General features: G+C 40.4%; 2 protein-coding genes across 3 annotated transcripts; one reads left to right on the top strand and one right to left on the bottom strand.

Moving 5' to 3' along the window:
• The first annotated feature begins 22672 nt into the window (after positions 1-22672).
• LHFPL2 (LHFPL tetraspan subfamily member 2) lies at positions 22673-148293 on the top strand. Of its 2 annotated transcripts, XM_056325337.1 has the most exons (4): positions 22673-22852; positions 85659-85711; positions 128820-129603; positions 144533-148293. In XM_056325337.1, the coding sequence occupies exons 3-4, from the start codon at positions 129174-129176 to the stop codon at positions 144787-144789; spliced, it is 687 nt and encodes a 228-aa protein (XP_056181312.1). In that variant the 5' UTR covers positions 22673-22852; positions 85659-85711; positions 128820-129173; the 3' UTR covers positions 144790-148293. The 2 variants fall into 2 exon arrangements, with proteins under 2 accessions (XP_056181312.1, XP_056181314.1); XM_056325339.1 differs by lacking the exons at positions 22673-22852; positions 85659-85711 and adding an exon at positions 128555-128617.
• A 3247-nt stretch (positions 148294-151540) lies between these two features.
• SCAMP1 (secretory carrier membrane protein 1) lies at positions 151541-202185 on the bottom strand. The gene is made up of 9 exons (XM_056324469.1): positions 201956-202185; positions 188140-188217; positions 173288-173386; positions 172904-173015; positions 169142-169270; positions 160661-160820; positions 158849-158950; positions 156682-156799; positions 151541-154875 (listed from the first exon to the last, which is right to left on the bottom strand). Exons 1-9 carry the CDS (start codon positions 202010-202012, stop codon positions 154711-154713), a joined length of 1020 nt encoding a protein of 339 aa, XP_056180444.1. The 5' UTR covers positions 202013-202185; the 3' UTR covers positions 151541-154710.
• Between the last annotated feature and the right edge of the window lie 5213 nt (positions 202186-207398).

Here is a 207398-nt window from a genome sequence, read left to right as displayed (position 1 = left end):
GAGGAGGACTGAGCCCTTGTTTGATGTGTATGTGTGTTTGTTTTCTTTCCTAATGAGCTTATAAAATAATGAGTATGTTGTCCTGTAAATTTGAGAGATCCAAAAAGGCTTCAGAGCACAGCAGCGTTTCACTTTTGAGCTTTTGAAGATTCTTTATGACAACTGAGGCTCAGGCTCTGTTATTTGCTGACCACATCAAGGGATGGAAAACTTAAGCAACAAAACCTTATTATAAAGTATTCCATCACCTTGATGAAGTTTGCATCTTCCTTCAGTAGCTCTAGAAAAACCTTTATTGCAGTTCCCTTTCCTAATTATTGCAGTTTGTTTATTTTATACCAATATAATGATTTATGCTATTTGATAACTTTACATTTAGTGCAACTTTAAGTTTCATATCCTAATTTTCTGTAGCATATAGTTAGTAATATGGTTTGAAATACAGGATTCTGAAAGACTACGATGTCAAATCACCTTGTGCAACTTTTAGAGTTACTATTTCTGCATATTATGCATTAATGATACAGGTTGGCCTTCAAATGCCTTTTTGAGATAAATCATCCAAATATCAGAGGTTCTATTCTAAACTAAAGATGTTTAGTACATTAGTCCTCATTCATTCAGAATGTGTTGGTTAATTTGTTCTTGCAATCAAAATGCAGATGGAGAACTTGACAGCCATTCCTCAGTATATAAGGCAAGTAGATCCAATGAATTCACATTAGTCTCACACTTGTTTCGAATTGTCCTTTATTTCATAGTGCATATTTATTTAGCGCTCTGTTTACACAAACAGACAGGTAAGACTAGAAAGCTAACTGTCCTCAGTCAATACCCACATAAAATATTTTAGTTTATAGTAGCAATTACAGGCTGTGGTTACCATAATAACAAGGGACTGGACTTGAGGGCAGGGGGAATTTCTGCCCTATATTTCTCTGTGTCCTTCAGTATCTGACACTCACGTTACATGAGGAAAGGTGTTAGTTTATCCACAAAAGTGGGAACTTTTGTTAATGATATTTTTAATACAGGTACTGTTCTTTTTATGCTGATATACAATTTCATAGAAAAGAAACATCAACTAACTTGTAAAAACTCAAGTAATTAATGTGTTTGAGTCTCCCATTAATGTCAGCTCCTTGGCTAAAGTTAGAAAAGATTAAAGAATGTCTAATTTTAATTTCAGAGGTAGGCAGAGCTTTTATATGATCTCTTTTCTCTGTGTCCTACAATCTGCATTTTAAATCTTGCTGATATATTAGTTAATATAATTAATCTATTAGGAAGAGACTGGCATGTCACTGTCTTCTGTTGGGATTAGATTGAGACTCTGTTTCCTCTTGTTATTTTTTAAAATCCAAGGATTCATTATTTTCTCAGCTACAGTGCCATAATTATTTGTTTTATTTCCTAATTATTTTCCATGGGTGGTCCTTCATAAAATATTTTAATTGAACTGGGTTAGAGAAAAAACCCGTCTGGCTGACACATTTAGGTTGGCATCTGCAAAGATATGTATTGTACGGTTGTTTCAAATTGGGAAATAAAGAATTTTTTATATGTTTTGTGGTTACTTGAGTAACATTCAAAAATGCAAGCATTTTGAACTCTCTAAATAAAACTTCATTTCATCCCTTTCCAAGTTAAGATTCATTCTTAATCTAGCAAACATCTGAGCATTTTGAATTCAAAAGTCTTCATTTTTATATCGTAGAAATTATTTAAGCTTCAGAAAAGTAACCAAGTTTAGGAAGAATGCCCACACTGGCTACTTATTTTGTATTTCTTATTTACAAAAAGATGCACATAAACAAAGAAGGGATAAATTTATCAGCAAAACAGAAAATGTAGACCTGTTTTGAAGTCAAAAGCCCTGTATTCATCCTGAAAATAATTTGTCCAACTTTAGAAATATTGATAAATGGGTCTTGGATGAAATTCTGAGTTTAATCCTCTTCAGAATCTCTGAACAGAAGAACGTGGAGTTCAAACTCATGTGGTCTGTGTGGAGTTGAAGCTCCACTAGCAGTCCCTGTTGGTGTCTGTGAATTTGCCTCTCATCTTACTTTCTGACAGAGTGGTTTAATGGCAGTAAGGCTATATATAGGTATATTCCCAAAGCTCTTCCATGTTTTCATTAAGAAGCAGTAAATGAGCTTGAGGTTACACAGAGAATCCTCTTAGACCTCTGATGCCCTGTTGCAAACTTACCAGAGTCCTGGTGGAAGTGGTGGTAGTGACAGAGCCACTGATATGGCACGTGTGATGGAGCCTGGCATGCAAGGACACGCAGTCTGTGTATGTAGCCATGCTTGTAATCCGAGGGCCAGGGAAACCCAAATGAGAAATAAGCAAGTGAATCAGAGAATACAGAAGTCAAACAATCTAAATGAAGTAAAACCTGACAAAGAAAAAATACGTTAAGTCAATTCTGGTGATCCGGAATCTAGCCATAGGTGTGGGCTGTTTTTAACCTAGGAACACCAAACCATTTCCAGGATGTAGTAGTTTTCAAGGGAGAATTTGTTTTCCTGCTCCTTTGGCAGACCACCGCAGGCCCTGCTCCAGGCGGACCCCAAGGCTGTGTCTCTCTCATAGCATTAACCTTAGCTGTGACATGGTGGAGGAGTAGAGGACCCTTTCTACAGCCCAGCCCTTCCCTTGGGACCCATAGGTTTCGTTTCTCTCTAGCTATAAATAACTTAAGGTTTGTAATGGGAAAGTAGTGCTTTTGCTAAGAGAAGGGAAAAAAACCTACCAGTTCTAACTTTGAGGAGGTTTTTAAGTTTGGGGTTTTTTTTGCCAGCAGGTTTCCAACTGAGTGTTTTTAACTCTTTCAGCTTACGGTCTTTGTCAGCTGCAGGCAGTGGACTTGATTCAGTTTCAAGTTGCGTTGTTATATGGGAAGATCCTGGTTAAACATACTGTTTAGAGATTTCCCTGGGGTCCCAAGCTGCTTTTTCTGATCCCAGTGCTCTCACGTGTCTTCTTCCGTTGCCGTACAATTTGTGTATGAGCTCATCTACATCAAGCAGTACTGCTGTGAGGAACAGTAAAAACATTTTGGCACAGAGCAGGCAGAGTGAGTCAGCCACCCAACCATGGAGGAGTTCAGTGACGGCCCTTGTGATAATTGCATGCCATGGTTAGCAGAGGCAAAGAGGATAGTGCATTAAGTTCCTTTTGCGTTACTGTTCCCTCCAGAGAGTGTTGGTTTTGTGGGGTGGAGTAGAGAGATATTGGTGATATATCTGCTGCCAAGTTTCAAAAAAGTGACTACCGGCTGCAGTCATCAAAGCAGCTGCCGGATGTTGATCCCCTAATTCTAGCTAAACTCAACAGCAAAAAAAGGCAGCTATATTTTGTCTGCAGGACTATAGTTAGAAAAAAGTACATTCAGAATCACTAGATTTGCATGTAAGAAATTCAGTGCTTATTTGGACAAGTCTTGAAAGCCACAACAAGGTACTACACCAAAGCCACAGTTCTGGGCTGCCAGATTCTGACATTCAGGACTGTGATAAAAATAAAAGAGCTCTGTCTTGCTTTGTGCCATGCATTCTTGTGATTTCTTCAAGCAAACAAGAAGTTAGAATGCAGTGAATACATGTACAAACAAAGTAAGCTTGTTCAGTATTCAGCAATGCTTGTTGAGTAGTTTTGGGCATAGAGCCCATGGTAATGAATGGAAAACTTTGATCAGGACATTTGTGGCCTGCCCAGATCATTTCATAGGATCTACAGTTCTGCTGGGACATCTAAGCCCTTAAGTTACCTTACATTTATCCTGCCCCACTGGGAATAAAGGTTTAACAGGGCTCTCTGGATGGTGGGAAGATGAATGTTGAAAGCATCAAATCAGAGGCTTGCCTTCACCTCTAGCAGACATACTTTTAGTTCCAGCTTGACTCTGCTTAACTCACTATAGCAAATAACTTTTTTTTCTCTCTGCAGATTAAAATCGTGGTAGTTCTGTGACTCCAAACTCTTTTCTTGATATTGTTCATCAGCGCGGGGTTATCCATGAAAACAGTTGATTTCTGGAGGATCATAATTTTTTCCCGTCTGTCCTGTGTATTAGTGTTAAGAGAAGCCTTTTTAAAAGGCTGTGAAAATCGTAACTGCCATCCCCAAAACTGTGAAAACACTGCTGCCCTGTAGTTGGCCCTTATAGATGTACTGAATTTTAACTTTAATTCTTGTCCCCTTTGCTTTGTTTTCAAATACTCTGTTTTACAACTCATACTTGATTGATAAAGCACTGTCTGAAATAATCCCAACATGGCTCTAAGTCTGGTCTGGTCACACCTCCTGACCCCAGCAGTGATATGTTGTAGAAACAAAGTCATTCTCCTGCCTTTTCAGTTCTGTTTTGGCTTGACTCTATAATGAAGACAGCATAGTCATGGTATATTAAACTGGATAGAAGCAACATACACATTACTATTATTCTGCTTCTAGCTAAAGCTCTGAGACTAATGCAGTGGAGAAGCCTGGCTAAGAATTTGCTGATAGTTTTCTTTTGCCATACATTCAGCCTGAAAAAAAACCCCATCCAGAACAGCTGAAATGGCACAGCCTTTGACTGAATAAAAAATAGGCACATTTATGATATCAAAGACTTATGAAAATATCCCCTCTGGATTTTGAAAAATGTAGGAGGGAATGAGAGTAGAACAATTGTATTTCTGTTTATATTTGCCCTAGAAAGTAGCCCACTCTGAAGAAACATTTGCAGAAATGAATGATGGAAAAATTGTCTCTTAGAGGCAGAAGGTATAATGTGTCTGAAATTCCTTTGAGTTATAATTTCTTGTTAACAACAGGCCCATAATACACAGGGAGTTAATGTACATTGTTTTATGTGAAATTTTTAGAATTCACTTTTTCAGTATTCACTTTATAGTAAAGAAAAGGCCATGGTATAGTAAAAAAAATGGCAAAAAGCAAGTATTTCTTCAATTATTATTCTGCCACTAGAAAATTGAGATCATTTTCCTACAAAACGGAAGATTATCTATGCAAATGTTTATTCTATTTATAGCATTAAATAAAATTGCAAGAAGCCATCTTGCTGGCTGTGAAAAGTGAGTGTGGTGTTGAGAGTCAAGTCTAATTATTAAACCACAATTATTATTGAGAAATTTTGTACTATTCAATGAATTATGCATTTTATATTTAACTTGTGACATAAAATATGTGTGAACCCAATCCAAAACCCAAATCCAAACAAAGCAAGCTTCTACTTTATCTAAGTTTGTTGTACTTCTAAATTTCACATTTTCAGTCTCTGGTTCTAAATACCAAGGTGAAATTACTCAGTGTATTAGTATCTGATTTTCAGAAGCAATGATGATGTGGAGACCCTGCTATAACAACATCATCTAACAGCTGTTCTTCTCATGTCCTATAGAAATGTATTTGTAAGCATCATGAGCTACTAGCAAAAGCTGACTTTTTAATAGCAGCCACTAACCATCCTTTTACTTAATGTGATTTAATGACGTTTGTGTGATGGCATGTTCAAATAAAATAATGGCTTCTTTTTATATGTAAGTGCTGGTTTTATCCATAGTTTATTTTCATTGTGCTTTGCATAAATGTACTCTGATGTGCATTAGAATGAAAGAAAATGTTTTAGGAACACCTGGTTTAATCCTAAACATTAGCCTGGCCATAAATGACTACAATACAATGATAATCATTGAAACTCAAGATGTAGCACACATCTGGCATTGTTTAGCTCCATAACTCTCAGCCTAAAATGCATACACAACTGCAGCACCCTTGAAGTATTTTTTCCTTCCACTGCTGTCTTGGAGTCGATTACCACATAAATCCCTCTGTATCATCAGAGTGAAAGAGTATTTCCACTCAAAACCATAGCTTCAAGTAAATGCAGTGTTCATGAAAGATCTTTGCCCACAGGCTGCACTCAGAAGATTCTGAATTAAGTAATGATTAATTAACAGCTGTGTGTCCTAGTTGTGCATATAACAAGAGGGAGAGGAAAGGAGAGGATATTGTGAGAAATAGAGACAGGGCTGTGCCAAAACCAGTGCGTTTTAAAAAAAATTTGTTCAGGATATTGGTCACTCAACCTGAGTGCAGTCATGGTTCCAGCTTGTTTTATGAACCAGTCCTAGTCCAGTTGTAGAGTGGGATTAAAGGTTCCCATTTGTAATATGATGGATTTACAAAAGGCAGGTCCTGCTGCCTAACCTGATCTCCTTCTATGACAACATGACCCACCCAGTGGATGAGGGAAAGGCTGTGGATGTTGTCTGCCTGGACATTAGTAAAGCCTTTGACACCAGCTCCCACAGCATTCTCCTGGGGAAACTGGCTGCTCATGGCCTGGATGGATGTACTCTGCTCTGGGTTACAAGCTGGCTGGATGGCCGTGCCCAAAGAGTGATGGGGAATGCAGTTACATCCAGCTGGCGGCCGGTCACCAGTGGTGTTCCCCAGGGCTCAGTACTGGGGCCAGCTCTGTTCAGTATCTTTATTAACACTCTGGACGAGGGGATCGAGTGCACCCTCAGTAAGTTTGCAGATGACACCAAGCTGGGCAGCAGCGCTGATCTGCGGGAGGGCAGGAGGCTCTGCAGAGGGGTCTGGACATGCCGGACCGATGGGCCGAGGCCAGCTGGATGAGGTTCAAGAAGGCTCCGTGCCGGGTCCTGCACCTGGGTCACACCAGCCCCACACAGCGCTACAGGCTGGGGCAGAGCGGCTGGAAAGGGCCTGGTGGGAAAGGGCCTGGGGGTGCTGGTCGGCAGCCGGCTGGGCATGAGCCAGCAGTGTGCCCAGGTGGCCAAGGAGGCCAGCAGCACCCTGGCTTGTGTCAGAAGCAGTGTGGCCAGCAGGGCAAGGGAAGGGACTGTCCCCCTGCACTGGGCACTGGTGAGGCTGCACCTCGAACCCTGTGTTCAGGTTTGGGCCCCTCACTGCAGGAGGGACGTAGAGGGGCTGCAGTGTGTCCAGGGAAGGGCCACGGGGCTGGGGAAGGGTCTAGGGAAGTCTTCTGAGGGGTGGCTGAGGGAACTGGGGCTGTTTAGCCTGGAGAGGAGGAGACTTGTGGGGACTCTACTGCTCTCTACAGCTGCCTGAGAGGAGGCTGTAGACAGGTGGGTGTCAGTCTCTTCTCCCAGGTAACAAGAGACAGAACAAGAAGAAATGGCGTCAAGTTGTGCCAGGGGAGGTTTAGATTGGATATTAGGAAAAATGTCTTCACTGAAAGGTTGGTCAAGCATTGGAAGAGGCTGCCCAGGAAGGGGGTGGAATCATCATCCCTGGAGGTGGCTAAAAAACACATGGATGTGGTGCTTCAGGACATGGTTTAGTGATGGACTTGACAGTTCTGGGTTAGTGGTTGGACTTGATGATCTCAAAGCTCTTTTCCAACCTAAATGGTTTTATGATTCTATGATAAACTGGAATCGTGTTCTCAGTTCAGGGGAAACTCTTTGATTCTTGTTCACTGATAAAGTTTTATTTGTTGTGGAATTGTAGGCTTATTTTGAACAGTAATCTGAAGATGTGTGCAGACAACTGTTGTTCTATGTCACTGTTGAAAGAAGAGAAACTTAATGTCAGTTAATAACTGAGTTTTTAAATCTATCCATATTACACTCAATTGTTTAATGTTGTTTTAGTTTTTTCATTGTGTGTTTACCTTTAAAATAAATGTTAGCTTCAGTTTCAAAACAGACCCACTAATAGTAGGAACTATTACTTACTTGAAATTTACTTCCTAGAGAAATTTATAATACCCACTTCCTCCTTCTTCTGCTCAAAAACCTGGAAATGAAAGAATTTTCTTCATAAAGGTCAAATGATAGCTATAAACCCTAGAAAGAAAAAATATGTTTAAGATAGCATTTTCTTTTGGTAGACCTGTATTAAAGCCCATACAGACAGACAGCCCAGTAAATCTGGTAGATTTCTGTAGTTCTAAAATGGGCCCATATTTAGCTTTACATTGCTGCTTAGAAATCAAGCTACAAAAAGCTGTAACAGCGGCTACTGTTCCTTCCCTTAGGGTCCAAACAAGGCAATACAATGTGTTCTGGTCAGCAGTAGGAATTCTGCTTAGTAACCTGAGACTCTTCATTCCTCTCCTCTCAAAGGCAGTAAACCAAAAAATTAAAAGCAGAACAGCTTTTCAAATTGTGTAGCATTTGCAAATCCTCACACATCTTTAATGACTTGTTGGCACGTACAAACTGAAAGCTTCATGACCTGGCCCTTCTCTTGTCAGTTCCTGCTCTTATCACATCATCTAGTTATGCACGTTTCACTGAGAACTCATGCTTTCATGTTTCTCTGATTTCAGCTTTATTGTTCCAAACTCTTGAGGAATTAATAAGAATCATAGAAGAGCCAAGACCTGCATGTCAGGTGGCTGATATAGCTGTACTGTAGCCAGCTGAGCTATGCCAGTTTATACCAATAAGTACTATGCAGTTACTAGAAAGATATTAGTCCCTTTTTCCTATTTTTTTATTTCTGGTCTCCAGGAGGCATGTGGCAGTGGCATGCTTCTGCATATTTATGTAGTGGTAACAACTGGATCTTTTCATGCTCAGAGTAACTCACAGAATCACAAAATCATAGAACAGTTTGGGTTGGAAGGGACCCTTAAATATCAGCAAGTTCCAGTCCCCCTGCCATGGGCAGGGACACCTTTCACTAGACCAGGTTGCTCAAAGCCCCATCCAGCCTGGCCCTGCACACTTCAAGGGACGGGGCACCCACAGCTGCTCTGGGCAACCTGTTCCAGTGTCTCACCGTTCTCAACTCAGCCCAACTCCAATCAGTCTGTAATTTCTTTCTAGCAGGCTCATTATTTCTCTGCTGACGGTACAGTGATGGTTAAGCCCAGCTATACAATTTAAAAACAGACAATTTTTTGTGAACACAGGATGTCTATCCAAGCACACTTCTGTCCTGACAGTGCTTAAGCCTGCTCATCCAATGACCACTGGCTGTATCAGTTGTAGAACATGGTTGTAACACACTGGATAGAGCAAGTATGTTGCCATACAATTTTACTTGCTGGTATCATTCCTATTTATTCATCTTTCTGTGATGCTACAAATGATGGATATGTATTTTCACAATGACCATTGCAAAGTCTGTGTACTACGAAAGGTATCCCTTTGCTTTGGCTGCTTGTTCTCATTTAGGTTTTGTGCAAGTTCATGCTGGTGTCAGCATGCCCTCTGACTTCATTGGAAGACCTCAGTGCTGTTTGAAAAACATCAGATTATTTGCAATTAAAGACTTACCAAGCATGACATGAGCTGCAAACTCAGTTGGAACTGTGTAAACTTCCATAAGAATTGTTCGTAGTAGGAACAAATGTAATAAGGAGAGCAGAATTAGGAAATGTCTGGTTGATGTTCTCCGTGCTTTCAAAATGTGTGCTGTACTTTATCTGCATATATTGAATTTATGTATCCTTAGTCACTTCTACAAGTAGTCTGTTAGAGATGCTTTTTGAAGAGATACTGATTTTTGGAACATTTCTTAAACCTGTGATATTTGATGGACTTGAATAGGAAGTTCTGAGAAGTCCACTACTGGAACTAGTATCAATTTCTTGGGAAATCATAGCAAGGTTTTGGTGAACTCTTACACCTTGATTTTGAGCACACCCGTGTAGCTGACACCTTTGGCATATGACATTTAGCTTGGATCCATATCCAAACAGTGACAGAAACTATTAGTGTAAGTTAGCAAAATAAAACCCTGTACATTTCTATATGTTTATTATAAGGAGGCCGCAACAGTAAATTCCAGCACAGTGACTTTAAGCTTATAGGAAATGATGTGGGTATTGTTCATTGTTACTCTTATCAATGGATGTTATACAGCTGAAATGTATGCATTGCCTACAAAGCAGAGCAGGATTTAAAAGACAATGCATTGGCAGTTACTACACCCTGATCTCAATATCTCCACCACCTTAGAGTTTCTGCACTGCCTGCTGAAATCAGCTGCTGGGAGGAAGGAACATTGGCAATAACATGGGGAAGTGCGGTCTTGGGCTCTGCACTCTGTTAATTAGGAGCCTGAGACTCACAGTTAACAGTGATTAATGTTCCTTTGTATTTTGCTAGTTTCTTCTTTGTGAGAAAAGATCACATAAAGCCGAAGTACTTTCAAATAACTATTGGTATTAGTGAAAGAATTTTTTTTAAAAAAGGTATTTCTAAATTTGTCACCAACAAATCAGATTGTGTCATTTAACTAAACCAGATGAACATAACTGTATAACTGTTGTAACTGCTTCTTTTTCCTACACTGTTGTTTTATTTTTTAAAACTTCAAAGTCTCCAAATTCCTCCTGATTGGTGCACTGATATTTTAACAATGTCTTTGTTGCGTACTGCCACCAGACAAGTGCTAATCCCCTTGAGGAATCTGGCAGGGCTGTGGGAATCTTCCAGCCATAATTGTATCTCTATCACAAATGTGATGATATTGGCAACTTCAGCCGAGTTGACAGAATGTGCTGTTGTTGAGGGTGGATTATATCAACTTTCTCTATTGACTCACAAGTCTAAGGGTCACTCATTTATGCATTCTTTACTGTCTTTGGTTGGGGGATTTATTGGTACTGTTCTGGAAGATGTTAGAAATGTAAATGCCTGCTGTATTTAAACAAGGAAGACTGTAATCAGAAAAACTAAAATGAAAAGCCAACAGGAAATCCTATTTATACAGTTAAAACAAGATTACTAGAGAAAAAAAATGCATGGTGCATTATAATCAGTGAAACTGAATTTTAACGGCATATTATTAGTGTCAAAAAGACATTTTCATTTATTAGTTTGAACATTAAGAGAAAAATAAAGCAATATAAAGATGCTGAATGTAGTTCCACTTAATGGACAACCATTTTACTCCAGGTCTTTGATCTACTTACAAGTTATTTTACCTTTGTTTTACCTTTAATATGTTTTTCTTCAAGCGTTTGTAAGTGGAGAATAATTCCATTGTGAACTAATTTTTCAGGCAAAGGACGTTGCAGATGATTCATTATATGCCTAAATGTCCAGCTTCCTCATATTTATTCAGTTTTTGCATCTTTGCCTCAAGCCGTGATTGTAATTTGTTCAAATTCTGGCACAGGCTATCCATTTCTCCGGTAATAAACAGGGTTTTCCCAAGTACAGGGAAAAAATCTTGATTGTTGTGATTTACTTTTAAATTCTTCTTTCTCTTTATTTACATAAGAAAAAGGGAAGATACCTGTCATTCAAATGATCTAAGAGTTACAAAACAGTTATGCACTGGATTTTATTTTCTATGACCAGACTGTGAATGAATAAATCCTGCTCACTCTTTGATTGTTGGTTGTGTTGTTGGCTGGTTGCTGTTTTTAAAAGAGGGAGTGTCTAATTTATTCTGATTATAATAGCACAGATGGAGGTTCAAGGGCATTATAGTTCTTTAATTAATTTGAAAGAAGGGAGAAAAAAGGACCCTTATTTGTTTTTACTGCATATACTCTATCTGGGCTCCCTGAAGTCCACTTGGCCTGCGATCCATTTTGGAAAGACCATGCTTTGTCTCCGAGTCAAGTGTTTCAATTGAAATCAGATAGATAATTGACAAGAATCTAACTTGTTAGAAATGGAGACTGTTCCAAAAATGTGAATCTGCAAGACTGGCCTACACACAGTGAGTAGAAGACATACATAAAAGCTTCTGCTGTACCCTTAGCTTAGGATTTTTTGTTAATTTTGCTGCTGTTACATCATTGGGAAATTGTGTCCACTGTGTCATACAAGGCTGATTTTCTTTCTTTGCTGTTCCAAAGCCAGAATATATATTCTGTATATTAATAATGGCTGTAATCTTAATCTTCACTGTGTAGTACTTGGTCTGAAACTGGTGCATGGAACCATTTTGGAATGACCTTGTGCCATCTCTTGTCTTCCTGGCAGCGGTCAGAATGGCCCTGCATACTAAGCGTGTCCCTGCTGCACTGTGAATTCCCAGACAAAACATGATGCTTCCCTTTATCAGAGCAAAGAAGTCTAGTTCTTTTTATTTTACTAAATTATACTTAGAAATTTCTTCTTTAGGAATGTCTCCAAGTGCTGTGTAATGATTCATAACCATATGTGACTCCCAGGAAAGATCATCAACTGTGTCAGTTTTGACATTAAGAGACAACTTTCGCTTACTTGTCATTCAGTGACTTTGCAAATGTGCCTACCACTTTCTTGTGTAACTGTCCCCCAACTACCAAATAAGAAAAGGCTGGAGAAAAACTCTTAAGGGCAATAGTACTAGCTGAGATTTGTTGTTTTGTTAAAACTCACCTAGCAAACCCCATGTATTTTAAAGGTTTCAGTGGGATAGTTAGCCAGGTTTATTACTGTGTGGTGGCCAGCATGGTATTACTTTGTGAACTACCTCTGATTTAGTGTATAATTATTGAATTTGGCTATGGTGCCAAGCCCTAAGGTGTAAGTAATAGCAAACTAAGATCATTATACAATGAAGCTGCATTTTCTGTAGTTTGGCTTTGCATGTCAGAGTTTTCTTAATTCACTACAGCTCTTTATGGATGTTTTGGTACTGCAGGAAAAGCATTGCAGTAATGACTGTGCAACCTGCTCTTGGTCAATATGTTCCTTATTTTTCTCTGTAATTAGTTTCTTCCTTTCTCTTTCCTCTTGAGTTTATTAGCCCTTTAACTATCATCATTAATAACATCTACTTTAAATCATTTTTGTTATTTTAATTCTCATTTCTTATTTATTTTTTCTTACTTTTCTCAATAATTACAGTGTCCTTGCAATACCAATACCATCTGCAGCTAAATGGAAAACTGGTTTTCCAAGCTCTTGTTTTGATTCCATCTTACCTGTTCAAATAATGAAAACACAAGTTCCTAGGACTAATCACTGTAGTGTTTCATTAATGTTATCTCCAGATAAGCACATTCCTTTGCATTTTAATGTAGATCATTCATCACTTCTTGAAAAGCTAATCTAATTCTTATAGAGGTGAAAAACGTAAAAATGCTATTTAACACACAAAATAGTTAAAGATGCAGCATGACTTGCCAACACTCACTTAGCATGTGAGAGAATCTTTGAGAAATAAAAGGCTGGTTTAGTACTTTTAAGTGTGTGATCCAAGACATCATGAATTAACTGTCTTTGACAAGGAAAGCTATTCCAGAAACAAGTTTTATGCTGCAGTCAGAACTGACATAAGACAGGAATGAGATGATTTGATTATTTCACAGAGACAAGGCAATTGAGTCATCAGACAACAGAGTTACCATTGAACATACACAAATTCAAACAAATGGCTTAGAAGAGAAATTTGCATCCCTTGTAGTGAGGTGGTGCAGTAGTATTTACAGTGTAGGTAATTTTAAGGGCTGTGAAATTTTTTTTTCCTTGAGAGCCATCTTTTAAGACAAGGATTCAAATACTGAGTTTTTATAATGTGATGAGGAGAAACCAGAGTTGAAGATCCCAACAGATATCCCGTGCTAACGTACAGAGATATACACCTAAAGGGTGAATAAGCAGTAAGGTGAAAGGAAGTCTTATGAAAATGCCATCTTTATTTTAAAAGATAGCCAAGGGTAGTGAGAAATATGTATTTTAGCACAGGGCTGGATCACTAAAAGGTTTTAGTGGCCTGTGGTCCAGAATCCTCAACTTCTGCATGAGCAAAAGCTCCTATATAGTTCTCATCTTTTATAATTAGGCTGATTTTCACATCCTTTTAAAGTTGATATAGATATACCATATCAAACGAAGTGATGAATTCAGCTTCCAGTGAGTAATTGGAGAATGACAATGCTCTCACAGGGAAATGCCATAAATCCTAATACCAGGATCGTTCAGCAGAGTTTTCTCAATCATTAAACTTGTTTTTGAAGTTTGTTTTAGTCAGCATTCTGGTCAGCACAACACTTTAATGCTTAAAACCAGTAAGCTCTATTACATGGAATTTAAAACCAGAACACTCAATGAACATTTTGTGACTTAATAATAAATACAAGCTATTATTAAGTTGAAATATAAAGAGTATTGCTTTACAGAAATGCCATTTTTTAATGAAAAGGCACAATGTTTTTTAAGATGCTTCATACAACACTATGCTCTTAAGTGAAGACAAACACTTTAATGCGTTATAGGGAAAAAAAGAGTTTATTGCATTCACTTGGCTTTACATTCTTATCCAAAAAATAGATTCAATTACTTTGTCATTAACAGCTTCGAGTACCAGAACAACTGGAAGTGTGCCGACATAAATTTTTTTCTAGACTCCTGTTTGAGCTCTCCGAACAACTTCTGAGGTTATATGTTTTCTTCAAAACAATATAAAATTAGCAAGTTTGTTCGCTAGTTTTAAGCAAACGGTTGCTCACTCCTCCAAGTTTATTCAGTATATGCTCCTTGAAAGCGTCTAATGTTCAGGCCAAGTGTCTTAAATTTAGTGTTGTATACTGCACAATGCAATCTCATTTCAAACGCTTTTGATTTTTTTAAAGTATCAAGCATAAACCCCTTTGTACATCTTACATTATTTTTTTCTGTCAAAATTCAGAACACATGACTGTCTCAAAGAAGCTAATATTGGAATACTCCAGGTGGCCCAGTTACAAGGAAATTGCTACTTTGTAACTCATAGTACTTAATTGTAATTAGTGATTGACAGAGAAGAGCCTCCTGGTGTAAGTCGGTGCTGGAGTCAGTAACAGGCCATGTCAGAGACACAGGATTCAAGTTTAAAAGGCATTTTCCCAATTCGTTCACCAAGCTTTTTCCTTCAGCAAGATCCAGATTCTTCCAAGGCATATAGGCTGTATTTGATCCTCCACATTAAAAGATTGGCCCCAAATTAATGTCAGTATGTACAGTGCATATCTTTCATTCTTTGCAAGAGGCACATTTTCGTGCCCCCCAGGCTGCCTAGGGCATCTGAATCTCCCTAATCTGACATGTCAGATTAGTGCTCCAGTGAGGCCATAGACATGAACATGATGTAACCCCACAGTATGTGAAGGATGCATTAATACTATTGCAGACTTTTTTTTTGAAAGAGTTGCTCTAACCTGTAATGTTATTACTTTCAATTCCTATTTGATGGATGTTGCATGTATTTTACAACTAAAACTGCCTCAAGGTTATTTTCTAAATTATATATTAAGTGCTAACTGCCTTCTGGAAAAATGAAATACATTCTTTTAATGAAGATGGCTTGTACACTATGTCCTTCTAAGATTAAGTTTTTTGAATCTTGAGTCTATTGGAACAGTTTGTGGCAGGGTCCAAGCAGATGGAAAAAGAGTTACTCCTCAGGAGGCCCAAATTTAAACACAGAACAACTGTTTTGGGTTGGTTTTTTTTGTTGTTGTTTGTTTATTGTCAGAGATCTGGTTTAACCAAAATACACAGTGTTGGCAAAAGCACTAGACTGCATGCTTTCCAGTTTGACTTTACACACAATAAGCTTCGAAACAGAAGGTAAATGCTTCCGAAGGAGAAACAAGGATCAAGGTGAAAGTGTGATTCCAGACATATAGCTAACCATATACATGTAAATGAGAATTCCATCCTTCTTTTACACAGTCCGGAAATAAAAAGCTGATAGATTGAGCCTGTTACATAATTTCATTTTGGAAATGTGTGTGATCATTTCATATTATTCATATTCAGAAGCAGGGAGGGTTCCAATACAGTTGTAATAAGAGCAGGAACGGAAAATAAAGTAAAACTAGAGCCACATGAGACAAGAAAGGAAAAGGATTTCAAAAACATCCTGAAGTACTGCATTACAGATGGCTGACAAGTAAAGAAGGTGAGGATAGATGACTAATTCAGACTTCTGAGCTGGAAGGAATCATTCTATCTTCTGTAAAAACAATTTTATTAGAGTGCAAGGTGTGGAAATGCAATAGTCTACAGGACAAACAAAGCAAAAAAGGGGAATCCAACAAAAAACAATCTGCATCATCATTTTTTCCTCCTAGCAATGCCATGGTCAGTGTGTACACTGAGTATATCTGAGCATCCAGATAAGCATAAAATAAGCTAGGAATCCACTTCCATTCTTGAATGTGGGGAACATGTGGAAATAGCTCAGAACCAGCACAAACTGCCAGTGGGAACAGTCAGTGTGTGTAACTGCTCTGATTTATGCTGCTCTGGGTCTCACTGATACTCCACATAGAGCTTAAGGAGCCTTAATGTAGTCACGGTTGAGTTATTCCCTAGGCAGGATTGCTAATTGGGATGCCCATTTTAATTCTGAAAAATATTTCAAGCACTTATTTAGAACTGGGGTTATGGAACAAGAAGCCTGTTTCACTGAATTTCTGTGGATAGTTTGGGTGAATCTTCCCAATTCTGGAACATTATCTTCAAGTTTTAAATTGTTTTGAAAAACTTGCCAGTGTTACAATCTTTGAGATTTTCCTATCTCTGATGATGTTATTACTGATGAATGGAAAATACTAAATAATTTTGAGATCTATAATTTCTAGAAATAGCACTGGACTATTTCCTTTTATAATTTGTAACACAGCCAGTAGAACTGTAGGATATTTTGGACAAAGTCCTAGAAAATGCCTGATTTGTGATAAATAAGATAGTACTTGAAGAACATATTGCAGTTGCTTTTTTCAGCTGGATATATGAATTGGTAGAGTAATATAAAATATTATATGTATAGTATCCTGCTCAATATCATTAAATCATTTGATTGTATATGTTTTCTCTTAGTACTCCTTAGGACATGAAAAGAGATTTTAAGACATTAGAAGAGAAATAGATTAGCATAGCTGGTATTAATGTGGGAATTTCAATGAACTAATGTCATATTGAAAACCCGGCCTCTTTAATTATTTATACCTAATGGTTGTCTTGGTTTGTTCAGTAGAAGGGATACTGCTAATATAAATTCCCATTAATTACCGCCTCAAAGTGCACTTAAAAATATTCTCTGTCCAAGAATCCCAAATTATGGGAAAGGAAATAAAACAGCTGTTATTGCTGTTCTGTCAGGCAACGTTTATTTGGCTAGACGGCTTTTTTTCATACTACTTACAATAGCATGTGCTTCAAAAATACAGATTAGACACAGTGATAAGTCTGAATCCTTTCAGTGAGCCTGAGTGTCTGCATTCAATTACAGCCTTCTTAAAATACAGTGGTGGGTTCCTGCTTGTACCACACTGGTTGAGTCCCAAATTAGTTTAAGAATTACTTTCTGCAAAACACCGAGCTTCATTCAGAGCTGGAATGTGAGACGTCTGAATACTCAACCAGGGTCAATAGGTACCTCTTGACACCCACCAAAGGCCTTCATCTCTTCTCATGTTGCCTTCTTTTTAAAGGTCTCAGTCTATGAAATAGCATTTTAACTGATCTTATTTCTTCAATTTGTTTTTATTTCAATGAATGCATGCTGCTGCCTTGCATTGGTCTGCATGTTGGAAGAGTATTTTTTTCATCACTTTCTCATGGAAACTCTAAGCAGCTCTGTTCTTTCTCTGCTTTACTTGTTCCTAGTATCAAAATAATCTGCACACTATTAAACTATCTTTCCTGAGTCACCCTAGACTTCTTTCTCCAGGAGAGATGAAAATCCTAAGATATCTCTCTGGGTGTTTTGGAATTAAACGATCAGTTCAGATTCAGTATGGTTAAAGACAGCTCCTAGACTTTTCTTCCAAACCTTCCTCCTACTTTCTTTTTCTCTGCAGACATCCTCTCCATGCTTTCTGCCACTTGGCACTGATCTGTCCATAGGTCCCCACATGCAGGGAGTCTAGATGTTGTACATTGATTCTGTACATAACAACTTCGGGATGGTATGTTTTCTGTCTATCCATGGCTAAAAGTCTCACATAAACTTTATTTTGGGTTTGAACTATACAATTACTTTTCTCTGAACTAGAGAGATTCAATATGATAGTGCTGTTACCCACTCAGGATGCAGTAGTCATTATTGTTCAATTCTCAGCGTCCCGCTGCTTGTCTGCACCTAGCCATTGGGGTTTTGTCTGATTTGCTTAGAGTGTAACATGCTTCTGGCCAGGATGCCCTCATTTTATTTTGTATTTATAGTGCACTGTGAGTATGATCCAAGGCCTTCATTTTACTCTGTTTTTAGGACAGTGTGAGTATGAACCGATGCCCTCATTGTACTCTGTATTTATAGTACAGTGTGAGTATGATCCATGACCAAGGTTCCTACCAGCTATGGTAAAACACGTTCTAACAGATGGGTTTCCCCATTCTTCAGATGTGCTGGGGTTTTTTTTGTTTGTGTGGTTTTGTGGTTTTTTTAGGGTTTTTTTGTTTTGTTTTTTGTCCCTGTAGTCACTGGCTGTAGAGTAGAGGGATCAGATTCTTTTCTGTAACACCATATGCTGGTTGACAGTAGAGGAATGAACTACTGAAAAATTAAATGTCATAGCTAAGTACTTACAGGAACTGAAATTTCTGAAGCTGTAAACAAAAAAGCATTACATGAGAAAGATACATTTTCTTGGAGATCTAGCTCAGCTGATGTTTTACATCTTACTTTTCTTTGGAGTAGAAGAAAAACAAACTGCAGTAAAATAACACTCATGCCTTCACTCAGTTCCCTCCGACTCTTTCAGAGTTGAGTCCTCTCTTTTCTGTATGTACTACCATTTCTCCTCTCCTTCCACTTTCACTGGAGTTCTTAGGACATGTTCCAATTTTAGCATTATTTTTCCAACATTATTTTTCTGCAATAAAATTCTTCCCTATGTGTTTCTATAGTCAGAACATTCATTTAAATAGAATATTGAAATTTATGCCGATCTTCCACAGTGAGGTTTTGGAACAGCAACCATTTAAGAAAAAACCCCAGACACCCACCCCCCCAAAAAAAAAAAAAAATGACAGGAAAGTAAATACAATCAGGGAACAAATCTAATATAAATATATCTGAAGATTATAAAGTTGAGATTGATTTGCTGTTTAGTCTAACTACTTCTAATTGCAATATGCATACATGATATTCCCTTTGTTCATTTTTAGCTCTCTGTAGGCACCATAGAGACATTTTTGTATCTTCTCCAATACTCTTAATAGTTTCCAGTGACCATACACAGACTAAGCGAGAGCTTCATTTTGAGCCAAATAGTGTCTGTTCTGCTTTCCAACCTATATGTTATTTCCTAGTTATTTGGATGTTGTAGCCTCTTTGGTTGTACTTTCTGCTATCCTGTTTTGTCTGCCCTGTCTATATTCTATTCTTATAACCTTCAGAGAATGTTTTCTGGGCCACATCCAAGGCTGTATTTGTTCAGGTGAAGTTCAGGAAATTTCAGGGTAAAATAATCCTTCATTCTAACAGTCTGTGGAGAATTTAAATCAATCAATCAAAATGATGTCAGGTATTACTATCTGGGCTTATAAGTAAACCAATGTTTAGGGAGGAAAAATGTCTAAACAAATGAATGCCTACAAAGTTAATACTTGGGAAGATCTATGAGCAAGGGGATAAACCATTATATCATGTTTTCCATCTCAAATACTACTTAATCCAAAGTGTGCTTGTTTGACGTCTGGGTTTCCTGTTTGGATAATGCCTATGTGCTACGTTCTGGTGATGCGTTATTTGTGCTGCTTGGTTTCAGATAATCAAAATAAAAATGTTTAGAGCTGCACATCAAAGCCAATATTGTAATTAGTTAGCATTAAAACCTCACTACTTTTATAGAAGGAAATACCAAGTTTCTCACGCCAGTTCCAAATAAATAAGCATTTTCAAATTAAGAAAATCATATGCTATGCTTATATCTGTCTGGGTCTCAACCCTTGGCCTTCAGGGACAGATCAGGGAATTTCAGAGTGCTGCTTCCTACATCCTAGTCAAAACTAGCTGCTCATGACTGTTCTTCTAACTTGCAGGCTGATTCAGCCCCACAACCTGATGCACTTGTGTGGATCTTGCCACACAAGTTTCTGCATCCAGGGTACCATGGTAAAAAGTATCTGTAACAATCTGTGCTGAGGATCAGACAGTACCTGATGGGTTCAGAGTATCCGATAGCCCAAATTAAAATGTTCTAAGCCATTTTGTTGCCCTTTGCATTCTATGCAATGCTGTGAGTCTGTAATCAGTTTCTTAAAAACTTTGTCATGGTGTTCTGTGGGTTATCTTTTTATTATTATCTGATGTCATCATTCCCTGTAGTCATTACTTTCTCCAAGGGCTAAGTCTGCACATAATTGCTCACTGATAGCAGGACTGTGTAACTGTTCCTGCATTATTGTTCCTGCTACATATTTTTAAATAGCAAACAATTTTCAGACAATGGAGGAGGAAGAAGAGGCTGCTGCTGCAACTGGATCCACTACCACAGCAACCATCACATCACACTTTATCCCATCTGTTAACTGCAGTGAGACTTATATGTGATTTGGATGCACATGGGTGTTTATGTTTAGAAGCAAATTTCATAAATGCATATAGCAGAGATGCATTAATAATTATTTCCTTTCATTATAGGTAAGCTTTATTAGTTCAATAGGCACTTTATCTTTTTAGGAGTTAATAGATGAATCAGTGAGAAAACTGGTCTTTGCTACAAGAATATTTGCAGTGCAGGTTTTATACTTTTTGGTTTCATGTTATCGATGGACTATCATGATTCCAACACATCCTTTTGAAACAGCATATGGCATTTATTTATCTGTTTCAAAAAAACACTGATCCAAAAGTAGTAGAGCTATCTATTATGGAGACTAGCTCAAAGGGTACTCAACAACTGGAATGCAGAAGGTCTCATAGCTTTTTGAAAATTAATATGTCTGTTACATTAATTTTGTATTATCAAGTAACATTGTGACTGCTCTATTTGTGTGAAGTCTCTGGGGTTAAAATGTTCTTTAAAGAGATGTTTATTTTTGGACAGGCCTATTGAGTTGTCTCCTATTGTATGTTAAAGTAGCTACTCTCAGAGGTCACAGAGAGTTCAGTTTTACAAAGACAGCCTTATTTTGTAGAAAATTAATTTTCTGAGACTTTAATGGGAGCAAACAAAAATGTCTCTAACAAAACTTTTTTAGACTATTTCATTTGATGACTTGTGCAGAAAGAAAGGAGGAAGGTAACGTAAGGATGCAAGTTTGGACAATAACCAAACATGAAAGCATATACTTTCAGTAAGCATAGATAGCCAAGTATGATTTTAATGTTTCTGACACAGGAACATAATTCTTGGGGTTTTTATGCTTGTTTCTTCCCCTGAAACCAACATAATTAGGAAAACATTAACTGACTTTTGATTTTCTGAGCAGCAGACACTAATTGAAAAGGCACAGATCCAGCAACTAGACCCAGTTAGGTGGGGCGTGCCCTTGTGCTGTTAAAGGCTTTGCAGTCCCAAGCAGTCAGCAGGACCAGCCTGCATTGATCCTGCTGTATCATCAGAGTGAAAGAGTAATTAAGCCCCAAACCATAACTTCAAGTAAATGCAGTGTTTGTGAAAGATACCATTCTGATAGCTGTGAAAAGAGAACTTACTTTTTCCCATGGGGAGGACAGCTTTAGCCGCAGCAAGTCAAGTTTTGCACTGGTGTAGCACTTCATTTATGTCTCTGAAATACCCAGAGTGATTTATTTAATTGACTCAGTGGCTGGTTTTATCTGTTGCAACAGCCAGTTCCAATCTAGCATGTGACGTGGACATTGAGAAAAGCTGTATGAAGTTAGACACCTGTCATCCACTTGCAACGATCCGTGTATTACATGAGGGCACAACAGCAGGGAATGGCAAAGGCGTGTGGAGACATGTCGCAGCCTAAACCATAATTTTATCTGCAGATGCTTTAAATGAGTATCACTGCTAGGAGACATGTGTGTGGTTAGCATTAGATATCTTAAGATACTTTAAAAATTATAAAGGTCTTGGAAAGCCTGGGTTGTCAAGAGTGCCGCTTTGGAACTGGAAGTGTTCAAGTGGGATCTTAAAGGAAGGCTAGCGGAGAATGATCTGTTCTGGGGGGAAAAGGTTTGAAAACAGAAGCTTTGCAGGCGGTTTTTAAGACGTTTTCCTGCAAAGTAAGTTAAGTATTAACCGCATTTTTTTTCAGAAGGTTTAGACTAAAGAATGATTAGAAGCGGGGGAGCTGGCGTTTTACCATTCCCGCTGCCCATCCCGTGTGCCCGGCACGACTGGGCGCGCTGGGGCTGACAGGCTGCGGCGCGCGGTGGCTGGAGCTGGCCTGGCACCGCCGGGGCCGCGCCGTGCCAGCCCTTGGCCAGGTCCCTGGGGGCGGCACCTGACGGACCGCGGGTTATCCGAGCGCCAGGATGGGGGTCAGCCTTAGTGCGGCTGCTCCCAGAGACTCTCCCCTTCGGCCAGCCCGCTGGGACAGCCGTGACGCTGCCCTGGCACACCAGCCGGCCCGCGGCCGAGGTGCCCCGCACGCGGGCCCCGAGCGGGCCGGACGGGGCCTCCTCCGCCTCGCTCGGCTCCGGCCCGGCCCCGCTGGGGCGCACCCCGCCGCCCCGCCACGGGCACGGCGCGGGCACCCCGTGGCGGCGGGCGGTGTGAGAGCGGGGGACGTCAGTGTGAGGGGGCCGGTCCTGGGAGGGCAGGGCGGGCGCGTCCCGTCCCTCCCCGCCCCTCGCTGCGGCTCCCTCCCTCCCTCCGGCTGGGGGCGGCGGGGTCGGCGCTCGCCGGGATCCCATTCCTCCTCCCTCGGTGCATGGTCGCGACGGGAGCGGGGGAGGGCGAGCCCGGCGGGCGCGAGCCGGAGGCGGCGGCGAGAGCGGAGCGCCAGGGCGGAGGAGCCGCCGCTGCTGGGCGGAGGTGAGGCGGCGGCCCCGCTGAAGTTGTGGGAGGGCGGGAGGGAGGACGGGGGCCGCCGGCCGCGTGTCCATTCATTGCCCGTGCGCCTCCGGGCCGGTTTGCGGCCGCAAGGCGGGCCGGGCAGCCGCCGCGGGGTGACGGGGCACGGCGCAGCGGTAGCGGTAGCGGCGGGAACGGGGCTGTGGCGCCGGGGAAGCGGCGGGGCCAGAGGGCGTGCGCTCGCCCCTTTCCCGCGGGGCGGCGGGGAGCCAGGGCGCGACCCAGCGGGCGGCGGGACGCCCGGAGCCGACGGCTGCCTCCCTCCCGCCTCCCCTCGCTTGAGCGCGGAGGTGCCGCCGAAAAACCAGCCCCGGCGGGACGCGGCTCCTACCGCCCGGCACCGGGCGGGGTTCGGCGGCGCGGGGAGGGGGGGGGGGGCAGCACGGAGCGGTCGCGGTTGCCATCGGTGTGTGGGTTGTCGCAGGGAGGGCGGCGGGGGTTGCCGCGCTTCCTCCTGCTAGGTTTCTGGGGGAAGCGCCGTAAGGAGCGGGGCGGAGCGGGGGAGCCCGAGACGGTCGAAGCGGCGGGGACGCGGCCCGCCGCGGGGTACCCTGGCAGCTTCACGCAGGACGGGTAGCGCGATGGGGAGAGGGGGCACCCCCCGGCCGCGCTGCACCCCCCGGCCGCGGCACCTGCTGCCCCCCCCGTGGGGGGGGACTGGCCGGGACTGCTCCCGTCCTCAGCCAGCTGCCTGGGGAGCCAGGGTTCAAAGCTCGCTTTGGCGCCTTCCCACCTCCGACGTGTCCATCCTTCCCCTCGCCTTTTTGCGCTAAATTCTTGAGGGTGTGCGAGGGTATTTTGTTTCTTGGAGCCCTTCGGGGAAGGCAAGAAGTAGATGGCACATGTTACCGGTGAAGGTTTGTTGGTAGTTTGGGCGCCACTCCAAAGGAACTCTGTAACACGCTGCTGAGATTGGATCCCATAATTCAGAACTTGCGGGTGCATTGGAGCAACGTCAAGTAAAACAACATGGGCTGGCAGCGCTGTGTCTGGACAAGTGTGCACGTTGCCAGTACCTGGTGGCAGAGCGGCAGGGTTGCTCCATCATACTAAGTTTACACCAAGCCAGAAGTAAGCAGATGAGATGCTGCGAGTGTGTGCGTCCTGATGAGAGATGTGTAATTAGGAATGACTGAAAACAATTAAAAAGCTCTGGCCTCATCTAGAAAAAAATGTTGTATCTGTTAATTAAAAGGTTTGGTTTTCTTAGGGAAACATTCTGAGGCACCATTACAGGTCCCTTAATGAAAATGTCGCTTGGTCCCAGGCCTGCAGTGGGTTCTGGGTGCAGAATCTCACACCTGCAGGGAGCCCTGTTGTTTTCAGGGGGTTTGCTTTGGTCGCAGAAACATTACAGACCTATAGTTCATGGAGGCCTAAATACATGCAGTGCACAAAGAGTGATTTGTTAGACGGTGTCAGTGACGGTAAAATCAGTGTTCCAGTTTATTTTTCTGAATAAAATATGCTACAAAAATATAATCCCAATTAATCTCTTTCTTGAGTATTTTCCATATCACTTTCTTGAGTATTTTCTTCGTGTCTACCCATTGTTAGATGCAGTATATAGACAGGCTGTTGGTCTGCTCTGTTAGGGCAGTTGTTAATGAGAGGGTTTTATCTCAGACAGTTTCTTGGCAGCATTCATTGATTTTCATTGCATATGCTATTTGCAGCCACTCCAACTTTAATAACATTGCTGCTTCTCAGGTTTTCTCTGGGTCATGGAGTGGGTTTAATCAGTATGTAGAACATGGCCTACTTCACCTTTCTTTAGTTAATCACCTATTTTTATTAAGTATTCTGGGAAATGCTTGCGTGGTGATGTGCCTGCATGTTGGGCAAGTAACAGTAGTGTGTCAGTTTCTTTTAGGAGTATTATCAGTGGGACTGGACACAGCATTGCTGCATAAGAATGTTCTTGTCCTTTTTTTTTTTACCTATTTAATCAAAGCATATTCCTCCACATCTTCTAAGTCACTCTTGATTGTGCTGGGCTGGTAAGTTTGGATCAGGAATACCGCCAGCAAAGACTGAAAGGAAGCCAGTAATTGACATGATCTTTTTTTCGTGTTCTAGCTTGTAGCTGTGAAAATTGCTTGTGGTGTGCTGTAATACAGGAGGACAATGACATATTAAGTGCTATATGCTGTTGCGTCAGCAGAATCTGATTGGGCTGCAGGTGATTGTATAGCTGGCACCAGGCAAGAAGGCCAAAGTTTTGTTTTGCTTATGGTGTAGACATGAAAAGGAGGATTCTTTATTTTTCTGAGTGATGTGAAGAACACAATTATTCATCAAAATTTGTATTTCCAGAAGCTTCTCATTTGTTAGACATTCAGTAGCAGTTGGAGGGCTCCCCAGTAAGAGAAGTGGTGGTTGCGATGAGGGGTTGGTTGAACACAGGATGGCAGCTCCTGGCAGATGATGCCTGTTTATCCACTGTAGGCAACAGCCAGTTTCTAGGAGTTTCACCCCCAGTGTCTTAAAGCTAGCTTGTTGTAAGAGGAAAAAGGAGTCCATCTCTTCAGGTAGGAATGGCCCCCACTGAAGCAGCTGGGCTTCCCCCTCACCATGCAACAGTCCCAGAGCCGTCTGATAAAGCTCCGAGGGGATTGAGGGTGGCTGCTCCGCTGTCCCGAGCTGTCCTTGCTTCCTACACACACGTGTGTGCGTTCGTGCACAGGCACAAGCATAGAGGGCTCCTCTTGTTGGCTGACCTGTTGTCGCACCATGCAGCCTGTGGGGAGGAGAGCAAAGATCAACCTCTGAACTGCTGGTGGCTTTTGGCAATGAGAGAAGCCTGTTTTGTCCCCATTCCTTCCTTTGTCATGAACAGGGGCTTTTTGTGTGTTCTTATTTGCTGCTTTCTTCTCTGTTTTCAGTGCCTCCCTTCCCCCACAACAGTACCCATTTCTCTGCTTTCTGGCTAGACGATAAATCATTCGTGGTGTCAAAGTTTTGCACTCATTTGGGAGCAAGGGCAGAGTTGGTGAGCGGCTGGAAGGCGTTACTGGCTCTCAGAGCACTTTCTTTGATGCAGACAATTGCTGATGTGATTATAGCTGATAAGTCTGTTAAAATGATGCCAAAGACTTTTGCTTAGATTATTTTGCCCTTCCGGTTTTCTAGCTTTCACAGAAATTAACAGGATTCTCCCAGGTCATGGTGCCTAAAATCTGCCCTGGAAATGTGGAAATAACAGGGTGTGTTCCTCCAAAATCATAGTCCTATGTACAGATGAACTGGGATTAAGCTGGATGTATGGCCTTTGTAAACTCAGATAACAAACTAGTGCTGTTATCACTTGTCTTTTTTAAATTGCTGAGGACATATGGTCAGATACTCTGAAAGCTGTGTAAACAAAAGTTCTATTATTTTATTTTTAAACGGTCTTCTAAGTACAGCAAATAGTTTCAGTTGTTTTCATATTGTATTACTGAATGTAGTTAATGCATTTTGGAAAATACTTTACTGCTAATCTGAGATCTTAAATTTTTTTAATTGCATTTGTTTCTTCCTGTGTTTAGACTTTAGGAGGTCAGACATAAACCATGGATAGGCATTTCAACACCAGTTAATCAGAGAACAATCCGTTTTCCTAGAAGATAATTTTGTGGAACGTAATTCCAAAGAAAACAAAATCTGCAATGAAAAAAATTGCCACAAAAGTTAGCAAATGACTGTAAATGTGCCCATTCTATGTGAGTGGATCCATAATATGTCTGAAATTCTGAACTGAGTACATGTAGCAATTGGGCAAATGCCTTTTCTATCACTGAGCATACATAAATCATAGCAGAAGATATTTAGGGACTGTTCTGCTGTTCACACAATCAACAGGATCCAGTTTCTGATGCAGTATATGTAATAAAAGAATAATATGTTGCTGAAGATTAATTTCTGCAGTTTTCCTTGTTTTCTGGTCCTCGTCATCATGATAACTTTGTCAGCATGGTGCCGTACAGTCAAGTTAGATGTGAGGTTTTCAAAGGAGATCTAGAATATTTAAGACATAGCTGCATCAGCAGAGTGCTGGCAGCAGTTTGTTCCTTAAAACATTTCTAATTTATGTTGGTTTAAATGTTGTTGGTTGGAATTTTCTTTAAGAGTTTCGTTGGGGCCCATGGTGAAAGCATGAAAACTAAGTGATAAAACATAAAAATGAAATACCATGAAAAGAGAGGAAAAAATGGGAGAAAGTGTCATACTGTGTTGCAGGCACTGAAAGGACTATAACAAATGAATCCAGACACTCAAGGAGGCCGTACTTTAAGCTGATTCTCAGATCCTTTAATTTTCACCTTTATAGAGCTTCTAGTGCTCAGAAAGGATTAACAAAGCAATATTGCCAAAGCAGCTGTACAGCCTCCTTTGTCATTGGTGTCAATGCTACATTTCAGATGACTTTGTCTTAATACTGTCTTATCTTAAAAATTGGAGGTCTAGGTTCATGTTTTATACATGATATCTAACATTTTACTGGTGAAAATGCTGTGGGTTTGTATTAGCTTTAGAGTTCACTAATTGATCTTCATGTTTGCTAACACCTGACATTGCATACTTTGTATGCATTCTCATGCATCGTTTATGACAATTCACCAGGTCAGTTTGTTCCAGATGAATAACAGTAAGTTTTATAGGTAAGATCATATAATAGGCTGTAATAGTACAATTGATATTTATTGTAAAGTTTGAGTGTAGGTTGTTGATCTTTTCATCTTGCAGGATTCTTTTTGATGCCATGTAGGTTCTTCTGTTATGGTGCTTTAGAAAAAAATCTTGTAAGTTTACTGCTAATAGGAATGGTCAACATGATAATTGTAGCAATTATAACCTGGGCCTAGTCCGAGCTGAATGTTTAATTAGTTCATTAAAAGCCATATGGTCTTTAAACCAGCTTTGTTCAAGCAGTGCGATTCCTGAGGGTGGCTGTGACAGAACTTTTTTGGTTCAGCTGCCAGACATAATCCCTTAAACCTGTTTGGAAAGAATCACCTGTGATGTGGAAGGATAGATTCAGTCTCTGTATTTGATATCCTGTTGAGATTGCAGATAGGGTGCCAGCTGGTGCCATCTGTGTTTATAGCTTTTGCAATAGTATTCACCAGGACATTATCTGAAAGCCAAATCAGTTTACATAGGTCAGTGAATTGCAGCTTGCAAGGCTTATGTCTGCAATCATTGTAAACAGGTTTTTCAGAGTTTTGATTGAACTTTCATTTGTCAAAACCTGACCTTATCACTATAGTTGTGTGGTGGTGCTAATGCACTGGTTTTATATGCTGGCATATGCGTTTGAGAGAAGCTTTGTTTTAATGGTTTACATGCGCTTGGTTTGTCTCTTAGTGTATGCGTATTGCTTTGTTATGTCCTGTAAAAACAGGAATTTTGTGGAGGGAAAGCTGTAACAAAAATATTTTTGTATATGGGGTGGTGGTTTTTTATTTTTTTTTAGTGTATGTACAGTGCTGCACTGGAAATATAGTTACTGTTCCTACAGTAAAGTACCTGTAAGAGAAGGTGCTGAAGATAAGAGTAGTTTGACAGATGTCTGGAGTTTACTAATGTCCTGGTTTTGGCTGCGATACAGTTAATTTTCTTCCTAGTAGCTGGTGTAGTACTGTGTTTGGGATTTAATATGAGAATAATGTTGATAACACTGATGTTTTAGCTGTTGCTGAGCAGTGCTTATGCAGAGTCAAGGGCTTTTCAGCTTCTCCCACCATCCCACCAGTAGGCTGGGGGTGCACAAGAAGGTGTGAAGATACACAGCTGGGACAGCTGACCTCAACTGGCCAAAGGGATGTACCGTAACATATGACACTATGGTCAGCAATGGAAGGGGAGCTACAGCATTTTGTCTTCCCAAGTAACTTATGTGTGATGGAGCCCTGCTTTCCTGGGGATGACTGAACACCTGTCAGCCAGTGGGAGGTGATGAATCAATTTCTTGTTTTGCTTTGCTTGCGTGGGCGGCTTTTGCTTTACCTATTAAATTGTCTTCATCTCAACCCAGGAGTTTTCTCACATTTACTCTTCCAGTTCTCTCCCACATCCCACTGGGTGGGAGTGAGCGAGTGGCTGTGTGGGGCTGAGTTGCCAGCAAGGGCTGACCGTGACAACTAAAGCAAGATTTGTACAGAATTTCTCAAGAGAGTTATTTGTGTGCAAAGAATGGCAGCATCTTTCTGCAGAGCTATTTAGTACTGATGAATAGTATGTATTGAATTGTGCTTGTAATATAAACCGTGGAGAGTATCTCATGCAAATACTATAGCTCTTTCAGCCTTCTGTAGAACTTACTTATTTTACGAAACAAGGCAGTAAGCATATGTGATCATCATTAGAATTTTAGCAATCGTAACTCTGCTTCAGAACAGACACCTGATAAAACCTGATCATTATCTTGCTCAGGCAATTCTGAATAGTGTAATGTTTACATGAAGATTTCAAATATAAGTTATGGTCTAAATATGGTAACAATTTTTTTATAGCTTTTACATGTTGAGGTTAGTTGCACATATATTAATTTTAAATCTAGTCATGTTTGTGGATTCATTTCTGTGCTTTTAGAAGATTTTTTTTAAGTTATGAGTTCACCATTAAGTGGAGGGCCAAGTTGGGCATGATAATAAAATTACAGTTTTATGCTCAATAGAGTTTTATGCAGTGTTATGTCTCCTGTCTCTCTCTGCATTGTTTTTTCTCAGAACAGTGTTCCTCTGGTATGGTTTACCTTTCAAGAGTTAACAAAGATCTCATTTTTCTCTCTGTTTTAGGTTTTCTTTAAGTTACTAATAGACATAGTACATGACAGCTGGAGTGCAGGATTTTCCACAGACTGCCCAACTGATTGCTCTGCTGAGATGCTAGATAATTTAGCAGAGGTATCCAGTTTGCAGAAATGTGCATGAAGTTTGTGTTGTGCATACATGTTTATTCAGCCATTAGTCATGATCATGACTGCATAAAATCAGTGTAATTACCTTCAACCAATCTTTATATCTAAGTGACCCAGACTGCATTCCATGACAGCCCTGACAGCTTGAATTAGAGTTTGCCTTTCATCGTAGCCAAGTTCGGAGTACAGAAATATCCAGCCTTTCTTGAGCTTGCTCAGTGCAAGAATGGGACATGTTAACATGAAAGAGTGAAAGTCTAGTCTAAAATAGAGCCTCAGAAATGTTCTAATAGGCACTTGACCAGCCCATATCAGCAGTTTACCTAGTTTTTCTGTTGAACATTGCATGCATTGCACAGTAGATGTGCAGTCTGTTGCTTTCAAGTGCGTCAAGGCTGTTGCCCATGCACACTGTGCTCTGCCTAGTATGCCTCTGCTTCCAAGCCATGTTTAAAGAATGCCTGAGGGAGGTTAGAGAATATAAGTCCTTGCAGCTCCAGGCTGCTAGTATTCCTTTCTTTCCACAGGCTTCTTGGAGCTGGGCAGGGGAAGGGTCTGACTGAATAGTTTGTGTGAGCCGAATGTTTGTAACCTCACTTGTTTTTCCAAGGCAGCCCTGTAAAACACTTGCCCCGCCCTCCTTTCTTTTTTTTTGTTGTGAAATCTCACTGAAAAGAAGAGATTCTGCCTCAGGTTTCAAGGAAGACATCGTAAAAAGACAGGATTGGAAGAGGCCTAATGAAGTCATCTAGTCCATTCATCTGCCTCAGGTTAGGATCATCCGTGTCTGTCACCTGTGACTTGTTTTAAGGAACTCAACATATTGTCTCCCTTACATCATCATGTAGTGTGAAAGAAAGTCTTTTTTTCATGTTATCCAGTTCACACCTTTCTTGCTGCAGTTTAGCACCATAACTGCTCATCCTGCATTTCAGACAAAGCAAATAGTTGTTTTTTTTTCTTAAAACTTTTTTTTATTATGCTGCTTCTTAACTATCATAGCCTGCTATTTCTTTAAGCTTAATTCTTTGACCTCACATGTGCTGTTTTCTGTACACCAGTTATTTTTGTTGCTTTTCATTGGGTTAACCTCCATTAATTCACATCTATTTTGCTCTGTCCAAGTTAAGACGATATTACACTTGAGGTTTTAATGATGTTGAATAAAATGAAATGGGATCCTCTTCATACTTCCTGACACAATACGTTCCCTCTTGCAGTGCTGTGACTCTTTCATGGTCAGGCAGTGATCAGCCATATCCTCATTCAAGGACATGTGGTCTAAGACATTGTTCTCACCTGTTGTTTTATGGCTGGTTATTTCTGCTAACTGTAGCTTCTTGCAGGTGTTTTTAGTAAAGATGGCATTGGTTTTTTCAGGTCATTCCTTCAGTTTGTAATTCTGACTTGTTTTCGTTTCCTCCAATAAACATGCTGCCTTTTCGATTGCTGATGTTAATCTGGAACAGTTTACTTTTTCACACCATACAGATTCTGAATATACCAAAACAAATATTCTTCAGAAATCTTACCTAAAAAGGAAGAAATTTTTAACCAAGTCTCTTTTTTTCTGCTTGTAATGATACTTTCCAGGGAAGGAAATGTAGAAAAGTGGGAAAATTTTAGGACAAAATGTTTTCCTTGTAGTGCCAGTGATTTAAATTAGCCATGTGCATTGAAGAAAATGCACATCTGTGGAAAGAATTCTCCAGAGTCCCAATAGTCCTGTGGACTGGGGAAAGCAATTCATGCCGATTGTAATGCTCAGAGGGAAACCTCTTTTCTCGTCAAAACTTTCCCTTAATTTACAGGTGATGGAGGTAAATATTTTCACAAGAAACTCTTGGCCTCCATCCTTGTCTATTTTTGTAATATTAATACTAGTTCCTTGTATAATTAGAACCTGTTGAAAAATGCACTTTCAGGGGCAGTAGCTGTAGTTAAAACCATACAAGTTGTGTGTGAAAGAGGGAAATCGAAAGACCAAACTGGCAGAATTAAATGTCCAGAAGAATGTAGGTTAGAAAAAAAATAGAGGAATAAGTCAAAGAACAGGAAGTCTGCTACGAAAGAATCTGTAGGGCCAGTAGATTATTTGGAATAAAAAGAACATTCAGGGAAGATAAGGCCATAGTAGAAATTCTAAGTGCATATTTTACTTTTTCTGTTTGCTGCAAGGATGATCAGATGTTTAACACCTTCCATACAACTGGTAATGCAATGATAATTTTATAAAAACATGAACAGCATAGTGAGTGTGATAAGGATCAGTTGTCTCTCCCAGTATGAGAACTAATGAGCATGGAAATGAAACTGGTAGGTGCTGGGTTTGGAACTGCAAAAAGAGGAGTTTTGTTTCATGCATGTATTATTAAGTTGTGTAACTCTACAGGATGTGGTGGATACTGAAAACTTACACTGATTCAAAGGGAGACTGGACAACATGAATGGAAGAAAAAGACTTATTACATACATAAGCATGACCTCTGGCTTTGAGATTCCCTGAGCTGCAAATTATTGGAGACTGTAGAGTGTTTGGGGAAACTATGACTAAACACTTACACTATTCTTATCCTTTTCCCCAGACATCTGCTTTTGGCTGCTCTTGGAGATGGGGAGTACTGGCTAGAAGGTTTGACTTGGCATAATTTTAGATTTGTCTTTTTAAATTGTGAAAACTCTAGACACATTTTTCTGTGAGTTAGCAACTCAGGGTAGCATCTGCAAATCTTTTACTTTGTAGACTGAAAGCCTCCTATTCATCTTCCTTATAAATTGTAGATATATAAATTATATATAAGGCAGAAGAACATTTTTAATAAAACACAAAAATCACCATGAACATTTGTCTGTCTCCAGCCGGTTGGCGACAGCTATAAATTATGTTTCATTTCAGTCATGTTAAACTGCCAGATGAGATAATACATATTTAGGCAATCTGAGTAGCTATGCCTGTAAACCTAACTTGGTTTTTCTGATGTATTTTCTCTTGACATGTGTGTGAAATTGTATTTAATATGGAAGTTTTTTGTCTGCCCTTCTCCCTTCTACTATTGATATGTTTTAACTGGTGATATGAACACAAAATATGTGAGATTCCCTGCAGAGTTGGAGAAAATACTGAAAGCTCTTAGATTTCTGATGAACACAGAGCAGTATAGAGGGAGGATGCTGCTGTGTTACTTATTTTTCTACAGACACTTGTTTACTGGACTGATTTAGAGTGTTGATTCAGTGGTATGTCTTTAGGGCACTCACCAGCAGATCAAAAACCCATAACCACATGATGCAGCCTTCTCATGTCAACATACATTGTCAGCCCCAATGCTAATGTTAATGTTGTACTTCTAAGTTTTCTGCTCTGCCAGATATTGTTCCTCTCTCTGCAGCCTGACAGTGCCAGACCAGATATTGTTTGTCCTCCTTCAGCTGTTGTGAAGTTGGCATGATTGCAGCATCCTGCACTCCGGCAAACTTGACAGAAATGTGATTGTGTCCACACCTGCTCGGGGTGAATTTGTATTGCATGGTGGTCGTACCAGATGGTAATGTACCAGATGGTAATCTGGCATTAATGAAGACACAGCCATGTGTTGCACATGCATTCTTTACTTTCCTGTCATGTATTAATATATTTAACACACTTTCGCTGGGTTTTCCAAAGTGGCTGTGGAGGTTAAATTAACAATGCCTTTCACTCCAGACTGTGTCTGCAGGCTTCTTCATGTCTTGCCACCTATATGTTTCCTCTATTCTTGTAATACCAAATAAACAATTGCATCTTCCTTTTCTGTGTGGTCTGAGGCATGAGGGAAAGTAACTTTGCCTGGAGGTGGAAAGCCTGTGCAGTGATTATGCTGCTGTACAGTGCTTTTTTGTACCAGATATTATGCTGTTCTGTGTTACTGGTGGTTGAGTTCCCAAGTTACCCTGTGCTGCTGCAGCAGAGCCTGGGTTAAAGAGGCAAGGATCATGGAAGTATTGGGAGGTTTTTTCCTGAGCCTTTGCAGTCTGTTCCCGTGTCTGCTGCAGAAGCAGATTGATCATGCTGAAACTCCATACAGTTGACTTCACACATGGAAGTGGACTTCATTAAAAGTATGTGGCTTTGGGGGTAAGGAAAGAAAGGCAACACTTGAGTTTGTGTAGGTGAGACTATTGAAGTTTGTTGCAAATAACTGTAAGTGCTCCCTTGTTATTGTTGGGATGTTTGTATATAGTAGCTACTTTGATCTCTGATCTCTGCACACTGAGTGAATGTTAATTTATGTTACTACAGCAATGTTGTTTTGTGACTACCTTAAGAGTAAACTGTAGGAAAACCCAGAAGTATTCTTATGTTCAAATACCATCATCTGATACCTGCAAGTATTTGAGCTGATCCTGTATTTGGATGTAGCAAATACAATTCTGTTCTCTGAAAGTTTATTAAAGCTGTGCCAAATACAATTAATCATAGTCAACAGCATCACAGCTGGGTATTTCAGAATTGATAAAGGCAAGTAAGTTTTCTGTTTAGACAGGGAAGTTGTCCAGCCCTTCTCTTGGACTAAAACACCTCTCTTGTATGGATAGGGGAAGGTTTGGCCATGTTATAACTGATTATACTGAGAAGTATGTCAGGTAACATGAAGCTGCTGTTTAGATACGTAACTGTGCTTTTTGAGCTGAAGAATCGTGCGAGGTTCTTTGCCAGAGAATCGTGCGAGGTTCTTTGCCAGAGAATCAGGGAATACATCCAAGGGGCTCATACTTTAGATACAATATGTGAAAACAGTCCAAAGAAAATCTGTACTGTTTTTTCTCCATATAGCTTTTTGCTATGGAGTTACACAGCTAAAGAAAGAGAAGAATGGCCTTGTATCTAGGTGTCAATCAATCAATCAACTGATCATTGACCTCAGACATAGTACATATGATAGTAATTCTTTTTCTAAGTTTTTATGTAGCCAGACCATATCTCTTAATGAGAAAACTGTTAAACACTCTCTCTTTGGAGATTAATGATGTCCCTTCCAGAATCTAAATGATAATCCAAAGAAGTCTTTACTGCTGTCCCTTCCTCCTGCAACAGACGTATTTGTCAAGAGTTGTCAGACGGTATTTTATTATTCACTCAATATTATACAATTCCTGAAGATGTCAGAAATTCTCACATGCACAAAAAGTTCTACTGATGTCATAACAAATAATTTAAAAAACAATTAACAAGTCTTCCATTTGAAATTTTTGTTCTGAATTCTTACCTATGGTCTCACAGTTCTCTGCCAAGGAACAGTCTACATTTGCAGGCTTTGATGTTTGTTCCTTCAGTTTCCATTCATGCTTGCTCTTGTGACTAAGTAGAATATATTATATTATTTTTTTTTTCCCAGTGAGGATGAAGAGTTCAGATTTGCATCTAACAAGCCAAATAATTTGGAAAACATGTATGCTTCTTTCCAATGTACTTTTCTCTACTGCAAAGACTGAACAAAGATGAAAACTGATCAAAGTCAATGTTGTCATTACTCACTTGTGTTTTTCTGTATCTGATAACGTGAAAGATTAGGCAGTGGCTAATGAAAATCCAGTGCATCAGATCTGTGTCTGTCCATCTGGGCTGAGGAATCATTCATCAGCTGAGGGGAGCAGTATATGTGTAGCCATATTTGCAAATGTGTAATATAGTCCACATTATCTCTAAAATCCTCAGGCATTATGGCCCGTGTCAGGAAGATGTTGGTCTGAAAAATGATTGATAGCCAGCTACAGTCCCTTTGTATGCTGAAGCAGTTTGCAGGCTAAGGGGAATAAAAATTACCTGTTACTTACTTTTTGTGGACTGATGTAGACCATTATGTGCTCCTCCTCAGTCAAATTCTCATAAAAATTTAAAACTTATTTCCCATTTCTTTTTTAAAAAGCAGTGTTTTGTTTTTAACTTCGGTTTCCCTTGGTTTCCTGAAAAGCCTCAGAAGCTTAAAACATCATTATGTATCTCCTTATTTAGAGAGGAAGCAGCTACAGCTTTTGTTTTTTTTTTAAAGGAACTGTAAATGATAAAAATAGCTAAAATTTTACATTACCTGCAATAGTAACAAATAAGCACTGGCTTCTTATTTACAGATGTGTGGAAGGGCGCAGGACATTGTCCTCCTAAAGAGGGGAGCAGGCAGAAGGTGTAAGTGGTGGTGCAAGGGTGCACGCAAGGGCTCAGCAGACAGACTCCGGCATCTGGACTGCCCCTAGGAAAACACACAGATCTCTCTTCACAACAGCTTCTGTGAGGTTTCTTGCTTGGAGCATGGAGTTCTGTTGTCCTTGGATCCCCACTGATACCGTGATTTTGCTTGTTAGAAGCAAACAGTGTACCTCTTAATCTGTGTTTATCTCATTAGCAGGTGATGGAAAAATAGCCTGTCTGCTGGTATTGCAGTGAAACTGGTGTCCTGTTCAAAAATAATAAATACATCCACTTACTGGTTCTGTCTGCTGTTTGCAGTTGGCAGCTTCATAAAATCTCTTCACTGTGCGCTACCATTCTGTTTTTGCATATTAAATTATTTCATCCTGGATGATTTATATGTCCTAGTAGCTCTGGATTTAACTAGTTCAAATTAAAGTGTTTCTTTGTTTTAACATGTGCATGCTGTTACTCTATTAATGGTTGAGTAATGTAGCGATAGTGTTTGGTTTTGAACCAAGAATGGACTGAAAATTGTTGCTTAGTATTGTCCTTAGTGAGTAATGTTGATCCATATTTTAAGCTTTGAATCTTAATTTTTCCACTCATACTTTTTTTTTGTGTGTGTGTCTTCATTTAACTGAGATAAAGATTTAAAGGGGAAAATAACTATATATGGCTATATGTGGCTGCAGGCAACCTAGAGTCTATGCAGCAGGAACGTGATCTTTTTTCTTTTTTTTTTTTTTCTCTTTTTTTTTCTCTGACGTTTGCATGATCTCACAGTGGAATAAATGATTCAGTAGTTGATCCCTTCCCCTGGATTATGGCTCTGCTGAGAGCCAGGTTTTTGAATGGCTTCTCTTTAATCTATCTTGTTTTGAAGATAGGGCACACTTGGTTTTTTAAAAGGGCAGACATTCTTTAACTGTCAGCTAGTTGGATCAGAAGCAACCATTGAATGATAAAGTTCATATTCCATCTCCTGTAATTTCACATGATCAGGAACTAGTTGGTTTTCCCTTTCCTTCTGTGTGGATGTTTGCATGTTTGTAACTTGAAGGCTGGCACAAGATGATCTGTACCCACTTCTGTGGTTGCTGACTGTGGCTCAGAGAGCTCTGCAGTTCTGAAAGCTTTTGCATCTTGAAGTTTAAATAAATGAAGTGGTCAGCAGAAGATTTTTTCTGAAAATGAATTTGTTTCTTCTGTCATGTTGGAATTATTTAGGAGTGCAAGCCTCTGCAGAGGCCTCTAGCTATTCCTGCATCCTCAAATTCCGCTGGGATAGCCAGTGTTCAGTCTGGCAATGGTAATAGTTCTTGAGGTGCCAGTAACTATTTGGTGAATGTCTCTCTCTGCTCTTCTAGCCATATGTAAGTGATCTGAGCCTTGGGCGGGTTAGTTGCTTCATGATTACTATGTGTGACTTTCTGGGGAGTGTGTGGTCCAAGAGACCTCACAGATTTCCTGGATGTGGCCCACACTGTAATTGTGTCTATTATTTATTATATCCTTTCAAAAACAGAAGATAAACTAGTTTCCCTAATGATTAGATTATTTTCATGTGCTTGAATGAGTTTCTGCTCTGAGAGGGAAGGTATTTTGGTTTCCTTTCATTTCACTTACTTGTCTGTGCACTGTTTTTGCTCAGCTCAGCTGGAAGATTCACCACCTGTGCATCGGTTTGTTCCAGCACAAGGTAGATAGTTATTATGTGAACAGTTAATTTTTTAATCACATGCACTGTCTAGAAAATATAAAAACAAGTGGCTGTGTTGAAGTTTTTATTTTGCTTATAATATATTTATACAATATGATACTTACAATAATGTGATTGCTTGTTACATAGTTAACTTTTGAGATGTATTTTGAGTCTTATATACATAGAGGTCTTAATTTTGTTTGATTGGACATGCGAAAATAGTACTATTTGCCCATAATGGACGTGATTTCATAAATAATTTTTCAGAATTCCCAGTTCACTCTTGTGCAGAACTAATATATAATTTCTCAGGACAGTGATCTTTTAAGAGAATATTAGCAGAGACAGACATCATAATATCACCCCTCATTCAGCATCAAGCCTCCCAAATTAAATACCAGTAGGAAAACCACTATATTGGGTTTTATGTTGAAAAATGTTACTTAATACTATGCAGTTAAAACTAAAAAGCAAATGGTATGAGAAACCAAAAAACTTAATATTTAAAGAAATAGGAAAATATGTTAAGATCTGAGTTTTAGGTAGTTATGAAAAAAGATCAGTTCCAGTTATCTGCAGAAATACTCTGTGCACCAAGAAAGGAGGGGAAAGAAAAAGTGTTTCTTCCCTGTTCTATAGCACACTTCTCTGTCCTGGAGTACATCTACATTTTGAATTGCAGGCAGTTTAAGGTACCTGCTATGAAAAGATGTTGATTGAATCAAAGGAATTAAGAAGAAGGTGTTAAAGGATCAAAGGGTTGGTGGGATGATTTATGAGGAAAACAAAACTACTCTTAATGGCTTTGTTAAAAGGGTGAAATGAGGTCAAAGAAACAAGGTGTTAATAGGATGAAATGAAAAAAATGTGGCTGTGTGTCAGTGTTACTTTGAGTATTGAAATTTTTCTCTGGAACTGTTTTCTGTCAAATACCATGAATTGCATTGGTCAGATACGATAAAATTAAATCGGATGCTTTGTTCAGAAAGCAATGCTGTAATAAGTAGTCTTGCATTGACCTAGGCTGTCTGTTCCCTAATCTCCAGTTTCTAAGAACGATTTGTGAGGTTGGTTTTGTTTTCAAGTGAACTTTAGCTTCATTAGTGCTGAAGTTCACTAGTTCTTGAACTTGCGTTAGAAGTTATGATGGAAATATTTGTTGAACATTGATCTTAATATAGAGAACCTGGAGTGTCACCACAATACTTGGATGTGTACTTAACCCTTTCACTGTCCATCTCTGGGAAACTGCCATTTCACGCATTTAAACTGGCATGTTTTCCATGGTTTCCCCTTGTATGATTTTCTTTTTTGTTTTCTGTAATAATGTGCTTGTGCCTGTTACTCCCATCTCTTCTCTTTCTTGAGGCCCATCAGTCATAAGCAGAGAGAGCACACTGAGCCAGATGAATTGCAGACTGTATCCGGTCCTCATCTCCCTCACCTGTGAAGACTCCACAGTCCCATGAGGCAGCAGGACTGTGTACTTGTCCTCTGTGGATGCCTAGTTATGTGAGTGGAGGACACATGCTGATCATGAAGCCAGAGATCATGCTGTACCTGTTACGTTAACTGGGATTTACATGTTTTGATTGATTGAGTGTATATACATACAGTTATTTATGACTGAATATCGAAAAGCTCTGTCTTGTAGTAACCAAAAGGGTGGATGCTCCATCTCATAGAATGTCCACCAGACATAGCCATGCGATTCCTTTTTCTTAGACCAAGCTCATTTGAAATCATTGTTATCTTAAAAGCATGGACAAATACTGGGGACTTGTATATTTTGGATATGGATGGTACAGCTGGTAGAAAAGTCCCCAATCTTTCACATGTCATGATGTGAAGATGTGGTTCATAAAACCTGTCATTGGAAACTTCAAATGTAATCAACAGTGAACTACATCAAACAAAACAAGCAAGTATGACCTCTGCTCTAAGTAATGGGGAAGTGTTAATGCAGGGGTTTTTGAAAAGGAGGAACAGCTGAGCTATTTCCATTCCCTTTCCAAACCCCCTTAACTAAATCCCCTCCTATAAATTAGTAAGTACTGCTTACAATGTTTTTTCTAGATAACTTGTGGACCAACCACATTACAGTCATACATTCTTCTGGTGTTTCCTGAAGAGGTGGGTTGTGGCACACAGCCAGGAAGTGTGGTGTATTAAATTAATTGTCTATGGTGGGTGCAAGTTTTGAAGTTATGAGGCACTTGCATACTTCACAATTTTAGACAGCTTTCTGTGATTCTGTCTGCTTTTATTTTTAGTTTGTGCATTTACAGTTGATATTTTAAAAAGCTGAGTGTTCAAAAAATGAACAAAGTAAGTTCCTAAAGGCAAAGTTAGCTTATTCCATTTTGCAGTTATTTTTTCATCTTGTTGACTGACTTGGCTTTTTAAATGCCTGAATAGTTTGAGTTGGTTGACTTTTGAAGAAGCAACCAAATCCTCAACTAACTGTCCATGTTCTGGCATGGCTACTATTGAGAAAAAGTGCTTCTAAGAAACCTCAGTATCCTTAAACATAAGTCAGGGATGTTGTTCTGTGAGTAGTAAAACATGTATGGTGTCAGATGGTCTTTCATTTATAGCTGAGCATTTTTTCTTAACATGATCATTTAAAACAATTTCTGTAGCTTTTTAACACTTGATTTGGTTTTATTCTAAAACAGGCTCCATTAATAGTATCTTTGTTTTCCTCCTATAAACAGATGAAGATGCAAAATTAGATTAGAAATTGGAGTTTCCTTTGGTTTGACAGGAAGAGGGCAGCAGAAATTTGAGCTGTTTGGGCTGGATGGTGTCAATTTCTACATAAAATTTCAAATATTGATTTTTGTATTGAAAACATGCCTGTAAAGGGGAACCTGTCTGTCTTGTTTCAGCTGAAACGAAGATACTTGCTTCAAGAGAGTGCATGTTCACTTTAGTACTTTGACTTTTTTTATCTCCTGTGCCTGGCAGTTCCTCAGAGCCTGTATTTATTACTGCTTTGTCAATTAATAAAGCCTATGTTGAGCATATGAGAGAGAAATGAGTGCAGGTAGTAGTGAGAGGGAAGCTATTTACTTAAGAGATCTATTGCTGTTATGAAGGAAGCACACACTGACCTATGTGCTCTGTACGCTAATGTATTTTCCGTGGTATAAATCATGTACTCTGAGCATATGGTCCCATTTTGTGGCACTTTGGTTAGCTTTTGACATCCAGATCTTGTTAAATCTCCCATACCTGGTGGAGAACTCTTGACATTTTAGTCTTTTCCATCCTGAAATACAGCTTTGCCTTCAGACACATGATCAGTGAGGAAGAATTTGGCATGATTACCAGTACTTGTGGGTACATCACAGTGTTGTTATGCTTTTTTTTCTTTTTTTTTATGGTTGGTGTGACTGATAGAAAAAAAAGGTTCTGACACTTTATATCAGCAGCTTTGAAGACCTGTACGGGGAGGTGGTCATGCAGTACCAAATGAACAGGGCATGAAAGCTTCCAAACATTTAATAGCCACTTCTATGCTGAAGCTGGGAGTCATGTTGCATATGTTGTATAACCTTTTAACCTTAGGACGGCCAAGGGAAAAGTTAATGCTCATCTTTTGTCTGTTGTTTTAAACCAGTTTTGCAGAGCCTTTCAGCTTCAGAGGGTTGTGGAGTAAACGCTAGACACAGCTTGGGAAATACTTGCTTTTTCTCAGAGGCGGCTGGAATTGATCATACTGACCTCATTGAGATCAGGCTTTCTGAGTTCTTAGCGAATATGAATTTTCCTCTGTAAAAACTGGGCTGGAAAATACATTTTAAATCACTTACAGAAGGCTAATTACAGTTGTTTATTTGTCTGTTTATTTAATAAATACAGCATTGAAGATGCAAATTCCAATTCTTAAAACCTGGCAAGGCTACTTAACAGTTACATCATTAATTGTCTATGATATACTTGCAGGTGCTTTCAGGAGAGCTGTAGTGGTTAGTGTGATAGGACACCGTTTCCATTTGGGAGTTTAAAAAACAAAAAAAGCAACCACATTATGTTAAATAATGCTGTGAGCATTGTATCTACTTCTCCTTGTTCTCAGGACTGATTGCAGTTGTCTGGAGCTTCTCTTTTTAGGGCCATGATGCAGTGTTGAGTTTACATTGATCAGAGTTTGGGGTCTTCTGAAAGTTGTCTCAGGAGCTGACTGGCATTCCATTCTGTTATAAAACTGTTTACTAACTTTATAGGGAAATATCAGCATCAATTATAACAGGAACTGGTGCTGGAAGTTTTAATAACTAGGAATCTCTATAGACAGTCTTTAACTAAAGATTTGTATTTTAAGTTTATGCAAATCTGTTGATCTAAAATGAAAGAAAATTACTTATAAGTCTTGAAAGACAGACTATCCCTTTGGCAGTGATAGTGTTGCAGTGCTAGGAGAGATCAGACTTCAGTTTCTAGAGGTATTATGCAGAGTAAGAGGGAATGAACTGAAATGTATCGTTTCCACCCATCACGATTATACACGATATATATACTTAAGATCACACAGATGAGGAGAAATCAGTTCTACATGTGCAGAAATGCAAAATGTCAGCTGGTAAAAACCCCAATCCAGCATAACTGATGTAGTCACTGTTAAAGCTCTTTTTCAGCCGCAACTGCCCCATGAGGGTTTTCAGTTGTCATAAAATTCTGGAGGAACATCCAGGCACTTTCTTTAATTATTTGAGGGCATAGAATTGCCAGAGGGCCTCTGGGTCCCAAAGTCTGGTCTCCAGCTGTTGAATGCAGCTATACAGTGTATTTCTAGTTTTAAGAGATTCACAAGGTATCTCTGCCCATCACAACACATAACTCAGACTGCCGCCCAGTGCCACCTATTAAACTCTACACATCTGTTCATTTCTGGGACACACAGTATATCTGTATTAGGTTCCAAGTATACAGAAATAACAGTTCTTTTACACTAATTCTTTGTATTTTGTTTAATTTATTAGGGTGGGATAATAATCAGTGTTCTCAGAACTTAGTCTCCTCCTGTTCCATCTCACAGGTGTCTTAAATCTTTGGATGCTGAAGAGAAGCCAGCTACATATTTTGTTTAAAAGAAGCCAAGACTCTGCCCCGTGATTTGAATGTCCTGATTACTGTGTTCAGGGCTGCTGAGTTTATTCTGTGAGGGACAAATCGAACTGCAGCATTACAGTTAGTTACTATAAATGAGATTGCAAAATAGCAAGGATTTTATTAGATTTTCAGTAGTTTTTCAGTAGTTAGAAGAGACCCTGTAGCTCTTTTAGCAGCAGGGTTTATAACAAAACGGATTCCAGTCCAGTAACACCAGCTGTTAAACAGCATCCTTTAAAATCGCCAGGGCCAAAGAAAGTGCATCCAGAAAATTTGGAAAAACTAAGCATTGAGTTCTCTGCTCTGTTAATGCTATTTACATCCCCATCCTCGCCACCTGTCCCCCCAGTTGTGGTTTTGGTTTTTTTTTTTACTTCTGGAGAAGTTTCAGCGACTACAATATGACATAAGTGTTTTGTCTTTAGTTTATTAGATTACATGTGATGAATTAATGTTGTACAACACAGGCTTGTGGGCCTGATTTGGATTTTCTTATGGGCTGCTGGGAAGGAGAAGTTAGGAAGACAGCTGGATGTACAGATGTGCGGGTGGACTGTGCTGTCAGCCCTGAACAGCTGTTGCTGCCTGAGGAGGTAAGAGCAGGTTGGTGGTGGGCAGTGGTACACCAGATAATGGTCACTAGCTCCCATCGCCAGCAGCTTCAGCCTGACCATCTGCATCAGGTTGTGGTAGGCAGCAGTATTCTGCTCCTCAAGCAGCATGTGTTACCTGAAAACCACATTCTGTCTCCTCCAGGGAGAGGTGCTGGGTGGGCTGGGAAATGCTGGAAGATCCAGGCTTTAGGGTAGGACATTGTGCTTTCTATGGTGGGATTGAATTAATGGGTGCTGGAGGAAGTTTATAAAACAACTGGTATGAGTTTGTGGAAAATTATCTGATAAAGTTAATTTCATAATTTTTTTACATGAAGTGACAAGTTCAGTTGATGGATAAAAGTGTAATAGGCTTAGGTCAAGTATTTAACCTTTCAACACCCATTCATGTTCACAAAGTAGAATAAAGCAAAATCAAAGGATCAGTTTTTACCTCACTAAATGACAAGTGCCTGATGTAACTGTAAATATGAAGTTGTCATTGTCTAGCTGGGTTTGCAGATAAGCTGCTGGCTCTTCTGATCTTTTTATTGGTAACATAAACCAAAAATCACATTACTCTTGCCACCGTCTGAAGAGTCACAAAACCAGAGCTTGCAAGGCCTGAAAGAACCCCTGGGCAATGGAGGTATTAGGACACTTCTGAGTTAGTTATTTCATCTGTAACATAAAAAGAGCATTCTGTAAAAATGTAAAAATCACCAGTAATGGGAAAATCATCCCTTTCCATGCTGATTACATATATCAATTAGTGGGATGATAAATAACAGAAGGAGACAGTGATGTAGATAGGTTGGTAGGCTGAGTTTGGTTAATGGCAGTTCTGAAGTCAGAGTCATCCTGATAAGGAGACACGAGTAACTGCCATGAGCATGTCCTGTGTGAAATGTGGCAACTCTGAACAGAGGGTCCCAGAAGATAATCAGCTCAACATGAGTTCTTAATGTAGAAGTATGCCGAAAAGGGCTAGTGTGATTCCAGATCATGTATTTGGTGTTAGTACAACCGCTACTGGAATACCCTGCTAATGTCCATGGATCAAAGATGGTGTTGACTGTGAGCAGAGAAGAGCCACAGAAATCTATGTTGCACTGAGAACTATGCCATATATATGTATATACACACACACACACAAAAATGTATTTATTTGGTTTAGGGCGTCAGTGAGAAAGTTACAGGCAATTCTAGAATCAAAGATTACACTCTTTTCCCCCTGGAAAAATAAACTGTAATTCAACACCAGATTATTTCAGGGAGGTCATATGGCTCGAGTTACATAGCAGTCCTTCCTTTCTAGCTCCATAAAATATGAATCTGTTTCATAGAATCATGTAATAGTTTGGGTTGGAAGGGACCTTTAAAGGTCATCTAGTTAACCCCCCACTGCCATGGGCAGGGACGTCTTCAAGTAGTCCAACCCCCATGGCATGGGCAGCGACATCTTCAACTAGACCAGGTTGCTCAGAGCCCCATCCAACCTGACCTTGAATGTTTCCAGGGATGGGGCATCTGCCATCTCTCTGTGCAGCCTGTTTCAGTGCCCCACCACACTCATCATAAAAAAATTTCTTCCTTATATCTAGTCTGAATCTACCCTCTTTTAGTTTAAAACCATTACCCCTTGTCCTATTGCTACAGGCCCTACTAAAAAGTCTGTGCACATCTTTCTTATAAGACCCCCTGAAGTATTGAAAGGCCACAATAAGGTATTCCCAGGGTCTTCTGTTCTCCAGACTGAATAACCCCAATTCTCTCAGCCTTTGCTCATAGGAGAGGTTTCCACCCCTCTGATGATTTTTGTGGCCCCCCTGTGGTCCCCTTCCAACAGGTCCATGTCTTTCCTGTACTGAGGACTCCAGAGCTGGATGCAGTGCTCCAGGTAGGGTCTCACCAGAGCAGAGCAGAGGGACAGAATCTCCTCCCTTTGCCTGCTGGCCATGCTTCTTTTGATGCTGCCCAGGATTTGGTTGGTTTTTCTGCTTGCAAGTGCGCTTTGCTGGCTCATGTCCAGTTTTCCATCCACCAGTACCCCCAAGTCCTTCTCGTCAGGGCTGCTTTCAATCTCTTCATCCCCCAGCCTGTATTGACTGGGGGTTGCTCAGGTACAGGTGCAGGACCCATTTCACTTGCTGGTCAGATTAGCTGTGTTTATAGCTGTGTGTATTTGCATAGAGGCTATCTGACAAAACCATGGCTTTCACGTGTCAAGATTCTGGGCTAATGTCTGCACCATACAGTACTCATGAACATTAAAGGTCCCTTAAGATGTTTGCACTTTAAGAACTCTAGAAAAAGTCCTGGGGGAAAAAAGAAAGTTAGCAGTGACTGAAGTTGGCTGAGCTGCAGCACTGCTTTCATGTTAGCACATCTCTGTCAGTGCCTTCTAGCCCAGTGAGCTTGTTTTGGTATAGTCACTGCTGCAGCACAGTCACCTACACAGATGGATCCCACTAGTGCTTACCTTGCCAGCAACCTGTGGCTTAGAGTTTTTGCCCCTCACAAGCTTGAACACCTTTTTGGAGAATTCCCTTGAATGAAATGATACATTCTTGAAGACCTGACTGTAATTGAGAAAGTCTGTAAGTCCAATAATTTCTCTAAATATTCTTCAATAATAAATGGTGGTGGCTGAGGGGCTGCTTTATTTATATCCACCATGTCTTATTTCCAGGCTGAAATACCATGTATATTCAATTTACTTTAAAAAAAAGGTGTTTTCCCAACATTAATACACAACTCATTCACACCAGAAGGAAAGATACTTTTTTTTTTTTGAGCTTTTGTCATTGTCATTCGATTGTATGTCTATTATAGGTGCTGGTTTTGGCATGATCTCATTAGCTGAGCACTTGCTGTGTCACCAAGACTTTTTAAGTCTTTTCTTTCCAGCATGACTTTGGCTGTTTCACAAAGAAACCAAACTATACCAAACAACCCAACCTAAAAAAGCAATTAAAATTCTTGTCTTTTTTGCCCTTTCCTGCCAAATTAGCTTTGGTTGAGATCCCTTATGGTAGAGTAAAATAAACCCAAACCTTGATCTGATCTAGTGCTTTGACGAAAATCCTGTGTATTGAGTTATGCAGTGAAATAAAGCCTTTGTAATATATGAATTTAAATATAAACTTCTAGATGCACATCTGGAAACTTAGCTTAAAAAATAGATAGTACAATGGTTTATTAGCTGATGTAACCGATTTCAGATGTTAAAAAAGCAAATGAAAAACACGTCTGAGCAATGTAGACTTACCATTATTATGCAAAAACAATAGTTTGAAAATAGAGTAAAAATACAAAATAGAATCAAAATGCTAGAAACATCAGGCAAGGTCTGGTTTTAGTTCATCTTACAATTGTTCAGTCTGAGTGTGCAATGACTTCAACCTGGTAAGAAAAGGAGTGAATAATCACTTGTTTCCAGCAATTAACTGATCTGCCTGCAGGATGATGATTAAAATGAGTCATGCATGTGAAAAGAAACTGAATCGTCCTCTCCCTAGACTCATTTTTCTTCTGTAAATTTGTTTTCACAACGGCTTGCTTTAAAATTCTGCCAGAAATTGATATACCAGTATATTAACTCATAAAAATGCTGGGTACAACTTCAAAGCAACTCCATGTACAAATCCCATGTAAAGCTGAAAAATTCTGCACCTGATTCATGTTACCTCAGCTTAGAGCCTCCAATTGTGGAGTCAGTAGGGAGAATCAGAGATCTTTGAGGGAACAGTGAGGCTTCTAAAATCGGCCCATGGAAAGCATTACTGCTTCTGTCCTGCATACCTTTGGAACAGAGGTACCTAGCTGGTGGGTGCAAGGTTGTCTCTACCAATATGGGATCTTCTGAGGATGTATAGGTAATAGATCTGTATCCTGTGCTGTAGTCCCAAAGCGTGTTGGTTAAAGAAGTAGTGTGCTGTCACCTCCCTTTGCCTGCCAGCTGGGGTGCTTGCACTGAAAATGTGTGACCTTTATTCACATATGTGCAGGCTGGGGACCCATATGTGATCACCATCTCTGAGTGGTGTGTCCTCACCACCAGGCTAGAATTGTCCAAGGGAGAGGAGTTGGAGGATTTTTCTCTTAAAACTGAAGCTGGCCCACTCATGTTGAGAGTAGGAGAGTGAGGAGTAAAGGGGAAATCATTGAGGGAACATGATTCTGTGTCTCATTTTAGGTGGTGCCTGCAGCTGGGAGTGGGGGTGTTACTGTTTCTGGTCCCTATGCTTAGGAGCGTGGCTGGTTTTAGGTGACTTCTTAAATACATGAACAGTACAAAATGTCCATCCATCTCACGATTTACTCAGAATTTTGGGTTGTTATCTGTGACTGGTGATGAAAACAGGTGTTGGGCTTCCAGTACAATTCTGCATGTGAAGAGCGCCCATGTTTTGGCAGTGAAAGAAGCTCTCCAGCCCAACAAAGAAGTGGCTGCTGAGCTGTCAGTGCTGAGGGGTGGGCAGGCAGGCCCATGTTGTGTTGTTAGACTTGTGTTTCAGAACATAACTTCCTCCCAATTCTAATTTTAGGTGCCAGCATAAGCAACTTGATTTTAACTTTACACACACAATTACCAGCTGTATTTAAAAATTTCACTCACAGTATGACCAGAACAAGGCAATTATATGATACTTGCTAGTATATTTTCAAAGTATGTGATATATCCTTTGTTTATCATAGTGAGAAATTCCACATATTTAAGGCTTTATTATTTCCAAGTACCTGAAAAGCAATGGCTCCAGTAAAAATCAATGGAAGCCATACTGCTTGCTATCCCTGACTGCAAAAGAAATTTATCATAGATGAAAGGGAAATAATCTCGGTTTTCTTAAATATGCTAGGATTAAAGGTAAAATTCAGCTGTTCTTCAGCATATCTTTTGCTTTTGGTACCTGCTTAAGAATGCTGACTTGGAGCTGTGCTAATATGTGTTAGTTTTCCCAAAGAGATTGTCAGAAACAAATTTTTTAAATGTTTTGTTTTCTAAAGTTGGTAATCTTCTGAAGAAATGTAGGAAAAGACTACTCTCTTTCAGTTGAGAAAATGAAATTTATCCTGCAATTGACTTAAAATGTTTTACCAGGTAAATTTGTAAGAGGTTTCTTTTGGTTTTTTTTTTTTTTTGGTTGGTTGGTTGGTATGGTTTGTGTGGGTTTTTTTGTTAGGTAAGGTTGTAAAGACTTTAATGGAGAAAATGTATTTAAATTTTGGTTTCTCAGTTTAAGTTTCTGGGATCATAAAGAATGAGAAATAGCATTTAGACCACCAAATTCCTAGTTACAATTAAAGTAAACCTTAAAAAAAGTTACTTCATGTGTAAATGTTGCCATTTGCTAGGGGCTATTGTATGTATTTTCACATCAAAGGAAATGGGCTGCAAATTTTTTTTCAGGCTAACTGGTTTATACTTTCAGCAGACTGAAAATGTTAATGTTTAAACACATGGAATCAAGGGGTTAACTTATGTTTAAGTGATTATTCAAACAGGTTAAGTATTTTGCCAGTTAAGAAGCTAACCCTCCATAGTGGAATGGGGATTGTTAGAGCTTGGTCACTTATAAGCTACACTTGATGTAAAGGGCTAATGTTTATTGACTGAACTCTTGGGTTTAAGAGAATTATTTCTGAAATACAGTGGGATCTAATTTTATTTCATGTTATTGTGAGAGAAGAGTTGTGGGGTTTTTGTTTTGTTTTGGGCTTTTTTCCCCAAAAACATTGAAAATTCTTTTAAATCACTGATGCAGTTAACTGAAGGTCCATGGAACTTTGCTTGGTAGATATGCAAACGACAGATGCGCAGGCATATACATACATATGTATTAGAAATGCATTAGTTTGATTTTAAACCAGCTCTTTTGTGGATGGCTTTAAAATCTGAAATATTTCTGAGACTGTTTTGGATTTAGCCTGCATTTACTGAGAACTGAGCTTCAGTGTGTTTAGTGTGTAAGTAGTATTCTGGGCACATGAGGATTAATTAAAACTGTGGCCTGGTCAGGTGTTCTCTGTAACACCTGTAATAGGAGTTTGACCTGAAGAGGAGAGCTAGAAAGAAAAGGATCAGATTAATTTGGCATCTGATCAGTAAAAGGAGTGTTGGGTTTTTTTGGTATGTTTGTTCATTGTTTTTTTTGTAAGGAGGCTGGTTGTATCAAGGAAAAAAAATATGTTTTCCTGGGAATGTAAGTCTTGCAGTGGTTGGGTAGGAGCAAAGATGTGGCACCTTGCTAAAGGCATACAAAACAACCTTTTCTTGAGTGTTTTTTCCTTTTTATTTGGGTTATTGATCATCTCAACTGAAGAATGCTTTCTGACCCAGTGAATTAAAACATCCCACCATTTCCAGCAGGATCCAGTGCAGCCAGGTTTTAGGAAGGTTGATCTAGTCGACAGAGTGCTGTTGAGCTGCATCTTAAGGAGTTGTGGCCAGTGGCTTGCTCATGGCACGCACATTGCTGGGCTGAATGCTTACTGCTACTTACACTGCTTTTGTTAATGTGCCTGTTTTTCTGTGCAGTATGACTTCATACATTTCTGTTACTCCCAGAATTATAGGAATCTTTGTGTCTTTATCTCATCAGTTACAAGAACTATTGTATTCATTTTACCAACTTGAAGTAAATTTGTGATAACTAGATGCTGTTCTTGAAACCTTGATAATTGTTTATAAAAGGCTGGTGCATGTTTTTTGTTGATTCGTTTTTTGTTGTTCTTTTTTTGTAAAATCTCTGCTCTTTTAATATACAACCTTGCCAATCCTCTTGTTTACAAAGAAGGATGCAAATTATATCTTATCTGAAAAAAAAAGATTTCTTTAGATTGTGACAGGAGGTTCCTGCAGTGTCACAATTTACTTTGTTATCACTTAATAGGATAAAGGTCTGTTCTCCGTAACAGCCAGCTCTTGATGTTTCTTATCAGGGAGAATTCAGCTTCAGAGGATATCCACCCTTGCAGTAATGAAGCTTGGGTATCAAGTTTACCCTGACATCATTTTGGCACACTTCTTTAAGTAGGAGTATTCAGATGGTATGAGGCAAATAGTATTTTTTTTTTTGCTTTTTGAGTCATTTGAGTCATAATTGATGCTCAAAACGGTGGTAAATGGGCAGGTATTTTATTACATGTTGTCTTAGATTTAAAAATTGCGCAGCAGGAGTGCTTTATCACTTGGGGCATATTGCAAGTGATCAGGTGTGTGTTCAGATATGGTCAGATGAATTCATTTGTTAACTGATGGATAAGTTTAAGCTATTTAAATACTTTAATTATGCTTGTAATTCTAAACTACTATTTAAAATACATGTGGTATTCTAGGAGATCCTGGATGATTGCGTAGGGTAAGCAAAAGGTGCAGGTTTGTGGGGTTTTTGTGACATTAAGTATCCTAAAAAAAGTAGGTCAGTAAATCATTATCAGTTATTATTGTACACTTTAAATTTAGTTTTCTTGAACATAGATAAGAAGATCTGTGTTTGAGTGGCAGGTACTAGGTATAAAATATTTTCTGACTAAACTGTGAAATATACGCTTGTCTCTCAAATGGGATAATTTCATGCACACATTTGTGAACTACACCCATTTGTTGGTTACTTCAAAAAATACTGTGAATATGTCTGTATTAAAATACTTAGGGCACATAATGCTGGCGTGCCCTGGTTACTTAATTTACAGATGTTCTATTTTAAAGAAATTGTGTGCTACAACTTTAACCACATTTATGTTACTCAATAAGAAAACGATTTTGCTTATGTTAAACTGTTGTACCCTACGGTCAGTCAAGCAAGCAAGCTAATAACATTTTTAGGTCAGTCTTTCCTAAATTTGAAAGGGTTTCTGTCTATCTTCTGCCATGACTGTAGAAAACCTTAGCATGAGCAATTACAGGGGCTGAATAATTTGTTCACTACTGCAGTCCCAACAGAAAGCAGAGATGTCTAGAGTCATCAGGAACAAATAATTTGTGGGCCTGACTCCTGTTGAAAGATAACAAGAAAAATATTACAGATAGGGCAAATTAGAAATGTTTTAAAATCCCATACGTGGAACAGCCTTTTCTGGTGGTACTTGAAGAGGGCACTCTTGAGAGAGGCCCAGTGTCTAGATTCCCCAGAACTGAGTGAGGGGCATACCCTGACTCTGCTACTGACCAGCCCTGCTCTTCCCCTCTCCCCAGCTAACTCAAGAGAAAAAATATCCAGGCTTTTAAATGCAGTGTCTTGTTAGGAGGGTCTGTCACATGCTGGTGTAAGGGAGGGAAGGAGATGGGACTGACTGGCCAGGCACAGGGCAGTGGGAAGGGTGGGCAGGAAGGGAAAGGCCTCTGTTGTGTTCCTCTTCAGGTGGCAAGAAACCTTCAAACTAGTTCGGCTGTCTTGAAACCACAGCCTTGGGGTTACAGGCAGGCTTCTTTCTTCTGCCAGATGCTTTCGTTTTGGGTGCAGAAGGGGCTACTCATAATTTTGATCAAAGGAGGTCAGTGGATATGTTAGACTATAAGATGTATGAGAATTTTAGGAACAGATCTCAGCCTTGGCTGCCTGTAAAGGCCATGACATGACTGATATCATGAAACCGGCTTTGCTCTGCTTCAGATCAAAGCTTTGCAGTCTGCTCCCATCTTATTTCTACTTCCAGATAATTGGGGACAAGCACAGCAGGACGCTGTCTGTCTGACACGTCTAAATGAATTCTTAATGTGGGGATTCCTCTTCAAAGCATTCCCCCTTTACTCTCCCCAGTGGTTATGTTTTGCAGATGGAAGGAAGCCATTTTGTTTTCACAACTTCTGTTGTTACTGTTTGATTCTCCCCTGGGTATCTCTTTTTTCCAGGATTACAGTAGCAGTAATGTTAGTTTTGGATAGACTAAAGTAAGCTGGTCTGTTTCTGGAAATCAAAGTAGTGCTTTATGCAACAAGGGAGAGCTGTGGTGCTGTGTGGCCCCTGTACGTAGTACTCTGGATTGAGGAGTGACTGGGAGACGTGGCACTGGCCACGCTAAAATGAGTGTTTCCAGGTACAGGACTATGCCCTAGAAAAACATTAATGGAAGATGCAGCTGTTGGCAGCAAAGGGTAAGTGATATCGCAGAAACAAAGCCTAGCTCCTCCTGAGACCTATCAAATATTTGCTATGTTGCAGAGACATGCTCAGTGGTTTGAGTTACCTATCCGGTCACTGTGGATGTCTTTTCCATGTCCTCATCTCCTGTGGTGGTCAAGAGCATGTTCTGTTTGAAGGGATCTTCCTGATTTGGTTCAGGCATAGGGGCATTCGAGGGTGTGCTCTATTTACATGCCACTCACAGAGTTGTTACTCCAGGTTGGGGTTCTTCACCTGGTGTGCAAGAGCTGATCCACACACACCTAGTCAAGGTATTTGTTTATTGCATGTCTTTCTTCACATATCCTGCTGGTGGTTTCTTTTGGATTTTAGGATTATTCATACACCCCATCTGGCACTTCTTAGAGTGATGTCCAGGAGGGTCTGCATTTTTGGTCCTGCTGCATAACTTCTGATACTGTCTACTAAGGCTTCCCTAATGGGTTTCACTGTGCCTATTCTGCATGAGTTTTTCCATCATTTGATGATCAGGTGTCACCCACCGTCCTTCAGAATTTTTGGAATATTTTAGTATTTCAGCAAATTTATCTTTTCTGTATATTTTGGTAACTCCAACTAATTTTTTTTTCAGGTATCAGTGCTTTTAGTGTTGATCCTTTTATTGCCACACTTCTTGCTGCTGCGTTTGCTCATTGATTTCCCAAGATTGTCCCTTCTGATGAGCTTTGTAATGCATTACTTCTGCCTCTTTAGGTTCTAAGACAGCTTGTTTCCTTGTTGAAGCAAAGTCCTTTCGGGCTGATGTATTAGGAGGTAATGGGTTAACTTTAGTACCTTCAGTCTGAGCCACCACTGCATATCCTGCCCCTCCATTATATACCATCTGCAAAGAATTCCATGTCGGGCTGTCTAATGGTCCATCTTGCAAATCTGGTCTGCTAACAAAAACTCACCCAATAGTACTTAATCATGTTATAAAGGTTCCTGTTCTGGCAGAGACAATAGGGTAGCAGGGTTCAGGGAGGTTACTGTTGTAAGATTGGTGTCATCTTGTTCCCCAGAAACACTGCTTGGTATCTCAGTCATCAGCTAGGAGAGATCCAGTGATGTCTTTCTGTTCTAGAATGGCTCTTACTGCATGGTGCACGACAACAGTTATTGGTTGTCCTAAGTTAACTTCCAGTTAGCAATGCTGTGGCAGCTACAGCTTGTTAGCGGGCAGGCAGGCCAGACTTTGCTTACTTAATCTAACTGTTTAGAAAACTAAGTGACTGCCCTCTTCGAATCACCAGGCAGCTGAGTTAATGCTCCCAATGCCACCTGCTGTCTTTCATGTACATAGAGCTAAAAAGGCTTATTCATGTTAGGTAAGCCTAAAGCGGGAGCTTCCGTCAATTTTCTTTTTATTTCATACTGAAGCAAAGTAATATTGGGGTATTTTCCTTGCAGTGGCTCCAGTTCCTTTGCCAGTACATTACCAAACAGAGTGGGGCTGTTCTTGAAACCTTGTGGGAGCACAGTCCCAGCATAACTGCATTTTTCTTCCAGCGGTCGGGTTCTCCCATTCAAAGGCAAAGAGGGTTTGACTCTGCTCAGCAACAGGTATGCAGAAGAAATCGTCTTTCAAATCCAGAACTGTAAAATAAACATTTGTCTCTGGTATGGTATTTAAAAGTTTATATGTATTTAGCACCACAGGATGAACATGTACTGTGATCCAATTTATTTCCCTTAAATCTTGGACCAACCATGCTCATGAGTGTTGGGTTTCTTTATAGGCAGTACAGGAGTATCATAACTCAGATTTGCATTCTTGCAACAGTTCCTGTTCTAGGAAGATGCTAACCACTGCTTCCAACTCTTTCCTAGCTCCTGTTTTGATACTGTCTTTTCCATACTGTATTTGTCTCAGGTTTCAACACCGTTTCAATAGTTCTTTGCTCTTTCTAGTTTCTTGGTTGCCCAAACCAAGGGAATTACCACATTCAATACCACATCCAGGGTATTGTCTTCAGGCTCCTTTAAAGTTTTATATGTCAGCAAGCAAATTTGTGCTCTTCATGCCACATCAGGTGGGATGTGGACCTGTACAGAATTACCAGAGAAAGTTGTTTGAGCATTCAGTCTGCATAATAAATCTTGTCCTAGTAGAGGAAGGGGGCATTCTGGCATACACAGAAATTAATGAGTTAATGTTTCCAATTGTGCATTCTATAGGTTTTAAGAAAGGCTGTGTTGTTTGTTTTCCATTTGCCCCTACAATTGGAATTGTCATTTCACTTAAAGGTCCCTTTACAGCTAGTGATTGCCAAATGACTCGCTGCACTATCTATCAAAAAATCAATAACCTCATTCCCCAACTTCACTGCAACCTGGGGATCAGATGGGGAAACTTTTATTTTCTCCTTTGGTCCCCAGACTCACTCTTTTCCTTGCAGGGTAGGACACTCACTCTTCCAATGTCTTCCTTTTTGTGCATATAAGCGCGCTGATTTGGTCACAAGGGTTTGTACCTAGTGGATTTCTTCTCAACCCTTTTCCTGTTCTTTCTTTTCCTCTACCTATTCCTCTGTTACCTGTAACAGTCTCAATTATAGTTGCTGCCAGTAGAGATGGTTGCGATTTCATCATATTCTGTTCTTTTTGCTCCTTTTTCTCCTTTTGGTTGTTATACACTTTGTAAGCTGTCGCTCTCAACTGCAAAATAGACATTCCTACTGCCTTGTCAACCTTCTGCAACTTCTCTTATATCTTATGATGATTTTTCAATTAATAACATGTTAAACATTTTCTGATCAGCTTCCTCATCTGGATTTAAATTTGTCCACTTTGGCTACCTCACAACTTCTCATGAAAAGCTGATGGACTTTCTTTAGGACCCTGTTTTCCAAAAGCTGCTACATTCTGCCACAGCTTTCCCAATAAGAGCTGACAGATTGTTTCCATTTCAGTAAATCAGAGGTAGCAAACGGCAAGTGGACAAAAAAAACCCAGTAAGCCCTCTACCCCCACTGCTTGTCTCAGAGCAGTCCTACTAGAAATGGGACTAAAGTTTTCATCACCTATCTGGATTTTTTGATTTGGTTTGTTTTTTTCTCTCCTTTTTTTTGTTTTGTTGTTGTTGAAGTGTCCTGCATTTGTACCCTGTAGGGGTGGGGCTGTGGGCAGCAGCAATTGTACATCCTCCAGTTCCTCCCTCCAACAACATACAGTCCCATTCCTATTGCGGTTGTCTCCGCATACAGTCTTTTTGTGGTACATATGGCCTCAACACATCTCCCCCGGTTTACACTTTGTCTGAATATCTGGTTTTCTACACAAAGTCATAAAGTCATCAGTGTAAGACACTTAATTCCACTTACCAGCTGGTGACAAAACAACATCAATTGTAATACAGTATTAAATTGTGAAGACCCATTTTCTAGTCACCGTTCACCATCATCCAATTTGTAATTTGGCCACTAGTGGTTACAATAGTGTTGTAATTTTTCTGTAGTTAAGGGATCCCCTCCAAATTTTTTCCAGTGTTTCAGAATGCATCCCAGAAGAGTGCATGGAGAAACTTCTTTGGAACTAGCCATAGCCATGTTACACTTAATACCACTTAACCACAAAGTTTCATACACTTAGCTCTCATCCTCTGTCAGCAAAGACAAGGGACATACCCCTTTCCTTGTCACACGTCTACTTGTTTAAATTCATAACCCTTAATTCCACTGCTGCGAACATTCTGAGTGTGACTTATGCAGAGGAATAATAGCGGCTACCTACCAATTCTGTGATCCCATCTCTGCCCTCCCACCCTGTACAAAAATCCCTAATGGTGTTTCACCTTTTTTTTCCTTACTGCCTGCCAAGAGAGATGGGCCAGAGGAGCATCCTGATCAACAGGTTGGTGTGCGCTGGAGTCCTGCTCAGTCTGTGTTCCCCTTGTCAGGGATGGCAAGTCCCACCTGCATTACCAGAACTGTTACCCCAGATGGGTTCTTGGCTCTGTGTGCAAGAGCTGATCCACACACTGAGTCAAGGTATTTGTTTATTGCATGTCTGCGCAGAGATGGGTGCTAGGTAGCAAATCCACAAAGCTGGCACATCTCTTAACACATAGTAAAACACCTTAGACACTTTGAACAGTTGTTTACAATGGTGTTTAGTCACACTTAATTTTGGTTGGTTCTTAAGAGCCTTGTCTCCGTTTAAAGATACAGCTTTTTTTTCACTGTGCCTGTTTTGTGGGGAGGGGGCTTAGTTAGTAGGGGGCTGTCTTTGTTGGAGGATGGATCTTTCATTATGCTGATCAGGATAGTTCACACATAATTGAAGTAATTTTCTGTTTGGTCTCATGAGCTGTTTGGTACTCTTTGAGCTTCTCTTGTTACCTGTTAGCTTGATGTGTTTATGGTGCCTATCCCTTGTCCCAGTTATTCCTGACCTGCAGAATGATTCCTCTGTTCCAGGGGGAATCAGAATTTCCTGTTGCTTTGTGAACTGTCCACACACTTCATATGTTTACATGGAGGAAGGTGGACTGGCACTTGGGTGATGGTGCTGACAGGCAGAACTTGGGTGGAAGCATGTAGTGCATCATGAGTCCTGCCAATGAGTTTGTGATCAGTCTCTTTGCATCTGGGAACTGCTAACGATAATTCCATTCTGCCAGCCAGCATGTGAGCACACTGGGAACTGGTCGTGGAGGGGGTTTGCAGTTTTGTTTTGCTTTGTTTTGTTTTTTTAAGGCTATATTTGGATAAGATCTTTTTTACTCATAATTTCAGTGGTCACTTGTAGTGGGACAAAAGAGGACCCTGAGAGTGTCCCTGACACTGATTTATAGATTTCTGGCTGAAGAACTTGTTGCCGTTTGGTTTGTTTAAAAAAACACAGAGGCTTTGGAAATGCACCTCGGCAGAGGGAATTTCCTGGTGAATAGCAGGCTTCCATCTGGATTTGTGTGGATTTAAAAGGAGTGTTTGGATGATGTGGTACATTGCTGAGCTAGGCTCCAGAAAGACGTCAACAAATGTACTGGTTTATGTAAAGTCCAGCAGTTAAATGCCATGTTAAACAAGTGAAGCGCAACTGTAATGACTTTTTATGAGAGTTTTGGGCAAAAGTATCATGATATGCTGATGATATTAACACATGCAAGAAGAGTATTCTTTGTAAGGATCCCAGCATTAAATGGTTCCTTAAGGCACAAATTTTATTCCAGCCCTTCAGTTTATAGATTGTGACTTCATTTCTCCCAACACTATATTAAAATGTCTTGCTGTATCTTGAGGTCTACTGCATTTCCAGTGGGAGATTTTATTTGAATTTGAGAACTTTCCTAGGAAAAGTGTTTCTGAATCATGAAACCGTTCCTTGTAATGGCCATGACCATTCACTCTCTTGTATTAATTACAAAACTGTTCCTCCTTCCTTTTAATACCAGTATTGAGTCCTTTAGGAACTTTCTTCCCTGAACAGTTGTGCAACTCAAGTGATGATCTTGTTATCTGTTAAGTGCTAGTTCAGTATTGTGCACTTTTCTTTATTAATCTTGGTCCCTATTTAGTGCAGATGTCAGCATATCTAATTTCTGAGGGAGCACGAGCACATGAGGAGAAAAGCAGAGGGGAGAAAAGCAGATGAAGGAGAGGGATGCTTGTTTACAGCAAGCTGTATGTCCACACTGGAAGACTATTTTTCTGCTCTGCTTCACATTCTAATGGATCTGTGGACCTTGATATAAGGAAAAAAGGAAAACTGTAATGGTTACTTGAAACTTTATTTTCAGGATAACTTTAAATCAACCAAGTCAGCTTAGTTAATACTACTAAAAAGTGGAAATTGACCTTTTAGAGTTTGAATTTGTTACTAGGTAGAACATAGCCTGTTTTGCAGGATGAGAAATTAATTGAAGTTTGCTTAAAATAATCTACTATTTAGGAAAGCACCTTTTACTGGAGAATACAGGGGTTGTATAGTTTGATATGGCTTCACCAAAAGTGGTGATTTTAAGGAAAGTAACCAACCGTATTACCAGCTTTTCGCTTGTATCCAAATCTGTTCAAATTTCATTTTCCTTTGTGGGGGAACTCTTGTTCCATTTCCATTGTTTAACTCTTGTTCCATTGCATAAGGGCGAGGAATTTGATTCACTGTTACCTTTTGACTTTTCCAGCTGCACTCTTAACTCCTGCTCAATCTGTGCTATCTGTGGCTTCAGGCTATTCCAGGCTTCAACACAGATGAGAAAGCAAACAACCGCTGCCATCCAAAACCAAACTAAAACAAAGCCCCTCTAAAAGAGCTTTCCTTGCCTTTTTTTTTCCCTGCTGTGATATACATACTTTGTTTTGGAATTTGAGATATACTTTATTCAAGTTTTATATACTGTTCCTATCCAGCAAACGTTAAAGGACCAAGAGTTAATGCATGTTTAATTGTCTTTGATAGTTAGGTGGGACTGAACTACATCTTTGTGGGAGGTGAAATGAAAATGAGTTTGCTTTATAGTTTCAAAAATGGGAATGATTTTGGTAAGGAGTACTTTACATCCAGTGCCTGGAAAGTTTCCAGAAATATTTGAGAGGGACAGATACATTTTAGAATCAAAACCTTTGAATTCAAATGTATAAAGCATACTTTATATCAGTAATATACATATACTTGCATTCCATCTTTGTCTTTTCAGCATTTGTTCTTGCTCCTTCCCAAGCTACTTTATTTTCTTTCGTTTCCTGGACTGTCAATATGCTTTGGCTTTGTGGTCCTTAAAAAGAGTCAATGCAGATGACAGCATTCTTAAACAAAAGCTGGTGAGGTTTTTACAGAGTAATGTGTCAGCCATCTTGCACAGTTATGTCGTATTGGAGATTCTTTTGCTTAATTTGGGGTTTGCTTTGTTTGAAATCCCAACATTGATTTCGGAAGGTACTCAAAGGCATACATGCTTTCAGTGTGCCCTCAGTTACTAGCAGTCAAACTTGTTTTAGAAACTTACTCTTAATGAAGCAAACTACAGTAGGGCACAGGACACCGGCACTATCCTGTGGTTTAAAAGGAGCTGTTTGTTTACCTCTGGAAAATGTGGAAACTGTGAAAGAGCCTGTGTTGCAAATTTGCTGTAATCAAAACCCAGTGAGACTCATTACGAAGAAAAAACTCCAAACAAACGTATACTACTGAAACAAAAGTTTTACAGATGGACCTAGTGAGATTATTTTTAGATGTGTAAATTGGGTGGGTGTTATCAGTACTGTTTTCTTTTACTTGTCTGCAACCAATTCTTTAGCAATTTTTTGTGCTTAGCCACTTAAAGATTAGACTAGGGTTTTTTACATATAATTCATTTTCTGTTTAGAACTTTTGTTTTGAAGATCTACAGGTATGAAATAATTAAAAAATCGAAGTTGACCTCTTTTCAACAGTAGAGAAGCAATGCAACATGCCATCTGTTAAACAGATTTATGGAGAAGATCCTTGGAGGCTGCTGAGCATAGCTGTATTATGCGAATACAAGCACAGTCTTTGTCTAGCTTTATGGATCACCTACTTTTCAAATAGGCCCAAGAGTAGGAAAATTGCAGATTAAAAAATAGTGTGCTCTGTGCTTCTGTATCTTGAGTTCTTTTGCTTCTGAAATCTGATTCTCCCAAAGCTCTGGAAAATACAGTCAGTAAACAATGTATTTTGCTTGCTATGAACAAATGAGGAATTTGAAAATAGAGAAACAAGAAACAGCAGTTGATCCTGGAACATCTGCCTAGATTAGACAGCTAGCTGTCAGCTAAGGCAGATTTTCTGTCCGGCTGTGTAAGGATAGTGTGAGATGCTTGTGTCTATTTGTTCTCCTGCTGTGAAATGAGAGATGGACAAGACTATCCTGAGAGATCTGTGACTTTTGGCTGACTTACACTTTCAGAATCCATGCATAATAGAGCTTGCTGTAGTCAGTCAAGAGGGAATATAAACAAAAACAGGAAAAAAAAAAACCCAACACAAATTAAACATATGGTGCCAGGCTGTATTGTGAAATCATCAAAAGTATATCCCTTTCTTCTTTTTGAAGACAGATAGGTTATTTTTCTGAATGAGTGCTGTCAGCTGTTGGTTTATTTTTGTAAGGATGTAACATATCCACTGCATATGCATGTATATAGTTTTCTTTGCCTTAGATAAAAAAAAGTTGTGTTGCTCTTGTGAAGTACATACATAGATAACCAGTACTGAAACTTGGGATCCTGAAAAAAATAATCTTGAAGGAGGCTGAATTTGTTGGGAGGGACGGGTGTGTAATTCAGAAATACATGTTTCCTGATTACATGAAATAATATATAATTAGAAACATGTTAATTAGTTTTCAAATTACGTGAGTTTGCTTTCCTTCATATGTAGCATAAATGTGTGTTAATTGAGGTAACAAATATATTTCATGTATTTGAAAAAAGTTCTTTTCTGGCAAAATTTTATTAAAAACATTAATCTCATTCAGCTTGGATAAATGCATTTTTGTCTTGAACTAAATGATCCTAGCATTAAAAAAAGAGAAGGAATTAGCACTGGGTTTGGAACATCTGTAGGAAAAGTACTACTGAATTCATTGGGATCACTGTTTCAAAGTAAACTAGATGCTGATTCTTACTCTTCAGTTTGACGTTGTTTAATTCAAACACTGGCATTTTTTTCTATGATGTGTCCTCTGCAAGTTTGTGAATTGTTATGGGCTGATAAGGCAATCCATTAGTCAGGTATGCACCAGTGTAATTGTTTAAACCGGGAGCTATAAACTATCCTTCTAGACTGACGGATCTGTTTAAACAAAGTGTTTATTTGTCCTGTACAAATACATAATGAACAGCTGTATATTGTAGAATGGAAAATACGGGGTGGGCTGTAGGTGAAAGCAACATTTTTCTTCGTGAGGATGTTTTGTTGTCCTGTGAATAGTAGGTGCCTATTTTAAAATTATTAGAAAGACAGCTGTTAATTTAATTAAATATTTGGCTTGCCTTTCCTCATGCTGTGCTTTAGGCAGGTGTGTTAAAGCTCATCCCTGTGTTACCTTTAGTTCTGTACAGCATAGCTGAAGGAACTGGATGAGCCAGTGTGATGTGTATCTATTACATGGGCACATGGTGATGTATTAGTGGAAGCATGTTGCTCCCCACCAAAGGAACAGGGTCAGCCAGTCAGCATGTGTTCCTTTTTTCTTAAACTAGTAAGAGGCTGTCCAATCTAGCTCCTTCAACTGCCATATTTTGTGAAAAGTGATTTCTTTCTGCTAATACAGACTTTATAAATCAAGAATAATTTGTTCAATTCAGTGCAGTGTATTTGAAGTCCAGTGTAGGTATTATAACCTTGATCCTATTCAGTAGAATTTTGATCCAGATCCCAGTGGAAGGATTCCTGCTTATCTAAATTGATGTTTGCCAGTGTGGATCAAGAATCTTTGCCAGCTGTGTTTCTGAATGGCTCTAAGATGTTATGGTAAAGGCATAGTTGATTTCAGCCAAGTCCTTATTAAACGATAAGGTATAAATAGTTACTGCTGGCAAAAAGCATTTCAAATTCTGAATTTAATTAATGAAACATGGAAATTTCTCATAAGTAAGGGATAAGAATTGTCCTGATAAGTCCTCCTTCATCTATGTATGTTACTGTGGTTCTTTCTAGCTCTTCAGAGTCTTTGGGAGGGAGAGCGGGAGGAGATTGTTTCAAGGTCTGAGGAAGGGCAAATGGAAAAGTATCCTCCCTACTTGTTTCTTTCTTTCTTTCTTTCTCTCTAGATACATATATTTAAAGGTTCTGGGGAAAATGAAGGGAATTGTAATCCAGTCAATAAAATCTAAGAGAGGAAAGGAATTATAAATTGGTCAATGAAACCTTAATACCCACACATTTTTTTTAATCAAGTTATTAAACAGTTGCTTTATAAGCACCTCTGGGATAGGAAAATTGGTAAGCAACCAGTATAGATTCATCAAGATCAAAAACTATGTCAGGTTGGTTTGTTTGTTTTGTTTGTGTTTTTTTTTAAATTTATTTCCTTGGTAGTGTAGATAGTGTGTAGTAGATAAAAGATGAGCAGTAGATGGATGAGGTATCTTCTCTTTGTTACTTTTTTCATGCTGTGACTGCATATGGTATTCTTGACTGTGTCTCACATCACTCATGGAAGGTGGCTGGGGAACTGCACATGAAATTGTTGTGAACACACAAGTGCTTAAGAAAAGGCTTCCAACTGTTGCTTATGGCCTATTGACAACTGAGAGGGCGCTTCACGTAGGTCCATTTTGTTCTGTATTTTTATTAGGCACTTGTCCACAGATACAGAGAATGTATTTGTGGACAGCAGCAATCTGGGATGTTGCATTAGCATGTCGAAAATCAAGGTAAGTTCAGAGTAATGATGGTAAGTAACTGAAGCTGTGGTCTGCAGAGGGTGCAAATCCACTGGTTGCTTAAAAGGAGTCTTAAAGGGTAACTGACAAAAGCAAGCCTATTACCAGTGGATCTAAATTCACTACATGCATCCTATGCCTCAACTGGAATATTTAAAGGGGTTCCCATGTGGGAAGAAGGTTGCTTGAAGAGCAGTTGTTTTAACAATTTGGAGAGAGTCCAAACACAATGAGTTGAAATTCCAGAAGGTGAGCACATCTTGCTGTTTTGCAATACTCATTGAAAGAGGAATAAAAAGCTATAGTCTAGCCAATGAAAACCTGGGGTTCATAGTTGAAGGGCAAATATGGTATGAGATGTATGAACAAGAAATGTTACATGTAAGTGGACGTAGCTGTTACTCTCTGCTTAGCACTGATTAGGTCTCAGGTAGAGGAGTGTATACAGCAGCTTGATGGAAATTTAATAGCCAAAAGAGAAGTAACATTTAAGACATGAATGGAACAGAAGTCCTGGACTAAATGACTTCTCACTTCTTATACTGAGCAGGATCTATGTACTGTGCTGGGGCATTCCTCAGATACAGGGTCTACCTCTCCAGTCTTGATTTCCTCTGAATTAGAAAAGTTTTCTAAAACTAGACCAATATTTAACCTCATTGTGGAATACAGCCTCAGCTTTTAAATTTGGTTGTACCTAATTTGAGGGCTGGCTGTGGATCATGGCTTGTTTCCCAGTAGCGAATGAATTCATACATATGAGAGAGGTAAAATAATTTGTCTCATTTGTAATTCTTGTTTCTCACAATAATTATACATGACTCTGTCCAAATCTGTTGTGCCTTACATTATATCTGCTGTTTGCAGAAATGGTCATCACTGTTCTGTGTGAACTGGGAGAGGAGTAAGAGTCTTAACATTTGGGTACATCTTGGGTCTGTTGGTTTGTCTGCCTTCATCTGGTATTTGGCATGTCTTCTAGTATTTCATGAGAACAGAGGAGTAGCCATGTTCTGGTAAGGCCAAATGTCCATTTATCTCCATACTGTTTCCAAAGGCAGCTAGTAAAATTGCTTGGGGAGAAAAAAAGTAAGTAATGAATAAAATATATATATAATTTTTTCCCACAGTTAGGTTTCTTAATTAGTGGTTTGGGGACCTCCTTAGCTAAAGGTTGCATCCAAGCACTTGTGTTTCAAAGAACCAGCAGTGGGTCTGTCATTCAAGAATTTAGTTCTTTTTTTGAGTCTGTTCGTTCTTCATGTGTGTCCGGTGTCTTGCTGTGATGATTCTGTAACTCAGGTGTACATTGTGAAGAAAATTCCTCACTTTTTACAGATCGACCATTTAGTGAGCTGCCCACTATTTTTTGTTGTAAGAAATGGTTTTTTGTTGACTTTTCCACACATCACTCATTCTGCCAACCTCTGTGCTTTTCTTCTTGGTGACTTTTCTTTGCTGAAGACTTCGAGTCACTTTGATCTTGAAAGGTCTGACAGTGCTTTGATAGAAGAGTCCGTATCACAACACTGTGAAGGCACTGCCATCCACTTGGTGGCCAGTGCACTGATTTTTTTTTTACTTTGCTACCAGTAAAACTGAGTTAAAATATGTTTAATTAGCCAAGGTTTGGAAGACTGGTTAATGCATATGTTCATATATTATGGATTAGACTATATGTATAAATTAAGGATGAACCGTATTGTAGTTCTGAAAATGTTAACTTCCACAGGTAGTGTATTCCTGAAGTTCCTCCCTTTGTGTGCTGTACATAGTTAGTAATGGTGGCTACTGTTACTTGATGAAAGATATTTCCACAGGCATTTTAGTTGCTAAAAGCACTTGCAATAGCTGTATTTTTATGGCTTCTCCTTTTATTTTTATATAAAAGCTTGAGAATGAAGAAGGTAATTTTTTAATAGCATCTATGAGAAACGTGCTGTTGAACAGCTGGTGAGGCTGAGAAACAAGATATTGTGTAAAATTTCAGTTAAATGAGAACCAAATTGCTTTAGAATTTAGAATAACAAACACTTAGTTTTCATTCCAAAGAAAATCATCCATTTACCTGATTGTGAACTGGATCTGAACTGCGACCCCATCTGTTGAGCCTGTATGCGGATTCTCTCCAAGTGCCTAGCTGTGCTTCTGTCTTTGGCCATCAGCCAACTGTTTGTACCTGTCTATGGTATATGAAATGCTCTGTTACTCCCCTTTTGGCTATGCTGCACTTTTATGGCCTTGCACAAAGGAGTAACTGTATTTGGCATACAGTAGTGGATAGGACAGTATAGATATAGTGTTGTGGCAGGTTTGGGATGTATAGTAGAGCTATGTAGAATAGAGGGTGCGGGAGCAGTGACTAGTGGGAAGGGCTGGGCATTGCAGTGCTGCTAAACATGAGCCTGCTGAGCATGAGGTGGTGGCTAGTGTGGGAAGTTCAGCAGAGGGGCTGGTGGGTTTGTCCATCTGTCCTTGCAACGAAAGTGTCTTGAGTCCTGTTCAGTTGTTAACTCCTTTATTAGGAGGAAACTGCATCACTCTGTGGTCTGGGGGGGTAAGGAGTGTGCATAGCACATAGCCCTTTCAGCCCTCAAGTGTCTTTTATGCAGCCTTGTTACAAGGCGTTGTCCTCCCCTATCCGTTAGGTTTCTTGTGCTTCTTTCTAATTTTTTAGTTGTGTTGATTGAACTCAGCCATCAACAGAAAGGCAGACTTCTCAAAGCTAATAGGATACCTCTATTTAAAAATATTTTAAATACTTAAAATATTTTTAAAAATAGATGGAGGAGGCACTGTAAAACATCCTGTCAGAAGTCTTGATCAACTGTGAAGTACAAATCTGACAAAAATTAAGCTTCATTAGTAGCAGAGCTCATGGAACTACTTGCTTCAATTAATTTTCCATAGCTTAAGGAATTCTTTACTATATAAGGGTTTATTTCAGATGCAAGTTTTCCATTAGCAAACAAACACTATAAATTTTAATTAAAATAAATCAGGCTTTACTCCTCCAAAAGTTGATGATTTCACATTTTGTATTTCTTCATATTCTGTATTAGGAGCCTTAGCGGTGAAAAGGATTAGATGGATGATTCGTCTGTCCTTACTGCTTGCTAGGTTGCATGGAGAATACCAGTGTGTGCAGTTTGCAACTCTGTGCTAGGAGTTGCAAGTTTGTGCTAGACCATGTCATTGTCTACTGCATGTTACTTGGAGCTGCATACACAGCAGAACTCATTGAGCTGGGGAAAGGAAAGACTGCTCAAAATAAAGACCAGGTTGGTAGGTGAAAGATGGGGCCAGTATGTCGCCTGCTATGAAATACCAATCTTAAAATTAAGGGAAAATGTTTTATGGGTGTTTCCAGTGCACATTTGTCAATACTGTTTCAAGGTACAGAAATCAAAAACAAACCACAGGTTTTGGCAGGTAGGCTAATGCTTTCTAGCCCAGTGATCATAAATGATTACTTAAAACATGTTTTTTAAAATAAATTCCTTTTACTATTACCTAATAACACACACTATGTTTAAGTTAGATTATTACAATCCCCTGGTTCTTCTCTATTTTAAATTGTAAAATGTCCCTTTTATTTAGAAACAGAGAATTTTGACTGGCAGGGTTTATAAGCCCAATAGATCAAATCTAGTGTAGTATTAAAACTTTATTTAAGTATTTCTAGTGTTTAAAAATTAAGTTATTCTATACTAGCCAGTAACAGCTTGAAGTTATTCCTACTGACACAAGCAGGGGCAGTTGAATGACACCAGTGTTTAGCACTTTGAAAACAATTTCTTAGCATATATAATTTATTTGTTGTTGCTTTTGTGTTTTTCTTCTTTTGTAGCCAAATGATTTCATATTCAAATATGAAAATAATTTTATATTGCTTTGCTATTGATACAAACAGTCAAAGAGCAGGGGTTTGGGTGAGGGGCTCTTTGTAGCTTTGTTTCTAGGCATTGGTCTGAAATACACAGCTAAAATGCTTTATAGGTTTTGTTTAGAGTAGGACTTTTAATGCAAAGATCATCACTGAGTCTTTTTGATGCAATTTTGCAAATCCTTGATTCTTGTTCTTCGAACTCAACATTGCATTTTGGTTGTGGAGTGTGGCTGTTAAAAATACATGTGATTGTCCTGCATACTGTGCTTTAAAGAGGCTCAGTAGACTTCTCATTTTTTTCTGAACATCGTGATGCTTTTGGAGAAGTCTGGTAATGAGAGAAGAGGAGACAGCGCAAGAATTAAGGCGCAAGAGATCATCTCAATGCAATGAATGTGAAGCAGAGAGCTTCCTTTGGACTATTTAAGTAAGGTTATACCCTGATATGCTCCTCATTGCCCATGGCTGAAGTTTATGATGCATGGTAGATGCCTTTAGGCAGAGAATGAGCAGCCAGCTTTTCATTAATTTGTAACAGAGAAACTGGTGGGAACATTGTTCCATGCCATGGAGAGCTTGTAGTGAATTCCTTTAGCATTAAGCAAACTAAAAATAATACTCTAGAAAATGTACACTTTAGCCAAACCCTTTGTTTCCTGAACATCCACTTGAACAGGGGTTAAAACTATGGTATTAAAGTAAAAGAGCAAGAGATACTGTTCCTCTTTTTGTTGTAATCTTGAAACTATTAAGCTGTTGAATGCATTTAAGTAAAGATTTTAAATTGGTCAGTAATGCTTATATAGGAAAGATTTGGGGGGATTTATCGATGTGCAATTTAAAGATTATATTAGTAAACTCATATGGTTTTGTAAGCTCTTTGTATCCTTGTATCTATTTTTACATCCCCTTCCTGCATGTTGATTCTGTGAGGGGACTAGAATGGCTGAGCTAGCCCCCCACCTGTCTGGGAATAGACAAGTTCCTGTATCCAGCAGCTCCCAGTGGACAGAGCTAAGGAAGAATTGCACACCAGATAAAACCAGTTTCCTTAGCTACAGTTTAGAGGCATAAAGTTTCAACAAATTTTAATTTCCACAGGAAGAGAACAAAGAAAAGAGCCATTGGTACAGCCTTTTAAAAAGTGGATCTTGGAGGAAGAGTCGCCAGCATGGAGGGAGAGAGCAACTGTTGAGGGAGCAGAGTTGTTGTAACTGAGAGGTGAAACACAGCTGAAGGAAGCTGGTTGAAAGGCAAAATGAAAGCTTCCAAAAAGCAAGCAGTAACTTGCAAGCAGGGCATTTTGGCTGCACGTGGGTTGCTTGATCCAGTCCCCAGGTACACTCAAGTATGGGGGGAACCAGAGGCAACAAGCTGTCTGTATAGGTTTTGATATTGCTGTGAAAAAATAGAATGTGTTTATATTAATTTTAAAGTAAATTTTTAAAAGGTAGGTCTGTGTATCTTTGCTTTGCTTCAGACAGCAAGAATGTTAAAATGCTGGACAAAGCTGCATTGGTGTGTTTCAGCTACTGCACCTCCTCAAATGGTCCACGGCAAGGATGTTCAAGGGAAGAAACCTGCCACATGCACCCCCACCTCCCTGAAGGTTCCACTCTTTTCTTGCTCAGGAGGGAGGCCTGGGCTGGAGCCCTTTCCTGCTAAACTTTTAATTTTCCACAAAGGGGGAAAAAAAAAAGAGGAATTACTGGAGCATTAAGATGCAGTTCTGCTCCTGATCAGGTACCTACATCATTAGAGCACTTGGCTGTGAAGGTGCATTTCTGTCCTTGCTGCAAGGTGGTTCACATTGTCCCACCTCTACTGGCCAGAGGGGCTGGAGCTGGCAGGTCACCAGCATGGGGCCACCCTCTTTGGTCCCACTGAAGCTGTGTCACTGCACAGCTAGGAATGCACCCCTCTTTCTGCAGTAGGGACATGGAGATTGGCCCTGACTTCATTATGTAGCTCGTGGCTTTCAAGGAGAAGAGTGTGGAGATCTCGTCTCTGTTCCAGAGACTGTTCTTATGGCCTTGAACAGTGAACAGTTGCAAATCTTTCTGTGGATCTTTACTTGATCTAAACATTTGTTTTTTCTATTTGTATTGGGGAGGGATAGGGGACAGGAAATAGCTGCAAGCTGACCTAGTATCACTAATTTAACCTGGTATGTGTGTCCCTGAAAGGGTATTCATTAGCTGCAGGTATTCTGTTTTTAAACCAGTTTTACTTTGTTAGCCTGGTTCCTTAGGGCACAGAGTACTTTTGAAATTGCTGTGGTGGCTGGTTGTGGTTGGTTTTGGTGGCTGCCGTATAGTTTCTGTGTTTGTGAATTCATAAAGAAAGAAAATGAAAATACTAGGTGTGAGGTTTAACTGAATAACCAATAAAATGAACTGTATGCACATCAGAACATCTCAGACAGATGGATTTTTGTGGTGTGGAGGTCTGTGAGTAGAGCTGCTGTCACTCACATGGATGAGGGTCTGGCAAATGTAACTCCTTAGCTTTTTTTGGGGTAATACTCAGAAATAACAAAGATGCATTTATCAGAAATTCAAACAGGAAACAAATGGAAATCCCATTAACATTGTGTTGAACCAGGAAAATACTCTCAATTTACAGATATCCTTTTGACTGAATACAGGAATGCATTTGTCTTGTAAAAGGGGGGAGAATTATTGAACTGAAAAGCTGGTTGGGGTAATGTAAACATGTTGCTTACCAAAACCACATAAACAAAGAAAGTGTCCCCTTCATGCTTTCCTTTAGTAATCAATACTTTGCTTTAAGTGGTAGTAATTTACACAACCTGTAAATACAATAAGTAAGGTAAATTATAAGGTATTTTTTTCTTCCTCTTTTGAGGAGTGTCTTTCATCTCTACTGCTCCTAGCCTCATTGGAAAGGAGAGCTGTATTACACTGTATTCAAAAGCACTAATATGAATTTCATGTTTTCTTATGTTTAGGCAATAGCCTTAAATATCGGTTCCTACTGTTTATTGTTTGTTAATGGTGGCTTTAAAGTCACACTTGATTGCTGCATAAACGTGGCATAGAAATTTGCCATGAAGGCTTTGTTGTTTGTTTGTATTTTTTTTTTCTTTTGTAGGAGTATTAAAATTATATTCTGGCCTCACAGTTGGCCTCACAGCTTTCCTTCACAAATCTCAAAGTTTTTTTGTTTTTCTGCTGAAAGCATTAAGCATAAGGAATTCTGTTTTATAATCTAGACAAAAGCGTTCTTTTTTTTTTAAATAGACATTCAGAAAAGAGGAATTAAAGAAAAGGATTCTTGCTTCCCTTTATGAGTAATTAAAGCGTCTTCAACCTCCACTGTTTTTCCTTCACATTTTAGTTTTTTTAATAATTTGTATAAATACTAACTTAGGACATTTCCATTTAGATAGTGTGTGCCACAAATTGAAAAATATTAGTCCAAAGTTAACTTTTAAAAGACGTTTAGACAGGGTTGTCCTTCCATACAGGCAGAAAAATGAGAGTCACATCCCTATCAGGCTAAGGCAAGATTCCCAAAGAAATGGAAGTGTTTCATAAAGCTGAAAGTTTTAAAAAAATAACTATTGTCTGTGACGAGACTGTTGGTGTGGAGGCGAGTTGTTTGGCCACTGGCTCTTTAGTACTGCAGCTTAGATTTTACCTGGCTGAAATGCACTTTTGTATGCACCTAGCCAGTTCATTGCTATTAAGAAGCTTTTTGGCTGAGCCATGTAGTTTGATTGCCGTCCAGGTGTGAAGATCCAGAACAGATTCCAGGTTAAATGTGTTCTGTGCTTACAGAGGACACACTTTTCCTTCATCTTCAAACAGTGCCTGTTGGGCTTTTCTTTTTTTTTTTTTTAACTCTTAAGCATTTTCTTGTCGTGGCATTCAGTTCTTTGAATCTGATCAGGCATTAAATGAAACTGTAGCTCTCAATAACCAGGACTTTGCCTTTCAACCAGTAAGATCCTGGTGCTGGAATAAAGTCTTTGACCAAAAAAGGCAGACCCAGAATAGCAGGGTTCTTGAATGTTAATCATTTAATTGTTCAGTGGTAGGTAGTCAAGAAGATTAGATAAGTTAAAGCCTTAAATAAACTAAAAGATAATCACTGCAAAGAATTTTGACTGCAATGCTATGATAAACCTGAAAGTCATAGATACTTATTTTAATGAAGAACCTACTTTTTGTAGCCCAGCATTCAACTTTGGTTTTAAATAAAAGCAGATTTTCGAAAAGCTCCACAGAGCTTCTGATTTTGAGGACACAGAAAGAGAAGGTTTCTATTTGCCTTGTTCGATAGCAGCAGCTGCCTCTGAATTTCATTCTTGCTAGCTGATAATCATAGACAACACATTTTAACAAGCCAAATGTGATAGCACCTTTAATATTATTCAATAAAAATGTGAAATAATAAAAAAAAAAGTATGACTAAAGGCTATGTGGAACTGAGTCCCTGGCCTCAGAGGTTTCTGATTGGTGATCCATGCAGTCCTTAATATTGTCAAAAGGAATAATTAAGGCAACCAAACTGGCCAGAAAAATCTTCCCTGATCAGGCTTTTAAAACCACATATAAATATTTTCTAAGCTTGGCTGTAATGCGATCATGGAAAACACTGTATGATGTTTAGGAAGAAAATAATGTTAATAATTGGAGAAAATGAAGTAGCATTTAGTTAATTGATCTTTGATTCTAGTCATTAAAAAAATACGTGTTTCAGGAGCAAGATGCTTTTGATTGACTCTGTGGAAAACCATTTATGTTAGGCATAAAGGTTTGAGAGACAATCACGATATATGCTGTCATCCAGACTAGTTTGTCTTTCATTAAAAGCAAACTGTTTAGGCTGTATGAATAAAAGAAAAAGAAATCTCGTTATAGACATACAGGCCTTTAGAAGTATTTTTAAACTTGAGAACGTGCTTTACAAATAACTATACATGTACCGTGACATGTGACCTGATAAAAGTACATGACATGTAACCTTATAAAAGAATGTTAATTCACAGTAATATCGGAGAGGAATGTTACAAATGCCTGGAATATACACCAAGAAATTAGCAGTATTTAATACTAGTTTCTGTGAGGGTTTTTTTAGTTCAGTTAGATTTTGAGTTAATCATTAGGAATCTTTAATCAGTGTGCACTCTTCCTAAAACCACCCATGTGAAATATTTTTAACAAGAATATACAGTATTCAGAAGGCAAAGAAAGGACAGGTACTGTTAATTGACTGAATTTTTAGGAGTAGCATTACCTCTAGATGACCTGCCATATGTGGAAACTGGAACACTGTACCTGGATGCACAGTCCTGAACGACCTTTGCTGGATGAACTGTGTTTCCAGAAAATGGGAGAAAGCTGAAGAGACTTTAGTGTTTATTCTAGTATATTGCTGTCCTTGCTGGGCATTTGGTGATTGTGAAATAATCTATCCAGCCTATGACTTGTGAAGATACATAATTTCTGTTACTGGTAGTGAAAACTCTCTTCCTGTTATGTGCAGGTCATATTTATGATGTCCAATGGCCTTAACACTTGATTATATGTAAACCAAGGGGTTTGTTGTATGATCAGTTATTTTCTGCTGTGCTCCTGGATTACTCTCTATAACCTGTTTCTTGCTTACATTAAGTATTTCTGATGAATCAAAGTCTTGACATTTATAAATCCTGGCTCTCTGAGATACGTTGACCTTGATTCAGAATTTGGAAAATGAAGACAGATTTTAGGATATTAACAGTGGGTGCCCTGGGAATTAAAAGGATGTTTAAGATTATGTAAGACTTTATATTACCTAAAAGTCTATATATAAGAATAGTAGTTCTCTCTGATGTCTGGTGGCTAAAAAAAGCCCTAGAGAAATAGAAGAAATGCCTATCTTTATAATTTTCTTGTTTTTTACTCTTCTATTACTTCTTTTAGTCTTTGAGAGCTATCTTTTTGTATCACTTTGAACAGTTACATAACTGGAAGAAAACCCACTATAAACTTCTGGTCTGTTTCAGAAAGGCAAAGATAAACTTGGAATAACAAGCCTTGCTGATGCACATTTTACTGGATGTATAATAAAAGTGGAAGTGTTGTTTAGTGTTTGAGAAATTCATCATTGTATGTGGTAGAATGGGGTTTCCTTCTGTGTTGAGCACCTGTCTTCTTGTTCAATTATGAAAAGGGGGATCAGTTCAGCTTTGCACATGAATGCTCCTTTGATCTGAATCCTCCTCTTGATTTTTTTTTTCCCGGTTGCCACAGGTATTGGTATAGTTAAGATTAGGTTATAAGCCACTGTTCTGCCTCCTGCAAAGTAAAAAACCAATCTCTTCTTTTTTCTTGGTTCCGATTTTATTTCATTGCCTTTATTTGGTACCTGGTGCTTGGTGTTCATCCCTCCTTATTTAATAGGAGGCATTAAATAGCTGGTGTGATATTTTAAGAAGGTATGAAGGGACTCTAATAGGGATTTCTTTTCTGTCTCAGTATGTTAAAATCAATTTGGTGGCTCATGTTATGGTGCTCTTCCTCCTTCCCCCACTGCTGGAAACATGAGTGGATTAATCTAGCTCCAAATTGCTTTGCTCTTTAAGTCAAAAAAGTCAGTGCAAGTCTGTGAATTGTTTTATGAAAATACTGGATTGAGTTTCAAGCTTTGACTCCCTGCTGATACATTAAATTCTTCATGGTATTGGCAGGGAAGCAGCAGGGGACCTTTCTTTAGCTGGATAAATAGAAGTGTCAACTCCAGATGCCTTGAGAGTAAGACTCCAGACAAGCTTTTAGTACAGTTACAGAAGGACAAAGTGGAAGAGACTTATGGGACTCCTATGTGTATTGAATTTCATTTAGCCTTTTGGTCACACTAACAGAAAAAAAACACTATAGGAGTCTTTAAAGCATGTATGTTCGTAGTCTTCAGTATAAATATGGGGGTGTTGTCTGGTGTTTTTTTAGTTTTTAATATGTATATATGTATATATACATTCTGACATCTGTTAGGAAATCGTATTGGCAGAGGGTACTCAAACTAAAAAAACTTAGGAGTACCTCTCTTCTAGCGCCCATTGCACATGAAAGAAACTTCGTGGGTCTTCCTTGGGACATTTCCCAACATTTGAAGTAAGCAGACTCATGTGGGACTGGTGACTTGGCAGCATGGACGCTCAGCTTCAGGGCTGTCCTGACATCAGCAGTGTTGGATGCACAGGAGGGAAATTTGTTTGTTCATGATACTCTTTAAGTTAAATAATAAAAGTGAAAATACATAATTATCGTATGCAGTGGGTTCTCTTTTTGCCTGACTTATGGAATCAGTTATCCTATACATTTTAAATGGAAGTCCTAATTAAGTAATGTCAGATAGCAATTTTGCTGAGCAGAATACTTTTAGAACCCGACAGTGTCCTTTGCTGTAGGCAGATTGTTATTCCTTATATGTGGAGGTTTTTACAGAAATTATAAGCACTCTGTTACTTGAATTTGGTTTCTCCTGCACCGTTTCTCTTTTTTCACTCTAGGAAGTCTCTGTTTCTCATTGATGTGCTTCATCTGCTTCATCCAGGGTGATGCAGTGTTTCAGCACTGGCCATGTATGGCACTGCCCAGGTTTGTCCTGGTTTCTAGTTGCCAGTAACAACGTGGTGGGCGGAGGGATGACACAGGGCTGAAAATAATGACACTTCTTTTACAAATAAAGTGGTTTGGTTTGCTGTGTGCCTTTTTTTTTGTTTGTTTTGTTGTGGGGTTTTTTTGTTGGGTTTTTTTGTTTGTTTGTTTTGTTTTTCTTTTTTCTTGTTGCTTTTCTGTTGTTGTCCATGTATCTAGACCTCATGATTGTGGAGAAAAGTTTGAAAACACCTCTTACAATGTGAAGTAATTGCATATCTCAGGCATCCCCAGTTTTAAGAAAACACCAAGTGCCTGGAAGATCAGAGTAACATTGTAGGAGTTGGCATCAGTATCTTGTTTCTTTTGACTGAGTCATCAGTTTGGTGTGACTGAACTGAAATTTGGCTGTTCTTTAACGCATCCTCATAGCTGACTAATTGTTACTTTAAGCTCAGAATTAAGTAAAATAAAATAATTCTTTAGAAAAAGTGTCTTTCATCTGCCCTGATCCCTTCCTGTGTTTGTTTCTCAATCACTGTAGGTAACGTCACTTTTGCAGTTGTTATATGTATAGGTCAAATGAAGGTCCAAGGTAATAGCATAAGGCCATAAATAAAATAGTTAATCAGTGAGTGTTTCATTTAAACACAGTAGCTGGTAACAGCCAGTGGCTTAAAGTACAGAGCAAATTTACAGTGATGCTTTCATAGTCTCCACTGCTTTGCATCCTGAGGACTTACTTGGTCAAAGGAGGCAGTTGTTCGTATTTAATGGCTGGCTGTGGATCCTTCCTTCATTAACTTGGTCCGTTATTTCTAGAGCATATGTGAAATTTAGCATCCACAGCAAACCGTGGCAGACTTCCTCAGCTTAACTCCATCTTGGATGTAAAAAGTGCTTTCCTGAACCTTACATTCCCCAGTATGCTTTGACACCATCAGCACTTTCACTTGCAAATACAGTGAAGAGTTGTTACCTATTTTTCCTTTCTGTGCTTATCAGCATTTTATAGACATCAAAAGAAAATACATCCTTATCACTTAAATTTGTGATCCATTCAAAAGATGCTGACTCTTATACTGTAATAGCCTGGAACCTTCTCGCACAACTGCAGAGCATATATTTTCTGTGTTGTAGTTCTGCAGGATTTTTTCACTTCTGCTTAGTTTTTAAAAGTTACCTGGCAGGCCGTAAAATGGATTTTGGCCCTCTGAGTAAACTACTGGGACATGAAATGATGACCTTTAGGAAGAAAAGCTGGATTTTACTTTGTCTTTTTAGTTATAGTGGATGGCTTCTCAGGCATTTATGAATTGTTTCCATCTGACAGCATCTTATTTTTTTGTCTTACTTAGTAAAGAAACAAAAATATTCAGCAAAAAAAACCTTCTTAGAGTCATGGTGTTTTCCCTTTGCACTTTGGAATACTATTACACATGCTTGTGATTATGCACTCTGCAAACAATTGTCAGAAAAATTCATCTGCTTTCCAAGTCCCACAGAAGAACAGATGTGGAATTAAGTTTCAAACAATGTACTCTTAATGGCTTACATGTGGACATGAAACCAACTGGAGCTTAGTGGGAACTGATTGGATGCTTTGTTAGTTGAGCGTAGAGTGGAGAATTTGCATTTTTCTTAGGCTTCATTCTCTGAGCAGTCCTTTGAAAACTAATAAATGAACAAGAAAAGCGTCTGTTTCAGGTATTTAACTCTAGAGAGCCAAAACCTCAGGGGACCACCTGAATGGAGCTGGTATTATGTGTATGAATATGAAGAGAGATTGTGTATATACATGTAGTTTTCTTCCTTTATTTGACAAGTCTTTGCTGCTGTAAAGGATATTAGGGAGTAAAATACATGCGTGTCCTCTGTGTGCTTGGAAAAGCTATTATTTAAGCCAGCCAGCGCTGCCTGTAAGAGATTTCAAGTCATCAGTTGCTGGAATACCATAAGAAAGCAATTAGGTCAGAAAATTTACTCATGTTGTGTTCTAAACTCCAGCCTTCACTGGAAAAATGACTTGAAAAAATAGTCCATGCAACTACTTTGGAAAGGTAGTTTTGAGAGAGAGAAGGTTAGTCTTCAGGAACTCTGGAACTTAGAGAAAATTTACAGAAGTATGATTTTGAATCCATTGGGCAGTCACTGAGACTTAGGGAATTGTTGGATCCTTGTTCCTGGAATTACTTTCTTTGTAATTGATAAGAAAGCTTATGGAAACAGGGCTATTGATAATTGTTCCCAGTGTGATTGCCTTCTCTCATACTGTATAAATATTGAAACAGTGCCTACTAGTAGGAATCTGCATTTTCAGTTGCTGGTGAATGGAAACTGTTAAGATTTATAACTTCATAGAATTGTAGAATGGTTTGGGTCGGAAGGGACCTTAAAGATACCTAGTTCCAACACCCCCTGCCATGGGCAGGGACACCTTCCGTGAGACGAGGTTGCTCAAAGCCCCATCCAACCTGGCCTTGAAGTGTTCAAGTCCCTCACAACCCTCATAGTAAAGAATTTCTTCCCAATGTCTGATCTAATCTGCCTCTTTCAGTTTAAAGCTACTACCCCTTGTCATATCGATATAGTGCACAATAATAAGCTATAGTAGCTTATACATGTAAGATCATTTTCACTTATTTGATTCAGTGTAGCCTGAAAATAATTTGCTTTGCTGAACCTGCAGAAAAAAAGGGGGCAGGGAGGGAGAACCTAACAAATTTGTTGCTTCTTAAATTTTGACAAACTTGATTAAACAGACAGGGTTGTGTCTTGTTTCGGGGTTTATAGTGGTGCCTTGGAAGCTTTTAAAGGCCATTGGAGTTTTTAATCTTTTACTTTAAAATAAAAGTAAAAAATCATATTATATTGAAGGGTTAAGAGGGCTGTGAACTCAGGTGCAGATAGTTTTTCTCTGAAAGTAGTCGTTGCCCCCCGCCCCCAACTTGATGTGGGGTGTGAGAGTAGGAGTGATGCATGTTCTTGTCTTCCAAGGAGTAGTAATGGGAGTCCTTCATCGCACTGCGTTGTTGGCTGTTCCTTAGCTTCTCATCTTGCACATTCATCATTGTGTTTATTCTGGTAGCAAGTAAATGGCTAATGCAAATTAAAATGTTAATTGTTAATAAAATAGCAATGTTTTGAGAGGTGGAGAGGACAGAAGCTTTCAGAAATGTTTGTTATGTTTCAGAGAGGTGGTGTTCCTAGCTTGACTGCTGGAGAGATCTGTGAAGGTTATAGCAGAGTTTATGTATTCCTTAAAAGCTTCATATGGATTTCCTGAAGATGTTTTGCTTGTGCTGTGTGAAGTGACCAATTTCTTCCTTCTCTCTGTTTTTGGGGAGATTTGCTTGACCTTAGTTTTTCATGTTTTGTTTCAAAATAACTTTCTTTCATGGATATTACTTTGTTTATGTGCTTTGCAAAAGAAAAAAAGAGATGATAATATTTTAAATAAACATCTTTATACCCCCATGTCTTGTTTTTTAGCCTTTGTCTAGAATGACATCAGTAGCTAAGTATTTCATGTTCTTTAAACACAACTTAGTGAATGTAGATGATGTAGGTATCTTGTGCCTGATCAAGACTTTTAATAAATGCCATTTTCTGAGCCTTTAATAGTCAAAAGCATGGGGTACAGTCAGTTGTTGTGTATGGAGCTGGTAAAGCTCAGGTGAGAAACAGCATCTTTGATGTTTAATAATTTCGGAGTATTTTAAATGGACTTACAGTATGTGTCTTAGAATGCACGTTCAAGGGAAACACATCTGATTAAGTTTTATATTCCATTATTTATAGTTAGAACTATACAAGTTGGAAGGGACTACTAAAGACAGTGGAGGCAATGGTCAGTTTTACCCTCAGCTGGGAAAGAGGGGTAAAAAAAAGTTGGGTGGCCGCCTTCTCTACCCCACCCCATCCTCCCACCATTCCAATTTAAACTGAATCCTTCATGGATTACTCTACAAGCCCATTATTTAAGCCTAAAGTTGACCTATGACACTCCAATTCAGCCTTGCAGGTACCTTTCTATAGGAAATGATAAAGGTAAGTACTAGCATGTCTTTGTAAAGAATTAATTTATAATAGTCTGGAAAGGGAAAAGAAAAGCAGAAACAGAGACCTCTTCTTGCCCTGTGTCAGGAGATCTTTTTTAGATGTGATTCTTCTCTTTTTGTGTACATCTCTATGTGGAGACAATTGTTCACAGTTTTCTTTTAGCTAGTAAAAAGAGTAGTAGAAATCTAGGGAAAATAAAATGTTGCCATAGGAGCACATAACTTGTCAAGAAGTTATATCTCAGTTTACTGAAAAATGTATTTTAAAGACTATTTTAAAGAATTTTTAGAGGAATGTAAAGAATAATCATAACTTTTCAGTGTGTGCTGTGACAGTCTTCGAAGAGGGTGTTATGGGCTTCAGGAAGAACTAAACCCAGATAATTTTATGTCTTGTATTACCAGGACATTTTCTGAAAAGAAGATCATCCCTTTAGCAGTGTTCTAGCAAATTGGCTCCAGAGAAAGCTTAAAATGACAAAAATTAAAACGGCAAAGGAATGCTTCTCTGCGGTAAACAAAACCACAGTTAACATATTTCTTAGTTGCTGTTCAATTCCCACCATCCCCGGGGCTAGCTAATTCTTCCATCTGAAAACTGATTATAATTTTTAACTCTTAACAAGCAGTGGCTAGCTCGTTTCCCGTTTCTTGGGTTAGCTTCAAAGGAGTGCCTCTTTGTGGGCTTGTAAGCTCATGTTGGAAAAGCGGCCTGGATGGAGATGGCTCAGGACTCTTCAGAGGTCTGTAGAAAGTGCAGGATGTTCTCCAGAGCAGGCAAACTGGACAGATAAGACTTGAGTAAGGATTTTTCATTTCCATAACATGATTTTACTGAAACACTCAAGAAAGGCACATGGAATGTTGCTCAGGGTCTAATTTTTATTTAATTTTTATTTATGTTGGGTTTGGGTTTTGGTGGTTGTTTTTTAGAAGACTGAAAATCAGTCCTAGGACATGAGCTGGAGAAGAGCTAAGCAGTATTTTTAGCTTTGAATTAAGCTGCATGATAGGCCTATTGGTTGGATAATGTTCAGATAGACTATTTTCAGTAGAAAACTTTGCTTTCAGGTCAAATTGAATGGCCTAAGCTCTCGATTTTGTCACTTAGTAAAATCATTACATGAATCATTGAAGTGTTTCATGATTAAAAACCAGCATTTCACAGGTGGAAGGTCACAGGTAGTACCTGTGGGTAAGCAACTTTTTATGTGTATTTTTTTAATTGCATCTATGAAGACGAAAGCTGTGAGGAAGGCATGGAAATTAGTCCAATGTAGAATGTATGCTTAAGGTACCATTGAGGAGTTTGAAATTGTTAACAGCTTGTCTGTGTCTTAGAAGGTCAGTACCTGTTCAGTGTTTGGTTGCTTTGTTACATACCTTGTCTTAAATGTAAAGGAAGTTGAAAGTTAAAAAAAGTCTGCTTTTCTTGGGGTGTGGGGGGGAAGGTATGATGCTTAGGGCATTTTTTTTTTTTTTTTAGGCTGAGGTTCCTAATTTAGTCATGGTGCAAGAGTATTGGAAAACACAGGAAATTTATAAGGTAATTTTGACATTTTCATGATTGTTTCATTGATTTCACAGCTTGTGTCACTAGGATGATACTCTTCAGTATAATTTTGGCTGGAGAAGGTGTTGGATTGAAAACAAAACAAACCCTGCAGCTGCATGTTTAAAGAGTATGTGTACGTGTGAGTGTGTGTGATAACATGCCTTTTTTTCCAGACTATCAAGATGGGACAGCTCTGCAGCCTTCTGCAACAGGCTTGGACTGTCTACCAATTAAATAAAAAAGTGCATTAATTGCTTCTGCCTTAACAAAACTCCACACTTGCCATCTCCAGGCCTTCAGGAGAAGATAACTGAGCTCTCTCCCTTGGAGTCATTCTGTTCCACTTCTGCCAGCAGACAGCTTTATTTGTAAACTTAGCATTTTGCAGGACACAGTGTGTGGTAATCTGGGGGCAATAATTTGGATGCTAATAATACTCATTAGAAATTGTTATTTATTAAGCCAGCTGACATTTAGAAAGTATAGCTTGACTTGTGAAGTGATTCTAGCTCATTGCTGAGGAGCATGCTGCTGGTTAGAGCATTTAATTAGCAACCCAAGGTCAGGGCCCCCACCGGTACTAATGAGCCTCGGCTTCCCCTGGGTCCTGCTTGAGCTCCTGCCTGGGGGCCCAGAAGCCTGCTTCAGCTCAGCTTGGGGCCATCAGCCTGCGCTGGAGCTGTGTTAGCCATGTGCCTGTTCCAGTCCCAGCTGCTGTGGGGTTGACCTGGAACCTGCCTAAATGCCTGATGATTGCTGGGCTGTCCATGGGACCTGTTTCTCTCACCATCCACATGCAGGCGGCAGGTGCTGGCCCCACAGTGAAGCTGCTTTCTGAGTCACTTCTTGTCTGGACCCCCTCAATAATGGCCAAGCTGCAGCCACCTGGAGCGGCTTTAAGGCCAAAATGGAGGCAAGGAGCATTTTTAGTGACTCTGGATGTTCTTGCTGGAGATACTGCTGCGAAACTGCTGGGTTTGGCTGCCTTGGGCTGGGTGGTAGAGGTGATGGGTTGTATGGAACAAGACCAAAGCGCTGGCTGTGGCGTAACTCACTGTGCTGTCCTGGAAGGATGACTTTTTGCTCTGTCCCTGTGACACAGAAATGCAACTCAAGAAGCATGCTGTAAAGTGAACTTGTCAAGTGCTTTTGCACTGCCTTTAAAGTAAACAATTTATGTCCTTTCATCCTCATGGGTAACGCTGAAGATGAGAGCTCCCACTGATTTCTGTGAACATGGGATGGGGCTCCTGGCTGATGTGTTCTATATTACTAACTTCAGCTAAAGCTTTATGCTTAGGTAAAACAAACCCTAAAAGACAAAACTCATTTTAGAGAATAACTTCACTAAAAATAAATTTGTACATCTTTTGCTTCACTTACTTGTTAAAGTAGTGTGGTAATTTGATTCACTTATCACTCGGGTGCTTAATGTATTAGGTAACAGGCTAAGAGGAATCTTTCATGCACATTGTGGGTCCTAATGCTTCTGTATTTATTCTGTTTAGTTTTGTGGGAATTGCTAGTATTATAAAAACATAGTATTTGGTTTAAACATTTTAATGATGTGTAAAACTATGCTGTACAGCTTTCTTGGTTAAGGTGGTGCAGTGGGAAAACAGGCATTAAGAGCAGGGATCAACAGTGAATTATAAGTACATCTGGCTTTTATTAGTTGCAAACTTCAGGGCAGGTGCATTTGGGTGAAATATTTTTTGTAGTGTAAAGTGAAATTTTTTTTGTTCTTATTGAAATAGATTGCAAATTATGTTGGTCTGTACAGTATACTCTTTTGAATTTGCTTTAAATTGCATACATATGTAGCATGATCTTCTAGACTGAACAAATTAGGTAGATAACACAAAAGGAAAAACTGGAATTCATTTTTTTCTTTTGTAGGTTTGTATGAAACTGAGAACAATCAGCCTGAGACGAAATGTTAAAAAATCTATACTGTATCTCAAGCTGTTAGTTTCCCGTGGTGTTTAGCATTGTAACTCTAAATATTTAGAGTTTTGTTTTGTTTTAACCTGCTAGCAGTGTATCCCTAAGAAAATACTTTCCCCTTCTTGTTTTGCTGTTGTTTCTGAAGGTAGCCTTAATGATGCCTATGAAATAGTAGGGCTTTTTTTTATTTTATACTGTTATGCATCGATAGCAAAAGACAAAAGACTCATTGAATATATTATTTCTATTCATAGTGACATAATTGGTCATACAAACCTTCCTGAAGTAAGTAAATATTTCTTTGATTCGGATGCTGGCTGTTATATAATACATGGAAGTATCGCACAGTAGTATAACTGAAGAAAAAGCTACTTGAAAGGGATGTTTTAAGATTCAGCGGATATGTCTGTATTCTTTTTTAATTTTATTTTTGCTGGGGAGGCTAAGTATACCTAATTCCTGTTGTGTGCAAAGCCAGGGTATGTGATACGGGGATGTTATCAAACTGTTCTCTTAACAGTGTCCAAACTATTTGTTTCTCCTGTCGACTGTAAATAAAAAAAATTAAATCAGTGGGTCTACTTGGCATAGAGACTTTTTCTTTCTGAATTATATTAAAGCATTTCTCCCTTGCAAATGAGAAAGGAGCTAGAAATGAAGACTGTCATGTTTTCTTTTTTTTTGTTTGTTTGTTTTTCTGTGGGGGTGGGCAGTGTCGGGGTAGTGTTTGTGTGATGCAGCCAAATTTACAGCTAGTTGAATAGGAACGAAGAAATGGATTTTCGGTATTTTTACCAACTGTTGAGGAAATCTGAGTTATTGCACAATCAGTATGGAAGAGCTCCTGAGAGAAGGAGTGAGAGCATACATGTGGTTTTCTCATTCTGATTTGTTTGGGAGGCTTTGGGTTTCATTTTGGCCATCTGCAGCATAAGGAAAGTGCACACAGCCTTTGCAGTGATGGGGCAGTAGAAGGCCTGTGGGGTTTCTTCTTGTTAGCTTTGTCACAATTGTGGTGGCAAAAAAGAGCCTTTCTTTTTAATGCAGTAATTGTTCTGCTCCGCCTTTGTGTTTGTTTTTTGGTTGGTTTTTTTTTTTTTTTTTTTTTTTTTTTTTTGTCGTCATTTCTTGTATGTGGGTAAGGAAGATCATTGCCATGCCTTTGGCAGGGGGACGGGATCTGTGAGAGAAGGCTCTTCTACAGCCTCCTCAATGGGCTGATCCTGTCTCACTGCCCCATACCACTTCTCTTTCTTAGGGAGCCCAGACTCCAGGCAAGGATATTTTCCTTAAAAGCACCGCTTAATTCTTACTGTCTGAGCAATCCATCATTTTCACGTACTTAAATTTGGTCACGCATTTTTGGGTGCTGGGATCTAAAAGAAAACAATTTGGCCTTTTTCGTTCATGAAACGTAGTCTCTGCTAACACTGTTGCATTTTCATTGCCATGTTAACTGCTTTTGAGACAGAAGAGGAAAGTTGGAGTAACCACAGCTACTTAGTAGAGTCGTTTGTTTTTGTTTTTTTTCTGGAGGAATATTGTGTGTGCCAGGAATTTAGAGACCATTTTGGCATACCAGTGCTCCCAGTATGTTTTCCTCTGTCCTTGACAGCATGCTTTGTTAGGAGTTTTGTGTCGATTTTTCTGTTGTTAAACCGTTTTCACCAAGACCATTTATCTCTCTTTGTTATGAGTCTACTGACCTTCTGATGCACTTTGTTCTTTTATGTGAGGGGAGGTTCTTCATATATCCTGTCCTGATGTATGTACAAAAATGTGGAATTTGCTATTATTGTGGGAAACCCTGTAGTTCAGCATCACTGAATCAACCTTACCTTACCTTTATTACCTTATTTTATTACTTCTTGGTACTGGGGATCCGACGCTGGATGTGATATTCCAGACATGTATTCTTTGAGTGCTGGCTAAAGGTGAATAATCACTTATTAGTGGGAGCTTAGCCTGTAGATATATCCCAGGATATTCTTGGCCTTCCTTGCTGCCAGAGCTAACTGCTAGCTCCTGTTTAGTCAACTAGCTAACTGTTTGCCCAGGCTCCCAGCTCCATTTCAGAGAGCTGTGCCCTGGGTGGTCAGTGCCCAGTCTGTCCAAGGGATTAGACCATCTCAGGTACTGGACTTCATCATTGTCCTTGTTGAATTCCATGAAATATATGTGTGGGATGGTGGAAGGCGTTTGAAGGTATGTTTCATAAGCTTGTGGGGTGAACATGCTATGTTGTTTAGGTTTTTATTCCAGTCGTTTAGGAATTTTGGGAGTTATTCCCAAGTCATACCTGACTTTAAAATGTTGTTATAAATCCCAATAGAATATACAAATAATTTTAAATGTATTTTCAAATCTTTGAATAATTTGTTAGTAAAATAGAAAGAGAAAAAGATGCAGTTTTGTGCATGCTTACTGATTTATGTGTTACTCATAGAATCATACAACAATAGAATGGTTTGGGTTGAAAAAGACCTTAAAGATAATCTAGTTCCAACCCCTGCGCCATGGGCAGGGACACCCTCCACTAGACCATGTTTCTCAAAGCCCCATCTAGCCTGGTCTTGAACACTTACAGAGAGGGGACATCCACAACTTCTCTGGGGAGATTGTTCCTAATTTCTTCCTAATATCTAATCTAAATCTACCCTCTTTTAGTTTAAAACATTTAGTGCTATCACTAAATGCCCTTGTAAAGAGTCCCTCTCCAGCTTTCTTGTAGGCCCCTTTTAGATACTGGAAGGCTGCTATAAGGTCTCCTTGGAGCCTTCTCTTCTCCAGGCTGAACAACCCCAACTCTCTCAGCCTGTCTTCACAGGAGAGCTGCTCCAGCCCTCTGGTCATCTTCATGGCCCTCCTCTGGACTCATCCCAACAGGTCCATGTCCTTCTTACGTTGGGGGCTCCAGGGGTGAACACAGTACTCCAGGTGGGGTCTCATGAGAGCAGAGTAGAGGGGGAGAATCACCTGCCTCAACCTGCTGGTCATGCTTGTTTTGATGCAGTGCAGGATAGTGTAGCTGGAGCACTTGTTGGTGAAGACAAAGGCAAAAAAGTCATTGCGTACCTTGGCCTTCTCCATAATCCTGGGTAACCAGTTCTCCTGTCTCCTTCTGGAGAGGGTCTGTGTTTTCCCTAGTCTTCCTTTTGATCACCAGTGTACATACAGAAGCTTTTCTTGATGCCCTTCACATCCCTGGCCAGACTTAATTCTGTCAGGGCTTTCTTTAGCTTTCCTGATCCCTGGCTGCTTGGACAATTTCCCTTTATTTCTCCCAGGCTACCTGTGCTTGCTTCCACCCACTGTAGACTTGCTTTTTGTGTTTGAGCTTGTCCATGAGCTCCTTGTTCATCCATGCAGACCTCCTGGCCTTTTTGCCTGACTTCTTCTTTGTTGGGATGCATTGCTCCTGAGCTTGGAGGAGGTGATCTTTGAAGGACCCCTCTTCTCTTCAGGTCTTTATCCCATGGTACTTTACCAGGCGGATCCCTGGAGAGGCCAAAGTCAGCTCTTCTGAAGTCTAGTGCTTGTGCTTGTTTTTCTTAGCTCCTTAGTGGTTATAGCAATGTCTAGAATGCTGCATTTCTAGCAAAAGAGAAGTGTCCTGGTAGTGAAATGTTACCTTACAAGTGGAGTTGTACTGTTCCAGCCACCAATATTAGTCATAAATACTGTTTTAATGTTTTTGGCTCTGTACCTTACTTACATTTTATGTCAATTATTTCTCTAGGTATTGCCAGGCGTTTGAAGTGGTTGACCAAGACCTAAGGACTTGGAACAGCGGTGAGTAAATGAAATTGAGATTATATTATTTGGTATTTTCACATGCTGTCTGACTCTGAAGTTTGACTGCTGTTTGAGGGATGAAAGATGTGCAGGAAGTTATGCCTTTTGAGTATTTTCTTCTGAGCACCAAGTTCCTGTTCCAATGACTTTTAAGCACAGATTTTAAGAGGTGAAGAGTAGGTAGTCTCAGTGACTGCTTTTGAGAAGTAAAACCTCCTCCCCACCACCACCTTGACTTAGAAAATACTGAACTAGAAATACTTCCAGCAAAATGGTTTAACCTATACCTGTTGAAGCAGTAACATACACCATGACACATTGTATTAGATGAATGATGCCTGAATCCAGACTTCTCAGAATCACACAAGTGTATACATTAAGCAATTATAAAATCAGATATTATTATAGAATATGTGGAAACCTAAGGTAAGTTAATAAATTACTGGGAGGTTAGTTTTTTTGTCTTTAAAGCCCCAATTTATGTTGGTGATTCTTAACTCCTCCTCTGCAAACTGTGGTGTCCTTTGTAAAAGTAAATAATTTTATTGATCACCTACACCCTTCTCATTGCTGATTCTTTGCATCCTATGTGCCAATTATGTACATGTTGTGACTCAAGAAGAATGCAGGAAGGAGCCAAGGAAGAGCTTTAAAAATTTCAAATACTTTTTAAAGGGAACTTTCATTTAGTAAGGCATTTATAAATATATTATTTGCACTTCCCTGGCTGTGGGCATAGGCTGCCAAAGAGAGTGTTACAAATGCAGAGATAAACTCACCAACTGTTGTTTGTACTTAATAATAGTAGTAGAAATAATAATAATAATGATAATAAAAATGGTAATACTTTAAAAAAGTGACTGCATATTATTGCCAAGAGGTTGTTATTTAGAATAATGGAGTATTTCTATTTCTCTGGTTTCCATAACAGAGACAATTTATGTGAAATATTTTGTATTTATGAGATCTTGTTTGTTTTCAGTGCTGTTGGCAGAATATTTTAAGTTTTTAGCCCCCATACATGTGGTTGCATGTGCTGTTGACTGTGGTGTCCAAGAACCAAACACAATAGTGTGAGAAACTCTTTTCTTGCTTTTGCCTTCTTTTTTGCTTCAATGACTTCTGAAAATTATGTTTGTATAGTTCTAAGAGTACCGTTTTGTTAAAACTTCTAAGGAATTTATCAGTTTAGAACATTTACCTGTATGTCATTTTATATTTACTATCTCCTTTCAGTTTCTGCTTGTATTTTACCAGGAAAAGCAAATAAATAAATTTTAAGTGAATTTGTTGGTTATTTTTGGATAGTTCCTTTTTGCCTACTGTTTCTCTACCCTGGTGCTCCCATCCTCCACCCTCTGACAATTCTCAGGACTAAGCTGTGTCGTCCTTCATGGTGTCATCAATGCATAAGTGGAATGAATTGATAGTTCCTGTGCACTTTGCATCCACCTTATTCCTCCTCCTTGATAAGAATGAAATTTGTTCTTTCCTGCTTCTGAAGTGTTTGCCGGGGCATTCAGGAGTCCTCAGAAATAAGTGATATGTTTTCTGGTACTTATATTAGTTCATTTAGTACTCTAGAATGCATGTTACAGGTCCTTGCCCACTTTGAATGTGTTCGGTTGTCTAGGATGTTTATGGTCACAGTGGATACCAGAAAGACCCAAACAACATTCAGGTTCCCATAGAAAAATCCATGTTTTGCCCTTGCCCTTAAGTGTAGTCTTCATAGGAGCCACATTAAATTTCAGGATTGTGAAGAACTGTGCAAGAAGGAATTCGAACTATATTGAACCTCACCAACCACTCTTGTCCTTGCTGAGATACCTATATGATACATATATATATGGCTTATTTTACCGATGTGCCAGTGTGACACATTTATTCATGTTCTCTGTAAGTTAAGGGTTTGACAGGGCACTAGTTTGCCACTATGTTGCAACAGATGCGTTAACTCAAAGGTACCACTCCAGTGCACGTATTGATCCCACAAAAAGCTGAAACTAGTTTCTTTACTAGTGTACAATGGACAATTCTGGTCTGTGCATCTTCACTTGTAGGATCTGATAATACCATATGCTTGATGTTCAGAAATCACTTGTCTCAAACATTCTGAAAATAAAAGCTATCCTGTCAAGCTAAGCATACCTGTTGTTTAAGGGAAATTTAAAGAAAATGTACTCAGTGTTTTTTAAAGTAACCCTAAAACTTGCTTGTGACTGCTGCTTGTTGGTGACTCAGTGTGTTCAGAAGTAGCCTTATAAACAACTCGATAATTCATGTGATGCAAGAGCGCTGATACTTGGTATTTTATGATTAGTGTGATGACTGTTGTGGTAGGATGCTCTGATAGGCAGCCCTGATTCACTGGAGAATCAGAAAATACATGCTTCTTCTTGCTTATCTTCTAAAAAGAAGATAAGGGCTAATGAAATGCAGTTAAAATGATGTTTCTTTAGAAACTAAGGAAGTATTTAAGAGTTCTGTGGAACATGGAAAAAGCTGCAGCACTGGCTTTTGCTAAACTGGAACCTTGCTCATATTATGGATTATAGTGAAATGATACCATAGGAAACTTCAACAGCAGTTGCTAGTGGACAACTGAATTGTGTACTCCATGGTAATCCATCTAGCATTGGTACATTGTAGACAAGTTTATATGGCTTTATTTAATAACAAATACAGGTATTCATTCTTTCAAGTTTGATGCTTTTTAAGAATTAAAGAGACTTCTTACTAACTTTAAACTGCTTCTTGGGTAGTGTAACAGATAATATGACCTATTTTATAGTGTCTTAGACGAGTTAAGACCCAGTAACGTGCCCCAGACCAGTTAAGAGGGGAGCTCTGTAATGCTTAGCAACAGAAGAACACCACTGGCATGTGCATTAGGAACATGAAATTAACTTAAACAATGACTTGAGCAACCATCAGCAGCTGTAGGTGGGAAGCCAGTGTAGAGGGTTAAGTGTAGTGGTGATGGTGAAATTGCACAGTTAATAAGATGAGCCCTCTGCAGATCTGATATGTTGAAAGAAATTATAACTTTCCCTTCATAATGGAATATATGAATAATATAGTTTTTCTCCAGATGTGTTGAAGAGCACAGAAAAGGCTTAGTTGTCTGAGTTTTCTTCACAGGCATTGTGTAAGTTGTCTTGGGGAAACATTTGAAAGTAGGCAAGCACTTAATTCCATAAACATCTTCACTTCAGTTGCAATAAAATAATTAATAAAATTGTAACTGGAAGTGAGAAATAAACACCTGAGATAAAATGTAAAGGGTAAAATTACCTTCTGATAAGCTTTTAAAGAAATCTTTGGTATTTTGCTTACTCTTTCCTCCTCTTTTCTCCCCAGGGTTTCAGTTTAATTGTAAGAGCATTCACGTACTCCCTGACTTGGATGTATGCTTCTGTTGTTGCAATACGAGTATGATACAGGCTTATAATTCCTTTTCTAATAAACATGAAAAATAGACTCCAAAATTATTAGGCAACAAATCACCAGTTGTTATATGTAAAACTAAAATACTGTTGATCAAGATTTGCCTGCTTCATGCAGAGTTGATAAGCTCCTTCCAGGACACCCACATCACAGCTGACGGTGATCCGCACTCTGGTGAGATACCTCAGCAAAGGTCAGATGCTGCACTAGATGTTGGTGTTGGACATCTCTGGAAGGCAGTAGGTGTTAGTCTGGTTGTGGAATGTTAGCCTGCGGACTCTGTCTCAGTCCCTGAAGATTTGGACGTTTGATCCCCTCTTTTAGCAGGTAAGTTTTACCAGCCACTTGCCACTGTGTTTGCCACAGGTTGATACATAGGTCCAGTTCTTGGACAGTGGGCTTTTGGCATCCCAGCTACTCTGGAGTCTGCCAGCTGATGTGATAAATGTGCTTCTGTGTCACATGACAAGAAATGATTTGACCAGCCAGTCTGGTTCCTCTTCAGGTAATAATACTTACTAGCTTTCCTGCATAGGGCTCCAGATAGCGCTGGAGGCAGAGGGTTGTGCTTCTGGCCTGGAAACAACTCTGAGAAAAAACCATGAAGGAAAGCAAGCAGAGTGTTTTTCTGGAGGTTTTTTCTCACTTCATGATAACTTGCAGAGAAAGGAAAGCTGCGGTTTTCTGAAGGTGTTCTAGCTGTCATCCATGTGCTGAACTTTGCCTCATGACAGTGCTTTGTGACTTCAGGAATTATGTTTTAGGTTTCATCATGATGAAGCCCTGCCGTATCTTAAGCCCAAAATAGAGAGTTTGGTAATAGTTCTGAGGTTACTGAAAGGTCCCATATTGTGTTAATCCCATATAGTTCACAGCAGAATACAAATGGGGACAAGGAGTTGGTCTTTGGGTTTTGTTTGGTTTGGGATGTATGGTTTTGTTTATATCAATACAGTCTTGCACTGTGTACATAACAGCACAGAGGCAGAGTGGATTTTTTACCTCTGGAGGCAAAAAACAGAGCAGTAGCCAGTGTTGCTGGTTTTACTTGTGTTTGTTAACAGCCAGAGTAACTAGGAAGTTACATATTTGTACTGCTTTTCCTCTATGAGCAACCTCTTTTCTGTGTCTCTGCTTTGCCTTTTTTTTCCTTCTTTTTCATATAATTTATCTTTGTTTACTTCTTTGGAGAACTTTAAGGTGATATTAAAGCACTAATCCAAAATTCCATTTAACTACTCCCATTTAATAGAAACAAAAATAGCAGTGGACATTTTTCTATACTTTACTTTTGTCCATTATCAGAGTGGGGAGAGAAAGGATGAGTTACTGAGTCAGGAGAATATTAAAGTTTGGTGCTCTTTCCTTGGGAAGACACTGGCAACCTTCAGATGCTATAAACCACATTGAACTGATAATTTGCTTATGGAGCAGCAAATACAATGGCTAATTTTATTTTTGTTATTTCTGGAACCTAGTGCAGTTCTTGACAGGAGTTGCCATGCCACAACCAGAGAGTAAATAGCAGTTGCAGCTAGAGGAAGCAGTGTGTGGCGTAGCAGATAGAGCTGCCTGTCCTTACTCTTGCATTTGATTTCTGCCTCTGTTACTAACCTGCTAAGTGATGGTAGGAACGTTAATTAATTTTTTACTCTTTTTATCTGTTTGGATTGTAAGGCCTTTTGTGCAGATGTACCTCAGTTTATCTCACTGGGCTTTGGTGCCTGTGGAGTCCTTCAGTTGCTGTAGTATTACTGTTTCTACTTGCAGAGTTTCTCTCATGCTGTGACATTTAACTCCCAGGGACTCACTGCGTGAGGTGGAATCATGAAGATGCCTGAATATTCATTCTGCAAGAATAAGCTAGTAATAGTGTTCAGGGCATAGTTTAGCATTGCATCTGTTGCACAACTGCAGGCTGATGCCAAAAGTCGCAGTACTGCTTCAGCCTGTTCTTCCCCTCTCTCACATCAGCCCCCAGCTCCAAGGTGAGTTCGGGGTAAGCTGCTGATTCAATAAAAAACTGGAAGGAAAACTACATCAGATAACTACACTGGCCTGGCTTGTCCTGTGGCTGAGAAATTGCTAGATGTAACACAAGGGACGAAGAGGGGAAAAGCAGCTGGAAATAGGTGGGGAGAGTAGTGCTGTTTCTTTCAGCAACAGGTCATAAATACACCAGATGAGACATAGTATGAAAATCTAGGCTTATTAAGAGTTGCATTTTACAACCAGATCTTGAAGGTAGCAGAAGAATGACTTGCAATGGATGTGGACAGCCCAACTTCAGTTCTGCTGCTACATATTCTTCACTGGACATACTTTTTTCTAAAATAGCTTTATTATCGGTTTTTCTGAAGTAGCAATCATCTTTGTGATCCACAGTACAATTTCAAGGCATATTTCTGATGTCTAAATATAACTTCAATTCTATTTAATTTTAATCAAATTCCACTTAATCTTGCAAATTGAGCTGACAGAATTTGCTCTTGATGTGATAAATTCTGCAGATCCTGTATTCATAATTTCCCCTTTAAACTCTTGTCAAGAAACTTCATTCTTCCTTGAAAATGGCTTCTGTAATTTGAGTTGACTCTTTGAAGGGTGGTTTTCACCCACTGCCCTTTCTCTTGAAAAGGTGTACACTAGATTAGATTGGTTTCTTTGATCTTACTTTCTTTGTGACCCTCATGTAATAAGATCTTGTTCTGAAGGACTTGTCTTTTCTTACCTGCTTGTCCTAAGTGACCGTGAAATAAAGGTGAGTAGGATGGAGGAAAAGAGAAGTGAAATGTTAAAATTACTTTGGAAAATGTAGTGTCTAAGTTTAATTGAGGACCTTTTACACAGAGCCCACACATGCTTGTGAGGATGTGAGTATTTCCTGCCGATTGCATTCACAGGTGAGGTCACTGAGTAAATTCAGCTAAGCAAGAGGAGCAGTTCAGCAGCTCAACAAGCAAGCATGCCTCTCAGAACACTGCAGTCCCCTGGCTCTGAAGCTGTCTGTATGACTGACCTAACCAGTGATGTTGCTGAAATTTCACATCTGTTATTTCTTACTGCCCACTTTTCTGGCAACAGCCAGTCTTCATTTTTTCCATTATAGGCAGCTGCTGGAACTAAAAAGAGCTTGAGCTCATTTTCAGATGTGCTAAATAGACTATGTTTTACCTTTCTTTTCCCTGCTTCTTTCTACCACATACTACAGAACACTGACTTCAAAAATGTAGGGTCTGTTAGTTACGCGCTCTTTAGTTGTTTCTGAAGATAAGCAGGTACGTTAGCCTGTGCATGCAAATAATTTATTATAAATAGGGCCATCATGAAGTCTGGGAAAAGAGATACACTTACATAGAAGCTATCAGTGAAAGAGGAAGTCTATATACAGTGAGAAGGACTGATTGTCAGGAATCACTAATATTACTGAAACCTGCTTTCCTGCCCTGACTGGGATTAGGGCTACCTTACATAGAAAGTAGTGCAGTGCACAGAGCAGTGGTGGAGGCAAGTACTTTATGTTCAAGTAAAATTGAACTGCTTGAAAGAAATAGTTCCTTTTTTGTTTCTTGAGGCTGGCTTACCCTTTTTGTCTACATCTCACAGAGGATTCTTCTCTTACATCCTTCTGGCCCTCTCTATCTTACGCTATTGGAGCTGTTAGATTATTTTCCAAAGCTATTAAAAAGAGGGAGGTATTACAGCCTCTAAGCAAGCCTGCAGATAGCATGTTGGTGGCTGCTCAGACCCATGCGTCTAAATAATTTGTGCAATTGAGGCATAATAAAACAGTATTATTTTTTTTTCTGTAATAATTTATGCAGATAGACCATGGAAAAAGCATTCAGTGAAAGTTTTGAACTGAGAACTGGGCTGCCTCGTCAGCAAATATTACTAGCTGAACTTTTTATGAATACTGGGGAACTGCCAAAATCCCTACCTCAGTGATTTTTAGAACAGCATGAGATCAATAGAGATGTGACTTAATCAAGGACATCTGATACATGTAGAGAGGATCCGTGACACTAAGAGTCCTTTGGTCTGATCATGCCACTGCAGTTCTGCATAGGGGCAGTACTTGCCTCAGTCTGGTAATCACAGCACCCTGCAAGTAATGCAGGACTTAGGACAAAGAATAAACAACAGCAAGAGAATATTATTGACTGTCAGTGCAGTGGAATAATGGCAGGAGTGGATGTGAGGAGGTGAGGTAACAGATCAGACCCAAAGGTGAATATTGTCTTATGCTATACATACCAGATAAAATGTTTCATGATGCCCATGAAAAACGTCTTTAAAATTAGTATCTTAGTGTTTGAAATACTAGAATGGTATTCTGGTGACAAACCGTTAATATTCCTATAATGCTGTAATGGAAGAAATTGCTATACCAAATGTAGGCTGATGATTTTCTTTCATTTTGCACTTTTTAGATCACTTTTAGCAAAATAGTTTTGTTTAGTTGGTAGACGGTTGTAATTGTCCTTTACTGGGTCATGTCATGTTTAAAGCCATTTCTTAGACAATTAATACAGGGACATAAATATTTTCTTAAAGATTCTTTTGGGGGTAAAATTTAACGCCATAGAGAATGAAAGTTTGTAGTCTCTAAAGATTTGTAGATTTTACTAAAATAGGAAAAAATCCTTCCCTGCAGATAATTATTTTTTTCATGTATTGGAAAAGTTGAGGCTGGGAAGAACAAAAAGAAATTCTATACTAGGGAGGTTGAAAACATCCCTTGAAATCCAACAAGTTTTCCAGATTGCGTTGAGCATATTTCTCTCTGGAAATTGGATACCATTCATATCCTTTCCTGAAACTGTTAAACCCATTAGGAGTATGATAATAAAGTACCCTTGCACACATGTATGTGAAGATGACATTATATTTAATGCAACTAAAGCACTTTCTAGGTCTGCCGCCCTGGCATTCTCGCAAGTCCATCCTCTGATGATTGGTTATCAAGCTGCTTTTCTTTGTTACTGAATTCTTTTGGGTGATTGTTTTCCTGGAGCTGGAAGGACTCCACCTCAGAGGTACTGCTAGCATACTAATGCTTTTGAAATGTAGAGGGGATGCAGCTTCATCTACATGTGCAATATTGAAGTGAATCAAAAGAGAATTGACCAAATGCCATAACTCTTGCTTGGAAAGTCCTTATCCCATTCATTTTTACTTCCTTCAACCAGCAGTCTGTGTATACAGTTCCTTATTAAATAAAATCAGTGAACAGTTAATAGCACACTAATTTGTGCTACATTTCAGCAAATGATTTAAAAAATCCATCGCTTTTGGTTTAGGGTGTTACTCAACAGTGAGATGAGAATTAGGATTAGCAATACAAAATCATGATTCTTAACATATTTTGTGACAGTCTGAAAAACTGCTGTGTTCTAGGTCTGAATGTAGCTCGTTTGCATTCATGTCTGTCCTTTATTCTGACACTCTCACAGTGGTTTGTGTTCACTGCTGTGCCGGTAGCAGCTCACATGTCACTCCTACTAATGAACCAATGCATGTGCTGGTGGGGAAGGTATTCATGGTGAATCAAGATCTTTGTTCCATCATGGCTGTTCTATGGAAGAGTTCACTCTAGGCAGAGCAGAAATTAAATAAGTAAATAAAAGCTCAGAGGAAATAGAGTTAACTTCTAAAAGCATTGAAGGTAGCAGAGATGATCAGCCTTATTAACCTGAAATGCCACGAAATGACATTTCATGAGATGACAGTCTGGCAAGGCTATAGTTTAAAAGCTATTTCTAAACCCAAAAAAGATACAAATAGGTCCTTATTACTGTTTTCAGATGTGCCTGGACACATAGCTCAGAATTTTGTACCTGCTGATAAGCCTATTGGGAGTATGGGGTGTTTGCAGGCATTTGAGTAACCTTAAAAGAAATGTTGTTATATTGGCACACTTTTAATAATTTTACCTGTTGGAGCATCGAATAGCTCTATGTACCGTGAGCAACCTTCTAATGCTGACTGAGTTTGATTCAGAATGATTACAAAGTGTAATTAAGATGTTTGAAGTGTTCTGCAGTCATCAGAAGAAAGGAATTATGTAACTGATGAATTCTTGGCTGACATTATGGGATGTAGTAATAGGTATCTGTAATTGTGATGGTCTAAGGAAGCATCCAGAAAGTAAAAAGAAAAAAAAAAAGAAAAAAGAAAAAGGGATTTCAGATTCATAGGCTTTCTTCAATGATAGTCTGGAAAAGGGGAAAGTTTCGGCATCCATTTACAAGCACCAAAGTCTTAACTTACCTGTGAGAAACATTTATGTTTTAAAAGTTGACTTTTTGGAATTTCACAAAGGTTGGTGAAAATTAGAGGAGCAGATTAAGAAAGGGATGAATAGCAGACAAAACAGTTTAAAAAAATAAAAAAAAAAAGCCAGTGGTGTGAGAATCCTTAAAGAAGCAAAGGTTGAAAGCTATTAATTCCCTGGCTCCCATAAGTTAAATAATACTTTTTGTTCCTTCCACACCCTAAGATGGGAGCTGGGGAACTTGCAGGTGGCCAGGTCTGAGGCACGTAATCTGTTGCAAGAGCTTCTGAGGACCTTCCAAGGGTCATGGTGGTGTCACCTCAGTACAGTTGTGCCCAGTTGCTGAAGTAGCATAATACTGGGGTTGGAAGCGTAGAAGAGAGCACAGAGCAAAAATGCTTTGAAAAGTGTTTCATTAAGTCCTCCTAAAACTAGACTGTAGAAAGGACAAGAAATTAGCTGTACAAGGCATTTATCTGGCACACTGGAAGAAAACTGCAGGGCTGGCTTGTTTTCTCAGGCTGTGAGATGTTTGGGCTTAGAGATCTACAAAAGTTACGACAAAGTGTTAGTTCCTCTCCTTATGCTGGATGCTGATGATACAGAAGACATTGCAGCTCCTGCTATGCAAAGCCTTATGCGCATTGCTCAGACGTAGGAGAATTCCTTCTGGAGGTAAGAATGTTCTCTAAGTACACAAAGAGATATCTGTAAGTGTCAACATCCATAAGCAACTGTGGAGATAGGACCAGGACTGATACTGAGCTGAGTATCACTGTTCCATTTTTACTACTTCTTTTACATATTTTTTTAAGTTACTTTTAATTTAAATCCACTGAAGTATTTTGCATAAATAAAGAGCTGAGTTTGCTCAGCTGTTGCAAAACTTCCAATTTTTTGAAAATATTTTGACTCTAAACAGGGATTTTGATTTCAGTTTTTTACCTTCTTAACACAAGCCAACTAAAAATTGCGAGCTTTGGAATGTGTTGTACAAAAATTCTATTTTCACTTTGAGCTAGTGATTCACTCCATATTTGCTGTGATTGTAGCTCTACAATTCCTGCAGGATTGGAGAGGCAAAGTTCTGAACCCTTGGCCCCTCCTTATGGCCACTGTTGTGACAGAGTAGCTGATGAGTGTTTTGAGCTCGGCCCAGTTGCTGAGGCCATGAGCTTCATTTAGGGGTTGTTCTCACAGCTTAATAATTGAATTTTGGTGAGATCCATTGAGTCAGAGGCAGCCTGTTTACTCTGCTAACAGCCCAGCTGTGGATATGTAAAATCCCTTTTTCCTGTTGTGCCTTGCGACAACAGATTTAATTGTTACAGGCTCATAGGAACCAATTAGATTAACAGATGTTAAAGGGAGCCAGTTTCGGGTCTTGGTGGAAAGCAGTAATTTCAGAAGACTTGTGTGAGCACTTGGTGACACCTAGGTGATGAGTGGTCTTGAGGATGTAGGTGCCATAAAAATTGCGTTACTTTTCTCCCCTTTTTCCAGAGGCCAGGTGGGGATGTTTGTAAGAATAGCAGCCAGAGCACAATCTTTCTTACTTTAGCGAATAAAAACATACTTTAGATGCTCATCCTTGGTTTTCTGTTTCACTTAGAGCATTCAGTTCAGTGGAACCCTTAATTTCGTGCTTGCTTGAGTCTGTGTTGTGGAGAGTTTGCACTGGGCTCTTTTTGTTTTTGTGTTAAATGACAAGTTAGTTAAAATGTGGAACATCATCAACATTTGATGTGACAGATCTTTTAGTTTGTCTGCTTAATCCATTGCTGAACTAGAATTGCTTCCTGCTGAGTGCAGCCTGAGAGAAAGCTTTAATACTTTCATTGTTGGAAATAAGGGCAATAGAAGTTTTTTTTCTTTTCTTGTTCCTCTGCTGGCTTAAACTGTTCTGGTCATTGCCGGAATAGCAGTATATGCTTCAGACAGTGGTTAGGATTTACAGAGGTCTATGTGAACATTTGAAAGGCGATTTGTTTGGAGCAGTTGCTTTTCACAAACTTGGTAACGATTTTGAGGATATTCAGGAGAGCTGAACTGTAAAATTCGTAAGTATGTTTGTATTGAAAGTGCTTGTATGCTTTCCCTCTCCACTTCTGATTTAGGTAATGTTGATTCTTACATGACTACTTGGCATCTTAAGTAGTATGTGAATAGTCTTGAAAACGTGCAATAGAGTGACAGTTTTTAACAACAGAGGACTGGCCAATGTTGTTTTCTTACTGATGCTACTAATAAAATTTGTTTGAAAAAGAAAAGGAAAAAAAAGTTAGGAAATTGTTTCATCTGTGTTCTGGCACTTTTTTGACTTGTACCAGCTTATTTGTGGATGGAATGCCATACCATATAATTAATAAATGTTTTTCTCTGAGTGGAAAAAGATGGCAGTTCTCTCTTTAGTGAAAGTGCACCAAGGAAGAAGAAATGTTGGAATGGAATTCATGTATGTGGATCCGACTGCACTGTCACCAAGAAATCATCATTAACAGATGAAAAGCACTTTTGTAACAATCTCTTGCATTTTGTGCATCAAAATCTGATACCCAGTCGTCTGGCATGTGACCAAGGGTGTCACCTGCATGCCTCATGTCTGGATGCATGTATGTAAAAAGGCAGATTCCTTTTCCCCTCCTCAGTGACAAAATTGTAAAACATAATTACGAGCACCACAGCTGAGGGTTTCAAATGTATGAGTCAAGGAAAACAGCAGCTATGACTCATGATGAAATCACAAGAGCTGGATATCGTCTGAACTCCCTTAGTGTCGATTGGTATTGGCTATAGTTGCACATTTCTTTACAGGAGCATGCTTGTAGATTCACCTAGAAGCATATTTTTGTGGTGTTATGCATGCTAATAAAAAGGAAATTAATAACACCGGGAACTGTGCAGGGATATTGTGACCATGGAACTTTGTTTTCTGTGCCAGGTGATAAAATTGTAAATATGTATTTAAGTAATTATACCCACCCTTCACTAAGGGACAACATAAGTTTGACTTCGTATTGGTTAAACATAAGATATTAATCAATGTGACACAGATCTTTACAGTTTGATTCATTGGAAGTGAATGTACTATAAAATACTGTGTATTTAATAAAGGGATCACTTTCCAAAATAGGTCCATAAAACTGGGCTTTCGCTAGTCATCTGATTGTTTCCATTCTTGTCCACAAGAAATGAGAGCTGGAATAGCAGACTCTTTAGATGAAGAGAAAATTAGTCCATTTCCACTTGAGTTTAATCTATAGATCAGTTCCATATTCTTAGCTGTGTGTGTGTGTGTTATTCCTAACTGGCAAAGGATGCAATGATGCAGCGTCTATTGTAAGGGTCCAGCAATTTGCAGCATGCCTAAATCAGCAAGAATTATATGAAGTTATGTCTTTTGTCAGATTTTCCAGCCAGGGTGGCCTAATCCATCCAGGTTTTTTAGGCATTTTTAAAGTGTTGGCTGTGTGCAAACTTGGAATAATCAAGCACAACTGTAGGAGTTGTTACATGATCCACCTGGGTTTAATGCTTGAAGTAAGAAACAGCTGTGGCTTTTTCAAGAGCTATTCCTATGACATGTGTGTGCATGCAGTTAAGTCTGAAGGAAGGAAGGTCTCTGGCGCTGGTACTCCTCTGTCCAGAGTCCACTGAAGGTAGGTGAAAAACTCCAGCTGGCATCAGTGAGCAGAGGCTACACCCTTAACAATGAAGTGTATGTTGAAACACACCTCATCCTAAAAGGCTCTTCTAGAACTTCACATAATTTGGCAAGTTATTTGAAAAAGCCTGCGAAAACGCTGTTACTAGAACACTTTTAAGTAGTTTTATTTCTTTCACCTCATTTTATTTGAAGCATTTTTTTTCCACCTTTGGAGTCTATAAATCACAGGGTTAGAAGAGGCCCAGAAAGAAATGTAACATATACTAGCCTCAGATGTCTTAGAAGTCTGGGAGAAGAAGGCAGCAGAGATGGAAAGCAGCAGATAAAAACACTGGAACTTTGTCATTGCTATGATTATTTTTGGAACAAAAGCAATGTTCTTTCGAACATAAGGGTCTTTACATGGAAAAATCTGTTGATTTGTGAACTTCTCCAATTCTTCAACATTTTAATTTCTAAATAGTTTTCGGTAGTTTACAGCTTGCAACTTCATTTGGGTAAAATTTGTGACTTAAGAAGACAAAGAGCTAGTCAGACTCAAATCTATCTCTACAGGCTTCAACAGTCTGATGTTTCTGTGGAATGGTCTGGAACAAAGTCTGAGTAAAACATTTATCATTTGATTTGAAGTTATGATAACAGAATATATGTTTTTGCCATGGAAAGTTATTTAAATAGTGATGGAATGGAGTTTGTTTGCTGAAGCGTGATCAAGTGCATACTGTCATAAAGGATGTAATATTCTAATTAAATGACTGCACAAGTGTTTGTGATCTTTTATTCTGATCATCTTCTAATAAAGATCTAAATTGAGTTTTCCAGTTGCTAAAGCATTTTGCTGGCTTCTGCATGATGGCTTACAGTTGCGCAGTAAGGGATGATGGCAGCTATGCTGAGTAACATACTGCCTTTACAATTTTAACAACATAAGAGGCGTTGTCCCAGATAATTATTGTCATCTTTCTCAAATGGTAACAGTAGTACTAGGTAAACACTAGTGCTAGCTGTAGCTGGATAGAATTACCTGCTTGCTCCTTTTAAAAGGTGAATTGCATTGTGCCCCTTTGTTCCAAGAGGGAGCTCAGCTTTTGGTACAGAGTAATCCTCAGTAGGTCACTTGGCCTTTCTGAAGTACAAAAGGCTAAGGAGAGCTGTGGTTTTACAGCAGGAAAAAAGAAAAACTTGGGACTCTAAATCACAGAGACATTTTGGAAGTTGTGTGCAGCATATTGAATAGTACTGAATCAAGACCAAATTCCAGCCTTTCTTTGCTGAGTGGAAAGCCTTCCTGCAGTGGTATTCAGAGAAAAGCATTCAGTATTGCTTAATTTCTGCTTCTTTTCAGCCATAGTAGGAATATCCTTTGGAGTTTGCAGTGTTGTAGAGACTGTAAATTATGTAGGTTCTGTCAGTGCAGTGTTCTAGCACAGTGTTTTGTTTACCTGTAGCTGTCAACTTAAAATGTGGAGTTGCTTCATGCAGTTCTTTGTTGTACTGTTATAAGCTGATATGTACATGTTACAAAAAATAATTAGTACTCAGACATTAATTTTAGGTCTGAGGGACAGTATGTAATTCTTTCTCTAAAAAGAGGGTAGGTACTATTGTCACTTTAGTGAAAGTAACAACTTTTATTCTGTGGTGGTGCAGGTCTGGAGAGGGAACCCTGAATCTTTATCTGTAAGTTAAAAGAGGTTCTTACTGAAAGTGAGTGATGGGTTAGTTGTTTTTTCTCATCCCAGGATTAACAAGGAAACAGTTATTGGCAGTCTGTTGTCTCAGGTTTTAAGTCTTAATGCCATCCCACTTGTATTTTAAAAGACGACTTTTAGCTCAAAAAGGGAAGGAAAGTAGGTGCTGAAGTAGATGGGAGGCTGATGGTTCAGCTTCTGTAGCAACGGTTTGAATGTTGGTCAGTAGCAAGTACATGATGCTTCTTTGGAAAAGGATATTGGGCCAAGACTGTTTTCAAATGTGTTTTCATAGAGTCTTTTTCTAAATTGTGTGAAGTGTTCTCCAGAATACTTTGCAGTTGTTTCAACTTGCCATTTACCAGCAGACATTGCCTGGTATCAAGCTGATGAAGAATTTTTCATAAACTTCCTTAAAGCTTGAAGCTTTATAAAATCAGTATTTTTTTCATAGATGTGTGCTACAGACTTTGACAAGAATGGAATTACTGGGGCAAACGAGTCAAATTTCTTTGCTCTGAAACAACCAACAGGGAAGTAGCTGGTCCACAATTCAGCTAAAAACCCTGAGTTGTGCCCTAGTTCACTGGTGTTAGGTCAAGGTCTTGGAAGTCTTGTCTGTCTTTGAAGTGATTATTTTTAACTCCTGTGATGCTGGCACTTGGAGGAAAGCTTGAATGTTTTCTGTTTCCCATATAGACTATGGCGTTTATGTGTAGTACATGGGTGGTTTTTTGTTTTGTTTTGTCTTACATATTTTTGTGTTGGTTTTCTGTTTTGTGGTTGTTTTGTGGGGGTTTTTTAGGTTTTATTTTCAGTTTTATGAAGCAGAATTCAATAGTTTTTTGCAGGAGGGGAAAGTAGCTGTCTGCAGACAAAAATATATTGTAGGTTAATGCTAAAAATCGGTAGAAATACTTGCAAAAAAACCTTCCTGCTATGTTAGTTAGAAAACTGGGTCAACTGTGTGCTTCATTACTGTGATTTGATTTATATAGCCTAATTGCAGCTAGATTTCCAGGGCTTTAGAAATGTTCATTCCATTAGGAAAAGCAGTAGTTCTTTGTTTAAAGAAGAAGAAAAATTTCTGGTGGGAGGCAAGGAAGGCTGTAAATACTGCCTGCATGTAACCTGTTTTGTGTGTGTACATCTTCATAAAATTGTCACTGAAAAATGAGTGCTGCATGCATACTCATTGTTGCGGGTTGCTGGCTGGAAGCAGTCTGAGTCCTTGAATAAAATACAGCAGCCACTGAAGCTGGGTTCCTCGGTACAGTGTGGGGGTGGGGTGTGTGTTGGTTGGATGGTTTAAATTTTTTGTGTTAGTAAGAATAGGGTGCCTGCATTCATTCTTCAATAGAAACAGGAAGATACTTGATAAATTTGATAAAAGGACTTGGCAGCATTTCTTTTTATAATAAAACATTATTTGAAAGTTTGGATGTGTGAATTATGTATCTTAGTTTATCTTTCCTGTTCAAACAACTTCTTTGGAAAATAAAGTAGATGCATTTTGCTCAAGGGCAGTGTAGGACACAGTGGCCAGAAAAATGTTGGTCAAGTCTGTGTTGGGGTGAATTTTCATTAAATTTTAGTGTGTTTCTGTATCTCATTTTGTGCTGTCAGACCTTAATGGATAGTGCCCCCACTGAAGTGATGGGTATTAATGTCAGGCCAGGCCATAGTTCCCTGGTTTGACATGCTGATAGCATACGAACAGAGTGCTTGGCACTAGGAGGAGGCAGTGCAGCCCAGTGGCTTGACCACTACTGGTGAGCATCAAGGGCTGTCTCTGGTATGTGAAAGTGGCAATATGGGGACTTCTGCGACACTTTTATTGGGTATGCTGTTCTTGTATGTGTTTGAGTTAGGGGAGCAAATCTGTGTTTTGTAGAATTCTTCTGTGGATATCAAAGGTTGCAGGGAAGAAGTTGTGAGGATAGAGAAATTTGCAGATCATCTCACTTTTTCCTGGTTGTTTGTATTAATTTTGGAGGAGACCTCTGGAAACGCTGGCTGCAAGAATGTTAAACTCAGCAGGCAGTTATTAGTAAACATACAGAGGGGAACATCTGCAGCAACTACAGGATGGTTTTCTGTGCCTCTCCTTGAGACCTAGCTTCTACGACAACTTAACTTACAAGCTGTCTGATAAAGCCTTTGATGTTGAAGAGAAGAGAAGCAGATGTAAGAGATGATCCTTCTGAGTTGTTAGTGGGTATTAAAAAGCAACAGAGATACACATGGTTTAGCAGCTGTTTCCAGTTAGCCATGACTTCTTGTGTAACTTGGTGGTGATGCTTTAATCCAGGGAGGGAAGACTATGGGTTACTCTTCCACTAACACAATGTAAATATTTGTGCAGAAGAAAAATGATTATGCAGAGCATTATTCTGTGAGATTGTATAGAATCACAATGATTATATTTCTTTAAAAAATTTGAAAATTTGTTTTTGTAAAGTTAGGTGTTTATATGTCGCATGTACATGAGCTATCTGCATAATCTTTTCCAGGCCATTAGTATCTATATTTCATTACTGCATCCACTTGCATGCTTTTTTTTCACTGTGCTTTCTGCCATCTTCAAATAAAGCATGTCACATTTTATCAATTTGTCTTGTTTTCCTTGCCAGTTTGTTAGCATTTTCCTTTGTTCTTCCAATGCCAGCCAAACTGGAGACATCTGCTTCTTTCATCCATAGCTAAATGTTACAGATCTCAGCAGTGAAGGGGAAGAACTACCAACAGGACAGGCTGAGTGACAGGGTAAACTTCTGCAGTTATTCCAGACTGAGAGCACTCATGTGATGAGTTTTGCAAAAGAGTGGGTCAGCCAGCAGCAGCAGCAAAGTTTTTGTTTGGAGGAAAAAGTACATGATTATGAAGAACTGGCACCTTTGCTTAGAGACTGCAAAACTTCACTGTTTTTCTAAAAGTTAGTGCAGGATCTTTTTGGAAGAGGACATCTTGCAGTGGAAGCTTGTTTCTTCCTAAGGATATGTGACAGAAATGTGTTGAGAGGCAGATAGGCTGAGTATCTGAGACAAAGTGGTAAGAGCATCCACTAACTACTTTTTTGCTACCATTGTGGTTCAGTGGCCCATGTTATGATTATACTGGTAGACCATGGTCAAATACACCCCTACAGAAGTGTATGATGACTTGTATAGTCTGTTTTTTTAGTGCCTGTGAACTGGTCCTGCATTCTTCTGCTTTCTTTATCTGTTAAGAAGTTCTCATACTAGCTGTTGAAGGAGGCGATGTAAAAGTTTTGATGAACATGTCAAAGTTCTTCCTGTTCTCAGAACTCAGTTCTTGGCTTTAAATGCAATTTTCATCAACTTATGAAACAACATAAGGAAAATTTAAATTAACCTTGCATCCTTCCTTCTTAAAAGAGAAATATGACTTCAGGCACCAGCTTTTTGTGTAAGCAATTATCTTTAACTTGCCAAAAGATTGTCTAAAAAGATACAAAGAGATTTCCCTTGCTCTTACAGTAATGCCAGCAACATTCATAAATGAAGACTGTAGATTGCACTTTGTGGGGGAGAGGTGAGTGACAGGGGCGGGGGAGGTAAATAGAAGTATCCCTCTATTTCTGTTTCCCAAATATTAAAGATCTATAGAAAGAAGCTATTTAGACAGAAATTGAAAACTGTAATTAAAATACCAATGAAATGGAACGGGAAAATCAATTCAACCCACATCTAAGGATATCTCTCTCTTTTTTTTTTTTTTTTTTTTCCTTGAAGGACAGCTAACCAACCAAGTGGATTGATGTTGTGCAACAAAAGCCATTAAAAGATTATTTTCAGTTCACATTAAACGTAATGTGTCTTAATAGCTGGATACAACTTACTACACTAGAGAAGAAATTTTATTCAAACTTCTGTACATATTTTTCATATATCACTTTATTTGTGTGGGATTAGGGAGAATATATACTCTGTGTGGTCTAATGAAAAAGTGTGCAAGCAGTGCAGTAACTCTTGACTGAAAAGGGTACATTTTGAATATGATTTTCAGATCTGTTTCAAACATATTTGTCAGCACTAGCTGATGGCTGCAGCCAAAGAACAATGGCTGTTTTCAGTTTTGTGAATGGTGTTTTTCAGAATGAGGATGTTTGAAACATTGAAATTCAACTTGCAAAGATTCTTCAGCAAAAGGAGTTCTCTAAAAAGAGTTTTTTGTGTGTTTGGTGGTTTTGGTTTGATTTGTTTGTGGGTTTTTTGGTTTTTTTTATGTAGCTCACTAGAATCTTTAGTCTTGCAGAGGTTCATTGCTATAGACACAAACCCCAGGAATATTTATATGCTTATTAAGTAAGGAGAATTTAAAAAGCAGCATATTCTTATAGGCTGTTATGCGAATCATGTTGATTACAAAAAAGAAAGCAAGGAAAGCTGTTGTACTTCTTCTCCTTTTACTGCCAGAGGCCTCTGTTAAGGAGAATAAGGTGAATGGCTGTGAAAATATCCCAAATATACATTCATGTAGGATCTTACTGTCTTTGGACCTTCTAACCTGGGACTTTTGGCATCAGATGGCAGCTTAATCCACCTCAGAGCACTTCCCATGTTGTCATATACTATGCACAGTGATCACTTCTTGCCAGTTAGCTCTGCCTTTCACAAGCTTCTTTATTGCTTTCAAAGTTTTTTTGCAAATTTGATTCTTCAGCCTGTATTACACTGTGAAGGGCCCTGAAGGGCTGACTTCTGTCTTTTGCCTGGGTGACTGAAACAGGATTTGTTTTAGAGGACTTCTTAACGCATGGCTTAAGTAAGAGAATATTCCATCAATAATAGTGGGTTTTTTCCATTTCAGCAATCTTTTTTCAATCTCCTTGGCTAAATCAGTGCTAAAAGCTTTTACAAAATCTGCCTGGCAGTGTAATTTATGATTAGACCTGGGGGGTGAAGGCTAACTCAGCAATGTATTTCACACAAACCAGCACTTAGAGTTGTGAGTTGGAAAGGCAACTTCTCTGGCACAGAGGCAGTTTATGACATTTTAAAAGCCTAGAAAAACCGAGACAATAAAAAAAAAAAATAGCAAAGGCTGGAATATGTCATGCTCTGGCTTGTAATTTTAATTGTTTGGGGCTTTTGTTGTTCAAAAGTTGCAGCCTTCCTTTTAGCTACATTTTTGGTTAATTTGACAATCTTTTATGATGCCTCTAAACCCAGTTTCCTGAAAAGAAATGCTTGCTTTTGGACTGTCTGAACTCTTCTAGAAACGGGAGCAACTTTTTCATCTCAGTGGCATGGTGCAATAAGGGGGTCAAACCCAAGTTTGCCTCAGGTTTTTCTCTTAGAGCTTGGAAATCTACAAAATGGCTGCTCCCTATAAAGTATTCTGGGAAGTAGGTTGAACAGGTTAAATCTAGTCTCTGCTGGAATTGCGAGTAAACTCTTACACATCTTTCAAGTCTATATTCAATATTGTTAGATTAGAGTTGAAACCTGTTTTGTCAGTAACGAGTACATTCAGGTCCTCCATGAAGAACAGGAATACAGCTGGTTGTCTGATGGTCCTGGGCAGTCTCAGGGAAAAAATAGACTATAAGGAATGTTCTGCTGAATCTCCATGTCCTTCCCTGTCAAACCTTCAGTTTCTTTGTTGGAATACATTGTTGGGCAGGTAATTTCATAGGTTTTCAATTTTTGAATCAATCTTCTGGGCATCTGGCTTAGAAAACAGTAGGGCTTCCAAACTATCCAGGAAATATTTCCATGTTAGCAAAATCTTGTCATGACAAAATGCATGTGCGAATGAGTAATTAGTGCTGAAAATAAACGGCAGTTGAGTTGAATAGGTCATTACATGAATTAGAAACATGTGACAAACACATCTGAACTGTGTATTTTAGCAAAATAGGCAGTGGAATCTCTACTTCAGACTCTTGGACTGAAATAATTTTGCTTGTCCCTTTGCTTCACCATCTAACACTTTCACTAGACTTCATTTATTTCTCAGCTTACATTAAAACCATGGGGTTTTACATTGAAAATAATTGGGAAACTGATTTCAGATATGTCCAGACCTCACAACAGATTAATTGGTAATAGCTTTGTTTCAAATAGATTTTTATTCTCTGTTTCACTGCTGACTCTGTAAATAAACTTGTACAGTTTGCAATTTAATCAAGTTTAATCTTTCGTCCAGCACCCGCAGACACTGCCAGTGATGCAAACGTTCGGGAATTCTAATTGTATATACAGTGTTACCTAGATCCTTTCATCTCCCTCAGAGAAATTCTTTCCTATCTGCTATCTGAAATCCGAATTACTTAAGTTAGTATCAGCTCTTCCTGAAGGGAAAAAGGTGATTTATTCTTTTAAAATATAAATTCGCTAACACTTTTATTATTTGCTGGAAGCTGAATCTTGTTGCTTTCTTCCCAGTGTGCACTTACCCTTTACAGGTACTTTGTTTTTCCATATGATGTGCACTTGCAACATTTATTAGATTTTTTTAATTATATATTTATTGCAGTTGGAACTTTTAGATGTAAGTGTTCACATAATTCTTTAAAACTCTGAGAGGGCACATTTTGCATTTAGGATTAGTATACTGAAGCCACATGACACAGAGTAAAGGTACTTTCAATTATGTATGTAACAATAAAAGCACTTCAGCACTTGACAGTCTAGAAAGAGGTGGAGGTTCTCAACAAGTATATTTTACCTTCCAAGAGCCCAGAGAAGCCTCCTGTCATTAATCCCATGTCAGGATTTATGATGTTCTGATTTCAAAAGTGCTCTGCACCTAGGAAGCATCCTGCAGTAAAACTCTAGTGGCTTGATAAGAACAACAGGCTGAAACAAAGTAGATTGCTGGAACTGGATGACTAAACCAACTGGAAGCTCATTTGAGAGCTTGCTTATAGCCTGTGCGTAGGGTTTTTTTAACATGCATGTGTAGCTGAAGTTTATAACTGTTGACCTCCCTTGAGGAAATGAGCTCTGAGATGGGACTTGGAGGATAGTCATGGTGGATGAGGTCAGGAAAAGAGTTCGGGCCAGAAAGGCCCTGAAAGCAGTGTAAGAAGAACATGATGCAAGAATCTTTCATTCTTGCTGCAGACCGCTCAGTGTGTGTGTGGGGGTTGTTGCTTTTCCTTTCTCCCGTAGTGTACAAGTCTGATCTGTCAGCTGGTGTGATGAATGATGCTAGTCTGTAGCTGGAGAGTGGTGTGGCAATCGCTTCCTGGCTTCAGGACACTTCATGCTGTAGGTCTGTGATTGAGACCCAGCTCTGTCCAGGAGGATCGTGGAGGGGGGAGAGGCCACAGTCGGGTCTATATGTTGGTGAAATAAGGACTGAACTTCAGGGAACCATTTGGGAAGCTAAGTTGTGCATGCCTTACTGTATGCTCCAGGATGGTCAGTGACTTCACATTTACACTTAGCATCCTTGCAGCAAGCCCATGGCATGGGGGAATCAGCCCTCCCCAGGTCTCTGAAACTTTGGGGGGGTGGGCGTGGGTCTCACCCAGCACTAGGGATCTCCAACAGCTGTTTTGGGGCTGGTGAGACCAGGAGGCTTCTGGTATGTGGCCAGCACCAGGGTCACTGGCTCTGGTCACAGCAGTCCTCCTGCTCAGTGTCAGAGCAAAATGAAGGCTGGGCTGTTTCATCCAAGGACAGAGGTGCTCCTTCTTTGGCCACCTTGCTGCAGTTCTTTTCAAATGCAAGTAGTACAACTGGGAGCTGGATCACTGACCCCTTTTTTGAGACAGGTTTTAATGTAATTTTTGCAACAGTTGTCAGGGTTTGGTGTTGTAGTGGGTTTGGCAGGCTTTCGTTTAGGAAAGAGTTGGTAGAAAACTCTTCAAAACTGTCTGCAGTGTAGGGTCTGAATACAAGTTCAATTGTAACATGAGTAAAGGAGGAAGAACTTTATGATGAAAAGAGAAAGATTATTTTTCTAGTTTTAATCTTGAGGTGGGCAGGGTGCCCACTGTGTACAATTGGACCCCTGTGACTGAACTACAGGAACAGAAGAGAGACTAAATAAAGCACTATTGTTTTTAAGTATCATAGATATGAGGTAAACAATAAAGCTGAGTTTGTGGGGAATATACTGCACTTTAGCCTGTGAGTCACTGAAACGTCGCTGGAGTGAAGTGATTTCAGCATGTGACTCCAGAGTTGTGACTGTGAATGAAGAAGTATCAATAGTTTTGTCATGTTTTCTGGAAGAAGCTTCTGTTTCTGGGGGCCCTAATTGGTGGGGAGCTTTAAGCAATTGTAAAACATTGCTTGTCTATAAACAGAGATAATGGATTTGCTTTAGATAGGCCAACAGTGTTCTTGCTTCTAAAGCTTTGCTATGTCACGCTGTGATTTTTGTAATAAATAATCCTTCAACTTGTGATGCTGAGGTCCATTATCTGAGAAGGGGGAGGTCTTGCTCTGCTCCCCACCTACTCTCTGTTGTGTGGTCCTGCCCGCTTCGTACTGCCAGGTAGAGTGCTTCTCATCTTCCCTGGGAGCCAGTTCAACTTGCTTGCTGAAAGGAAGCCTGTGTGGTTGTTTCCTGAATTTTCTTTCCTCCACTTTTCTCTTCTGGGTTAACTTTTGCTAGGTTGGTGGATTCAGTCACCCCATGGAGGGATCCAGTGGCCACCAGAGTGGTCAAGGGAAATGGAAGGAAAATGTATCTGAGGGTGGGAAGAAAAAGGTCAGGTTTAGCCTCTCAAGGAGTCCCTGCCTGGGTAGCTCAGCTATAGCATCTGAGTTCACTCTTCACAATAGTGCTTGTGGACATTTTAAAGTAGCGTTTCAGATGCAGAGAAGGGGAGTGTTAAGAATGCTGTCATGCAGAGTTTTAAAAGGTAGGAAATGTCAGATTTGATGTTGCTTGTATGAAATAGATTCTGTACACTTCCAGGTGCTTTTTGCATCTTACTGTTAACACCCAGTTGCTCTCCCTGAGTAAGCTTGTTGGGGTGCGCCCTGGACAGACCCTATCTGGTTTTTCATCAGTGAATCCTGTCTCCCTGATCCAGACTCTCCATGTTCTTGTAGCTCACTTCATTCCTTCAGCCCATCCTGTCTTCAGCCATGGTGTGATGGCGGTTGTTGTTGTTTGTGTGTGTTTGGTGGGTTGGTTTTTCGGGTTTAGTTTTTAAAGCTCTTTCACTGTTTCCTTCCAAAGCGGTGCCCAGCCTGGCCCTCTGCATAGCCTGGTCGCTGGCAGGAGAGAGAAAATCACGCCCTGTCTTCAGCTCTGATTCCAGCTCTGCTCTGTCATGGTACACAGCTGATTGAAATCACATGTTGTCCCCTGAGGATGATGACTCTGCTCTGCTGTTCTGATCAGGACTTCAGCTTGAGGGAAAGGTGTGCAAAGTAAGGGTGCAGTTTGTGAAGGTTTGAGTCACTAGCCAAACTTAGGAAAGGCTTCCAACTGCCAAATCAGGGTAGACGTGCACCCTTCAGTGTCACATCTGAAGATGTCACATCTGAACTGTTTGACTGAAAGTTGTGCAAAAAAAGTCAGCCTCAGGCAGGCATCTGGTGTGGAAAGTTGCAGCCCAAACTGCTATTTCAGTAAAGTTGTAAGCAATGAAAATGTGTTTTAAGAGTGAAGGTGTTGAACAGTCTCTCTAATAAGGCAGAACTTAACATTTTTGGTGGACAAAAGGAACCTGTGCTGGAGTTCGGTTTTAGGCTGAACTGCAACAACTTTTAATTCCAGAGGAAGCTCTTATCCATCTTTAAATTCTCCCACAGCTGTCAGCTGAATTTTTTTCTAATGCTTACATAGTTACTTTCTGCAGCCTTAGCTGTTCAAGCATAACTAAAACTTCAGGAAGAATATCCTTGGGTTGTGATGGCATATGAAAATTTTCTTGCGGGTTCCTGCAACATGCTGCTAATACCACCAGAAAGCCAAGCAGCAGATTGTGTTATGGGATTTAGTTTTATAATTTGTTCTGGACCGTTTTGAGTGTGTGTATCACCTGGGCTGGAAGTTACTGCAAAAACCCTTGGGTGTCTTGTGTCTGCATCCTGGAGGAGGTGCTCTAGAAACGTAATGACTGCCCTATACATCCTGTTTTGATTTGGTTGATTTATTGTCCTAGAGTTTATAGACCAGCCATGTGAAAGGCATGAATCTAAAGTTTGACTGATTGCACCACAAAAGAAAACTCTTTTCACATCACCCTGAAATTCTTACTGCACTTCTTCCCAGCCATGCAAGCTTAACCCAGCCACAGCTGTTTCATAGCTTTTGCTGAAACCTGAAACTAGGGGAAAGGTAGAGAAAGTCTGTATACAGATTTTTGAATGTTAAATCCACACAGGATTTTTTTCTGTTCAATTCTGTTTTCTGGTGACTCCATTCAGCCGTGCAGTTGTTTTTTACAAGTACCCTAATTAACTTCTGTCTCATATTTAAGGACAGAATTATTTCGTGGATAAAACATCCATCTATTAAGGGTTTATATACTGCTGTGAACCCTTTTTCTAGGATCCTGGTTGTATTACTTACCTCAGTTAATACCATATTATAGATCTACTCTTTCATATGAATTAAGGCTCCTTGCGTCTTCCCTCATGCGTCACATTTTTAAGATCTCTGGCCATTCTTGTTGCTGTTCTCTGGACTCTCTTGTCTCATCTACATCTTTTGCTAAAGCAAAAAGCTGGATGCGTTGAAAGTGCCTGGAATAATTGCCTTCTGTGTCCTGGTAAGAGTACAGACACATCCCTGAATTCTAATTCAGCTTCTACTTTTTTAGTTTTGCTTTTGTCGTCTTGTCATACTTCTGACTCCTACTCAGTTGCAACCCATTTTACAGTTGGATCCTTTTCTATAGTACTGCTAGCTGTTCTTCACTCTGTGTTTATAGACTTGATTTCTCTTTCTCGTTACTTACCATCATTGAATACTGTCTTCTTTTGATTTCAAGCTATTCTATGTTGTACTTTCAAGAAGTAACTAGTAGTGTTCTGTGTTACTGCTATGTCCAGATTCCTGGATGCTTCAGTTGTTTATTAAAAATAAAAACAAAACTTCATCATCTCCTGATGGAGAAGGGGAGAATGGGACAGTTTTAAAGTAACTTGGTCTGATCCTTTCCTTCCTTCCTGCCCCACTTTTTATTTTTTCTTACAAGAAACATTCCAGATCTGTTTGTCTGCAATTTTCTGGACATCTGAGCAAATATGTACGTTCTTAAGATAGAGCAAAAGCTTATCTCCTTCTTATGTACCATTTCTGGCTGAGAAAGCAGCAGAGCTGTTCTAAAATGCATCAGTATCCTGTTACTGCATTTGTCCTTTTCCTCATTTAATCTCATCAGTGTCGGTTGATTTGTAGTCCTTGATACATACCAAGGCTTCAAATTGATGAAGTTTATGATAAATAAGTGCTATAAGTAGGTCCAGTTACTGACTTCTATTCCAATTAGATGCCTGTTGAATTCCTGTACTGCAGATCGTGTCTGCCATAGAGAGAGGTTGTAAGGGTTACCTTTGATTTAGTCAGTTTAAGCTTACTGCATTTTTTTCATTATCTCTTCAGATGTCTGCTTTTTTGAAATGCAGTCTTGGAAAGCCCCTAATTGTACCTTGTTAACTGCTTGGTGGACTTAGTGTAAACCACTGTCTCAGCTCACAGTATTGCAACACAGCACAACAATTTTTTGGCATAGGTAGTCTTCCAGTGTTACAGCACATATATGGGCAATATGAATATAATGTAAGCATCAGTTTTAATTGTGAAGAGGGAAAAACAAGCACCCCTGTTTTTTTGGAGGGGGCTGGTGTTCAGCTTTCGCAGGTTCAAAACTAAGTTCAGGATGTGACAGACATGCAGGGATACATTCACCCTCTACTAAGTTTCTCCATTACCTGTTTTGAGGAGCTGTTTCCCAGTGATTTCATGATACATGTTTATTCTCCTGAACTTTTGAAAGGTCACTTATCATTTCAAGGGTTTCTTAGGTGATTAGTAATCAAGAGTCTCACTTCCTGAATACTAGCTGATCTAAGTGAAACATAGTAACTGAGTCAGTTTGTTGTTTTGTTTCTAAGATTACAATTGTAGATGCATGTTAATGCTCAAAAGAAGCTTGTATTCCTGCGATCAAATAGCAAGGCAAGCCTCTTGGAAACGATGAGTTCATAAACTGTTGGCAATGAAGTAAGAATTTTTTAATGATACTGAGCATTTCTAAGTTTATCCTATGAAATCTTTCTGCTCAGGAAAAAAAAATCTCTGCATTTACCATTTCAAAAGTTTTGCTGTAGTTGAGAAGTCTGATATATCTACAGTCTTAATGTTGTGTATTAGTTTCTTCTGGGAACCAAATTCAAACAACGTCACTAACCAAAGGGATTTGTGTCTTAGTATTCTGGTGGGTACATGAAAGCATTTTACCAACTGAAAGATCAGTGTCATAGTCTGTATTTGTTTGTGCTTTAAGCCACAATTTTATTTTAACTAGGAGCTAAATAATATTGTGCATGACAAGTTACTGCAGAATGTATCTAGCAAATCTTTTCAAAATAAAGCAAAACACACACCACTATCGTGCCTCCCCAGTGGGCATTGCCTGGATTTTGTTGGAATCAAATGGGTTTCAGTTTCTTGCTTTCATGGCTGGGGGGGAAAAAGTTGGGTGGGTTGTGTTCTTTATTTTCTCTCTGTCTGGTTTTTACAGCGGGTCTGTCTGATAGCATGCATAACATGTTAATCAGTATTGGACTAACAATGTCCCTGAGATACTGTGGTAGAACATAACTTTGAATTAATTTAGGTATATGTGTAGTATTGTCACACTAAAAAATCTGCTGTATGCTGATGCTTAATTTTATTGAGATAAATATTTATATTTTTAAAAGATAGCTCATTTATATGCTGTCTTACTTAATCAACTGTGTTTATAGTACATTTTTAAAATCAGCGTAAGTGCTTTTAAGAAAGGTGCAGTAATGGAAGTGCTGCAGTGTCCTCTTTTTTTCACTATTGATGTAGATGTGGCTTATGTCTGCCAAGGCAGGGAGGGAAAAAAGGTTAAAAATTTTTTTCCTGTGTTAATTGTTTCCATGCTTCATTTGTCTTACAAAGGCTTTGCTTGTTCTTCAGTGATTAACTACCATGTAAGTACAGTACCAACAAACCTAAACAAATGCTTTTTTTCATCTGCTGTCTCAGAAAGCAGAAGAGAAAATGGACAAGTCATCCTTGTTTTTCTCAGTAGGGTGCTGCTAAACATTTATTTTTGAACTGCTTCAAAACCAAGCTTAGAGTAATTCCTCCCTTCTAAGCAATTCATATTTGCCCATCATGGTCATAAGCATATGACTTTGCAGTGTGATGTAAAACTTATATGAATCCTGACAGCTATGTTGAACTCTTGAATGTTTTGCTCCCTCAGTTAAAAGAGTTTCAGTGGTAGTGTACCCTTAAGAAACTGGGTCGTTTGGGGTCTGATAAAGGGATGTGTCTGGTTTTATCCCTACTCAAGTTGTCTTCACCAGCATTCTTCTGTGCATGTCCTCTTGGTGTTTTCAGGAGATAAAACATAGTTTCAGTTGCATGGAGGGATAACTGCCTTCTTGTCCCAAGACCCTTCTTGATCTTTTCCTCCCGATTAAGCATTGGGTTTTTGCCTGTCATTCTAAATGAACACACTGTGGAACAGTTAGACTTATTTACATAATCTCATGCTCTTCCTGGATTTAAAGGAATTGCTTACAAGAGTTCATAGGTGTCCTGTTTCTTGGTCTTACTTGAGCCTGGGTTGATTACACCCCTTCACTGCATTCTTCAACATAGAAAGGTTACTGCTGTGTTTCATAAATTCCAGTCTTCTGTATTAGACTTCTCTTTACAAATCCCCCCAGAGTTTTCACAAGTTATGCCATCACTGACCATTATTTTGCATATGTTCCAATTATCTGCCATTGTTCTACAGCTTCTTATAAAATTTGGTTATCAGCTTTCTTAAGTCATCGTTTAACATTTGTATTGTAAGACTTCTGGTTATGCCAGTTTTTGTACAGGTGAGTGGTATAAAGCATCTGCAGCTCGGAGGCACATGAAGCGAGGACACCTTGGTCAAATGTGCCCCGGGTCACGTAGACCTTATTTTTCTCCCATTTTGTCATGAAGCTGTGGTGCTGCTGAGCTGCACTGCTGGGTTTCCTTAGAAAATGTCTCAGGCTTTCAGAGGTGGCCATCAGCAACCAGGCTTTTGGAGCATGAATGAGTACATCAGTCTCCACACAGGTGCAACTGAATGTCCATAATTTCTGTTGTTCCCTTTCATATTTTACCACACTCTCATTGTCTTTGAGTACAGTAGTAGTGCATTGACCTTCTCTTACGTGTACAGTTTTCCTGCACAGGTTATTGTAACGGCATATGTTTGCATTCCCATAGTGTGCTTTGTTCCACCACACTCTTCCTCTCACCAGCTGATTCCTATTTCTTTATTTTTCTTAACCATATTTGCATAAAGACATGGATGTTTTACTGTTACTTTCCTTCCTCACTAACTCGCAGCTGCTCCAGATTTATTTTTAGTATTTCACCTTATCTCTTCCTTGCATTTGCTTGTGGTTTAAGTACTTTCTGCTTATTGTTTCTTTTTATAGCTTCCTGTAAAAAAAAAAAAAAAAAAAAAAAGCAATCCTTAAACATAAATATGAGTTTTCAAACAAGGGAGAGGATTGTTTTACTAGGTGTAACTGTGACCAGCATGTTAGTTTTACATTTCAGACACACACCTAATCTAAGCTAACCTGTCATGTTTGTTTGGGGTTTTTTTCTACAAACCCACCAACTTGCCAAGTACCTTTTTATACAATCTTATTGTAACAGCTCATAAAGAAACCAAAATCTAGTACATACAAGTTTTTCCACATTGGAGGAAAGGAGCTATATGCATTCTTGTTCTTCTTGCAGCGTATTTCATTGCCGTTTTAAATACTTTTAAGACGTCATGCATACAAGACACTGTCTGTGGAATAACAAAGAGAATCACAGCTACTCCTGTGCTGTAAGCAGTATTTCTCTCCAGCATATGGCAGTTGAGTGCGATGTTGCTGTGAAGCTACGATGCTGCATAATTCCTGCAGTTTCTTATTTCAGCCTGCAGTTGGAAGACAAGATACTGGGTATGTCCTAGGTAAACAGACTCTTCTAAAACTTTTCAAAATGCTTTAGAATGTTGCTGAACATTTTATGTTAACCCCTTAAGTACTGATGTTCTTCATAACTATGTATTTTGAAAAAGCATTCGGGAGTTCAGTACAGCTGCTAGGACTCATAGAAGTCTTACATCACACTGCAGAGTCATGCCCTTATGATCATGATGAACAAATACAGAAATTGCTTAGAAGGCAGGAATTACCCTAAGCTTCATTTTGAAACCATTCAAAAATAACTGTTTAGCAGCACCCTACTGAGAAAAACAGGGATGACTTGCTCAATATCTTCTGCCTTTTATATTCCCTTCCCTGAATAGGATAGCAGATTTTGGTTGTAGTGGAAAAGGAACAAAGTAGTTCTTTCCTTTCTTGGGAATAACATGTGCAGTAAACAAACTTGTGTGTTCTTGTAGTCAGTGGCACAGTCTTTAAACACAGACAAACACAATTGCCATTCATCTCCTACAGCAATCTGTATTAGGTCTCTTCCAGTCCAGGGATAATAAACCTGTCTATTTTGGTAAAGTTTAAGTTGTGTTTTCTAGTGCTCTATCTAGAGCTGCTCAGACAACATCTTAAAATATTGCTACCAAAAGACTCAATACCAGTGCAGGCATCACCAGCAGTGCAGATGCCACCAGTAACAAAGCCAGTGGCAACAGTTTCGCTGTGAAAGCCTGGTACATGGCAAGTATTTCCAAATAAAAAGGTGGGCAGTCGAGGTGGATCTTGGCCCTACAAGGACAGAACCAGTAAGGGCACAGGGCACCAACTGCAGCTAGGAGAGCACAGCTGCCAAGAGGCTGCTGCAGCACTGCCGACAGCTCTGACCTAGCTGTGCATGTGTACCAACCAGCCTCTGGGTGCATCCCCAGGAGCATCTGCGTTAAGTCTCTCATCTCTGTCTTGCAACAAACCCCTCTTTCTAGGAGAGCTACAGAAGAATCTAGATTTTGCAACAGCAGTTACATCATCTCAGTTCACTTGGTATTTTCACAGTTTCAATTCAGATGAAATCATTATCCAAATGAGTCTGACCAGTTAAATCTTTTGGCATCTTTTGGCTGTACTACAAATGGACCAGGGTCCAGCAAAAAGCTTTGAGAGCTTCTACTATTTTACTCTTGTGCAATCTTGACAACTCAGAGAATACACAGATGAAAATGATTCCAGGAGCAAGGGCTGAAATGGTTGGTTCAACCTGTTTGTGTTTTGTTTTTTAACTTTGAAAGCTCTGTTTTACCCTAGTGCAGAAAGTGTAATGTACACCAACCGGTGTATTTTTGGAATTTATCCTATACAAAACACCAAACTGATCTGTCCACTCTTACTGTAGACAATGAATTAAAGTTTAAAAGAAAAACAACACCCTGAAAGAAATAACTCCTTACTTTTTTGAAGATGGCATTCACTGAACACAGATTAATTAATGTTATGTCCAATTCATGTAGAATTGTATTCCTTGTCATACAGATATGCAAGGGGAGCCTGATGTGCCATTTTGTCACAGTAGGTGCCAAGCTGATGATACCTGCGTGTGTTGCAGACACTACTCATCCAACAGTGCGTGGAGGCTGGCAGGGGTCTGGATGTGCATTGAAGCTGCTTTGTTTCCATTTTGATTTATTCAGTGGATTGTTGAATTTGTAACATTTTTTTTCTTAATGCTTTAAGATGATAGTTTTTGAAGTTCAGCTTTTTATGTAGGTATTTTTACTGGTTAACTAAATAAAATAAGATCTCTGGTGTCCCCTAATCTTTTTCCTGCTATAATGAAAAATAGATAAATCTCCTGATTCAGTCTTTAGGCAGGAAGAATGGAAAGTTGTTTTGCAAGGAGACAATGTTTCCAAGTTTTTGTACTCTATATATATATATATATATATATATATATATATATATATATATACACACAAGATAAAACTTGTAACTGTGTCAAATAGCAAGATTTTAGGCATTATCAGAGATCTGAAGCTTAGTAATGAGCAGCAATCATTGGAAGGCATTTCAGTACATTAAGCAGTGCTTCATTAAAAACAAAACAAAACAAAACCCTGCTGGCAAAGGAAACCAGCTGCAGATATTATAGCATTGGCCTTTTGCTCTCAACATGCATGTGTTTAAGTAGTCTATTTTAATTTTTTCTTTATTTCTCTCCCTTGATGCTTTGGGCTAATCTCATAACTTTTTTACTCAACAGCAAGAGAACATAGAGCTAAGCATCCTGAAAAAGACAAAAACTGAGAAAATATTGTTTTGCTCATTACATTCCATTTTAGGCTCAAATGGTTTTGATGATTGGATTGCTTTATCTGAACTATTAATTCTACAGTCTTAACATAAACAAATAGGCAAGGATTGGTAGAAGAGCATGTTCTACCCACCTGAGACAGAGATAAATGTGCAGCTACGTGAACTTGGAAGTTTATTCAGAACACAACTGAGATATGTGTTTGAGGAGAATACTGTGAACTGGAATATATGCAAATGTTGGCACTGTGCACAGCTTAAGCTGTGATACTGAATGGTCTTTGTGGATTCATGAGATAAGTTTCTGAGTAAAATTCTGATAAATGTTTAAATGTCTGGTCTGTATTACCATATTTTCTTTCCATTTTATAAATGCTGTTAATGATTTATTCATATCTGCTTAATTTTGTCCCTGATTAAATGAGCTGATTTTCTAGAGGGTATTTATTAGGAAGTGGAAGATAAAATTTATAATTTGCAACCATGTCTTTTAAAGAACCAACTCATGCTAAGGATTGCCATTCTCAATTTACAAAATGCAGTGCACTGTATAGATTGGATTTGAAACAGCAAGTTGCATGATGAACAGTTAATGAAAGTGTTTCTTGTGCTGTGTATGTACACTGTACTTTTAATTTTGCACTGAAGCTCTGTATTTATATAGAGCTTGAAATGCAGCAAGAAAATCTAGTGCACAATCTTATCTTTAAGGATCATTTTCAGAATCCAATTGAATGTTTGAAACTTACAAAGCAGACAGATTTTCTTCAAGCTGGTAGTATGCAGGGATTTTTTCTTAATAGTACATGACTTTTCAGGCATTGGGAGATCTGCAGCTCTGCAGGTTTATTTATTTGCATTTTCGAGTGGGGAAGACATAATCAAGAGCTTTGCACTACAACCACATGCCAAATTTATGGTAGTTTTTAGATTGCATTTGCTTTCAAAAGGATTAATGTCAGTGAAAGCTTTAAAAAGAAAACTCACCAACCCAATACATAAAAAGGCTGGCTGTCCTGAAGTAAGTCTGTTACCTGTAACCTTGAGGGACCTGTTGAATATCTGCCATTGCCCTGTAGCTTTGTTCTCTTCGATAAGATATGCATGTGGGCAGAATCATGCCCTATAGGGGATGTTGTGACTGAAGTTACGTTCTTCTCTGAAGCAGGTTGATAAGGGTAGTTGTAGAGGTAAATTTGTTTCTTTGCAGATGAATTTGTATTTCCTGATAATGATGGACAAGCTGTTGTGGCATGTTGCTATGGAAGTTATCTATTTCAACAGTGTAGTAGGAAAAACAGTACAGTTTAATAACAAAACTGTTTCTCTGTGACCAAGAAAATCAAAAGTTACTGTTGGAGATAGGATGATTTCATTTAGTATCATTTTTCCATGGTCATACTTGATGGAGAAGGAGGAGTAACTTTGCAGGCAGTGTGTCAGGGCTGGTGATAAACAGTGATAGAGGAATAGCTGAGGTTTGTGTTTGAAGGATGACAAGAGAAGTGGATGACACAGTGCATGACACTGAGGGGTGTATCAAACACCCGAAGTTTTAGGATTGGCATTGGCAGCATTCATGTTCAGTTCCCAGTATTGCTATAGACTTTGTTTTATGACTCAGGAACATCTCCGGAAAACTGGGATGATTAATAATGCCTTCTTCCTTTAATTTTTCCTATGTATAGCAGGAAGGTGTAGCACTACCTTACCTATATGCGTGTATCCACACATGTTCAGTTTTAGTTTGCACCATTAAGTGCTGCTGTGACACAAACCACAGGACATCAGTGACAGAGAGGTGATAGAGCATTTTCAGAGGAAGTGAATCTGAGAAAGGTAAAGATTGTTTTTCCCTCTAGCTCTTGTCAGCTTTTAAAATTTTTTATGAGTTATTCATTTTCACAGTCGTATACATTTTAAAGACAGAAGAGGACTGTTACTAATACCCAGTCTAGCAAGTCAAAATGCATAAAACAAGCTAGAATTTTGTACATGGCTCAGCTTGTAGAAGTATGTCCAGTCTTGGCTTTAGAATTAAATCCAGTTGCTAAAATAAATCATTGGGTTTTTGTTTCTTGCTCTAAAATGGGGTTTGCAGAATTTGAATTACTAGTTCAGATCTTTCTGAGCTGTTTGCAGTGAGCTTCCATTTTAAAGTCTAGAGATCCCAACTGCACACAACATTCCTGTCATTATTAATTAATGAAATATGCAGTATCAGAAACATCTCGTTTCAGTTCTGTCTTGGCCATGGTTAAAAGTTTAGCCATTAATAACAGTTAAAGCTCACATTCAGTAGATGTTCACAAAGATACTGTATGTCTCTTTTTCTCTGAGTACTTTGCATTTTTCCAGACTAGATGAAAGGATTTGCAGGCACTTTTTTCAAGTTTGCTGTTGTGTGTGGTGCCCAGATATTTCAGATGTCTACTTGCCTTTCCAGTACGGAAATATGGCAGCTCTGATCCATCATGACCCTTTTCAGTTACCTGAGTCACTACTGGTTCTCCTCGTCTCCAGTAGAATGAAAAGTCAGTGTGTGCTCAATGAAGGTGTTCCTGTCACGTACACACATTTGTATGCTTTAGTGTGCTGAGCTGCTCATCTGTATTGATTATTTTTGAAGGACATTTCACTTCCAGTTTGAAACACGAGGAACATAAATGGGTACATACAATTTGAAACATGATAGGTTCTCCATCTTACCTGTCATTGGTATCATAGCCAGGTAGTTTGCTTGAGCTGTATGGCCCAGATCCAAAGTGCATCCTGTTCTGCCAAAAGCCCATCCTTTCCGAGAACATTACACATCATGAGCCTGGGGAACAGTCAATGCCTGTGGAGGTGACTTGCTAACTGGTAGCTTTCTGGAAGGACTGGGAAGATTTTTTACTAGCATATGCAGTGAGTAGCAGTGCAAACACCTCTGGGTCCTTCCTGCTTGCGAAGGGCAGTCCTCAGGTCTACAGCCTTGGGTCTGGTCTCAGCAGAGGAATGACGCACCCAGGGCCATTCAGACAGGCTGGAGATCTATAACCTTTGTGATTGCTGTGCTAACTAATGCAGCCACAAATGTGAACGCACGTGGTTTCCCTTCAAGAGTTAACTGAAGCAGTTTCCTTCATAGAAAGAACCAAGGCTGTTTGCAGTGGTGTCTGCTTTGCCTAAAGGCAAATGAGGGGCCCAATATGGTGTCCCCTGTTGGCCTAACTTCAACAGGCACCTCCAGTAAGTGCCTTTTTCTGAAGGTTGTTTGTCCAAAACAGCTTCTCTTCCCTTCTCTTCCCTTTGATTTGAGAGACTGTTCCTTCCGAAACAGTCCTCACATCTTTGATCTGCTGTTTGCGAGGCTTTTCCTGTCTCAGTATTGTCTTTTTAGTAAGCAGTTCTCCAGAGTTTGCTGAGAAGTGGCATAACTGAGTCATTCTTTCCTTTCCTGCCTGTTTTTCTCACCAGCCTCATATTAAACAATAGCCAATACATTAGTATAATAAATATCTTAATACAATATTCATAAATTATTAACAGTAGTTCCAAATCTGTCATGATGAACTCATGGGACTGAATTGCTTTTTACAACAAGCACGGATTCCAAGTTTTTTGGGGCTGACACTCTAGCTAGCTCATACACCCACTATTAACTATTTAGACAGCCAAACCCTAGCTTCCTTTTAAAGTAAAAATCCTTAGTATAAAAATACCAAGGATTTGTTTGCTACCAAATATTAGTAGTACTTTCCTTCTGACGTCCCATTTTCCTCCTGACCACCCTTTCTCCCCCACCAAAGTCCCGTAGAAGCCATAGTTAAGAGTTGTAAGAAGTAATCACAGTACAATGAATTATTTGGGTCCATTTAATGGGATGTTGTAGGTGACCAAGAAAGGGGGCTTCAGATGAGACTCTTGAAGACTGAGACTTCAGTGAGCTAGTGGGGAATCAAGTAGGAAAGGAAATTCTCAATTCCACTCCCAGCTGGTAAATTCCTGAGCAGTTAGGCTATCACTAATTGTAGCCAAGATTGCTCCCTTAGTGATGATTTTTTATGTGATGTGTAATTTTCTCTTGAGATAGCAACAATAGAAATGCTACACATTAGCCTTCCTGAGCCTCATAGGTTTTAATAAATTTTGGAATTGCAAAAGATCTTGAGTAAGTTTTCAAAACACAACGTAATGACTGTAGATTTAAGGAATTTTCTAAGTCAATAAATAGGGAGCAATGGAACAAATCTCCTGCCTCAGAATTTGTGGTTCAGGGGAGATGCTGGAAATCTGAGTTAGCTTGATGTGCTCTTAGTGGGGGGGCAATAAGCAAAGTTTTGTCTGGATGAAGGAAGAGGGAAATGAATCCTGTGTTTAAACCTCCCCTGCAGCTGGTCTAAAAATTTGGAAAGTCTCAGTCTTCTAGTGATATTTCAGTGATGTATTGGCCCCATTAAAGTCAGTGGGAGTTTTGCCACAGCTTTTAATGAGGTCAGAAAGAGAATAGTACATTTCAACTGCTTTTTTTTTAAAAAAAAAAAAGTTGGAAATAAGTTTTATATTCATTTCTTTTACAGTGATATATTCTAGGAACAAATCCACCTGTAATTAGATGACATTTTCCGTAGCAGGATAGGAAGAAGCCCACTTGCAAGATGGGATGGAACAACCATCTCAAGTGCAGCCATAGGAGAGCAACAGTCACTGACAGCATTTTTTTTCCCTTGTTTGTTTGTTTATTTTTTACCTGTTGGCTTACATAGAATTTGGGCATGCGAGTGATAGTTTAAGATTTTACATCTACAGGTTCTGCCTTTGATAGAGGAAAAAGCTGAAGTAAATAGGGCATAATTCAGATGAAAGGCAAGGATACTCCAGTGAGTTTTAACTGTTCTGCTTTTAGTTATTTTTCACATCTTATATTGTGCCAACAAGAACAAGATATGATGCGTTGTAAGTCTACATTCCTTCTATTACCAGCGAAATGCATCTGTCTATGAATAGAGTATGGCCTGTTTTCAACAGCCTGTCACAATAATGCACTCATTAATATGCCTGTGCAGGTTTATCACAGTTAAATATTTATGAGATATGCAAATGTTTACTCCTTTAATTCACAAGTGATGACTAATCAAAGGTTTGCTTTTTGTTCTTCAAGTAAAAATCTCTGCTCTGGAGTGTTGTTTCAGTAGGCAATAATTTGGTGAAAATCCGAAGGGGGGGGGGGGGGAGGGAATTCTTTGCTTGTTCTCTGCTGTTTGTCTGAAGCTATGCAACCAGTTCACTTCTAAAGCACTTTCTCCTGGTTTGTTATTTGACCCTGAATATTTTTTATGACTTTGAAATGTGTTGCATTTAAAAAACAAAACAGAGAGACACTGAAGTAGCCAAGTGTCCTTCCCAGTTCTTGGTCAAGGTGCTTCCTGTGGTGAGTATGCAGTGCTTACCAGGAACCAGTGCCAGCAGAGTTCCTCGTGGTCTGCAGAGAAAGCATACTCCAAACCTTTTAGGACAACTTGTCTTTCCTTAAGTAGTAATTGTTGTACCTGTTCATTTGTGACAGGAGAATGTGACAAACATACCTTTTCCTACATTTGTGAGTCACCTACAAGTGTGTGTGGACAGAAATGCAGAGGTGCATGTTCAGCAAGGTGAATTGGTGTTCATGATGGTGTCTACTGAGAAATGCTGCTCAGCGTGTGGTCTGCTGCTTTGAAGACTGCATGGAAGTTGGCAGGAGCCTGCCTTCTCCTCCTGAGCAGCAGCTCCTGGGGGGACCAAGCGGGAGGGGGAGATTTTTTACTCCATTTATCATCATGCGGAAAATGAATAATCTCCGATGCTCATCTCACATTGTTGAAGTGCTGTCCCTCCTGCCTATGTGGTTTGGTGGCTGCCTCACTGCCAGGCAGGGTGAGCTCACAGTAGACTAGCTTTCTTATCCAGTAACACGTAAGGATGGAAGTGCATAAAGTGGAAGCTCATGTTGACCTGGGTGGGGGTCAGTTGAGGTAATTGAGTCCTGGTGTGTAAGCCTCTTTCTGTTTGTTTTAAATAATTAGTCTGCAAACATCAACATAAATAGGAGCCACTTACACTCTCACAGTTCAGAGCATTTTCATAGTGTTTATAACTGCTAATGAACAATGTTTCAGAGAAAGCAGAACCCTGGCTTCCAAGATATGCACATTTTGGGTTATGAGATGCTCGAGCTTGTGTATTGTAGACAAGGTTTAGAAACTCCTCTGTGTAGCTGTGCTTTGGACTGTAGCAAGCTTTAGAAGAAAATGTCTAATTGTGTCTGGATTTATTTTATAAATTGGGACTGTTTCAGCAGTCTGTGTGGCCTGTTTGTTTAAGCCAAGCTAAAAGCCACTTATCTGAAAATGATGTATTCTCACTCTCGAGCTGACAGAACCAGGCTGGGAAGGACAAAAGCTGAACTGTAGGGTTTAGTCTGAGTCCCTGTCTTCAGTCAGACCTTAAAGGAAGCATGAAGGATGGCCATAACGTTGTTCTGAAGATACTTGCAAGTCTCTCCTACGTCGCTTGTGATTGACTTGAATTTGAACTTTGCAGCTGTTCCTTTCTGTCAGCCTGGTATGCAAAAGCAAAACCTTGCAGTTCAACACCTCTAAAATCAAAGCCTTAATTCAGATATTATAATTTGGATCAGCTTATGACTTTCTGGGTTTGGCAGTGTAAGCAAAATGGAGGGAAGCGTGTTTCTTCATCTAGTTTAGAAAAATAGATGTTATTTATGTACTTAGTATATAGCAATGTTGTGTAGCAAAAGGCAGTAATTGAATAGGCTTAGCTGGTGATGTGAAAGTATAACTTGAGGTAAAGTATCTGACTGTCAAAAATACATCTAAAGAGGAAGAAAGTTTTAGTGATATTTTAAGATGGTTGGTTAGCTTAAAATGCATTTAGGAACTGAATTTTATTCTCTCTGAATGCTGTGAGGATCCGATGTTCTTACTGATACCTTTTCACAGTGTCAGACTCCACTTAATCTGGAGCCTGACCGTGACCGTGTGCAGGGAGCAGAGTAAATGAGGCTGAAGGTGTAGTTTGGATCTGTCCCAAGAGCTGTGCTGCCCAGCTGAGGAACGGTGGGTTTTGTGGTGGGGTGGGATGGTGCTGCTGAGACCCTTGTGCTGGGGAGCTGCTGTAGTGTGTGGCTCACGTGGGCGCTTGCCATGCGGGGATGTTTCCTCCAGGGGCACCCGCTCCCCCAGTACAAATGGTCTCCTTCCACACCTGTACAATTGAACGCAATAGTAAAAATAGGGGGAGGCCCAAATGCTTAAGGGGCGAGCCTACTTTCTCTCATCTGCTTCCTCAGCAAGAATTGTTTTGAATGAGTTAATACCAAAGGGCTTAAAGATCTGTTGTATATTTTGAATGTGTGCTGTCAAAGCAAATATTTTTACAGTCAGTCAGAAGTGGATAGTGGCATGCTGTGAAGAACATACAGTTTCTGTCATGGAAAAAACTTGTCAAAGAATGAGAAACTGAGAGAAGGACTAAACAGCCACTTTTCAGCCTCACAAGGACCTACCTTGAGTTTCTCTTGAGCAAAAATGGAAGAAAAGGGATGAGCAGTGTGCTGGAGAGAAGCTTCATGAAGCAGTTATTTAGCACGGGCTGTAGCTGGAAACACTTTGATGTATGGCATAAACATGTTGTTGGAGCCGAGTGAGAATTGGTTAGGATCATTTAGAAACTCGGGGTGGGGTGTCTTGGAAGGAAAAGGTTAACTACACAAGTGTGACTGAGCTGTGACTTATGTCCAGTACTTTTATAAGCAATCTTTCCTTCCTAAGTCTCACAAAGAAGAAATGCCCCTGGCCCTTCCTGGGCTGTGCGCCATCCTACTGCATATATTTTCTGTCCATCTGCTCACAAAAAGGAGTTGTAGGAGACTGGCCCCTGCCCCTTGTCTGGTCTTGCCATCCTACTTCCTATGTTTCTGTTTGTCTGCTCACAAAAAGGAGTTGTAGGTGAGTGATGCTCCCTTTTGAGGGTATCCCTAGTGCAAGAATAAATTTATGCAGAAGTTCTCCCATGGGTAAGGGGACATTGCACTGGAGATAGATTTTTGTACCAGAATGAAGTACTCGTTACCTGGGGAAAGCCAAATTGTGAAAGTTTCATTGGAAAGCAAAGTATATTCTGTTGAGCTGTAGTTACTGATGATATTCACTAACTTTTAGGTGCTGTGAATTTTCCCTGTGTTGCAAAAAAAGGAAGTATATGTTCCAGTGAAGTCCTCAGATTTGACACAATCTCCGTATCATCTTTAGACAGGCTATTTCACTTGTGCAGTGACTTTTCTGGAGGTGCTGTGTTCTAAAACGTTACTGCAGTTCATTCTTTCACTTGCATTTCAAATGGAAAAGAACGCCGTGGTTTGGTCTTTTCTTCTGATTCTAATATAGCGTCCCATGTTTGGTATCAGTGCCGCGTTTTTGTGGCTGCCAGTATTCATCTGGAGTTTCCACCTACTTAAGTAAACATGAACTTTGTTCCCGTCTGTGTTCAATAAACGGTATTTTATGTTCAGCAGGTACAGAGTAAGCAGTAACTACTGTAATGGGTGTTCAGCTCTTGTCTCTTGCACCTCAGTTAAAATCCTGGAATTACAAAGATGAGGAGTTCACACAGGTGTGGTGCTTGCACAGAAATAAAGATTCTAGAGCGTTTTGGAACTTCTCTTAAAAAATAAAGACATTTTCTATTAAATTATCTTTAATTGTGCAGATGTCATCAGAAGAATGTAGGTTTGTAGTGGACATCTTCTACATTCCAGTTGTTATTTAAAGTGGAAATACTGAGAAAATCAACTTTTTTTTGGCAGGCTGACAGTTCAGCTCTCTGTTATTACAAAGGGTGTATTCGAGTCATCAATGTGTCAGGTTGCTTGAAAACTTCATACTTTCTCCCAAAAAATGGAAAACAAGCTGAACTGTTACCTCAGTATGGCTAAAAGCACAACTAATATATATTTTGCCTTTTTTTAAGGCAATGCTGAAACATTGAACTAGGGGAGACACAATTCAGTTGTTGGGACAGCAGCTTAAGCCTGTGTATCTGCTAGCGCCAGAGGAGCCTGCAGATCTAGACAAGGAAGAGAAATGTGGATAAGATCGTGTAGATGATTCACTGTGACTAGTACAGAGGGGAGTAGAAATTGCTGGATGAAATTCTGAATGTGTTGGAAGTTGTGGGTATGTGTTTCACTTTGCATTCAGTGGGACTAGGATTCTGCCACTGGACTCAAAACTCCTAAGAAATTAAATACCAACCACATGACAAAGCTGAAAAAGAATTGGGGATGTCTGTTTTTCTGGCATCTGCCGACCAGTTGGTGTTTGGCAGCAGTGGGGTGCAGATCTGGTTCTCGACTCTCTTGCCCTCCAGTTCAATGTCATTATTTTGTTTTTTTGTGGGGAAAACTTGGAAGTGCTACGTTCTCATCACAGAGCGGGTAACATGAGGGCATTTCCTGCTCCCACCCTTGCCCTCAGGCGACACAGCTCCAGAGGCGTGTGCAATGACCCGTTCGTTATTTTGAGACCAATATTTGGATCCGAGTTGGAAGCAGTGATCTCTGGATTGCCTCTTGTACTCAGATAAGTGTAACTCTGGGAATGTCATCAGCTACTGTTGAAAGGCAACATAAAGGCTCGGGGAAGGCCCTGGGGAACATTTTGCTGCAGTCCCAGCATGCACAGGACTGTGGAAGCGGGGAATTGAGAGGAGTTGGGAAGCTCGAGGCTGACCAGCAACCGCTCTCGCCAGGGCTCTTGGCCGCTTGGCAGTGGCTGGGGCGTTTCTCCACAGAATGCTGCTTACAGTGCCATAAGTCACCAGGAGCTGCTGGTGTTGGGATCAGTTCAAGACGAGGTGTGTGATGTACCTGCAGGCAGATTGCTTTTCTGGTACAAAGCAGAATATGGAACCCAGGGAAACACCACTCCAAAGGGATGTCACCACGTCACGGGGCAGGCCATCCCCAGCTGCAGTCCTGTGTGCCTGCTCTGTGCCGGGGTTGGTGCAGGTGCAGTCAGCAGGAGCACAGAAGGTGGGAGCGAGGTTCCTTCGTTGCCCGTTGCACCTGGGTGCCAGTGGCACACGCAGCTGTGCCCGGCTTCCATCCCAGAGGCACTCCCTGCAGCCTCCCCAAGCTGAAAGCAGGAACTACATGTCTGTGAAACTCCTTGAACATGTATGAACGTTTTTCTGGGTAACTGCCAGCAACCTTGGTAATTTCAACCAGAGGAAGACGATGGGGGTGTGGTGGTAGGAGTGGGTGGGACTGAGGGCTGTTATTGAGACCTTGGTTTGCTAAGTGCTTGACAAACACCCACAATGGCATGGGGCAGAGCAGATACTGTAAGTATGGCTGGGCAGCCAGAGATTAATCACTCCCGTGGGACAAACCCAGGAGGTTTTCAGCAGGCTCTGTCTGATGGGCCCTTGTTAGAGCTTTGGCATGTTGATGTGGATCTGTGCCAGATCGGGGCTCGTTGTGGGGATGGAAATGAAGATTTTTTTCTCACTGCTGGTGTGTTGTCTCTTTTTTTTTTTCTTGTAGGTGTGTGATGTCAAACAGTGGGCAGTCCTTGTGGCCTCCCCCCCCAGCCTGCAGCGTCATGTGCCAGTATGAATATTAAGAAAGAGAAGAGCACTCCAGAGCTCAGCATCCCAGACAGAAAAAAGGAGGAACTAAACGGAGAGAACAAATGACTGCACTGCTTGCAAAACTTGGGGCTGTTCACTTTTTCTCTAGACAAATTTCATCTTGGCCTTTGTGAGAGAACTGAAAGAGCAAGTAGAGCAGCCACAGTGATTTTCTTTGTCTTTTTTTTTTTCTTTATTTAATTTTTTCCCCCTTGTGCCTGGATTTTAAGACTGTTGGCTGCACTGATCGCAAGCACTGGACATCAATATGTGTCATGTTATTGTAACGTGTCGGTCAATGCTGTGGACTCTCCTGAGTATTGTGGTGGCTTTTGCAGAGCTCATCGCTTTCATGAGTGCAGACTGGCTGATTGGCAAAGCAAAGACTTCAGGCTCCGAGGATGTGGACAACAGAACAGGGGGGTCGCAGGAGCCTTATCATCCGACGCTGGGCATCTATGGGCGCTGCACCAGAATCTCCCACATGCAGCTTTCTAGACGAGACACGCTTTGTGGTCCTTACGCCGAAAACTTCAGTGAGATTGCCAGTGGGTTCTGGCAGGCAACCGCTATTTTCCTGGCCGTGGGAATCGTGATTCTCTGTGCTGTGGCATTCGTGTCTGTCTTTACTATGTGTGTGCAGAGTATTATGAAGAAAAGCATTTTTAATGTCTGTGGGCTGCTACAAGGGATTGCAGGTACGTGTATTTTGAGAGCAACTAAAGATTTTAATTCTGAGATCATTCAGCTGAAGTACAGTGATTCTGCCCTGTCGACAGACAGTCTGCATTAGGCAGACTCAAAGCGTTTCTATATGCTGGTGTTTATTTAAACACAACTGAAATTTATAGCATGTACTACATTGACATTGGCAGGAGAATAGTAGCCTGTGTGCCAAAATGAACTGACCAGTGTTGCTTTTGTTTGCTGTTCAGTTTTTTCCCTCTGCTTGGATTTTTTTCAGTAACAAAAACTTCTCTCCTTTGTTACCAGCAGAGAACAAAGTTTATAGTCATGTTAAGGCAGTCTATCTCCCTCTCGCTGCTTTAGTACTTTTTCTGTGGACCGAAGGCAGTTCTCTCAGTGTCTCAGAGGCTTTATGACTGTGGTGAGAGCAAATAACACCCCAGGGACAAGAACAGCCTGCAGTTGCACACCCAGTTCTTCAGCGTTTTCATGCTAAGCAGCCTCCTTTAAGGCTGTGAGCCTGACAAGCGATGCCTTACAAGCAACCATTCCTTTAGCTAGCTTATTGTTCAGCTGCAGTTACACAGCCCAGTGAGCTTATCTTTTCATTGTCCCAAGTATCAGCTGTGCTTTGCTTGAAAAAAAGAATTGGTTCTAGAGATCTGGTGTTTCTGCTTAAAGCCATGGATTTTACAGAGATTAAATGAGTTAGCAAACTGACACTGGACAGCTGTAGTTACAGAAGTATTTGGCTTTCTGTACTCGCCGGCGAGCTGTGGGGAGAGCCTGTCCCATACACAGGTTTTCATCTTTTGTGCTGTGTGCCTGTGGTGTCCTGGAGGAGGATAGTGGTCTTCTGCCCTACCTCTGGCAGCCCTCAGAGATCTGTGAAGAGGGAGGAAATGAGCAGGGTCACCTCCTCTTTTCCTTTTGGTGGTGCTCTTAAGCAGATGTTTCCAATTCATAACATGGTTTCATTGCTATAAAATTAGGAGATTTAACTTGTTTGCTCAAAATGTGAATCCAGCTTCTCCCCTCCTCACCTCTACTGAGGCAGCCAAACACACCTGTGGTGGCCGTACCTAGGCAGGAAGTGTAATGACAGGTGTTCAAACTTTTGTGAAGCTGGTTGGTTTCATTTGCGTAGTTGAGACCTAAAATAAGCTTATTCTCAACATAACATGGAGAAGTAGGCAAAACCTGAATTTGCTGCCTGCTGCAGCCCTCCAGGACATGCAGCCTGGGTCATGGACCCCGGTGATGCTGACTCCTGAAGCACTAGCACAGTGGCTGTCATCATCATCCCCCTTCACGCATCTTTGGTATAGAAGTGTACTGCTTATTTCATGTCACCCACAATGTAAGGTTTGTGCTTCTGGGGCAAAATTAGATCCCTAAATTGGCTCAAGATGCTTCTGTTCATGTGATAGCGTACAGTTAGCAGATGAATGTTCTGTCGATAAAAATTACAGGTTTTGCTGTAGTCACTCCTGGTTTACAGAATTTACCAGAACCAGTGCAACAAGGAAGCAGTTCTGCAGTGTAGACTAAGCCAGTGGACAGCTTTAGCTCCTTGCTTTCTTACCCTGTAGTTTGGAAATAATTCATGAAACCTGTTTTTCAGGAGATGACATTACTTCTTTTCTCTTGGAGGGGTATTTGTATGAGAGAGATTGGTTAGCAGCGTAAGTAGATAATTGGCATGTCAGACTTCGGTCTGTTGGAAGAGTAACTTTACTTACCATCCCGATACCATCTCAAAATATCTAATCTAAGGTCAAGATTAGCAGGAAGTAGGTTCTTGTATCTTAGAATACTGTTCTGGAGACCATGTATTTGTGAGAAAATATATGCAAAGTCAGTTTTATGTTTTATTATCAAACCAGCTGTACTTGTATGGGACTTGTGGCCTCCAGAATTGAACAACACAGTCGACAAAGCACTTCTTAACGTATTATGGCATAGATCAGTCCTTTTTGAGTTGTACTAAGGATAGAAGTACTTCCCTTCATGTATTTCAGATAAATGACACAGCATGAAACAGGGTAATAGGAAGGTCACTTTACTGAAATTGTTGCTATGAGAAGTACGCCTGCCAGTATCTGCAGCCAGGCGTCTTGTGGCTAGCAACTAGTTTTCTCAAGATTAGTTTTATTGGGTCTGCTGCTACTTTTGTGCCAGTAGCATTACATTATCTGCTTGCTTAGTTGAAATTATTTTTCTTATGACTTATCACAGCTGTTAATTTCAACTTTCTCAGTTACCAAGTTTTGGAAAATGCTTAAACAAGTTGTTCAATAAGAACAGTTGTCAGCATGGTTAATCCGTATGGGGATTATGGTAGCTAAACTAAATCCCTGACCAGAGAGCAAGACGCAACCCTGCCTTAATTGTTTTAAGCGTAAGATCATTCTTTCAAATGGGAACAATTCTGTTTTCAATAAGCATGGGAGAAGAATTCACAAAATCACTTTGTTTATCAACCTGTATCAATCCAGTATTTGCAAGTATGTCAAACATCTCGTTTTCTAAGATGAGATGTGCCCATGATACAGTCATCCACAGTAACTCAGGATCTTGCAGACTTAATCTCATTTGAAATCTCTGTATCTTTGTGGTGGAGATTTAATATAATTAAAAACATACAACAAGTTAATTTGTTCCTGGAATTCATCATGAAAAAACAGTAACAGACACCGGATATATCTTTTCGGTCTAGCAGCATTGGTTGTGATCTGGATGATGCCTGTGGTGAAATTACAGAACAGAAAGGAGCATCATTATGGCCCTTGGACAAACGTGCAAATTCTTATTTAGGTCAACAGGAAGGAGCCATACACATATCTGGTCCATAGAGGGTGGGTTTGGTTGTTTGGGTTTTTGTGTGGTGGAAAATCAGAAATACAAAGGCAGAAAGAATATGTTTAAACTACTGTAATTCCTTTGTTATAGAGCAAGACCTTCCTACCACTTACTTTGAGTCTTCAGTACCTTTTGGAGATGTTTGAGGATTGTTTCATCTGGAAAAGCATCTTTTCTTTGCAATACTGTGCAAAGAATAGAGCTGTGTACCGGAGTAGTTGATTACTACCTAGCAGCAAGAATACCAGGCAGACTTTCATTTGAATGTATTTTTGGGGAAAGTATTCTATTTTTACGCTGTGTGAATTGCTTGAAATGCAGAGGCTAGAAGAGGCAGCATGTTATTGTACGGTAGCTGATACGAACCAATTCAAAGTGAATTTTCACAGTAATCATGTTGTTAGAGGAGGTAAACAACTGGTGGTCCCCTATTGGCATATGTGTTTCCAGGCCTTGTTTGAGCTTGGAAACTTTGCTTTGGTGCTAATATAATCTAAACATCATCTGGCCTCAAAGGAGAGTTGGGGGGGAGCTTAGGACAGAGCCTAAACCAGGTTTGGCTCCCATCCCTGACACAGTTTCTTTTATGGAGTTCATCATCACCAACTTTTCTTGGCATTTCTTTTTTAACCCTTAAGGGCATGGCTGGGCAGAGCCACCCGATACGGTGGCAGGGTGGACACAGGCCCTTCCCCGCAGCCGGCATGTCTGGCTGGCAGGTGAGCGACAATCTGCCAGCTACATCCTGACTGCTGGAAGCTAAATTAGCGGCACGTACCTTAAACCCTCAGCAGGCCCCTGTGTTTCCTTGTGGGGAGCTTACGCCATCGTGTGCCTGGGAAGGCTCTGGGGACAGTGGAGCGAAAAGGGTGCTCGTGTGCCAGGAGGGTGGTAGGGTTCAGTTTCTGTTACTCCTGCTTTGCTGTGCTGAGTTGAGGCTGCACTGCCAGCAGGTTTAACGAGAGGGGGTAAAGTAGCTCCTCTCTAAAGTCTTCCCAGAGTGCTGGTGGCTTTATCTGGGAGGCCTCTCATGGGTCACCCTCTTCGCACCACTTTGTTTGCAGTCTGCTGTCTCCTAGCTCAAACACAGCTTGATTAAACAGGTTTCTGACAGAAGCATGAAAAAAAACCCCAAACATGTAGAAATCAGGTTGCATCAGTCAGGAGACCAGCTGCACACCGAGCAGTGTCTCTGGTGTGATCAGGTGAATGCCTGGCTGCATTTTGCTGTGTGGCTTAGCAGGCTGGGCTGCTGGCAGTTAACGACTTTTAACATATATATGGCCAGTCAGACAGAGCAGAGGTTTGTGTCTTCAAAGGCCACTGCATGTGGGCTGGGAGCATTAGGTTCTCCAGGCCACTTTGTTGGAGTCTGTCTGCTTGGTCCCAGATGCTGCAAGTTTAGGCTTTCCTCCTGCAATCCATCAGTTTCTCCTCCAGCATTGCTGGGGGGTGACTCAGCTTCTTCCTTTCCAGGCTCTGGGAGGCTGGTTTTTCCCTGTGGTGCTTTTCCTGGTCAGTCACAGGCAGTGAAGTCTCTTCCACAACACTTTCTGTTTTCAGGTATATCACAAGCTGTCCTGCATTCATTCCTCTGTCCTTTCCATGACTTTTTTCTCTTTTATTACTGTTCATGATTCAATAGTTAAGTGCCAGGAGTGCAGCTTTACACTCCAATGCAAAGAAACTTCACCATTTTCTAAAGTGAAGGGGTTAAACCCACTGTGAAGCCAGCTGTGTCTGTAACAGTCTGTCTTTGCTGCTGGAAGAGTATGTTTTGTATCTCGTGCACTACGAAATAGTTCAGCATATTATACTCATTGGTCATAATTTCTGTTTGGGAGGCGGGGTGATTAGGAAGATGGCCTGAGCAGAGCGTGATGGGAATAATCTGAAGGGGAAGAGGATCTGGAGCTGCTTTTGGGGGTGTATGAAGTAGGATCTGGCTGTGCAAGATGGGCTTGTGATGCATGGGGCCATGGGGCTGCTGCTGGAAGGTAAGGAGGCTGTTGGGAGTTGTGGAGGAGGAAACTGAGGAGGAAGCTGGAGATAGGCCAGGACTTTGCTCAGAGAGGGGATAAAATGCAGAAGGAGAAGCATGCTGCTGTGGAGGGGCATGCGGCTGCAGACACACAGAGCATGACACAAAAGGTTATGATAGTTGTAGTATTCAGTTGTAGGCAGCAGCATGCTATAAGAAAGCATTATTTTGTATGCAAAAGGGCCAGGCTGGTGAGCAAGGAAGAAAGTACCTTGTGAACTCATGTTGTTTCCTGCAGGCAACAGAAGCTATTGCTCAGGAGGGGAACCCAGGCAGGGAGTGCTGAGCGAGAGTGGTTTTGCCCTCGAAGGCAAGGAAGCTTCTTGTTTGTCATTCTAAAACGCAGAGCATGCATTTTTCAAAAAGCATATTTCCTCTTGGATTGAGCTCAGAGTTTTTCTTTCCTGATGCCAGAATTCTGAATTCTTGGGGTGGGAAGAAAGAAGAAAGGCGGGGCGGGGAGGGGGGTGGGGGCAGGGGGAGGATTTCTAATGGAAATCCTGACAGTCTGAACTGCTTTTGCTGTCTGCGGTATAGTGCTTCCTGTAACCTATATGGCCAAATGCCAACATGACATCTAATACACAGTTGGCTGCTGAAAGTTCAAGCGGAGGGAACTGCTGTGTTGGAGTATGCCAGGGAAGGAAAATTGAGTTCAAGTGCTAAATTGCTGTAGAGCCTGAGGGAGAGTATTAGTAACTTTAAAGTAGTAAAGTGAAAATTTCAGTGTTTTGTTAGATTGGTGTCAGCTCATCTCCTGCGCTACCAAGATGGGCATGTGGGAACCCATAGACACCCAGCAAATTGTAAATGGAATAGAAAAATAAAAAGTTGGTTTTCAGTGATCAAGTTTGACAGCTGATTTTCTCAGCAAGCATAAACATCTTCCAACAAACGGTGCTCAGTGTGATATTCTCATGCTACCTGCTGAGAAATACTTTACTGTGGCACATGCATGCTGAAGTCTCTTGCCTCCACCAGTGTAGGTGAGATGCCAAGAACTTCTTTATATCCCTGCTCTGGCGATGCAGGGTGAGAGAGTGCTGGCTGCCCCCAGAGGGGCCTGAGGGATAGCGGGAGGGTAGCATCTTCCTTTCCATCAGATTTTTGCTTCCAGGCCTCAGACCGAAAACCGATGCATCTGTTTGTATATAGGATGCAAACAGTAGAAGAATATTTAAACTCAACAGATTCTATGTTTTCACTCAAATGCAAGAAAAAAGGTGAAAGCGGCCCTTACAAGATGGGGAGCTAACCTCTGCTTAGCTTCTGTCTTTGGTGTGCCTGGTGTGGTGGTGAAGGAAGTTGATGGGTTTGAGTCTTGCTTCTGTCCCCAATGCAGATGACCTGCACACTGCTGGTGTACAACCCATGAAGCCACCCGAAGTTCTCCCCTTCCTGCATCCCCCCTTTGCCTTCTCACTGATCTCCTCTGCAGCTCCTCCCCGCCCACATCCCCGAGGTCGTCTTTGTGCTGCAGGATTAGTATTGAAGAGGTGTAATGCCATGAAAAAGATGGCCTTGTAGCCCTTATACCTCTTTGCTTAAGCCAAGGCAGGTTGTTGCTTTGGCTTTCCTTACAGAGCTGTGGTCAGGAGGCTGCGGTTTTCATTCCCATTCTGCTGATTCAGCATAAGCAATTGATGGTTTGGAGGGCACAGCACTCACTAGTTGTATGGCAGTGATCAAGGTTATGGTGCATGGTGTGGAATGTACTGTCTTCTCTGCTTCTTTCATGGATGGAATAGTTGACACAGCCTGGTACTTCTTTCCCTGACTCAGGAACCTGCTCAATTTAACCATCCACAAAGTTTCTCATTTAGCAGCTTGGAGCCTTTTATTGAGGTGTCATAGAGCTTCATTGGCTTTTAAGGTAAAATGTGGGAGATGACTAGCCCTTGCAGCTGCGCCTGAGCAGTGGCCCTATGATTGGAGAGGTCTTAGGTTATCTCTGCATTGCTGAAAACTTGTAAACATTTGGCTTTTCCACTTTAAGGTGCTCTATCTTGACTTAATTGCTGGTTAGCGTCTGCTGTATGGAAGCCCCTATAGTGTGGTGACATGACTCCACGTGACTGAGAGGCAGCGAAGAGGCAGTGGTATCATTTCAGGGCTTGGGAGTGACCTTACTTGGAGTCTTCACATCTCCTTGCTTCCCATCTAATGGGGACTCTCACCACATACATACAAATTATTAAAAGCTAATAGCAAATTTGCCCTCCCCACTCCTAAAACCAGGAGTCTGTAGGCTCACACTTTGTTACGGAGAAGTCCAAGCAGTTAGATCACACAAATACCAAAAAAACAAAACCCTGAATCATGATGTCATTCTGCCAAAGCAACCCACATCAAGCTAATAAACTGATCTTATTTTTGGCTTTTTCTGTGCATAGCAAAATATGCTTAATAGTTGAGTCTCTGGCCAGTAGTCCCCTGCACTGTATTCCTGTCCCTGTTCCCACACTCCAACATCAGTAATGACATCAGAAGTTCATATATGTTTGCATAGGTTTGGTTATGAATAAGCACCTTTGATTTGCTTAATAAGTGGGCAAAGACGCATGAGCAAATGGTATAGTTAATTTACTGTTGAAAAGAGTAGGGATCTTACCCTTGTCCTCAGCGAGGGGAAGGCAGTGGTTAAGGAACTGCTTTTTCTTCTGGTAACTGCTTACCCTTATATTACACCAAGACAATTTGAAAGGGAAAAAAGTATATACCTGTGCAGGTTTTGAGCCATTAAATGGTTGTGGTTTAAACTGTTCATTCTCCTGCCTCAGCTTCTGGTGTGCCAGGTATGCTGAAATCTCTATGTGGCTGCAGTCTCTGCAGTGTTGGCAGGTATGGAGGTACATACCAGCAGCCATTCCCACCCTCAGTGGCCGTGCTTCCTATTTATCCCAGATCTCCTTTGCTTATGCAAGCCTGCATTGAATGTGGTGGTGTCCTGATTTTGGCTATGATAGAGTTAATTTTCTTTTCACTAGCTGGTACAATGTTGTGTTTGCTATCTAGTATGAGAATAATGCTGATAACACGCTGATGTTTTCAGTTGCTGCTAAGTAGTGTTTATACTAAATGAAGGACTTTTCAGCTTCTCATGCCCTGCCAGTGAGAGGCCTGGAGGGGCACAAGAAACTGGGAGGGGACACAGCCAGGACAGCTGACCCAAATTAGCCAAAGGGATATTCCAAAACACGGGGTGTCATGCTCAGTGTATAAACTGGGGGGAGCTGGCCAGGGCTGGCTGATCACTGCTTGGGGACTGCCTGGGCATCAGCCAGTGGGTGGTGAGCAATTGTATTGTGCATCACTTTAGTTTTTTCCTTGCATGCCTTTGGATTTTATTCATCTCCCCCTTCTCCCTCCTTTTTGTTACAGTTATTATTGTTGTTCTTATTATCATATCCTGCTCCACTTGGATGTGCACAAGCCTGTGGGGCTGGATGGGACTCACCCAAGGGTATTGAGGGAGCTGATGGAGGTTAGCCAACAAGGGCGGGAAGGAGGATCTGGAGAATCACAGCCCTGTCAGCCTGACCTCGGTGCTGGGGAAAGTTATGGAGCAGATCACCCTGAGTGCCGTTGCATAGCATGTACAGAATGACTAGAGGATCAGGCCCAGCCAGCATGGGTTTATGAAAGTCAGGTCCTCTTTGGCCAACCTGATTTCCTTCTACGACAAGATGACCCACCCAGTGGATGAGGGAAAGGCTGTGGATGTTGTCTGCCTGGACATTAGTAAAGCCTTTGACACCAGCTCCCACAGCATTCTCCTGGGGAAACTGGCTGCTCATGGCCTGGATGGATGTACTCTGCTCTGGGTTACAAGCTGGCTGGATGGCCGTGCCCAAAGAGTGATGGGGAATGCAGTTACATCCAGCTGGCGGCCGGTCACCAGTGGTGTTCCCCAGGGCTCACTACTGGGGCCAGCTCTGTTCAGTATCTTTATTAACACTCTGGACGAGGGGATCGAGTGCACCCTCAGTAAGTTTGCAGATGACACCAAGCTGGGCAGCAGCGCTGATCTGCGGGAGGGCAGGAGGCTCTGCAGAGGGGTCTGGACATGCCGGACCGATGGGCCGAGGCCAGCTGGATGAGGTTCAAGAAGGCTCCGTGCCGGGTCCTGCACCTGGGTCACACCAGCCCCACACAGCGCTACAGGCTGGGGCAGAGCGGCTGGAAAGGGCCTGGTGGGAAAGGGCCTGGGGGTGCTGGTCGGCAGCCGGCTGGCCATGAGCCAGCAGTGTGCCCAGGTGGCCAAGGAGGCCAGCAGCACCCTGGCTTGTGTCAGGAGCAGTGTGGCCAGCAGGGCAAGGGAAGGGACTGTCCCCCTGCACCGGGCACTGGTGAGGCTGCACCTCGAACCCTGTGTTCAGGTTTGGGCCCCTCACTGCAGGAGGGACGTAGAGGGGCTGCAGCGTGTCCAGGGAAGGGCCACGGGGCTGGGGAAGGGTCTGGAGCACAAGGCTTGTGAGGAGCAGCTGAGGGAACTGGGGCTGTTCAGCCTGGAGAGGAAAAGGCTCAGGGGGGACCTTACTGCTCTCTGCAGCTGCCTGAGAGGAGGATGGAGGCAGGTGGGGGTGGGTCTCTTCTCCCAGACGACGAGTGACAGGATGAGAGGAAACAGCCTCAAGTTGTGCCAGGGGAGGTTCAGATTAGGTATTAGGAAGAAAGATACTGTTTCCCTTCATGGAAGGGGTGGTCAACCATTGGAAGAGGCTGCCCAGGAAGGTGGTTGAATCACTGTCCCTGGAGGAGTTTAAAAAATGTGTAGATGTGGTGCTGCGGGATATGGTTTACTGGTGGACTTGGCAATCCTGGGTTAATGGTTGAACTTGATGATCTTAAAGGTCTTTTCCAACCTAAATGGTTCTACGATTCTATGATCATTATTATAATTAATATCATTTTATTTTATTTTAAATTGTTAAATTATTCTTGAATTCACCCACAAGTTTTACCTTTTTCCCGATTCTCCTCCCCATCACTGCGGGGATGGGGCAGGGAGCAAGTGAGCAGTTGTGTGGTACTTTGTTGCTGGCCTGAGTTAAACCTTGACAGGTGTCCAGGTAGGCATTGATCTTAATGTTACAGATTTTTCTTCCGTTTGTGGTGCAGCATTTCCCAGTGGGCCAGAAGCCGTCTCCAAGACACTAGGGCTTGTAGGATCTCTCCTTTCTTTTTCGCTAAAGACCTAGCCTCTGGTCAGCTGCTTGCGTTTGGTGGGTCTGGCAGTCGTCCAGGGGGATGGAGAGCAGCAGCAGAGGCAGGTCTGAGGCTCTGTGGTTTGAGTACTGTAAACAGCACTCCCTTCAACGTCTCAGCACAACCCTCACCCCTTTCCTACAGCCAGCGTGGAGTGCTTGAGACCACCACGTCAGCTGGCTTGAGCCGGCCTCATTAGCTCTCATCTGATTAAAATGGGATTACTGAATGATTTCACAGGGCTGAAGGTCTCATCTGATTCAAATGGGATTAGTGAATCATTTCACAGGGCTGAAGGTGTCTGTTACACAGCGGCTGAGTAGGAGGCCATCACTTTGGTTGTCTGTCAGTGGATGAAGCAGTCAAAAGGATGCGAATGGTGACCTGGTAGTATTCCTGCTGGGTAGGGCTCTATCAGGGAAGGTCTGCGTATGTGAAAGCCTCCTTGGGTTAAGCTAGCATAGTACATTTCTACAAATACTTCACATGTGAAATTGTTCAGGTAGCATATTAACACTTTGGAAATATAAGCAATAAAGACAGGGTTATTTTGCCTGGCTGCTGCAGTGCCTTTGGGCTGCGCCTTAATCCTCTGTGGTTGCACAGATGAGAATGGTTGATCGGGATCACTGCCACTGAGGAAAGCACCCTCCTGCACTGCCTGCATGGTGTTGGGCAAGGCTAATCCCTCCCTGCCTTCACCCTTAACTTCCTCTCTTGAAGTGGTGTTGCTCAGTTGTGCTGCCTCATGGAGCCTGTTGCAGTGCCACCTCATTGATCACAGCTGCTTAATTTCCTGTTTCTTCAGCAGCATTTAAAAGCTTTTTTACTATTTCCTAGGAAATGAGAAGATAGTTTCAGGCTCTGCAATGGAAATTGGCTTTGTTAGTATATTCTGTTGTTAATATGGCACAAGAGCAACTGCACAGGAGACTGGCAAAACTAAGTAGCGTGCCTTCGCTTGGCTAAACAAGCATCTGCCTAACCCCTGTCAAAGGATAGAATGAAAAAAGATTTTACTCAGGTCTGACCCCAGCACATAACGTGACATACAAATGCCTGCAGTGATAGACCAGTCTGTTGGTTTTCCATGATGTTAGCCTGTGCTACTGCAGTGTTTAAAAACCAGGAGGAGCAATTCCTTGCTGCAGTTCCAGGCCCTTAGAACGGGTAAAGTTCTTGATGCACAAATACAAGAAGGCTTCTCCTGTAGATAAAGTGTTATTGAGCTGTTTTCAGAACATTGTGGCACAACAGTGTAGTCTGCTGTATTTATATTGATATTTCACAATATGCTGTAATGTTTTGCTTTGGTGTTTTAGGAGAAAGGAGTTGCTTTTACATCATTTGAATATGGAAGGGCCAATGTTTACTAGGTTGTTCTTAACACTTTCTGCAAGTGGGTAATTAGAGACTGACAATAAAACGTTATGTGGGCAAATTGCCTTCAGTGAAAGAAGGGGAAGATGTCCTCTGGAGACAGGCTTGTACCAAAGAGTTTTAGATGAGGTCACTGGATAAAAAAGTCATTTTAATAGTTTTCTGTTGTCATTCCTAGGCATCTGGTGGCATTGTGTAGCTTTCTTTCAGACCTCTGTTTTAAGGAATCCTTAAGAAATCCTTAATTTCCTCTTAGGAAAGGTAACTGGGAGCTGGCACCAACTAACAAAAAGGAAAAAATAATTATGAAAAATTATCATACTGATTTAAAGAAGTGGGGTAGAGCTAATTAAGAAGTAGGAACAAGAGTTATGCGTACAGAAGAAGCTGCCGTCCCAGCAGAGCAGCTGTGCTCAGAGACAGGGTTAAACGTGGGACAGAACAAGCCTGAGCTCTGCAAGCCTGTAGACAAGTGCAGTGGGAAACAGTTTGTAATGTTTGCAAAATGAATTTGTTCCTTCCAGCAGGAGGAACAGACAGCAATAATTCCACAGGTAGATTGTCTGTGAATTAACACTATGATTTACTGTACGTCAGCATGAAGTGAAAGTATTTGTGGCAGAAAACTTTTCTTCAGTCAGAGCACTCAATTTTTGTTCTTCATTCTTTCTCTGGAGGATTGGCTTCTCTTCAGAGACACTGAGACAAGAGCAAAAACTGATCTGTTAAGAAAAAGAGATCTGTCATTAGTATTTATTGTCCTCCTGCCAGACACATCTCAAAGCAAACTGTCAACAGGAGATAATTGTTGTTTATCAGATTATGATGACATAAAATTATACAACACACAACTGAACTTTGTACTTTAAAGTTTTCAAGTCCATAGTGAAGACTTTTCTCCACATTTTTTTTTCATCTGTGAGAAGATAGCTGTAGTTTATCAAAATATGACCTGTAATAAATACTTCTCCAGAAATTGTTGGTACTTTTTTGAAAAAGTTCTGATTCAGCAAGGTCCTGGTGACTACACTTGACAGCAGTGCTGCAGCTTTTTGGGGGGTCTGAGTTTTGGGTAACAGCTTTTCAGCTTGGGGCATGCATACCATGAACCAGTAGTTTTCAGGAGTTGTTCAGTGCTCTAGTTTTGGTAAAAAGAGGTGGATGTAGCTTCTCAGTCCTGCTTGTGATTCAGCCCTAAGCCAGGTTTGCTGTTAATCACAACCAGGACTGAGTTTGTGAGTGATGGACTGGTAAACTTGAAGAACTTCCTTGTTGGCGGCAGCTACACTGGCATTTCAGATCTGGCTTCTTAATCTGATGATGGTGATTTTTAACTACCAAAGGGCTTGTGATGACTACAGAGAATGGCAACTGTCCCATACCTGTGTACAGTCAGAAAAATACGTAGTGCAGTCATGCCAGTTATGCAGAACAGGAAATTAGTGATGAATAGGGGAGAAGGAACTGCTGGTGTTTAGTCTGAAACGGCTGCAGGGCTCAGCAGGATGAAAACGCGACTTATCCAGGTCTGTCCAAGATAAAGCAATACTTAATGTAGTTTGGCCAATCAGACAGGAAACACTGCATAAAATTTGTCACTGGTTCTTAAATGTAAGCAATGATGAAATCCCTTCACAGAGAATAGATACCACTCACTAATGGATTTTGCCGCCCCAAAGAATAATGACATTTAGTTCATTCATGCCCATGGTGTTGTGTCATCGTTAGAAAAACGCTGGAGGAAGGACTTTCTTTTGTGAGATGTCTGGCGTCCATGGACATTAATTTTAGACAGTTGGATGATGGTTTTTGTCTTTTGTGTATATTAACTCCTTACTAGTTAGGACCCAGCTTTTCTTCCTCAGCGAAGGAGTTTTCTTGCATCTGGCTGAGTATCTTTGAACAAACAATTGAGGAAACCGAATCTACTGCAGAATAGACTAGACTAACCAAACTGAAGAAGGTGCAAACAAGTCTTTATAGCTGTTCTTGGTAATCTCTTGGTATAGGGAAGAAATGAGGACTGGGTTGGGGTTTTTTTTTTCTGTTTTATCACTTGGTAGAAATGTTTGGCTTGGATGAAATTACTGGACAAACCAGAAGAATACATAAAAAGCACAACTTTCAGGCCACTCTAGAAGGTCAAGCACCTTTACCAGTTATTTGCATCCAAGTATAAGGTTGAATAAAGGGCTTTACAGTGTAGAACAAATAAATCAGTAATATGTATGTGATCTGGAAGTCTGTATTCATTTTCTGGATAAACTGCTTGTGTTTAAGCAAAAACTATTTTTCATACTTCTTCCTGTTCTTCTGAGTAAAATTTTGAAGGAAAGAGAAAGCAAATTGTGATACCTACGAGCTGTCCTTTCTACGTGTTTAGCTCCTTTCTACAATACCTTGTAGGCGGAAGATCTGTATTTAACTAACTGATTTTTTTAGCAGGGCCTGTAATAGAGCAAAATGCCACTAGCGTATTAGGCATTTTGACTGAATCCCTCATCTTTGTGCAGACATCATGTGCGCAGGGACTCTGATGTGGCTTTTTTATTTCCATAATGAAGCACTTCACTACTTTGATGTCCTCATGGGAGAGGTCCTCAGAGGAGAGAAAACCATGAATGTGAGAGACAGTCAAAGGCCAAAACATTTAGTCTGTGCTTCTTACTTCCAGCCTGAGGCCCAGCATGGTGTTCGGGCAGTTTAGCAAGATGGGGAGTAGAGGCTTTTGCTCCAGCTTCACTAGAAATGCGCTTTCTTTCCACAGCAGTCGATGGTCTGTTCAGAGGATCCCAGTGTTACCTATGCACTGGTGGTGGGTACTTAGATCCGTTTGTTTGGGGCTGATTCATTACAAAAGCAGCTTATGGAACAGGCAGTATCAGTTTTCTACTATGTCCTAATCTGGCCAAATCAGCATATGCAGTGTGAGCGGTTGGTTTTCTCCCCCGCAGGCAAGAAAAATCAATGTAGAGGTAAAAAGGCGAAAATGTTTACAATGAATGACTAAATAAAGCCAAATGAGGGCTAGCTAAACACAGGCCCAAGAATGGATGCCAACATTCCTAAGTATTTTAAAAGTGCAAGTATACACAATAATTAGAGATTCTTCAACATTTTGCAAGCTCTGTATACCTAGCAATAACGTGTGAAAACAACAGGTGTAGAACGAATACAGAGATTAAAATTAGGAACTAGGCCATTAACATACGCAATAAGCCTTTATCAAGGAAAAGCACAGAATAGCTCCAAGTTTAGATAAAACACTGCATGGTATATATACCAGGGAACAAATCAGTAAAGGAAGGTTGGAAGGGTGAGGAAGAGCCTTCTCCTAATCCTGGTGCTTGGGGCCGAATAGTGACCACGATAACAGTTACTACCATGCGTTGCACTTGGTGTTAAACTGATAATTTGTTAAATTTCTTTCTTTCTGTTTTTGTTTCTAGGCCTCTTCCTTATTTTAGGCTTGATACTTTACCCTGCGGGTTGGGGATGCCAGAAAGCAATAAGCTATTGTGGACCTTACGCTTCTGCTTACAAACTGGGAGACTGCTCCTTGGGCTGGGCTTTCTACACAGCTATTGGTGGCACTATTCTGACGTTCATCTGTGCAGTCTTCTCGGCGCAAGCTGAAATAGCCACATCCAGTGACAAAGTGCAAGAAGAAATAGAAGAAGGAAAAAATCTTATCTGCCTCCTTTAACTCCAGTGGGGAAAAATACCAGCACTTGGATCTTAATCTGCTTTCCATTGACTGGACAAGCAGATCGGCTTCCCTGTTTCTACTATTTGTGTGACTGAGCCCCATGCATTCCAGCCCTGAACTACTGAAATGGTCTTTCTTCCTTGCTGGGCAATGAGGATCCGAGAAAGGATCCCAAGAAAGCAGAATGTAAATAACTGGGGATTTTTTTAGTTTCATTCTATGATCAGGACACAGTGGAATATATTAGTCTGGCTGGGGAGGTAATGAATCATGTATATAGCAGGAATGTTGTTACAGCTGACAAATTCTGATTGATTGGATTGCCTTACCCACCTTGGTCACTTTGAAGAATTTGGATTTAAAATAATGAAAGCCAGCACATATTTTTTTTTTCTTTGATACAAAAGAGAAGCCTATTTTAATTAGGCTTTGTTTCCAAGGGCTCCCCTCACCTGTGAATATTTCACCACCACCTGGTTTGGTACCATACTTTTCATTGAGGTGCTTTTTGATATTGAACTTCCTTCAAGTACAGTGCCTTCTTGAATGTTAAGTGTATGTTGGAGAGAGAAAAGCTGACATGACACAGTTTACACCAATCTTTAAGCAAAAGTTGAGTCCCTGCCAGGTTTCTTTGTCTTGAAACTTACAGTTCAAGGTGTGTACCACTTGGTACTTAGGAGGAAAATTATTTTGTTTCCATTGACTAGACAGAGAAGCTGTTGCTACACTGGCTTTCACCTGATTTGGATAAAATTGTTTGGAATACCCATTGTTAGAAATATTTCTACAGCCTTTATTAAAACTCCTGAAATCTCAAGCAGATGACGGCTCTCCACACAGCTGTGGAGATACTCGCAAGATAATGCCAACAGCCTGGCCAGGGCTGTAGCCTCTCCTACAAACGTAGATTGCACGTTGGACTTCCAACAGTATTATTCCTTCTCTTGCCAGTGGAAACCTCATTCCTGTACTACAGATCAGTCTGTCTCATGACCCAGAGCCACATGAGTCCTTAAGAAATTTACATTTTTCAGGAAGTCTTGCCAATTCTACATGGCTGGGAAGATCTCTTTCCCCCCTTTTTTTTTTTTTTTTGAACCACGTGTAGTATGGATCCTTTTCCAACTAAATCAGCAGAAATAAAACAGGCCTCACCACAAATGACATTCCTTTCTCAAAGGCAGTTGGTTTTATTACTTGTGTTGCATCACTTTCTAGAACTACTTCTGAAAACACAAGGTATTTCAAAGGAAAGATGCAACTGTGCTATAGCAGCACTGGGGATAATTAATCTCAGAAGTAGTTCTAATGAAATACTGAGCGAACTTTGGACTCTTGTTACTTCTTGGTAATCTAACATCATCCAGTGACGATGTTGCAGTCCATCACTTCACTGTATGATATGATGATAGTTATGCCTGGTCGGTCCCTTAAAGTGTGCCATTAGTTATTTATAGGCATTTAAAAAATCATGGTTACTGTACAGGTAGGTAGCTGATTTCAGTATGCTGCTCAAGGCATGCGCAATACAGGAGCTGTGCAGCAGTCACGGAGCAGGGGCCGGACCGGAGCCGGAGCCGCCCCGCTGTGCCGGCGGCTGGCGGAGGGAGCAGCCGGGCCGGGCAGCGCGCAGCGGCCGTCCCGCACCGCAGGCAGCCGGCGTGGTCCGCACCTGCAGATGCTGAAAGGGGATTTGTTTTACTCTTAATTCAGCCTCTCCTTGCATTCACCCGCGCCTGCACCCCACATCCACCGTATTCTAGTTTAAAACGGGTAATTCAGTTTTAAATATTTAATTGCAAAGAAAAGGAAAAAAAAAAAAAGAAAAAAAAAAAAAAAAGCTGCGGTCTGGAGCCGCTCCCGCCCGCCGCCTCGCCGAGCGGCGTTTTCACAGCCGAGCGCGATCGGCGCCGCTGCTGGGGCGCCCGCTTCGTCCCCTGCCGGAGCACGGCGCCCCCTACTGGCGCCCCCTGCCGGAGCACGGCGCCCCCTACTGGCGCCCCCTGCCGGAGCGGAGGCCGCAGGTGCTGCGCAGTGAGGCTGGCGGCAGCGAGGGGAGCGGGCACACCGGTTAAAGCCGAGTTACGAGCAAGATTAGCAGTTTCAGCTTCTCGTAGGTGGCCCGCAGTCCAGCGTCCGCGTGGCCACCGCCAGCAAATCTTGGTGCTGTATCAGGGTGACAGATGCTGCTTTGGACCCAGCACCTGTCGGTCAGCGTGCGGTCACTTCCAAAAGGTATAAAGGGCATATACTGCTTTGGCTTAGGGGTAAACAGTGACCAGCCTTCATGTACATTACTAGCTGACTTCTGCTGTGACCTGCAGAGCGCTTAAAAATTTGTAATAGTGCGTTTTTTAAGTACAAAGGAGGCATTTTCAATGGCATGTTTTGCTTTTGTTTGCATTTGTAACCCAGAAGAACCAGCTCTTCAGCTTGTTGCTGGTATGCTGCATCAACTTGCTCTGCCACAGCGTAATCGACTAACTTGCAAGAATAGCCATGTTCAGCACGTAACACAGATGGAAGACAGGCTGGGAAAAATACATTTTAAAAAAAAATCAGAATTTCTTTTCTCAGGGTTCTGTTTTTCTAGCAAGTGGTAAGATGGTATATATTGCAGTTTTTTTTTTTTTTCTTCCTGGATGTTTTATAGGTGCAGGGTGCACTCATTAAATTTGACAGCTGTTTAAAGGTGTTCCTGAGGTTCACCTCTGCAGTAGCTTTCAAAGATATTTTAGGGGGCAAAAAAAATCAGCTTAAAGCTAATTTAATTAATTGGGGGAGGGGGGGGCTGCAGAGAGTAACTGCTTCTTAATGTACATGCACTGCATAGAATCTAGAAGAATTTGCTGTGGATTCTTTAAAACCTGTGTGCTGATTAGCTCAGTGTAACGTTTTTGTGGTATTGAAGAATTCTTCAAACATCTGTGGTTTGATTGACTTGGTAAACTTGTATTCTGTAAAGTGCCATAGACCTTTTTTTTTTTTTTATTTGTAGCATATTTAAAAAAAATTATATATATATATATACACAGACTTGTGTGAGATGTGCAATACCAGGAATGGGTTTTGTTGTGGGTGGTGGTGGTTTCTTTCCTTAGTTTTTGCTTTTAAACAAGATATTTGAAAACAGAATTCCCAGAGGAAAAAAGTGGCTGGAGTTTTCATGGTGTGGACAAACTAAGGCATAGAGTAACACAACAGAATCACTGATTTTGAAGATTAATACAATAGTAGTAACAGCAGCTTAAAGATTTAACGAAAAATCTCTTATAGATTGATTTGAAATACTCAGATTATATAATACAGACAGTTCAAATGTGAAGCTCTGTCCACCTCTGGCAATATACAATCTAAAAACTGAAAAGGCTCAACAAAGTTTCTTAATGTGCTTTGTTTATAATGTGGCACTGCAAAAAACATTGCTACTGAGCTATTTCTCAGTTGTCTGTATCACCTTTGTATCTATTTTACTCAATAAAGTTCTCTGGATTCTGATTCTTTCTTTCAGCCAAATCATTTCCATTTTGCATTGTTATCCCACATCCTAGTGGTAAATGAAGAGGAGTTCAATTCTTCCATGAAAGAAGTGGGCACTGCTGCCTGCCTCAAGCACAGAGCCCAACAAAAGCAGAGCATGGCAGCAATGTATACACCACAGCCCCTTTGTATAGGGAGAGCGGCAGTGGCAATCCAGCTAGAGTACATTTTGAGCCATGGTTTATTTGTGGTACTATTTTTTCTGTTCTCGAGTCACCACTATGTACATTTGTTAGCATGAATGATGTACCTAATGTGTTAATCTAAATTTCAATTAAAATGTGAGTTTTCAAATGAGAGTCTGACTACCTTAATTCAAACATACTGGACAAGTTGAGCCACGGCAAGGTAGCTGAACTGTAGCTTTTACAGGACTTGCAATCCCAGTCCACTGTTGGTGTTTCAGATTTCCATGTGACTTTAACAGTTGCCACTTACTGATCGAAAGTATGTCGTCTAAAATTGTGGTTACGTTTTACACAACACAGTTGTATTAAACAAACTTTCTAATGGAATGCATATCTGACAAATGTTTTTCAGTTTGCAATTAAAGCACTGCAGTTCCTTTCTCATGAAAAGGGGTGGCGAATGTTCTAAGACAAATACTGCCTAATCACACAAGCTTTTAACATGGTGTTTGCCACAATGTCTCTTACCTTTCACCTGTTAACTTGACAAACACTAGAGAGGTTACATGTTACTCTAAGCAAATTTATGGCAGAAGGAGTAAGGCTTTCAGCAGTTTAAAGAAAAAACAGGATCTCGCTTTTGTAGTTGCTATGGTCTGTTTCTATCAAGTAAGTTTACATACAATTACTTGCATTTAGTTTAATGACACTTCCAACAGTTTCTGCACTTCCAAGAAGTTGGTTCTCATTTAAACTTGGAACATTCAGCAACCTGCAGTCCAGAAGTTAGATGCCACTCAATGCACCGACGCATTAGTCATCTTTGTGGATTTCAAAGCAGGTATACATACAGCAGTTACTCTACAAACACAAAACACTGCCAAAAGAAATTACAAAGTACTGATTTATATAGCTAAAAATGTTAGCTCCCTTTTTCAGTAAGTTTAATGGGAACACAGAGTTCAATTCTCTTAATTGTGTGACTTCTGTGTTCTAATAACTTTCTTTCCAATCTCCAGCTAGTTTTAGAATGGTGATGCAATGAGAAAGTGAAGCTATATTACTAATACCAGAGGACAGGAATATAAAGATGTTGTCTTGCTCCTGTGATTCACTGAAAGCTTGTTTTCAAATAGGTGCCTTTTGTTTGATCAGTGGTATCCTTGTGTCAGTGAAATCACAGGAGTGCAGGAATCTGTGTCCCTAACCAGCTTTAGGTATCACTTAGGTGCAATGGGATCAGCAACTTGGTCCAGTTGAGAAGGGTAAAGAAAAAATAACTCCAAATGTAATCACATTATTCTGACCACTTCCAGTTCCTCTTTTACCTTAAGACAAAAAGGACTGTCCCACTGCCCAATCTGGTACATCCACTTTTTTTCTCTAAAACATCAAAAATACCTGCATAGCAAAGACAACAGCCCTGCACTGCAAAACATCAACGCGTGCTTTGGCATGTGTGCAATGGCTAGAGCTCAAACAATGTATGACTGTTTAATTAGGCTACAAACATTGTAAAATCTGCTTGCAGCACTGTCAGCTGAAACAGTGGCAGAGCAGCTGATGCCTGTGCAGCATCAGTGATCAGAGGCAGCTGTTCTTCAGAATGGCTTGGGCTCCAGCCAGTATATCGTGCCCAGCTCCAGCTGTACACATTTGCAAAGCAGAAAAGCAGAGTGGTCACAAGTAACTGGAGTCTGAAACGGGCTGTTTCCCAGGCCTGCTTTAGCCCTGTTCCAAGCAACATCCAACTTTTATCACCCAAAATGCATCTCTAGAATTTCCCACCTCACCAGGTAATAGCTTCCCTTCCTGAATCATGGGTACAAAGAAGTAAAATCCTGGTCTTCTCAACCCTTTGTACAGCAGCTCCTCTGTGCTGAAGTGTTCTCCACCCCTGAATGATCTAACAGCAATAGGTGGTAACGCTCACTGAAGCAGGGCAGATGATACTGAGAAAGATGTATTGAGAGATGGTAAAACAAATTAATTAAAAGCACTGTTGTTTAATCACTACCCACTCATCCAATAAAAAGCACATTATGCTTCCATTAAACAGCTGGACAAATAACTTTTTTTTTTCCCCTGAACAAAATGTGTAATTCACAAGTCATATTTCCCATCAACTCCCCCCCCCCCCCCCCCCCCCAGTAGTGTGTGACACAGTACGTAGTGTTTTGCTGCCAGGGTATGAAATCTGCACCACTGCTTTTCTGAGTCTCCCTGATTTTTCTACTGATGAGAATAAAAGCTACTTGCAGGCATAAAATTAATGTGGAGGGGGAAAAAAGTACCAACTAATTCTTACACATTTTAATGTAACTGAGTGAAATCTAACACACGTTTTAATTATGTGACCCACTATGCCTTAATACTGATTCATAACCAGATACTCCAGGTGTATGCCTTTTCCTTGACAGAAGTATCTTTCCAGAAGTATCACTGAGTATTTTTAATCACAGTTCTCCTCCTTGTGCTGTTTTCTCTGCGTGTGCATGCCTTCCAAACCTCCTGCTTACAACTTCTTCAGGAAAACTAGCCTCGGCAAACCTGAGGAATTACCTCTCAGCAACAGCCCTTAAACTGTGTAATTCTAATCATAAAATATGACTGGATCATGCTGCACAACTGTGCTCACGATTTACAAGAAAGTACAAAACCTGTTCTTATAGTCTGCTGCCACTGCCATCCTAGATCTGTAAATTAAAAAGAAACAGATCAAGTTGATGCAGAATTTCACTACTAAATAATGCATACATCTGCAAGTTCCTTCAAAACCTCACATCTGCCATCTCCCAAAATAATCCCAACTGTACCTCAGAGCACTGTTCTCTGCATTGTGCATTTGCAAACGTTAGTTATGTCACAGTGGTCTAGATGAAGTAATTTTGCCCTTCCAAGAAAAAACAGTAATAAATTCAGGACTAGACAGCAGGTATTACAGATGACATTGTATGAAAAAAAATCAAGAGGCTGTGATAATGACCAAAAGAAAAAGAGAAAGCACGACACAGCAGAACATAGAGATGTCAATTCCTAGGCAGAAATTAGGAAAATAAACACTACCGAAACAATGCTGTTTTCAGCAACTTCACTTTACTTTCAATAGCATTTTAGGATTCTCTTAATACCAGTAGAATTTCATTCAGTAATGACAGAACACGTTTAGATTTTAACCCTCGTGAGTTCACAGCACAATAAAGTGGGCTGCAAGTGTTTAAGAATTTTCTTTGATAACAGTTGAGTGGACTAATTCTCAAAACCCTGATGTATTATTTTGATACTGGACATTTCGCTTCCCCATTTCAGCTGAATTACAGCATTTATATACACAATTATAAAAAACAAGTGATACTTTTACATATATTGTCCACCCTGCATGTCATCTTCACTGCTAGAAGAAAAAACCTTTATTGGTCAAAACTATACAGAGCAAACACCCAGGAAAAAAGTCTTTTTTTTATTCTATGACACTGTGTTAATACAATAAATATACAAAACTTCTGAACTACTCAGACATGCAACAGAGGGACAGAAGTGCATTTGTACAGAACCATGACATTCACCAGGATGGCAGAGCATTGTTAGTAATTTACAAAATATACAAACATCCCCCAAATAAATTACAGATCAATGACTACTGACATTCCAGTGTTTGAACTTCATACTTTGTACTCAGTTTGCCACAATACTAGAAAATGACAACTTAGGTGGGTGCCATTGTCTAATTAATAAGAGACTGTAAAATCTAGGTTTTATTAGGTACAAAATATTTTAACAAGTATCAGCCTTCTGCCGTCAAAGCTAAACTCAAACTTCTTCCTTTTGAGCTGCAAAGTGTCAGAGATTTCTGGTTTAAACAGTTCACATGTAGCTGAAGCCTGAATTTCACTTGGGAGGTTTAGATCTGTACATTCAACCCATGACATTACAAACAAACGCTCCCTATACACAGAACATTAAATATGGTTTCTCAAAGAGCCTTTAAACATTCAGGGAAGAAATGTCTACCTGCCAAATTCAGGTTGTATTCCTCATGTTTTTTTTCCATAATACATTCTAGTAATGTATGTTATAACGCAATCTTCAAATTAAGTTAAATTGCAAGGATGATATCCCTGCAATTCCTATCCAAGAGATACCAAGAGAATTGCTTAAATTTAGATCTAAAAGTATTCCATAGTAGAGTTCCTAGATACAACCCTAACATTAAGTTTAAAAGATTATGAAAAAACAATATTGATACACAGCTGCTACAAGGATGATGCCTGATCTCAACAGAAAATGATGGCTTTTATCTGGAAAGATTTTAATAACATTTCACACAAATTTAAGTTCAATGCTAGCATGTCCACTAATATGAAATTTTAGAGCCCCTATTACACAGAATATTTAAATTGCTTTTAACTTCATGATGCAGAGAACATTTAGAAGCAAGTATATCCATTCATACGAACTTCAGCATAGGTGAAACTATGACATTTATCCAAATTCAAGGCGGATTTAAAGAAATCAGTGAAAGAAGGGAGACTAATAGGGACTTTATGCTAACAATACAGTAACTGATCCACAGATTAAGCTAAGGGGTTTATTTTCTGTAATGCTCTCAGTGTAGTGAAAATGCATCTATGAAAGTCAGTCCACATGGACAGCCAGAACATGGAGGGGCCTCCCAATTTTATGCTATCTTACTAAAGGTGATTCACCTTAAAAGCTGAATTCATTTCAGCCACAGTGTATACTTACACAGGCTGTGGGATGTGGTCATCCTGCTTTCATTTTCTATAACAGAGTTTGAAAAAACAACCCAAGTATTGTGCATAAGAGTCATGAGGCAATTCAAGGAGGAGAGAAACATGACGTTATACTAAGACCTGATTATATTGTAGAATATTATGATGGTATGTACCATTGTGGATTGTTCAGTTCCGCAGCATCAATTTAACCTCTTAGGCCTCCAGTTCAATGAGTTAAATTTTAACTTTGTTGAAGATTTCTCAGTTTTCCAACTCAAAACAGTTTAAAAGCTTTTTCCACCCAGCTTAAATCACATTACAAAGATGGCTGAGTTAATCTTAAAATGAATTCAAGTATCTGTTAAATGCCATTGCTTAAAAAGCTTCAGTTTGGACAATATTCCTGTTAGAAAATTAAATACTGTATACTTAGGGTTTTGGACAAGCAGTAAACAAGAGTGACTGACCACACTAGAGATTTATTACCACTGTTAAAACACAAATCTACACTTAAAAAAAAAAAAAAACCAAACCCAAACCCAAACCCCACAAAGTCTCAAATACAACAAAAATACCACTGCACGTAGAAGAGGGATGGTGGTCAAGAAACTAGTGTTCTAGAAATCCATCTTGGTTTCTTTTCCAGCAAAGTAATTAACCCAAAACATGGATAATGAAATTAAAAAATGCAAATATATAATCATTTAGCTCTGTGATTGAAATTATCAGTTACCTTCCTTAAACTGTGTACTGCATTACACATTCTATTCACAGAGAATGTCTATGCACCATAGTAATTTCTCACAGGTAGAGAACACTCCATGAAAATAAATACAAACAAACACTATAAAGTGGTGCAGGTAAATTCTGGACCAAAACACTATTTAAACAAGATCAGATAACTCAACAGTATTCATGCAAACTTACAGGTTTATATCAAAAGACTTATCCTAAAAAAAAAACAAAACCCAAAAAAAAACAAGAAAAGAATTTATAGTATCTACCCTACTTGTATTTGTCCTCCAGCGGCTGCTCAAATTGCAAAAGCAGTAGCCAAACCTAACTTTCTACATCTCTGTCTACCCCACTTCTTGTAGCAGAAATAGGGAAAACAGTTCTTACGAAGAAAAACAGTTGATCCGAGGTGCTTTTCTGAAGTTAAAAAAAGTACTGGAGTGAACCACTAAAAAAACTTTGAAATTTTTAACACACTTCTTTGATCGTTACAAACCACAATTCGTTCTCAGGCCAGTTGTTGAAATTACTTATCCTTCATAAAATATGGAAGGCTTTATATTCTAGAATGCAACATCTTAAAGAAGGGCAAAGAACAGTTACCTTTTTAAAATTAATTTATAATAAAATAAACCAAACATTTCCCATTTTACCCATGCACAGCTGCAGGAGACATAAACATGCTGTGTGAATTTTGATCTAGGCTTTTAGGAAATACAGTAAGTGACTGGAAAACAGAGTACAATTGAAGAGAACCGTGATGACTTCTTGCTTCCCTACATTCTGTTACCCTTGAACGCGTTTTGAGCTGCGCTGGTTGCTGCTGTTGATGCGGCGCTGGCTGCAGCAGTTTGTACAGTTTTGTTGGACATCACTCCTGTCGCAAATTCCTGCTGTGCTTTCTCAAAACTAGCACCAGTTGTGCGGTAGAGACCATGCACCTGGAGATGTGAAAAAGCAGTGAAAACACAGTGCTGAGCCTTCCATTTCTTGGTAGAGTAATAGCAAAGTCTCAAACACAAAGCAGAGCTGTGCAGTGGGGAAACACGGTTTGCTCATGTGTTTTGGAGGATCCATAGACCTTTTTCCTCAAGTCGTACAACTTTTGATTGCCCTGCTGCATGCACAGTTTGACTGTAGGAATACCTGTAACTTTTTGCAAGTTTAGAGGGGTCTCATAGATCTTTACTAAAGTGGTATCTACTGCCTGAAATAACATATTCAAATACACGAACAGGCTGCATCCTTAGCATAATACAGGGCTCACAGCCTGAAAAATGTCTTCTGTCTCAGTGTGTACACAACTTACTGTACTCATTAAAAGAGTAACTGTGCATGTTAAAAAACCCCAGCAGGAAACAAACCCCCAAAAAGTAGTTTTGAATCCACTGTGTCACTAACATCTTGGTGAACTTTTTTCTGCATCAATTTTCAGAAACGTTTTAATTTCTCTCATTAACATGGTTACAAGAACAAGATAAGCTATGACTGAATATTAAAATGTATAAAAGACCCTAATAATGCAGATACGTATCTGCTAAACTACTGTGATGACCAATAGCTCTGCATAATAAGCAGAGGTGTTAAACAGTATGACTTACACTCTGAACAATATGGCATATAATCTCTATTACAACAAAAAAACAAATCCTGAGTAACTTCAGTTACCCAAGTATTGAAATGAGAATGCTATTTCTGACTTATGTTCAACGAAGTCACAATAAAGTTGTAAAATAATACTGCAAAGACATTTTCATTCAAGTGTAGCAGGAAAAGTAATGCTGTAACTTTTTTCTTTGGTATAAATGTGACTATTTCTCATCCACAAAGATACACCAGGACACATCTGAGTATGCAGGTTTCTGCAAAGAATCCAGATGCATACAGTAGGAAGAGTGTAAAAAAAAATGCTCCACCATACATTTTTCTTGCTCATTTCTTCCTCCTGTACCTGAGTATTTATGCAGAAAACAAATATAGGGAAGGGACATCTCCAGGCAATGCTTAAAATTTCTAGCTTACTGTAAATAGTTCAGAAGAGTTTGGGTATATGAAAATCTTTAAGTGTAACTGTAATGGAGGTGCACATCATCATAATCAGAATTCTCGGTGACATTCTACTTACACATCAAAAACTTATTAGCACATTAATACCTAAACTTAGGTCTTCTGGAATGAAAGGAACATTCCTTTCATAAAAAGGAACCAAAGGGAAAAAGCATCTTTCTTTGAGCTTTTCTGCTATGCAATCACCGATTGGCAGCAATATGTTAAAATAAAAGAAGCAGAGAAATAAAAATCCTTTTCTGGGGTGCCAGGCATCTCCCTCTTCTATTAATTTTAATGGTAATTTTGGTAGGAGCTGAATCTTAGCAATCATTTGAATCACACTTCACTCAGCCTGAGGTATCACCGCACATTTGAAAATTACAACCTGGCATCTGCAGGTACAATCATAAAGTCCAGTGCAGGCACCTACCCTTACACTGTGGGCTTATCTCTCGATTTCGCTTATTCAGAGATATCCTTCCCTATTTTAGGCTGCAGAAAATACATGCATTGTACAAACAGCATATCATAACTCCACAACAGTATAAACAAAAAAGTACAGTTGTTAATAGGTAAGGTACACCCCCAAGAATATATTTTCATCCCCATTACTTTGTGAGACAGTACCCCTCTCAAGTAGGAAAGCAAAATCCAGATCAAACATAGTAAGCAGAAGAGGAGAATAATATGTAGCTTACCTTTTTAAACATAACTAATGAGATAACAGCAGATGCTGTGAAAAGTGCAGCTATGATTATCATCATAATGCCAACAGGAATACTCTTATTAAGACCAGTAAGAGATGAAATCCACCCACTGAAGCAAAAAGAAAAGACAAATTTTACTAGCACAGCCCATGAACCATTAAACCACAGGTATCCGTATCAAGGGAAGCTTTATAGCATCCTGGTTCTGATCAACTTTGAATATTTTTTAAGAAAAAGTTATGGGAATTTTACGTAAGCATATTCCAATTCTAGAACAGGCTTTTAGAACTGAGTTTCCATTTTTTGCAATGCATGCATTGAAACTATATGAAGAATACCAGTAAAGATCATTATCCTTGAGCAGAATTGTGAAGAAATTCAAGAGTTGCTTATCAGCTTTTTGGGCTTTTTTTGTCATACTATTATTTCAGACTGATTTAAGATGACATGATTTCATGCAACAGAAGAAGTCCCTAAAAAGATAGCTTCTAACTTCTTTAAATAAACAAAAAAACCCTGTGAGACAGACACACAGACACAGAGATATTCAGACACACACAGAGGCACAGACATGCACAGAGGCACAAACACACACAGAGACACACACAGAGACACACACGCACACACAAAGAGCACTCCTGTGTGGGAAAACTCATTTCACTGTATCCACAGTGATGCTTTCTCTGTTGAGGTTTATGTAATTTTTGGAAGTAGAGAGCATCAGATTAACCAATAGAAAAGTTTGCTAGATCAGCATCTACTTCAAACATTTCCCCATTCTTCAAAATTTAAACACCAGCAGAAAAATATAGTACCGAACTTGAAACCCAAAAACTCAGGTTGCCTTAAGAAAATAAAGCATAAAGACAGGAAAGGTTCTTCCACAGAAAAAAAAAGCAAAAATTTTCTGTAAACCTAAGCAAACTTAAAACTTTCCTCTATCTGTTTCATACTGCTTTGATATCCCCTACATCCTCTGGACTCTACCACAAAACTCCAAAATCCAAACTGTAATTAGCAATTTCTGATGATCTGGCTAGTTCTCATACCCCTTCCCCAAGCATTCTTAAAAGCACACTCCACATACTTGAGAGTTGGCCCTAAAATACCGTTTTTATTTTGTTAATGTCAATCAACGTATCTATGAAAAAGCAAAAGAGCAGACTCAAGAACAAAAAAAAAAATAAAACATCATCTTTCCTTTCACTACAGTTCCAAAGCAGTGTTGTTTTGCCTGCCTGACATACGTTTGGAGGTTAGCAGCAAAAAGCACTGATACAGAGAAGTGTCATTACCCAGCTACAGTACTGCCAGTCATAGCTCTCCTTGCTACCAGCTGGCTCCTACAACCATGCTTTTGGTTAATTCAAGTTTGTTGGGTTTTTTCCCAAGGATGGTGACTGTTCCCAATAACTTTTTCTTGTAAAATCTAAGTGTTAGACCTCAAAGACGCACAAAAAGATAATATACATAAAAACTTCATGTAAAAGCACATATACTTACAAGTATATACACTTTCTTCAAAAAGAAAAATCAACTATTACAGAATAAGGAGCCAACTCAGAAAAAACAGTTTTTCAAATAATATCAAAGATATACCAGCCGAATATAACCACAAATATATTCACCCGAATGCTTTGTTGACTCATTCTTCAAATTTTAGCCACAAATTTCCTTAGCCTTTTTAAAAAAGGAAAATTTCTTTCCTTTTTAGCCACAAATTAATATTATAATATTAATAATTATATATATATTAATATAAATAGAAATAACATAATGTGCAATCAGTATATTACTGTCTAAATTATTTTAATTTTCTCTAAGTTTTCCTTACATCTTTATTTTAAATACAGAGCAAGTATCATCTCCCCACACCACCAAGATAAAGGAGTTATTGTATAAAAGTATAGTTTAAAGTGATTTACACTGAAAGATAGAATTTTGACCAGCCTAGTAACGAAAGTACTTCACAATCTTGGGATACATTTCACCCACTTTTCCTAGTCAAAAGCCCTCCAAAAATGATTTTCCCGAGTGCTAAATGTAACAGTTCCAGTGAACACAAGATTTATTTTTTTTTTTTAGTATTTTTGTTATATTGTAAAAATTTGTTATATTGTCTTACAGACAGTACAATACTACAGCAAACAATACTCACCAGTTTCCCCATCTTTGAAATCCTGCAGCCTGAAGTACATGTACAGCAAACTGACAGATATATACAAAGAAGAACACAAAGAATCTGAATGAACTGTCACTCCTGAAAGAGGCGGGGGGAAAAGATTAAAGCAGCCAGGAAGTTAATGACTTTCTGCAAATACTAAAGTACCAATCTAAAAAAATTTTCTGCATTAACTAGAGGAAAAGCGCTTTCATTTATTGACAGTAACCTGAAGCATCAAGAATTCTGTGGGTTTTTTGTTTACAAGAGAAATATATTATTTATATTTCTTTAATACAGTATCTTTGCCAGCTGCACCTCTAACAGAGGTGAGAATATTCCTTTGTGTTCTGTTCAACACACAACAAGGCCTCTTAGACTAAATAGAAATTTTGCTACAATGCATAAAGAACTGAGTTCTGCTCCACTTTAAGACTGAAGTTCACAGTACTGGCAGGACGGGAAGAAAATATCTTACTTGTAAAAGGATATAAAATGTAATATGGAATTACTGAAACATAGTACAGACCAGAATACTGAAGCAGCTGTTGTTTAAAAGCAAAATATACAAAACAGGTTTGCTGTTTAAATTACCAAAATGCCAGCCTGACAGGACTGAAAATAAAAAAAAAAAACCAAAAAAAACCCCAAACAACAACAAAAAACAACCACAACCAAACCCACAAAACCCAAATATCAATGTATAGGCAAAATCTCAAAGACTTCAACTCATTACTATCAAAACCTAATGATCATATGATATGCTTGCTACCTAAGTTCTAAAGAAAGTAGAAATCAGTTAAGTCACAAAATCAGATTTTGCTGTTAACAGCTCTTCCTGAAGAACAGTTTGTTCATTTCTATTTATTCAACCAGTTCAGTTCAGTAACTATTTCATTTTCAACTGAGAAACTGACTGAAAGTTGTTTTCCATTTCCAAACAATCGATATTCACTAAGGAAAGCTATGGATTTCCTAGATAGCAAATGCAAGTTACACTATATGATTCCTCAAAAGGTATGTAGGTATAGCAATACTTCCTTGGTTAGCAAAAAATCATCTCATTTATTCTAAAGGTGATGCTTAACTGCAATTTCTGTCCTTCAGTCTTTCTTTACAAGAATTAGTGCATTTTAACTAAGACTATCCTGGATCACTTCAATGTAAAATAAGCTTTCCAAGAAATACCGTAAGAGGATTTAGAATCTCTACATGCTGATCTTCACTAAATTCAATTTTGCATGCAAACCAACCATCCTATGCTTAAACACAAAGCTACCACACCTCAACACTCGTGAAGTCTGCAGAGATTGCTAAAAGCTACGAAAAATACTAGATTTGATACTATACACCTGCTTGACTTATTCTTAAGAATTCTTACCTTCAATTACAGACACTGTAGGTCACTTAACAGTATAAGATTTTTAAGTGTAGAATTTTATGAAGTTAATTCAGGAAGCCAAAAATTTAAGACACTCTTAACTATTAATCTACTCAAATTCTTGGTGTGAAGGGATAGAGATTTGAGAATTTTCTTTAAAATTGTTATCAGCCCACTACAAAGTTAAGTATTTCCTACAAATATTTTGTTAACGGTAGAAGCAATAAATACTTTAAAGGACATGCCATGATATTCCTAACCATTGCCATCTATGTTTCAAATACAACAACTGAATTAATGACAAACATACTACTTGTTTCTAATGAAAGCCTATTAAAGGATTATCATAATGATAATCAAGCAAATTCTGGTTTGTTAATGCATCTTGACAAATTTTTAAACATTCCAAGTCAAGCTGAAGTTCTTACCTGAAAGCTCCATAAAGTGGTCTGTACCAGCAGACAAAAGAACAAGGGGTGAAAAGCAAGAACCAGAGAATACTCAATCCAAAGTCAACCCCTCGCGTAGCATCAACGTAAAACCAGGCCAAACATCCAAAGATATTAAGAAACAGTGTCACTGTATGGACTGTAGAAGCAAAAGCAAAATAGTCTTAATTAAGTTATGTTTATACAATAAACTATTACAACTGTTGAAGTAATACCCAAACTGAGCATTTTTAAACGAAACATAAGCATGCTGACAATAAATCAATACCCTCAGTAATACACTGAGATTTATAACATTTTCCAACTTTCAGGTAAGCCCTGTATTCACAAGTGAAAACCACTGAACATGAAAATTCAAGTACTATCAGGTACAGGGTGAAGGAAAAAATCCTGTCATAAAAATAAAACATTTTCAAACTGCAGATGATGAAGAAAGAAGTTTCTACAGCTTCAAGAATACATACTTCTTCTATAGTAATAACTGGACACAGATACTTAACAGACTAGTAAATATTTCTGAGAGACATATTTTTTGAGACAAATTTGGCACTGCATACATTCTAATTTGAAAACAAACATTTCCAAAAAAATCTTTCAATTAAAAGCTTCTTGTCTTCGACGTAACAAAGCAAAATAGCTCCACTTAGTAAAAATGCCTCTCAGTAGACAAAACCTGCAAGATGTTCTAGATGCTTTAATACATTTTGCATACTCAAGCATTTCTTAGAACATGAGTCTTAAACACCTGCTCTTTTGGTGTTCCATTCTTAGCTCAATACTAGCATTTTCTCATTGGCAGACCTCGTTACAGTTTAACTACTGAATTTCTAGCAAAAATAAATGCATTGGCATTATGTCCTCCAGTTTATTTCAAATATATTTAGTTCTTAGAACAGAAAAAGATACAGCAGAATTAAGAAACATTACAACTACTACCTTCATGCTATCTGGCACTTAATTCAGTCCTGCCAGACTTAAAAGATGAACATTAATTTCTGTCTTTACTCAGCAATAACCAGTGATTCAGGAGTGATTTTGCTGTCTCAGAGGACAGTTTCTGTCCCTGTGGACCACAGTGAAGTAGGGTATTTATAATTGATAGTACACAAGCTCTTCCTTGCAGCAATGATTTATTATTGAAGTTCGGAGAAACATTTTGGTCATTCTACTGGAAGGTAAGATTAACAGAAGAACTGGCAAGATAACAAAGAATCTGAAAAAAACACTCCTCAAACTCTTGCTGCCCTCTTAACTAGTACTTAAATAAACCCTAAATCAACATAGTGGGAAAAAAATCATAAAGCAAAATGCCTACATCATTGCATGAAAGGCTGAAAGGCTGATGAAACTCAAAACATTTCCCTCAGACAAAATATATCTTCCTGTAAGAGTCACCAGAAACAGAGGACTTTGTATTTCTAAATAAAAAGCATTTAATGCATCTATATATATCTTAGCACTGTTCCAAGAGGTCAGCAAAGCAACCAACTTCCGAATTTGTGTGTGTGTGCCTTATAAACTGTAACAAAGGATATACTAATCCGAATTCCTGCCTCCCTTCGATAAATATGTGAAAGTTTACTAAGGGGTATTCTTTCTTTTTCTAGTCAATACTGGAAAACAGGGAGACACCCCAGATTACTCAAAACGTCTGCATTATGGTGGAGTTTGAACTTTCCAAAATTACTACTTTTTTGTGTAATTGCAATTATGGTAACAGGACAAGTTTTAAAAAACACCATCAGTGCAGAAGAGGGCTGAAATGTCACACCCACTACTGACACTTAATAGCACAATACAAGCAACAAGATGGGTCTACTTCACTACTGTCATGGAGAATTCGAGCTGTAAAAACCACATATTAGCAAGCTATGCATGGAGACACAGGACTTCACTGACAATTCTCCCCCTCTTCTCTCTGCCTGCTGCAAGTTACAGCAGGTGCTGCGAGATGCATTTGTTCTTTGAGCCAACACTTTCACTAAGTGACCCAGATAAGCTTTGCTGTTATATGAACGGACAGGTGTCAGGGTGATGGTTTTAAGTACCTTCCGCCTACTGCACTCTTCAAATTAAACTATGATACAAATTATCGTAAGACAATGATCACTGGGGGCTGAAATGACCTAAGGTTTTGGCAGAAGTCTGCAACATGCAACATCTGTATGGCAACAATTTCACAGGTATATCAATACAGCACTTGGTGTGAAGTGATCTAAGAAAGCTTTCTCCTAGTTTAGCTGTGGGAGTAGCTGAGATTAAAAGGGGGGGGGCATTCATGCTAGAATATGAGTCAACAATGGGAAATTACATTAATTTAATAAATATTCAGACTCAACTTCATTTTTATTAATGTAAACTTCCTTATGCAGAAGAATTCTACTTACATATATGTTCCTTGTCTTAATTAACCACACTTTCATCCCTTACTGTTTCAAAGTGAATTGCAGACCACAAATTGCACTGATGCTACCTGGCATCTACATTATTGAGATTATTATTTTGCAGTCCCATTTGGGACTGTATGAAAACAAACTTTTGTAGTAAATTTCATTTCAGTAACCTTCTACTGATGCTCTTCTCCAGAAACCAAGGTACTCACTAGGTCACATGACAAAAGAATGCCAGGAATTCTTGCCAGCAATCAGCTGGACTGTCACCCTGTAACAGACTGCCTCAAGGGGAATGGGATGCCTACAAAATGGAGAGTTTTAAAGCACAAGGCAACTGACAACTGAGGACAAAGCTGGTGAAGTTTGATCACACACAACCTTGGAGCACAGAGTGGCTTCAAGTGTAATTTAGGCTTTTGTTTCTTGTCCGTTCTGCTCTTTCTGGAGAGGGACCATATAAGACATGTGCAAACATGCCTTAAAAACAACAGAAATATTTTCCATAGGAAAAAATATATTCTAAAACAAGCTTAGATCAGAACCTTAACATAAGCACATGCTATCAAGAATGTGAACGTGTTTTTTTGTCTACACAGTCCATTAGGGCTTCAGCTAAAACTTTGTACACTGTTGAACACAGTCCACTGTAAAATTTTTGATGGTACACACTTAAAAACACCATAAAATGGTAAGCAGCAAACCTTTAAGAGAGCAACCAATCAGACCTCTAGAAAAAACAACCAACAAGGAAAGGCTGAATAAACTATGCTAATTTAGCCAAAAGGAGATGACTAATGGGGATAAATGTGTTCTCCATAACAACAGTGGACAGAACAGGGAAGAATAAAAACACAGGAAGGGAGAATTAAATTATATACTTGGAAACATCTTCTAATGAAAAAAAGACAGCAACACAGTAGAACAAGCTTGGAGGACATTTATGAAGTGTCCATCCTTGGCAGTTCTCAGGAACAAGCAGAACAAACATCAATACAGACTGATAGATGTACTACTGATTTTATCCTCAGACAGAAGGATGGATGAGATGAAACTCTCCTAACAGAAAAAAATACCACAGAAGTTGGCACTTTCGAATATTATTCTTCTACCAGAATCTACAGTTCAAATCACTGGTCGTTGGAAACCTTTAAAACTCATGTTCATAGAAAACTGAAACATTCACAACCTGTATTACAGGCCACCTGATCAGGAAGAGGATGTTGATGACGTCTTCTACAGATGGCTGGAGGCAGTCTCATGATCACAGGCCCTGGTTCTCATAGAGGACATCAACTACCCTGGTATCTGCTGGAAAGACAACACAGCTAGGCACACACAGTTCAGGAGGTTCCTACAAATCACTGACGGTAACTTTGTGACCCAGGTGGTGGAGGAGCCAACGAGGCCAAGTGTGCTGCTGGACCTTGTACTACCAAACAAAGAAGGACTGGTTGGAGATGTGAAGGCTGGGGGCAGCCTTGGATGCAGTGACCACAAGATGGTGGAGTTCAGGGTCCTGCACGGAGGATGCAGGGCAACAAGTACGACTGCAACCCTGGACTTCAGGACAGCTAACTCCGGCCTCTCCAAGGACCTACTTGGAGGATGCCCTTGGGTTAGGCCTCTAGAAGTAGGGGGGTCCATGGCTATTACTCCAGCATCACTTACTCCAAGCTCAAGACACGTACAACCCCATGAGTAGGAAACTGCGCAAAGGGGACAGGAGGCCTGCATGGAAGAGCAAGGAGCTTCTGGCAAAACTCAAACAGAAGAAGGTCGTTTACAGCATGTGGAAAAAGGCACAGGCCACATAGGAATGCTGTCGGAACATGCACGGAGGCAACGAGGAAGGCTAAGGTCCATTTGGAACTAAATCGGGCAAGGGAAGGCAAGGACACAAGAAGGGCTTCTTCAAGTACATCTGCAGGAAAAGGACGACTAGGGAAAACGTGTGCCCGCTGCTGAATGAGGTGGGTTCCCTGGGGACAAAGGACACACAGAAGGCAGAGTTACTGCATGTTGACTTTGCTTCAGGCTTCACTGCCAAGGCCGGCCCTCCACTTTCCCAGACCCTGGAGGCAAGAGAGGAGGTCTGGAAAACAGAAGACTCTCCCTTGCTCAATGCTAGAGATCACTTAAGCAAACCTGACACCCACAGATCCATGGGCCCGCATGGGATGCACCCCTGAGCACTGAGGGAGCTGGCAGCTGTAAATGCCAAGCCCCTCTCCATCATCTTTGAAAGGTCACGGAGAGCTGCTGGAGGACTGGGGGAAAGCCAATGCCACTCCAGTCTTCAAGAAGGGCAAGACGGAGGACCCAGGAAACTACAGGCCAGTCAGCCTCACCCCCATCCCTGGAAAGGTGATGCTCATCCTGGAGGTCATCTCAAAGCATGTGGAGGAAAAGAAGGTCATCAGGAAGAGTCAACATGGATTCACCACAGAGAAATCACATCTGACCAATCTAATGGCTTCCCATCATGGAATGACTGGCTGGCCAGACGAAGGGCAAGCGTGAACGCTGTCCACCTTGACCTCAGCAAGGCTTCTGACACTGTCTCCCGTAACATCCTCATAGGTAACCCCAGGCAGTGTGGGTTACATGAGCGGGCAGCGAGGTGGATTGAGAACTGGATGGATGGCAGAGCCCAGGGCGTTGTGACCAGCAGCACAGAGTCTGGCTGGAGGCCTGTAGCCAGCGGTGTGGCCCAGGGGTCAGTACTGGGACCAGTCCCTGTTCAACTTGCTCATCAATGACCCAGATGAAGGGACAAGTTTGCTGATGATACAGAACTGGTGGCAGTGGCTGATACCCTAGAAGGCTGCACTGCCATTCAGCGAGGCCCAGACAGGCTACAGAGTTGGGCAGAGAGGACCCTAATGAAGTTCAACAAAGGTCCTGCACCAAGAGAAGAACAACCCCACACACCACTAGCACAGGCCGGGGGTTGACCCACTGGAAGGCAGCTCTGCAGAGAAGGATCTGGGAGTGCTGCCCATGAGCCAGCAGTGTGCCCTGGTGGCCAAGAAGGCCAGTAAGATCCTGGGGTACACCAGGAGGACCGTGGCCAGCAGGTCGAGGGAGTTTATACTCCCCCTCTATACTTTGCCAAGGTGAGGCCACATCTGGGGTGCTGTGTCCAGTTCTGGGCTCCCCAGTTCAAGAGAGATGGGGAGCTACTGGAGAGGGTCCAGCAGAGGGCTACAAAGATGCTGAGGGGGCTGAGGCACCTCCCCTTATGAGGAAAGGCTGGGGGACCTGGGCCTGTTTAGCCTGGAGAAGAGAAGACATAAAGGGGATCTTATCAATGTCTACAAATATCCTAAGGGCGAGTGTCAAGAGGCTGGGGCCAGGCTCTTTTCAGTAGCGCCCAGCAACAGGACAAGGGGAAAAGGGCACAACCTGCAACACAGGAAGTTCCACCTGAACATGAGGAAGAACTTCTTTACTTTGACAGTGACAAAGCCCTGTAATGGCCTGCCCAGGGAGGTTGTGGAGTCTCCTTCTCTGGAGACATTGAAAATCTGCCTGAATGTGATCTACTTTAGGTGAACCTGCTTTAGCAGAGGTTTGGACTAGATTATCTCCAGAAGTCCCTTCCAACCCTGACCATTCCATGATTCTGTGATATATAAAGCCACAAACCAAAATGCCACAAAAGCTTTCCATGAGTTTAAGCAGCACTTTGTTTTGTAACTTCAAATATGAAATACTCTTTGAAAACGAGTACTGTTCATTTTGTACCTGCTATGAGACTGTGGGGAAAGCAGCTAGAAAACACAGGCTTCTGAGCCAAAAAATTCTTGGTGTTAAGATACAGGTCAAGAGACATGGGCCATTTCAATAGTAACAGCACAGAACGATCTAAAAAGTAGTGCTCTGTGCTGAAGAGCCAGGAAGACTCCCATTCTATCTGCAAGCCACTAAAACAGCAACATTCACTAAACCAAGACAAAAGAGGAAAGCTACACTGGCAGCTGACATAAGACACTGCTAATTGATTGCTGTAGTTCACAAAATCATGGGAGCACTAAGTCTGTCAAAAAAAAGGGTTCTCCAAAGGAAAACAAGAAAATCTGCACCACATCAAGGAATCAGAAAACTGACTTCTGATACAAATAAAGAGAAAAATGGATGAATTCATGGAATACAAACAGATTTGTTTTCTCATGAGATAAAGAGCATATAGATCTGAAACCAGTAAAACAGTTTCCTCAGATACATGAAGACCAAGAATAGGGAAATAAAATTGCTACTAACATTGGAAATACACAGAAAACTGAAACAGAAAAGGTTGTTCCTAGGACTGCTAAAAAGGAAGAGGAAAACTAACCTACTTTACAAAGTGCTGAGCACATAGTACTGTATTTATCCAAATGTGATTATGGATCCCCTAGGCCTTAAAACACCTAGCAAGCTCTGGAAGAGGAAATAAAATGTAGGCTAGAGCAGCAAGTAGAAGCAGACTGGTTTGCTATGGTAGTAAGTGCTCCGCTGAGGAAGCAGAGCCATTCCTAATGAAAAATGAGCCAAACCAAAATACAATCCTGGGAAAGAAGAGTCACAAGTACTGATTCAACAGCCAGCCCTAAGGCACAGAGTTCTGGACTCAAATCTTTATTTTTAGACTGAAACAGATTTTGTATTTCTTTTCCTTTATTATGCATTCTCTTTCTTCCTTCCCAAGTAAACCCTAAGTCAGAGAGTACTAGAGCTAAAGAAGGAAAAGAACAAGAGGGCTCAGTTAAAACCTCCGTCTACCTAGAAGAAAATGTCATGTTAGTACAAAAGCACAACTCCTATATATTTTGAAATACTGTAACGTTGCTGCTTCCTTTATTTCTCACCATAAGAAGGAAAAAGAAAAACAGTATCAATATTCCAGCTCTCACTGCCCAAATTTACCTTGTGTTTGAAACATACAGCACTTTCAGAACTCAGCCCTGCAAATGACCAGAATTAGTAACTATCCTAGAATTCTGGAGTATGCAATCTCAGATTTCATAGAAATCTTAAATGTGTCAAATATATGAGAGTGACTTGTCACACATTCTACAGTGGATTTAGTTGCTTACTTGAAGGGTAATGACCCAGCAATGAATACAGAAAGCTGTGGATTATGATGAAGTTGAATTCACTTGATTCAATGCTGACTGCTCGTTTTGTGCTTCCGCTACATGGTTCAATCACAGTAATAAAATTACCAGATTTAACAGGTAAAATTACAGAGCTGGTAACTAAATCTGAAGCCCTGAAAAAAAATGTAGAAAAATTCTGAAATTCACATTCCCTTAGTATGCTAAAAATACATTAAAGGCATAAAAGCACTAAGTCTTTGGAACTTTCTCAGTCTCAGAGTAATTAGTAGGCTCTCGTAACACTGGACAAAACAGAAGAAACAAATGTTGTGGCACTTGTACATTTGGTTCATCCAGTAGTTCTCCAGTCAAAACACAGCACTGCAATGAAGGTAAAATCAACCCCACAAAGATGGTGTAGAGCACTCTTGGTGTACACAAAGGACAGTTTTAACATGGACTGATTCTTCAGTTAATTTACTTTATGCTATTTTTTAAAACAGACTAAAATTATATTAAGTCTCCACTATAGAATAAAAATGTTATGAAACTATATAAAACTTTAGTTTTATAGTATAGTATAGTAAATCAAATTGATATTTTACTTCTTAACTCACAAGCCTATTAATGCAAATCATGAATTATATTTCTTAATGTATACGCTGATTTTAAAACCAGTAAAATTATTTCAAATTTAATAAATGGTCAAAGCTCATTTTACAGTAACACAGATACTTAAACCAGAACACAGCAATATACTAGAACCACACTGCCTTAGGATAATCCTCCTCCTTTTTATCTGTGTAAGTTTCCATGAAATAGAGCAAGACTTTTAAAATCGAAGCTAACAAAAAGATTTCACTTCAACTTATGACTTCCGGATTTTAAACAATTTCTCATTGCAGATGTTACCAAAGCCAAAGCAGCAGGTATGTACTATCAAGTTTGAATAGGTATTTTGTTTTTTCTTTTAAAAAAACACTTACACATCCACAAATAGTACATAATCTTTACTGTCTTCTGGAATTCTACAGGAATGTCTACAGAAAAGTCCTGGTAGAAACAAGGACCTACTGGAAAATTCTCAGGAAGAGGTGGCCAGTTATTTTTTCTACCTGCAAAACAGAAAAAAAAGAAGAGCTTCATAATACAGTTTTGATCTCTGTATACTAGAAAGAGATACACATTTTGACTTAATTCAAATTGTTTTACATGAGTTTCACAAGCATATGGATAACTTAGGCTACCAAAACCCCCAGAGTTTTATTGGCAATCCTCACACAATACTGAAAATAAACTTCAGAAATAAAATACAATGAAGTGCAGACGGATCAAGGAAAGCACAATATTTTATCTATGTAGAAGACTAAGCAGGTACCTGACAGCTCCTATAAAGTAATAAGAAAAGATAATTCTTCACAAAGCAAACAAATATGGTCAGATAAACAATTTCTCAGAGTTCCTTGACTTTTAAATGCACGTTTCCCTGAAGTCCCACCGTACTCACACACTTTGTTGAACACAAAGACTGGGGACTGAAAAGCATTCTTTTATTCTCAGAATCCTGGTATTTTTAACAGTAGGCTGTCTCTAACTCTTTGAACTAGTTGCCAATATAATTTACAGTCAAAGCTCTACCTAAAAGTGCACAAACCTCAAGAAATGCAGCTACTGAAATTATCTAAGCTACTTTTTTTGTTACAAGAAGTTGTGTGACGGAGTGAGGACACCACAAAGGACACAGTATCAGAGATTTGGATTTCCTGTGTGCTGATTTGCTAGAGGATACATTCCAGGAAACACAAGTTGTATCACGCACAGACTCAGAGATTCAACTGAGATAATAACTGCAACAAACCCTTACCATAGCATTTCAAATTCTGGATGCAAGAGATACATTAATCACTATGTTCCAAAAGTGGAGCTGAACGACAAACCTAAAGGCAGCTTTATATGAAAATCTGACACAAAGTTTTGCTTGCTTCTTCCATCTTCAACCGTATATTTACTAGGAGTTCATCTGGTAAGAACAGAAAACTTGCAAAGCTTACATACTTGCATTATTTCTTATTTGTTCCCCCACTCAGACAAGATGAAGCTGTCAGTTCTGCTCAAAAAGGTCCAAAGCACTTGGTAGTTTTCTGTCTCTTCTACCCAAATTTTTACCAGCCTTTCAGAGCAGGGGATTGGCAGACGGAGCATAGAGAAGGTAATTAAGTAATGTTCCCACCAATATTAAAGACTACTTTGGGATTTCTTATATGAAAAATATCTGATAATAATTCGGATCTTCATTCTGCAGTATATAGTTATTTCTCTCATTCTGCAGTATATGGTTATTTCTCTCAGGACTGATAGTTTCAAGACAGAGTTGTGGAAAAATTCAGGTATCTTACAATAATTCAAGTTCATATTTAAGAACTGTATTTCATGTGCTTACCCACTGCTATAGTACAGGTTTCAGAATTTTCAACCAAGAACTAAAAGACAGCTTGGTGAGACAGTTTGACATCAAAAACCAAGTGGTCTTTCTCTAAATACACTTTGGTACTCATATTCCAAGATTGTATCTTGACAAGCAAAGACCTAGCTCAGAGTTACTTAATTCAACCCAAGTTACCACACCAAGGCCTATTAATGTAACTTCAATGGCATGCCTACACTATGAATGCAGACACCCCCAAACTAGCTCCATGCAAGCACAGAAAGGGATTTTCAGGCATGCCCAACTGAACTAGCTGAAACAGGAAGCAGCGCAATTTAATTAGCTCAAATGCAATGCTGCACAGGACCTGAGCAGAAAAGACCAAAAGCTTCAATCTAAGCTGACCTACAAGCTTGGAAGCTCTTTGCACTGTAGTCAATTAAGTATGATGACAGTGTCCTAGATGTGCAGCCAGAATCTTAAACTGAATCCAAATAGCTACAGCATTTGCTAAAGACCCTGTCCTGCAATCAAGACAACTCCACAGTGTTTCCAAAGGAGTTCAAATGAGTGTGTAAAAGAAAAAAAAATCGAAAGGAAAAGTACATTTTTCTCCTCAGTCAGTCACAATACATAATTCCTGATTTGCAGCATCTTTTACAGAGTCATCCAGTAAAAAAACAGTATCTTCTTAAGAGCTCTCTCTTCTCTGTTAAGCCTTCCTAAAGAATCTTTAGATTCTTCATGGATTCTTCAAGCATTTAATTGTAAACAACTGCAACCTAGTAACAAACAGCCATTCTAAAAATATCCTGAAACATGCATGGGGTATCAGAGTTCTGTTCCCCAAGATACAGATGAACAGATGAACAAAACTGCCCCTAAAGCCTGGCAAAGTAATCAATCAAGACCATCAATGTAAGTTTGTTAAATTAGATGGAGGGCAATACATGGAGAAGGAAATTAAAAAATAACCAAAAAGAAATCATTATCTGGAAGAAGAGGGACAGAGATTTAATAGAGAGATTGAAAAGAAAAAATACTGAAAAAATAGAAATGGTTTAATGAAGGGACAATATCACCATGATTCTTTCCCTTAGAAGAAGAACACCAATTCCCCATTCCCAGATCCTAGCAAATGACTGGCATAGGACTGCTCCCGACAGCTTCCTGAGGAGTAGAAGTGGAGAGGGAGTTGTTGATCTCTTCTCCCAGGTATCCAGTGACAGGACGCGTAGGAATGGTTCAAAGCTGCATCAGGGGAGGTTTAGACTGGAAATAAGGAAACATTTCTTTACCGAGAGGGTGGTCAAACACCGGAACAGGCTTCATAGAGAGGTGGTCAATGCTCTGAGGCTGTCAGTATGCAAGAGGCATTTGGACTTAATAATATGCTTTAACTTTCGGTCAGCCATGAAGTGGTCAGGCAGTTCGACTAGATGGTCATTTTAGGTCTGTTCCAAATGAAAATATTCTGTTCTACTCTATTGTATAAAATTCTCTGAGAATTTGAATTACTAAGCAAGTATGCAATCTCGAATGGTACCACTGTATATTCAAAAGAAACCAGCACATATGGAAATAAAATTCTAGACACACACTGAAAGTGAAAAGAGCACAGAAAGTCAGCCTTGCACAAAGTGTTTTGTGGTTTTTAAATTTTTTTTCCTAACTTTGGTCTGAAGTTGTTGCTTTTGAAAAGGAATATTCCCACAGATCTACTTAAAGAAAAGTATCTCTAGTTAAGGGAATGTCAATCTTCTCATCTGTGAAACTGCCACACAAAAACTGATGGTTCTGCACAGCACACTTACAGTTTGTGGCCAAATGAGATACTTGATCTTGACTATAGGTTCCAAAGTGTCATATGAAAAATTAATAAAAGATTAATAATAGATCTTTCTGCTGTTTGCATAGAATGTTATGTCTGTAACATGGCAAAAGACATGAAAATGTTTAAAAAAACGAAAGTTCTCTTACAACTATAAATACTGACAAGATAAATCAAAGAGATGTTACTTACGAAGTTACTTTTACTTCTCAAAATGCTCTATTTCTATTCAGTAGCATTACTTAGATATTAACCAAGAATAAAAATAGCTGATAACAAGGAGTAACCTGTAACAGAGGCCAAACTAAAAATCTGCACAGGACAGGACAGGTTTTACTCACTGTATGCACTGTCTGAAGGGAGATAAAATTTCCTGCAGAGATTACAAAACCCCCTCTTTGATCAGCTTCACCATGTCACTGTAAAACTAGAACAGTTTCTAACAACAAGTGAAATTTCTGCAATTTAAAGAAGTATTTCTTTCATGCATACCCCCCTGCTGATTTAGACTCTGCATTTCTCTTTCTCTGCGATCTAGTTCGGCTGCTTTTCTTTCCAGTTCTTCTTGACGCTTTAGCAGTTCTGCCTGGGCCAAGGCATGCTCCTGAACAAAGTAAGAATCATTAGATATTGATAAAAAATATGAACACAAAATAAATATTCCAAGACTGTTTTCTATAATTAAGCATCTCTAGTTATGGATGAAGTTTGACCTAATATTGCATGAATTCATGTATTAACCACTTACTTAAAGGCAATATTAATTTTCATAAATCATCAGGAAAGCAATGCTTATTTATAAAATATATTATTCCAGAAGTATATTTAAATAACTATAATTAAAAGGAACCTAGCACCTGAAAGTTACAGACAAACCTTTGCAATTTGTGTGTAAGCAGCTGGTTCTTCTGTTGGTTTCATTATTGCTGGCTGGGTACTGGGTACATTAGGCATTTTCACATTTCCTGGAGGAGGCTAAGAAAACAAAGAGACAATTATAGGGAAACAGTTTCCTATTCCAATAAGCATCTTTTCATTAACTCTGTAACAACCAATCTAGTTATTTTAAAGGAAGTGTTACTAATAAACTGAAAATCTGATATGCTGCCTGCAATATAACTGTAGGAAACTTATAACCTGTAGGAAACAGAAGTTAGCTATATTCTGTGGTGCAGTGTTATGCTTATTTGGTTTTACACTGTACTACTTGCCATAAACATACGTGGAATTTTAGAATTATTCAGACATAATACAAGTAAGAATAGTTACTAAGAGAACCGCAGGATTTACCAGTGAACCATTCATATTCTGAAACACAATGTTATTTATTAGTAATGTCTTCCAGAGCCTTCTATTTAACAAAGGCTTATATCACCTGGCTAACTAGAGAAGCTATGCACCATATTAAATTTTCCAATTCAAGATCCATAATCTACTGCTTAAATGTTCCACCAGTATGTATCACAGTATCTAGTTTCAAATACCACTGGCAATTCGTTCACTTGGTCACTACCTATAAAACAGAAATTACAAGAAGCTTTTAGTAGCTCGGGTTTTTCTTTTTTCTTTCTTCCTTCTTGTTTTAAATCCTCTCCATATTCCCACCAATTGCCATCATCTCTGACTTCCTGTACAGCTCTCTATCATTGTGTAAGATAGAGATATGCTATCAAGCCAAGGACAAAACTACTGCCTGGACTGAAATTGTCAACTGAACTTTACCAAAGTGTGTAAGTATAGCACTACTATGATGTTATTTTATTGTTAAATACACCTGGGGGAGAAACTACAATTCTTTCTTTGTATAAAGCATGCAACATGAAAGATTCCCCTGTTCCATAATGTTGTAAGACAAAGAACCACTTGTTCCTAGTAAGACTGAAATCAAGAACAAAAAAAATGGTGAGAAGTGTGATGTTTTCAATATAAAAGCACCTTAAAACAAAGCAAGAACCAACTACATACAACTAACTTGGCAAATTATGACTTTGCACAGATTGTCTGCACCTTTTCTAACCATCTTTTCAAATGCATAAATGGAATACACTAAGAAGGAAACATTACGCCCAAGTAAACTCCACCTCTGTGTGTGATACTGCAGCATATCTCAGCAACATCAGCTGATTCCAGCATTTCAGAATTACTTTTCCTCCTTATACATCAGCTCCTAACAGAGTACCGAGATATCAGAGAGGTCTCATTTCTCAGAAATGTTTGGCCATTTAAGATTTTCATCCTAAGAAAGATTATTCAGTGCTGTAGGACGAAGACAACCAAAGGCAGCCGAGCACCTGCACATGCAACCCCACATAGCGCGAGTGGCCCAAGCAGGCAAACAGTGCACAGTGTGGCTGTTGGCACAGGAGCAGCACAGTGGGGGCACCGTCCCCTTGATGTCCCAGAGAGCTGAGCTCCAGCAGCTGTCATCACCCCCCCAGAAGAAACCTAGCCACTCATGGCTTCTGCTTGGCCAAAGGCCAGTGCCAGGAGGTGTGTGGTGACCCAGCCGGAGCTCCCATGTCAGCACACAGCTGCCCACGTCACGGGCCACTCGGCTGCCTGCGCCGGTCACTGCTGCTGGAGGGCAGCAGGGGTGACACCAGTGTGAGGGGTGACTGGGTGGCCGAGCTGCTCAGCCTGGTGGCAGAGCTGAAAGGGGAAGCAGAAAGGTTCAGGAGTATTAGGGACTGTGAGAGGGAGGCAGACCGGTGGAGACGCTCTACCATCGCTGAGACAAATGCACCGCAGGGACACGTCACCACTGGAAGCGGGAGGGTCCCCTGCCTGCTCGCCTCCAGGCAGAAGGAAGGGCCCCGAGTGATCAGGAGGAATGGAAACAGGTCCCTGCTGGGGACAGCAGGCGAGTCACTGCTGGCCTGCTCCACCTTCCCAGGTGCCCCTGTACAGCAGGTGTGCGGCTCTGGAGCCTGAGGGTCAGGAAAGTGTCGACGTGGGCAAAAACTCGTCCGGGTTGGAGGAGCTGCCAACCCCACGCATGGTGACCAGCTCTGCTAGGAAGAACTGAAAGGTGGTTGTCATCGGCAACTCCACTCTGAGAGGAACAGAGGGGCCGTATGCCGGCTGGACCCAGCCCCTGGGCAGCCTGCTGGCCTCCCTGGGGCTGGGTAAGGGACGTCACCAGGACACCCCCTGCCCGGTACAGCCCTCTGATCACTGCCCACTGCTGGGCTTCCAAGGGGCAGCGATGAACTCCAACGCCAAGAAGTCTGAGGGCGACGGAGAGAGACCTCGGGGCTGAGGGAGGGATCGGGAGCACAGGTGGTGCTTCCTTCTGTCCTGCCGGCCGCAGGGAGCGAGGGGCTGTGTCACCGCAAGGTCCCACAGATCAGCACTGGCTCTGGGCCTGGTGTCAATGGCCAGATCTCGGGGGGGCTGACGTGGGTCAGTTCACACGGCAGCAGGCCTGCTGGCCACAGCTGGGGTTCACCTGCCTCAGAGGGGGAAAAGGATCCCTGGTCAGGAGTTAGCAGGGCTCGTCGAGACAGCTTTAAACCCGACTCAAAGCGGGAAGGGAATAAACCCGAGCTCATCAGAGATGAGCCTGCGGGTGGGATGCCAGGCCTGGAGGTGAGATCGATGGCACAGCCGAAGTGCATCTATGCCAGTGCCCGAAGCACGGGCAACAAACAGGAGGAGCTGGAAGCCATCGTGCAGCAGGAAGACCATGACATAGTCACCATCACGGAAACATGGGGGGAAACTCGCATGACTGGAGTGCTGCAAGGGATGGCTATAATCCAGGGGTCCTCAAACTATGGCCCGTGGGCCGGATACGGCCTACCAGGGTCCTCAATCCAGCCCCTGGTATTTACAGACACCCCCCGCCCCCCCCCAGGAGTTATGGGGGGGGGGAACCAAGCAGCCGCAGATGACTGCCTGCCACTGCATCCGTGTGCCGGCCCCCTGGCTAAAAAGTTTGAGGACCCCTGCTATAAACTCTTCAGAAGGGACAAGCGAAGGAGAGGCAGTGGGGTAGCTCTGTATGTCAGGGAGTGTTTCCACTGCCTGGAGCTGAATGATGGGACAGTAGGGTTGAGTGTTTGTGGGTGAGGACCAGGCAGAGGGCCAACAAGGTGGACATCGTGGTGGGAGTCTGTTACAGACCACCCAACCAGGACGAAGAGGCAGATGAAACGTTCTACAAGCAACTGGGAGAAGTCTCAAGGTCACTAGCCCCTGTCCTCGTGGGGGACTTAAACCTACCACTGTCTGCTGGAAATACAGCACAGCGGATAGGAAACAGTCCAGGAGGCTCCTGAGTGTGCGGCAGATGCCTGCCTGACAGCTGTCAGTGAGCCAGCCAGGGGAGATGTCCCGCTGGGCCTGCTGTTTGCACACAGGGAAGCGCTGGTGGGGGATGTGGTGGTCACAGGACATCTTGGGCTTAGCGAGCATGGATAGAGTTTTCAGTTCTCAGAGAAGTCAGGATGGGTGGTCAGCAGAATGGCTACACTGGACTTCCAGAGGGCCCAGCTTTGCCTCTTTGAGAGCCTGGTTGACAGAGTCCCTTGGAGGATCGTTCTGAAGGGCCAAGGGGTCCAGGAAGGCTGGGCGTTCTTCAGGAAGGAACTCTTAAAGGTGCAGGAGCAGGCTGTTCCCATGTGCTGAAAGATGAGCTGGTGGGGGAGAAGACCAGCCTGGCTGAACAGAGCTTTGGCTGGAACTCGGCGGGGCTTTAGCACCTCTGGAAGAAGCAACAGGCAACTCTGCAGGACTGTAAGGATGTCGTGAGGTTATGTAGGGCGAAGATTAGAGACATGAAAGCCCAGCTAGAACTCAGGCTGTCCACTGCTGTAAAAGATAGCAAAAAACATTTTTACAGATACATCAGAAACAAAAGGAGGGCCCAGGATAATCTCCACCCTTTATTGGATGTTGGGGGTAACACTGCCACAAAGGATGGGGAAAAGGCTGAGGTGCTTCATGCTGCCTTTGCCTCAGTCTTTAACAGCAAGACCAGCTGCCCTCAGGGTACCCAGCCCCCTGAGCTGGAAGACAGCGGTGAGGAGGAGCAGAACGAAGTCCCCACAGTCCAGGAGGAAAGTTAGTGACCTGATGCTCCACTTACACATCCACAAGTCTATGGGGCCAGATGGGACCCACCCCAGGGTACTGAGGGAGCTGGCAGAGGAGCTCGCCAAGCCGCTCTCCATCATTTACCAACAGTCCTGGCAAACTTGAGAGGTCCCGGAAGAGTCTGGCCCCAGTCAGTGTGATACGCATCTACAAGAAGGGCAGGAAGATCTGGGAAACTACAGCCCTGTCAGCCTGGCCTCAGTGCCAGGGAAGGTTACGGAGCAGATAAGCCTGAGTGCCATCATGTGGCATGTGCAGGACAGCCAGGGGATCAGGCCCAGCCAGCACAGGTTTATGAAAGTCAGGTCCTCTTTGGCCAACCTGATTTCCTTCTACAACAACATGACCCACCCAGTGGATGAGGCAAAGGCTGCGGATGTTGTCTGCCTGGACATTAGTAAAGCCTTTGACACCAGCTCCCACAGCATTCTCCTGGGGAAACTGGCTGCTCTGGCCTGGATGGATGTGCTCTGCTCTGGGTTACAAGCTGGCTGGATGGCCGTGCCCAAAGAGTGATGGGGAATGCAGTTACATCCAGCTGGCAGCCTGTCACCAGTGGTGTTCCCCAGGGCTCACTACTGGGGCCAGCTCTGTTCAGTATCTTTATCGGCGCTCTGGACGAGGGGATCGAGTGCACCCTCAGTAAGCTTGCAGAAGACACCAAGCTGGGCAGCAGCATTGATCTGCGGGAGGGCAGGAGGCTCTGCAGAGGGGTCTGGACATGCCGGATCGATGGGCCGAGGCCAGCTGGATGAGGTTCAAGAAGGCTGCGTGCCGGGTCCTGCACCTGGGTCACACCAGCCCCACACAGCGCTACAGGCTGGGGCAGAGCGGCTGGAAAGGGCCTGGTGGGAAAGGGCCTGGGGGTGCTGGTCGGCAGCCGGCTGGGCATGAGCCAGCAGTGTGCCCAGGTGGCCAAGGAGGCCAGCAGCACCCTGGCTTGTGTCAGGAGCAGTGTGGCCAGCAGGGCAAGGGAAGGGACTGTCCCCCTGCACTGGGCACTGGTGAGGCTGCACCTCGAACCCTGTGTTCAGGTTTGGGCCCCTCACTGCAGGAGGGACGTAGAGGGGCTGCAGCGTGTCCAGGGAAGGGCAACAGGGCTGGGGAAGGGTCTAGAGCCTAAGTCTCACAAGGAGTAGCTAAGGGTACCAGGGTGTTTAATCTGCAGAAAAGGAGGGTCAGGGGACACCTTATCACTATAACTACATGAAAGGTGGTTGTAGCAAGGTGGTGTTGATGTCTTCGCTCAAGTAACAAGCAACAGGACAAGAGGAAAAAGGCTCAAGTTGCAGCAGGGGAGGTTTAGATTGGATATTAAGGAAAAAATCTTCACTGAAAGTATGTCAAGCATTGGAACAGGCTGCCCAGGGAAGTGGTTGGGTCACCATCCCTGGTGTTGAAATGGTGCTTAGGGGCATGGTTTAGCAGCAGACTTGGCAGTGCTAAGTAAAGGGTTGAACTTGATGATCCTAAGGGTCTCTTCAACCTACATGATTCTATGATTCTGTGAAGCCAGTTAAAGATAATTAATATTGCTGTTCCTTACATTGGGGCTTTTTGTGATAAAAAAGGAAAAAGCCTTATATGAGAACTCCTACAAAAACTAGACAACCATCAAGAGTCTTACAATCTTCTGCTTCAAACATAAGATACAAAACTGTTGGGGTCTGCAGCAGGTCTGCAGACAAGTCAGTTGAGTTCAAAGACTTAGTCGTGTACCTTTAAGACAGCCACAAATTGTCAGGTATATAAATTGGGTGTGAAGAACCAGAACTTAGAACTGCAGCATACAGGCACCTACAGCAACAGCAAATAGCAAGCAAGAAGAAGGACACAAAAACCTGTCAGGGTCTGACACCTGCACTGTCTAAGATATATAAATAGTTTGTATAAACAGTAAAGGCCATTTTGTCCGAACCCTGCCACGCAGACATAGTGTTTTTTCAGTCCACCATGACTTGTATCACCACATTTGGTGACCCCGACGTACCGATGTGATCCCAGTAAAGGGTATCAAAAAGAGACCCTGAGACTGTGCTGATGTGACCCCGGTAAGGGGTGTCAGGAGCGACCCTGAAACTGTGACCAAGCGGGTTGCTGGGGAGGCAGAGCCTGGTGAAGCGGAGTAGCGCAGCGAGCGGCTGCGAGATCCCGGGAGAACGTGACACCGGTAAGGTGAGCCACCAGGGACAGCATGGGGAGTAAGCCATCTAAAGATACTATAGCGCTATCAATGTGGAAGTTAGTATTAGAGAAGCGTGGAAATACTTTACATGGGCTCCGGTTAAAAAATACATTATTGTGGGCCAAAACACGTAGAATGGAAGTGTCCCCTGTGACTGCTCTTAGTGTGTCGACCTGGGACAATTTAGGATCAACACTGTCAGAAGCTCTAGAGAAAGGGGAGAAAGAGGCATCAGGGCTTTTGCTTACATGGGGACTGGTTAGACATGTTGCAGGGGGCTTCAAAAATCCGCAAGACACAAATGGGGCTTGCCAAGTCAGCAAAATGCGAATCAGGGTGTATCATTCAAACCTCCCCTGTATCCCCCTTCAGAATACAGACAAGAGGATGACGGGGTGGGAGAGGGGAAGAGTCTGTGTCCCTTACCAGATGTCACTCCCCAATGCCCCGAATCCCCTAAATCTCTCCAACTGCATCGACTTATACTCAATACCGATTCCGATTCTGACAAGCAGAAACCTTGGCGGACCGATCCCAGCCCCCCTGACTCCCCTCAGCATTTGTGCCAGCCCACACTCCTTCCTCCCTCGGCTCCGGCCCTGCCCGCACAGGATGGAAATGGCGAAAACCTGGATTGGGGTCCCGCTACGACATTATCAGTCACAGGCAATGAAGAAGTTGAAGTGGTAAAAATCCAATTTCCAATGGTACGGTAATGTCACACGACCCTCGGTGATTTTGACAGGCTGTAAGAGATGGGGCATTAAGAGACGGGAACTGAGATTTAGTAGAACAGATAGGCGGACCGCTCCTTGATCTTCCTACTCCTTCCACCGATGCACCGCATGCATATGCTATTGTAAGGGGAGATGTGGCTGCTGGTAATCCTCACGTTCACACACCATTTGCTTGGAAAGTAGTACAGGACTTCCCAGAAACTGTTTCACAGTACAGGGTGACTGTGTTCTGTCACGCAGAAAAGCTGTTTATAATCTAGTGTATTACAGCGGTTGAAATGTATTTTGCTATCAAAAAAAGAAAAGGGGGGGGGGGAGAGAATGGGGGAATGAAGGGAATGACCCCAGAGACATGATTAGAGAAAGCATGTTATGTTTTGAACTTTCTGAAAATCTCTGTCAACCATGTGGTGCCTCCGATCATACGACATTTTGTGTCAATTGGCGACAAGCAGCAAAAGCACAAAGGTGTCCTAGTACGTGTGAAAGACCCCCGTACCGAGCATTGGTCAGGACCGCATGAATTGTTAACTTGGGGGAGAGGTTATGCTTGTGTTTCTACAGATGAAGGCCCACGATGGATGCCTGCTCACTGTGTACGGCCTGAGCTTAGCGTGCCGGATCGTCGGAGTGCTGCTGCCGCCAGTCAACCCAACAACTGATGTGTGGCCTCCTTACTGAACCAGTCTGTGTTTGGTGTGCCCTTCCTCGAAACTGACTTGCAGACATTGTTGCAAAAAAGTGAATGTATGCAGGGAATGAAGAATCTTACTGAAAGCCTTGATATTTGGGATAATTGATTACCTCTGTATATTGTTAAGCCAAAAGAAGTCAATAATGTTTGCACTTTGAATGTCTATAGTTGTCTTTATGTAGATGCTAATGTAGTAGGAGGCTATGAAGGGACCATGGCACCAACATAAATCAATACGTGACCATGCTGATAAGCATAATGCTCTTAAATGCCATATAACTTTGGATGAAGCATGTAATGATGTAGTTGATTTATGGAACTGATGGGAATGTATTGCAGCGGTTCTTCTCTTATCTGGAGTAACAGCAGGGAAAGCATTGAAGAGTTAAATCACCTTGCTTGTTAGGCAGTTAAGAATGTGAGTCAAATTTGCCATTATTACATACAAAACAGAACAACTATTGGCTTTTTGTTGTTGGCTCAAGAACATGGCTGTGAGGATTTTGATGGTATGTGCTGCATGGTTTTTAGGTGCCCCATTGCAGCAACATGTTACCAAAATCTGAGAAAATATCAGCCTTTTTGGCATCCATTCACTCAATTGGCATTATTGCTTGTTTGCTATTGCCTTGGTTGCCCTCATGTTTGCAAGGGCCCCACAGAACATGACAAACCTGGTACTAGCTGTTCAAAAACAAAAAGGGGGAATTGTTGGGGTCTGCAGCAGGTCTGCAGACAAGTCAGTTGAGTTCAAAGACTTAGTCGTGTACCTTTAAGACAGCCACAAATTGTCAGGTATGTAAACAGGATGAGAAGAACCAGAACTTAGAACCGCAGCACACAGGCACCTACAGCAACAGCAAATAGCAAGCCAGAAGAAGGACACAAAAACCTGTCAGGGTCTGACACCTGCACTGTCTAAGATATATAAATAGTTTGTATAAACAATAAAGGCCATTTTGTCCGAACCCTGCCACGCAGACATAGTGTTTTTTCAGTCCACCTCGACTTGCGTCACAGCATTTGGTGACCCTGATGTGATCCACACAAAACCTACAATGGAGTATCAAAAAGCTACTGAACAAACTTTCCTATATATTATGCACTGCAGACCAGGCCGATGCTACAAAAGAAAAAAAAAAAAAAAGCATGATTATTGTAGCTCTGTGACTAAAGTAGTAATAACCTTGAAAGCATAACTGATAAGCAGCTGCTTGTTAGACTGACGACTGTTTACAATCTCCAGCAAGCATTCCAGAAGCACTCCAGCAGCCCTCCCATAATACTGTAAAAAGTAATAGTAATATTACCTGTACTAGCGTATAAAGATGGACTGTCAGACTAGAAAATATTTTAACAATGAATTCAAAACACTTATCCTTGAAATGACACTTTGTCCAAACAGTTTGCAGTGCTGGTAATGACTGGAACATGCATACATGCTTATGAATAAAGGAACCAAGCAGAAAGCTCACTCGAGCTACATGATCAAAGGTGTTAGCCAACAGCATATATGATATATGACATTAATATAAGGTACTAATTATGTACCTTATGTAAAAGATACTTCTGATTGAGATTTCTAAATTGTTTAGGTTCCATTTTATGCTAGCTGGCCATCTATATGGTGTTACACTTGCTGTCTACTGTGCACGTAATGATGATTGTGTAAAAGAACCAGTGTCTAGGTAAGGGCCTGTGCCTTCTGGAAGAAGTGAGACTCCATCAGTGATTTGTAGCAGGGCCTGTGCATCCTGGAATCCTAAGAATGTCAGAAGGGGCTGGGGGACAAAAGCTGTTAAGGTGTGTTACAAAGACTACCACTTCCAGCAGATTCTGAGACCTGGGGACTCTACTTTCCGACTGCTGGAGCCTAGTCTAGTGTACCCTGAGGCCCTCTGAGGGCTCTCTGACCAGGCTGATGGGATACAGCTTTCCTGTTTCCAGGTTCAGCTACTAGCAAGCTGAGTGCATATCCCACAGATGCACACAAATAGATGCATCCCTTCATATACCAGGATATATACTAGCTATATAAGCTGCCACAGGCAGGGCACTGCCTTTGACAACATCCCCACATAACACTGTCAGAACTACACACAATGCAGGTACACAGTCATATTCCGTTCCTCCTCTCCAGCTGATCAGCACTAAGTTCACTACAGAAAGCACATGCCTCACTCCAGATTTCCAAGCACACCACCAGTTGCAGATTCCTCAGATACGAGCAGTGAACCCCCAGCCTGTTCTGATCTACATGCCTGGATCTGGGGTTCTCTTACCTGGTACATAGGGTTCCTCCTGTTTGTCATTCAGCCCAGTGTGACATTCACTAAAGATTCATGCACTCATACATTCACGTCACAAGCAACCTCCACACTCGTGGCTTCCTCAAACACCAGCACAGACTCTCAGCTGGCCATACACCCCAGCCCAGACCCCAGAATCCCTTACAAACTTTTGGCATGACAAGGGTGACCTTGTCATGAAAGGAAATTTAAGTTAGTGAGGCAGGACTTTCCCCTCATGAAGCTGTGCTGGCTCTGACCAATGACTGCATTGTCTCTCAAGTGTTTTTCAGTAATTCTCAGAATAACCTTCTCCATAATTTCACCAGGCACTGAAGCAAGACTGACAAGTCTGTAATTACCAGGGTCTTCCTTCTTATCCTTCTTGAAAATTGGGACATATGCCAGCTTCCAGTCAACTGCCATCTTTCCAGACTCTGCTGGAAAGACAACACAGCTAGGCACACACAGTTCAGGAGGTTCCTACAAATCACTGACGGTAACTTTGTGACCCAGGTGGTGGAGGAGCCAACGAGGCCAAGTGTGCTGCTGGACCTTGTACTACCAAACAAAGAAGGACTGGTTGGAGATGTGAAGGCTGGGGGCAGCCTTGGATGCAGTGACCACAAGATGGTGGAGTTCAGGGTCCTGCACGGAGGATGCAGGGCAACAAGTACGACTGCAACCCTGGACTTCAGGACAGCTAACTCCGGCCTCTCCAAGGACCTACTTGGAGGATGCCCTTGGGTTAGGCCTCTAGAAGTAGGGGGGTCCATGGCTATTACTCCAGCATCACTTACTCCAAGCTCAAGACACGTACAACCCCATGAGTAGGAAACTGCGCAAAGGGGACAGGAGGCCTGCATGGAAGAGCAAGGAGCTTCTGGCAAAACTCAAACAGAAGAAGGTCGTTTACAGCATGTGGAAAAAGGCACAGGCCACATAGGAATGCTGTCGGAACATGCACGGAGGCAACGAGGAAGGCTAAGGTCCATTTGGAACTAAATCGGGCAAGGGAAGGCAAGGACACAAGAAGGGCTTCTTCAAGTACATCTGCAGGAAAAGGACGACTAGGGAAAACGTGTGCCCGCTGCTGAATGAGGTGGGTTCCCTGGGGACAAAGGACACACAGAAGGCAGAGTTACTGCATGTTGACTTTGCTTCAGGCTTCACTGCCAAGGCCGGCCCTCCACTTTCCCAGACCCTGGAGGCAAGAGAGGAGGTCTGGAAAACAGAAGACTCTCCCTTGCTCAATGCTAGAGATCACTTAAGCAAACCTGACACCCACAGATCCATGGGCCCGCATGGGATGCACCCCTGAGCACTGAGGGAGCTGGCAGCTGTAAATGCCAAGCCCCTCTCCATCATCTTTGAAAGGTCACGGAGAGCTGCTGGAGGACTGGGGGAAAGCCAATGCCACTCCAGTCTTCAAGAAGGGCAAGACGGAGGACCCAGGAAACTACAGGCCAGTCAGCCTCACCCCCATCCCTGGAAAGGTGATGCTCATCCTGGAGGTCATCTCAAAGCATGTGGAGGAAAAGAAGGTCATCAGGAAGAGTCAACATGGATTCACCACAGAGAAATCACATCTGACCAATCTAATGGCTTCCCATCATGGAATGACTGGCTGGCCAGACGAAGGGCAAGCGTGAACGCTGTCCACCTTGACCTCAGCAAGGCTTCTGACACTGTCTCCCGTAACATCCGCATAGGTAACCCCAGGCAGTGTGGGTTGGATGAGCGGGCAGTGAGGTGGATTGAGAACTGGATGGATGGCAGAGCCCAGGGGGTTGTGACCAGCAGCACAGAGTCTGGCTGGAGGCCTGTAGCCAGCGGTGTGGCCCAGGGGTCAGTACTGGGACCAGTCCCTGTTCAACTTGCTCATCAATGACCCAGATGAAGGGACAAGTTTGCTGATGATACAGAACTGGTGGCAGTGGCTGATACCCTAGAAGGCTGCACTGCCATTCAGCGAGGCCCAGACAGGCTACAGAGTTGGGCAGAGAGGACCCTAATGAAGTTCAACAAAGGTCCTGCACCAAGAGAAGAACAACCCCACACACCACTAGCACAGGCCGGGGGTTGACCCACTGGAAGGCAGCTCTGCAGAGAAGGATCTGGGAGTGCTGCCCATGAGCCAGCAGTGTGCCCTGGTGGCCAAGAAGGCCAGTAAGATCCTGGGGTACACCAGGAGGACCGTGGCCAGCAGGTCGAGGGAGTTTATACTCCCCCTCTATACTTTGCCAAGGTGAGGCCACATCTGGGGTGCTGTGTCCAGTTCTGGGCTCCCCAGTTCAAGAGAGATGGGGAGCTACTGGAGAGGGTCCAGCAGAGGGCTACAAAGATGCTGAGGGGGCTGAGGCACCTCCCCTTATGAGGAAAGGCTGGGGGACCTGGGCCTGTTTAGCCTGGAGAAGAGAAGACATAAAGGGGATCTTATCAATGTCTACAAATATCCTAAGGGCGAGTGTCAAGAGGCTGGGGCCAGGCTCTTTTCAGTAGCGCCCAGCAACAGGACAAGGGGAAAAGGGCACAACCTGCAACACAGGAAGTTCCACCTGAACATGAGGAAGAACTTCTTTACTTTTGGGGGAGACAGAGCACTGGAGCAGGCTACCCAGAAAGACTGGGGATTATTTTTCTCTGGAGTTATTCAAAATCTGCCTGGACATGATGCTGTACAACCTACTTTAGGTGAACCTGCTTTAGCAGAGGTTTGGACTAGATTATCTCCAGAAGTCCCTTTCCAACCCTGATCATTCCATGATTCTGTGATTATTTTAAGTCTTACAGAGCACCAATTCTCAAACTAAAGAGCACAGAATCTCCAGGATGTATTCTGCTACCACCGAAGAAGCTTGTATGCTTTCCGCTCTACTAGCGCTATTACAGTTTTCAAATGTTAGAAGTGGTATTATCTGCACAAAACTGTTCAAGATAACTCGGGTTCCCAATAAAGGAACAGCAGCAAATCAAACCCCCCAGAAAGTATTCAGATGTTTTTGCTCTGGGCAGTACACAAAATGCAGAGTAACTTCTATCCCTACCCTGGCAGACATTGTAATCCTTCAAATCTAAAATTCACAGATTCTGCTTCTACGTCTGTTCATCCAGTCTTTAAAGACATTCACTTCTACTGCCTCTTATCTTATCCATCACATATTTATTTGTACATGCACAGTGTGTCCTTCTCTTGCACACAAAGCTGGTAAGAAAAGAGAGGTGAGCACATGGAATTGTGAGCATATCATCAGGTAACTAAGCACATTCCTGCAAATGCATATAATTACAGAATACTTACACATCTAGCATCCACAAGTCACAGACAGAGGAAGAGGAGTATCATCTAAAGGTTGATTATTACAGCACTCTTAATCGAATATACACTTTATGCTTTCAGTCTTGCTTTCTGCAAGAAAACCTGTGAAAGTTCTTTTCCGCTGCAGAGTACTGCTCATCCAACAGACAGTTTTTATGAATTTGGTAACATCACATAGATTACTAACTGAATCACAATACATGAATATAGCACATATTCAGTAGATCTGAACACTGACTTTAAGATTTCCTCCATCCTCCTGATTTTTCTATATGAGTGACATCTGTAATGAGCAATTAAAATTTTTCATACATGCACAGCTGACTGTTCAAAGCCAGATAGCCGTAGCTATATACTTCAATTTTCCTTTTCCTACAGAGCTGCATATTAAAATAAGTATAAAAGTAATAAAAAGTCAGAGTAGCTCTAGATTATATTTTCTTTTTAAACAACACTTAATGTCTTCAGAACGTATCATCCATACAGATCAATTTTGAAACTCTACAAGCTTCAGAAAGATAAATCAAACATAATTAGTGATATTGTGAGTTAGGAGAAAAAAAATGTTGAGACTTACTTAATATTATTGCTAGTTGTAAATACTCTGCATTAAACAGAATATTCGGCATACACGGAAACAAGCTCCTTCCAGTCTAGCATTTTAGCACTGTATGAAACCTTGCTGTCGCATTGCAAACACTCAAATACTAACACTGGCTATCAACACTACCAGATTTGCCACAAGAAATAAGAGTACATTTTAAAAATACAGTATTTGAATGCTTGTAAATTATACTTACGAACAGCAATCATCCATACATTTTGCTAATCTTGCACAAGATCTTCACTATCAAAAGTAACCAGTGAAAAATGCTATTACAGTTTGAATTTACCAACCCATTCCTTGTATTTCCCCCCTATACAAATTAGAGGCAAAGAACAACAGTGTTTCTTGGACATAAATGATTCCTTTTTACTACAGCAAACTACTCATAGCCTGTGGACTGTTACTTAAATGCAATGTTTTTCCTTATTCTGAGCAACGTTTTCATTAAGTGAAATGGAAATCGAAAGTAAGACACTGGGAAACGTGCCACACTCAAGCAAAGCAAGCTGAACTCAGAAAAACATGAAGACAGACTATCAAAAGTCTTACTGAACAGGTGAAATACTGAAATCTGTTTTGGCTGCCTTTCGGAGAGCCACACTTCTTTAACAGGTGAAAGCTCACTTAAGTCAGCCTACCCAATGAACCCTCCAAACACTTTACAAGACTATCATTACACAGCTTCCATTATGTCTGCTTAGCCTGTCACATGTTTTACATCAGCCTCGAACTCTGAAAACTGTACCTCACAAATCTTACCTAAAAAAATTAACAGCATAATTAAGAAAAAAATGTGCTTACTGTTCTTGAATCAGAGAAAGGATTGTACTCATCTAGCCCTGGAGGAACATTTCTTGTCACTTGTGTAACAGAAGGATCCTAGAAAAGAAAATAGTTTTGTAAGTCTATGCACAATTAAAAAAGCAACAAGTCAACACTCATATAATTGTCTCATATAAAACTCAGCTTTTGTTTCAACCTTGTAATAGGTTTTTGTTTTCACTACAAAAGCCTGTAAACATCCGCCTCTCTCTGGTCTCCAAAATGACATCATTCCATTCTGAGCGTCTTATAAACCTAGATTAACAGAGCCTAAAAGAAACTCCATCTGTCACCCATTTGATTTATAAGGAAAAAAGCTCTCAATAGAGAAGGGAAGAAAACTGCACCCTGCTATGTTGACCACTGGACTCCACAATTCTACACACAAAAAGCACAACAGAAGAAAAGAGCTTTACATAACTCTTGGTTGTCCCTAACCACAAGTACCTTCAACAATCCCAGGAACAGGAAAAGCATTTCAGAAAAACAAAACTGAGGAAACAGTGTCCCAAAATGCCAAAAGTACCTCTGGTTCAGCTTCTACCTGAACTGATAGAATTAGGAAATAAGTATAATTTTTTTCCTCCAATGAACTACTCAGTGAGAAAGACTGCTTGAGGTTTAGCTTGAGAAAGCATTTTCACAAATGAAACACTTCTCCGTGCTAGAGAAGGCAGGCTTGGTTCTGCAGAAAAGTACATGTGCCCACTACCATAGACCATACCAACTTTGGATAAAGAAAAATTGTAGTTATTTCATGTGATGCTTGGTTCCATTACATCGTTTCTGTGCCTCAATTTAAGGTTTTTGCATCTTCAGAACATAAAAATGCATGAAAGGAAGGTTTTCTTGAAAATCAATAAATCAATTTATTTAATATGGTTAGTTACATTTCTATTTATGTAAATGCATAAAACAAGCGTAGAGTATTTTACAGGTACATTAAATATACAAAATAGCTGTAAATATACTATTTCCTTATTTTCAACTGATATGTATAGATGTACATATTATATTTCAACAGTCTAGCTCAACAATAGAAAACAAACTGGAGTTGATGAAGACTGGGAAGAAGACAAGTATTTACATTTCTATACTTCTACATTCATATTTCCTTTAAAGAAAGCTACATTTAAAACTCTACATGAAACATTTGTCTACTTTTTAAAAACTATACTAAGTGATTTAAGCTACACTTCAGTAAATACACAAGCTATTAAGCTACTGAAGAATAAAATTCAGATTCTTAGAATCAGCATCTATTACAGCACTAGCTTAGTCCTGACAGCAGTCTACAGATGCAGGAACAATATTTGCTTAATGGCTGCAGGCAACTTACTTACACCTAGGGAAAAAAAACCCAACAATAAACAGGGCAGAATATCTATCAACTCGAAAATCCTGTAGGGTACAGCAAATGAAAACAAGTCTGTTTTTTTCACTAGCTATAGTCAGAAATCTATTAATATCAGGCAATTTTAAAGTTTTTACTACAAAAATTTTAAGACAAGATAATAATTGCTTCAAAAATTAAAAAGTTATATGTTGCATATTTTAATCAAACTCACGTGCATAACCATACATAAAAACTACCCTTTTGGTCACATAAAATGCTACCACTTTTGGCTAAAGAATGTATTTAGCTACAAACCAGTATTTTAACAGTGACTGAACTAGAATTAGCCTTTCTTTAAAGGTATACAAAACAATGTTACACGCAATTCAAAATTAACTGTCCTACTTTTGACTTACACCATGACTAGTGATTTCAACGAACCCACTCTGGTGACAGTCTCCCCCACAAGTCTGCCATATTTTTTTTAGTCACCATGCTAGACCTAAATGCACTGTTCAAACTAAAATCTCATCAGGCCTTGCATAAACTGATAGACTTAATTGTAACAGGTTCTTTCATTAAATGACTGCACAAAACACTGTGCAGATGAGCAACAAAGGAAAATGTGCAGGGGGAGAACATGTTGTCAAAATTCAACTATGAATAATTAGAAACTGAATAAAAAGATAATTAAAAAATGGGAAGAAATCTGACATTTGAATTACGCATTAGTTGACTAGGATGGTCAGTAAAAGATGAAAAAAGATTAACTTAAACCAAAGTTAATACAAATAAGATAATTTCATAATTCAATATACAGGACGGTAGAAAGTTGTATACAGCTGAAAACTTTTAACTTACTGTGGTGGGTCAACCCTAGCCAGCAGCTAAGCCCCTGCTTAGTTGCTTCCTCACTGCCCTCCCCAATGGGATACGGTGGGATGGGGGAAAGAATCAGTAAAGCAAGTAAACTTCTGGGTGTTGAGAAAACATAAAAAGAGCTTAATAAGCCAGGAGGAATGGTAGAAAGGAAAAAAAAAAAAGGGCAACAAAAACCCACAAGTGATTCAAAGGCAATCACTCACCACCTCCCACAGCAGACAGATACCTTAGAACATCCCCACCAGCACTAGCAGCACCACCAATGTTATTGTGAGCCATGATGCTACATGATATGGAATATCTCTTTGATCAGTTGGGACCATCTGTCCTGTCTATGTCCCCTACCAACCTCTTGCCCATGCCCGGCCTACACCCAGAGGGAAACAGAGGAAGCCTTGATACTGTGGAAGCACTATTCAGTAACAGCTGAAACACTGGTGCCATACTAGCACTGTTTTGATCACAAATCTGAACCACAGCACCATAGGGACCTGCAATGACAAAAAATTAACTGCATCCTAGCCAGACCCAGTACACTAATTCCAGCTTTTACATGTTAGTATGGATTAGCAGTGAATAAAATACTCTATTCTTTGTTCGTGTTTTCAGTATGGTAGCCCTTCCAGAAATGCTCACAATATCATTCCTTCTTTCACACATAAAAATGCTTTGAGTCGAGACACCTACAAAACTAGTGATAGCCAAACACCAGACTGGTGAAACAGTATGTCTGCATTATCAGAACTCAAATACACTTAGTACGCCAAGTTAAATTAGCTGCTTCAAAAGTACATTTCAAACAGTAAACTTCTGTGTTTGATGGGTGCACTATTAACCAAATAACTCCACCTGACTGTGCCCAGAAAGGACAATAAATGCAATTATTTGAATAACTAAAATATCAGATTCATGAGACAGCCACTGAACACCAGCAGATTCCCAAAACACAGGGAAAAGTGGTCTAATCAAATTCAGAAGAGCCATCTACATTTAGAAATACAATACGCAAACAATAACAAATATCTGATGAAAGAAAGCCTTTTTTCTCTGAGGGTTTCAGAGATGATGAGGGGAAGTTTCTCAAATCTCTTCACACAGCTATTGTGACGTTCTAACACTGTCAAACAGGAGGCATATGCTGAGCTAAACAAGCTTACGATGGCAAAAGTCTTAGTACTAGAAACAAGTTGTATGCTTAAATACACACAGTGAGTAAAGCAAGAAGCCCTCTACCAGAAGTCCACACTCATTTTGAATTAACAATTGCTACGCCTCTGACAAATACTGACATTGTTTGCTAAAGTAGGAGCAGCTCTGAAAAAATCCTGAATGACTCGGAGGACATTCAATATCAGCTCTACTTAAGAAAAGTTGAATTACTTACTAAATAAGAGTTATAGTTGTATTGAAATACACAAATTCAACCCTGCCAGGGCAAGTAGCATCCATTTTTTGCTTTCAGAAAACCTCAATTGCACAGCCTGGACTTCATTAGAAGTTCATGGCCTGATCTCTTCCACAAGCAGAAAGAGTCAAGAAGTTAACCCAGAGATCACAGGAAGAGTAACCTCATAGCTGAGGGAAGCAAGTACTATCCTGGAGATTCATCTCTCTCCTATACTCATTCACTGTGGTCTTCTCTAATGCTAGAGCTGTCTTTGCATTTGAAAAAAACAGGCTCTTCATAGTCTGGATGCCCAGGTGTAGGCTGCTAAACTTCAAACTGTTCAGAATACCTACGGTGCATTGAACAACACCAACAGTTCAACACACTACTTACAGAATTTCTGAGGAGATTAGACCCGACATCCCAAGGAACACAAGCAATTACTTTGAATCATTTACATTACTCACCGCATCTCTTTTCAAAAATAAAGTAAATGCCAACTCTATTTAAATATAGTGATAAAAACTGTAAAGTACTCGCACTCACTGCTGCAGAATAATAAAACACTGAATTTAGAAATTAATTGGGATCTGAACAATGAACATGAACAATAAATGTTGTGCAGGACCACATACTCAAAGTGGCATTTAAATGAATGTTATCAAATTTCTATGCTACATGATACTTATATTCTAGGGCTTAAGAACAGTGAAAACTTTAATGTTCTACATAAATAAGTAAACCTAAAGTAGCATAACTTATTTTTCTGTATTTTATATTCCACCCAGACAAGAAAGTTAAAATGCATTATTTTTTATTTATTTTGGGGTTTTAGTATTAAGAAACTGAAAAAAGCAATAAAACCAAGTTCCAGTAGGTGATAATATACAGACATCAACACAAAGCAGCTGCACAGCCGGAACCATCAACTATCCAGAGAGCTCAGCTTGCAGCATGATCTAAATGCTTGAAAATTTGGTTACCCTCTGCAAATACAGAAGACTGGGAATTTCTGGGATGGGGTTTAAATATCTGATGTTAGGCAATGAATGCAGCAACTATAAAATGCCCAGTCCAATCTCAGACTGAGAAAGCTATGCCCTGGTAGACCAGTACTTCTGCCCTGATTGGACCACCCTTGTACCAACTCCTCACCACAAGGTGATTTTCCTCAGCCACCCAGCCAGTCAGTCCCAGATGCTGCTCCAACTTGTCCAACTCCTGTTCCCTTCTGTCCAATTCACACTTCCTTCTCCAGCCTCATCCCACCCAAAATCCTGTCAGTTCAGCCCCCTGAGTTTCTGATCTTTGTATTTAACAACTAGTGGTACTAAACATGGAATAGAATTTATGAACAGGCCAATTTTCATAGCCAGCTACTGTAGCTATTGCTGCATTTAAGTCACATGCAGTCGTTTCAGATGAGATTTTCAAGACTTGAATTAGTTCAGGAGATTGGAGTTTTAAGAAACCAGCACAACTTAGTTAACTGGTTTCCATCTAATCTTCCATTTCACCTGCTTCTCGTATTCTCTCTCCTACATCAATTTCAAAAGCAAAGACAAGCATCACACTGGTTGCATCACTAGAAGTCAGGTACCAGAAGCATCCCAGTATTTACATCAAGAATAGAGAACTCTCTCTCTCTCAAAAAAAAAAAAAAAAAAAAAAAACCCAAACAAATAAAAACAAATAAAACCAAGCCAGAAAACACAACATATTTATATCTCACATTGGCAAAGGCACCTGTGCCAGGTTAAGAAAATTATGCTCACATCCCTCTGCTATAGATAGAATTAACTGAATATCCAGTTACCACAGAGGATGTACAAACAACTAATTACAAGTGAGAACGTTTAAAATGGAGCAGAATAATCCATTCTATGCAAGTTATTACAGCTTTTTGAAAAACAAATTACGGGGAAGAGAGACTTCTGTTGTCTAGGAGACCAAAACTAGTCATCAGCTACCATATTTCATTAATACTGAAGAGATTAGCAAATAAAAGACTGAAGAAGCAGATACATCTCTTATGATTCTTTGTATTACTGTTCACTGGGAATGGGTCCAGCATTGTTCCACCATGCTTTGACAGCACAAATAAGCCACTAATATTCTGAAAAACACAATCAGCTAAGTTTACATTGTTAGCTGTGATTCTGATTTAAGTGAAGAGAAAGTAGTGAACTAGGAATCATCCCCTCCAAACTGTCCTTCAGGTTGTCAAAAAAAAAAGTTTTCACTTTAGAGGTATACCCATTCTACTGAAAAGGCCAAAGCATTTATCCTATGCACAAGTAACTTTAACATGGAATGAAAGAGGGGAAAAAATAAGACTAAAAAAAATAACTAATAATACACGTTTGTGTTGCCTTTTTTTTTTTTTCCCTAAGTGGAACTAAATAACTGACATCAGTGCTTTGTCGAACATTTCATTCACTGGAGTATTTTTCAGTTTGCTCCCAAGGTCTAGCAGGGAAGTAAAACCAACATCTTATTGCAGAGGTCAAGAAACAGGGTTTATAAACACTCATTCTGAACACCGATTTGGATAGAGATTGTAATGGTTTTACAACACATCAGCAAATAAAAACAAGAATTTCAAATAAAAATCACATAACCTATGTAGAACAAAAAAATAATTGTTGGAAAGAAGAATAGGGGAAAATGTATAAGATACTTGTACAAGGAAAAGAACAGGAGGAACAAAGGTAACCACTAAGGAAATAGGATAGTAACAAATTTGTAACACTGATTTGTCAATTAGGTCAAGTGAGCAAGCCAACTAAACATCTTCCAAGACTTGGGTACCAGAAGTATTGTACATCAAAAGAAAGCAATAATCATGTTGTTTGGAAAAAGCATAAAACTGAAATGCTGCACTTAGAAGTAACAGCATTTTTTTTATTATTTCTTTTTTATATTTATATGAAATTCATAGGACAGCACCTAATATATGATTAAACTGACAGAAGTACACATAATTAGAAGTTAGTCCTAGGGGAAAAAAAAAGAAAAAAGACTAGAGAGAAATAAAATACTATGAACATAAAAATGAATTTAAAAAGAAGAGGATTAGTTATTTTTATTGAATGAAATCGAAAAAAGAAAATATGGAAAACACCTTATGAGTTACATAGTTCCTTAAATAGAGCCAAGGGAAGAATAAGCTCCTGAAGATGACTGCAGAAATAATCTTTTTTTTTTAACCTTAGTTACTACATTAAGCTCAGGGGCTAAGAATGATCTCAGAGTAGTTGCACCCCAACATGAGAAAACAGTTCTCCTTGTCATAAAAATTATCAGAAGATGAAGTATCTTTACATTATCAATTATTCACTGTATCAATCCTACTACCTCCCTCACCAGTCACTGACTACCCTTCAGCTCTGCCACCATACAATTTTAATTTTACTTCAAGATCCCCACAAATGAGTTTATCCAGCCTAACTGCTTTACCAGTCACTGACATCAACCAGCCTTCACTTTGCCAACTTCTTTGCTATTTACTGTTCCATAAACACTTTTATCTAGCTATGCATTTGCCCTGTTGCTTTTTGTGCTTGGAAGGAAGTTCCCACGAAGCAAGAGAGGCACAACCCCAATCTTAACCTCCAAACTATTCAAAATGCTCAGCAAAGATGTTACTCCTTCCAGAAACTCTGACTGTATATAGCACTGAGTCCAGACTGGTGAATCCATCCCAGGGAAATCATGAGACTAGATCCACAAATCTAGCAAAGTCAATCTTGACCAACTAGGATTTCTTACCCATATCACTCCTACTGAAAGGCTTTTATTTTTGCTACATGAAAAGTACAAGCTCTTTTCATTTCAAGGTAAGCTCTCCATCAATTATCACAATTTATTCCCTATATTAGCCTTTTCTAAATATGAGTAACACTAATTGTACTTTCCAGTAAGAATTCATCCTGAGGTTTGGTGGGTTGGGTTTTTTATGCCCACAGTTGTACTTTCTGTTGAGTACTTCCTAAGATCATACCATTGCCTCAGAGGATTAAACAAAAACACAACAAAAAATTCCTGAAACTATGCTGGTCTGAGTTTTTCGATTTCTGAATCAAAGAGAAAACTATCCATCCCATTTCTCATTTATGAGTTCTGGAGAGTAATCAAAGTTATTGCTGTTTCAGTTGAAACTCTCCTTATGATATACTTTGCTTCCCGTACATCCTCATGAGCAATTTTTGGGGAGAAACTGCTGACAAAACTTAGCTTTTGAGAACAAAACTGGGAGGGGAAAAAAGAAATTATCTGGCCAGCAATAGATATCAAAGCTTTCTTTTCTCCTGTGTTAACTGTTGGGTTTCAGCTTTTAAATTAAGATCTGATGCTGGGAAAAGACAGCCTGCACATGAAGGATGTGTTTTTCAGTCCCATAACACTCTACATTCAGCCAGATTAAGCTTCTGAAACTGCAATTTGCATATGTTCAGCAAACATATGGTATATATCAAACAGCTACATTCCCCAAAGACTTCCTCCCTGTTCATGCCACAGTAAGCTACACATGGAAAAGCAAAGTTTCAAGAAGCTACTAATGTTTTGATGCAGTTTCAAACATTGCTGGGACTTCATGCTTTACTTCTTTATTCATTATTCCATGCCCAAGACTGAGTAAGGGTACAGAAACTTCACAAACAGCAATTAAATTCAGATTTCATGTTTCACTATCCTAATAGTACATTAGCAGTACAGTTTACATTTAACAGAATAAAGAAGCCTTAATGTATTGTACCTACTATAAATACATCTTAACCTATGATTAAAAATCACTTACTACAAGAAAGAGCTGTCCTTTAAAGGTTACACATTAACACCTGGAGGAATTAATGACTTAGAGGCAAAATAAATTCTATTTCTGTACTTCTAACAAAATAATATTAATAATAACAAAAAAATCAGAGTAACCAATACAACAGTTCTTTCACAATTTCACATTTAACATCTCATTCACTGATCAGCCATTTCTCACCCCCTTCATACAATGATATTCAAAACATCTTCACTCTAGCACTGCCAGAACAACTATTAAATAGGATAGTGCAAAAGTAGCCAGCTGGCATTTCTCATACTCGGGTCTCAAGTGGTGCCCATTATACACCACATTATCTCATGGAAGCAGAGCTATGAAGGGTTCCAAGCTACTGAGCAAACACCTCACCTCTGAGACCAAGAAGAACTTCAGAGGCTCACAAGACCAAATTTGTCCTAAAGCTTGCACCAGTCCCATCCTGCAATGGAGTACTAGATGCCTAACAAATACCATATCCATCACATCGTTATTCTCTAATCTTTCTCCTTCCTCAGCTCTTGAACGTGTATTATGTTCCTCTTTGTAATGTTAAACCTCAATTTATAGTGCAGTAATAATACTAGTGCAATATGTGCTAACACTTTATGGAAAATCTGAAAAATAAACGAAGCTGTAACCCTTACCAAACACCCATTAAAACACTTCACAGTATTAACAGATTACAGTGCAGTTACAGCACTGATGACATGTACTCTTAAATTAAAACTAACCACCATGTAGGTCAGCTAAAGGTGACTTCCAATACCATGATGCTCAGCATTAAATTATACAAGATTTAGGGGAATTCATAAACTTTGAAAACATGAAGGGAAACCAGGCAATAAAGTTAGAAAAATATTTTTATTTTATGTCCTTTATGATTTTAAAGACAGACAACTTAATTGGGTATATTTCAGTCAATAAAAGAATTCAAACTCAGTTACACACATAGACACAAACCAAAACTTTTTAATTCTAAAGCACAAACACTACAGAAACACTTTAAGTAATTAGGGTCCTGGTCCTTCAAAATAACTAAGACTTCTCTCTCTTCCTGTAAGTTTCTATCACTTCAGTTTCACTCGAGCAATCAAGGTATGAACTGTAGAGATTCTGCTGCCATACAAGGTAGCAGCCATCTGCAGCTTCAGCATCAAACCTTCAGCTTCTACTTCCTGTCAAACCAGATAATTTTGCGCTCGTGTGAGTCAGATTAAGTGTAATATCCAATTTATAACTGGAATTACCTCTGTAGTAGATTTAACTAAGATCCAAACAGCTGCTCGCTCTCTCCCCACCCCACAGTGGGATGTGGGAGAGAACTGGAAGGGTAAAAGTGAGAAAACTCCTGGGTTGAGATTAAAGAGTTTAATAGGTACAGCAAAAGCCACACATGCAACTAAAGCAAAACAAGGAATTCACTCACTACTTCCCACTGGCAGGCAGGTGTTCAGACACCTCCAGGAAAGCCGGGTTCCATCACTTGTAGTGGTTACTTGGAAGACAAATGCCGCAACTCCAAACATTCCTCTCCTTCCCACCACCCCACCCCACTCCTTCTCCCAGCTTTTATTGCTGAGCATGTTCTGTGGTGCAGAATACACCTTTGGTCAGTCGGGGTCAGCTGTGGCCCTTCCCAGCTTATTGTGCACCCTCAGTCTACTCACCAGTGGGATGATGGGAGAGGCAGGAAAGGCCTTGACTCTGTGTAAACCCCTATCAGCAATAACAAAAACATCCCTAAATTATCAACACTGTTTCCAGCACAAATCCAAAACACAGCCCCATACTAACTACTATGCAGAAAATTTCACTGTACCCCAGCCCAAACCAGCACAAAGCTCTAACATATGCTTAGCGCTAGTGACTCAAGTAATCCTGTGACCTTCATGGGGGCAATTCAGGTGCCTAACACCATTTTTAGATACCTTAGAGCACCTTAAACAGAATGGTAGCCATGACAGAACTACAAAAGATCCATGTCTTTTTGGAGTAACAACTTGATGCTAACCAGAATTTGGGTACCTAATCCCACCCAAAGAAACGACTCACATAACTAACATTACATTCATTTGAGAGTTTCCATGATTTCTGTCCTTACACACTAAAACTGAACATGACACAGGCTGTTCTGTTTAAGTCTTCACCCGTATCATACAGTGGTTTGGCTTTCACATATATATATTTTATTTTCACTCCTACCATAATATCTGTAGTAGTTGCTAATAAATAATTATCTCATATGTTTGGAGGACTGCAACATCCAGCCCTCAAACAATGTAATGTCTGTCAGCCAAGCCACAAAGGCCTGTGAAATTCATAGCTTTACTTAAAAAAAAAAATAATAATTTCTTCTCTTCGTAGTATCATTCACTTACAAAAGAAAAAAAAATCCACCACAGAACCAACACATTTTTATTGTAAATGAATTGCTGAATTGTTTCTGAGTAAATGAAACTTACTGGATTTTGAGAGACTGCTGTTTCATAACCTTTTATCTGTATCACTTCCCAAGACAGAAGACTACAGCTTTCATTATTAGTCTACTTTCATTTATGATACTTGAGGTCATGCCAAATGTGTCTTTCTACACAATGCTGCTATATCAAATTATAGCAGGATTATCACATTTGTATGGTATATGGATGCATTTTCTTCTGTACAACTTTAATACAATCAAAAGCTTTTCAACATTAGAATTTTACTTATCTGTTTCATTACCTCTTGTCTCTTAAATCGAATAATCTCTTTTTTGTTGGTACAGCATCCAAAGGACAGCTACTTTCAGAGGAATACTATGACTTCAAAAGCATACCAATCTTTGGGTTCAATTCAAGTTTGTTTATTAAAAAAAAAAAGTAGATGTTAAGTAGGCACTGCCTCAAAATCAGCAACATTTTAAGATCAAGCCAAGTAAGCTAATACCTGAAACAAAAAATTCTGTTTTTACAAACTAAATTTCATTACTTCCAGTAGATACCAAAACAGAAACACAATTTTAGGTTTCCAAAAGAATTAACTACCCAAAATATAACAAACTAGATGTTTCTGCTTTACCTTTATCTTCCCAGAGAGCACATTTATTTGGTTCAATATCAAGCAAGAACCTCTGCTAAAATATTTTTATTAAAAGACTAAAAACAGTCACAGAAAACCTCACAAGTAGATCACAGACAGCGGGTAAAATGAAAATATTTAAGAAAGAGCAGGATCTATATTTAGACCTTGGCAACAACTCTTCCACATAATGCCTGCTCCCCCCCTTCTCTGCCATACTATTTTGTGGTTTGACATTTGGACAGGCACTGCCTTCAAAAGTAAGGAAAATAACTAATCACATCATACATAACATTACCAAGCAAAGACAAATAAAAATAAGTTCATTTGAATGAGATGTTCAGACAACATGGCTTAGGTTTGTCAGTGTCCACCTGGAAATACTGGTTCGATCTGTAAAATACTTTAAAACACACAGTCAGACAAAATTGAAATGCAGACATGCATTAATACCCACTAATTTCAAAGCTGTTATGCCAACAAAGTGGCAGTCAAGGTTTGGCTTATACATGGAGGCCTTTCGCCCCCTCAAGTTAAAACATGTGGATAAGTAAAGGTATGCAAGATTACCTTTTGTCAGCAGTGGAACATGAAGGAAGTTAGAAAGGACTGAAGGAAGTGAAAAAAGCCTCTGAAAAAGGAAAAGTATACAGCTTTCCTAAACCAACTTCTGCAAATAAAAAACCTAGAACTGTGTTTAACAGCGAGCTTCAAGTTACAGAGAAGTTGTTATAGAGTCCTTTTATCGTGATGAGCTGCAGATGAGAAGTAGAACGTGGATTCTCCCTCACAGCTACAAGAAGTCTTTCCCCTGAAGAGAAACTGGAATCAACTACTGCACTTTAAGCAATCTCTACAAACCAGAAGTATGGCTGAGGTAGGTCCCTAGCTCAGGTCTCAGAAACACTATGTAGGACAAGTTTCCTGGGCTGATGAACAATGCAGGGGCAAGCATACTGCTTCCAATACCCCTAACTGTGCTGGGTATCTCTACACAATAAATTTTACTAATGTTATTTTCATAATTATTAGAAAAAGTCAGGGAAAGCATCACATATCTTTGTTGCTGAAGTCACATTCTAGAACAATGACACCTTTTCAGCACTTGGTGCCAAAAGGTATTTAAAAGAACAGCGCTCAGTGCCACTGGTACCAGTCCAAATTATTGTTGGCGGCAACCTCAAGGCCAGGGCTGCTGTTCCTCTGGGAAGTCGTAACACTCTGTAAAACATCAAGTAAAAACAGAGTGCCTAGCCTAAGGAATACTACTGACTGAATTTTACGACCATAAAAACTAAACTAATGACTCAGACTCCAATGAATAAATGTCAGTAATGCTATGCTTCCACCAGCTACCTGCACATAATTATGCTTGAAATGCGACAGCTCAATTTTTAAAATGCCTAATTATTCCAGCTGACATTGTAAACTCACTGCCGTATACTATGTGCGTGCTTTAAAGGGTCATCATGAAATAAAATGCAACCCAAAAAAAAAGCTCAGTTAAGATTATTAAAGTAAGTAGCTCAATAAATTAGTTGAACTAGATTCAAATAACAAAGGAAGAAAAGGACAGGAAGCATGCAAGGAGGTCAGCTTATTTTGACAGCTAAGCCAGAACAGTGGATGAACAAACAATTCTCAGCTGTATGACAAATCAATAGTGCAAAACTTAAATGCAAAATGCCGCATTTTGAGATGCAGGGTAGAACTTATGCCGAGACATCAGCATCCTGCATGTTTCAGAAATAACATAAATAAACATCCAAGCTTGACAGAGGCTGGGAGGAAACCAGAGAGGAAAAAGAAGGTAAATTCCCTAAGCTTAACTATCTGGGTCAGTCAAACGGAAGAAAAAGAAGACTGTAGTAGTATTATACACGCACAAAGTTACCGCCAAAATAAAGAAACGTTTTTCTCTTCAAAATAACTCACCTGAAACTCGATTTGCGTTATTTTAGCAACAGAAGGACACATGAAAACCCGAACTTTTGAAACGGCCGTGCCCGTTCCTAGGGCTTCCGGTAACACTGCTTGTCCTACCAGCCTGCTGGAGCCGCCACGACCCCGCAGCCTCCCGGCGGGCTGCCCCCCGGCACTGCTGCCGGCCCCCGGAACACTGCGCTGCCCCACGGCGCCGGCCCTTCCCCACCTGCCGCAGCAGGCAGCGGCCCCGCGCACGCCGCGGGAGAAGGGCCGGGGTCCCTCCCTCCCTCCCCCGGGGCGCCCACGGCTCGGCGCAGCCCGCTCTCCCTCCGCCGCGACACCGAGCAAGTCTCACGGTCGCCCACCGCCCCCTCCCCGCCCCAAGCCTCACCTTGAAGGGGTTGCTGAGGTCCGGGTCGGCGAAGGGGTTGCTGTCGAAGTCCGACATGGTGGGGACAGGCGAGCGCTGCGATCACCGGGTGGCGGCTCTTCCCCTGCGGCGCCCCCGACACTCGCCGGCTCCTCAGCTCCCCGCCCCCCGGCCCGCCGCTGTCGCCGGCCGCTACGGCCCAGGCCCAGGCCCGAGCCCGCCCCCTCCGCCACCGACCAGCCACGGAGCGCTGACCTCCCAAAATGGCCGCCCCGGAAGTGAGGTTACGGGGCGGGACGGGCCTGGAAGGTAGGGGGAGCGCCCATTCCCCGGGGCAGGCTGGAGGCAGCGCGGGGGCGGGGGCAGGGCTTGGGAGAGCCCATTCCTGGGGCGGGGAGGGAGGCGGACCCGCCGTAGTGAGGGCGGTTGGGCATGCGCTGCCCTCGCCGCTCCGTCTGGGCGGACGGGGGCGATGGGGGGCTCTGTCCCGCCTCCCTCGCTTGCCAGCACCAGCCAGGAGCCGTGGGGGAAGGAGGCCCGGGGCTTCCCGCCTCGGGGGGCGGGCCCAGCGCAAGGCGTGCGGACGTTGCCAAGGGCTATGGCCGGAGCGGGGCTCTGAGGCGCCGGCTGGGCCGCAGTGGGCGCTACTTGGTAGCCACGCCTCGGGGCTACTCGGGGCGGACGGTGCCCGAAGGGAAGAGGTGCGCGGCCCCTCCGTCCCTGCCCGCCTCAGAGCGCGTCCCTGCCCGCCTCAGAGCGCGTCGGGGCGGCCCGCCTCATCTGGGGAGTGATAGTGGGCGTGCGAAGGTAGCAAGGAGGCCTTCAGGTTTGAGGCTTCTTTAGTAAAACACAGACTGACTCTCCTGCTGGCTTCTCCTGTTGGCATAATAAATAGCCTGCAAAACACATGGCTATCCCGATGTCTGGTGTGCAGGTTCAAGCAAGGTAGCCTTGGCCCGTAGCCTTGACTCATGGTCACAAAATCCTGCTTCCATGCGTGGGGATATTAAAAAGGCTTCTTGGAAGTGTTCAACCATTTACTACTGTCTAAAAGAGTTCAAATACCTCCCGACACTGCAGTTTGAAGGACCCGGTCTGAATGATGACAATAAATGGGAGCAGCTGTTTGAAGCACTGAAGAACCTTTGGTTCAGAGATGCGGTTGAAATCTGAAAGCCCATATCTACATTGATGCAACCCTTTTGAAACCAGAGAATCCTGAATTTCTTTACATTCTTCCTAAAGACATTATTTAAATTGTCATGTAAATGCAGAAAAGGAGACATTTGGGGCATGTCAGATGAAATTGCTATGAGAATAAAACTGGTCTTTTAACTTTTCAGTGTTCAAATGTGATTTCTTCCCATGTAATGAACATAGACTAACTGTGGGGCGCACTGCCTACAATTTTTTGACCATTGACTCAGAGTGGTAACATTCCTATGTATTTTAGTAGCTGAATGTGTGTCATTACTCTGATCTTGACACTGGGAGTTATTACAAGGGTGGTGTTCTGTCAACAAGCCAGGAAAAATCCTACATGTACATGAGAATCGATTTTGCATGGATCAGTAAAGAACACAATAATTGCTTCAGGGTTGCTCTAAATTTATGCAGAAGTTTCTCAATTATTTGTGAAGGACTGTTAGAAACAAGATGGTATGCAAATTCTACAAATTATAAAAGCGTAGTTTCTAAACAACAAAACATTTCCAACTTTTTTGTTCCTGTGAAGTGTTAAATGCTTCATACTTAATGCAAAGGCAGCTGTTGTACAATCAACAAAAGTACATTACAATATTAGTCACAGTCATTCATATAGCTCACTTACAGTGACAGCAAATTAAATCATGTTGTTTTCCAATATTCACCCATGTCTCAATAGATCATAGCTCAGTGGTACGTGATGATAGTTCAAAAGCTGTGTGCATTGGCAGCTGTGTATTTGCTCCTCTTTCAGCTGAACATGAATGAATGTATGCATGCATGAATGAATGAACATTTGCCTGGAAAGACTATCTTTTCCTGTGTGGTTGCTTGTGCTTCAAATCACGGACATTGTGACATTTCTCTGATCATAATTTGTGCACAGTTAAAGGGGAATAATCTGTCATCTCATATAAGTTTCAAGGCAATAATGAAAATACATTACGACATTTTTGGATAGGATAATAAGAATTTTACAGTTAAATGATAGAACTCCATAGTGCATCTTTGCTTGCTACTAACCAACTGACTGCAAGCTAATAGAAGGTGAGAATTAATTTATGCTTCCAACTAAATGAGCAGTTTGTACTGTATATAAACAATATGGGCAATATAAATGGTCATCATTTGATGCTGAAGGTTGACATTGTCGGTTGTTTTCCTCATCTTCCAAAGGAGTTTCAGAATTAGAAGAGAGACATGATTAACCAAGGATGCCCCCCATGCCCCCCCCGCCCCCCACCAACATGTCCTCTGTACACCATGCTTTCCAAATAGTATAATTTAATTTTTTTGTAGGAATTACCTACTTGCAATTAATTGTTTCTAATTGTAGTACAAGATGTAGCTCATAAATACATCTATGTGATTTTTAGTAAGTTCACTGAAAAATACATTCTAGTACAGAATAGCTGACATTATTCAGATAAAATTATCTCTCTCAACTAAAAATTCCCCAGCCTCCTCAAATTGGTTTTTTTTCAGCGGTTTTCAATAATTCTGAAATTGCCTTCCTATCAAAGGAAATTATCTTAATCTGAGTTAGCCATTTTCTTAGAAGAGTTTAAACTTCAACAAACAGTAGATTTGAACTACTTTCATGAGAAGTTTGTGTTTGAGAGGTCTTGCGTAAAGAATTGGCTTGATATTAGTCCTTCAAGTCCTCCCTCTCTTGGACTTGGTATTATTCCTCAAGTTTTCTCAATTTTCTATCACTTGTGGAATTTACAGCATTTATGCCAACTTCAGATGGTGGCAAGGAGTGCTAAGATCAGTTGAGAGGAAAATGCATTCTTTTTTTTTAATGCAAAATGTTTGAATGCTGAGTAGACAACCAAGTGGTCTGTCTTGGTCAGCTCTCTGTCACAGTAAAAGTAGGTCACAGTTTTACAGAGGATGGACCTTCAAAAAATGAAACCAAGCTGTGACAAATAAGCCCTAAACACTAAGAAGTGTTTCCTTTCATAAAATGGAGCGGTCTGTGTAAGCAGCATCAAATGCAAGCATAATTAATTTTTAGAAGAAAGCAGGGATGGAGAATGTCAGCGTGCCACATGAACACAGAACTAAGGCTCTACTACAGAAGTTGGACAAAATGATTGGCACAGAAGACTCAATGACTGCTAGAAACTCATGCAGTAGAAACAACAGAACTTTATGGTAGTATAAGTGCCATGGTTTAACCCAGGCCGGCAGCTAAGCACCCCACAACCCCTTGCTCACTCCCCTTCACCCAGACAGATGGGAAGGAGAATCAGAAAGGAATGTAAAACTCAGGTTTGAGATAAGAACAATTTAATGGGTAAAGCAAAAGCCACACATGCAGGCAAGGCAAAGCAAGGAATTCACTCACCACTTCCCATGGGCAGGCAGATGTTCAGCTGTAGAGGAATGTAGCTGGGTTAATTAGCATTGATAATATACAGCTGTGAGTTGGCTTCAGGGGCGGTGGGTTGGCTGATGTAGATAAGGTGCAGCTGTGGCTGCTTCTTTTAAGTGGTTGAGAGCCAAAGAAGAGAGGGCAGCTGAGGAAGAGAGAGAAGGAAGAAGCAAGAGAAAAGGGAGTGTGTGCCCTGGGTGAGGAGAGACTAGGGGAGGGCAGCAGAGGGACTGGCATGAAGAGTAAGTATGTTGTGGTAAAAGACCTTGTTGCAGCTGGCTAGTTTGGAGAGTGCTGCAATATTTGGCCATCCCCAGGGCAGCTGGGCTCCATCACATGTACCAGTTACTCAGGAAGACAAATGCCATAATGCCAAATGTCCCCCCCTTCCTTCTTCTTCCCCCAGTTTATATACATGACATCATATGGTATGGAATATCTCTATGGCTAGCTTGGGTCACCTGTCCTGGCTGTGTCCCCTCCCAATTTCCAGTGCCCCTCCAGCCCTCTGGCTGGCAGGGCCCAAGGAACTGAAAAGTCTTTGATTTAGTATAAACATCACCCAGTAACAACTAAAACCATCAGTGTGCTGTCAACATTGTTCTCACATCGGAGCCAAAACACAGCACTGTACTAACTACTGAGAAGAACATTAACTCTATCCCAGCTGAAACCAGGACAAAGTTATATCTTCAAATTAGGTCATGTGTAGATACTAATTTTAAAGTCTTGCTGAACATTTAGAAGACATCTAGTCTGTAAGGTAAAACTTTACCTTAGGAGTTATTCCATAACAGCTTCTGGAAAATTTAAAATGCCAAGAACCTTTTTGTAGATCTTACAGCAGAGACATTTACTAGCAAATTGTTGAAGAAGTTTTAACTTAGGACTGAGGGAAAAGAAGTGTGATAAACAGGCTTTTCAATATAATACTTGAAGGATATGAGCTGCAGTATTCCCCAAAATCTTTTGCCTCAGTTTAAAAGAAAAATGTGTGGAGAAGAGAGGAGAAAGGGCAGAAATGACAAATTCAGAACTCCAAAAATCTGCTACATACAGACTTCCCATTTAACCTCTCTTTCACTTTCTTACAATCAATGAACCCCTGATTCCACAAAATAAATTCAGTTTTAGTGTGATGACTGCTGAATCAAAATCTCCATGTTTCCATCATGCAAAGTGTTGAGCTAGTATAAATGTGTTTTGATAGTCTGAAGAGGTAGCTTTAGTCTTTTTCTGGGAGTGTGGCAGCTTTGCCGGTTCTATTGTCAGAAGGTACACTTGCACCCTTTCCTGAGTAGGACCAGCTCAGCCAGTGCACGGTGGTGGTGCATGACCAAGCCAGACCTCTGGGGTCACCTAACAAGTGCAACAGTGAACACTGACAGACTGGTGGTCATCTTGCCCTTTTCATGAGAACACTGCTGAGCTGACTGCTGACTGCTCTCTGAGGCCCAACACTTAGATTTTCCCATTGCATTCCAGAACTGTAGCAGAATGTTTGGAACTCTCTGTGGACAGCTTACCCCTTTGGAGGTAGGAGAAGGATTCCCAGGACAGTAGCTGAATTGCAGCAGGGAATGGGTAACCGATACATAGCCAGGTTGTGGCCATTTTGCCAAAGGTCAGTCTAGTACTGCCAGTGATCTCGTGCCCTGCATGCCCATGCTCTACCCCACTGTCTTGCTGTGTGACTAACCCACGCTGACGTAAGGACGTGTGCATCCAGCCATTGTTCTTCATGCCCCTCAGGAGAATCAGAACTGAACGTTAGTTCACAGCAGAGGACAAACATCTCATATTTGCTGCTTGGAGTAACTGATTTCACTGAAGTCCAGGTGCTCTAAGGGCATGCTGTGTAATAATAAAACTGGGTCA

Source organism: Falco biarmicus, chromosome Z, assembly GCF_023638135.1.
Source record: "Falco biarmicus isolate bFalBia1 chromosome Z, bFalBia1.pri, whole genome shotgun sequence".
In the NCBI taxonomy this organism is placed as follows: domain Eukaryota; kingdom Metazoa; phylum Chordata; class Aves; order Falconiformes; family Falconidae; genus Falco; species Falco biarmicus.
This window is presented reverse-complemented; position numbering and strand designations above follow the sequence as displayed.

What these genes read in the sequence shown, in the direction of transcription:
- LHFPL2 (XM_056325337.1), top strand. Translation starts at nt 129,174, where the DNA reads ATGTGTCATGTTATTGTAACGTGTCGGTCAATGCTGTGGACTCTCCTG. An exon ending in GCTGCTACAAGGGATTGCAG is followed by an intron (nt 129,604 to 144,532) that starts GTACGTGTATTT and finishes TTTTGTTTCTAG; the next exon opens with GCCTCTTCCTTATTTTAGGC.
- SCAMP1 (XM_056324469.1), bottom strand. Translation starts at nt 202,012, where the DNA reads ATGTCGGACTTCGACAGCAACCCCTTCGCCGACCCGGACCTCAGCAAC. An exon ending in GAGTCTAAATCAGCAGGGGG is followed by an intron (nt 169,271 to 172,903) that starts GTATGCATGAAA and finishes TCTGTTTTGCAG; the next exon opens with GTAGAAAAAATAACTGGCCA. An exon ending in TTTCAAAGATGGGGAAACTG is followed by an intron (nt 156,800 to 158,848) that starts GTGAGTATTGTT and finishes TTTTTGCTTCAG; the next exon opens with TGGGTGGATTTCATCTCTTA.